Source organism: Ictidomys tridecemlineatus, chromosome 6 (assembly GCF_052094955.1).
Source record: "Ictidomys tridecemlineatus isolate mIctTri1 chromosome 6, mIctTri1.hap1, whole genome shotgun sequence".
NCBI lineage: Eukaryota > Metazoa > Chordata > Mammalia > Rodentia > Sciuridae > Ictidomys > Ictidomys tridecemlineatus.
This window is the reverse complement of record NC_135482.1, coordinates 91,459,052-91,704,249: the sequence shown is the minus strand read 5'-3', so window position 1 is coordinate 91,704,249 and position 245,198 is coordinate 91,459,052. Positions and strand designations below refer to the sequence as shown.

At 36.6% G+C, this 245,198-nt stretch overlaps 2 protein-coding genes, 1 long non-coding RNA gene and 1 pseudogene across 7 annotated transcripts; 3 read left to right on the top strand and 1 right to left on the bottom strand.

The window, feature by feature from the left end:
* Positions 1-1,907: 1,907 nt before the first annotated feature.
* Positions 1,908-22,930, top strand: Strap (serine/threonine kinase receptor associated protein). 2 transcript variants are annotated; one of them, XM_005331874.4, is made up of 10 exons: positions 1,908-2,347; positions 3,048-3,183; positions 10,913-10,994; positions 11,669-11,741; positions 14,587-14,683; positions 15,336-15,473; positions 18,372-18,508; positions 20,411-20,560; positions 21,124-21,189; positions 22,363-22,930. In XM_005331874.4, the coding sequence occupies exons 1-10, from the start codon at positions 2,236-2,238 to the stop codon at positions 22,422-22,424; spliced, it is 1,053 nt and encodes a 350-aa protein (XP_005331931.1). In that variant the 5' UTR covers positions 1,908-2,235; the 3' UTR covers positions 22,425-22,930. The 2 variants fall into 2 exon arrangements, with proteins under 2 accessions (XP_005331931.1, XP_077871316.1); XM_078015190.1 differs by lacking the exons at positions 1,908-2,347; positions 3,048-3,183 and adding an exon at positions 10,122-10,802.
* A 14,322-nt stretch (positions 22,931-37,252) lies between these two features.
* Dera (deoxyribose-phosphate aldolase) lies at positions 37,253-146,958 on the top strand. Of its 4 annotated transcripts, none has more exons than XR_013423057.1 (10): positions 37,285-37,404; positions 48,948-49,010; positions 69,713-69,810; positions 70,924-71,071; positions 72,594-72,689; positions 75,308-75,442; positions 93,283-93,411; positions 140,237-140,349; positions 145,641-145,776; positions 145,935-145,973. XR_013423057.1 is itself a non-coding variant. In XM_078015188.1 (10 exons), exons 1-10 carry the CDS (start codon positions 37,374-37,376, stop codon positions 146,384-146,386), a joined length of 1,020 nt encoding a protein of 339 aa, XP_077871314.1. In that variant the 5' UTR covers positions 37,288-37,373; the 3' UTR covers positions 146,387-146,958. The 4 variants fall into 4 exon arrangements, 3 of the variants coding, with proteins under 3 accessions (XP_005331930.1, XP_077871314.1, XP_077871315.1); XM_078015188.1 differs by lacking the exon at positions 145,641-145,776 and adding an exon at positions 146,330-146,958 and having other exon boundaries at positions 37,288-37,404; positions 145,935-146,084; XM_005331873.5 differs by lacking the exons at positions 48,948-49,010; positions 145,641-145,776 and adding an exon at positions 146,330-146,958 and having other exon boundaries at positions 37,253-37,404; positions 145,935-146,084.
* Positions 146,959-177,584: 30,626 nt separating this feature from the next.
* LOC144378385 (uncharacterized) lies at positions 177,585-182,122 on the top strand. The gene is made up of 2 exons (XR_013440046.1): positions 177,585-177,914; positions 181,963-182,122. It is a non-coding gene; the product is annotated as an uncharacterized LOC144378385 (long non-coding RNA).
* Positions 182,123-195,907: 13,785 nt separating this feature from the next.
* On the bottom strand, positions 195,908-196,437 carry LOC101973262 (translationally-controlled tumor protein-like; annotated as a pseudogene).
* Between the last annotated feature and the right edge of the window lie 48,761 nt (positions 196,438-245,198).

Genomic DNA, 245,198 nt, shown 5'->3' with positions numbered 1-245,198 from the left:
CTATAATCCCAGATTTATAAATTTCTTTCAACATTTATGCCTTTCTGGGTTATCTAGATGTCTAATTCTGTTTTGTATTGAAGTAGTAGCAGTAATCATTCATTTTGTACTAACCCTAGGAGAGAATACTTTCAGTGTTTCACTATAGGGTGTGGTGTTTCTTTCAAATATTCTTTTAGGATAAGGAAACTCTCTGCTATTTCTAGTTCCTAAGAGTTCTTATCATGAATGAATGCTAATTTTTACCAAAAATGTTTTTACACATCTATCGATGTGATTATTTTTTGCTTCCATTTTTAACATGGTTTATTATATTAATTGCATTTAACATCTCCTAATATTAAACTGACCTTGAAGGACACACAATTGGTCATGATACCTAACACTCTTAGCACTCAAATCTAAATAGGGGAGAAATAATACAGTCTTTAGAGCCAAAGTAGGAAACATAATTATAGGTTATATTTTTATCTATAGACAATGAGCACTAAATGAATATACACTGATGTCTAACTGTTCAGTTTTTGTTTTAACTTGAATGTGCCTTTTATTAATTTACCTCCCTCAGTAATATAGCAATTTTATTTAATCAGTAAACAATCATTTGTTGAATACTTACTAAATGTCATTCATTCTTCCTCACACCAGGGTATAAATGAAGTAAATCATTGACATTGTGGAATTCATTACTTAAATGTGTAAGTGGTGTGTGTGTATGGGGGGGGGAGAATGGAGTGAGAATGGCTCAAAAAAAGAACAAATGATAATGAAAAACATAATTCTGTACTGTAAGTGAATAAGGAAATAGAAAGTGATAAGGAAATAGAATGGAGACATATTCCAAATTCCCATTCAAGTTATTTGACTTGAATCTTGAAGGATAGATGTTAATCAGTAACAATACATGTTCATCTCAAAAATATAAAAGAAATATTCAGTTATTTGTGTTAAATATTGGTGCATACACACGAAATGTTATGGTCTTGGGAATAAAATAGCGAACAAACACAATAACCTCTGTTTTGTGCTTACTTTTAAACATTAAGGGAAGAAAGAAACAACTTGCCCAGAGTGAGTGTCTTCCCTGCTAAGGAAAACTTTGAGCCATCAATGCACAGTTCTGGTTATACAAAAGAGTGATCCCCTCAGTGGGCTGCCTGCAGGCAAACAACACCAGAGTTTCTGTTTACTTTATTTTAGAGTCCTTTAGTTTCTATTTTTGGTTTATGTATTATAGTGTACATATAATTTGCAAATTATCATCCAAACATTGGAGTGAGGGTTCAAAATTTATTGATGCGAGAATTTCATCAAAAAAACTGAGGGTCCACTACTATAGTTCTCTGGGAGGGGAAACAAAAGTATTGAACTGTATTTAAAACCACTAGCATTCATGTTTAACACTAACAAAAACGGAAAGTTTCAGAAGGGATGGCTAGGGAAATTATTTTCTTTAAGGGTCGTTAAGTTGTAGAAAATCCCAGAGGAGCTGGCCCTATTTCTTTTAATAAGAAAAATCAAACAAGTTAAGACAATGTGCGCTGGTCTGGGCCGTTTCTAGGTACTGCTCCGATTTCTGTAGAGCAGTTCGGAAGCCGGTCACAGTAGGACCGCTCTGCTCACAGTGCACAGCGGCAGCCAAGCCCAGGAGACGTGCGTGGGAACAGTTCTGGATACCGCGAATTCCGCTCCAGGACAGCACGCACGTTCTCACTCACTGGAGCTTCGCAGCACAGACTGGGGTCCACTGCCTGGAACCCCTCGAGGCGCCTCCGCGGTGGGCATACGGTCAGCCTCAAGTGCCGCCCAGCGCAGAACTCGCGCCTGCGTATTCCCTCTTTGCTCCTTTAAGCTTTTTACTTGGCAAACCCACCGTCTCGCCAGACCGTCACTTCCGGTGGACGCTGTGCGTCATTGGTACCGTCACTTCCTGCCGATACCGGTGTGGACGGTGAAGATCGTGGCTGGGCCGGTGTTCCGGTTCTCTCCCTCCCCTACTTTCCTCCCTCCCTCCCTTTCCCTTCCTCGGCCACTGTTGTAGCCGGTGTTTGACTCCCTGACCCCTCCCTAACCCCTTCCTGACCTCGTTGCCACCGGATTGGCCTCCCTTTCTTGTTCCCTGGCCCAACCCCAGTGTCAGGGCGGGGGGCCTTTTGGAGCCGGAGGCGCTGCAGCTGAGGAGAAGAGGACTACGACCCTCCACTCACCAGCCGGATCGCCGGGTGCGCCGCCGCCATGGCAATGCGACAGACGCCGCTCACCTGCTCCGGCCACACGCGGCCGGTGGTTGATTTGGCCTTCAGTGGCATCACGCCTTATGGGTATTTTTTAATCAGTGCTTGCAAAGGTAAGCAAGGCCACTAGCAGACGCCTAGGGCTGGGCAGTAAGTGAGTGGGGCTGGCATTCCCCAGGGCCTAATGATTGGTGGGGATATTAACGTTTGAAGTGGGAGCCAACGCTGGTCTGATAGGGAAAAGAGTTGTGTTCTGGAATCCGCAGTTATAGCCCAGGGGCCTTCTTTTTGACGCCTCTGACTAGTATTACCCGCCAACTAAGCCCCTCCTCGTTTTTATTGCTGTTTCTGGGGAAGCTGGGCTGCACCTTTCTAGGCTCTCCGGACAAGAACCACTGTAAATACATTTCAAGGATTTAGGGAAAGGGAGAAATTAGGCCAGAACGAACGATTCCTTACAAAGATGTTAGCTCTTTCTCTGAATATATTTTCGTGGTATTAGCCTCATTTTTTCAAATGGAAGATTTTCAAATGGTTAAGTTCGTTTGTCCAAAATAAAAAACTCAGGACTAGATTGTTTTTACTCAGATCCGTATTCTCAATCACGTTTCCCAAAGAGAATGACTGGTTCAACTCTTTAAGTTTATTTATTTTTAGATATTTTTTAGTGACCCCAATGAGTTGGAATGAACAGCAACAAAACAAACAAACAGGTTTTTCACTTGCTATTCAATATAATAATTTGACGTTCGAATCTTAGATTTCAAGTAGTCTGAATTTCTAAAATCACATTTCTTTTTAAACATTTTCTAGATGGTAAACCTATGTTACGCCAGGGAGACACAGGAGACTGGATTGGAACATTTTTGGGTCATAAAGGTGCTGTTTGGGGTGCAACGTTGAATAAGGATGCCACCAAAGCTGCTACAGCAGCTGCAGATTTCACAGCGTAAGTGTAACCAAAATGGCTAACTTTGTTCCCTGTGGATTGTGTCCTGAAAAAAAATCAAAATCTTCAACCTCAGTTATTCGTGTAATTCTGACTCATTACCTACCACATAGAGTACATGATGTTAAATTTTACCAGGATTCCATCCTGTTTCTATGTATTTCTTTGTCTTCATTGGTTCTCAAAAGCTTCATAGGCTTAGATGACTTGCTCTTTATGTCTTTGAAGCAGGATTCTGCATAATTACTAAGCACCCCAGATGAGAAATGTTGATCTCCTTTACAAATATATCTCTACATGTCCTTTTTAGTAATATATATTAATGGTCCCAGATTTTTATTTCACTTGCTTCGTTAACTAGATTTAGACATACTATGTCCCAAATTTAACTACTTTTTTGTTTTCTAAGATTTGTTAAAGATAGAATTCTTAATTTTCCTTTCTTTCAGATTATCGTCTATTTTTTTATTTTACCAGTTGAATATCTGCTGACTATAGTGTTTCTCCTTGTCTCTCATTACTTTTGTTCTAGTTTTATTTTTTACTTGCCACCACTAGTCTCTTAACCTTCTATTCATCTTCCATATCCCTTGCAGGTGACTTCTTAAGAACAGACTTCATCACATCACTTGTCTACCAGATGATCTTGTTTTCCCTTTGCCATTTTAGCAGTTTGTGACTTTGGGTGTATATTAGCATAACTTGGAGAGTTTTTAAAATATCAAATGCATGTGTCCCTGAAATTTTGGTTCAGTTGATCTGAGGATGGAGTCACCATTTGGTTCTTTTTCCTTTCATAACTTCCTCTAGGTTATATGTATGCAGCCTTAGAACCATCAGCATAAGGGACAAATTTTAGTTGTTAGCACTTTATGTTTTGGTCTTATCCTAATACATTAGCATCATTTCCAGGCACTGCAACTGTAAACTCTGCAGTCTAGCTATACTAAATGTACTATTACTGTAATGCACTTTGTTATTACTTTTTGTTTTGCACATATTATTAAGCTGACTTGCATGACCTTCCTTTCTTTTGGACACATGTCATATTTTTATAATTTGGTATCTTTAGTTGCTGCCTGTGTGCGTGTTTGCTAATGAAGGCAATATCAAAAGCAATTGACATACATAAACTTCATTAGGCATGAAAACCTGGAGAGTAAAAGTGATCTTGTGATCTTTCTTTTTTTTTTTTTTTTCCCTCTCTTTAAACAGAATTTCACACTAAGAAGTAATTGTGAATGAATTTACTCCTTTGTTTTAAGCAAATTAAACATAATAAGATTAGCATGAAAAACAAAGATTTTGGTAGATACGTGACTGTGTACTTGGTTAAAACTCAGGACATAACAATTTTATCATAAAGTTTTAAAATGGAGAGTGGGTGAGAAAGGTAGTAGCACCACACAGCAGTATATTGAAGGTGATGAAGAAAGATCAGTAAGAAAAGTTTTTGTTTTTAAATGCAATTCTGAACTTTTTTCCACTCTCCAATGAATAAATTGCTATTATATCACTACATATAACAATTGTAATGCTTTATGCTCTGCCCTCTAGAATATATAATCCTGGTAAAAAAAACTGCCTGGTTTTATATAAGTACTTCCATGTCAATATTTTCATGTCAAAAGTTGCATTTAATTTCAGTATACATACTAACTTATCATATGTCAAAACACTTTGTTGATTATGAAAGGTGAAAATAGGAAGTAAAAGTGATTCTCACACAAGAAAGATGACTTATAGAGGATTGGAAGGTTCAAATGAAGGTGTCCCTTTCAGCTTTTGTACTCATACTATATCTAGAATATAGCATATAGTTTATACTGTATAGTAGGTTATAGTAAACTTCAGGTACTGTTATAGCACTTATTATTATTTTTTTAAGTGTCATTTTAAGGTCAGGGACCATATTCAGTATCCCTGGTTTGTTCACTACTTTTTAATTGCCAAGTAAGTAACTTGAAAAAGTTTTCTAAAGCAATCAAATGATTTAGTGAATTATAGATCTTGATTTTACTTATAGAATATTTGTGTCTTTGATTGCTATAGGTTTAGTTTTCTTCTTCAAAGTTTGTTTTTAACTGAGTTAAATAAGAACATCATTGGAATGAATTTTCTTGATTTTATAATGAATGTAGAAAGTTGGATTAATATACACAACAATTTCAGATCTGGTAAGCAGATTTAAAATTTTTCATAATGGTAATTAGGTCCCAGACTAATGGTGATAAACTAATAGAGAATAGTGATATCTTATATAAAATATAATTAGGTTATAGGAGTGGGCGCTGCATGCAGAAATTAGCATTAAAAGAGATGAGCTTTTGGATTCTAGTTCTGCCAAGATAGATTTTTGTTGACCTCAATTCTACTATTTGGCCCTAATTAAATTAGCAATTCTACTATTTGGCCCTAATTACATTAATTTTGTTACCTGCTTCATGGTCTTATTCTGATTTTTTTATGCAAAGCTTGTTAGGAAAGATGCCTGTCTCTTGATAAGATCCATGAAGACTTTTTATGCATTTGACCAAATTGTATTTGTCACCCCCTAGGAAAATAAATAAAGGACAATAGATAAGAATTACCGCTCATGGAATAACTTGAAATGAAGAGAGAAAGGGAGTGCAGAAAAATGTGGCACTTTAAATACTTGACAGAATCTTGAAAAGCATCCAGATTTTATCTTGCAGCCAGAAGAACAGTTATATTTGTTTAGGTCATTTACAGGGCATTGTTAACTAAAAAGAATTACACATTTGAAAGCATGCCTGTGAATAGTGTTATTTTTGTAACACTAAATGTACTTAACATTTCAGGTCTCAGTGTTTGTGTTTATAAGCAATATTAAGAGCACAAACACTGGTGGTAGGAAGGTGGGCTGAGTTGAATCCTGGCTCTATCATTTAATGTCTCTGACCTTAGGCCATTTAGCCTCTTTTTCTGAGTTTTATCATCTGTAAAAATTAAAATAATATGCTACTTACTTCTTAGATTGGTTGTGAATACTAAATAAGTTAATATGTTTCAAATATTTAGACCATTGCTTGACTTTCTATGTAAGTGTTACATATGTAAGGTAACAATGATAGTTACATATTATAAGGTAACAATGATATTATCCCCATAGACCAAAATCATACATGTTATTTTGAAACTTCATGGCTAAGCCATAAAACCATTTGGCTTCATGAAAGTAACTTCAAGTAGATTTAAATATCAAATAGGAAGTTTTTTGTTGTTGTTGTTGTTTGTTTTTTAAGCCTTTTTCTTCATTAAGACTTTGGGTGGGGCTGGGGATGTGGCTCAAGCGGTAGCGCGCTCGCCTGGCATGCGTGCAGCCCGGGTTCAATCCTCAGCACCACATACCAACAAAGATGTTGTGTCCGCCGAGAACTAAAAAATAAATATTGAAAATTCTCTCTCTCTCTCTCTCTATCCTCCCTCTATCTTTAAAAAAAAAAAAAAAAAAAAAAAAAAAAAAAACCTTAAGACTTTGGGTGCTATGATAAAGTGGGGGAAAAAATCTAACAAGCATTGACTTAAGTAGATATATGCTCATGTGCTAGCTATGCTGTGTATTTCCAGTTTGATCATAGAATTCTTTTTTTAAACTTTAGTTTTTATTTTGGTAAAATGTGACTAAGACTGATGAGGTTAGTGGAGAGACAGGGACATCTTTCTCCACTATATCCCCAAAGTGTAGCATCATGCCTATGACAAAGTAGGTGCTTGGAAAATGGTAATTCAGACTTACTCCTTCATTTTTTTTGGTCTGTTCGGTGTGGGAGTATGTGTGTTCATTTGTGTTTAGTCTGCCCATTTAATGACTTGTGTGAGGCTTGTGTTGATAGAACTTGAACTTTATCTAGCTAAAGAGTAGCTCCCCAGTCAGCTTACCCAATTTGTACTAATTGATCTAAATCATTTTAAGAAAAACCTTTTGCCCCATTGTTATATTTTAAAAAATATATTTTTAGTTATACATGGACATAATACCTTTATTTAATTTATTTTATTATGTTTTTTTGCATGTGTGGTGCTGAGGATTGAACCAGTGCCTCATGCATGTGATGCAAGTGCTCTACCACTGAGCTCTAATCCCAGCCCCTGTTCTTATATTTCTTAGAAAATTCATAAATTTTGTTCTATTTCTTATTGATAAATTATATTCAGGGTAGGTCTGTGGGTCAGTTTCTGGAATGCCATCCTCTTTTTTCACCTTTTCATTCATAAAAGCTAATTTCAGCCTTCCTTCATATGCTTACTCTTCTGTGTACTTCTACTTTTCATCTTATCAAAATTGTCTTTGTAGAGTGCCAAAATAGAGAAGATTTCTATGTTCTATGCCAAGGAGTGCTTAAAATAGATCTGGAGTTCTGTAATAGATCCAGGAATCTACACATAATTACTATAGTTTGTCCCCACCAAAATTCAGGTTGAAGCTATGGTGTTGAGATGGTTGGGACATATAAGGGGTAATTAGAAATGAAATCACTACCTTCACAAATGAGTTGATGTCTTCTTTCTCAAGAGACTTGATTAGTTTTCTGCAAGAATGGGGTGTTATAAAGCAAGCCTGGCACCTTCCTGCCGTCTCTTTTGTACATATGCTCCTTCAGTATGCATCCATTTTCCATTTCTGCTCTCTGCCATGGTATGAAACAGCATGAGGCTCTCACCAGAAGCCAAATACATGCTGGCATCCTGCTATTCAGAACTATGAGCCTTTTTCTTTATAAATTACCCAGTGAATAAATTAGCTTTCTAACACTGTAACAAATACCTGAAATAACTTATACAATGCTAAATTATATATACTTAATCAACTTATACACAGAAAAGGTTTATTTTGGCTCACAGTTTTAGAGGTTTCCATCTATGATCTATTGGCCCTATTGCTTTGGGCTGGATAACACAGCATGATTGGGAAGTGAAAGAGAGGAAGAGTCTAGGATCTTGGGGTCTACTTCAAGGGCATGCACCTAATGATCCAAAGACTTCCTACTACTGTGTTCTACCTCTTCAACATTTCTACCACTTCCCCGTAGCACCAAGCTGGGGACCAAATCTTTAACACAAGGGCCTTTGGGACTATTCCAGATCCAAAGTATAGTACCCAGTCTATATTTGTTGTATGTTATACCACAGAAAATGAACTATGACAATAAGGCTCTGATCTTTTTTCTTTTCCCTTGTGCTGGGGATTGAACTTAGACCCTTGTAAATATATGCTCCCTCATTGAGCTATATCCCCCCCAGTCACTTTTTCCTATAAAACTAGTAAAAAGATCTGACTTTTCTCTGAATGAGGACCTTGATAAATAAAAAACAGTGTTATCTCTTTAATGACTTGGTTAACATATTATGGTAATTAGGCACTATTTTCCCTCTAAAATATTTTAATTGTTTCAATAGAACTTTAAATAAGTGAGTTAAGCACCCCCTCTTTTGAGACATGTATGGTAGGTATGTTCATAGCTGTTGAAAAAATACTGTTTAATGATGGTTTGCTGTCTTGATTTGAGTTGAACAACTTACTTCATTGATGTCAGTTTCTTTCCTGATGATTAAATAATACATTGAAAAGTATTTATATTAGTAATTTGCATGTGTGGTGCTGAGGATTGAACCAGTGCCTCATGCATGGGATGCAAGTGTTCTACCACTGAGCTGCAATCCCAGTTCCATTCTTACATTTCTTAGAACATTCATAAATTTATTTAGGTCATTTACAGGGCACACTGAACAGACAAAAGAAATAAAGAAATGAAGGAGTAAGTCTGAATTACCATTTACCAAACATTCCTTTTAGAACTTTTATTATAATGGAAATATGTCAAGAGTTAGTATATAAGTGATTAGAATGTGATCTGTCAGAATGGCATGCCTCTGTGGATTTCTAAATAGGAGGAAAAAGACTATTGTAGTACATTAGCTTTCTTGTTTGGTCACTCCAGTTCTCTTTCCTCACTAGTAATTCCATGTGATCTGTGGAATATCTTAAGATTAAGAATTTAAGAAGTTTTTAGAAGATGATTTAATGTATTTGAAATTAACATTTCAAAAGACATTGCTGAAAGTTCTATTGAGAACTCTATTTCTATCCTGAATAACTAGGATAGGAATATCAGATGCATTGACATTTTCCTCACTTTTGATGCTTCTGTATGCATTGTTACCATAAATGTTTAATCAGTTCTGCTGTGATTAAGAATAAACATGTAAACAAATTTTTTAAAAGCCAAATTAAGCACAGTGATCAGTGGAAGCTGAGTTCTATGGAAGAAGGAAATGGTTAATTCTTGAAGGTAAGGAAATAACAGACTTAAGAGAATAATGTAAACAAGAACATAGAAGCCTGAAAGAAAATGCTTGGCCTGTGTGAGGGATGGTTTATCATCCAGTATGGCTAGATTCACAGAGATAATACAAAATGAGGTTGGGAAAGTATGTTGGGGTCAGGGAGTTGAATTGGAATGGGAAACTTGAGCAGGTTTCCTGTATAGAGAAATGAGAGTTCATAACCCACTTGAATCTAATGTATGAAATATGATATGTCAAGAGCTTTGTAATGTTTTGAACAACCAATAAAAAAAAGGAAAAAAAAAGAGAAATGAATACCTGGGCGTTTCGTACTAGTCCTACTCAGAGTTGACATTATTTCTCTCAGAATATATTTTTCAGCCATTCATATGATTTACGTGTACAGTACATACACAATGTTTGATATTGTATCATCAGTTTTCATATATCAGCTATTCCGTATTTCTTAGCTAATGTACATACTGTGAATATTTGTCTAGAATAGTTTTTTCCTTCTTTTCCCTCTGTTGCATTTCTGCATGCTCTTTAAGACCACTAGCTCTGTTGCTTTGATTTTTCTGGGCTTTTCTGGCATAATGAGAAGTGCATTTTTTTTCAGTGTTTTTATAGGTATATATACTTGTTTTTTAATTGTGTTTAATGTGTTATTTAAAATACATATTTTTCTCCTTAGCTAACACTGTACTAAAGCAGGAACTTTATGGGATATTTTTCCCTCCCATTTATACTTTTAACACTGAGCTTAGAAAGGCATAATTTGTTTGGTATATTTATAGTGTGTTTGTTAAGTAAACAAAAGTAAAGATTCCTTGCTTTTCATTGCCCACTTCCTAAAATTAATGTCAATTGTATTAAAACGAAAATCTCTGAAGCATTTTTAGCAGTTTTTTTCCCTGTATACATAGATTCCTGGTTTATTTTTCACTGACTTCTAATCTAAAATTAACTCCTTTTAAAAAAAAAAAAAAATCCCTCTTTCTAGCTAGGCGCGGTAGCGCACACCTGTAATCCCAGTAAAGTAATAGGATTGAGAGTTCAAAACTAGTCTCAGCAACTTAGTGAGGCACAAAGCAACTCAACAAGACCCTGCCTCAGTGTAAAAATGGGCTGGGGTTGTAGCTCAGTGATTAAGCCCTTTGGATTCAATCCCAGGTACCCCAAAACATATAAATAAAAATTTTCTTCTTCCTTTTAGGATTATAAGGCTTTTATGGAGAAATTTCCTTGAGACTTCAGTTGATATTTTCTCAAATGAAGTCTAACAGTGAGGGATATTACAAAGGAGACTTGTAAGGCATTTATATAGTTTTTGATATATTTATTTGGTAATAATCAATATACTTATCCTTCCAATATGTTAATGTTTCATAATGTCTTTTTCCCCCCAACTTTTTTTTAGCAAAGTGTGGGATGCTGTCTCAGGAGATGAATTGATGACCCTGGCTCATAAACACATTGTCAAAACTGTGGATTTCACACAGGTATTGGGAAATGGAAATTTGGGTTGGAGATATATGTCAATGGTACAGTGCTTACTTAGTATGTATAAGGTTCTGGGTTCAAAACCCAGCAATGCAAAAAAGGAAAAGAAAAAAGGAAGGACGATACCATTTATTTTAGATAGTTAAATTGTTATAGCACAGTGTGATAATGATTTTAGGTTTGATTGGTTTATATATTTGGCTTATGTTTTTGTGGAATATTTGGTATGTATTAATTTGTATTTGATTTGGTTATACATTAAGCTGTAGAAACTAGTTTTTTCTTAAGTTAATCCTGTGAGGTTTTTAGATACCACTGTTATCTTTAGTCTTCCAACAAAAGCAGTAAATATCTAAAAAGCTCAAGTAATGTTTTTTAGTATTCAGTAATGAGAGGATAAATTGTAATCATCAAAGAAATGCTATGGGAGGGAGGGAAACAGGATAAGAATTTATGTGGTATAGTGTAACACATTTGAACTGGGAAGCTTAAAGGGCTTGACATTTATGAGATGGGCATTGTTCCACAGCATCTTCTCAAGTAATTGGTTGTGTATTGCATTTTTTTGTGATGTCTGTAGCTATATTTGGATATTATTTGGTATTGAAGAAGTTTCCAAGAGAAGTAACTATTGAAGTGGTTTATTATTAACATTTTACTTTTTTGTCTTTAGGATAGTAATTACTTGTTAACTGGGGGACAGGATAAACTGTTACGCATATATGACTTGAACAAACCTGAAGCAGGTAAGCATAATTTATGTCCAGTTTGTGGCTTTTTTTTTTTAAATAACATTACTGATTTCTAGATGAGTACTCCAATTTGGAAAATATAGTCACAATTGAAACACAGTTATCCAGTATTAATCACTGTTAATATCTCTTAATTTTTTTTATATAACATCCCAAACCCTTCTAGATTACTATTGGATAGCTTTGCAATTTAAAAATTTTATTTCAGGCAGTTTTTTCATGATGTTAAGTATTTATCAAGGTGCAGAATATTACTACCTTTTGGTAATCTGTAGAGAGTAAGGATGGTGTAAATTCTCAGTTGTTGCATGTTAGTCTTTAGGTTTATGAACCATGGGAATATGTTAACTGTTCAAAAGAATCTTTTAAAATCCATAGTAACAGTTTTATTTTTAATGTCACTAGGTGTTCTCTGAGATGTTTTTAATGACTATGTTTTCTTTCCTGTGGAATATCCATAAGTGAATTAGCCAATTTCTTATTATGGCCTATTTGTGCCATTAATATGTTTTAAATTTTGAAAACAATATTACGGGGCTGTGGATGTGGTTCAAGCGGTTGTGCACTCACCTGGCATGCGTGCCGCCCGGGTTCAATCCTCAGCACCACATACAAACAAAGATGTTGTGTTCGCCGATAACTAAAAAATAAATATCAAAAATATTCTCTCTCTCTCTCTCTCTCTCTCTCTCTCTCTCTCTTTAAAAAAAAAAGAAAACAATATTACGTTAAATATTCTTATATTTGCCAGTATTTTCCATAAGTAAATGAGCAAAAATATAATTGTTGGAACAAAGAAGAGCAGACTTATTGGAAACCATTGGTAGATTTCAGCAAAATATATATAGTTAATCTGTTTTAATGTGCACTGACACCTAAATTTATCTTTGGCAATTTAATAGAAGGAAATGTTTCTGTTGCAGTAGTATGGACTTGTTTTTATTTTTGTTTTGGTACTGGGTATTGAACTCGGGTATTCTACCCACAGTTGTTTTTATTTTTTATTCTGCAATTGTACCTTGCTAAGTTACTGAGGGTCTCTTTAAATTGCTAAGGCTGGCCTTAATTTTTGCAGTCCTCCTGCCTCAGCCTCTTGAATGGCTACAATTATAGGCATATGCCACCATGCCCAGTTTGATACAGACTTTAAAACATTATTCTGTCATTACCTTGGTGAATTCTCTCATTGTACACAAATGTGTACATCTTTTCTAGTCCACATATTTACCTCTATTTTGTAGTACTTTAATGATTTCCTATGCACACAAAGCTATCAAAACATGATAATTTTAGAAATCGATTGCTTATTAGTTGGCTGTGTGTGTGTGTGTGTTGCTGGTATTGAACCCATAATTTGTATCTTTCAAACATAATCAGGGGCTTTTTATTTATTTATTCATTTTTTTATGTGGTACTGAGGATTGAACCCAGCGCCCTGCGCATGCCAGGTGAGCGCGTTACCACTTGAGCCACATCCCCAGCCCCTTTATTTATTTTTTTTAATGAGATGAGCATCTGGCTTATGTTCCCCAGCCTGGGCTCTAACTTGGCAATCCTTCCTCCCCAATCTCCCAGGTAGCTGGAATTATAGGCATGCACCAACCGCAATGCTTAGCTTTAGCATGGTTATTATCCATAAGTCTATAAAATTTTTTAAAAGTAGAAAAGTTTAGAAAAAAGGTAATTTGAAAATTAAGCACTTATTTTCTTATGATACCTTCTCTTTGAAGAAGCATTTCTAAAGTGAGGAAACAACCTGCTTTTAGAGATTTCTTATTCTCCATTTGCACCTAGGAGTTTTATTTATTTTATCATTGCATTGGAATTATACATTATTTATACATTGTTAAATATTCATACATTCTACATTCTTTTTGGTAGACTTACACTAAAACATAACAAAGTACATTAACCTCAGTCAATGGGTTTTGTTCAGTGAAACAAATTCAGGGCTTGAATGGACATTTTTCATTCTCTCTTACTGCTTTTTGGAAGTTGTTGTACTATACCAGAAATAGAAATGATAGCAATTGGTGGAGTTTTTATCATATGCCAGATGCATAGATGCATATTCTTATCTGATTCTCAAAAACTGAGATATTCTATCTATTGTTATCTTATTTTACAGGTAAAGAAATGTACTTTTCAGAAAAGTTATGTGCTCAAAGTAGTTGAATGGCATTGTTGTTTCCATTTGTTTTTGCCCAGAGATGATAATAAGGTTTTTTTTTTTTTTTATTTGTTTGCTTGCTTGCTTGCTTGCTTGCTTGTTTGCTTGTTTTAATCTGTGGATGGGAAAGTCTCCTACTGAGCCAAGTTCCCTTTTTTTTTTGGATGCTTTCCTGAATTACTTGTCTTATTTTTTTTCAGTTTACTTCTAATTTCTGCTTCCTAACAACAGTGGTTTGAATAAGAGTCCCAAAGTTAATGATAGCACTAGTCTTAGATCAGACTACCTGTTTCCTGGGTCCATGTTATTAAATTATGCCTCATTAGTAATTCTTCCTACGTATTTTAGCATTGTGGTATAATAATGCTTTTGAATATTATTAGTTGTATAGAAAGTGAGCTTGAGGAAATGAGTAGTACATACACTCAGTGATGTATAGCAAAGATTATCATTTTGGGGTTCCTTGTCTTACAGTTAAATAGGGTTTTTTTCCAGTACAGAAAAGCCAATGTGTTCTGGTAAACATCAAGTTTTAATTTTGCTGAGCTTTAAAAAGTTGCAATTCAATTTCAAATGTTCTAGTTTTCTCATTACATTTTTTTAATTGTTCCTATAGTGTTCAGTTTAAAAAGTCAAATATTAAATAATTTTAAATTGTTTCATCTTAAGAACCTAAGGAAATCAGTGGTCACACTTCTGGTATTAAAAAGGCTCTTTGGTGCAGTGAGGATAAACAGATTCTTTCAGCTGATGATAAAACCGTTCGGTAAGTAATTTTCTTTAATAATTTAAAGTTTGAAAAATTATTCTACCTTAAAGCTTGTATTTTAAATATTTTTTTGTAGGAAAAATTGTCTGAACATTAAATTTAAATTGCACATAGGTCACATTTATTTGGAGCTATCCATTTACTATTAGATACATAGAGTTCAGAAGAAATAATATAAATTATTAAATAATATTTAATTAAATTAAACCTATATAAGGAGATGTTCTTAACATAGGTCTATGGAAAGGCTGCTTAAAGGGAGTTCATGAAACCCCTAAAATTCTGTTCAAAGTTTTATATTAACGCTTGATATATTCTTCTGTGAAAAGATATATAGCTGTCATCAGATTGACAAAAAAAAGTACTAATAAGCAATTTAAAACAGTGCTGAAATTGATTAGATTAGTGGCATAGTATTCCTGAGTTATTTGGAAGGTGTATTTAGGTATTTGAATTATCAACAAGCTACTAAAGACTTTGACATTTTATAGAAACTCAAAATTTCTCTAATCTGAAATTTATTATTTGGAATGAAAGTTGTTTTTATTATAATTATAATTATCATTAGTTTATCTGCAGATGTAATTAGAATTTAAGCTTTTTTCCCTCCTTGTGAATAAATATTGCCATATTTTCCCCTTTTTTGCAGCCTTTGGGATCATGCTACAATGACAGAAGTGAAATCTCTAAATTTTAATATGTCTGTTAGCAGTATGGAATATATTCCTGAGGGAGAGATCCTGGTTATTACTTATGGACGTTCTATCGCTTTTCATAGTGCAGTAAGGTATGTCTAAGGAATCTCTTAATTTTGTTTTTTGAGTGACAGAGGACAATTAGCTTACTTAAAAATTGTAAAGCACTTGTGGAAGATATTTAATTCTTTTAAAGTGAATATGAGCCAGGCACAGTGGTGCACACATTTATGCCCAAGCCTGAGGCAGGAGTATGACAAATTGGAGGCCCTTCTAGGCAGCAAGTCCCTGTCTCAAGATTAAATTGGAGGCCTGGGGATATAGCTTAGAGATAGAAAGCTCCTGGGTTATATTCTCAGTACCACACAGACATAAAAAAAAAAAAAAGGGGGGGGGTAAATTATGACTTATATAACATGAAAAGAAATGTTTCTTCCATTAATAATGCATTTTATAAGAATTTGACATACCTTAATCAAAGAAAATAAGCAAATTTATGGTATTTAGGATATTTATTGGTAAATTCAGCACTTTTTTATATTACACTTAATGTTCTAAAACCATTGGGATCTCAAGCCTCTTTTTTATTTGTCATTTCAAAGAGAGCCAGGTGTGGTGATGCACACGTGTAATCCCTGCAGTGAGAGGACCACAAGTTCAAACCAGCCTAAGCAACTTAGCTAGGCTAGGGATATAGCTCAGTTGGTAGATTGCTTGCCTAGTATGCACAAGGCCCTGGGTTCAAACCCCAGCACCACCAAAACAACAAAGCAACTTACCAAGGCCCTAAGCAACTTTAGTGAGACCCTGTCTCAAAGTAAAAAGATGCTGGGGATGCAGCTCAGTGGTTAAGTATCCCTGAGTTCAATCCCAAGTACTGAAATTTTTTGTTTTCTTTTGTTTTAGAGAAATGGTAATGTTTTTTCCCTATTTCTAAATATGTGTACACCTAATGATTCTTTTAAACAGAATCATTTGTGACTAGAATATATTAGAGTAAATGCTATTGTAGGAAATTTGGAAAATATAACAATTGAAAAACATGTATCCAGTCTTATAACCATAAATTCCAGAATGGTTATTGTTTTTTCTGCCAGTCTTTTTTTTTTTTTAATTTCCTGTTAAACACATGCATACATTTGTGTGCTTTTTGTTTAATTACTAGGACCATAGTGAATATTATTATGATGTTTTATTTTTGAAAAATATTCTTAGTCATCAGAATGTCCTTGAAAACATTTTCATTAGCTGTATTGCATTATAAGTTATACTAAATTATGAATCAGTTCTGTTTTAGCACTTCAATGTGTGTTATGGTATATATCTGTTTCCTTATGATAGAATCCTGTGAGTAGAATGATTTATTCAAAGGATAGAATGAGTTTAAAGTTCTTATTTATCTGGCTGGAGATGTGCTCAAGCGGTAGCGCACTCGCCTGGCATGCATGCAGCCCAGGTTCAATCCTCAGCACCACTTATAAACAAAGATGTTGTGTCTACTGAAAACTAACTAACTAAATAAATATTTTAATTCTCTCTCTCTTTAAAAAAAAAAAGCATATAATCATTTAAGAAAAAAAAGTTCTTATTTATTCATGGTGCTTGATTGATTTCCATTCCACATTGCACTCTGACTGTAGTGCTACCTTTTTGTCTAAAAAGCTACTTTCAGGGCTGGGGTTGTGGCCCAGCGGTAGACCGCTCTCCTAGCGCTTGCCGAGCACATGCAAAGTGCTGGGTTCGAGCCTCAGCACCACATAAAAATAAATAAATAAATAAAGATACTGTGTCCAACTACAACTAAAAAAAAGAAAAGAAAACTAAAAAATAACTAAATAAAAAATAAAAAGCTACTTTCATAGCTAATTACTTAATGAGAAAAAGAGAAGCCAGTAAAATTGGAAATTTTAATAATGTAAAGGAGTTCATATATATACACACACAGTAAAATTATAATCACAGGATACTTTTACAATCATCAAATTGTAAGCTACATTACTGCTTCTTTGGCAACATACAACACTGTTGTAGACTGTTAACATCAAATCCCATTTTGGTGGCAGTGATGCAAACATTTCAGCCAGCAGGTTGCTATTTAGTGATACTGCATAAATCACGACTATAATTTTCATGCTTTCTACTATGTGTTCTTGGGAATAGGAGAGTGACCTTTAAGAGATCGAAGGTTATGTTCTGTATTTAAGGCATTTCATGATTTCAGGGTTAAACTGAAAAGGAGCCAATGTCTAAACTAATTAATTTTCAGTGATACTATCATACATTGATTTTTTTTAAACTATATAATTATAATCTCAAATCTAGTTATTCTTTTATTGTCTGGTAATAAAAACAGCTGTTTATAGCTGGTTTATATTTTATGATCTTTTTTGTTATAGAAGCTTAAACCCTCAACAATTGAGAATAACCTACAGTCCTTTATATTAATTAAATGCCGACTGTCAAGCCTTTTTTCTGTCTACTGAAATAATACCTGTTTTTTGTAGAAAAATCTAAAAGTACTGAAAGAAAAACATTTTAAGGAGAAATTCTGGGGACTAAAAGTATAGCTCAGGGATAGAGTGCTTGTCTACCATGTTTGAGACCATGGGTTCAATCCCTAGAACCACAAGAAAAAAAAATTTTTTTTAAATTTAAAATTCTCAGAACATTATCCATACTGTTTTAATTAGCCAACACAGTGATTTCCAGAAACTTTATTGCTAAAAATGTAGATATCTCTTCATTGAAGGGTCTTCATATTCCTGAGATGAACTCCACTTGGAAATAGCATCCATCTAAACTTTTCTTTGTTTATGTAATGTGAAGATATGAAGATTTGTTTGGGGTTTTTTTATGTCACAATTCATGTTTGACCAAATGAATATTTGTCCTGTGGGTTTCAGAATTTGAGAGCAGTTTAACTCTAAATTATTTCCTTGTATTATTTATACAATATTAAAACTTTGTAAACTGCCTTTATTTTTTTCCAGTTTGGATCCGATTAAATCTTTTGAAGCTCCTGCAACTATCAATTCTGCATCTCTTCATCCTGAGAAAGAATTCCTTGTTGCAGGAGGTGAAGATTTTAAACTTTATAAGTATGATTATAATAGTGGAGAAGAATTAGGTAAGTTGTCCTTTTTCTCCTCCCTTAATATAATGTTGTTACCTTTACTAGATACTGAGTTCCACCAATTAACTCTCATTTATGTATATAACATATTGAAAGTAAATTTTTCAGCTAACTAAAGCTTTGTGCTTATAAGTGCAAATTTTAAGTTGTTTTTATCCATTTTTGGATAGAAATTGTTATAGGCCTGTGAACAAAATATGCTGAACTCAATTTTTCTTTTCCCTTTTAACTTATATTCATCCTTATGCTAATGTTTGATACTATTGTGTAGTAGTTTTCAGACTTCATTGGGGGTGACGACTTTATGTCAAAGTCATATTAAGCAGACATAAGGAGATTTATTTTTTTCTGAGATGTAGTGCATGTGTGTAGCTCCATTTATCTGACCTCCTTTTCTTTCTGCCAACTTAATTAATTGTAGAGATTCTGTAGAGGGTAATGTGGGCAGAGTCACTATGGCTTATTATAAAGGAACCTCAGGAATCTGACTTGGAGAGTTATTCTGTTCATTTTTATTCTTTTTTGGGGTCTTGAGTTTTGCTGCTTTTCATGCCAATAGTTTTTAATAAGGGAAACAAGTAGGGTTAATTTGAAGATATGTACAGTCTAACTTTATACTTAACTGATGAACCAGATAGTTCAAAAAAGGTACACGTGATATATTGAGTCTTCCCAAATAGTTTTTGCTTTTAGTTCAAAAAATCTCTCTACATACACACAAACACACACACACACACACACACATGTGTGTATATATGTAGGTATGTATTTATGTATGTAGTCTGTAAGTTGTCTTTTTTATTGTTGTTGTTCCTGGTTTTGTCTGTTCTGCTTTACCACCTAAAGACCTAAGAAAGAACAAAAGACAGCTTTACGTTTTGTTTCTTGGGAAAACTGATGGATTTAGGTTGTATACATTTTTAAATGTTTTGATCACATGTTACATTCTTTATAGATGAGAGAACTCAGGCTGGAGTTGAAGCCCAGTGGTTGAATATGTGCTTAGTATTAGTGAGGAGACTATGGGTTCAATCCCTACTGCGTGCATGTGCGTTCACACACACATGTATGTATAGAGAGAGAGAAAAAGCTGAACTGAAATATCTTCTGAGATCTGCTGCCACTATTAATGAATTTTAGACCTTGGACCCAGCCATTCTCATTCCACAATTTCATGTTCTTTCTATTCCCATAATTATTATTATTTTTTTTTCCAGTACTAGGGATTGAACCAGTGCCTTGCACATGCCAAGTAACTGCTATATCACTAAGCTATACCCCCAGCTCCTCTACTCTTAAAATTTTTTTATTCTCTTGTTGGACAAAGATAGAAGGAAAAAAACAGGAATATTGGTTATTATATTTTATAGATTAAAATATTTAAGGATCAGTATTGATCGTGTATCTGAATGTTTCGTGTGGTGATATCATTAGTGGATTCTGCATAGAGCCTGGTAGGAAATTAAGAGGCAAAATGTGTAAAAGAGCTCCATCTGGTGGCTCTTCACAGTCATATGAATTAGTTCCTTAGTAATAAGCAGAGTTTAGGTTGTGGAAATTGGGATTACACTGTTAGACTTTAGATCTACTTTCTGTAGAATTTATGTTGTTGTTTTTTTTAATCAATCCTTCTGCCATCCTTAATACGACAAAAAATATACATTTTCTTTTTTGAAAGACAACATAAAACTGGTATATGTTAGATATCTCTTAAGAAGAGATGGTATGATATAGCACTTTATGATGAGAATTACTTTATTTTCAATTATGTACAGTTCTTTGTATTTGCCCTTATGAATTTGTGCATATCTCCAGTAATAGAGAATCATCTTTAGTATATCAGTACTTAACCTAATAATTATTAAATTGTTTAATAATCCTTATCTTCTTTTTCAGAATCCTACAAAGGACACTTTGGTCCCATTCACTGTGTGAGATTTAGTCCTGATGGAGAACTCTATGCCAGTGGTTCTGAAGATGGAACATTGAGACTATGGCAAACTGTGGTAGGAAAAACCTATGGCCTTTGGAAATGTGTGCTTCCTGGTAAGAATTTTTAGTCAGAGTTTTCAAATTAAAATGCATGGTTTTGTGTCATTTATTAATTCTGTTTCAGTATTTCTGTCTCAGTAGATTTTAAATTATCCAGTACAGTTTAAGCCAAAAGAAGGCATGATTATAATAATTGGCCACTGTGTTCTTCTGTTAAAGAGTTTTTTGTTGTAAAATATATTTTACTCCTAAATTTTTAGCTTATTTGGTAAGTGGAATGAACTTAATTCAAAATTTGTTAGAAGGCAATATAAAGAATTTATAAGTAAATGTATCTAATCGCTAGATAATATTACTTAATCTTTACCCATAAGGTAGACATGTTTTTGATTAAAAACAAAAAACAAAAAAACTAGTTATTTATCCCATTACAGTGATTATATGTACCTAAATGTAATTTTTAAAGAAAAACATTGTTTTAGAATCAGTTACTAAAATAAGAATTCTTTCTATTATAAACATTGCTTAAAATAGGTTTATCTTGCTGTTCTTGAATATTAAATTGTAGAAATTATTTATGTTATCCTAATTCCTCAAAAACATTTGCTCTTTTGTAGAAGAAGATAGTGGTGAGCTGGCAAAGCCAAAAATCAGTTTTCCAGAGACAACTGAAGAGGAATTAGGTAAGAGCAAATTAATTGACTTATTTTTATAAGGGTCCTGGCGGATTTGAAACTGAAGTACTATAGATGAGTTTTGCTCACTGATAAAAGAAATTTTTAAATGAACATATTTAATAATTGGAAGCTTAAATTTTTATAAACTAAATATTTAAATACCTACTGCATAATGGTGGGCACTGAGATACAGTGTGGACATGACCAATGTGGTTAGTCTTATAGAATGTTAGAGTCTGACTTAGATGTTAAACAAATTGCTAAAATTATAAGAAGAGTCATAACACTCAGAAACAAAAAGAAGCACAGCATATGAGGAACTAGAAGAACTTCAATATGTGTCCCAGTTAAAACCCAAGGCAAAAGAGACTGGACAGGTTAGGACCTCATTTGCTTTTTTAGAACTTGGAGAGTTTTAGATGAAGGTAATGAGAAACCTTTGAATTTCAAGCAGAGGAATACTAAATTTAGATTTTAAGTTTCTAAAGATTCCCTTGACTATAGCATGGAAAGAAAATTAGGGAAAAAAGTGGATGAGCAATTATGAGGTTTTGAATGAGAGAATGTCAATAAGAACAGAGAAGGTTACATGGAATAGTCTTTTGTGGTAGAATTGATAAGTCATAATTTTATTAAGTTGGAAGGTGGAGGTGTATTAAGTCAAATTTCAGATTGTTGGCATGTGAAGCTGGGTATTATGATTTGGGGGCAGTTGGGAAGGGATTTGCCATTTACTCAGTTTTCTTTAAATTTTATTTTTTCCTGTTAAGCATCTTTTTGCTGAAAACTTAATGTTTCGTAGTTAGTGTTCTTATATTAATAACATTAAGTATTAGGATTTGAATCACTAAAGGAGAGAACCAGTTCTTTGAAATATTTGACTTTAGTGTTTATTGGATAACTGGAGTTTTAAAGGATATTTAGCTTGGAAGGAGAAAAGTTTTGGTTAAAGCATGGTGTAAAAGAGTTAATGGATAATACATGAACTCTTTCTTGGTTGCTGTTTCAGTGGCCAGAGTCCAGTTATTAATGGTATGTGCAATTGCTCTTTCCCCCAACACACATACACGCACACACTATTGCATGTTTAAATTTTTTTTCTTCATTCATTACATAGAAATGTAGATTTGCTTCTTTTTTTTATTAAATTAACTAATATAACATTGTTTTTATTTGTAGAGGAAATTGCTTCAGAGAATTCAGATTCCATCTATTCTTCAACTCCTGAAGTTAAGGCCTGAGCATCAAGCATATGCCACAGATAGTATATAATTTATGAACTAAGTGACCAAGCAGAGAAGAGCATCAGCCTTCCAGAGTTACTCTCTGCTTACAGCAAACACAGCAGTAAATAATGGGGAATACGAATTAGCTCCAGTGCTGGAACAACTTACTTGGTGTACCTGTGAGTGAAAACTCGGAGTATCAGATGAAGGCAGGTGGTGTTATGCTCTTGTAGCATGACAGCCTGTTGTCTTTTTAATGAATATGTGCAAGCCAACATCCAATTTCTCTTATTATAATTAAATTTCCTGTAGCTGTTTATGTTATTATGGAAAAGAAAAATATATTGGCCTATTTTTCTGACTTTTTCCCTTAAAGCAGGATGCCTTTTTTTTTTTTGCTTTAGTTGTAAAGAAGAGGGAAAATATGATAAAGTAACTGGTTTGATTTCTCTTTCATTGTACACTGCTTCTGAACATCTAATTATTTTTAGTTGTCTAAATAAAATGCCTCTAAAACAAAACAGTGTTTTCTTTCTTTGGAAAAAAAAACTAATAAAATTGAATTTTGTAAATGAAAATGAGAAGTTTTTCTACATCATGCCCATAGTAAAAGACAATTATAGAATCTATAGTATCAGTTTCTGAAATACGTTTGCTTATACAAAATTTTAGAAATTTTCATGTCCTTTGTTTGAGTTGAATTTACTCTCCCCACCTTCCTGAGTGGATAGAAATGTTTGACCTGCCATTATAAATGATAACTTACTTAAATGATGCATGCTAATGATAAGAAAAATAGAAAAGCAATTATAGATAGAAAAATCACTTAAAATCCCACCTCTTCCCCCAAAAAATTAATTAAAGAGTAACCATCATTGCACAACACTGCATTGCTATGTGTATGTATAAATAGATATAAATGACTTCATGAAAGCAGAGTAAGTATAATGTTTAAGATGTTCCATTTTTTTTACCTCATGAAATTTGGGTAGTATTCAAGAAATATTTTTATTAAATTTCTAATAAATTGGGTCAACTGAATTTAGATTTTATTTTATAAAATGTGGAGGAGGATATTAAACTAGTAATTTAGAAATGTTTCAGACTAATAACATGTGCCAGTTTGCATTTTCTTTCCTAATTCAAAGGTCTTTTGAATGACCTTTGAAGACTTTTCTAGAAGAAATAAAAGCCAACCAAAGAGTAGGTTAATTTTTGAGGACTTGTGATAACCAGAAGAAAGCACTGTAGTCCATGATAGTCTTTGAGAGCCAAGAGAATTGTGTTATGAGCCGAACTGATGATCCACATAAGGTCTCACAGGGTGGTAGTGTTTTTGTGTCAGCTCATTACATGCCTGATTCTGCTTTGTAGCAGTATTGTCAATGTATCAAAGAGTTAATCAGACTAATCAAAGTCCTTTCCCTAAATAAAGTCAAGATTTATGTGTATCAAATTGAAATCAGAGTTGCTTGGTATTTATGAAATGAATGAACCAGTGAAATTTCTTCTTAGTTTTCATAAAAGGCCCTATATCGATGTAATCCTTTGTGTATTGGTTTCCTATTGCTAAGTTACTACAGATTTATGACTTAAAACAATTTTTTTCTAGTTTAATAATCCTGAAATAAATCTTTACTATGCTAAAATCAAGGAACTGGACTTTTGATACCGTGGCCCATGCCTGTAATCCCAGTGACTTGGAAGGCTTTGGCAGAAGTATCTTGAGTTTGAGACCTGAATTCAATCCCTAGTAACAAAAAATAAGATGATAAAGTCAAGATGTTGATGGTATTTTGGAAGCTCCAAGAGAGAACCTGTTTCCCTGCCTTTTCTAGCTTCTAGAAACCAGCTATATTTCTTGACTCATGGTCTTTTCCTGTATCTTTAAAGCCAGCAGCATAGCATCTGGTATCTCTGAACTCTTACTTCTTTACTATATTTAGACATGTTTTATTACATGGAATCCACCTGGATGATCTTTAGTTCAGAATCCTTAGTCATATTTGCAAAATTCCTGTTGCTATATAAGGTAACACATTTACAGAATTTACCATAACAAAAAGTTTGAGCATCAAACTTGTATTTCATGTTTTTTTTTTTTTTTTTTTTTTTTTTTTTTGTCCTCACTAAACCTTCAGCAGCATTTAACAATTGTCCTCTTGTTTCTTTGCTTCTATGAAGCAACATTCCTGGTTTTTCTTACACTTTACTGACTACTGCTGCATTTGCCAATTTCTTCTTTTCTTCCCTACCTCAGGGCTGAGCTGCAATTTCTAGTTCTTCTGCCTCCAAAGGGGCCACAGGGGACAGGGGGTTGAGTCATCATCTAGCATTACATTGTCTTTTGATACCTTCCAAGTTATATATCTAGCCTGCCCCTCTTCATGACCAGAGTTTGTGCAATAGTCTAACAATCAAAATAGGTCTAACAATCAAAAGTAACCAATATAACATGAATCTTGATATTTCAACCCAACATGTTTTTCCCCTAGTTTGTTCTCTAATAACTAGTGTATTTACTTAAAACTTATTTGTTCGAACTAAATGATGTAGAAGTCTGACTCTATTCGCTATCATTCCTATATTTAATCAATATGTAAATCCTATGGGTTTTTGTGAATATATGCTTTGTCTCATCTCCATTGCTGCCACTAGAGGTCAAGCTACCTTTCTCACTTGAACCCTTTGCATTGTCTTCCATGCTGCTCCCTCTTGCTCCTTATCTGGCTCTTATCCTATCTATCTACACAATAGGGTCATTCATTTAGGACTTGAAGAGACTGCCTAGTTTAAATCCACAGCAGCTTTCCATTACAACAAATTTATATTATTATCTGACTCCTGCCTTCTGACCTTTTCATTTTTTTTCTTGCTTGAACTGCTCTAGCCATGTTGGACTCATTTCTTTTTTAATTCATTTTCACTATTTCTGCCATTTGGTCTACTTTTGCCTAAATTCAGCTCTAAAACCCTTATATCTCATCACTTACTATTTTAGTCATAGTTTTAAACTTTATTAAAGAAACTTGTATATTTTTCATCTTTAGTACTATTCCCTTTGCTTAGAAAGGTGGCTGATAATGTAGGTTAAACCAAGTTACTATATTAACACTAAATTGTATTAGACCAGGAAGACTGTTTTCCAGTTATCCCATCTGCAGCAGACAAGCATTTCTGCTGGAGTCAACTGCCTCTCCAGTGAACCAATACATAGCTTATGACTATGAGGCTGTTGCATCACAGAAGGGAGCCTTGGATGATGCAATCTCTTCATCCCTACCCACTCTGCCTCTAATTCCATTCTTTCTCTGTAGCCCACTCTAGGTCCTAATGTACAGGAAGTCATGTGTAGCCCAACTTCCTGCCTAGTTTAGTAATGTACATTCTCAGTTTTAATGATATCTACAGGTTTCTTTTAGGGATTTCTACAAGAATTGAATGTGGTTAGTTCTCTTGAGCATATTTTGCATGTCAGTAAACAAAGTTCAACACTTTTGGGTGGTGCTGGGATTTACTGCTGGTCCTTGCACATGACAGGCAATCACTCTTATCACTTAGCAACACCTTCATCCCTATTTTTTGTTTTGCTTGTGATTGAACCCAGGTCCTTGTACTTGCTAGGCAAGTGCTCTACCACTGAGCTATACCCCCAGTCCCTTATACTTTGTAATAGCTTAGTAAAGATGTACCAAAATGGTGGGCATGGTGGCACACACCTATAATCCCAGTGGTGCGGGAAGCTGAGGCAGGAGAATCATGAGTTCAAAGCCAGCTGCAGCAATTTAGCAAAGCTCTCAGCAACTCAGCAAGATCCTGTTTCTAAATAAAAAATACAAAAAAAGGGCTGAAGATGTGGCTCAGTAGTTAAGTGCCCCTGAGTTCAATCTCTGATACACAAAACAAAAAACAAAACCCCGATGTACCATAATGTATAATAATTTATAGGTTTATATTTTTGGTAGCATTTCAAACTCAATGAAGTAATAATATAGCTGCATTTCTTCTTTGAGACCAAGTTTGGAGAGGCATTGAAAACGCAGTCTCTGTCCTGCTGTAACAAAATACCTGTGACTAGAGGCTGAAAAGTCCAAGAACAAGGTGCCTACAGGATTGGTTTTCCCATGAGGGAAACCTTAAAAGGATCAACCTTTTAATGCTATCACACTGGCAACGTGAATTTTGGAGTGGACACCTTCAAACCATTGCATAGACCAAGGGAAAGTATTTCTCAAGCAGGCACCTTATTTTATACATGAGTGATTAATATTTTAAAACAAGAATTGATTTCTACTTGGTTACTATATAAATTACTGTGCATGTTGGTCTTTTACACAGGGGGATATCTGAACAAGAATTGTTTGAACAAGAACATTCTCAGAAGGAGATTTAGCTTTCTTTGCTGTCTATAGAAATCTTCAATTACCCATGTGACTTTAAGACCAGTCAAGTTCCCAGAGAAACAAATGAGGCATCTGACAAATTTACCTATAGAAATAAGGCCTAAGATTGCATCTAAATTATAGCTAATTGTTAATAATATTTAATATGTGTAATCATTTTAATGAGGTAAAGAGTAAGATATTTCTTACTCTTCAATATCTCCCAATAAGCCAATGAGGTAGGTTTGTAGATTTCCCATTTTATGGGAAACCCAAATTTCAGTGATGATAAACAGCTTGTTTAAGAAGTTTGGATTCAGGGGCTGGGGATGTGGCCTCAAGCGATAGCGCGGTAGCCTGGCGTGAGTGAGGCCCGGGTTCCATCCTCAGCACCTCATACAAAGATGTTGTGTCCGCCAAAAACTAAAAAATAAATACTAAAAATTCTCCCTTTCTCTCTCTTAAAAAAAAAAAAAAGAAGTTTGGATTCAAAGAGATAAAAGGGAATAGTAAGCATATCATCTATAGGGTTATATTGCCTGGGTTTTAAACTATCTCTAGACTTATAAACTATTCCCTATGTCTCAGTTTCTTTATCTGTACAGGAACATAATTATTCTCACACAGATTTTTTTTTGAGGGAAATATAAATTTTTTGAAGTATCAAATTACATAAAGTTAACTCACAGGAAGCACCTAATATTAGCTAGTATTACATATTCTATTAGTGATTCCCAAACTTTAGGATTTCATGGCTAATAAATTAATAAGAAGAGGGACAAGATCGAATGGTCTGCTTCATATCTTCCCAAGTGAGGCTATTAAAAAAAGAAAAAAAAAGTTATTATCTCAGTCTTCATAAAGAAAGGACATTTTAAAATCCAAGTTGGTGGTTAACAAAATTCTTGGAATGAAGAACTGTTCTTTAAATTGAACCAATTTAGCTTTGTAAAAGGCCAATCTAACTCTTATTTTTCTAATTTTACCATGAAATTAGATGTTCTATAGTCTCCCTCCAGTTTTGAAATATTTTGACTCTAATATTCATGCCCTTCCTACTCCTCCCTGCTTTTACACTTTTCTCCATCAGCCCTAGAAATTCTGGCTGACAATCCACTGCCTTACGTGGTTAGTTATCCAAGGACTCTACCAACTACTGCTCTTGTAAACCGTAGGATAGGGACTCTATCAAATGAAAGTGAATTGCATAAAACAATTGTTACTATAAGTAGCACATACAGCAACGTACATGCATTCATTCAACTAGCAAATATTCATAGCTTAGTACATTACCAAGTTCTCTTCTAGACTCTAAGCATATAACAAATAAAGCACAAATAAGTTCACTTCCTTCTGAGCTTAAAATGTGAAGTACCTCTAACTCCCAAGCCAAGTAGATTCTTAGAAGCTTCAAGATAAAATATATTACACATTCCTAAAGCTTTAAGTTCCTTTTGTTTTGCTTTTGGTATGGGGCTGGGATAAACTCAGGGGTGTTTAATCATATCCCTGGCCCTTTTTAATTATTTTTTTTCATTTTGAGACAGGGTCTCCCTATGTTGCTGGTGCTCTGCAATCTTCCTACCTCAGCTGCTCAAGCTGCTGGAATTACAGACATGCACTGAGAGCTTCAATTTTTATTGAAAAGAAGAGTGGGGGTAGGAAGACAATTTGGCAATTTAACATTTATAATAAAACATAAACAGGAACAGCATGCAAAATTTATGTGGTTAAAAAGTACTTAATACTTTAAAGATAATTTTACTTTTTAAGAACCAGTTAGGACTGTGGATCCAAATTGACATACACAATTCATCTCTTATTCCCTAGGTTGGTGCCTCTTTAGAATTTGTTCACATAATCATCATTGAATGAACTTGTTAAAAATACTGATTGCAGTATCTAAAGATTCTGATTCAGTAGGGCTACAGTGAAGCCTAGAATCTGCTTCAGAAAAATAGTTCAACAAAACCCATCATTACATACAGCTACAATGTGCCAATAGAGAAAAATGTTGAGAAAGAAAAAAAAATAGAATAAAGTTTTTGGTAATTCCAGTGTAGCAGTCTGTAGACTTTCTTTCTTTCTTTCTTTTAAAGCATTAAGCAATTGCATTGCTTCTTTTTAAAAATTTTTTTTTAGTTGTTGATGGACCTTTATTTATTTATTAATTAATATGTGGTGTTGAGAATCGAACCCAGTGCCTCACCCATGCCAGGCAAGTGCTCTACCACAGAGCCACAACCTCAGCCCCTGTAGACTTTCTTTGAGAGGCTTTGCCTTAGGGATACTTGGGAAGTTTCAGAAAGTATTTATTTGTTTAGGTACTGGGGATTGAACCCAGGGGCACTTTACCACTGAGCTGCTCCCCAGCCCTTTTTATTTATTTTGAGCTGCTTTTAAGACTTTATTAGAGTTGCTGAAGCTGCTTCTCGAATTTGCAATTCTCTTGCCTCAACCTGAGTCACTGAGATTATAGCCATGCACCACCACACCCTGCAGGAGGCAATATTTAAATGGGATCTTCATAAAATAAAATTTGAGAATGATTCTCCAATAATATATTTTTTAAAGGCCTTTTTTACAGTCTACCTATTCTTAATTTTGTCGAGTTAACATACTCTTAAAACTATAGAGACTAATCCCAGATTGGCAGTGTCTACAAATCAATTTCAAAAATGTCCTTCAGAAATTCTCATCAGAACCGGTGCAGTGGTATATGCTCGTAATCCAAGCAACTCTGGAAGCTGAGGCAGAGAAATTGAAATTTTGAGGTCAACCTGGGCAAATTAGCAAGACCCTGTCTCAAACAAAGAATAAAAAAGGGCCAGGAGTATAGCTCAGTGATAAAGCTCTTCTGGGTGCTTCAATCTCTAGTATCAAAAAAGAAAAGAAATTCTTATTAGATTTATTGACAAAATACTAGTTTTTTTATATGTTTCTTTTAGATATAGACAATAGAGTATATTTTTAACACATTATTCCTATATGGAATATAACTTCCCATTCTTGTGGTTATATATGACATGGAGTTACACTGGTCATGTATTCCTATATGAACACAGGAAAGTTATGTTTGATACATTCTACTGTCTTTCCTATTCCAATCCCCCCTCCCTTCTCTTCATTCCTCTTTGTCTAACCCAATGAACTTCTATTCTTACCCCCAAGCCTTACTGCGTGTTAGCATCCACACATTAGAGAGAACATTTAGCCTTTGGTATTTGGGGATTGCTTATTTTACTTAACACGATAGTCTCCAGTTATATCCATTTACCAGCAAATACCATAATTTCATTATTCTTTATGGTTGAGTAATATTCCATGTTGGATATATACCACATTTTCTTTATCTATTCATCTGTTGAAAGGCACCTAGGTTGGTTCCATAGCTTAGCTATTGTGAATTGAGCTGCTATAAATTTGGTGTGACTGAGTCACTGTATCTTTGGGTATACACCAAGGAGTGAGTTAACTGGGTAAAATTGTGGTAACATTCCAAGTTTTCTGAGGAATCTCCATACTGATTTCTATAATGATTACACCAATTTGCAGTCCCACTATTTGTATTCCTTTAATTTTTTTCTTCTAATTGCTCTGGATAGAGCAATGTATGAGTGTGTCTTTTTCCTCATGTCCTTGCTAACATTTATTATTACTTGTATTCTTGCTAATTGCCATTCTGACTGGAGTGAGATGAAATTTCAGTGTAGTTTTAATTTGCATTTTTCTAATTGCTAGTGATATTGAACATTTTTCCATATATCTGTTGACTGATCATGTTTCTTCTTTTGTGAAGTATCTAGGTCCTTTGCCCACTTATTGATTGGGTTATTTGTTTTTTGGTGTTGAGATTTTTGAGTTCTTTATATATCTTAGAGATTAACACTCTATCTGAGGAGCAGATGGCAAAGATTTTCTCCCGTTCTGTAAGCTCTCTTTTCACTTTCTTGATTATTTCCTTTGCTGTGAAGAAGCTTTTGAGTTTGATACCATCCAATTTATTGATTCATGATTTTATTTCTTGTACTTTTAGAGTCTTGTTGAGGAATTTTGTTCCTAAGCCAATATGATGAAGAGTTGGGCCTACTTACTTCTAGTAGGTGAAGGGTCCTTCAATTTTAGTATATGTACTGCTGAAGTGAGCACTCCAAAAAAAAAATTTTTTTTTTTGAGGCTACTGTGAATGAGTTAGTTTTCCTAATTTCTCTTTCACTCGATTCATCACGGATGTACAGGACCACAGTTGGTTTATGGGGTATTAATTTTATATTCTGCTATTTTGATAAATTCATTTATGAGTTCTAGAAGTTTTTTTATGAAGGTTTTTGGGTCTTCTAAATATAGAATCATGTTGTTGGTAAATATGGATAGTTTGAGTTCTTCTTTTCCTATTTGTATTACTTTAATTTCTTTCTTCTAATTGCTCTGGTTAGAGTTTCAAAGGCTGTTGAACAGAAGTACTAAAAGAGGACATCCTTGTATTCTTCTAGTTTTTAGAGGGAATGCTTTCAATTTTTCTCTAGTTTGAATTGTGACAGCCTTGGGTTTAACATGTATAGCTTTTACAATTTTGAAGTATGTTCCTACTATCCCTAGTTTTTCTAGGGTTTTGAACATGAATGGATGCTGTATTTTGTCAAATGTTTTTTCTGCATCTATTGATATAATTATGTAATTCTTGTCTTTAAGTCTATTGATGTGAGGAATTACATTTGTTGGTTTCCATATGTTGAACCAAACTTGCATGCCTGGTATGAACCCCACTTGATTGTGGTGCGCTATCTTTTTAATGTCTTTTTGTATGCTATTTGCCAGCATTTTGTTAAGCATTTTTGTGTCTATGTTCATCAGGGATATTGGTCTGAAGTTTTCTTTCCTTGATGTGTCTTTGTCTGGTTATGGTATCAGGGTGATACTAGCTTCATGGAATGAGTTTGGAAGGATTCCCCCTTTTCTATTTCATGGCATAATTTGAGAATTGGTATTAATTTTTCTTTGAAGGTCTTGTAGAACTCAGCTGAAAATCCCTCTGGTCCTGGACTTTTCTTTGTTGGTAGGCTTTTCATGGCATCTTCAATTTCATTGCTTGAAATTGATCTGTTTAAATTTTCTGCCAGGCACAGTGGTGCACGCCTGTAATCCCAGCAGCTCAGGAGGCAGAGACAGGAGGATGGTGAGTTTAAAGCCAGCCTCAGCAAAAGCAAGGTGCTAAGTAACTCAGTGAGACCCTGTCTCTAAAGAAAATACAAAATAGGGCTGGGCATGTGGCTCAGTGGTCTATTGTCCCTGAGTTTGACCTTAGTACTCCCATCAAAAAACATTTCTTTTTATGTCCTTCTGATTCAATTTGGGTATGTCACAAGTCTATAGAAATTTGTTAATGGCATCAAGATTTTCTAAGAGTATAAATTTTCAAAATAGTTTTCTGATTATTATCTGTAGTTCAGTAGTATCCATTTCATCACAATTTTAATAATTTGAGTTTTCGCTTTTTCTTAGCTTGGCAAAGGGCTTATCAATTTTATTTTATTTTTCAAAGAACAAACTAATGTTTCATTGATTTCATTAATTTATTTTTGTTTGTTTCAATTTCATTGTTTTTAGTGCTGATTTTAATTATTTCCTATCTTCTACTGCTTTTAGTGTTGATTTCTTCTTCTTTTTCTAGGGCTTTGAGATGTAATGTTAAGTTATTTACTTGGTAACTTTCTAATTTTTAATGAATGAACTCAATGCAATGAGCTTCCCTCTTAGAACAAACTGCCCTCTTAGTGCTCCAGAGGTTTTGATATGTTGTATTTCTATTCTCATTTGCCTCTGAGTATTTTTTAAAATTTTATCCCTGATCTCTTTTGCTATCCACTGGTCATGCAATAGTGTATAATCTAATCTCCGGATGTTAGAGTAGCTTCTATTTTTCATTTTATTGTTGATTTATAATTTTATTCCATTATGATCTGATGGAATGCAAGATATTTTCTCTATTTTTTTGTATTTGCTAAGAGTTGCTTTGTGATCTAAGATATGCTGAGATGCAAGTGTATTCAGTTATTGATGGATGAAATATTTTATATATGTTTGTTAAATTACTAATTTTATTTTTTAGTTCCATACCTTCTTTATTTAGTTTTTTGGAGGTTCTATCCAGTGGTGAGAGAGGTGTTTTAAAGTCACCCAGTAATATTGTGGTCTATTTGATTCTTGAAATTGAGAAGGGCTTATCCAATGTACACAGAAGCTCCATTGCTTGGGGGCATAAGTATTTATAATTGTTATGTCTTGCCGATGTGTAATTTCATAAAGAGTATGAAACATCCTTCTTTGTTTTTTCTGATTAACTTTGACTTGAAGTTCACTTTATCTGATATGAGGATAGAAACCTCTACTTATTTATGAGATCCATGTGAATGATATGTTTTTTTCCCATTCTTTTACCTTCATTCTGTCGATGTCTTTGCCTATGAGGTGAGTCTCTTGGAGACAGCATGTTGTTGGGTCTTGTTTTTAAATTCAGTCTGCCAGTTTATGTCTTTGGATTGATCAGATTAGGCCATTTACATTCAGTGTTATTATTGAGATATGATTTTTATTCCCTGTAATTTTGATTTATTTCTGGTTTTAAATTTGTATTAGTTTCTCCTTTGATTGGCTGTTCTTCTAGTGTAGTATTTCCCTTTGCTGTTTTCACTTTTATTTTCTATTTACCTATTAGGGGATTAAACACTGATTGTGTTAAGACTCTCACAACCCAATCATTTTTCCTCTGAACCTCCTATTGCATTGTCTCACAAGTGAGCTTTTTGGGGGCACCTCACATCCAAACTATAATAGACGTCTACAATGTTAATTGTCATAATTAACAGAAATGATATGATCAGTTATTGCCTACAATAAAACACAATATGTTTTCAAAAGGGTTTACAATTTTGAATGGTGAACAGGGAGAGAACAGAAGTGATGTAGGATGTGATGAATACGAAGGAAGAGTAGAGAAGATATAAGTAAAAAATTAAAGGAAGGGTGAAAAAGAGAACAGTCAAGATTGGCTATTAGCAAAAGAAAACAGAGAAAGAGAAACATAAGTGAAAGAAAAAATTTATAAAGTAAAACTTAAAAACTAATTAAAGAAATTGAAATACAATAAGCAAACATCTTAGTCTTCAAAAAACTGATCCTTGAAAAATAACTGGCTTAAAAAATTCTAGAAATGAGAAAAAAAAAGTGAATATGTATAAATGTCCATGAACCATTAAGGTCACAATTAAACATAGAAAAGAAAATAGGAGAAAAGAAAAAATCTCAATGAAAATTTAAAGAATTATTTCCATTGGAATTCAAAAGATTCTCAGCTTCCCTTCTCAGCAGTGTTAGGTAGGGTCATCTGGAGCATGATACTTGCTCCACGCTCAGGGTGGAGTTGCTAGTGTGAGAAATATAACTCCAGGCTTTTTGCTGAATGCCAGTTGTTCAGGAGATTTAAATCAGCACCTCCAGGGCCTAGAGATTGTGGGTCCACATGGCAAGACTGCACCCCAGGGACCTTCCCTGGGTTCCACTTATGTGGTAGAGGAGCCACTTCTTAGTCCACTATGTCTTCTGTTGACCCCATGTTTCCTGGTCTTGGGTTCAGCCTCCCAACTCAATCTATCCCACCTTCACCCTTTTGAATTCCCAGCCAGGAATCTGAGAGACCTGCAATTCAAGAGACTAGTGCCTCTCCCAGCTGGGCCTGTAAACAGCCAGATTGGAGAGGGAGGGGTGGAGCTGTGTGGGTTTCCATGACCAGGTAGTCAGTCCCCTATGTAAACCTCTCTCCATGTTCGATTTTCTCCTCATAATTTAAACACACTCTATGTCACACAATGTGGGTTTGCCAGCTCTGTATTTCTGGCCAGACTCGGGTTTGCTAGTACTTAGCTCCCTCAGTGAACTATCCCTGCACCTCCACATGCAACCAGGAGAGATTTGCCTTCTTTCCAACACAACAATATTGTGCAGCACACGTTTCAGTTTAGTCAGGCCGTGTCTTTGATCTCTAAACTCTCTGTACCCAGACATGCCTAAGGCCTCCTAAAAATATGTGTTCCTTTAGTTCCCTTGTCCCTCCACTTTGCTCACTAAGGGACTGCTCTGGCTGGTGTCTCTGGCTGTGGCAGTGGCTATGCCACCGGGGATTTCTTATTATATTCAACCTCCCAAATCCCCAATCTGATTTGAATGTCCAGTATTAAATTCCAAAAAAGTCCCTCATTTTTTTTTCACCCACCTTGCTGAGAATCTGCCTGTCTGCTTTCTTGGTTTCAGGCCACATAGTAGCCAGGAAAGCAACCATCTCTAATCCGCCATCTTGAAACCCTCCCAAAATACTAATTTCAGGTGGCTTTACTGATTTTAGTTTAGGGTCTTTTTTTTTTCCCCTGTTAAGCTAGGATATCACAGTTTAAATAATAAATTTATGTTATACACGGATTCATAACAAATGGCTTGGAATCTGGCTTGGAGTTGTGTCTACCCCTGATAATGGAATTCCATTTCTTGTTTTTGATTCTTTTAGGAGTGTCAGTGGTCTCAAGAGCTAAAATCCACCAGGAATATACCTCTGGATTGACAAAGTGTGACTTGTTCACCATAGAGAACCATTAGGGGTCTCTGTAAGATGGTGTTACAAACAGGATTTGGGTTTGTGTGGGAGGTTTGGGGAAGGTTAAGGGAGGCAGGCTTTCTCATGGATTGGATTTGGCAGAAAATGGTGATAATTGTATGATAGGGTTTCATATTTATCCAAAACATAGGAAGAATGGAGTGAGGCTAAACTCATGGGAAAATAAGTGGCAATCATCTGTATTAGCTGGGATAAGAGCTATTTGGTCATTTTTTTGTGGATTGTACAATATTCACAGTTTTTCCGTGTTCAGATAGTATCACAAGTTGCCTTGTTTTTGATTCATGTTGGTCACAGTGGCCTTGGCTGATGTTGGTATTTTGTAAAAGTGCTTATTATGTTCATCTAGGGAACAATGGTCTGGTTGTAATTTCTAGCCTAGCTCCAGGCTTTTCAGGGTCTGCTTTTCTCCCAGGATTAAATAAAAATAAAGGTAAAAGCTATTACATATATGAATCCAAAATATTCAGCAGTTGCTGTACATGAATAAGTCTGAAAGGCAGCTCAATGTAAGGGAGTAAAAGCAGGATCATTTTCCTTTTAGCTCCATTATAGCTAACATTAATGGCTTCCATTTATTGAACACTTACTATGTGCCATGCTATGTACTTGGTGCTTTACAGGTGTATAGTTTTGCAAATCAAATACTTTTGATCATCTCCATTTTGCAGATAAGTATTCCTAGAATCTTCTAATCATTAAGTAGAATACCTGGCATTTTAATAAGTTTGTGCCTTTTTGGAGTCCACCATTTTTCCACTGTATTAGCTTGCCTTTCTCTACAGAACTTGCTGTCTGTAAGTGTGACAATATAATATAGAACTGGCAGGATTTTCTTGAAACTCAAATGCTTTCATACATCTAAAAGGATCTAGAAAAATAATTGCCTCATGGTAAACAGGCCACAAATGAGAGGTTTTTTTTTTTTTTTCCCTCCTCTTTCCATAAAACTCGATGCCTCTGATTATAAGGGCAGATAAATTGGCTAGTAACTTAAGATGAAGTTGTTGAGTGCCACCAGACAACCTTAGTATCATAGAATTTTAGAGATTGAAGAAGTTTAGAGATCAAAAAAATTGTCAAGATTATCTCTTACAGATGAGGAAAAGGAAGGTCAGCAGTGTGCTTGATCTGTGCCATATCACATAGTTAATTATCGTTGGAGCTAGGCTGAGAACCAGGTCTCAGTCTTAGGCCCTTGGTTTTTCAGGCCACATAGCTGTTCTTTCACGGATTTCAGAAGTCACAGTGTGCTTTGGTGCTCTGGATTGCTCCTTGGTTGCTCTCACATATCTAAAGGATCACTGATGACATTTCAGATTAGAGCTCAGGGGCTTGGACAGAATTTGAGGGCTATGTGTGTGGGTGGGGTAGGGGTTTCCTCTTCCCTACTGTCATGTAATCTTACAGTTAAAAGTTCCTTTATATACATATATTTCAGCGCAGTTGGGCAACTTCAGCTAATTCATTTTTCTTGGGGTATTCTAGGTTCCCAGGGGTGCTCTACCACTGGGCCACATCTCCAGCCTTTTATAATCTGAGAACGGGGCTTGATAAATTGCAGAGGCTGACCTCCAACTGGAGATTCTCCTTCCCCAGCCTCCCGATTTCCTGGAATTTACAGGTCTACCCCATCGAGTCCAGCTTAGCATTTTAAACCGGTTTGGGGAGCATTGCTTCCGGGAGCTAGGCAGTGCCGGGGGCGCGCACCCGGGGCGGGGTAGTAGGGCACCAGGGAAGGTAGGACCAGAGGCAGGGAAGGGCAGAGGCCAGACAGTGCTGCCGAGGCTGGAGTCGCGGGGGCGGCGGGAGCGGCGGGGGCGGGGCTAGGCGGCGCGAGAGGGGCCGAAGGCGGAAGCGCTGAACGCGAAGTGCGGCGGGAGCGCAGGGGCCGGCAGCGCCGTGGCGGCCAGCGTCATGGCTGCTCACACTCGGGGCACCGAGCTCGGTAAGGGCCCCCTTCCTTTTCCGCGCTTCCCGTTCCGCGGTGTTTCGCGCGGGGCCCGCGCCGGCGGAGCGTCCGCAGAGGTTCCCGGCGGCCGGGAAGCGGTGGCGCCGGCGGCGGCGACCCTAGGCAGAGGCGGAGCCCCGCTGAGCTCCGTGGCCTGGGCGCCCTCGCCTGGTTCCTGTGAGCGGGAGGAGTGGGGAAGGATTGGTTTGCATCTTTCGCCCTAGCAGTTCACCTCTGAACTCTCTGGTTGCAAACAACAGCAAACCCCCAAAATAAAACCAGACAAAAACTCTGCTTTCCCCCTTTTAATTCAATACGTATGCGATTTAATGCTGGATTTCTAAAAATAATTTTTAACAACTTAACTCTCTCTAAAATGGCCTTTCCCCCCCAGGTGCTGGTTGGAAAAGTAGTCATGGCTCTGTGCAAAAAATATAGCATCGTAAATTGTGTATGATCTTAGCTGTTTATCAAAATTGTAAAAGGGCCTGTATTTTACCATTTTTTCACTTATTGTTTGCTGGTCCAAACCCAAGGCCCTGCCTAGCATGTGCTAGGCAAGCATTCTACCACTGAGGTACACCTCCAGTTTCTGTCTTTCCTCTTATTGGTATTAGTTCAGATATTACTGGTTAGAAAGCTTATTTCATATTTCCTAAATGAAAAATTTGTAATTCACATAAGGTTAGTGGTTTAAATATATAACTTGGCTAGCTTTAATATTCTGAATCTTTAACTTATTAGCTATATGATTTTTTTTTTTTACAGCATTCCAAGTTTCTTTATCTGTAAAATAGTTATTACAAAGGTATTTACCTCATGATCTGGAGAATAAATAAGAAGATACATGTAAAGTGGTACATCGTGGGTGCATAGTAAGAGCTAAATAAATAATAGTGTGTAAGAAAGTTCTGTTTTCAGGGACTTATTTTTCAAAAATTCATACAGGTACTTTAAAAATGATGATTCTTATTAAATAATTGTGACTTTAAGAGTGGAATTTTTGCTGAGTGTTAGAGTCTAAATCTGCTTTTATAGACAGTTAATTTCTTCATGAACTACATTCTGTTTTAGTCACTCCTCTCCAGAAGAAGAAGTTCTATCTCTGGAAAGTAAACTTTAACAACAAATGAGTATTTGCTAGATTGGAAGATCTTGAAAGATGGATGGGGGCTAGAGTTGTAGTGTTTTGATATTTCCAAGGATACTAGCTATGTGACTAGGTCACAATGAAGATATGCCATAATTACCCCAACACTTAAGTTTTAAGATTTTTCTTTCAAGTAATACAATTAAAGTATTGTTACTTTTAGTTTGCAAGAATTAGAATCACTTTCATTTATTTGTTGAAGAATAATAGTATAGACAAAAACAATTGCTTTTTAGAATAAATGTGATTTTCATGCCCCTTTTTAAATGATCATAGCTTTTTTTTATTATTTTCTTCATTAAAATCAGATATATTGCAAGGGAGTTTTTCCTTAACTGGTATTTACCTTTAATTCAGAGAGATTTGGCCTCAAATACTAAAGTAAGCTATTTGAATTATTTATTTACTAGGGGAAAAATCATTCAGTATTAATTTATTCATAGTATTGATTGATGAGTTTTATAGTGTTTTGTAATTGAAAGTCCTTTTAATGAACAGTGCAACTAATATTTTAGATGAATTAACTTTCTTATAAAAAGAAATTGATGTTTATTATAAAAATTTTAGAAAATACAGTTGGCACAAGAAAGACTAGAATTATTCGTGATCTAATTATTGTAATATTTATTTTAGTGGACTATATATACTTCTAGTTCATGGACTTAAAAAAAAAGATTTGAGATGAAATCTGACCCTCATGATAAAAACCCTGCAATGAAAAAATTTTTAGCATGGCATTTGGACATACCAAGAGGTTTTCCAAATGGAGAATAGGCCCTCTAATCTTGATGTTAGAAAGTGGAGCCCAGCATTCTGAGATTTACCAAGTCATCTGAGTGATTCTAAGTTCAGTTTTGAGAACCACTCTATCATATCTCTGTGGCCCTCCTATTCCTATTACACCTTCTGTGGTCTATTAAAATTAATGGATATCTTCTCTCTTTTCCTAGACTTCTCTTAATTTTGCCTAAAATGTAGGTATCACAGGGGCGGTGATCTTCCTTTTGTTTGCTTATGTATCCCAGGCACTTGGTTAAAATAGTTTCTGTAACACAGATGACCCTCAGAAATATCCTTGAATGAAGGAATAAATTTAGAATTACTTCCTGCTTGGGGACCTTGGGTTTCCACCTGGGCCCCAACATGGGGACAGGTTCAGTAAAGTACTGTACCTTCTTCCTTTTTCTGAATGTTTTAAAAATTCAGTTTTGTGACTTTTGTCTTAAAGGTGTGTCAAGAGGCTTTTAAAAGATGGACCTAGTGTTGCTTCTTTTCAAACGTATTCTTAATAGTTTTCTGAGGAAAGTGGAATATCTCTTCAGTTGTATACAAAATGTAAACAGTTTAAGGAATCTGTGAATTTCAAGTGAGAAATGACTAATATCATCTTTCCAGAATATTCATTATCATAATTATTGAGATAGAGGACATTAAAGTTTATCTTTAGCTGGGTGTGATGGTGCATGCCTATAATCCCAGCAGCTTGGGAGGTTGAAGCAGGAGGATCCAAGTTCTGAGCCAGTCTCAGCAACTCCAGGAGACCCTAAGCAACTCCAGGAGACCCTGTCTCTAAATAAAATCACAAAAGGGCTGGGGATATGGGTCAGTGGTTAAAGACTCCTGGCTTCAATCCCTTGATACCAAAAAAAAAAAAAAAAAAAAAAAAAAAAAAGTTTGAGTTAAAAAACCCAATCTCTACTTAAAATTAAAAGCATATTCTTTACTAAGTGTGTGAAAACTCTTCATTCATGTGGTCAAGTAGAATTGAAAATTTTTAGATTTCTACAAGGAATTTCTTAAGTGCAGTTAACTTGAGGTTTTTTTTTAAACAATGCAATCGATTAATTTGTGTTTATGTCAATGTTTTTTCTTCTTAATACTTATAATATATATTCGTGGATGTGGTGGTGCACACCTGTAATCCAAGTGATTCAAGAGGCTAAGGCAGGAGGATTGTAAGTTCAAAGCTAGCCTCGGCAATTTAGTGAGTCTCTAATCAATTTAGCAAGATCCTGTCATAAAATAAAAAATAAAAAGAGTTGGGGGGGCTGGGGTTGTGGCTCAGTGGTAGAATGCTTGCCTAGCATGTGTGAGGCACTGGGTTCAATTCTCAGCACCGCATATAAGTGAACAAAATAAAGAATAAAGGTCCAAATAAAATAACATCAACTTTGTAAAGAGACAGGCCAATTAAAGAACTAGATCTTTCTGAAAGATCCAAAACTGGACAACTGGCTACACTTGGAGTAAGCAGATTAGACAGTAGTAAGATATCAATGCCAATATTATCACTTTGAAAGAGTCAAAGTACATGATTCCTAATGAGGAAAATGTCCTTATTTTTATGTGATCTACCCTGTGATATTTATCTTGATGGATTTATTTATATAAGCCATAATAATAATTTTTTTAACCTTGAAATAATCTCAAACCTTTAGCAGAGTTTCATATACCATACAAAGAATTTTTCCCTCTGAACCATTTGAGGAAAATGCATGATTGACATTGGATTCCACCAACCCTGGATACTTTAGTATTTCCTGCTTATAAGCTAATATTTTTTTGTGGTTAGATATAAGTTATGCCTCTTTCCCAGGAATACCACAGAAATTATGCTGTTTTCTCATTGCATCTTGGTGGTAGCACATGATTTTGATTGGTCTCATAATTGGTGATATTTTGATCACTTGAATAAGATGGTATCTGCCATGTTACTCCACTGTAAAGTTAAGTTTTAGCCTTTGTAATTAATATGTATTTTATGGTAGGTAAACTTCGAAACTAGTTAGGTATCTTTTTCCTCTGCCAACTTTAATTAATAGTTATTTATTCAATTACAATTTTTTAAAAAGTATTTTTTATAGTAGACACAATACTTTCATTTTATTTTATTTTTTTAATGTGGTGCTAAGGACTGAACCCAGTGCCTCACATATGCTAGGCAATCGCTCTACCAACGGAGCTACAAACCCAGCCCAGTTATTTATTTATGTTATTATGTATTTGAGGTTTCTTATCTTCCCAATTAATTATAATTGTTAACTATTATTATTTACTTTAATACTCAAGTCTTTTCAGATTTTGATAGTAGTAGGTCCTTCTAGCTTCTCTTCCTTTTTTTTTTTGGTGCCAGGAATTGAACCTAGGAGAACTTAATCACTTACTCACGTCCCCAGCTCATTTTTTAAATTTTGAGACAAAATCTCATTAAGTTGCTTAGGACTTTGCTGAATTTGCTAGGGTTGGCTTTAAGCTTGTGATCCTCCTGTCTCAGCCTCCCAAGTTGCTGGAATTACAGACATATACCACCATGTCCCACTTTCTCTTTCTTTAATAATTTAATTAAAACAATTTTTTTTGTTAGTACTGGGGATTGAAACCACTGAGCTACATCACTGGCCCTTTTAATTTTATTTTTGTTTTGAGACAGGATCTCACTAAGTTGCTCAAACTGGCCTTGAACTTGTGATCCTTCTGCCTTAGCCTCCAGAGTAGTTGGGATTGTAGTTGTGTGCTATCATGTCCAATTGCTACATTTCTTCTTCTTTTTTTGTTTTTAGTGGTGCTGGGGCTTGAACCCAGGGCCTTGTGCATGTGAGGCAAGCACTCTACAAACTGAGCTATATCCCCAGCCCCCTCTTTTTTTTAAAAAAAAATTATTATTATTATTATATATGACAGTAGAATGCATTTTGACATATTATACATTGATGGAGTGTAATTTCTCTTTTTTCTAGTTGTACATGATGTACAATCACACTGGTTGTGTAATCATATGTGCACATAGGATAATAATGTTTGATTCATTCTACTATCATTCCTTTTTCCATATACCTACCTCTCCTTTCACTCCCCTCTGTCTAATTATAAAGTACCTATGTTCTTCTGTAGCTGTCCCTCCCCCCAACTGCTACATTTCTTCATTTCTGTCTCAAGGTGTTTCGAGCATATCTTAAATTTTCTGTTCCTATACTGGAGCCTGTTCGCAAAGGAACATTTTTTCAGTGGATAATGATATTAAGAAGCTAAGTTCTGAATACTAGAGTATGCTGCAGTAACTGGGATGTCCCTGTTCCTAAGCCCCTCAGCAGAATTGAAAAATGTATGTGTATGTACACGTGTGATGTGTGTGCATGTGTTCAGCAACACAAATTTACTTCTGTATCTACCTATTATTATTCTATCAGTATCTCTCTATATCAGGAAAGCCAAGAGTTCACTAAGAGATGTGTCTAGTTCTGGTCCAACACTATAGGATTTATTCCATCATTCTCCCTTTTCATATTTGAAACTCTCCTCATGCAAGGCCACACTTCTTCTACCTCCAGTCAAGTTTCTTCTTAACTGTCTCAGACTCTTTGACACCTGAGTTGGCCAGCTCTCCCCATCTTGCTTGCCCTCCACCCCCTTGCTGTCTGCGTGGATATCCATCCCACTTACCCTAGTCATTGTCTGTGGCCCTCTGTGCCAGGCTACCTTTCCATGTGGATGATCTCAAGGGCCTGCCTAGGCTTTACTTTCCTTATCTGCCAGCCCCTTCATGCAGAATCTCTCCTTATGACTAGACTCTGAGCTGCCCCATGTGTGGGTGTCCTCTTCACCTGTTTGGGTTCCTATAAACCCTCTCTGGGTGTGGAGTGTCCCCATTCCAACCTGGTTCAAATACCTGTCTTGTTCACTTCCCTCATTTTTATCCCACTGGTGTAGGGTATTTGCTTAGGAAGGGAGGGAGAAAGGGGCCAGAATAAAATTTAAAATTTTACTTTTATACACATAGGAACATTCTATGTGGAGTGCCTAGTGTTCTGGCACTTGGTAATGGATACCAAGGAGAGACTAACCTGGTTTCTGCTATCCCTGAGCTCATTCTTGTAAATCATATTATACACTATGATAAAGATGACAATAAAAACATGGTAGGAAAGATAAAGATGAAGTCACTGACAATCCAGGGGAGGTGTTTTTTTTTGGGAAGGGATATTTCTGGCAGGGAATAGCTTGTACAAGGACACTAAGCAAAAGCAGCCTGGCATGTTTCATTAAATATAGGAAACCCAATTTTCAGATTTTTGATGTAATCTTCTCATTATATTACAGTGGCTAAGAATATTTTAGTGAAGAAAAATCCTTCTATGTATGAAATACATACAGAGTCAACATAGTGGCTGTGTACATTTTTAGATTTTAAATGGTACATCCTTTTATGAAAGCTTACTTTCATTCTACTTTGAAGTCTTTTACCTTTTGATTGTAAGCTATCTTTTGTTATTCTGATATTGCTTTGATAAATAGAAAAACTATAAAGAAATAATTTGAATTTGTTGTATAATTAAATAATTAAAAGTCCTCCATGGTGCCTGCTAACTTAAAAAACATTTTTTAAAGGCAGCTGAGCTCTGTGGATTTTAATTATTAGGAAGGAAGGCAAACTTCAAGCACTCATTTAAAATGGGATGCCTCTGCCAGGAAAGAAAGACTAGTAAATGAGACAGCAGACAGAGCCCTTGAGGATGTGATTTAAACATGTCACTAGAAATTGTTTAAGTGGAGAGTTCTGGCCCTTTTAAAACACTGTCTGTCACTTGAGGATTGGGTCACCTTGAAATGTGTTCATCTTTGAGTTAAAGGCATAAAAAGACACTTTGAAAATTTTCAGTCAACTTTGCTGTGTGTTGTGTGTCTACGGATGTACCGCTCCTCAGCCTGCCTGAGCTGTAACAGTCAGTTCCCTGGAAACCAAAGTGGTTGCAAGAGAAGGATAAATGTTTAATCTCAGCTCCGGCAAACTGTACAGATTTTTTAAAATGTTGAGACATTCGGGTTGCAACTTCTAGCTCTCTGTATAGTCAGGCCTTTCTCCCCCAAAGCAATGCCTGAGATAAAAGTAGCTGCTGGTAATTACTTCCTAAAAAGGTGCCACTTAGCCGATGCCAGGTTCTTTTAGAATGTGGTTAATGATGTCAAATTGTTGTCTTTAAAATCTGGAAAAATATCCTAATTAACTGTTCTTATCCCTAATTCTGATAAGCTTTTCAGCTGAACAGTTTGTGGACACCTGCCCTAACATTCAAGATAGATAGGGTGTGTGTGTGTGTGTGTGTGTGTGTGTGTGTGTGTGTGTGTGTGTGTGCGCGTGTGTGTGTGTGTGTGCGCGCGCGCGCGCTATTATTTTTTTTCTTGGTACCAGGGACTGAACCTAGGGGTGCTTAACCACTGACTGACATCCCCGTCTCTTATTCTTTATTTTGAGAAACATGATCTCACTGGGTTGCTTAGGACCTTGATAAACTGCTGAAGCTGCCCTTGAACTTGAGATCCTCCTGCCTTAGCTTCCCAGGTTGTTGGGATTACAGGCACAGGCTGCCATGCACTGCAAGACCCCTAAATTCTAATGTAGAAATCCTTTAGTAAATATTGCTTCTTATAAACATTTCAAATGCTATTTTGTAAGAAAATTTAAGAGTATCACATTTATAATACTACCTTAAAAAAACATATTACAGATTTTGTAGCAGGAAGGCATCTTATTTATCAGTCCTACATCCTTCTGTTAACAGAGGAGTAAACTGAAACCTAGGGAAGTTAAATCTATGATCACATGACTGGAGACAATACTGAATTTGAAACTCAGGCTCTCTCTGATTGACTTTAATTTGTCGCATTACCTCCTTCTCTACCATCCTTCTGTGTTTCTATATCAGAATCATCTGAGAGTCCTGTTAAACATGAAGATTCCTGAGCCCCCAAATAGCTTTAATTGTTTGCATTGTGGGGAGAAGGCCAGGAACCTGCATTCTACAACTCTGTCATGAACACTGCAGATTCAGAATTCTGATGTAAGCTGTAGTCATAGATTAATTAGAGATTCAGAGACTCTTTACTTTATATCATTTTGACAAATTCTGTCATTCTTATCTTTATATCTATGTATATTATTTTTCTATTTAGTAAGCAAAATTTCTGTAAGCAAATATGGGGAGAAGTTAATCTTTTATTTTCTGATTGAAGTAAGTGAGAAAATTTTGATAAAATGGACATGAAAGCATATCAGAAGGATCAGGAGGTGAGGCAGTTATGTAAGTACCTATTGAGAGGTGCACAGTATCCAACAAGAAGCATGCTTTATTCAAAGATGCCAATGACTGATGGAAATATGGTGTTCTTTATGATCATTTTGAGAATTGACATGGGAGTATTTCAGGATCTCCAATTAGCTGTAGATATGAGATTGTTTACCAGCAAAAATTAATTAGTTTTCTGGGAGGGAAAATATTTTTATTTTCTCTGAATATTGTGAATTAAGTTTGTGTTGTGGACTTGGGGAGGGAAAGAAGTTGTAATGATCTTCACTGCAATGGATGAAGGAGCTCAGTTGTGCTGTATGAATTGCAGTTTTGAGGGAGATTATTTCTTTCAGACGTATGGAGAAACTTCAGTGCTTCTGTTAATTTTCCAAGGAAGAATCCCATTTATTCTAGTTTTGTATCTCTACAAAGTTTAGTTTCCCTGACCCTCTCCTTACCTTCAAAAAAATTTTGGACTTGTCTTTAAGCAGTCATTACCAATTTAGCATCCCTAATCCAAAAATCCAAAATTCATAATATTCCAAAATGCAGAACTTTCTGAGTACTGACATGATGCCAGAAGTGGAAAATTCCATAACCGACTTCATGTGATTACTTGTAGTCTACACTGAGGTGCACTAAAAAATATTGTATAAAATTACCCTCACGCTTTGCATATGTGAAACACAATAAGGACTGGTATGTAGCTGAGTGGTAGAACATTTGCCTAGCATGTGTAAAGCCCTAGGTTCACTCCCTAGTACTACAAACAAACAAACAAACCCCAAAACAATAAAACCCCCCAAACTATAAAAACATGAATGAATTTTATACATAGACATGGATCCCATCCCCCAAATATGTCATTATGTATGTGTATATATGCACATATTTGAAAACCCCCAAAATTCAAAATCTGAAACACTTTTTGTATCAGACATTTTGGATACAGTTACCTTTTCTGTATTACATATCCTCAAACTCACTCATTGAACACATATATAGAGAACTACTACCCTCTGTGTCTTCATCAAGCATATAAGAACTACTGGAGTTGGGGAAACCTTGAGATGCTTTATTTCTCTCATCAAATTTTAAAATATTTTTGGAGAGAGAGCTCTTTTTTAAGGAAAGCAAACTTTCCCACCAACAGGATATGCGGTTGCCCTATTTGAAATGATTGACTAGTCAACTTTGCAACTCTTGGATACTCATTTAAAAGTACAGTAGTCCTCCCTTATTTATGGGATGCCTGACCCCAAGTGTCATGTCTGAAACCTTTTTTTCCAGTACCTAAATACATACCTATAATAAAGTTTAATTTAAAAATTAGGCTCAGAAGGAGATTAAGAATAACAAATAGAGCAATTATAACAATATGCCATAATGTTATATGAAAGCAGTCTTTCTCTCTAAATATTGTATTATACTTACTCTTATGATGATGTGAGATGATAGTTAAAGGAAGCACTTTATTGCTTGTCTTGAGCATTTCTGAATTGCCAACATCACTATTCCTGTGTTTTGAGGCTACTTTAAAGTATGGGTTACTTGAACACAAGCATTCAGTACAGCAACAGTTGATCTGATAACTAAGACTGCTACTAAATGACTAAAGGGCAAGTAGCATATACAATGTGGATACACTAAACAAAAAGGCATGATTCATGTCTTAGGCATATAATAGGAGTTTTATCAGGGAAAACACCTCCATATTTCTGCCTCCAGGAAGAAAAAAATAATAATTTTAGTCTGCAGATGAATACTGTGGTTGACTGTCTGTAGTGTTATGCTAGTAATTACATAATATAGTGAACTTGTAGGTCATGTGAGTAGCATGTGAAGTCCAGAAAATAGGCATTGTTGCTGATAATACCCAAGAACATCTCAAAGTAAAGTTCTTTCTATGTCCTAAAGTTAAATCATTTTATTGCTTGACAATAGTTACTTTAACAAATCAAGTTGAAATTAGACATCTTGTGGAAGGAATGCCAGAGAGTCTGAATGCATTGTGGTTTAACTGGGAGAGATACAGGATTAGGACCAATGCAGGACTGGTACCCAGGTACAGGAGTCCTAGTTTTTGGTGGTACCTGGCCATTGACATTAAACAGAAGACCTCAGTCTGCTGGCTTGTATTTTCCAAATTTGTCAAACAGACACATTACAAGTTCATCAGTTCCACCATGATGGCAGATGTTGATAATGGCAGTTCGTGTATGGAGACAAGGCATATGTAGAAATTCTGTACCTCTGCTTAGTTTTGCTATAAATCTAAAACTGCTGTAAACCAGTGTCCTCAAAACAAAAACCAGACAGATGATCTTGAGAATCCCTCTAGTTTCTGAATTTCTTTGAGTCTTCATATTACTTAGAATGGTCATCCAGTAGAATTATAAATCAGGGTTGTTACCTGGTCTTGGAGTTCAGATCTTTTTCTTCCTTCTCTGGCCAGCACAGTCCTCTGGATTTCAAGACTCAAAGTTCCAGTGGTCAGTTTATATCCTGCCCTCATTTTTTATTGATTGAATGTGACTGAACACTTTGCTATGTTTTCCTTCTCTTGTTTCATGAATGTATCATAAATCTTTATGTGAGTAGAGCCTTTATTTTGTATTTGTTCATCTGCCTGGCAGAGTATTGATTAAATCTTAATGTTTCTTCCATAAAAATATGTCGTTGATGCACCTCTTCCTCCTATTCCTAGGAAGGCTCATTCTGTCACACACGTAAATCACAATGGTAGCATCATAGCTAGTTTTTTTACATCTGGATTTTGTTAAATTTTAATTTATTGTTGTTTTCAAATAGAACAAATTTTATTTATCTTCTTATTTATTAAAAATATGTATTTTTACTTATTATTATAGTCTGTTTTTAGCCAAAGGAAATGAATTAGTTGGTGGGAGTAGCCAAATAATGTCAGCAAGTATATAAATTAAGTTAACCAGGTGGGAATTCTCAAGACTGGAAATAGAAATGTTTGATAAGTTCTGGTAAAATTGTGAGTCAAGTAATCAGATTGTGTAGTATATTTTTTACTCTCAAGAACATTTATACAGCATTCTAGAAATAACTTGGGTCTTGGAATCATAGATACTTGTGTTTCTGACAGGTACTGTGTGATCTTGAATACTTAATTTAGTCTCTGAGCTATAGAATGGACCTAGTCTCAACCAGGAAGAATATAGTGTGAATATTATATGAGAAACAGAGTTAAATAATTCTTGAGCAATAAATAGATGGTAGTCTTATTCATAATTCCAGTTGCATTTATATTATCTTCTTGAAATAATTACTTTCATTATTTCACCTTTTCCTTGTAGGTCTGCTTGTCCTCTGCTGGATTTTTACCATTGGTCTCCTAAGATACCTTGACTTCTTCTATGGTACCTATTTATTTTGGTTTTATTGTGGCTCCCTACCTTCTAGGTACCATGCCACTTGTTCCATACCTCATTTAATATTCACAATTGCTGGGCTGGAATTGTAGCTCAGTGGTAGAACGCTTGCCTAGCATGGGTAAAGCACTGGGTTGATCCTCAGCACCAATAAAAAACAAAATAAATAAAGGTTAAATTCTTTAGCTTTATTTATCACTTGTTTTTTGGTACCAGGAATTGAACCTAGGAGTGCTTAACCACTGAGTCACATCCCCAGCTCATTTTTATTTTGTATTTTAAGAAGGTCTTGCTCAGTTGCTGAGGTGACTTTGAACTTGCAATCCTCCTGCCCCAGCCTCTAAGCTGCTGGGATTACAGTCCTGTGCCAGCTTGCCTGGCTATTTGTCACATTTTAAAGTATAAAAAGTCACAAATCATAGGTAGAAGCATGAGGATTTGACTTTAAAGTTCAATTTCAAGAAAGGAAAAAGGATGTATTGAATAGCTACTGTTACATATTATATATGACTTTGATCATTGTCTTAGTACCTTGTGATTTGCAGAAAAAAAAATCCTCTTGAGATCCCTGTTTACCAGTCTCATGCTGCCTTTTCTAGGAACTTAATATGGCCTTATAACTACCTGATGAATCAAGCCCACATACTTTGCTCACTCTCTGAAGATCCTGGCATTTTGACCCCATTCCTGTTACCACCTCTGTCTCCCTCCACATATGTACTCTCAGGTACTCAGCTTTTGTTAGGCTGGCTTGGTCTTTGGTTTTATTCTTTGGGGGCTGTTGCTCTGTTTGGAATGCTGATGGACATTATCTTCTCTGCTGTTTGAGATTATCTTGGACCTTGGAAGTCAAGCTTACATCCTTCCACTTTTTTGAAACTTTCTCCAATTTCTCTTGTTTTTTTTTTTTTTTTTTAAATTGCCGTTGTGAGGATTGAACCTAGGGCCTCACACATGCTAGGCAAGTCCTGTATTACTGAGCTACACCCCTAGCATCCTTACATTTAAAAACAAGAAACAAAAATACAAAGTGTTTATATACAAAGTGTTTAAAATTCAAGTGTTTATATATTTACCTTTTGGTTTGTGTGGTATACATAATATGGGTGTAGAGAGAGAAGAACAGGAAATGGCTAGGGTTGTGGATCCTTAACCTCTGAATAGTTGAGTGTCAGCTGATGTTAGGGAGAGCCCTTAGGAAGTAGGGGGAATTCTGTCTCTGGGTCACCAGCTTCTTGCTGTAGGCTTTCCCCACCTCTAGGAGTCAACTTCCAGGGTGCTTTTCTCTATTAAATACTGTCTATTAAATGCTGGAGAATAGAAAATTTACTTCCTCCTAAGGTAGGAAAAACTGATGGTATAAAGAGCTACTTTTCTTGGAAAAGAAAACTTTAAGAGGGGAATGATACTTTAACTATTTAAACTATTTAACCAAAGGGAATATTTGGTTGTGGGGAGCCTACTTGCTATCCCTGCAATCTTGCCATTTTGATTTGTGTCCACTGTTTCTTTGTACATCTCACTTTAAGTACCTTTCTCAGCTTTCTGGTTCTGTAACTGTTAAATTCTGCCCTGAAGACAGGAACAGGCTTCTTTGTGAAAATTGGACAAGATCCAGCTTCTTTAGAGAACTACCCTGGTCATATGACTTCACCTCTGCTTGGGTTCACTTGGGTCATTGGAGCAACAGCAGCATGCTTGTGTCCCTGTGGTGCTACACAAGGGAGAATGCCACAGAGTTATTGTAGAACTAACTCAGACTAACTTCTGAGTGGGCACATCTAATGACTTCTCTTTGGAAGAAGGATGGTGCTTAAATGTTTTTGATAACTTGTCACAGAACATCTGAAAGCAATGGGAAAACCAGCCACCTTGTCAAAACCTGTGCCACAAAAGAACTTCCTGAGGAGAAATTGCAGGAGATCAGGTGCTGTGGGAAAGCAATGTTTTGAATCAGTACCCAGCAGGTGGCGATTGCCACTCTCATTCAGTTCAGAACAGATATTCCCAGACAGTGTTGGCAGTCACTGTGCTCCATAATGTAGCGGGGGTCTGTTTGTTTTTGGAGACAATATCAACTCAAGCCCTGTCTGCTTACAGTTAGAGAATTTTAGCACATGTTAGATGCCTGCTGTTTAAGGGGTACACCTACATCTCAGGCTCCTTCTGCCTATGTGTGTGCTTAAATATATATTTAAGCATAGTAAAGGTGTTGCTGGAGAGCATGAGACTGGTAAGGAGGGATCTAGAGAGCATTTAATTTATTTCTGCAAATCAAAGGTTAGTGAGATGATGATATAGACAAGTATAATATGTACAATAGCTGCACAATATGGTTTTTTCTCTTTTTCTTTCAAAATTAGCTCACTTTAGTTTCAAAGGATGTTCTCTTATCCCAGTTTGAGAATGAAGTTATGTAGTTGTAGGATACCTTGATTAAATTTTTCTGCAAATAAATCTATATGGTGGCATGGTTATTCATTTGTTTAAATGTAACTCTTTTTTTTTTTTGAAAGGAAATTGGACTTTCAAGTTAATACCTGGGATTCAAATTCTATTTCTTCTAAGTACAAGTTTTGAGTTTTCATATTTTAAAAATATGATTAATGAAAGCTAGGTCATGGAGTAATTGCAAATATTAAATGAAGTGTTATGTGTAGAACAACTGGCATGGTATTTAGAAGGCAGTAAGCCACGATGAGAATTTCTTATTCTTCTCTTTACATACAATCTTGGAGAATTCTGACCTGTAAGCTAAAGAGTAACTGCTTGTGAACAAAGGTATTTGCAGATTGGAATGTAACATGGGTCTTGAGGGAGAAATTCAAAGGGTCTGGGACAGTTAAAGCCCCATTGTATGCTGGGATACTGTAGGAATTGTATTCAATACCTTTACATTGAGTTGCTGTCCATCATTTTCTACTGTAGGAATTTTTCAATACCAAATTCTGTTTTTTTTCTGATATTTTTTATGATCAACATCTTTGAATTAGTCCATAGCCAGACCATAGCATAGGTGTTCATTTAGTAAGTCTTGTTAGTGTCATAGTATGACTTTTAAATTATCAGAGGCAGGGGCTCCTACAGGACTCTTTTTTCTTCTTTCTTTTGTTCCTTCCATTCTCCCTTTGAGGTACTAGAGGTTGAATTCAGGAGTGCTCTACCATGGAGCTGGATCTCTAGCCCTTTTTATTTTTACTTTTGAGACAGGGTCTTGCTATGTGGCCTAGGCTGGCCTTGAACTTGTAATGAAGTGAAACTTCTGCCTCAAACTTCTTCTGGATTGCTCGGATTGTGGGTATGTGCTGTCCAGCTGGGCCTCATACGTGATTTCTTGAGAATAGTAGAATATCTTTTTTTTTTTTTTTTTTACTAAAATAAACTCATTTTTTAACTAAAAATTGGCTTCAAAATTCAAATATATAAATTTTAATAGAAAAATTGCAATTCTCAGGTCATTTAAAAAATGAAAAGATTAGGTATTAGGATATTGTGAACTTAACAAATTTTAGGAAATGAAAGTTAACAACCTAATAAAATGTTATTCATAATTTACTATATCTTACTTTATAGGTAACATTTAAAAGGAATTGTTCCTGGGAGAGAGCAGGTATTATCTTAAGTTCATAGTAAATATAATAACTTTTCCCTGAAATGATATTTAAATGAGATAATGTATGGTGATAGTAGGACATACCACTAAAGTAGTGGTAATGGGGGAATAAGTTTCAAGAAAAATAGGCATAGATATTATATAATCTTAAATTTCTAATATTGTACTTAACCATTTTTTGGAGCTTACCATTTTTACTTAAGTTTAAATAAAATAATTTTATTATTAATATTTAGTTTGTTCCATTTTTGAGCATTTCAATAATATTTATGATGTTTTCACAGGATTAATTTTGGGCAATTCTCTTTTAGCATATAAGTATCCTTGCAGACTCTGACTTACGTGGCTAGTACAACATTCAGCAGAAGTAGCAGCTTTATGAATATATCTATTGACTGATATTATGAATTCAGTAAGACAGCATTTTTGGACATTCTAAAATTTTAATTTAGGAAAGTCCTTCATCCTAGATTTTCACTGAGAGAGAAGTTTTTCATTAAGAGGGAGGAGTTACATAGGATTTCTCTGAAGCTCTGGGCTCCTAGGGTAATTGATCAAAGTTTTCAAAGGGTTGAAAATTGAATCTTTACCTGACAGGGGGCCAGAGTCTTCCAGCACTGATGAATTTATCTGTGGTCTCATGACTCTTTCTGAATACTAGGCACATTTAGGGGCTTGGAGAAATGCTCATCAGTTTCCTAGAGTCCATTAAGTTGAAAGACTACATATTTGGAAATCTGAATGTGGTTTGGGAATTCTCTGGTGTGTCTTCCAGAGAGTATAGAGTAACAAAACAAGATCTTGAGAGTGAAATAAATGTCTTGTGATGGAAACTTTTTTTGTTACTAATTTTATTAAACATATTAATTTTGCTGAAAAGCATGAAATAGACTGATTTTTAGATGACAGTTTTTTAGAAGTATGATCTGATCAGGGATTGACTCACAACATTGTTGGTTATTTAAGTACGTTTGTGTATATGTCTTTTCTAGATTTCACAAACATGTATGAACCCATATGGATCCTAATGATGTGTCTGGCACAGTACAGACATAGAGGATGAAGAAATTTTATTTGACTTGGGCTGATAAAATGAGTCATTTCATAAAGGCAAAGGAAACCTAGGTAGCATGTGAAAGAAATTGCAAAGGACTTTTTGTCTTCTGGCTTCTAAGATGCTCTCTTCAATCCTCACAGAGCAAAGCATCTGGGGCACAGTGAGATCACAGCCATGATCTAAACCCATGATATAAGTCCTTATTGTCTACAAGAGGAGGAGTTCCATTCTTTAGGAATATTCTAGTATATTCTCATATACTATATACTCTTAATAGTATATATATTCTAAGGGAACTTTTGAAATGGAGGGAAAATATGAAATAGCAGGATGGAGTTTGAAGAATTTTTAGGAGATATCATGGATCCTTAATTTTAAATGTATGCCCTGCATCAAATCTTTTGGAGGAAGTAGTAGAGTGAGGAAGTATTGTGCAAATAAGAACACAAGGTGAAGTTGGGTTCTTAGTTACAGTCTATGAGTTTAAACTCTTCATTCCTAATTGGTTTTGGTCAGCTGATCTGAGAATATCCTTTTGAGAAAAAAAAAGTGTGAACAGGTGGCCTCCCCCTTTTATGGAAGAATACTAGGCTTGCTTCCCTCTTTTCTTTGAAATTATTTTAATTTTTATTGACAATATACATTTATATCTTTTAAAAAGACATAAGTCTGTAAGACTTATGTACAGCAAGTACAGCAAGCCTTAGCTCCACCTTTCTATATACACAACTCCTTTTCTCCATTAGCAGCTATTTTTTCTAGTTTTAGATCCTTTACTGGTATTCTTAACTTTTCAGTGTTACCTATTGACTTTCTGTTGTGGAAGATATTTAGCTCTCTGATAGTTCTTCTCCGTCCCCCTTGCTCTCCTTCCTATTCTGTCATCATAGTAATTAATTGTTATATAATTTCAGTTAGATAAATTTTCATTGTTTTATAATTAGGACTATATCAGTATCAATTCATATCTAAGCCATATCGTATGTGATTGCATTGCATATGCAAAGTTTTTCTTTCCTGAGAATGGTCTCATTTGCTTGGTTTTCTGTGTAGTTATGTCTGTTTCAGTGAAACTCTTTTTGGTGCATTGAGAAAGACCAGATAACTGATCAGTTTTCTGTTTTTCTTGGAGACATCCCTCCTCAGGTCCTCTACTCTCTTCAACTAAGAACTAAGAATCCTTTGCCAAATACAAGCTCATGAAGTTTTTTTTTTTTTTTTATGGTGCTGGGGACTGAACCCAGGGCCTTGTGCATGCAAGGCAAGCACTCTACTAATCAAGCTATATTCCCAGCCCCCCTCCATTCTCTTCAAATCTAGCTGTTCCCTGTGCCTGCTGCTCTCTGGTGTTACTGGACATTCCCTTTGCCAGCATGTTGGGCATCTTTCAGACTACTGTTTTGGCTCTCTTATTACCACATCTTCCTCTTGTTTCTCTTTCTGATTTTGGTGGGGCACAGTCATCAGTAAATCCTTGGAAGTGAAAGCTTCGAATATAAAAAAATGCTTTAATTCTTCTGTCACATTAATTTATAGTTTGGCTAAGTATAGAATTCTGTGCTGAAACATGTTTTCTTAGGGTTTAGAAGGTGTTCTTACATTGTTTAGTTATTGTTCCTATGGACAGATTTGATACTCTTCTTTCTTTCTTTTTTTTTTTGAATGCTAGGAATTGAACCTAGGGGCTCGCTCATGCTAGGCAAGCACTTCACCACTGAGCTAAATACCCAGCCCTTTTTATTTTTGAGACAGGGTCTCACTAAATTGCTTAAGCTCTCTCTAAATTGCTGAGGCTGGCCTAGAACTTGTAATCCTCCTGCTACAGCCTTCCAAGTTGCTGGGATTATAGGTATGCACCGCTGCACCTGACTTGATATTATTTTTATCTGCTTTTTGTAATGTGATCTCTTGACCACATTTGAAAATTTCCTTATCTTTAGAGTTCTGAAATTTCATAGTGTTATGCTTTGGTATATTTGTCCTTTCCTTTCCTTCCTTTCTTCCTTCTTTCTTTTCTTTTTAAAGAAGAGTGAATTTTGTAGAAGACAATAAAATGATTGCTTTACCTACTCAATTAAATCGGCATAAGCCCATCAATAGCTACTATATTTTTGAATGTGGTTTTGTAAACAAAATTGGTTTGTTTTGAACATAATGAGGTTGACCAGAAAACCAAAATCTTATAAAATGTGTTATGTAGTGATGAATACTTTTGCTATTTTTTTTCATTTTTTTACCTTCTAAACATATGAAAGGATTGGGCTTCTGGTTTCCCTGTGGCTGGGTAGGAACATATAACTAAATCTGACCAGAGCTGTCTTGGTTTCCCTTTTCTAATTGCCTATACTTTTTCAGTTTGTAAACCTAAATACTCCTTTAGTTCTGGGAACAAAAGTTTCTTTTCTTAAATGATTTATCTAATTTCTTACTTTTTCTTTTCTTTTTTATTTATTTATTTTTAAATATTTATTTTTTTAGTTGGACACAATATCATCTTTATTTTATTTATTTATTTTTATGTGGTGCTGAGGATTGAATCCAGGGCCTCACACATGCTAGGCGAGCACTCTACCGCTGAGCCATAACCCAGCCCTGCTTTTTTCTTTTATAATAATTAAATTATTTTTAATTGGCTAAGATTACATTTATAGTGTATATTATGATGTTTGAAGTGTACGTACGTTGTAGAATGGTTGAATTGAGCTAATTCACACATATACTACCTAACGTGTATATTTTTCTTGGTGAGAACACTTTAAAGTCTACTTTTTTAGTGGTTTCCAAGACTACAATACATTATTATTAACTGTAGTTACCATGTAGTACACTAGAGCTCTTGAACATATTCTTCCTCTCTAACTGAAATTTTGTATCCTTAAACCAACATCTCTCCAATCCCTCCAGCTCCTAGTAACTAGCCTTCTATTCTTTGCTTTTGAGTGTTTTAGATTCTACATATGCGTTAGTATTGTGAGGTTCTTCCTGTTCTGTGCCTGTTTATTTCTCTTAGCATAATGTCATCCAGGTGCATCCCTGTTGTCACAAATGACAAGATTTTCTTTTCTGAGGCTGAATTATATTCCATTATATGTACCACATTTTCTTTGTTTCTTTATTCCCCTTTTTTTTGTGTGGTGCTGGGGATTGAACCCTGGAGTGCTTTCCTATTGAGCTACATCCCCAGTCCTTTTTATTTTTTATTTTGAGACAGGGTCTTATTAAATTGCAGAGGCTAGCTTTGAGCTTATACTCTTTCTGCCTCAACCTCCTAAGTAGCTCTTTTTATAGGTGTATGCCACTTTTCTTTATCCATTGGATGATAATTAGGTTGATTCTGTATCTTGACTTTTTATAAATAATGCTGCATTGAACATAGGAGGGCAGATATCTTTTCAATATACTGATTGCATTTCTTTGAATATATACCCAGTAGTGGAATTATTGAATTAGTTCTATTTTTAGGTTTTTTTTTTTTTTGAACCTCCATACTGAAGACCTAAATCCTGAGGTCTTCTTTCTCAGCAACTCTTGATTTTATTTATTTTTTAAATACATGACATCAGAATGCATTACAATTCTTATTACACTTATAGAGCACAATTTTTCATATCTTTGTATATAAAGTATGTTCACACTAATTCATGTCTTCATACATGTACTTTTTTGCATTACAATTTTTATTACACATATATACCACAATTTTTCATATCTTTGGTTATATATAAAGTATGTTGACACCCAGTTCATGTCTTCATACATGTACTTTTGATAATGATGTCTGTCACATTCCACCATCCTTGCTAATCCCCTGCACCCTCTCTTTCCCTCCCACCCCTCCACCCTATCTAGAATTCATCTATTCCTTCCATACTGCTCCCCTCCCTTCTCCATTATGAGTCAGCCTCCTTATATCGGAGCAAATATTTCTGCATTTTTTTTTTGGGATTGGCTAACTTCACTTAGCATTATTTTCTCCAGTGTTATCCATATACCTGCAAATGTCATGATTTTATTCTCTTTTATTGCTGAGTAAAATTCCATTGTGTATATATGCCACATTTTTTTTTATCCATTCATCCACTGAGAGGCATCTAGGTTGGCTCCACAGTTTAGCTCTTATAAATTGTGCTGCTATAAACATTGATGTGGCTGTGTCCCTGTAGTCTGCTGTTTTTAAGTCCTTTGGGTATAGTCCGGGGAGAAGGATAGCTGGGTCAAATGGTTGTTCCATTCCCAGATTTCCAAGGAATCTCCATACTACTTTCCATATTGGCTGCACCAATTTGCAGTCCCACCAACAATGTATGAGTGTGCCTTTTCCCCCACATCCTCATCAACACTTACTGTTGTTTTTCTTCTTTTTTTTTTAATATTTATTTTTTAGTTTTTGGCACAACATCTTTGTTTTTAGTTTTTAGTTTTCGACACAACATCTTTGTTTGCATGTGGTGCTGAGGATCGAACCCGGGCCGCACGCGTGCCAGGCGAGTGCGCTACCGCTTGAGCCACATCCCCAGCCCCTGTTTTTCTTCTTAATAGTTGCCATTCTGACTGGAGTGAGATGAAAACTTAAGAGTGGTTTTGATTTGTATTTCCCTAATTGCTAGTGATGATGAACATATTTTCATATTTCATTTGTTGATTGGATTATTATTATTATTTTTTTTTTTGGTGCTTAGGTTTTTGAGTTCTTTATATACTCTAGAGATTAGTGTTCTATCTGATATGTGAGTTGTAAAAGTTTGCTCTCAGGATGTGGGCTCTCTATTCACCTCACAGATTGTTTCTTTTGCTGAGAAGAAACTTTTTAGTTTGATTCCATCCCATTTATTGATTCTTGGTTTTAATCTTTGCTCTATAGGAATCTTATTAAGGAAGTTGGGGCCTAATCCCACATGATGAAGATTAGGGCCTACTTTTTCTTCTATTAGACACAGAGTCTCTGGTTTATAATTCCTAGGTCCTTGATCCATTTTGAGTTAAGTTTTGTGCATGGTGAGAGATAGGGGTTTAATTTCATTTTGTTGCATATGGATTTCCAGTTTTCCCAGCACCATTTATTGAAGATGTTCTCTTCTGTCCAGTGCATGTTTTTGGTACCTTTGTCTAATATAAGATAATTGTAATTTTGTGGGTTAGTCTCTGTGTCCCACCCTCAAGAATATATATAATTATTTTAAGTTAGCCTGGTTCTAAATATCCTTTCAGAATATTTCTATTTTATTTATACCTTCATTTAACATTATAATTTAATATCACAGACAAAAGACTCCTATTTGGGCTTATTTTTTCCACCTGTTTACCTTATTCTTTTAACCATTTTCAGTTAATCTTTACAATTTTTCTTCCCAGATTTTCAAGTAAGTGTATGTTCATGACACAAAATTGGCAGAAATGTTATCTCCCTCTTTTCATCCTGCCTTATACATGAATCTGGTCAAATTGATTGCTTAGTGGCCACTTCCTCCCCCTTCCCCAAATAGTTCAAGTATAGAGTCCTTTGTCTGAACTTCAGGATTCTGACTTGATACTACTTACCTGTGAAACCCCGTCTTTACTCCCAAACACAACTTTCTGCCATGGTTATTGTTCTGGAAACAGGCCATAATTGTTTCTGAATTAGTCTTCACACACAGGTTATACTCAGTGTTTGAAGTGTCTTTCCTCTTCTTGACTGCTAGTTAATTTCTCTTTGTCTGTTAGAGCAGGTCAGCTTGTTGAACCTTCTCTGGCCAGCCTAGGCTTGTCATAGTGGTAAGATTAGAGATAGAACCCAAACTCCTGCCTTGCTCTGCACTATCACTTTAGCAGTATTACCCAGATCAATTAAAGGATGACCCTCAAACCTGTTGGCTGGTTCTTTTCTCCTAGTCAGTGATGGCCTTCTAACTCTGTGGTTAAGTTATCAAAGAGGACCAACAGTGCCAAATCACCTATTTCAGGATACAGTGTGGCTGGATAGCCAATATAGTACCTGGTCAGAGTCAAGCCAATATAGTACCTGGTCAGAGTCAGTGTTCCACGAATGATTGCTATGTCTTCCAGCTCCACGGATGACCCACATCATAGTACTCCAACCTAGAACATCTTTGTTGCATGTCAGCACTGTGTACCTGGTGCTGGGGCCTCACATGGTCCTGTGAATCTCCACCTGTGGCAGTTCAGTACTAGGTCTTGATAGATGGCCTGTGGGTAGGGATGTGTCACAATGAGTGCTGTTTTAGGTAAGTTTACTCAGAACTATAACAAAGTAACAATGAAGAGCTGGGAAACTATTGGATATTTTAAGTGCCTCTTTTTTAGACTTTTTTTTTGGTGGACTTGCCCTCATTCTCTTATTTATTTGTTTATTATCATATAAAAGCTGCATATTATACCTATATGGTATGCTACATGATGTTTTGCCTATTGATTTTTCAACTTCCTTTCCTTGACTCCTTGATTCAAGACAAGATATACATTTCTTGAGCAGCTTTGATTTGTGGATGCTGAGTAGTCCCAACCTGGCAGATTAGTTCCTTGAAATACTTAATAAAGTGCTTCGTACTAGGAACCTGGTAGAAGTAATTTACTTAGTTTCTAAAAAATCTTTGATAATGCTTCCCCTAAAAGTTTAAAGGAAAAGGCCAACAGAATAAAAAAAAATACTACTATTTTCAGAGATTCAAACATATTTAAATAATAGCAAAAAGAAAAAACAAATGAGTACAGGTAAAAAGCTGCCATTTACACTGTAGAATAGTCTGTCCTTGGTTGACTGCAGTTTTATTATGACAAGAAAATATTTTCAATGCTAGCAAAAGTCTTTGGAGGAAAGTTTAGAAAAACAGTTGATAAACATCAAATTAAAGATACTTAGAAAAGCTGAAACTATTAGCTTTGTCACAAAATTGAGTTGAATTTACAAACATGGGCATTTATTACTATGATATGTCCCAGTTTTACTGTAATTTTAAAAATAAATGTAATTAAGTTATATATACAGTATTTTAATATTCATTATATAGTTTTTACATATCTGTGAATTTCAGTGTAATTTGATTAACACATTTGTACTGGTGGAGTGCTAAATAAATACATTTTGATGTATGGGAAGTAAAATGGAATAAAATAACCCCTTGTCTGCCTTAAAAAAATGTTTTTTCTGATTTTGAAAAAATACAAAGCCAACATTCAAAGGTCTTTAAAAACTAGATTAGGCCCTATGTAGATCAGCTTAGATTCACTGACTAAATATTTCTTCCTCTTCAAAGATCAAACGTTTTTGACAGTGGTGATGACCAGCAAATGGAGTTCTTGTCATGAAGAAGTAATTACAGTGATCTCTTTAATTCATTGTTTCCTTTCTTTAATTTCAATTAACTGCAGTCAATAGTAGTCCCAAAATATTTCTATTTGTCTTGACTCAAAAGAATGCAACATATTCATATAACTTTTATTACAGTGTATTGTATAATTGTTCCATTTTATTGTTATTTTTGACAATCTTTTTGAATAATTTATGTATTAAACTCTATCATAGAAAAGAACATGTATATACAGGAATTCTTAATGTTCATGGTTTCAGGCATCCACTATGGGGGTAGTAGAATATCCCCTAGGGATAAGGAGCACTACCGTATTTTAATTCAATATCAGCTTTCTCAAGAAAATTAGGTGTTTTACTTATTCTATGTATATAAAGTATTTAAAGTTTGACCACTATAGTTTGTACTTTGTTAGACTGTGGAAGTTTATTAACTACCCTCAGGTAAGTCTCTATGTGGAAGAGTTCACAGGTTAGACTGTCACAGCTAATCTCTCTGCCTGCCTGCTTACTTCCATGCTCCAGGAGAAAACTGGAGTGAAATTCAACAACTCTTCCCAGTACATTCCATCTGCTGAGCTTTTGGTCCTCACAAGGAAAATGACACCCTCCTGGTTCACCCAAAATTTGCCCAGTTCATGTCCCTATCCCATCTTTCTTATTTGTTTGGGTACAGATTTTAAAGATGAGAAATGCTGTAGGCAGCGGGCAGGTAGGATTTTGTCCTGTCTCCACTGCTACAGGGAGTGCTGCAGGTCAATCTGTTCCCTATCCTGTCTGAGCCTCTTGTTAGCCTTTCCACAGCAGCCAGAGGGATTTTTTGGAAGTATAAATTAGATCATTTCAGTGCTCTACTCACAGTTCTTCCTGTCTACATCCAGTGATCTTTCCATGCTGAAAAAGTCCTTCCCAAGGGCCTTTCAAACTCTGTTGACCATGTCTCACAGTATGTGGTGTGTTTTATATTGCCCCAGAATACCTGCTTCCTCACATATAATGGTAGATGATTTACCTGTATCACATGCAGCACATCCTGATATTTTCTATTTTCCTTTGTTTCTTCTCGTAATATACTGGTTGCAACTAGAAGAGTTGATTTCATGACATGTTCCTGGGTTATGACCCTCATTTTGTAGAAAACACCACATATGATTTGATCCATGCCTACCTCTTAGACTGTATCTGAACCACTCCCCTCACTTGGCCTTGCTCAGGCCCTCCATTTACACCTGTGTCCCTACTTTGCTTCAGATATGACCTTAAGGACTTTGTACTTCTCTCTGCCTAGAAGACTAGTTTCCTAGACAATATTATTCCTCACTTTCCATTTCAGTTGGACCTTTGTTCAAAGGTTTTATCAGATTTTTCCTGTCCTCACCATCCCAGCATTCTCCATTCTCTTATCTTATGTAACTTTTCACTGTAGCCCATATATAGTATATGATGTATTCATTAGATGTTTATAATATTTTATTAGAAGAAGCTCTATGAGAGTAAGGATTTTGTTTTTTCATTCATCACTCAATTCCTAGAGCGTGCAGCCATGCCCAGCACCAATGTGGGTACTTTTTTATATTAGTTAAATGAATAAATGAAATTCATAGTTAGGATTGCATTTATCTAACTTCCCAGGAGGCTTTCTCTCCCTTTTCTTTCTTGTGTCTTAAATATAAGCTGTTGACTTTGGGCAAAGATCCCTGTAGTCTCTGTAAGCAAGCTTGGAGTCATTAGGTCTAAGAATGCTGGTTGGAGTCGTGTGTACCTTGAATATGAACTAGAAGGAGAATGTGGTCCAGCCCCACAGGCTCTCTATCTATGGGGGAAAGCAGGGCTGTGGGTGGGCTATAGCAGGCTCTCATTCAGGTGTAGTGTTGGTGTCATATAGGAGCAATATAAAAATTGGGTTCTGTCTGCAGGTCCGCAGTGCTGACATTTTGGTCATCTTTTGGGAGTAGTAATAGGGACATTCTGATGTCATCATTTTGGCTGGGCTGGCTTCATGGCAGAGCTTAGTGGCTGAGTATGGGTCATGAAATGTGAAAATGCCTGGGTGAGAGGCATTATTGTTGCCTGGGCTATAGTGAAGCTGTCTGACTGGTATCTCCTGTAGTCTGCCTCTTACCGGTTGTGCACACTGCTGACTAGCCAGAGTTAAGTGTGTTTGTTTTTTCTGCTCAATAAGAAATATTATGCTCTTATATTTTACATTCTTTGAGGGTACTCAAGAATTTCTTTTAGAAATCTATGTGTTTTACACTTTTAACACATCTTAGTTTGAATTGTTTATACTTTAGAAGCTCATACAGGCACATGTGACCAGTGGCCAGTGATGCAATAATACAGGTTGAGATTTCTTAAGCTGCTGTACAAATAAGGCAGCCAATCTGCTCTTGAAACCTCCATATTCCACAAATCTGGAGCACTTCCTCTTTGTTTCTCCTGAATCCTACCATACTTCAGTTGGGATTTTTCAACCTTGGCACTATTGACTTTTGGAAGAGGTAATTCTTTGTTGAGGAAGAGTGAATTATGCATTGTAATGTTTAGCAGCATCCTTGGTCTCTACCCATTAACCAGGACCCTTCAGACTGCCAGCTGTGACAATCAGAAATGTCTCCAGAGATCGAGGGCTTTAAGATCAGTCTCAAATCTCTTATTTATCCACAAAGGGTTTTCATATGCAACTGGACAAGTCTACATCTGTGACCTGTCTTTCTTCTGGACCTGACTTATTATCTAGCCAGTATGGAAAAAAATTTATTTTCAGTCAGAAAAGTCTGAGAAATGTGGATTAAAGAAATTTCAAGTCTTTTTTTTTTTTTTAAGGTGGAAGTTTTATTGATCTTTGTAACAGAAACTTACGTTTGTTTGGTTCTTCAGTAACCAAATCCCAATCCATCATTGCTGGGAAAACCTCTTGTCTGCAGAGTTAGTTGGAGACATGACAGAGGAAGGAGAAGTTGTTCTTCCTTCCTGACCCCACAGTCATGCATAGCACACTCCCTAGGTTCAGGCATCAGATTTGTTCGTACAGAACTTGAGGCCCTGAGTGAGTGAAGGAAGATGGCAGTGATGGTGTCAGGTGACAGCTGCTGTGGCATCTTGGCCAGACCATTCCTGTTAAATGCTGGCATTGTGCTTCTAGTTTTTGGCTCTCCATTGTTGTCTTTGGTTCCCATCTGTTTTCTGAGCTTGGTCTTCCAATCTTGTCTCAATTTATGAGCCCTTAATATCCTTCCATTTTTGTTCCAATCACCCAAGTCAGTTTTCATTATTTTCAACTGAAAGATTCCTAACTAATAAAGCCTGTGGAACCATTTGGGAATTGCTGGTTCCAAGCATTGATTTTTGCCCTTATATGTTGTTTTTTATTTTGATTTTTCCAACTCCCAGGTCTGTGGCTTTTCTCCCCAGTTTTCTCCTTAAGGTTTTTCATGGGGGAGCTGTAACTTTTCTCACATCATTTAGTATGTTGCTTGCATCCTAGAATGCTGAATGGAGAGGTTGTTGGACTTGCACATGGGCATTTGGATTTAATCTGCTTCATTTTGCTAAGGAGCTCTGGCTGTCTAGCTCCATGACTATCCACCAACTGCTGCTGGAAACTTAGGGGGTTATCCTGAGCATCCTGGGAATAATTGAAACCTTGGGTTCAGCCCAAAGATTGTGCTAAATAGAAAAAATTTAGATGCCAGAATAAGTGACTAGGTTCTTTTAGGGACAAGATTAACCTTCTGGCAGTAGTCGATGAGTTGAGGAGTATAATTTGCAGAAATGGGAAATTGATTACTAAAGAGCATCAATAGTTGGAATTGACTAATATCTCAAGGATAATTGGCTAATATCTCAAGGATACTTGAAGGATAAAGGAAGGTGGTAAAACCATGTAATCATGATGTGATTCTACTGTAAATCAGGGTACAAAAATGGGGATATCTGGTAATGTGAACCTGAACTATCTTCCAGTGTGATGAAGGAGTGTTACATGATGAAGTGTTATAACCCATTTGCTTGTAGATGCAAGACACTGGAAATGAAAGCTAGATGGAAGAAAAGTATAAGCAGAAAACAGAAAACATTGGTACTGAGGTGAGATATTGGGAGATCAAGTTGGTCTTTGGCTTGGTGCTGAATTCATTATTAACCTGGACTTGGATTGATGCCCTAAAGAATGGGCAGGTGAAAGTCTGTGAGATGGGAATTAGAGATTAGGGGTAAGTGGCATTATAGCAATGCCCTCTGGGCTATGGCAGTATGTACTGTCAGGTTGCCAGTGTCTTTGTTTCTAGAACAGACAGATACCTGTTTGGATTCCACAGACTGGCTTAATCAATAGAATGTGAGGAGAGCTGGCGAATGCCCTGCAGGTGTATAGATGTCCTAGAACACTCATCCAGGGTTTATTGGATGCTGGATTTTGAGAAGAAGATTGTTTGTAGACCCTACCTGCTGGTAGGAATGGGGCTCTCAGGACAGTTTTAGTTCTCTGCCTTTATGGGTTAGAAACTGGGCAAGTCTGTCTGTTCATTTACTGTATAAATTGAACATCTAATGAGCCTGATTGGATCAAACATGCAGTGACATTTAGGTATTTTTTTTTGTCAGCCTACAGGTGAAAGATTAGACATAATCGAGTGATTTTTTTCTTTAGTTTCAATATTTGATATAAAAAATAAGTTTACCATGATGGAAGGGGCACAGAATTTATTGATCAACTAGTTTTGTGCTAGGCATTTGTATATATAGGAGGGTATAACGGTTTCCTGGGAGGATGCAAATTTGAATTGAAAACAAATACAATTTAGAAATAATAGACAAATGAATACAATTAAGAAGGGTACTGAGTATTATTTTCTGGTAATAAAATGTATACCTGTGTATACCTGGAGATGACTGCTTAGAGACAACACTGGGAAAAAGATTTGGGTAGTACAGTTGGATATAAAAATATAGAAGAGAAAGTAGAAAAATTAATCTCCCTTATTTGCTCAATGCGTTTTGGGAGAAAAGTCTAATAAATTATCATAATTTATTTTTGTGTATAAGGAACAGAGTTAAAATCAAAATACAAAATGCATCTCCTTTTGATGTTGTGTGTTTTAGGAGTATTTTGAAGAACACAATCACATCTGAAGAAACACAAATGGAAAAGATGGCAAGGCTAGAAAGTAGATTTGCTGGGAAAATTATCTTTGTTTCTACTGAGTCTTGAACAGGAAAAAAAAAAAAGATAAAATTGTGAAACAAGTATTTGAGAACAAGTTTACAGCTGACGAAGGGCCTGAAAGTCAACAAAATGACACACTAAGGGAAACAGTGGGAGTTTTTTTTTAATCAGAAAGTTTTAAGAGTATTTATTGACTTCCAATTATGATTTCATGTCTGTTCTTCCCAAAGGCAGGTGTACTTGAAACCCCTCTTGGCTCTGAAAGAAGATTCTGTGGTTCTGATGAAATTGTGTGCATTAGAATCACTTCTGTTGGAAAGGAGATGCTAAAGGGTACTTGAATGAAATATTAAAAATTATGAAGGACATAACAAAGGCCAATCAGTCCTTTCTTTTCCCTAGACCCCCTAAGATGAGAACAAGGGTTATTTGATGAAATTAAAGAGTAGCAAATTAAGTGCTAATAAAATGAGATAGTCACTTATATAATTCATTGCCATGGGAGGTCACAGAGGCAAATTCTGTGGCCAGATTTAATATGAAGTTGAATAATTTTATAACCACTAATGATATTTTTAGCAGTCAAGGCTGATACTGTGAAGGAAGTGATCTTATTACATTCCCCAGTAGATGGTTTGCAGAGACCTCTGGCAGGTGGTGTCTGAGAAATGTGAGTAGAGGCCTTGTGGGCTATAACTTTAGGTGGGAATTGTAACAAAAAAATCCGTCTTAAAGCAAATGATCCCAAGCAACCCCTTCATACTTTTGTCCCATCTTATGGAGGTCCAAAACTCTTTTCCAATCAGGATCAATTGAGAAAGACATTGCCCAGAATTAAGAAAATTTCTGGAATCTCAGGTCAAGGGATTGCAAGTTTGAGGCCAGCTGCAACAATTTAATGAGACCCTGTCTCAAAAAAATAAAAATAAAAAATACATAAATAAATAAAAATGGCTGGGGTATAGCTCTGTGGTAGAGTACTGGGTTCAATCCCCAGTACCACAGGTGCTTCCTCCCCACCCCCCCAAAAAATGATTTTTGGGAACCACTCAACTTACTTATTTATTGAATACCATGCTATTCACATGTCATGTATTCTCTTGGAGTTTTAAAAATCTTTTGGGGATGTAAACAATTTTTTACATCAGTACCATTTCAAGTGATGGCATTGGGCTAAAAGCAGACTGTAAATTTGCATGGAAGTACAAAGCAGCAAAGGAATATTGAACCTGTGCGGTTTAGGGAAGACTCAGAGCAGGTGACTTTTGAACTGAACCTCAGTGTATGAGTAGGAGTTAATCTGCCTGCAGAGTAAGGAAGGGCAGTCTGGTTAAAAAGAACAAACTGAACACAGGGTTCAGAGATGGAACATGACATGCTGTGTCAGGAAATTGCCTGCCATTTAGCAATACTGGCAGATGCAGAAGAGACCACAAGGAGCAAGCCAGATGAGCACATGTCCTGGGTTTGCCTGAGACTTCTTGCCTACAGAAGAGCTTCCAGTGAGGGCCTTAGTAGGGGAGTAGGGAAGAGGAGGGGAAGAACTTTGAGGAAGTGTCTCAGGACTCATTAAGGACAGCCAGTCCAGCTGCCTAGGAGTGATCCACTTCCCTCTTTTGACCACTTTCAGTAGTTACTTGGCAGTGAGTCTTGTAGGTCACATAACTTTGCTTCACTGTTACTCTCTGCCTGGAATGATCTTTATCTAGAACCTAATCACCATTGTTAGTGTTAAAAAATAAATAAAAGAGATCCTCCCCTGTGTTTGAGAAGAGGGAGGTTCTTCTAGGCCTTAGGTAAATTAGGATGAGCCCAGTGTGACTGTCCGGTGTCTGATCTTATTCCCTTGGACTCTGCCTAGAGCCAGCTCAGTCTTTGGTGGGAAAGAAGAGGCAGAAGTTGGCCTGACCCTAGCTTTTGCTTTCTCTCTGAAGTTGGCTCAAGAAACAAGCAGGAAGACGTACAGTATCTTTGAGGAGCAGAAGCAGATGGATTGAAATGTTAAAAATCTGTTTTGTTAAATGATTTCAGCTAACAAAATAATTTAATTAGGGAAAAAAGGGAAAGCACACAAACTGTTCCTTCTGTAGTAATGTTTAAGTGGAATATCATTAATCTTTGAGAATTTTTGCATGATTAATATTGATACTTAAAAAGAGGCAAATGGAAATGGGAGAAGTCTTTTATAAATATTGATTTTCTGGTGATCTAATCTTTATGGTAAAGGTTTTTTTTTTGTTGTTTTTTTAAAAAAATAAACTCACAGGTGATTTACCACTGAGTTATATCCCTAGCCCTTTTTGTTTTTCAAAATTTTAAAACAGAATCTCACTAAGTTGCTTAAGGCCTTGCTAAATTGCTGAGGCTGGCCTTGAAATTGCAATCTTCCTGTCACAGCCTCCCGAATTGCTGGGATAAAAGGCATGCACCACTGTACCCAGCTTTTGTGGTAGATGCAAATACTTTATTATTATTTGTGTTGTTGCATAGTACAGTATGCAATTGGCAGTGTTCTTTGTCATGTTATAGAGCTGCGTAATTGAGATGTGTTTCCTAATGAATAACCTTTTCTATAGCAGAAGAATTTTCTTCTGGGATCATTCTTCAAAAACATGGAGTTCCTACAGGGATATAGAAATGATGTTAGTTATAGAAGGTAAACAGACACATGCCCAATTTACTATGGGGCTACCTGTTATGAATATCAGTGGAAGATATTGAAATACAATGCATGACACTGTTGTTAGACTCTCAAAGGCAAATAAGGTAATGACTTACAATACAGTAAGTACAAGAAACAGTTTCACCATGGGTCCTTGGTGAATGAAATACAAGTTCTGTGGTAGAGGCACAATTAAATGTTAGCTTTGTCTGAGAGAGCCATGTCTTCCCCAGGGCTAAAACATGAGCCATTTGGAAGCAAAGAGAGCAGATCAAAGTAGGAGAAATCACTTGAGAACAGAAGCAACACAGATATCTTCTGGAACTTTTAGTAGTTTTTTTATTTCCCTTTTAAAACTTTTGTTATATCATTGTTGTTATCTCTGATACATTTTGAAAAATTCTCCTTTGATGGGATGTATCATATCGGTATCTAGTAGATATTAATCTTGTCAGGAAGTGGGTATAACCAAGCATTACTTTAAGCCCCAGCATTAATTCACTTAAGCATTTATTTATCTTGTTTGCTCCCTTGGACTAGACACTTACAAATAAGTTTTTGCTGTCAGAAGTGAGGCATGTACGACGGGGAATACAATCCCAGAATACAATCCCACCCCCTCCACCATGGTCATTATGATCTATGCAGTAAATCAATACTAGTTCCTCTAATTCCATATGTACTTGATTTTACATGAAGTATGCCTTGTGATGGCTGAGCTTCCTTCAACAAGGTTATATATTTGTTGTTGTAAGGAAAAAAGCAAAAGTTTTTAAAGAGTGTTTACATCAAATGGTGAATGTATCCTTTCCAGAGCCCTGTGTCTATAGGTGACTATATTAATAAAACTTTTCAGTTTAAAAAGTGTTGTTCTCTCCCCTTTAGAACTTAGCTGGATTTCCAAAGTACAGGTGAATCAGCCAGCAGTTCTGAGGCGGGCACAACAAATTCAGGCTCGAAGAACCGTGAAAAAGGAGTGGCAAGTAAGGTTCTTCTTGAGCATTCTGTCCCTGTGTTTCACAATGCGTGGTCTCTTCCCTCAAGGCTACAATATTGAATTTCGCTCAAGATGCATCTAAACTTAAAAGATTGCAGCTGTCCAAGACTTATTTTAATAATTCATATATGATGATGATGGGTTGGAGAAAGATAACACATTTATCCAAACAAGTTAAAAATCTTATCACTCTTGAGTGGCAAAACCGCAAATGAATTTGAGGCATCTTTATTCATGAGTGAATTAAATGGCATATTTTCTCAACGAATTTATTCAGTTTCTTAGATGTGCCTTCTTTGGTTGTCTTCTGGTTTAATTTTAAAACCATAATGTCTAAACCTGGTATGTCCACTGTTGAGGCCCTGAGGGGTAAGAGTTGACCTTCTTTGACCATCATGCTTATCTTACTATTACTTTTCATAAATCACTTTTCAAAATTCCAAAGGTGATGTTTTGCAGAGTACTTATGGTCAGCATATTCTTCAGTGTTTACCAACCAAAGACGTGCTGTGCAGTTCTAAAAGGAATTCAGAGTTCATTTCACAAGGGACTTGGAATACTGTGATTGAATCCTTTAGAGTAATATTCCACATTTTGCTCATCTTTGGAAATATTCTGATTGAAAAGACAAAAGGAAGTTCATCAGAATGAATTGTGAAACAGGAATATTGTTTTTAAAAAGGAATTGGATTAAATTGGAAAAAAACAACATGGAACTGACAGATTTTAAAAAACAGTGTCTTATTTCTAATCCTAGAGTGGAAAGGAAAATTGAAATAGAAACCTTCTTCCTGAGATCTCCTACATCAGGGTAGCCATCGAAGATTCCTTGTGGATGAGATGGAAAAGTCAGAAGTGTGGAGACTTCGTCTACTGGGGGTTTCTGTTTGGGATATCAGTAGGAGAAAAAATATTAAGGTTCTGCTTCTTCTTTTTCACTTTATTCTGAGTAATGTTCATCTTGTCAGTGAATCTCGTTTACACTTGTATCATCATATGCTTTAGAATAGTGTAGACATCAGGTATTAGTATCTGTGTTTGTCGAATGAGTACAAATTGGAGATTAATTTTAATTTGCTTTGCCTTTTCTTTCTACTAGGCTGCTTGGCTCCTGAAAGCTGTTACCTTTATAGATCTTACTACACTTTCAGGTGATGATACGTTTTCCAACATTCAAAGGCTCTGTTATAAAGCCAAATATCCAATCCGGGAAGATCTCTTAAAAGCTTTGAATATGCATGATAAAGGTAATGTTGTATATAATATATCTGGTGTTTACCTGCTTATGATACCAATTATGAGATCTAAGAGGACTTAAGATTCACCTGCTAACAAGATGGTATTTGTGAAATTCATGATGGAAGCTCTGATCATATGTATGGACAAATAATTGAAATGTTCTTTTAAAAATGGCAAGAAGACAATCTGAATCCTGCTTTTAGGTCACTTCTTTCTGTCCACAGATTGAAATTTCTGGTTGAAAGTTTTCTTATATTTTTTCTCAATTCTTAAGTTCAGAAATTTTCTATCTAGTGACTCTAAAATACTAATTCTGATTCCCTAGCCACATATTAAAAAGTCAGTCTCATTATTTAATAATGACATCGCATACATAAAAGTATTTTCTGTGAGTCAGTGAAATACTTTTGAGAATAAAATGCAAATGGGAAATATTGCATGCTTGTATTTTAGGTTAGATCTTTCAGAAAAAGTCATTCTCACTTCAGTATACATGAGAGAAAGACCTTTCCGCAGTTGCCGTTAGTTTAGAATTTTAACATTTTAGTAATGGAGGAGACTTGAGAGTTGGTCCTCTTATTTTCTAAGTGAAGAAACTAAGACCTGGAAGGATCTAAGGCATTTCCAAGACACTATGTCTTATTACCTGCTGGGCTGGTTTTAGGAGCCAGCTCTCCTCTTCATGGGGTATCCTTTATGGCTTTGGCATGCCTCAGTGCTAGAGAGAGAGCCCAATGCAGATATCACAGATAATGTGCAGATAATTTATAGAACTAAATATCTCTGTAGTTTTTAAAAAGTATTATATTTCTTTTGAGTTGACAATAAAAATTCTACTTCACTGGGGCTGGGAGAGCTCTTGGTAGAGCTCATGGTTAGCATGCAGAAGGTTCAGTTCTCAGTACCAAAACAAAACAAAGCAAACAACTCCACCAGACTCCATCTTATTAATAGCACTTAAAAGGAACATCTTTGAGATATAGACACTGCTTGTTTTAATAGTGGCTATTTGATCATTTTAATTATTTATTTTTAAAATTTCAGAGCTTATACCTTAAAATGAAGTCTCCAGGTTTAGATTTTATTATTTCTTGCAAAAGAAGGAGTGAATTTAGTTAAATGACATTTTGCTGTTCCACTCTGTATATTTATTTCACTTATACTTTTCTCCATTAACTCTCCTGTTTCAATGCTGTGCAAACCTGCATTTTTTTATCTACACAAAATATTTTAACTGAGTCATGATGAACAAGTCTACTGTTTAAGAATTTAAAAAATGATGTTATGTTAACCTTAAAGAACAGTGTATCAAAATTATTTCTATGACTATAATCAGAACATGATCCATGTTTTCAAGAACTAGAAGGAACTGCAGAAAGTAAAAATCTTTTAAGTTTGTTGCAGCATCATTGGAGTATAGTTTTTTTTTTCTCATTTTGTTTTCTGCCAATGCTGTAGTATAAATATATTAGCATATTGTGTGAGTTGAACTTCATATAAAGAAGACTGCTATGATTTCTTTCTTCAAAGGCATTACTACAGCTGCCGTTTGTGTTTATCCTGCTCGAGTATGTGATGCTGTAAAAGCACTGAAGGCTGCAGGCTGTGATATCCCTGTGGCATCAGGTAAGATTTCTTGCGGCTTTTGTTCTTATTTTTCAACATGTTTCCACTTCTACAATGTTGATGCCATGGAGTATTATATATTATCTTAATTTATATTAATTTAAATTAATTCCATATATATAATTAATTATATTGATTCATGATTTTGGTATTTTTAGTTATTTATTAAAGAGCAGACATTAAGGTCTACAAATAAGGACCTACATCACCACGCTTAAGAAAACTAAGTTGTGGTCAGGTCAAAAAAATCATAATGTGCAATATAATTTTATAAATACAAATGTATGTGTATGTATTCTGTGTATATGTATATATATATTATATATATATATATATATATATATATATATGGAAAATATAGAAGTAAAAATGTAGAAGGTACTGTTGTAACTCTGAGAAGTGAATTATTTATTTTGTGAAAGTCAGTGACACTCAGCTGAATGCATCATCACAGTGATGTAATTGCATTGGCTCTCAAAGGGTGCAGAGGAGACAACAGTGTTGATAAGGTAGAGAATGACTCTTAGAGAACTCATATTTATAAAGTCATGAAAGCGTCATCAGAAGACTGAAAGGGGTTTGCAATGTTGGGTCCAAAAGTAGGACAGAGAAGGTGCTGTGGAAGTGGAAGCTATAGGGGCAATTCAGGGTCAGACGGCACTGGGCTTATAAATTGGACCTTGTTGCGGCTACACTCTGATGATGGGATGGCCATGAAAAGTTTTAAGCAGAGGAGTGGCATGATTAGCTTCATGGTGTAATGAGTTAGCTGATGGTAGGGGTAAGCTAGATAGGGCCAAAATGAAGTTAGAGAGACTCACCACAGTCAATGTGGGAGAGGATGAGAACTTTCCGAAACCCAGAGGATACAGACAAGAGGGCATATACAGCAATTAACTGATTTAAGGTAGACTTAGCAGGATTAAGCAGGTACCAGGAAGAGGAAATTCTTAAAAGCTTCAGTTTAGTGTGTGTGTCTGTATGTTTGTGTCTGTGTGTCTGTACAGTTGACTGCATGGGATGGATGAATGGATAGGCAGATATAAAATTAGATTCTAGTTTTAAAAGACATCAGAAAAATATCCTGTTGCTTTAAAAAAGCAGTCTATAAACTGCAAGTTAGAGGCTAGTCTCAGCAATTTAGCAAGACCCTTAGCAACTTAGGGAGTCCTTTTCTCAGAATAAAAAATATAAAGGGCTGGGGATGTAGCTCAATGGTAAAGCACCCCTGAGTTCAGTTTCTGGTACCAAAAAATAAAAACAAAAACCTAGCAGTCTATAAAGATCATTAATTTATTTTAGGAGAAAAGCATCAAAAGAAACACTGTACTATATTTATGTACAACGTGTTTATGAGGATTCCCAAAGTATTTGGAAGCTATACCTTTATATACCTTATTTTTTCATCAATCTCTGTCCAGTTTTTTCCTTTATTCAACAGGGAGATGTGCTTCCCTGTAAGGTAGCTGACCCAAGGAATTTATTAACACAAAGGGAAGACAATAGGTCATCTTTATAAACAGGGGCGGAGTAAATGATGAGCATATAAAAAAGGTTTTCAAAAGTATAGATGTATTTTCATTTTCCTCTTACTCGTTCTTGACCCTCCTCTTACCAGCTCTGTCCTGCCCCAATTCTGTGGACTGGTTAGGTATTTTTCTCTCCTGTATCCCTTTTCCTTTTTTCCTCATTTGGCTATTTCCTCCCTCCCTCCCTGCTTCTTTTTCTTTTCAGTGGGAGGAACCTGTGTTACAATCTGGTTATTACAGCTAAAGATGTTCATTTGTAAGTGAGTAAATCAAGAGTAAATAGAGATAGACAACTTGATCCAGAATTAACTAGTGTTGGTTAAAACAAGGCTACACCTAGTATATTATGATGATCACTGTGATAACATGTTTTCCTTCTCTCCTTTCTTTCCTTTTGTATTGAGTGTTAAACTCAGGGGGGTTTTACCACTGGGTCATAGCCTCAGTCCCAGCCCTTTTACTTTTTTTTGGTGGGGGTACTAGGATTGAACTCAAGGGCACTCAGCCACTGAGCCACATCCCCATTTTTTAAGACAAGGTCTCACTGAGTTGCTTAGTGCTAAGGCTGGCTTTGAACTCTCGATCCTCCTGTCTCAGTCTCTTGAGCCACTGGGCTTACAGGTATCCACCATGACGTCTGGACCAGCCCTTTACTTTGAGAGGGTCTTCTTGCAAAGTTGCTAGGCTGACCTTGAACTTTTGTTCCTTCTGCCTCAGCCTGGGTTGCTGGGATTTATTTTTAAGGACTCACTCTCAGTTGTGCACCATGCCTAGTGCACAATGATAACATATTTTCTCAATTGCTTGTTACTTAGTGTGCACTCTCATACACATCTCTGCAACAGCTTAATTTTAGGTCTGTTAGAGAGTATGATGTTAATATTTGTCCTGACACCAATACAACATGAAATAAAGTCATTTCTTCATCCTTATGTATAATATAGGTTGTTCTTAAGTGTCATTTATACTTTGTTTTCTTAATGCTGATTATTTTTAGGGGGGGACATGAAACTTTTTGTTGAGCCTCTTACCAACTGAAATTGTTTTTCTTCCCTCTCTTTTCCTTTCTTTATTTTTAATTATTATTAGTGGCTACTGGCTTTCCAGCTGGGCAGACTCATTTAAAGACACGATTAGAAGAGATCCGATTAGCTGTGGAAGATGGAGCTTCAGAAATTGATGTGGTAATTGACAGGAGTTTGGTGCTGACAGGCCAGTGGGAAGGTAGGTGTAAAAGGAGTCCTAAACCAGTGTGCTGGTGCATGCCTGTAACCCCAGTGACTTGGGAGGCTGAGACAGGAGGATTGCAAGTTTGAGGTCCACCACAACAACTTAGTGAGGCCCTAAGTAACTTAGTGAGACCCTGTCTCAAAATAAAAAATACAAAGGGCTGGTATTGTGGCTCAGAGGTAAAGCACTCCTGGGTTCAATCCATAGTACCAAAAAAAAAAAAAAAAAAAAGAGTGCAGGGGGTGTCCTAGTTCTTCCCTTTGGGAAAAAACAACGTAGGGATCTGGTAAAACAGCATGTTTTGCAGATCATTGTTCTTAGATATAAGTCACTAGATTAGAGGGTAAATTTAGGAGAAAACATGGCTAAGATTGCTTGTCCTTGTGTCATTTATAAATCTAGGTAGATGCCAATCTGCATGAACTTTTTATATTCGTTTGGAATATTATAATTAGATTAATAGTTATTTTCACATAGTAGATTAATGCACTTTAAAAAATTTTATTTTACTAATATGTTTTTCTTGTAGAAAGAGTAGTTACTACTATTCTGTACTGTTTTGTTGCTCAGTACATGAATCACTTCAGGCAGGTTTTTTATGAAAACTTATTTTAATATGTTAGTGGAAATCTCATTTTTTGTCCTAATCTTTGTGGACATTGAGGATGTGGGATTATGAATAAATCTGTTTTTACTCCTAATATTCTGTTTTTTAAAAACTTTTTTTTTTTAAACTGGACTTTTTTTTTTTTTTTAGAAAGAGAGAGAGAGAGAGAGAGAGAGAGAGAGAGAGAGAGAGAGAGAGAGAATTTTAATATTTATTTTTTAGTTATCGGTGGACACAACATCTTTGTATGTGGTGCTGAGGATTGAACCCGGGCCACACGCATGCCAGGCAAGCGCGCTACCGCTTGAGCCACCTCCCCAGCCCTTTTAAAAACTTTTAATTTGTTCTTTTTAGTTGTACATGACAGTAGAGTGTATTTTGATATATTACGCATACATAGAGCATAACTTCTCATTCTTGTGGTTTTATACATGATGTGGAGTTACACTGGTGGTATATTCATATACGAACATAGGAAAGTTATGTCCAATTCATTCTACTGTCTTTCCTATTTCCATTCCCCCACTTCCCTTCATTTGCCTGGTCTAATCCAAAGTACTTCTTTTCTTCCCGCCCCTACCCTTTATTGTGTGTTAGCATCTGCATATGACAGAGAACATTAGGCCTTTGGTTTTTTGGGATTAGCATATTTTACTTAGCATGATAGTCTCCAGTTCTATCCATTTCCTGGCAAATGCCATAATTTCATTCTTCTTACACATGGAAAGAATATAGTTTCATATTTATCTTTAAGGATTCACTCTCAGATTGCAATAAGACATTGTCCATTTTAGTAACAAGATACTATTTTTATAATTAGACATTAAAGAATCAAATAGATTTTAACTATCTTAAATATATTTGTGTACTAAAAGGAGACATCAGTAACTAAAGTACAATTCTTCCTGAAAAAGTTATCATAACAAGTAATTTAACCAAAATCTTTTAATGAAACCACAAATTAAAGCCAGAATGAGGCCAGGTATGGTGGCACATTCCTGTTATCCCAGGGACTTGGGAGGCTGAGACAGGTGTTGCAAGTTCAAGGCCAGCCTTGGCAACTTAGCAAGACCTATCTCTCCTTTTAAAAAATTAAAAGGACTAGTAATGTAACTCAGAGCACCACTGGTTTTAATCCCCAGTACTGCACACATACACAAAAGCCAGGAAGAGCTTTTTTTGTGTAGATGTGTATATGTAAGGTAAAAGCTAAGTTTTGTTCTAGTTATGGAAGTTCTACCCACTCACTGTAATGAACAGAAATTCCAGATTGTAGTAAAGGACATGGAAGTTGTCCATACTCTCACTCCCTGGAAATCATCCTGACAGTACTGCAGTATGACTTTCAAGACCTTTTTCTCTTTATATGAACACATATGCTACCCCCACCTCTTTAAAAAAGTTTAAATGATACCTATAATGTTTATCTTCTTAACCTACTTATTGAACTTGCCAGCATTTCTTGGATATCTTCTTGTGACTTTTTCTCTCCAGCTCTGAAGTAGGCCTCCTTTATTCATGGGGGATATCTTCCAAGACCTGCAGTGGATGCCCGAAATCACAGATGGTACTGAGCCCTAAACATATGATGTTTTTTCCTCTACATACACAACTATGATTACCTTTAATTTATAAATTACGCACAGTAAGAGATTAATAGCAGTAATAATGAAATAGCACAATTATAACAATATACTGCAATAAAAATTGTGTGAATGTTGTCTTTCTCTTACTATATCTCATTGTGCTGTATTCACCCTTCTTTTTGTAGTGATTTGAGATGAAAAGACACCCATGAGATGCGATAAGATGTAGGCATTGTAGTGTAGTATTAGGGCTAAAGGCTCCCTGAATACAAGTACTTCAGTATAGCAAGAGTTAACTGAAATGATGACTGAAATGCTAAGTGACTAGGAGAAGGTGGCATATATAGTATGAATATGCTGTAAAAAAGGATGATCCACATTCCAGGCAGGACAGCATAAGATTTTATTACCCTACTCAGAATGGGGTGCAATTTATAACTTAAGAATTGTTTTTTCTGGACTTTTCCTTTTAGTATTTTTATACCATAGTTGACTCCAGGTAATAGAAACTGAAGAAAATAAGACAACTGATTAGAGGAGTATTACAGTTTGGATGTGAGGTATTCCCCCAAAAGCTCACATGTGAGACAATGCAACAAGGTTCAGAGGAGAAATGATTGGATGGTGAGAGTCTTAACCCAATCAGTGAATTAATCCCTGATGGGATTGTTAACTAGAGGCAGGTTGGGTATGGCTGGAGGAAGTGATTAATTGGGGGTGTGGCAATATTTTGTATATGGAGCTGGAGTCTCTGTTTCATGATCACGATGTTTCCCTTTGCCACACTATTCTACCACGATCTTCCCCACCTCGAGCCTTGAGGAATGGAGCTAGCCTTCTTCTGGACTAAGACCTCTGAAACCGTGAGTCCTCAAATAAACTTTTTCTCCCTACAGTTGTGCTGGTCAGATCCTTTAGTCAGAGCTGTGAAAAAGCTGACTAACCCAAGGGGGACTACAGTATTTATCTTCAAACTCTTTATCTATCTGTTAAGCCTAATTTCATCTTTTATCAATTATGAATTGCTTTTGATTAGGATGCAGCAAAGATTTAGGTAGAAGTTTAATTGCTCAAGTATTTATTCTCTTATATGAAGTTCAGAGGGGTGGTAGTTCCAGGGTGTTGTGGCAGCCACACAAATTTCTTGGAGACCCAGGCTACTTTCATCTTCTGGTTTCAAAGCACCTGATGTCTGCTGTCTTACCAAGGGCACTTCATTGTCTTAGATGGTCTCTGAAGTTATTTACACTCCCTTCTTAGATGGCAGGAAAGAAGTCTTGTTCCTTTTAAAAGTCTTATACAACTCTTGCTTATTATATCCTCTTGGCTTGAAACTGAGTTAAGTGGCCACAATGATTGTCTGCAGTTGAAGCTGGGAGATGGGGTTTTAGCTTGGACTATTAGCAGCAATCCCATATATTTCCATTTCATACCTCTCCCCTATCTATACTTGTCAACAATTTTAACCCTTGCCAGCTTTAAATTTTTCACAGTTCACAAATAACTTTATGCTCTTTTAATTCATGTTCCTTTGCTTATTATTGTTCATGTGTGTTTTGGGCAATTGTAATTATTCTGAAAAGATTAATTTTAAGTATATTTCTGTCCTTATGTATTAATTCTGCTTATTTGCTTTTAGTCACAGATTTCAGTTAAAGTAAGAGGAAAAAGTGAGTACATGTAATATTTAAAACAAATCTGGAAATAAACTACATGAATTAGTTGGATAAAAACCTCCATGTCCTTTATGTCTTTTTCTTCAGCAGGTGTAGATATAGATGTACAGCTTATATTATAACTAGTGCTATTCTCTCTCAAATACTACTAATTGGAATATAAAAATACAATAGGAGATGGATTTTGATGTAATTGGCTATTCCTTAACGAACTAGGGTGGTTGTTTTTAAAGAACTGATAATTTCCCAATAATAGACATTCACGCAAAATATAATAACAATCTGTGTCCTAGACCATACTTTTCTATTAACTTTTTCTTATAGTGCTAATAACCTCTTGACCCAAAACAAATTGAAAAGAAACATTTAATACTAGAAATTTATTTCTAAATAGAAACCTGCAGTGACTTAGGACTTTTTTTACTTCTGTATTTTGTTTAATTTTGATTCTCAACTTGATTACATAGTATATTTTTTACTGCCATGTTTTAATATCACATGTTTACTAGAGTTAATGTTTTGGAATGTGCTGATGAAAATGCTTATCTATTATATTTTCAAATCTAGGTGCACTGAGATTTGTAGGATACTTTGTAAAGTGCAATAAAAAGAATCCACTTTTTAGATCTAGCCATTCAGAGTGCATCCTGACCATTTCTCATGGTTAGGCCCATTCCAGTGGAGGATGTGAGTTGAGAGAGGAGACTGGAGAAGGGCTTGTATTCCTCTTTTTGCATTCTGCTTGGCAACCATTCAACATCTCTACTTTGCTCTTCTATGACCTTGCAGCTTCTTCATTGTTAGCATATGACTTCCCCACTGCTTCTCCGAGGCCACAGACATCTTCAGACAGCATCTTCTTAGGGCTCTTGCTTCTGGTTTCCTTTCCTTTGCTTCTTTTTTTTCTCTTTCCTCATAAGCCAGTACTTTCACAGTGCTGTGGCTCTTGTGTCCTTCTGCAGAGGCCTTACTCCATGTGTTATACATCATTTCTTTTCTGTATCTTTAACCTTTCTATTCTAGCTCATTCTCCCAAACATTTAAGCACACTTAAGGTTTTCTTACACATTTAAAAAACAAAACAAAACAAACAAACAAACAAAAACCTTCACATGCCAACATCCTCTTTGTCCTCAGCTAAACTTGACTTTCTTTTTCTTGTCTTTAGAACTGAAAATCTTTTTTCTTTTCTCTTTTTGTGGTGCTGGGCTCAAACCCAGGGCCTGTGCCTGTTAGGCAAGCACTCTACCACTGAGCTACAGCCTAATCTTTAGGACTAAAATTGTTGAAAGAGTCCTATTTCTTTGTTTTGACAACTTCTAATCAAGATAATAATGACCTTTCATTTAACTGTGCCCAGTGAATTCTCCTTGGTTGTTGACTTAGCTTTATTCAGCAGTTTGCAACAGTGGACTCTCTCTTCCTTCTGGAAACACTATCATGGCTTTGTGACTTTACATTCCTGAGATTCTCCTTTATGTTTCTCACTACTCTTGTATTTGGGTTGAAAGCTCCTCCACCACCTCTATCATTTCTGCAGTGTTCTGTCCCAGCACAACCTCTTCTTAGACTCTGCACACTCTCTTAGAAAGCTGATTTGAGTTGTGTTCCCTACAACAAAGGCTGACAGACCTCTGAGCACTAGAATCTGGGTCCGTCTGACTTCAAACTCATATTCTATTTTTTCACTAAACCATGGTGCTTTTCAACCACTGTTGCTATAAATGTACACATTCAAGATTAGTGAATCCTGTTAAGAATCTCTTTTAGAGAGAAATCTATTAAAGTATTTGCCGCAGTCTGGCTGGGCACAATTCAGGAGCCACTTGTCAAAAGAAACGAACTTTATTTTTAGAACACACACACCAAACCACACAGCTCTTCAGGAAAACCTTCAGAGCCCAACTGCCACCACTGGCTTCCCACAAGCCTGTCAACCTCCCCCACTCCTCCTGCTCTTGAGGCCAATTGGCTGGGTCACATGGGTGGAGCCGAAAAAAGTCCCCCAATGAGCAGCTCCGTGGTCTGAAAGGGCGGGGAAACAGCCCAATGAGCATCACCGCAGAGGAGCCAATCAGTTGGCAGCTAGAAATTTGCTGGGGCTGCTGTGAGCCTATCATCAGCTGGCAGCTGGAAGTTTGCTGGGGTCCCTTTGGCTGTGGCTCTCAACAGTATTTATATTACCCTACTTTGTTTTTTAGAGAGAGAGAGAGAGAGAGAGAGAGAGAGAGAGAGAGAGAGAGAGAGAGAGAGAGAGAGAGAATTTTTTAATATTTATTTTTTAGTTTTCGGCAGACACAACATCTTTATTTGTATGTGGTGCTGAGGATCAAACCCAGCGCCGTGTGCATGCCAGGCAAGCGCACTACTGCTTGAGCCACATCCCCAGCCCCTCCTTACGTTGTTAATGATTTCTATTCAATAAAGTTTAAAGTTTTCTGATTATTTAGAATTAGTTTGTCAGTAATTTTCATATTATCTGGGATTATAATGATGCTTTCAGGAGCTACTGAAATCCCTGAGATGATTTGCCACAAAGCTGACAGTCCAGATCTGCTGTTTTTCGATATATAGACCTTTTTAGTTGATATTGTTCTGGTCCTTTTAGTCTGGTCATTTGCTATTCAGCTTTTTCCTGGTGGGTCATATTAAGCTTGCTATCACATGCTTCCTTTTCTGACAGTACTTCCCTCACTTCTCTCCATCTGAAGAAGGTAGACATGTACACAAATAATTTGGACGGTGATTTTAACTGGATACACTGTGGGGTGTATTGTTGGTTCTCAGAATCATTAGACAAACATTTTCTGAGTACTTACCCAGCTCTTCCTCTCACAGAATCTCTCCCACTGCTGGGTGCATCTGCAAAATCAGAATTAAGAGTTGGATGTGAGCGAGGAACAGGCTAGACTGTGCAGACTGATTTGTGGCATTTTCATTGAATGTTACTCACTTTCATTGAATGTTAATTTCAGTGAGTGTTATTCCTATGACTGGTATGTGTAATACCATGTGTCTATGGTAGTGTTGAAGTTGACATCTATGTTACATTTCTCAAACGTTCTTTGAAGAGAGCATTTGCCAGAAAGATTTGTTATCTCATAAACCTTATTGAGTAGGTTTTGAAAATTACCTACATTCTCTAGTGTGTAAATACATAGAGGTGGTTTTCCACTTTTTAAAATGACCTTTCTGTACTACATATATGTACCTAATATATTTACAAATAACATGGAAATGCTATTAATTCAGACCTTACTCAGGAATCTTGTTCTTTGAGCTCAGGACCTAACCTCGATTTGGCATACCCATTCCACACTGGAGCACCAGCAGACCTGTTTAAGACCATCTGTGATATAGATGTATACATCCAAAATTAGAGAATTCTGTTAAGAATATCTTTTAGAGAGAAATCTATTTAAGTATTTATATTTCCCAACTTTGTTAATAATTTCTATGAGACCATCTGTGATATTTTCCCCCAAAGTACAATTAGCGTAGCAATTGAAAGTATTGTCTGTCTCCTGTACCCACAGCCTTCTGTGTCTCTTTCAGTTGCTCTTCCCTGAGTTGTTCTCTTAAACTTGATTTGTGGAGTATAAACCTCACAGCTCTCAAGAGTTTCAGGGTGAGAGAATGAAATTTCATGGCCAAGGCTATGATGTCTTTCATTTTCTTACTTGAAGTGGATCCTAAAAATGTTGAATCTGATTAATAATCTATTTTTCTTATTTGCTTATTTTTACACAAGAAGAATGATAGGACATCTCTGAAAAGAAATTATTTTCTTTCTTTTATAGAGCTGTTAATTATATTATTTCATCAGAAAAGCATTTCTAAATCTAATACACTTTTTAGGGAAGAATCATATAATCTATAATCTGTTGTTTCATGGTATTGAGGGTTGTTTATAACAGAAATTCTGTAGATACTTATGGTAGCTCTGTGCTTTTATGGTTTTTGTTTTTATGCTATGATTCTTCAAAACTTCAAATACTATTCATAAAAGTGTGTGTGTTTTATTCTTGTAGGTTTTTTTACTACCTGGTATTTTAGCCCATCTCTATTTTCATCTTACAAGTTTAATTAGTTGCTTTGATGGATGAAGCTGTGTTCTTGAATATTTTGTGACTTTTTTAGTACTAAAGGTGGCTGTACAATTTTATATTAAGTGTTTTACTGTACATATAATTATCTTAAGAGTTATTTTAAGGCCATTTTTGTGCAGTGTTGAACATCTTTCTGGTACTCAAAAATAATTGCTTAGATATGTTCATTAGCAATTAGTTTTTTAACCGCTTTTGAATAGCATGAAATATAAAAAGAATTCCGCTTTCTGGCTTTTAGATGGATACATGGTTTCTAAGCATAGAGATTCTTGCATAATATGCCATTCTACACATGCAGACTTTATTTACTACGGTTACTAGGTTGTCTACATCTGGAATAGTGCTTTTCCAAAAAACTTAATGTATTCTCAGCTACTTCAAGATTAAGAATAGACTTTCCTTTTAGATGGAACCTTGAGAGAAACAGGGTAATTTTAGAGGGAAGTAAAATGCTATAGGTCCTGTTGGCAGCTGGGGGCAGTGTTGCAGAAGCTAGAGCCAGTTGCTAAACTATTGTGGAAGCTGAGGGAAAGGTTATCAGTGGGTGCTAAGTTAGATAGTAGCAAAAAGTTCTGGTGTTCACTGCATAGTAGGACGATTATAACTCTGTGTATGTGTATGTGTGTGTACATCTTTTTAAATGTTTTACTATAAAGAAATGACAAATGTTTGAGTAAATACATTTACTCTGATTTAAAAGCTACTCAATGTATAATGTATTGAAAATGTATCAAAACAACACATGGTACAGCATTAATATGTATAATTGTTATGTTTTTATTTATCAGTTAAAAGTTAAATTGAAGAAACAAAACAGATGCAATATGACTTCCTTTGCTCCTATCCACTGCTTGGATCTATATTCTGATGCACACAGGCCTTTCCCAGTGAGGCCGAGTTCCCTTGACTCCTGTCAGCAAATGCTCCACCAAGGCAGCCTTACTTTTTTTTCAATTGGGAATGCTGAACAGAGGTCATGTTATGACATCCACTTCTCATCAGTGTGACAGTAGTAGGAGGGATGTGGGGGGACAGGCAAGAGACGAGGCCTCTGCAAGTTTTGCCATGATATTGATTAAGCATCTGCAATGTAATATATCCTGGATTTCTAGGACACCCACTTTTCACTACTCCTGAAAACCTCATTATAAGTCAAAACATTTATTATCAGGTTTTTAATATAACATCACTATGCCAACCACTTCTCTGGTGTACATGTTTTGTTAAGTTTTGCATTATTCTGACTAATTTACAGTTGAGGTATTTGAATTCCATTTTCATTTGTCAGCCATCTTTTATATTCCAAATTAATATTTTTCTGGTATGTGCAAGAATTATTCTTTCTTTTCTTTTCTTTTTTTTTAATGGAGAATTTTCGATTTTGTAATGTTTGAATTTTTAACAACGAACATATATTACATGAGTATGTGAGCAGAAAATAGTAATAAAGACTCTATGGAATAGGGCCATGATATATGCAAAGACTTAACTTAAAGGATTTTCTTGAAGTATTATTTATAATAGCAAAAATCTGGAATCTGAAGTATTTAATAATAGGAAAATGCTTGAATTAATTTTTATGTCAATGTGATAGCAGATTGTATAACTGATAAAAATTGTGCTATAGACCTATATTTATAAATATGGAAAGTACCTATGATATAATGAATGAAAAAAAACACAGGTTACAAAATAATATCTCCCATATATAATCACATTCTTTGAGACCTTAAAAACTGTAGAGTGGTTGATAGTCTCAATAGCCTTTCCATTTAAAAAAAAATGCTTAGATGCTAAACAAATTATAATAAACATGTCAAACATGTATATTTTGGTGCGGAGGGCGGGGTACTGGGACACTCACCACTGAGCCACATCCCCAGCCCTATTTTTTTTTTTTTAAATTTAGAGACAGAGTATCGCTGAGTTGCTTAGCGCCTCGCTGTAGCTGAGGCTGGCTTTGAGCCTGCAATTCTCCTAATCTCAGCCTCCTGGGATTACATGTGTGTGCCACTGCCCCCGGCTTCAAATATGTATTTTTAATTTTTATTTTGAATAATTTTAAACTTACGGGAAAGATGCAAAAGTTGTATATGAGACTCCAGTTGGCTCTTTATGCAGTCCTTTATTGTAGAAATCAACCTCATTTACCATTTCTGTCCTTTGTTTATTCTCTTTATGTGCATACACATACACACACAGTTTTTTCTGAACTGTTTAAAATTAAGTTTCAGACCTGTTGACCCTTACCCTTAAAATACTTGTATTTCCTAAAAAGAACTTGTACCAAGCCACAGCACACCATTAAGTACAAAGTCTTTGCTCAGATTTTGCAGATTGTTCCTGTGGTGTTCTTTATTAGGTCTAGGATCAGTTGTTAAATGTCTCTTTATTCTTCAGTCTGAAACAGTTCTCTGTCTTTCCTTGTCATTGAAGATTAAAGGCCTGTTATTTTGTAAAATATACCTCAGTTTGGATTTGTTTGGGGTTTTTCTTATTATTAGGTTCAAATTATACATTTTTGACAGGAATCACACAGAAGTTTTGCTCTGTTTTTCTCAGTGCATTATTTCAAGAGTCACAAAATGTTAATTTTTCCAGTTCTTAACAATATTACTTTTTTATTTGGCTAGGATGATTTTTGCCAAGTTTTTAAATGTAAAATTAATAAGTATTTTGCATTTTAATAAGTAGTTAATACACATTATAAATGGAGATATTTTGAGACTATGTTAATATCTTGTTACTCACCTAGCTTTTATTCACTATTTTATCATCCATTGATAATTCTTCAGTTATTACTTTGATAGTTACCATATGGTGATTTTCTAATTTCATTATTTTATTTATACTTAGTTGGCATTTCCTTGTCTCTCTTCATTTTTTCCTTCTTCCTTCCTGCCTCCCGTCCTCCCTGTCTTCCTGACTCCCTCTTTTCTTCCCTCTCTCCCTTCCATTTGTAAGGATTCACATATTTCTATTTTACTTAATTGGTTATAATTCTTATGATTGTTACTTATTTTGATACTCAGATTGTCCCAGATATGGCCAGTAGGAGCTGCTTCAAACTGGGTCCTGTATGCTTTTGATGTTTTCATCATTCTTTGAGAATCTTCTTGCTTTATTGTAAAAGATGTTTCAGGCTTATCTTTGTCTTTTTGTACCTCTGTTATGGTTTAGATGTCGGGTCCCCCAAAAGCCCATGCGTGAGACAATGCAAGAAGGTTTGGAGGAGAAATGATTGGTTATATCCTTAACCTAATCAGTGAATTAATCCCTGCTGGGATTAAGTGAGTGGTAACTGGAGGCAGGTGAAGTGTGGCTGGAGGAAGTGGTATATTGGGGTCGTAGCCATGGGGTATATATTTTGTATCTGGAGAGCGGAGTCTCCCTCTGCTTTCTGATCATCATCTAAGCTGTTTCCCTCTGCCATACTCTTCCACCATGATGCTCAGCCTCACCTCAAGTCCTGAGCAATAGAGACGGCCTTCTATGAACTAAGACCTCTGAATTCATGAGCTCTCAAGTAATTCTTTCTCTACAATTGTGCTGGTTGGGTCCTTTAGTCAGAGCTGTGAAAAAGCTGGCTAAAACAACAGTCTTGGAGTTGGCCATTTCTCCAAGGAGCTCTTTTTCCTTTTATTGAAGAGTGGATTTAAAAACCAGGATCTGGATGCTAAGTTATTGAGATGTTCTTATTTCTAGACTCTCTTAGAGGATAGATCTAGGAAATCCACATGCAACACACACACACACACACACACATATACACACATGTAAACATATATACATCTATAGCTGTTTATCTATTTATCCATTCATCCATCCGTCCTTCTATCCTTCTTTCATCTATCAGTCTCTCTCCCTATGGGTTTATATTAGTACCTATAACTTCATTACTGACAACCTCTATTACAATCCAATATCACAAGGATTAGTCTTCCCTTTTCCTTTTCTGTATTTATGTCCTTCTTTATTGCCAGTGAGAAATTTTACTTTTCTTACCTCAATGTATTCATCTATTTGGTCAATATTTGTCTATTTGATCAGTTGTCTCATATATGACAATGTCAGGACCCTGCTGGCTCTCTCCCTGGCCCATCACAGGTGGTGGTGTTCAGCAAGTCCTCCCTAATCCCAGAATTCCCAATCCTCACTGGTTAGGATGTCCTTCACTTTCTCTGACACAGTGGACTGCACCTTCTTCCTCGCCCTACCCTAACCCCTGATCCGGCAGCATATGAGCAAAGAGTTTCCCTAGGCCCCAGTGATATGTCATTCCCTCAACCTTTATAGCAGTGAGTAGCTGAGAGTACTCTACCCTTCTGCCTCCCTCCAGCTGAAAGCTGCCACAATTGTCAGAATTGTCTTTAAGTCAGTAACTAGAGGCTGTTTGGTATTAGGTATGCAGCCTAAGTATTTAGAGTAAGTCAATCTTTCTCTTTATTTTACATGTACTTATTATAAAGGTGGACCTGTGGGAAACATAATTTATTGATCACCTTCATAATCATTTGAATAATTACATTTATTCCTAGAATTTTAGAAGTGTTTGAGCTATAAAGGTAGGGCTGTTTTGTGTAATCTTTTTTTTTTAAGGTTTAACTTTACTTTTTAAAATTTTTTTTAAATTTTTTTTGAATATTTATTTTTTAGTTCTTGGCGGACACAACATCTTTGTTGGTATGTGGTGCTGAGGATCGAACCCGGGCCTCACGCATTCCAGGCGAGTGCGCTACCACTTGAGCCACATCCCCAGCCCTACTTTTTAAAATTTTTTAAACCTTTTTATTTTATTTATATTTTTTTATGTGGTGGTGCTGAAGATCGAACCCAGGGCCTTCCACGTGCTAGACGAGCACTTTACTGTTGAGCCACATCCCCAGCCCCTTGTGTAATCTTGAGGAGAAAAGTGAAGCTTGGAGAAGTTTAGTAACTTTCCCAAGGAACACATCTAATTAGGAGCCAAGTAAAATACTGGAAAATTCTGATTCAAACTTGTGAACTCTATTGCAACATGATATGCCGGTCCTGTTTATCCAGAAGGCTCACAGAACAATTTATAAATTGTTGTTAGTAATTAAATTATGCAAAATTATTTTATGTTTCTGAATGACTTTGGAACTTTTCAATCTATGCAACCTTTTTTCTTTAGAAGAATGAAAACCATGGTTTAGGATTATAACACCTAATGGTAAAGTGAATAGTTTGAACTAGATGAGAATTGACATCCCTTTAGATTCTAGTAATAGATTTATTACTCTATTACTCCAAGTACTTCAACATATTTCTTGAGAATGTGTGTATATGTGTGTGTGTGTGTGCGCGTGTGTGCGTGCGCACGAATGCATACACTGGGACTGAGGCAAAAAAGTTTGAGGAAATAAAATTTTATTCCTCACCTGAAGACGTGAATTCTGATCTCTCTCTTACCACAGACTAGTGGTGAGATTTGGGGCAGGTCATCCATCTTTCCACATTTCACTTTTCATATTTGAAGTGTGGTGGTAACTGCCAATTACCTCAAAAGAAATGTTTAAATGTGTTTAAAAAAAACACTTTGAGCAGTTTTAAAGGAAGATGCTTTGAAAACTTAGGGGCTTTTTTATTCTTTGGAGTAATCATTTGTCATGAAGAATGTTTGGAAAGGGGATCTCTTGAACTTATTACTTCAAATGTAATTTCCTTTATATGTATATTCCAGTAGTAGTAAATTCACACTCTCTTGCTGTCCTCTCCTGCTAATCTATCCATTAGTTTATCCATTGTTTCACTCTTTAAGGTTGAAAAGAAGGTACCAGTTGAGTGTTGTAAAGAACATCATTTGAGCTGGACTGTGTTATATTTCGGGTTTCAAGTCACTTTGGTTTGCATATATCACGTTTGTATTTTTCAAGGTGTCTGTCCATAAAGTCAAGGTACTCAAAATGACCTAAACACTAATAATTCTTCTTAGTGGCTTCCTTGGCTTGTTTTGAAGCCAAGGGTCCTTTTTTTCTTATATGTAAGATCTGCAGATTCAATTGAGCTTTCTTACGTTTTAGTATTACTGTAATATTTCATAAATATTTGCTTTGTGTCATTCTTGAAATTTTTGCACTTCTGGAGGTATATAAGAAAAGTATGGACAACTAGTATGAAGAAATGAAGCCTACTAAATGCATAGTTCTGTCTAGTCACATGTATTATTTTATTTAATCTTCTCTTAAATATGTGTGTAAACTAAGCCCCCTAAATAAAGAGGCATAGAGAAATGGAGTAATTCTTGCTGCTTGCTTGCATAACTAGTAAGTAGCAATAACTGTTATTCTGAGAGTCTGTGCCAATCAGAGGACTATGAGCTCTGAGTTTAATTAATTAATTAATATTTATCATAAATAGTAACCTTCTTCCAGATTGCTTTTCTAGTGTTGCAAAGAGGTTGCATTATATATTCTTAAAGAAGCCTAGGTGGTGGTCTCTGCTTTTCTAAGTTCCTTGCTATTCAAACTTAATAAGGTCAGTAGTTCTGGTAACAGTAACACTCACTACCAGCAATAGGAACACAAGTAGCTGACTTTCCTAGATTACTATTAACTCTAGGTGACACTAGAGATTTTCCTTCCCTCTTTATCTGTTTTAACTTCTTTGGTGCTCATAATACCTCTATGAGGGTACAGATTTTGATTATCCCTATTTTATAGATGAAGAACCTAGAACAAAGCCTAAGAGTTAAGTAACTTGCTCAAATCAAACAACAAATTGGTGGTAGAGCTGGGGTATAAAATGTACACTGTTGTCCATTATACCATCTTTCCTTAGTAAATATTTGTCATACTAGAATTACGGGTTGAAAATGACTGGATCCAGTTCTGATTAAGTTAAGATGAAGAGAGATTTATTAGGAAGTCCTGGAGTGGCTCACTGAATAAGCAAGAAGAACTAGGCATTGAAAAAAGGACCATGGAAGACCAGTTGGCAGAGAATGCAGTTCAACTGTACCATAGGAAGTTTGTCTGTAGTACCACTGATGGTGCTGTTGCTATGGCCAGCACTGTTCCAGAGAGCTGGCTAGTGGCCAGCCACTGGGCCACAGGACCCATGGGTCTGCTGCTAGGCTGATGCTGTAGTAAAAAAGGAAATTTATGTCTTCTTTCATATTTGCATCTTTTAGTAAGATTCAAAGGCCCTGGTAGAAGCAGTCACTCAAGGGAGACAATATCACATTTAAGAAAGGCCAGATTTGTAGATGTTTTGATTTAATTGTTCCCATATAGTCTGGGCAGGATGGTAACAGAAGGAAATGATAACTTTCCAAATGTTGAATCGTAAAAAAAAAAAGATATTTTCTGAGGGAAACTTGATCTTGTTATGTGGGTGAAATAAGTCACTAAAACGATTTGAGAAAAATCACTGGGAAATTGGCAGCTAAAGAATGAGAGGGCACTGGTTGTCTATTTGTTAAATCCAGTTAAGCTCTAAGTGACCACTTTTTGGTTCACTCTGGGTCAGAGATAAAATAGACTAACTTCCAAATGACTAATAACTGGACAAATCATAAATACATCTAGATTTTCTAATATTAATAGTGGGTAAAGAAATTCATTGATAGTACTCTTCAGAGAAAGGATGATAGTTTTGTTCATAAATATGATTATTATCAGTGTTTTAAGAATTTGTTATTCAGGCCAGAGTTCACTTTAGCCAATGATGTAATAAAATATTTTCAAGCCTTATCTGATGACTCACTGATTTGTAAGTACTAATCCATACAACAGAATTTCTGTTTGGTACAATGAGTTGGATCAGGCCACGAAATAAGATATGACTTGTATCACACACCACTTAATGGAAACTAATTTTATTAGAATTCTGAACTTTTAGTGGTTAAAGTTTTGATTGCTTATAGTATGTCAGACAATAAAGTACTTTACATATATCTTCTTTTTTTTCATTTTCATAGTAACCCTTTAAACTACATATTATTATTATTGATACTGTAAGGATGAAACTGAGGCTGAGAAGTAACTTGCTTGAAGTCCTGCAAGAAATGGTGGAGCTGGGTTTTAAGTGCACATTTATTTGACTCTAAAGCCTACTTTTAATGTTAATACTTTATTTTGAAAGAAAACCATTAAATCACAAGTCTTCTATGGATTAGCACTCTTGAATTTTTAGATCAGGAGATTGCCTTGTCACTTGTTCTTAGAGAACAATTTTCTCTTTTTAGAGTCAGTGGCTCAAGAAATGCCATTCCATCCAAGATTCATTTTCTGAGTTAAAAGAATGTAAATTGTTATTGCTGCATAGGCCGTTACTGTTTATAACATTCCTGCACAAGTTGTCATACTGGATGTGTGGATCACACAACTTTCTCACGGGTTAGGATGAAAACTGACAGGGTCAGGCAGGCTATGTGGCACCTCAGATCATCTCTAGGACTTGAAACTACTCATTATTAAGGACTGAATATTTTCAGAAAAGGACTGAATGGTTACCATCTCTTGGTGGTAACAAATCTCTAAATTTACCAAGCATCTTATATAAGATATCTCCTTGTATAAAATATCTCCTTGTATAAAATATCTTTTTTTTTTTTTAAATTGAGTTTTCACTTTCAAGCTTCAAATTAAGTTCAGGCTTTCTAGGATTGAGAAGGCAAGTTTTGTTTATTTTATTTTAACTTTTATGGTTTTGACTGAATTTGGTGATTTGAAGCTAAAGTGTAATCTTTTATGTGTATTAGGGTAAATCTCTAAATTATAGAATTCTCATCATGGCATTAAAAATGCTAATCCTAACCCTTATTGTGAAATGTTTCTCTCTTGCTCAGTTTAGTCCATGAGCTTACAAAACTGCTTTCTATGTATGACATACACATACATATGGGAAAGAAAAAGCCCATCTTAGTCTTGACAGTGTGGCATTAGTCTAAGTTCTATAAATGAAGGTGGCTCACTGATGTAGGGTAAAAGCCCAGATCCACTGATGTCATTGACAAAAGCCTGTAAAATAATTCTTCAAAAATTTAATACTCATTACATCTTATTTGTTTACTAAAATTCTGTTACTTTGAATATGAATTGTTTTAATTCAGTTTTATCTTGTTATATACATAGTTTTTTGGTGTGTATGTGTTTGTGTGTGTGTGTGTATGTGTGTGTGTGTATAATTTTTACAAATCAAGATGCTTTCTGGGTACTGTATGGAGCTCTAGAAAGCCAGATGTGGTGTGGCAATAGACAAATAGATTTAAGGCTGCATCATCGAATGCCTCTGTGGATAGCCTTATGCATATACATCTAGTAATACGTGTTCAGGCTCAACACTTTTTAGTCAGATATATAGATATAAACCCTTGTAGATAGTGGATCAAAAGGTTCTATCTTTGTTATTATTAGCAGGACTCTTAGGAAAGGTCTGCTTTGTACTCCAACAAAAGAACCTATTATATGTGAATGAAAGAATTAATAGAGACCTACGGATTCTTGTGTTTTGTTTTATTTTTAGTTTGCTGTTTGGTGTACAACTTTATGTATGTTAAATTTTTTTTTCTGATAAGTCAACTATCATATGGAAGAGGTGGAAATTATTTATAATCTGCATGGCATTATAACAATATTTAAAAAGCTCCATGACTCTGGACCTGGGGCCAGGGCTGAGAAATGGTTTCCTAGTGGCAAACTAAGCATTCCTTGTAACACGATGTGAACTGCAACAGAATGCTCTAGGCAATATTAAATTGGGGTGATTTTTAGAAAGTGACAAATGTTTTATGTTTCCTAAATCTGAAATGGGTTCTACCAGCTCTAAACGGCTGCCAAGTTATGTTATCACTTGCCTGCTTTGTAACTGCCTCAATTATTTTCTTCCCCAGCCCTGTATGATGAGATCCGTCAGTTTCGCAAGGCCTGTGGGGAGGCTCATCTCAAAACTATCTTAGCAACAGGAGAACTCGGCTCTCTCACTAATGTCTATAAAGCCAGTATGATAGCAATGATGGCAGGTAAGTGTTTTATATTTAAATGATATTTTGTATCAGATTGATGTTATTTAGGAAGAATAAATAGATGAAAGCATTTGTCTATTATTAAAAGTTCTAACCACTTAATTTTTTTTTTTTTCTTGTGGGAGGTGTGAGATATTTTGTGAATACATGTACAGTGCAAACTAGTCAAAAACTCTTGGCTTTCTTCCACATTTCCTGTGGCGTTTCATTGTTGCACTATTCTTATAAGGCAGTAGATGGCTCTCTTGTTAGTGAATTGCCTTTTGTGTTATTTGATTATTCATTCATCAACATATATTAGACAGGACTTATTTCTCTGACTTATTTAAGCTTTGGATTTTTCTCAGAGATATGTACCCATACTATTTAAGGCAGCTTCTGCTTTTGTGTCAATTAAAAAAAAATTAGTGTGGTATTGTTTTTCATACTTTCAAATGTAGATTGACTTATTCTTTATTTTTACAAATAGCAGATCTATCCATTTAGACATGCAAGCTTGAAACCTCAGAGTTGTGCTTGAGATTTTTCTTACCTTCAGTCTTGAGAGTTCTTTTCTTTACTGTATCTGTCCTCCACATTGTTGCAAAACTAACTTTTAAAAATGTTAATTTGATTATGGTGCTGCTTGCTTAAAAATCTTTTAGTTGCTTCTCTTTTTCTTCCAGATAAAGTATAAATTCTTCAATTCCTCAATCATCCTTCCTAAGACTTCCAAAAAGTCCTTCCTAAGTCCCTTCCCGTGTCTCTACCATCATCACCATCATCTTTTTTTTTTTTTTTTTTTTGTGGTGCTGGGGATTGAACCCAAGGTCTTGTGCATGCAACGCAAGCACTCTACTAATGGAGCTATATCCCCAGCCCTCTACCATATTCTTTTTCTTTCACCCCACAGGCTCCAGTAATATGGAGTGATATATAGTCCTATGGCTGATATCATCCAAGCTTTTGTATCTTTGTATGTGCTGTGCACCTGCCTAAAATGACTTGAATAACTCCTTGGTGTCTTTGTATTCACAGGCATCACCCTTTTCAGGAATATTTTCCTGAAACCACTTCTTCCTCTACCACTTGGCCCATTTTCTCCTGTGCGCTCCCATATCATTCTCTTTAAACTTCTTAATGTTAGTTTATCATACTGCACTGTGATTAAGGGCTAAATTCTAGGGGTCAACCCTACTAGGGGCCTCACATTTAGATGAAGATACCTGGCTTCCCTGGTCTTAAATGTGGGCCAGCGCTGGGGATGTGGCTCAAGCGGTAGCGCGCTCGCCTGGCATGCATGTGGCCCAGGTTCGATCCTCAGCACCACATACAAACAAAGATGTTGTGTCTGCCGAAAACTAAAAAATAAATATTAAAAATTCTCTCTCTCTCTCTTTAAAAAAAAAATGTGGGCCATACACTGTAGTTACCTTTTGAATTTTATACTCTGTATTTCTTGAAAGTTTTGTTAGACCTGGTAGATCATCTCTGGAACACTAATGAAAACCAGCTTGCTAGGCATTAACAGTACTATTGCCCTCATCACTGCTACTGGACCAGAAAATATCTGCTCTTACTATTCCATTTAGAACAAATTTCTGAAAATCTAAGAATAAGAAAGAACAGAACACTGAACAGTGGGTTGTTTAGTGGCATTCACATTTCAGCGGTCCATAATGAAAGGCTGCTGCAATTCTTTGGAACCTGGGAAAAATCCCTTAGAATCTTAGGTAGACTTATAGTTTCCCTTTCATGCTCTGTGCCAGCACAAGGGATTGTTAGCTCAGGCAACAAAGCAAAAGTTTAGAAATGAACAACAGTAGCCATCCATTTGCACTACCCATTTTGTGGTGCCTTCACTATTGGTGTATACGTGAGACTGATATACTCAACAGGTCACATCTGAGCCACTCTTGAAGCATCTGTTACCCTCATATAGTTTATTCATTTTGAGAGGTGAGCCTAAGTCTATTCTACTCACTGAACATACTACTTACAGTAGGAACATGGTATTAGGTCATCATGCTTTGGAAGCCTTTGTTCCACTCTGTATCCTTCTAACCATAGGGAAAATTTGATTAGAAACTCTCCCTTCCCACCCTCTCTCTCCCTCTCCCCCTCTCTCCCACTTCCTCCCTCTCCCTCCCACCACCTCCCTTTTTGCTTATTTTACTATCCTTGTTGTTTATCCACTTTAATTTTTTTCATTCAACCAGTGTCTGTTGTTAATGCACTATGAGTAATGACCAGTTGTTATATGCTTTACCAGGTACGTTTTCTTTCTCCTTCCTCTTCTTGTTTCTGGTACCGGGTGAACCCAGGGCTTTGTGCATGTCAGGCAAGCACTCTAGCACTGAGCTACACTCCAGTCCTACCAGATACTTTTAAATAATGTGTGTGTGTGTGTATATATATATATATATATATATATATATATATAGTTTTCAATGGACCTTTATTTATTTATATGTGGTGCTGAGAGTTGAACCCAGTGCCTCACACATGCTAGGCAAGTGCTCTACCACTGAGCCATGACCCCAGCCCTAATTAATATTTCTTAATCTTCACATCAGCCTTGGAGTTGATGAAGAAACTTGAGATAAAAGTAACTTAAGGTCACAAAGCTAATACATCTTCTATAGAGTTCTTATTTGACCCAGGTCCTCCTGCTCCAGATTTATTGTTTTTTTCACTTTCATAGCTGTTTCCCAAACTATCATGCTAGAGCTTAGCATGAATGAAAGATACAGTCTTTGTGAGGTATAATGTATGAAAGCATCTAGCCCATTTCCTGGTCCATGTTTTATCCTGTTGAGATATATAATAGAGTTAAATATTTTTTGAAGACCTTTCTAAATTTAAAAATTTTTATATTATTTTAACTTTATATGTAACTCACCAAATAATCCTCTCTATTTAAGACTGACTAAATTTACATTGTTTTCTACTATTTTTTTCTTTCACTGATTTATTTTTAAAAATCAATTTTATTTCAGTAAATTTGCATTCTCTTTAATTCAGATGATAAATATATAGTGTGAGGATTTTTGACAATTTGTATACATGTGTAGCCATTACTCCAGTCAAGAAGTAGAATATTTATATCATCCCAGAAATACTTACACATCCATCCATCCATCCATCTATCTATCTTTCTATTTATTTAATTATAGTTGTTGATGGACAGAATGCCTTTATTTTATTTCTTTATTTTTATGGGTGCTGAGAATAGAACTCAGTGCCTCACACATGCTAGGCAATCACTCTGCCACTGAGCTACAACCCCAGCCCATTTACACATCTCTTTATAGTCATTTTCATACTTCTCTCCTGCTGTTCTGGGTGCACTCCCTGATCTGATTTTATCACCATGTGTCAGCTTTTGCAATTTTAGGATATTATATAATCATATAATATGTATGTACTCTTTTAGTGCGTCTGTTTGCTCCTCTTGCTCAAGATAATAGCTGAGATACTAAGAAGTTTACTTAGAGGTATTAAACTGAACAAATACACTGAATTTCTAAAATTATTGGTAAAAAGTTGAATATTTTCCCCCTCAGTCTGGTGTCTGTAGGATCTGTAGTTATATCTCATTCTTCATTCATGATATGGATTATTTTTTTTTCCTGTTGCTTTTGTTCTCCTCCTCCCCTTCTTCTTCTTTACTTTCTTCCTCTTCTGTTTTTCAAGTCGTATAAGGAGTTTTCCAATTTTATTAATCCTTCTTAAGAAACAGCCTTGTTTTTTTGATGATGTTAAGGTATTTCTAATTCCCTTTGTGACTACTCTTGTCATATAGAATGGAATGTTATTTTGATTGAGATGTATAATTTCCAAACATTTAGTACTTTTCTGGGTGTTTTATTGTTATTTTATAATTTGAAAATTTTTTGGAGTATCTATTGTAAGTCCTTTTGTTTTTTTAAAATTAATGAGGTTTTGATTTTATAGTTTATTTTATGATATCTTTAGGTAAATGGTTCAATTCACTTAAAAGAATTGGTATTCGCAGATGTTGGTGTAAATGTCAGATCAAGTTGGTTGATAGCTTTTTCAGATCTTTTTTGTTTTGTTTTTGGTCTATTGATTCTATTTATTACCAAGAGGTTATTTAAAATCTCATATATGATTGTGGATATGTCTCCATATTCATGTTCCTTTAGAATGTCATTTTTTCCTTTGTGTATTTTGGAGCTCTGTTATTAGGTATATATACTTTTAGGGTTGTTATGTTTACCTTTTGAATCATCAAATTCATTATGAGATGTCTGTCTTTATCTCTATTACTAGTCCTTGTTTAAATGTCCATGTTGTCTAATATTAATTCAGCCACACCAGTTTTCTTGTATTTACCGTTTGTATACCTCTTTTCCCCATCCTTTTATTTTCAACCCATCTATAGTTATATATTTTAAGTATATATCTCTTAAAATAAGGAAATCCTATCATTTTTGACAACATGGATGGATCTGGAGATCATTTTGTTAAGTGAAATTGGCCAGGCACAGAAAGACAAGAAGAACCACATGATCTCACTCATGTTGGATTTAAAAGTGTTGATCTCTTAGACACTGAGAGAGGAATGATGGTTCTAGAGGCCAGGGACAGGTAGGAAAGGGTTGCTCAATAGCTGCTAAGTTATAGTTAACTAGGAACAAGAAGTTCTGTTGTTCTGTTACATAGTAGAGTAACTATGAACAGCAATGTACTATACATTTCAAAGAGCTACAAGAAGTTTGAAAATTTTCATGTTAGATATGTTTAGCCAGATTTAAATATTATATAGTGTATACACATATTGTACTTTTATGCTTTTATGTATCAGTTAAAATTAATTTTAAAAAGAAAAATGAAAGTACATTTCTTGTGGATAGCTTTTTAAAAATTTATTGTGATAATTTGTACTTTTTAATCAAAGAGTTTTGTCCATTTACATTCTATATAATTATTTATGTGGTAAGATTGTCTGTCATCTTGCAATTTATTTTCTATCTCCTTTTTGTTCATCTTGTCCAGTTTCATTTCTTCTGTTTTATTCTTATCTACAGTCTCTTTATATCTTTAAAATGGTTGCTCTAGCAATTAGAATTTACATTCTTAATTTAGCCTAGTCTGCTTAGAATTAACATTGTTTTACTGTACACTTACATCATAAATATAAGAACTTTATTGTAGTTTCATTTGTATCCATCTTCATTGGTCCTTTGAATTATTTTTATTTTCTTAGACATGTATTATAAACCCCACATTATAATGAGGCAATTTTAAGTTACATTTTTTAAGGAAATTAAATGAAGAGAAAACTGAACTAAGTTATTGTTTCATATTTTCTATGCATATATTACTTCCATCATTGTTTTCTCTTGTAAATGTCAGTTTCCATCTTGTAGAACTCGGGATGTGACTGGGGATAGAGTGATAGCTGAGTATGCATTAAGCCCTGGGTTCAATCCCCAGCAAATTCCCCCGTCCCCACCCTAAAGTTTCCATCTCATATAATTCAGCCTGGGAAATTTGCAGTGCAAGTTTTTGGTAATGAAATCTTTCAGTTTTTGTTCATCTTCATGGAGGTGTCTTTATTTCACTGCTATATTTGAAGGATAGTTTGCTGGATATAGAAATCTGGGTTAAGGTTTATTCTTATTTTGACCTTTAAATATGTTACTACATTCTCTATATAAATGTCACACCTTATACTGACTATGGTCAAACAATATTTTCTCCTTGTCTTTATTTTTTAACTAATGTCAGTATGATGTGCCTAAATATGGTTTTCTTAGTATTTAAGCTGCTTGGAGTTTGCTGAGTTTATTGGATTTGTTCATTAATGTTTTCCAACAATTTAAGACATTACCAAAACTATTTTTTCAAATATATTTTCTGGCTCATTCTTTCTTTCTTCTAGGACCCCAATATATTGTGCTAGACTGCTTGATATTGTCCCATAGGTTACTAAAATCTTGTTTGTTTTAATCCCTCTCCTTTTTTCAAATCTTTCTTCATCTTATTTTGTATCTGAAGTGTGCTTTAAGGCCACACAATGAAATTTATACTGTATGTTTTTAGCTTTTTTTTTTCGTTTGATTTTAAAAATTTTTCATTTTCTACTGAGAGCCCCCATTTTTTCACTCATTGAGATCATGTTTTCCTATAAATCTGAGCAGATTTATAATAGATGATTTTAATTTCTTTTCTGCTTCTTTGTACATCTAAATTTTCTTAGGGTCCATATCTTGATCTACTGATTTTCTAGTACCTGCAAATATTTCATCGGTTTTATAAATATACCTCTAGGTCTAGGTATACCTAGAGGGCAAGACTGGAAACTTTCTTAATGTCTGGAATTCTACATCACTTTTTGTTTTTCCATTAACTTAAAATCAGAGTCTCAAAAGGAGAAAAAGATGTGGTTTTTCATTCATGATAATATATTTTGTAATTTTGGTAGTCATTTTGATTATTGCAAAAAAAATTCTGGAGAGAATGAGTAGAGATATATAATTATGTTAGTCTGGTGTTACACATCATTTTAAGTAAAAACTTATTTAGTTAAAGCATTTTCATTTTTGGTCAATCCTATGGTTTGAATATCCCCTCCAAAACTCATATTGAAACAACCACCAGTAAAATGGTATCAAGAGATGATATTTTTAAGAGGTGCTTACTTAGATATTACCTTCATGAATGGATTAATGATATTATAGCAGGAGTGGGTTGGTTATTGCTGAGAGTGGGTTTGTTATACATTTGGCTTCCTCTTTCCCTCTCTCTCTGCTTCTTGTATTCTTGCTTACCCTTCTGCCATATTATAATACAGTATGGAGACCTTTACCACACGGCAACAACTCGTTCTTGGATTTCCCAGTCTCTAGAATTATGAGGCAAATTAACTTTTCTTGTCTGTGATTTATCCAATCTGTGGTGTTCAGTTACATCAGCAGAGACTGAGTCTCACTGAATTGCTTAGGGCCCCACTAAGTTGCTGAGGTTGACTTTGAACTCCTGATCCTCCTGCCTCAGCCTTCTGAGCCACTGGTATTACAAGTGTGCACCACTGTGCCCAGCATCACTCCTAATTTTTTGCACTCTGGAAGCTATAAAGCCACATCAGCTCTTTAGACACTTAGCAAAATAAAATAGCTTTAGCTGCTTGATATACAGTTAAATTATATCTAGAACCAAGTCAAGAACCCGAAAAGAAATGAAAATATTTTCAATGGATGAAAAATATGTATATTTTTGCTATTACTCTTGTATCTATAATACGAGAGTAATAGCAAAAATTTCTTGAATGTTAATTATGTAACAGGGACCCTTTTAAGGGCTTTGTGCGTATTTATAGTTAATCTTCATAATTACCTTATGAGGTAGGAACTCTTATAAGACAAAATAAAATCAGCTAAAAGAATCTTCTTGCTCCTGTAGGACATGGTCATTGTTGATAATTGGAAATTTTCAGGTATTTCTGTCTTTGTTATATCATTTCTTTTGTCTATAATTTATTCCCTTTCCTTACCATTTTTAAATATTTAATAAAACTACCATATTCTCTCAAGCCTCCCTTGATTATCTAGAGGCAGAATTAATTAACTGACAATGCTGTTATACTTCTAGGACCATTGTAAATACCAGTAGCATTTCCCAAGTAATATGGCCATCAGTTGTTTTACCTGGTTAGATTGTTTGCAAAACTATGAACTTCTCTGAGGCCAAGGACTTATCTTTATTCTTCTGTGGTTACTATCATGTCTGGCATCTAGTAGAACCTAGGAAAATATTTTCAAATATACAAATGAATGAATGAGAGAGGAAAAAGAGATAAGTAAAAGTGAAATTTGAAAATCTAAATGCATCTTTCCAGATATGCCACAGTCTTGTAAGGTTTGAACATGTTATTTTAGAGAATTAACTTTTTTTTAATTGGACCAAAAAAATTGGATAATTTATACATCTGACAATGAGATTATATTTCCAAGGCATTTTTGTCAATGCAAGGCAGTGGCATGACAATATTAAGTGTGTGTAAGAATTCTGAGGAAATAGCTTTAGAGGCAAGGAAGATCTAGGAAGAACTTTTTGCTTTGACTTTTGAGTTAAAGGATAATGGAGCTTCTATTTACTTTCGTGGAAATAACGGTGAGAGAAATTCAAGTAAAGGAGGAGGAGGTAAGTTAGGAGTAAACAGTTTGAAGGGAATATAATCAGGTGAGCAAAACCAAAGCCTATTTTTTTTTTTGTCCCCATGAAGCAATCCAAAAACAAGATGATAGGAAGCAAGATAGGGAAACATGCTTACAGAAAAGAGAAGTCTAAAGCAGGCCAATCTACTGCTAAGGAATTTCCGCCTAGCAAATGCACACATTAAGAATAATGCCAGAAAGAAGAAAAGTGGGTTTATCTTTCAGTAGCGGTGGACTGTTCACACATACGCAACAGCTAACAAGCCCTGCTCTGAAGTTATTCTAGACCTTATCTTTGGAAATAATACAGGCATGATAAATAAGGTTGGAGTAGAAAAGCACTAAAGATGCAATCATAATGTCATCAGGTTTGAATTGCTGATGAAGATCTGTGGAAAGAGTACTAACACAAAAATATGGGGCTTGAAAAAAGCAGACCTTGAAGGAATGCAAAATGAGTTTTGAACTTGGCTAGAATTTTGCAATGTATGGGAAATTAAAATGACAAAAATAGGAACCAGGGGAGGGAATATTCTAAATTCAATTCAATAAGATCAAAGTAATGCAAAAACAATGAGATGAAACAGAGAAATAGGAGAAAATGTAAGGAAACTCATTAAATGATAAAATAAGGGGGGAAATAGTGAGAAACTTGCTACCACTGTGGGAAACAGAAACACGAAAAATGTATAGTGATTAGTAGCAAATTAATAACTGAGGTTTTAAAATGTAAATGTGAACCAAATAGTAAATGACACTGTAGATTTATTTTTCTAAAGTTTGACACAAGTCACACTGAGTTCTTTGTCTTAGGCTGTAAAGCTTTGTGTACTCAAGGAATATTGATCCAGATGGCATATCTAGACCCCTGTGGTGTTCCAGCCTGTTTTTTTTTTTTTTAATAAGATCTTGCCTTTGATTTAAAAAGGTATTTAATTTGTGAAAAGATGTGCCATAATTGAAAGTTCATCTTTGGAGAAATTTTAAGAATAGAGATGTATATTAGATAAGGCATTAAAGGATTTAAAGTATGACTTTATTTACAGTTCCTTAAACTAGTCCTGGAAATTAAACCATTTATAGGGTGAAAACTAATTAACTTGCCATCTCATCCATGGAGGAAATTTAAATCAGGCCCCCAAGCAAAAATTTTACCCCCACTTGTCCCTTTCCTTTCCTTTGTTGAATGCAAAATAAAGAGCTGTGGAAAGGAAAGAAGTTATCAATTTTCTGGCCTCCCAGCAGTGCAGCATCTACTGACGGTGCATTTTGGTGTGTGCATTATCACTTTAATGGAAAGGTTAAGTATATGACATACATTTAAACATAAAGTGTTTTCTTTGCTTCTTGGTAGCTGGAGTGGGGGGAGAGAAGAGCAAAAGCTCATAAGCTTAGTTTTTTTTGTGTTTTGCATACTTGTTTGTGTAAAATTTTACTGTATGAAACTTTAAAAATATAACCCAATTCATTCCAGAATCACATCACCGCCTCTTCTGGGCCTAACTTTCCTAGAGGAATTTACAGGCACCAAGGCAGGCTTATTGATAGAGTTAGGTGCCAGCTATATGTATAGGGGCAGTGACAGATGTTATTTGTAAACAACATATAAAAATCAATTTTTAATAAGGCTATATTTTCCTATTAAAAGAAATATGAAGAAATTTTCTTCTTTAAGTGAAATTCTGGTTATGATACAATGGTTGGACCCTGCTTATGTGTCTGAGGTTCTATTATTTATATGTCTGTAATTCCTAACACTTAAGTTTATAGTTACTCATTCTTTCCTAACTGTGCCATGTAGTTGCAGATCTATTCACAAACTTAAAATGCTGGGAAATTAGAATCCTTGAATAGATCTCAGTATATTACATTAAGCAGATAATTAGTACACACAATTTGTTGAATGAATGAATGAATGAATTAAATGAAGTGAAATTGGTACTTTACACATTCTTTTCATAATAATCCCAAGAAGGAGGTTAAAGAGGTATCTTATCATCTTTGAGTAGATGAAAACCTGAAGCACAGAAGTTAGGCGACTAGACCAAGGCCACAAATGGAATATAAGTAAGTAGGAGAGTCCTGAAGGACTCGTGATTTTTTTTTTTTTTTTTTTTTAGAGAGAGAGAGAGAGAGAGAGAGAGAGAGAGAGAGAGAGAGAGAGAGAATTTTTAATCTTTATTTTTTAGTTCTCGGCGGACACAACATCTTTGTTGGTATGTGGTGCTGAGGATCAAACCCGGGCCGCACGCATGCCAGGCGAGCGCGCTACCGCTTGAGCCACATCCCCAGCCCCTCATGGTTTACTATCTCACAGTCCTGCTTGCTGCACAAGGATATTACCTGTAAACTCTGTTGAACCTTTGGAATGCAGACTTGTTTCTAGAGTCCCTGAATGAGATTCTGTGTTGCCCTGTACTCTTCTACTTGAGACAAAAGACGTGAGACAAGAGAGGCACAGTATTTGGAGAAAAAGCTTAGTGGGTGGTGGATATGAAGCCAACATGAAAAGAAAAAAATGAAAGTAAGCCCAGCCCAGGCCCTATAGCTGATAAGTCTACAGTAAATACTATTGAAATAAAAAGAAAGGGGGCTCAGAGGGCAAGGATCACTCAATTTTTTTTTTTTTTTTTGGTATTTACCTTACTCTATTGATGGCCCTGTAATGATGCACCTAGAAAATTAGCAGAGTCCTGCCTAAATTGCCACTTGAATTCTGTACTGAAGTTCATCTTTATTTTCAGATTCCCTTAACAGGGTCCTGAGAGTATAGCTAGGGAGGGACAGTGCAGGTGGTCCTTTCTCATTTCCACCTGATGAGGTGCAGGAAAGATGGTTAGAGCTCTTGGCAGTGTGAAACTAAAGGAAGAGTGGGTCTGATGAAGAGTCTGGGATAGTGGAAATGACACAGGAATACATTTAGAGGGAAATCATAGTATAGGATGAGGGAAATAGAAACCTTCCAATGAAGAGCCATTGACAAGGAAGTAGATGTCTAGTGTAGGAAAAGAAAACTCACAGTTATGGTATTATGTTCAAATACTTACAAATCTTCCTCTTTCAGGGAAGTCTTTTCTCTGTTACCCTAAGGAGATAGCACTAGGACCAGCTTTTAGAAGTTAAGGAAAGATAGACTTAGGCCTAGTTGTTATGAGAAAGAATTGTGAAAGTCCAATTCATCCAGAAATTGAATGGACCCCATCAAGAGATAAGATATGTTATAAGCACTGGCTAGATGACAACAGGATGGAACTACTGTCAGACACACGATACACAGCAACCACTACAAACACCTTTGGTTTCAGAGTCAATGTGAGCCTCTGTTGTAGAAGAGAAAAGCATTTGTACACACACACACACACACACACACACACACACACACACACACACACACGTGAGCTCTAGCATAGATCACAGTTCGGTAATCTGGACCCCAAAGTATGTGTGTAATGGGAAGGGAAGTATATTAGATATCTGGGGATGCTCTATCAAGATACCACAAACTGGGTGTCTTAGAACAAGGGAAGTTCATTTTCATGTTTCTGGAAGGGAGCCACCCAAAGTCAAGTATGGTCAGGGCCCTACCCACACAGAGTGTTGTAAGGGAGGATCCTTCCTTATCTCTTTATCTTCTGGTGTTTTCTGGCAATACTTGACATCCCTTGGCCTGGAGATGCATTTCTCCAATTTCTCCCTCATTGCATGGCCTCCTTCTCTTTTCTTCTTCTAAGGATACTAATAATATAATGGCCAATCTTACTCAGTGTGACCTCATCTTAACTGATTGAATCTGCAGTGACCCTATTTTAAAATAAGTCACTTTCTGAAGTATTGGAGGTTGGGATTTTGACATACTTTGTGGGTCACTATTCAACCCATAGCTGGAAGAAATAGGTTTCTTGCTCTCTGGTTCTATTATTTTCTATAAAGACCTAAAGAAGTTAGAGAAAAAAAATATTTTGAGTCAAACCAGCAAACTTGAATTCAGGTACAAAAGATTGATTTTTCCCTCTAAGCAATGTTGTATGGGTTTGTGGATTGGGGAAATCTAGTAGATATTAAATATTTTTATCTGCAAAAAGCATTTGGTAAGGTTCTCAATGGGAGATTAATGGCTAAAATAAAGAATGAGGCATTAGGAGATAAATTTGCTTATGAGCAAGAGACAGAGACTAACGGTGGAAGGAAATACTTTTTAGATTGGAAAGGAGTGACATACAGCACAAGCCAGGAATCAGTTTTGGGACCTATGGGTTTTTCACTTTATTTTTATTGAACTTTGTAATAAAAATACAGATCTTCAAACAGCCCAAGACAGAGTGAGTAATACTACAAGCATCAGTAATCAAAAGTTATTCTCTATCATAAAGTAAATGACTGATAATAAATACTGACACAAGACTATACAATGTACCATAATATTATAAAATGGAGCAAGCAATTCTCTTGTGTTCTCTTTTCTTCTGCATGGGTGAATATTTCTTTATTTTCTTTTTAAAAAATATTTGCAGTTTTCTAGGTTTACTTTATAAACCAAATAAATGAAAAAATATATTTTTTTAAATTTGGAAAGATATAGTAACTGAAGGAAAAATTGGTTGAAACAAGACAAAGGTTATATTGCCATTGCTAGAATAAAGAAATGAAGGGTCCTGTGTGTTAAATTGCTCAGCAAGCTATTCAGTGAAAAGACTTACGAAGTGAGGGGCGTTATTGAAATCATCAGCTTCTTCTGTAGTCATGACTTTAATGGAAGCATATACAAAAAAGCCATTGTTGGAATGATGAAACCGCATATCCGAGGGAGTAAAATATAGCTTGGAACTTTTTCCTTTCCTTTTTAAATTTTAACATTGCTCTAAAAAATCCATAATATTCAGTGATTGTATGTGTATTTTTTTTTCTTCCTAGGAACTGGTTAAGTATGTGGGAAATATACTTTTCAAATTGGAATTTAGCCTGCAACTTTGTTAAGTCACTAAAAGGTCTTTACAAATTCATCTGTGTTTCCCATTATTTGCCAAAAGAAGTGGACCAAATATGGGATAGTAAAGTAGCACAACCACTATGGAAATGAGTAAGGACATCCCTCAAAAGACTAGACATGGAACCACCATATGATTCAGCTATATTAGTCCTTGATATTTATTTTAAATAGTAAAAGCCATCATATTATAGCAGGTATCGATGTTTAGAGCAGCACAATTCACAATAGCCAAACTATGGAATCAGCCTAGGTGCCCACCACCAGATGAATGGATAAGAAAATATGGTATATATACACAATGGAGTTTTATTTGGGTGTAAAGAAAATGAAATTATATTATTTGCAGGAAAATGGATGGACCTAGAGATCATTATGTTAAGAGAAATAAGTCAACTCATGAGGTCAAGGGCTGTATATTTTCTCTCATATGTGGAAGCTAGAGAGGACAAAGGAAAAGAAAGATGGGGGCAGAACTCATAAAAATCAAAGGGAGATCAGTAGAGGAAAGGGATCACAGTGTGGGAGGCAGAGAGGGAAGGGGGAAGTGCTGGGAGTGATGCTGGCCAAGTTATATTGTTATATTGTGTGCACGTACAAATATGTAACAACAAATCCTATTATTATGTACAGTTATAGTGTACTGATAAAAATAGGAGAAAAAATAGACCAAATAAACACTCAAAAGTTAACTTGTAAAAGGTAAAATGCTTGGAAAATTATAAGGGTTATGAAGTTTTTAAAAAGTTCATTAACTTCAAATCATTCATTTTATAGATGAGAAAACCAAAATCCAGAAAGATTAAATTTATAAGGAACTAAAATAAACACATAAACTAAAACAAATAACTGAAGTCAAAAGCATAATCTAGAATAAGGTTCTCTATCTGGACTGCACATTAGAGTTTTCTCAAGGATTTCTTAAATGAGCTGTTGGAAAGATCCAAGATTCAGCCACCAGAAATTCTGATTTTAAATGGTCTTGCATGGATCCCAGGGAATTAGTGTTTCCTAAACAATACTTTGTAAAATTCTCCAGGTACTTCTGTTATGTGGGCAGGAATGAGAACCTCTGCTGTAGAATCCAGCTTAAAGCTGGAAATAGAAGTCTTAGAAAATAGAAGTCTTTCTATTTATACTATTTATAATTTAGAAATTATTTAGAAAAATTGCTTCAAATTCTGAGGGAATTCTTAATCATAAGCAGTCCAAAATTAGCAAGCCAGTTGTTCTAGTAGTTATTTTACAAGTTTCTTGTTCAGTGTGCTGCACCTGTATTCCTGGAAAAACAAGAACACACATGAAAATTTGGTCTCTAGGCCAGGTGGGCATCAATTGTTCTATAGGTCTTAGCCAACACAATTAACAGTACTTTTGTAAGCACATGAATTTTTATACACACACACACACACACACACACACACACACACACACACATATATTTTGGGGGGTGGGGGAAGTACCAGGGATTGAACTCAGGGGCACTTGGCAACTGAGCCACATCCGCAGTCCTATTTTGTGTTTTATTTAGAGAGAGGGTATCACTGAGTTGCTTGGTGCCTACTTTTTGCTGAGGCTGGCTTTAAACTCACGATCCTCTTGCCTCAGTTTCCTGAGCCACTGGAATTACAGATGTGTGCCACTCCACACAGCCCATGAATTTATATTTTTAATTTAGGTCTCTAAGAACATTATCCTTCAGTGCCATTAAAAGAGCACCAAGGTTTCTCCTTCTCTCTTCAGACTGCCCAATTCTAAGTTTTATTGGTGAGTGGAAGGAAATGAGGGATGAAGGGCTGACGTGAAGATTGAAGAGTGGGAGAGAGGAAAGAGAGTGGAAGAGAGGAAAGAAGGCTAGTTAAGAAGAAAAGGATAGGGTTTCTGCCATCTAAATTCTAGGAATATTTCTTTCCCTTCAATAGGCTCATCCATCAAATATTTAATGAATATATTGTCTTTATCGGACGTTATTCTAGGCATTGGACAAGGATTATGAGAGAGAAAAATAAGTACAACATAGCCCCTGAAATTTAAAAAGTGAGATTATCACTTAGTCTTGTGAGGATATAAAGAACAGATTATATGATTTGCCCTGTTGTGAATAGAGGAACTGTAGGAACACCTTTTCCAAGAACTACAGAAACACAGGTACTGTCTCTGGAGGAACATTAGAAGAATTCATGAAGCAAATGATTTATGAGAGAGAAGCTAGGTGTAGATGTAAAGAAAACTTTTGGGAGAAATCACTGGTTCTTTTTCACAGCATTGTGTAAGAACATGTCATGATGAGAAAACTGCTCTGGTTGGGAGAATAAATGCAGAAGTGGCCTAAGAGGATGGGGGATGAAGCGGGTAAGTAATTTGGAGCATAGTGCCCTCTTAAGGAATGCGTTTTCTTGTTTGGGAGTATGAAAACTTTTCAGCTTGAGGAAGGAGCAATAAATAGACTGAATGAGTATTTGCTCCATCCATTTACTCATTCATTCATTACTGTTTATGAGATATCTGCTGCATATCAGACACCAGTGATTTAGTCAGCTTTTTCACTGCTGTGACCAAAGAACCTGACAAGAACAATCGGAGGAGGAAAAGTTTGTTTGGGGGCTTACAGTTTCAGAGTTCTCAATCCAAAAATGGCTGACTCCATTGCATTGGGCCTAAGATGAGGCAAACATCATGGTGGAAGGGTGTGGTGGAGAAAAGCAGCTCAAGACATCACACCAAGAAGCAGGGTCACTTGTCCACTCACAAGGACAAAATATAAACCCCAAAGGCCTGCCTCCAGCGACCCCCTCCTTCAGTCATACCTTATCAGCCTATAGTTAGCACGTCGTTAATCCCTATCAGTGAAGTGAAGCACTGATAAGGTTAAGGCCCATAGCCCTATCATTTCACCTCTGAAATTTCTTGCATTATCTCATACATGAGCTTTTGGGGGACACCTCCTATCTTCATCATAACAAGGAAGAAAGATTGCTATGTCACTTTTTCTCCAGACACTTTGCAGTAGTGAAACAAAGATTAGATTTTCATCTTTGGGCAGAGTGTCAACTAGAAATGGGAAACCCATGAGGAACCTGTGGGATAACCATCTTGCTGGCCACGAAGAGAGCTGAATGAGGCAGTACAGTGGGAGGGAGATGTGTGGGTGGCTGTGGGACATGCTAGGGAGCACAGCTACAGAGCTAATACTACCTGGGCCAGGCAAGATGACGGTAATGCCTATAATCCTGGCTACTCAGGAAGCTGAGGCAGGCTGAGGCAGGAGAATTGCAAGTTTGAGGCCAACCTATGAAATTTAGTAAGACCTGTCTCCAAAAGGGCTGGGCATGTAGCTGAATAGTGGAGCACCTCTAGGTTCAATCTGGGGCAACCCCCCCAAAAAAAAAATAGGGTAAAAGTACTTGAGAATGACCTCATGCTGAGCAGGGGAACTAATAGGCTGCAAGCTCATAATGGTACCATTTCTCAGGATAGGGAATTTAAGAGAAGCAAAGTCCCCACACCCTGTCCACCAGCCCAAGAATCAGAGCCTCTGCTTCCCTTTATAAGACGTTCACCTGTTCATTCTATTCCTGGTTTATTGCAGAGTGCAGCATAGTCTCTCCATTTCCCTCTTCTTTTATTTCTTGTAACAAGGAAAAAATTAACATTTTTAAGGAAATCTGATTAAGGCTATGAAGGTGAAAAAGAGGCAATTTTTCTGTTTAGAAAGCATTAGCAAGACAAAGCATGTAAATAAAAATGAAGAACTAGTAGAGTAATTTAAGTGATTTAGAAGGAAAAAGGAATTCATGCTTTTACTTGAATTATCAGGATGATGTTTTACTTGCTGGTGACCCAAGAATAAGTGTACTAGTATGCTTTTGTAAAAAATTTATCACCAACTGAGGCATCGAAAGTAAGTTTCCTATGTTAAGAAGCTGCTAAATTGGGCAGGGACAACGGAGGAGGCACTGAATAGTCAATGAAATTGGAAAGAATTTTGATCACCCATGTCACACAAAGCCAGCAAAAGGCTGTTTGTAGAGTGTTAGCTGTTATCACACTGGTTTGATATTAACATTCTAGTGAATAATTAAAATAAGCCTGTTTATTTTTTAATAAAAAGAAAAAGCATATAAGTTATCTCAGAGTTTGCAGTGGTACCTATAGTTGCATCTGTCAGCTGTTGAGCTTTTTACCAGGATTGTGTATTAGGTAATTTAGAAAATTCCAAAGAAGATGTTCTTTTGCCTCTCTTTTCATTCTTACTTTTCAGTACTCACTATTATAATGCTTTCAAAAATATAAAATAAAAATCCTCAAAACTGCTTTGAGGTATTTTCCTTACAGTTGATATTTCCTAAATTGTGTGCTTATTAAATATATTTTCCTTCTGGAATTATTTTTGAATTGTATTTCTCATTTCATTTTTTCTCTGTGAGCACATACCCAGGCATGGCTGATTCTGCTTCATCCTGCCTTGCTTTTTAAAATCCAGACTCCCATGAAGTGGAGTGCTTCCTTATAATTGAATTTACTTTTTCTTTAACCCTACCCCTTTTCACTAACTGTTTTTATTAGGCTCCTTCAAGACTGGAGTGGGGAAAGTTTAGTTTTTTAATTTAAGACAGGTAATTAGAAAAGTGTAACTCTGACCAACACCAGAAAGTGATTCCATTCCTGTTTTATGATTTTTAAGAGTGATCAGTGTTTTAGTAACTCTAGACATATGGGATTCTGAACTCCACCAAACTTTTTTTTTTAATTTTTAAAATTTAATTTTTTTATTTTGGTACTGGGGATTTTACCCAGGGACAATTTAATATTGAGCCATACCCCCTAGTCCCTTTTTTTTCTTTTTTGAGATCGGGTCTTGATAAGTTTCTTAAGGCCTCAATAAGTTGCTGAGTCTGGCTTTGAACTTGTGATCCTCCTGCGTCAGCCTCCCAAGCTTCTGGAATTATAAACGTGTGCCACCACACCTAACAGTGACTCTATTTTCAAATAAGGTCACCTTCATACATGGCTGACGTTTAGGACTTTGCCCTAATTTGGGTTGGATGCCATTCATATAGAACAAACGAGTTCAAAATGAGGAGAGTAAATCAGGAATTTAGGCAGAACCTTTTGCTCCAGTACTTAAGGGAAGAGGCTTGTCATAGGAATGAAAGAAACTTCAAAATTGTAAGTCTCTATTATTGTGGGCTTCACACCAATAAAAAAAACCTTAAAGCGGCCGTGGAACCGGAAGTAGACTATGGGGCTGATGAACGAAAAGCAGGTAAGTGTGGTTATTGGGGAAATACCAGAAAGCAAGAGTAACAAGACCTGGCTCAGAGTGAGAAGTGTTTCTAGTTATTTGTACCCAAGAAGTACCAGCTTTTGTACAATTTTACAAAAGTGGACAATTTTAGAAAACTTCCTTTACAATCTTTTAAAATACTACTCCCTCCTCATTCCTGGGGCTTAACATTCCTTATCCAAATTTTAAATCCTTGGTACCAATATTTAATGATTGGAGCAACCCATTCTCAACCTGGTAGATTAGAGTGGTGTGATGGATTGTAGAGGTGGTCAGTCAGATGTGCACTGGCCTTCCTGTGTCCTAAGAAAAAATTCTTATGCAGAGTGCTTAGGAAGGCTAGTAGGATTATACATTAGGTTCACTAAGGGTAAAATATGCTCTTCTGGCCCAGCCTGGGATTTCCTACTTTGAGAAATCTGGAGAAATAAATTTTGATTTCCATCCAACCATGATTTACAAACTTTTGGAAGACAGTTCATTTCTTGGTTGGAGAAATATATTATTAAACCGTTTCAATTTAATAATTAAAGGTAGGGAAATGTAATTGGTTTATCTGAGTAGTCAACTAGCAGTTTAATATATGCAGATCATTTGAATCTGAGTCTAAAACCAAGTATTCAAAATACAAATAGATAAAAGAATAAAACAGCACATATAATTCCCCCAGAGTCTCTGCATAAGGCAAAGGAAGCCTCTGTAGAAAACAAAACAGAATAATGGAAGCTTTTATCACTGTCTAAACTTGGCTCCCTACTCAATCTAGTATTTATTTTAATTTATAAATCTAGAATTGTGTTTCTTGAAATCTTTAATAAAAGTTTACTTGTAAATGCTGCAACTCTCGATTTTTGTGAATGCCATAAAAGAAAAAAAGAAAGAAAGTTGATGAGGAAAAGGGGAACTCCTTCTAGTATTTTCTGATATAAAAAGAGACTTGCGGGCTGGGGTTGTGGCTCAGTGGCAAAGAGCTTTCCTTATGCATGTGAGGCACAGGGTTCGATCCTTAGCACCACATAAAAAGATAAATAAAACAAAATAAAGTATTGTATTCATGTATAACTTAAAAAAATTTAAAAAAGGAGACTTGCCAACTTTCTAAATTTTTATCAGTACTCATTTATGAAGTGATATACTCTCTTCTTAAAAATAAGGTGTTTGCACATGCATCTTTCCTACAAAGACAAGTGACTCAGTGGGCCATTCCTTTGTTCATGTTCTTATTTCAAAAATTAAGGTGGATTATGTTTATTCATTTTTTTAAGAACTAAAGCAAATTCTGTAAATTAAGATAGTTAAGAGATATCTTGGGAGTATCTAAAATCAAGGTTAGGAACCACTGATTTATAAAAATCATCTGTGTATGTGTGTTTCTTAGTGCAGGGGGTTAAATAATTTTTGGTAATTTAATGGGATTCATGAACCTACGTTAAAAATTAGAGTCTGTGAATAACTAGATAAAGAAGAAACAGTAGCTGAGGATTTGGTTTCTTGCCCTGTAGAGTTCAAATTGAATTTTGCTAAAAGAGAGTTTAGAAGTTTAAAAGATTAAGGTTTCCTTCTTTTTATGCAGTGTACTTCAAATACATTTTCATTAGCTAGTCATCCCAGTGAGCTCAACAGCACATGCCCTGGGATGATCTGTAGCACAGGACAAATAGTGTCAGAATTGAAAAAGTTACTCTGAAGACCAACTGCCTTCAACCAAGTGAAGAAAGATTTTGTATTTTGGTACTATTTTCAGTTAAAACTGTGATTTCTGACTATTGTTTTTTTTTTTTTTTTTTACAATATTTCAGTGAAAACCTTGACAAAGGGGTCTCATAGTCATTAACTTAAACTTAGGGGAACACTGTTTCCCTAAGTTATACCCTTATAAGCCATTGTGCACATACATGTTAAAAAAAAAAAAGAACTTGCAAGCTTACAAAAAGGATATCTGTATACTTTAGTGTAAGCCTATCACATCAAACTTATTTTAAGTTGGACAGTTTTCTCATGTATTAGTATTGAACCAAACAACAGAGAAAGTGAATACTTACTAGGTTCTGGCAGGTCCTATAGACACAGAAGATTATGCTCTCTGGAAGTTTAAATTTTTAAGCAAAAAAGATTATAATGAACATATAACTAAAGGAGCATAAGCATGCAAGCATAAGTGGACAATTTTAGAAAACCTCCTTTACAATCTTTTAAAATACTACTCCCTCCTCATTCCTGTGGCTAATGTCTGAAATTCCACTATCGGATCATCATGCTTTAGTTTAAGCCTGTTAAAATTTAAATCTATTTGGAGGAGGTAATATGTTCAGCAAATTTGCCACATTACTTGTGGAAAATTAGTTGATAGATGAAGAGAACTAGATGTGGACTTTGTGAAAATAGTCAATTAAAAAAAAATCCAGTAAGAGTTGAGGCTAGGTTACAGTTGCTTCCTCTCAACAAAAAGAAGTCAGGAAGTTTGCAGCCAGAACCACAAACTTCGTGTGTGCACACACACCAAGAAAGAAAAAATGAAAAAATAAATAAATAAAAGAGAGAGAGGGAGAAACTTTTTCTTCAGGCTGAAAACTATTGCAAATGAAGATATTTTGTATTCATGCTTTAAATAAGTAGCTGAGATAAAAGACAGCAGAAGAAATTTAAAACAAATTTGTTCAATTAAACTGACTGAAAAAAGTAGGACTAAAATTGAGAAAACAAAATCAGAACTTTACCCATTAGCAGGCCTAATTTAGAGTGTGCTGGAACCACACTGGCCTTTGTCCATCCACACTCTGCTCCTCCAACTCCACCATCTGAAGTCAGAAATCTGTCCTCCTTCCTCATCCGTGTGCTGTCGATTCCATGCCTGTCTTGGCGTTCTGATGGGGCCTCCTGACTGTCCCCATCCTGTCCAACACTTTGTCCACATCTCTTAGCCCATCTTTCTGCCCCATTCAACATAGAGCATGTCTTGTCAGGGAGAGAGGCTTATTTATCATTACTAAGCACACATAGTAGTTTTTACAAATGTCTCGGACAGGACCAAGAGGTCAAGGAAAACTTGTGGGAGCCAGAAAGTATATAAGCCTGTATGTCATCAAGGAGTTCTGGAGATTCCTTCTTGGGTACTTTAGCTTTAAAATATGTCATATTCCAGTGGTACGTCACACTTTCTCAGCAAGATGATTTCAGCCAGATCCTGAAGTGTATGTAACGACTTTTCAAGATATATCAAGTTATTTATAAAACTCTTAAAACAGTGCCTGGCACTTGCTAAGTGCTGTATAAGTATTAAAAAGAATAATTAAATAAAAATAATTTTTATAATAGACAGTTGCATGTATAAAATCATTAAAAACAGTAATATCCATTATAGATAAGAATATATGTAATATTCTTTATTACAGCTTGCCTAGTACTGAATTCATTTGTATTTTGTACGTGTTTGTTAAGTTTATACTATCAACAGGACACTGTGTTGGCTACCAATATCTTTTTTAAAAAAAATTTTTATTGTTGGTTGTTCAAAACATTACATAGTTCTTGATATATTATATTTCACACTTTGATTCAAGTGGGTTATGAACTCCCATTTTTACCCCGTATACAGATTGCAGAATCACATTGGTTACACATCCATTGATTTACATATTGCCATACTAGTGTCTGTTGTATTCTGCTGCCTTTCCTATCCTCTTCTATCCCTCTTCCCCTCCCCTCCCCTCCCCCTTCTCTCTCTACCCCCTCTACTGTAATTTATTTCTCCCCCTTGTATTTTTTCCCTTTCCTCTCACTTCCTCTTGTATGTAATTTTGTATATCCCTGAGGGTCTCCTTCCATTTCCATGCAATTTCCCTTCTCTCTCCCTTTCCCTCCCACCTCTCATCCCTGTTTAATGTTAATCTTCTTCTCATGCTCTACTCTGTTTTTAGTTACTCTCCTTATATCAAAGAAGACATTTGGCATTTGTTTTTTATGGATTGGCTAGCTTCACTTAGCATAATCTGCTCTAATGCCATCCATTTCCCTGCAAATTCTATGATTTTGTCATTTTTTAATGCAGAGTAATACTCCATTGTGTATAAATGCCACATTTTTTTAATCCATTAATCTATTGAAGGGCATCTAGGTTGGTTCCACAGTCTTGCTATTGTGAATTGTGCTGCTATGAACATTGATGTAGCATTGTCCCCGTAGTATGCTCTCTTTAGGTCTTTAGGGAATAGACCGAGAAGGGGAATACCTGGGTCAAATGGTGGTTCCATTCCCAGCTTTCAAGAAATCTCCATACTGCTTTCCATATTGGCAGCACCAATTTGCAGTCCCACCAGCAATGTACAAGAGTACCCTTTTCCCCACATCCTCGCCAGCACTTGTTGTTGTTTGACTTTATAATGGCTGCCAATCTTACTGGAGTGAGATGGTATCTTAGGGTGGTTTTGATTTGCATTTCTCTGACTGCTAGAGATGGTGAGCATTTTTTCATGTACTTGTTGATTGATTGTATATCCTCCTCTGAGAAGTGTCTGTTCAGGTCCTTGGCCCATTTGTTGATTGGGTTATTTGTTATCTTATTGTCTAATTTTTTGAGTTCTTTGTATACTCTGGATATTAGGGCTCTATCTGAAGTGTGAGGAGTAAAAATTTGTTCCCAGGATGTAGGCTCCCTATTTACCTCTCTTATTGTTTCTTTTGCTGAGAAAAAACTTTTTAGTTTGAGTAAGTCCCATTTGTTGATTCTAGTTATTAACTCTTGTGCTATGGATGTCCTATTGAGGAATTTGGAGCCCGACCCCACAGTATGTAGATCATAGCCAACTTTTTCTTCTATCAGATGCCGTGTCTCTGATTTGATATCAAGCTCCTTGATCCATTTTGAGTTAACTTTTGTGCATGATGAGAGAAAGGGATTCAGTTTCATTTTGTTGCATATGGATTTCCAGTTTTCCCAGCACCATTTGTTGAAGATGCTATTCTTCCTCCATTGCATGCATTTAGCCCCTTTATCAAATATAAGATAGTTGTAGTTTTGTGGATTGTTTCCTGTGTCCTCTATTCTGTACCATTGGTCCACCTGCCTGTTTTGGTAGCAGTACCATGCTGTTTTTGTTACTATTGCTCTGTAGTATAGTTTGAAGTCTGGTATTGCTATACCACCTGATTCACATTTCCTGCTTAGCATTGTTTTTGCTATTCTGGGTCTTTTATTTTTCCATATGAATTTTATGATTGTTTTCTCTATTTCTACAAGAAATGCCATTGGGATTTTGATTGGCATTACATTAAACCTATAGACAACTTTTGGTAATATCACCATTTTGATGATGTTAGTTCTGCCTATCCATGAACAGGGTATATTTTTCCATCTTCTAAGATCTTCTATTTCTCTTTTTAGGGTTCTGTAGTTTTCATTGTATAAGTCTTTCACCTCTTTTGTTAGGTTGATTCCCAAGTATTTAATTTTTTTTTTGAGGATATTGTGAATGGAGTGGTTGTCCTCATTTCCATTTCAGAGGATTTGTCCCTGATATACAGGAATGCCTTTGATTTATGCGTGTTGATTTTATATCCTGCCACTTTGCTGAATTCATTTATTAGCTCTAATAGTTTCTTTGTAGACTCTTTTGGGTCTGCTAGGTATAGAATCATGTCATCTGCAAATAGTGATAATTTGAGTTCTTCTTTTTCTATTTTTATGCCTTTAATTTCTTTCATCTGTCTAATTGCTCTGGCCAGTGTTTCGAGAACTATGTTGAACAGAAGTGGTGAGAGAGGGCATCCCTGTCTTGTTCCAGCTTTTAGAGGGAATGCCTTCAATTTTTCTCCATTCAGAATGATGCTAGCCTGAGGCTTAGCATAGATTGCTTTTACAATATTGAGGTATGTTCCTGTTATCCCTAGTTTTTCTAGAGTTTTGAACATAAAGGGATGCTGAACTTTGTCGAATGCTTTTTCTTCATCTATTGAGATGATCATATGGTTCTTATTTTTAAGTCTATTGATGTGGTGAATAATATTTATTGATTTCCGTATATTGAACCAGCCTTGCATCCCAGGGATGAATCCTACTTGATCATGGTGCACAATTTTTTTGATACGTTTTTGTATCCAATTCGCCAGAATTTTATTGAGGATTTTTGCATCTAGGTTCATTAGAGATATTGGTCTGTAGTTTTCTTTCTTTGAAGTGTCTTTGTCTGGTTTAGGAATCAGGGTGATGTTGGCCTCATAGAATGAATTTGGAAGTTCTCCCTCTTTTTCTATTTCCTGAAATAGCTTGAAAAGTATTGGTATTAGTTCCTCTTTAAACGTTTTGTAAAACTCCACTGTATACCCATCCGGTCCTGGGCTTTTCTTAGTTGGTAATCTTTTGATGGTTTCTTCTATTTCCTCAATTGATATTGGTCTGTTTAGATTGTCTATAGCCTCCTGACTCAATCTGGGCAGATCATATGACTTAAGAAATTTATTGATGCCTTCACTATCTTCTATTTTATTGGAGTATAAGGATTCAAAATAATTTCTGATTATCTTCTGTATTTCTGAAGTGTCTGTTGTGATATTGCCTTTTTCATCCCGTATGCTAGTAATTTGAGTTCTCTCTCTTCTTCTCTTCGTTAGCATGGCTAAGGGTCTGTCGATTTTATTTCTTTTTTCAAAGAACCAACTTTTAGTTTTGTCAATTTTTTCAATTGTTTCTTTTGTTTTGATTTCATTAATTTCAGCTCTGATTTTAATTATTTCTTGCCTTCTACTTCTTTTGCTGTTGTTTTGTTCTTCTTTTTCTAGGGTTTTGAGATGAAGTATGGGATCATTTATTTGTTGGTTTTTTCTTTTTTTAAGGAATGAACTCCAAGCAATGAATTTTCCTCTTAGAACTGCTTTCAATGTGTCCCATAGATTCCGATATGTTGTGTCTGTGTTTTCATTTATCTCTAAGAATTTTTTAATTTCCTCCTTGATGTCTTCTATTACCCATTGATCATTCAGTAACCTATTGTTCATTCTCCAAGTGATGCATGATTTTTTCTTACTTCTTTTATCATTGATTTTCAGTTTCATTCCATTATGATCAGATAAGATGCATGGTATTATCTCTACTCCTTTATATTGTCTAAGAGTTGCCCTGTGACATAATATATGATCTATTTTTGAGAAGGCTCCATGTGCTGCTGAGAAAAAAGTGTAACTGCTTGATGTTGGGTGGTATATTCTATAAATGTCAATTAAGTCTAGGTTATTAATTGTGTTATTGAGTTTCTATAGTTTCTTTATTCAACTTTTGTTTGGAAGATCTGTCCAGTGGTGAGAGAGGTGTGTTGAAGTCTCTCATGATTATTGTATGGTGGTCTATTAGACTCTTGAACTTGAGAAGAGTTTGTTTGATGAACATAGCTGCACCATTGTTTGGGACATATATATTTATGATTGTTATGTCTTGTTGGTGTATGGTTCCCTTGAGCAGTATGTAGTGTCCCTCTTTATCCCTTTTGATTAACTTTGGCTTGAAATCTATTTTATTTGATATGAGTATGGACACTCCTGCTTGTTTCCGAAGTCCATATGAGTGATATGATTTTTCCCAACCTTTCACCTTCAGTCTATGTATGTCTTTTCCTATCAAATGCGTCTCCTGAAGGCAGCATATTGTTGGGTCTTGTTTTGTGATTCATTCTACTAGCCTGTGTCTCTTAATTGGTGAGTTTAAGCCATTAACATTTAGAGTTATTACTGAGATATGGGTTGTTCTTCAAGCCATATTTGTTTATTTATGTTACTAAACATGGTTTGTTTTCCTCTTTGATTATTTTCCCCCCTTTACTGTACTACCTCCCACTGTTGGTTTTCATTGATATTTTCCGTTTCCTCTTCCTGTAATATTTTGCCGAGGATGTTTTGAAGAGATGGTTTTCTAGCTGCAAATTCTTTTAACTTTTGTTTATCGTGGATGCTTTTAATTTCATCTTCTATCCTGAAGCTTAATTTCGCTGGATACACAATTCTTGGTTGGAACCCATTTTGTTTCAGTGTTTGAAATATGTTATTCCAGGATCTTCTAGCTTTCAGAATCTGTGTTGAATGATCAGCTGTTAACCTGATTGCTTTACCCCTAAATGTAATCTGCTTCCTTTCTCTTGTAGCTTTTAAAATTCTCTCCTTATTCTGTATGTTGGGCATCTTCATTATAATGTGTCTAGGTATGGATCTCTTAGATTTTGCACATTCGGCGTCCTGTAGGCTTCTAGGATTTGGGATTCTGTCTCATTCTTCAAGTCTGGGAAGTTTTCTTGTATTATTTCATTGAATAGATTGCTCATTCCTTTCGTTTGGACCTGTATACCTTCCTGTATCCCAATGACTCTTAAGTTTGGTCTCTTTATGTTATCCCATATTTCTTGGATGTTCTGCTCATGGTTTCTTAACAGTCTTGCTGAGCTGTCTATGTTCTTTTCAAGTTGAAATACTTTGTCTTCATTGTTTGGTGTTCTATCTTCTAAGTGTTCTACTCTGCTGGTAGTATTCTCAATTGAGTTTTTAAGTTGGTTTATTGCTTCCTGCATCTAGGATTTCTGTTTGTTCGTTTTTTATAACCTCTATCTCTGTGTATATTTGATCTTTTGCTTCTTGGATTTGTTTATGTAATTCATTGTTGAAGTGATCTTTCATTGTCTAATTTTGCTGTCTAATGTCTTCCTTGAGACTCCAGATCATCTGAAGCATGTGTAACCTGAATTCTTTATCTGACATTCCATCTGCTGCAGCTATTATCTCTTCTAAAGTAGAGTTTACCTGCATTGCTTGTGGTCCTTTCTTTCCTTGTCTTTTCATACTGCTTGCGTTTCTTTCTGCTTGGTGAAACTGTTGTGTTATTGAATTTTTCCCCTATATATTTATATTGCTCTTGTATAGTTGAAATGTCTCCCTTGCAGCGGCGGCCAGCAGCTGTGCTCCTCCTCCAATTGGGGTGATCTGTCTACCATGCTGACGGGTCGCTGGGCCTGGTTTGCTGGTCGGTCGCAGGTCTGCCTACCTTGCAGGCGCGGGCGGTGGCTCTACTCTGCCCCTACTACAATTGGGGTGACGTGACTACCACGCTGGCGGGTCGCTGGGCCTGTTCCGGGTGTGGGCGGCGGCTCTGCTCTGCCGCAATTGGGGTAACGTGTCTACCTTGCTGGTAGGCCGCTGGGCCTGTTCCGCCGGTTGGTCGCAGGTCTGCCTACCTTGTGGGCGCGGGCGGCGGCTCTGCTCTGCCCCTACTCTAATTGGGGTGACGTGACTACCACGCCGGCAGGTCGCTGGGACTGTTCCAGGTGCCGGCGGAGGCTCTGCTCTGCCCCTACTCCAATTGGGATGAAGTGACTACCACAGGCTACCAATATGTTGACCCAGGCAGCCACAGCCTTCAGAGACTGTAGTTACTGGGGTTGTGGAGTTCAGGGGCAGCCATAAAGAGAAATTGCTCAGCTCACTCAGGCTCACTCCTTTCTAATTAGCTTTTCTAATTAGACTAGTATGAAGTTTCTTCCTCCATTTGCTGCTACTGCTACAGCTCCTTATGTTCTTCTTTCTTTGATAACATAGTTCCTTTGTCCCTGTTTCCTCAATAACTTGTTCACACGGATCTCTGGTCTCTTCAGATGGTGGTTCTCCAGTAAGAAATATGCTCCTCCATGGCTTCTAACTTGCAGCTATTCCTAATAAGTCTTAACAGTTTTCTCAAGTCCGCTTTCTCCTGCCTTTTCCTTCTACATTTAATGCAGCTGGATTCAACTCCTATCTGATTTACCCATGTAAATGGAATAGGGAGTTAGGGCATGGCTAAATGTGGGGGCAATATCACTGGAAATGAACATATGTAGTATAGCACTGACTTTCTAGGTCAGCAAAGCTAAAGTAAACAGTTCAGGGACTGTGTGTCAGTTAGGTTTGAGTGTAGCTGCAAATAGCACTGGACCTGACAATGTTTTGAATACTCCCTGTATAATTGCTCTGAGTAGGGCATTTATTCCTTGCCTTGAAATACATGAGAGTCCTCTGTCTCATAGATGTAATTTCTCCATGCACTTCAGGAGTTAATAAATATAAAAATTAACTAAATAAGTAATTTTTTTTTCTCCCCACGTATAACAAGAAGTCTGGAAATGTAGGCAGCTACTACCTTTGGTTCCTCAAGGTGTTTGGATTGGTCCCTTTTTGGTCTTTTGGTTTTTTTTTTTAATCTATTTGTATTTTGTGGGAAGAAAGCAATGGCAATGCCATTTTATACATATAAAAAACAAAAACAAAACAAAAAAACCAGAACAGTAGAATTGGGCCAGATAAGATTTTGACAGGGAGAGAGAGGATGCAGGGTACAAGGTATTTCTGCAGAAACAATAAATAGGCTGGTTTAGGAGATGGAATACATAGCAACTAAAAGCCTTGGCTTTGTGAGTTAAATAAACCTGGATTCAAATTCTGTTGATAAAACCAATGTGTTGTTGTCTCACAGGACCTACCTAATGTCTAAGAGCCTCGGTGTCTTCATTTCTTCCTCTTCTTGTTTGTTGCCTTCAGTGGGGACAGTGAGAGTACCTGCCTTTTGAGGTTCTGTGAAGACGAAGATGAAGTGAGAGCAGATATGTGAAGTGTATAGGTGGAGCCAAGCATGGAGTGATCTCAGAAAGAGAAGAGATTTACTCTATGGCTACCACTACTACTCATGCTGCTACTAACCTATTGTGTCATGTCATGGCCATCATCAGAACAGCTAGAATCTAAGATGCTTGCATGAGCAGCTGAACAGAATAGTATAGAACTTAGGTTAAGTTAAAATCCTGGGTAGGGGGAAATCCTAGTTCCTATTCTTTAAGTAGCTAGAGCTTTGTGAAGAAAAAGCCACAGTCAATCTCATCTGCCCATCTTACTCTTAATTTTTCAGATCCTCATATTTAAACATTTTTGTAATTTTTAGTTTCCATGTGTTTAGGATAAAAAGCTGGGCCAAAAAGCCTTCTTTTCGAGTAAACTTAAGATATTTGTGATAGAAGCACAGATCAGTGGGCCTCTGGTATATGCTGGTACTGTCAGCTTTCTCTCCCGGTTTTCCAAATGCCTCTTCACTTTATAGGTTATCTCTATGAATCTCATTTCCCATTTTGGTGATAAACTTAACAGCTGAATTTTTTTCTTCACCAAGTTTTATATTTTTAGTTATCCATGCGTTCACTTCGGATTTTGACATTTAATAACTCCTGAAGTGCATGGAGAAATTACATCTTATGACATAGAGGACTCTAACATGTACTTCAAGGCAAGGAAAAAATGCCTACTCAGAGGAGTTACACAGGGAGTATTCAAAACATTAAAAATGTATCAGAAAGTTAAAATGCAGATTCCAAAGGAAGGTCGATTAAAAACCTTGACAGTATACATGTTAAGAAACTATACTCTGTTTTCTGCTGGGAGCAAGTTGCCTAAAAATACATGGCCTTTTAATCAAACCTATTAGTTTTGTAATAGAAAGTTCTGTGAGAGACAGATAAAAACCTCTATGTTAAGTATGTGGTTTAAGTTATTTGCCTGAAATATATGTGATTACTGTATGGTCGTGTATCATTTTCATTTAAGTTTTAGAAAAGAAACTGATGGCCCTTCTGCTATGAGGGAAATATAAGAGTGAACCTATATATTCATGGGCAAGACAGTGCCTTGGGGGTGGGGGTGGGGAAAGCAGGTGCCATCTAGGGAGATCCTTGGTTAGTTCTAGTTAACCTGTAAATTAGCTCCAGCTTGTGGCCTGTTCAGTATTAACCCATGACTGCCGTAGCATCAGGTCAGGGCCTCTCTTCCTGCCTGGTCCTTACCCCTTTTTCTGCTTGTCTTCTTTCTCCTTCTTTCAACTTGTCTCATGTGTCTTCAGGGGTTTGTGACTGATTTCATTCCAGTGATACATAACATGACCTGGCAAGAGTTGGTGGCTTTTTTTCTTCCTGTATCTAATCCCCAGAGGATTAGATACAGGAAGAAGCTCTCTCCTTAGCCAGCTCATACCTCTTTTGTTGAGGAATCAAGGTCTCTTGATAGTAACTGAGTGAAAATGAAGAAAGATAAAAATGAAGATGTGACTAGTTGAAAAATAGGGATAGAATTTTAAAATAAATTGTTTGTGAACAGAAGGTATGAGGCAGTATTGTCTCTGTAAGTGGTTGGTAAGTGGGAGCTGCAGGAGCCCAGATGGCCAACCGGAGAGCCCCTCGTGATGAATGCTTTCCACTCAGAGCCTTTCAAGGTCCACCCATCTGTAGGTCTGCTAATGGGAAACAGGAGTTCTCCAGGTACAGCAGAACAATCGCCTCGAGATAAAACTCCCTGTAGAAAAATTAACACAGCTCCTTTTATGAAAGGACAGGTCACAGTAAAAAGTAACTCTACATGGTTATCATTGGTTGTTGAGGAAAAAAGATTTATGATGACATTGAGGTATGATAATCTCAAATATGTTCTGCATTGTTTTTAAAAGCTTTGTGTTTAAAATTCAGAGCACTTTCTAATCCTGATAAAGTAGCCTAATTTTCTAGCTTGCTTTTGTTCAGTAAAATGTATTTCTAAATCCATTTTAAGCAGCTATTTCTTCAATTTGAGTAATTTTCTCTCAAGTTAATAGATTGCACACAAGCATACCTGACTTTTAATGTTAATATATGCTATATATTCCAAACTTGCTACTGACAATAGAAGGCACAATCAAAATGAAATTCAGTTGTTTAAAGCATATCTTGCTTGTTATTTTGTTAAAATATTTCTTCATTTTACTCTTCTTTGCCAAAGTATAGTGATACCAAATCATATTTTACCTTGCATTGAGGTTCTATTTCCTTCTTCCCTCATCACAAAAATGAAGGAAAAAAGAATGTGTTATAAAGGGTTGTGTCATTTTTAAGATGGGGTGACTTTAAGACTAGCATATCAATAGAGGACATTTGCCTAACAATGTAATAAATCCCTCTGTAAATTAGTTCAGCTGTAGAATCTGGCCAAAAGGAAAAGCTTTTGATTTTGAGCCATTTGGTACCAATAATTTGATTTATAGATAGATTTTGCTTTATAGTGAGTCTGAAACACTTTAATGTTTTATCCAGAATATTATACCTGTAGAATAACAATGCCTCTGGGTATTTCTGGCTTTTGGGCATTTTCTTTTGATCCTAGGGAACTAATCTAATTGCCATGAATCTTGTTTTATTATTATTTTTTTTTCATTTTCAGCCAATGACACCAGCTCTCTGAAAAACAGGGAGCAATGTGGTAGAGATGGATAAAGATTTTTTCCTAATTTAAGTGGTCAGTCCAAGAGAAAACACATAATTTATATAACTGAGTTAATGTCTCCTCATGGGGCACAGTTCCATAAAGAACAGCCTCATATGTTCCTATTTCTGTGTCTCCAGTTTCTAGAAGAATACAAGCACATACTAGGTGCTCAGTAAATATTAAAATGTACTTTGAAGGATTGGGAAAGAGTGGGCACAGAGATGTGAGCACATGTCATACCTGCTCACGAGTCTTTAAGTGTAATTTTAGAGTTACCCCTGTGGGTCTGAAAACCAAAGAAGACCTTTTTCAGAACAGGATTAAGGGGCCAGCCAATTAGCACTTCTCTAGGGTGCTAATCTATGATAGGCATTGAAAATGTTCAAAGCAGAGAAAATGTATTTACTAGAATTCCTCTACTATTTGTGAATTGGGATTAGACAGTGGCATTCTAGGGACATGCTCACCTGTTCCCTGAACAGATAATTTTGCTTTCTTTGCAGGGTGGATTGAGTTGTTCAGAGCTTTGGTTTGCTAAGTGAAGTATTCAAATTTGGGGGCAGAGCCGAACTGTTTGGACAAGAGAGAGTAGCCAGGGACTGTCAACTGATATCTTCTTATTCTATTTTATGTCTATTTTTTCTCTCAATATGTTTTAAATCAACTTTTAAAGAATATTGGCCTAAGAAGGTGTCAGATCATTAGCCTATGCAGATTGATTACATGTTTAGCTGTCTCACTGAAGTCCTAGACCAGTGCTATCAAATAGAGATATGCAATTTCATTTTTTTAGTAGTTACATTAATCACTTAAAAAGAAACAGATGAAATAGTAATTATAGTAATATATTTAACCTAATAAATCCACAATCTATCATTTCAGAGTGTAATTGATTTAAAAATTACTGTGATATTTTACAGTGTATTTTTTGTACTAAATATTCAAAGTCCTGTGCATATTTCACACTTAGAACACACCTCAGCTTGGACTCAACAACATTTCACGTGCTTAAGTAGCCCTAAATGGTGTGTGGCCGCTGTATGAGACAGTGTAGCCCTTCAATGACAGAGACGAGCCAGGGACTCCCAGCTGACATCACTGTACCACTCCTGAAAAGCCCTTTACCCAAAGTGGCCAGCAGGAAGTTCCTAATGTTGACACTACTTTGTTAAAGTTTTTGTCAGGAACAGTAAATATAAGTTTGTTGAAGTATTTTTCTTTAAAATAATTCTTTAGTAGTTTAGTGCTTGAATATGAATGCTATTCATTCGGCTAAACTTACCTACTGAGTAAAACATCATTTGTGGATAGCCACATCTGTTTAAATAAATGATGGGCTACATTTGGATGATCAGAGGAGGCCTGGATTATGGATATCAAGTATGGGAGCTAAGAGGAAACTACTTACCGAGGAGACTAGAAAGAACCTTGAAGTTTAGGAAAAGGGTAAAGGTACAGGTGATTATGTGTGCTTGCCGTTGTCAGATAATGGATAATTTTACTTAAAGTTTATTTTACTAGATAATTTTTCTTTGTCTTCTTTCTCCCTTCTGAACTCACTCCCTCTTTTTTTGTTTCTCTTTTTTTTTTATATTGAGACTTAATTCACGTACAATAAAGTTCACCCTTTAAAGTGTTCACTGCAAGGGGTTTTAGTGTATTCACAAAGTCCTGCAGCCATCTATCTAGTTCCAGGGCCCTTTGTTTTTATTATAAATCTTCTAGGACCCACTTACCCCTAATTCTCCTTTGACAATGTACTCAGAAGAGGACAGTGGGGAAGATGGCAACTTGTTTTAGAGTCCATATTTGAACAATTGACCATTTACAGATTTTTACGAATATTTTCTGAAGAACTAATACGTATTAAAAATTACAGAAGGTACAAAGCTGAAGTTTGGAAATATCTTCATGTTTCCCAGTTTGATCGTTGATCCAAAATGCCTGACCAAGTAACCTTATAAACACATGAATTAATATTTTTTTTCCAAATTTAAAGAAAAAAACACCCTTAGAGTTTACAAATTATGTTTAGATGTATTATAAAATTGAAGGTATTTGTATTTGATCAGTAGCTCATTTCCAGAATTACTACAGTTCTGAAATTCATGTTCGGTCACCTAAATTTTATTTTCTTTTTTGATTTTTAAATTTTATTATTCATTTTATTTCACTTTGTTTTGAGATGCAAAGTCAAAGGAAGAGGGATGAGGGTCTAAACATCTTTATCCTCTGTACTCTAAGGACTGTCTGTCATTCCTACACCAAAGTAATGCAATGAATTATTCAGGATCCCATTGGTTCAGAGGGAAACCTAGACCAATCAAATCATTCTCTGGCAGCTTCTAAGTACCAGACAATAACCTAAAATTTAAAAGTGAAATAAAACTTCTGGCATATATGACATAACTCAACGACTCTTATTTGTATCAAGAGTTCACCACATGTCTTCGAATGGTTAGCATTATTGTTTAGAATGTTCTTCCAGCAACAGTACTATCAATTACCAAGGATTATAAATCTTGTAGTCCAGTTGAATCATACTAGTTTGCATTCTTTGAAATGGTCACCTCTTTACTTTTACTGAGGGGAAGGGAACTACAAGGAACGTGGTTATCATGAGCTAATCTTACCCTTAGTGTATTGGAGATATTTTCTCACCCTGAAATTGCAATTGCTTTTTGATTGCCAGTCTCCTTGAATATGCCTTACTGCTTAATTATGATGCTGTGTTTCCCTGCTCACATGATGGACTGGACCCACAGAGAAGTATTTTCTTAGCTCACTATTCAGATTGAAGGAAAGAACTGGAGAGAGCAGTTGGTTTTTATTTTTCTTTCCTTCTTATACTTTTCTTCTTTCTCTTAGAAAATATTTCCCCCTTTCTCACATGGGTAGCTGTTATCTCTGGACCAGGTAAGCGGACCTTTGTGGAATAATTGTCTACAGATTGAGTATGGTACCCTATTGGGACCCCATAGGAACTTTTGGCTTCCTGCTTTACTCTGGTCAATTCTTCAGTCATGAAACTGGATTTTATATCCTACCCCAAATTATGTTCAAACCTATGTTGAGCAAAAGAATACATACTTGAAGTCTATGTTTTAATTTGGGGCTTCATATTCTTGTATATGTTGTTTATTTCTCTAAAAAGTATCTCATTGCAGATTGCAAGTATAAATTAGTGTCAGAATTACCATACAAAACTCTCTTGCTAACTTTGATCGGTAATTTCTTAGGGAGTGCTAGAAAACATGGGGCTAATGAATAATGTGCCCAGAAGCTCTTATTATAGGGTTGGCATGAATTCCACTAATGACAAGCTTTCTCAAGCAGCAGTTGATTTTAAATCCTATTTTTCATTAGTAAAGTATAAAATGTTAATAATACCTTCCATTGTGCTGTTCTTTTGTAGCATAGTAGCACATATCTTCCATGTTCACCAAGACTCTTTTTAAGATCTTACTAGTAACTTCCTATGTCATAAATAAGATTTGTTCAGGAAATAAAAATGTATGTTTTCCCATTGTTAGCTATATGTTTTTCTAATAATCACATCTGAAGCTTATTATGCAGTAATAGCCTTAAGATATTATTTTTTTAAATGTACTACTTTGGTCTTAATACTAGTTTTTAATCTCTTCTTGTTTCTGTGAAGTCTGAATGAGATTTTCAAAATTGAATAATAATTTGATCCGTTAATCTTTTGAAGCTAGTAATTTTATTTTCCTCTCTTTGCAGTCTCTGAGGTTCGCAAATGAATAGAGCTTCATTACTGCAGTCTGCATTTAATAACCATTATCCATTATCTTGTAATTAAGACTCCCTGTAACGAATCATGAGGACAATGCAAAAATACATAGTACATTTCTTTAATGAACTGGAAAATGTTCATCTTGTTCTATTTAGTAATGAGTTGCTGAATAGTCATTAAATCCACTGGAGAATAGAGCTAGATGGATTTTGAAGACTGTCTTGAGTTTGTGGTTAATCTATTAGAATTAAAATTTCATCTTCTATTTTTATCAACAGCTGATTAGAAGTCATTCTGTTTGACCAAATTGATTAGAAGACCATATACAAGGGCAGCTGTTGTTTAATGAAAGTTCTTAATGAAACTGTACCACGGAGACTTGTAATTATAGGCCTTAGAAAAGCTTTGAGTAGCGTTAGACCACAAAAAAACAGTATTAAGCTAAAGATTTCAAATAAGGAAAATAAGAAGTACAATTTAAAATAATATTATAACTTTATTATTAATTTTATTTCAACTAATCATAGTTGAATTCTGGTCTATTCAGTGTTTTGTTTTGTTTTTAAGGATTCTCATCTCCTAGTTTAGTCATTTTGTTGATTGTGAGCATGATGAAAAAACATTTGAATGGATAGCATATTTTAATTGTGAGATATTTTCTCATAAAGTTTTTCCCCCAAGCTGAGCACAGGTAGGCTTGGCGAATGTTGGATTTGCATGAGCTCTGAGGAGGGTCTTCAGTGCTCTGTGGTAGTGGTAATTCAGAAGATAGCATTTATTTCTCTAAGGTAATTTTATTTTAGCAGAAGGGCAAGGGCAGCAATATTAAAATGAGAAGTGAAACAAAAGAGCATGCCTACTTGGTCTCATTGGAAAATTCATTGTTCTTTTGACAGTGGTGAAGTACCAGTGTACTTTCTAAACTTAGATTTTTTTTCTTCTGGATTTAAAGAAATAGCCAGTGAGTGTATACCTGAATTTACTTTATTGTCTTTCCTCAATGTATCCAATATAGTCAGTAAAGTTAACATTCCAAAATATGGGTTTTATGTTATATACCTCATGTTGCCTAAAGAACAGAGTGCAATTTATGTTTGCAGGTTCAGAGCCTTCTATATGATGTTTTACATAAGGGACATTTATAGTAAACATATTCTGAAACATGCATTCATGTATTGCCTCCCCCAACAGATTCCTTAGGGGTGTACATTCTTTACTGTTTGGATATTCCTTATTCTTTTGTGCTTTGGAATTTTTCTAAGGGAGAGATTCTTCCATGTGCCCCTCTGATTTTTAACATTTATCTTTTCTTCAAGGTCTATGGCAAATCTTACCTGTTCCAGAAGTCTTCTTGTATTATTCTGGCTTATGTGGATCTCTTTGAACCTTTCTAGTCTTACTGATCATACTTGGCGTATGTCCAAAATACCATACACACCATGTGTATTCTTATTTCAACCCATATCTGATCTCTGGATGATTAAGGCTTGGCTTGGTATTTAATGACTTCTAATTCCAACTTTGATGTGTGAAGAACTTGGAAGTTCTACTCCTATTCTCAGAGGGAGAAACAGCTAAATAAACTGAAAATCAATCACTTTTCTCAGAAGCCACAAAGAATTAAGTTTGCAAGGTAAACTACCACTTTTCTGTCAGTGGAGGCACATGAATCCTGAGAGTCACAATGTAAATCTGCTTAACTGAAATGGAAGCTGCTAGAGCCAAAAACTAGTAGGAAAGCTGAAATGGCAATTTTGACAGTTTTTGGGAGGCCCTTACACTGTTGTGTGTTTTACTTCTGGGTATTCTACCAAGTTTTCCAAGTGAAGAGTTAAGTAAGGTCTTTTCTTGGCTATGGAAGGATAAAGGGTTAGGGTTAGGAGAAAGGGAAAGATAATTATTATGAGATATGACCAGAGTGTTCCACATAACAAAGCCCACTTTCCAGGGAAAAGACTTTACCAGATGAACTCTTCTTGCCAAGGATTGCTTTGGCTATTCTGGGTCTCTTATTTTTCCAGATGAATTTCATGATTGCCTTTCTACTTCTATGAGGAATGTCATTGGTGGAATTACTTCAGACCTTAAACTATACTACAGAGCAACAGTAACAAAAACAGCATGGTATTGGCACCAAAATAGACTTATACACTAATGGTACAGAATAGAGGACACAGAGACTAATCCATATAACTACACAGTTATCTTATATTAGGCAAAGGCACCAAAAATGTACATTGGAAAAAAGATAGCCTCCAACAAATGGTGCTGGGAAAACTGGAAGTCCACGTGTAACAAAATGAAATTAAACCTCTAACTCTTACCATGTACAAAATTTAACTCAAAGTGGATCAAGGATCTAGGAATTAAACCAGAGACCTTGCACCTAATGGAAGAAAAAGTAGGCCCAAATCTCCATCATATCAGATTAGGCCCCAACTTTGTTAATAAGATTACTATAGTGCAAGAATATATAAACCAAAAATCAATAAATGGGATAGATTCAAACTAAAAAGCTTCTTCTCAGCAAAAGAAACAATCAGTGAGATGAATAGAGAGCCTACAGAATGGGAGCAAATCTTTACCACAAGCACATCAGATAGAGCACTAATTAAAGCACTCAGAAACCTTAACACCAAAAAACCAAATGACCCAATCAATAAATGGGCCAAAGAACTGAACAGACACTACTCAGAAAGGATATACAATCGATCAACAAACATATGAAAAAATGGTCAACATCTCTACCAATTAGAAAAATGCAAATCAAAACTACTCTGAGATTTCATCTCACTCCAGTCAGAATGGCACCTATCAAGAATACAAACAACAATAAGTGTTGGCGAGGATGTGAGGGAAAAGGCACACTTATAAGTTGCTGGTGGGAATGCAAATTGGTACAGCTAATCTGGAAGCAGTATGGAGGTTCCTTGGAAAACTTGGAATGGAACCACCATTTGACCCAGCTATCCCACTCCTTGGCTTATACCCAAAGGACTTAAAAACAGCATACTATAGGGACACAGCCATATCAATGTTTATAGCAGCACAATTTAACAATAGCTAAATTGTGAACCAGCCCAGATGCCCTTCAGTAGATGAATGGATAAGGAAACTTTGGTATATATACATAATGGAACATTACTCAGCATTAAAAGAGAATACAATCATGGCATTTGCAGGTAAATGGAAGGAGTTGGAGAATATAATGTTAAGTGAAGCAAGCCAATCCCCAGAAACCAAAGGTGGAATGTTTTCTTTGATATGAGAATGCTGACTCATAATAGTGATGGAAGGGGAGCATGGGAGGAATGGAGGAACTTTAGATAGGGCAAAGGAGAGGGAGGGTGCAAGGGGATAGGAATGATGGTGCAATGAGTTAGACACCCTAAGTACACGTATGAAGACACGAATGGTATGAAAATTCTTTGTGTACAGTGATTTGAAAAATTGTGCTCTGTATGTGTAATATGAAATGAATTGTATTCTGCCATTGTATATAGCAAATTAGAATTAAAAAAAAAAGCCAGTCTAAAAAAAATTTTAAAAAAAGACTTTACCAGAGTCTTTTCCCACTTGAGATCCTTATCCCTTGTAGTCCTCTTGTCCCACCAATGTAGGGGGAGAAGTTTTAAAAGGTGTGTGAAATCATAGTACAGAGATGTAGGCCCATCTCATATGTGATTTAGTAATACTTGCCCTTCCTCTTTATTATCACCACACCAACATGGCCCCAGTGTAATAATGGCAAATTACACCTGTTAGAGCTGATACTCTACAACTGAGGAAGAGATTTAGGGAATCCCAAAGCAAACAGGGGAGGCAAAAACAAATTCCCAAAAATGGGAATTTGAGTACTGTGGCATCTATAGTTATAGCAAAATTACACATAGCCCAACTCCTAGCTAGATTAACATAAAATCTCACAGAGAGCCTATTTTGTTCCTCTTACCCAATACATCATATGTGGCTTTCAACAAGACAAAATAAGCATCAGAACAGATTTAGATAAAACATAGATGTTGAAATTATATGATAAAGAATCTAAAATAACTGACTATTAGTAATGGGTTTACTGGAAAAATAGACAACATGAAAAAATACAGGTAATATAATCAAGATGGAAATGCTAAGAAAGAATCAAAAGGAAATTCTAGAAGTTAAAAATATTGGAACAAAAATGAAGAATTTCTTTAATGGGCCCATTAGTAGACAGAACACAGCTGAGAAAAAGAATCAATGCTCATGAATATAAGTCAATAGAAACTTCCTAAACTAAAATGTAAGCAAAAAAAATGATGGGGGTGGGGGTGAGCAAAAAATAAAACATCCAAAATCTTTGGGATAAATTAGAAAGTTATATATAATTGGAATACGAAGAAAGTATAAATAGAGCAACAATTTACTGGAAGTAATAATAGTTAAGAACTTTCCCAAAATACTGGACACTAAATCAGTGGTTTTAGAAGCTCAGAGAATGTCAAGTAGGATATATATGCCTATATATTCTAACTTTCTCTCTCTCTCTCCACACACACACACACACACACACACACACACACACACACACACACACACACACCCCTACACCTACACCTACCTGCATCTAGAAATATCATACTTAAGTTGAAAAAAAAATCAAAGACAAATAGAAAATCTTGGGGGAAAAAAAAGCTACAGAAAGAAAACACTTATAGAAGAAAAAGAAAATAATTCTAACAGTCTTCTCATCAGAAACCATGTCAGTAAGGAGTGGAATGCAATTTTTTTTAATATTTATTTTTTAGTTGTAGTTAGACACAATCAATACCTTTATTTTATGTGGTGCTGGGGAATGAACCAAGAGCCCACACATGCTAGGTAAGCGCTCTACCACTGAGCCACAACCCCAGCCCACTACCAGTGTTTAAAGTAAAAATATAACAACCTATAGTTCTATACCCAGTGAAATTATCATTCAAAATTGAGCTCAAACAAAAGCAAAGGCACTTCACTACTAGACCTTTCTGTAAGAAATGTTTAAAGAAGTTTTTCAGGGAGGAAGAAAACAATATAAATCAGAAAGTCTGGTCCATTAAAAAAGGGAAGAAGGGGGCTGGGGATGTGGCTCAAGTGGTAGCGCGCTCGCCTGGCATGCGTGTGGCCCGGGTTTGATCCTCAGCACCACATACAAACAAAGATGTTGTGTCCGCCGAAAACTGAAAAATAAACATTAAAAAAATTCTCTCTCTCTCTCTCTCTCTCTCTCTCTCTCTCTCTCTCTCTCTCTCTCTCTCTCTCTTTCTCTTTAAAAAAATAAGGGAAGAAGAACATCAGGGAAGAAAAAAATGAAGATTAAAATTAATTTTTCTTAATTGACTTTAAAGATAACTATTTAAAGTAATAATATAACTATGATTTATCATATAAGTAACTGAAATGAATGACATCAGTATTATGAGATATAAGAGAATGAAATTAGGAATATTTTGTTAAAAGATGTATGCAGTACCCATGTGATAGTACGGTATTATTTGAAGGTGAACCTACATTAGTTAGAAATATAAGTTGAAAACTCTAGGGCAATCACTAAAAAATTTACCAAAGAAGTATAATTGATATGATGAGGGTAGATGAAATGGAATCATATAAAATGCTCAAAGCCAGAGAAGGCAGAAAAACTAGGTATAAAAGTTCAAGAAAAAATGCAAAAGTTATAGACACTGTAGATATTAATGGCTAAATATGCCAATTAAGAGATTATTAAAAAAGCAAGCTGCTACTATATGGTGTCCATAAAAAATTCACCTTAAATGTAGAAGATTACAAGTAAAGGGTCAGAGAAAGATACACCAAGCCAACTTATAATTAGTTTCAGACAAAGAAGACTTTAGAAAAGGTACATTATCAAGTATAATAAAATGATATTACTTGCTGAGAAAGAAGTCATTTCTTCAAGAAAACAGAACAATCGTAAGTCTGTCTGTGCCTAACAAGAGCATCAAAATATATGAGGCAAAATTCAATGCAACTGAAAAAAAGTATATATAAGTCTATCATAGCTGGAGACTTCAAAACCCCTGTTTCAATAAATGGTAACTCAAGCAGGCAGAATAACAGCAAGGATATGTTTGACCTGAAGAGCAAAAAGTAGGATATATATACCTATAGAATATATAGGTATATATATCCTACTTGACATTCTCTGAGCTTCCAGGACCACTGGTTTAGTGTCCAGTATTTTGGGAAAGTCCTTCAACATGATCAAATTGACACTCAGAGAAAACTCCATCCAACATCAGCAGAATATGTATTCAAGTTGACATGGGACATTAATTATGGCAGGCCATATTCACGCCCATAGACCATACCCTGACAAACTTAAAGAATACAAATCATATAAGTGTTTTCTGAGAGCACAAGGAATGGACTTAGAAACCAATAGCCAAAAGATAGGTGAAAATTACCTAAGTGTTTGGAAATTAAACAACATAATTCTAAATAACAAATGGGTCAAAGAAGCAGCTTGAAATTTTTTAAAAATTTGGACTAAATAAAAATGAGAATTATCATTATTTATGGGATGACTCAAAAGCAATTGCTCGGAGGAAAACTTATTGGATGCATATATTAGAAAAGGAAAATTGTTTTAAATGAATAATGTAAGCTTTTACATTATTTTACATTAAGTAGAGAAAGAAGAGCAATTAAGCCTAAAGCAAATGGAAGAAAAAAATAGAAATTAGAACACGGATTAATGAAATGAAAAGCAAAAACAATAGAAGGAAAAAACAAAACAAAACAAAAAAACCCCTAAATGCTGCTGTTTTGAAAAGTTAATAAGTTTGGTGACTCTCTAGCTAGGCTGATCAAGAATAAAAAAGATAAAATACAAATTACCCATACCAGAAAAGAAAGAGGGGTCATCACTACTGTTCCCATGAACATTTAAAGGATAAAAACAATTATATGAAAAACATTATACCCACAAATTTGATAATGTAGATGAAATGCATTAATTCCTTGAAAGACACAAGCAACCAAAACTCACAAGGACAAAGAGTTGTTGGCCTATATCTATTAAAGAAATTATTTAAATTTATTAATTTTATATTTACATAAAGTATTTATGTGAATGTTTATATGAATTATATAAATTCTTTATATATAAAGTCATGTGAACATCATGTGTTTATGTAAATGTTTTATAAAATGTTTAGTTAATAAATATAAAGTGGTTTCATATTATTAATAATTTAACCTCATTAAAGAGCAGTAATTATAAGCTTCCCAGAGAAAGCACCTATGTAGTTTAACTGATGAATACAGCTAAAATTTAAGAAATAGTACCTCTTTGCAATCTCTTTCAGAAAATAAAAGAGAGAACACCTATTTTATGAGACCATTATTACTCTAATACCAAAACCTGAAAAAAGACACTACAAGAACAAAGTTATTGAATAATATCTTTTATAAATATACATATAATTTACAAAATGTTAGCAAAATGAGACTGACAATGTATGAAAAAGAATTATACAATATGACCAAATGTGATCTACTCCAGGTATGCAATTCTGGTTCAACATAGTTTAATCCACCATATCAATAAGCTTAAGAGAAAAAAAAAATAAGCTTAAGAAGAAAAATCAACCCCACTTCAGTCATGATCAAAACACCAAACATCAGTCAAGAGACATTATACAGAATACCTGACCAGTACTTTCAAAACTGACCAAATCTTCAGAATCAGGAAAATCTAAGGAACTATCATAGTCAAGAGGAATCTATAGAGAAATAAAAAATGTAGTATTCTGGATGGGATGGAATAGTGAGTAAAACAAAAGAAATCTAAATAAAGTATGGGCTTTGAGTAATAATAATTCCTTAATTGTAATAAATCTACCACACTAATGTAAGAAGGTAGTAAGAGGGGAAACTGCATGTGGGGTAAACTCTGTATTACCTCTGTAATTTTTCTGTAATCCTAAGTGGGTTCTAAACTTAAAGATAAATAAATAATATTTTATTCTGAGCCCCCTGCTCAGTTTTATTACTGGGACTGGAATGAAACACAAAATTGTTTTTCCTTCCTCATTAATCATTTAAAGTTAGAAAATATTGTAGTTTCCTTTTTATTGGTCCCTGTGGCTGGCCATCCGTCCATTCATCTAGAGTTCCTCCTGTGTGCCACCCTCTGGGACATAGAAGTGTATAGGAAGGTTGTAGCATATGAACCAGACCTGCATACAGTACAGTCAAGAAAATGGAGCAGACAAATAAACACTTGAAGCCACTGTTGCCATTCTGGGCAACTGTTGCTACCTTAGTAGATGCTTTGGCCCTCCAAATATATTAGGAAGAGTTTTTCCAAACTTATCCTGCCAAAGGAAGTTGGCTCTTTTGAAAAACTGCCGAGTAGTGTGATTCTTTAATGACCATGTCCCACCCCTCTTTTTAAATAGCCCTTCAAATATGGCCTTGGTCTTTTATCTTAAAAACCTCTCTTCTAGGATGCTTAGTATTTTGATGCTATTCAGTGTTGTACTTCAATGGCTTCTAGTAAATCAAAAGATGATGTCAATATTAGGAAAATATGTTTGGGTCTCGTTGTGAATTCTTTTGGGATGTTTCCCTTAACTGCTTATATGGAGGCTTTAGTCTCTTCCTTTTTCTTTTTTTTTTTTCCTTTTTTTTTTGGGGTGGTGCTTAACCCTGAGCTACACCCCCAGCCCAGCCCATTTTATTTTTTTATTTAGACATAGGATCTTGCTAAGTTGTTGAGGCTAGCTTTGAACTTCTGATTCTCCTATCTCAGCCTTCTGAGTTGCTGAGGTTACAGGTATGCACCACTGTGCCTGGCTTCAGTTCTTCCCTTTGCTTATCTTATTTTTATGTTTTAAGGGCCAGGCTTTAGGCACTCACCCATTCATGTATCAATGGACAGATATGATGAACTCATGAGGTAACTATCCTAGTAACACATGACTATTGCAAGGCCTTTGCACTTTCTTTTTCCCTGGTTGTAATGCTCTTTCCCTAGATTTCCTTCATTCAGTATCTATTTGAGTTCCATTGATCAGAGATGCTATCATGATGACTCTTTAAACAAAACTGCCTCTCCTCAACTTCATCACTCTGACTCATTACATTGTGTTACGTTTCTACAGAGCAACTATTTCCATTTGACATTTATTATATATTTGTTTATTGCCTTTCTCTTCTAGAACATATCTTCACAAGGACAGGTTTTTTTGTTTTTTGTTTTTTTTGGTCTATTCCAAGCATTTAGAATGAGTTCAACACTTAATAAGCACTCAGCAAGTATTTGTTGAATGACTGTCTGTATGGTAGGCATGTCTCCATTCTTCCTAGTAACCTACAGACCCAAAGAAAAGAAGGCTTCCTGTGACCTCTTCTGATATGTCAAGAGTTTCCCTAGTATCTACACAGATTGCACACCTACCTCAGGTCTTTGCTTCATTTATATTTGTATAATACTTGACAATTGTTTTCATACAGATTGTATCTTTTGATAGTCTTGTATAATACTCTGAAGCAAGTAGGAATTTTTTAGACCTATTTTATAAACGAGGAAGGTAAGGAGATTGAATTTGCAAGGTGACTTCTAGCTCACCGATTGATCTGTTTTTCCTCTACCTGTATCTTGAAAATATGATTTTAAGAAAAGAGCCTGAATTATTTGTTTTATATTTTCCATGTGCCTGTTCACAGTATGTTTTATAAAGGAGTATCTGCCTGAGACTTTTAGTGCACAGAACTGTTGTGGAAGTAATTTTGTTCAAATGAAACCAGAGGGGAAAGTTTTGGCTGCTTTTTCCTGTAGATTCTGTCTTTCATGGACCTTCAAAAAGACTCTCATATTAGTTTTAGTGTGGTTTCACAGATTTGGTGGACTAGGGCTGTGAATTTGTACATGAATCACTTGGGAACCTTCTTTATGTCAGAGTCTAAATCAGTTGGTCTGGTTGATTTAAATTTACATATAAAATTATACATATTTATGGAGTATTGTGTGATTTTTTTTTTTCAGTACATGTATACATTGGTTAATGTTCAAGTCTAGATAAACATGTCTATCTCCTGAAACACTTACCTTTTCTTTGTAGTGAAAACATTAAAAAAACCTAACCATTAGCTTTGTTTGTTTAATATACAGTATACTTCCATGATTTACAGTCACCTGGTTGAACACCAGGTCATATTTCTCTAACTTAATGTCTGTTGACCTTTCCCTGTCCCCTTCTTCTCTACTTTCTCTAGTGGTCCCATGGTGCCTGCGCATCACTCACATTTTGAGTATTTCAGGGGTAGGTATCCATATGAAAGATGGATTCTTTATTTGGGTGACCTTCATAAATGAGGAAATTTGTTAGACACATTGTATGTATCTAAAATTCTACATGTGCACATATTCTTACTATGTGACCTCATGTGAGTTACTTCACTTTCCTGTGCCTTCCTTTTCTCTTTAAAGATGGAGCTCCTAGGTGAGATACTGGGCAATGAAATTGACCAAATTATATTGTGTGCATGTATGAATGTATAACAGTGAATCCCACTATTATTTATAGTTGTCGTGCACCAATTTAAACATTTTAAAAAAATAGAAAAAAAGATGGAGATGATATTAGTACTTAGTGAGCAACAGTGGTTGTAAGGATTGACTGAGCTAATAATTGTAAAGTACCAGATTTATAATGCATAGCATGCAGCACTCAATGCATCTTAGCTATTGTTATATTGTTTTCATTTCCTTCTGTTCTTGTGCTATTAAGTGTATCTTAAATAGATTTAAGATATATTTGAAAGAAGGAAGTTGTTAAAATATTTGCAAAGTATGCAATAGCATGGTGTCATTAATGAAAATCCTAATCTGGTTGGAAGACACCATGCTTTCATTAATGAACAATGCAGTAGAAATCAGCTCATGGTGATTATTATCATAACTGTGCTGTGTACTTTCTATCAAGCATGGGAAAGTGAGTACCCCAGCTTTATGGTAAAGTGTCATGATATGTGATCTTAAACACAGGGCATAAATTGTTTTTATTCATCTCAAACATTAAACAGACCATACTAATTTTAATTGTGGTGTGGAAATATGGAGGCAAGAGTTCCAGAGGTCCCTGAGAATTTATTTGGCAACTAGATTAATTCATTTGACAGTAAGAAGGGAAAAAAATACGGACAAAAGTATTTTAAAGGTAGATTTTAGTTATGGTTTTTCAGATAATTAATGAAAAGTAAAGTTGTGTTCCTCAGGGGAAAAAATTTACACAATTCATTTCTTTCACTGACTTAAAATAAAAAATAAGTTTTTAATTAACATGGGAGTTTTTCTTTTGTTTTAGGATCAGATTTTATTAAGACCTCTACTGGAAAAGAAACAGTAAATGCCACCTTCCCGGTAGCTATAGTAATGCTACGGGCCATTAGAGATTTCTTCTGGAAAACTGGAAACAAGGTATATTATTGCCAGCAAATCTTTCTTCAGAGTAAAGATAATGTTATTTATAATACTTGTTACAGCTACCACGATAACTGTCTTTTTATGCAGAAGGTGTGAATGAGTTACCTTTATTAAGATAAATGTTTAATTTACCTTTCATTATGAAAGAACACATTTATGGGGAAAATGTGCGATTAACGAAAGTGAGTGTGAGTGTGGGAGTAAGTATATGTGATCAAGATGTAAACTTGCTGCGTGTCCTTTTATTAACCGAAGACAATTTTATCACTGACAAGAGATTCCTAAATGGGTTATTTAACGAACTAATTCTGCTGCAACACATAGCTTTCTGGCAAGGCGTTGGCCAGTGAAAACAGGTTAATGCAGAAATTAAACTTCCTTGAGGAATGGAAAGAATTGCAGAGTAACATTTATTGAATGATAAGCTGTGGTGGTGATATGAAAAGTATGCAATATAATGGGAAATAATCTTTTCCTGTCATTATTGAAGGACACACATAAATTGGTTTTTCTGTTGGGAAACCCCCGGTCCAGAAAAACTTATTACTTTTAATAATATGAGGTGAAGAGAAAATTCTCGAGGAGATGAACTTATTAAACAAAATAATGAAATGCTGTGAAACAGCAGGGAAAAGGTAGCTAGACGTTATATAGCTCTTGAATTAAATATCCATTTTTGCGTTTTATGGCAGTTGGATGTGCTCTTTGGAAGACTGTTAAGCTGAGGAGGGTATATGCTAGCTTTTGTCAGCTTTTCGAAAAATAATACATATTTTTTGAAACATATGAAGTTAAAAGGGAAAATGTGTATGAGGTGTTTTTTAAAAATGAATTTGGATTTTCCTTTTCACTTCAAATTACTTGTCTAGCTGCATATTATCTCAAAGGATTTTTTATATCATTGGAGAAAAAGATGAAGAGAGAATGTGTGTGTGTGTGTGTGTGTGTGTGTGTGTGTGTGTGTTTTGTTTAATGTGACTTTCCCTTCCTGAGGGGCATCTTTTAAAAACAGTCTCTTGATTTCTGCCAAGTAGGACCCCCCAAAAGACCTTTAATCCTTCACCAATTGGATACTATGACGGTATATGTGACTGTAGTTTATTTTGGAATTGTATTTTTTTTTTAATATACTGGTTGTAAGGGGAAATAAACCCCCTTTTCTCCCTCAGAATAACCTCACATCTGAAATACAAATAGAAGAAATATTTATTGTGACCTGCATATAACAGCACTTCCAATTTGAGTAACCTGTACTTGAAAGTCTTTCTGCAATGATAAGTTAAAGAAAATAAGTTAAAAGTTACCTGCAAATAAGTTAAAGAAAAACATGTGTAAAGAAAGAAAGAAAGCTATAAAAATGAAAAATCTGTCTTTGGTCCCTCAATAGAAACTACCACTACTCATTAGACCAGTAGTTCTCAGTTTCAGCCAAAGAACATCAAAATCAAATGTGAAGAGCTGGGGATATAGCTCAGTTAGTAGAGTGCTTGCCTCGCATGCACAAGGCCCTGGGTTCAGTCCCCAGCTCACCCCCCCCGCCCTCTACCTGAGATTTTTTTAATGCATATTGATGCCTGGACTGCCATCCCTGGATATTCTGGGGTATTATTCAGGCATATGCATTTCATAAACTCCATTGTCGGGGTTTAAACATGGCATTTAGAACCCAATTCTGTTTTGCTCTCGGTGAGCAGCTATTGAGTAGTTAACCATGTGCCATGTTAACCTATCTTGGAATGCAAAAATGAACATGTTTCTTCCCAGAAAAGCTCTTAGCCAACATGCAGAATATTTCAAAGAAACGTTTTTAAGTCCTCATTGTTCTAGACCAGGTTTCAGAGCAGGGGACATTTTGCTATTTCAATCCTCTCTTAATTGCATTGCATTTCCCCCTCAGTTTAATAAACTAAGTCCAGCTGGTTTTAAGAAAAGGACACAGGTACAAGTCAAACCATTCTCATTAATCATGTTTGACTTCAAACAAGGAGGATCTGTGTATGTGTTTGCAAATCATGGTACAGCTTTTGGGTTGCTGACAAGTTGCACTAGCAGCCCTTAGATGGTAAAGTTTCTACTTCATTGATTTAAGCGGTGTTTTACAATGTCATCAGCCGCCTTCCAGACCATGATTAGTGTCACTCCTGAGAAGCAGAGGTTTAATATTTCATAACTGATTTCATTACAGATTTATGTTTTCCATATTCTCTCCCTCAGAAAAAAAAGATTAACTTATATAAGAACCTTCCTTTGGAAACATTGCCAAACAGACTTGCTGACACAAATTGAACTATATAGAAAATCTGTATGAAATACTGCCTAATTGACAGAAAGACCCCTGTGATTAACATGTATGCTAATATCAGCTAATTGATTTTTTTTCTCCTTTCCTCAATAAATAACCTCATCCTGCAGCCCCCACCCCTCTGCCTTACCAAGTCCTGGCTTGGGCAGGGGAGTAACAGCAAATTTGGTTAGAAATGCTCCTGTTTGAGGTTGTATGGCAGAGGTAGGGAAACCAGGGAAGAGACTGAATAATATTCCATATGAAGACTGATGAGGGTCTAGTCTGAAATGTAGACATATGGACAGAGGAAGGTGTGCATGACCAGAAGTTATGTAAGTAGGATTGGCAGGACTTGTCTGTTGAGTAGATATTTCCTAGTCAGGGATGGAGTTCAGGTTCACCATGTTTCCTGCTTGGGTTGATGATAGGACAATTTGTTTATTGTCTCTCTTCTTCAACATTCTGTTAGCAATTATTTCCTGCTGGTGCTGCCTTTCAAAGAACACCTCTGAGTGTTAAAATGCAAGAATTTTATATCTAGGCTATCAGGGATATTGTTTGATTGTTTGACTCCATCTGTAGACTCTCTACTCTGCTGGATGTTCAAGCTCCTGGACAAAGTAAACCAAGATGATGAGGCTCTTACTGTATGTGGAGCATATTTTTCATTTCCTAATGGATATGGAACATTATTTATAAACAACAGTTTGGGTTGAATTGGGCTGTTTTATAGTCAGTCCTTAAAAATTTATGAAATATGAAGATCCCCTACACTGCCTTTCTTTTGTCCTTATGTAATTGGTCTTTCTGGATGATAGAACTTTGTGTACCTACCACTTCTGAGAAAAAGTCCCTGCATTAAGTTAATTAAAATAACTGTCAATTCTTCTCCTTGGAATCTGCCTATTTGGTTAGGGTGACCATGTGGCCTCACTGATTCTGTCCTATTTTTTTTTTTAAGTACACATCTGCTTTTGAACCTTGTGAAGTCTTGTTTAAATTAACACCCATAAATCAATTGCATTCCTATATTCCAATAACAAATCAGCTGAAAGAGAAATCAGGAAAGCTATCCCATTCACAACAGCCTAAAAAAAAAAAAAGTACTTGGGAATCAATTTAACAAAAGGGGTAAAAAACCTCTACAATGAAGACTACAGAACACACTGAAGAAAGAAATTGAAGAAGACCTTAGACGGTAGAAAGATCTCCCGTGTTATTGAATAGGCAGAATTAACATTGTCAAAATGGCCATATTACCAAATGCATTATACAGATTTAATGCAATTCCCATTAAAATTCCAATGACCTTCTTCATAGAAATAGAAAAAGCAGTCATGAAATTCATTTGGAAAAATAAGAGGCCCAGAATAGCCAAAGCAATCATTAGCAAGAAAAGTAATACAGGAGGCATCACTATACCATGTCTTAAATTATACTACAGAGCTGTAGTGACAAATGGCATGATATTGGCACAAAAATAGAATTGAAGACCAATGGAACACAATAGAAGACACAGAGACATACCCACATAAACATAGTTATACTAGACAAAGGTGCCATAAACATACATTGGAGAAAAGATAGCCTCTTCAACAAATGGTTTTGGGAAAATTAGAAATCCGCATAAAATTGAACCCCTATATCTCATCCTGTACAAAACTCAAAGTGGACAAGGACCTTGGTATTAGACCAGAGACCCTGTGCCTCCTAGAAGCAAAAGTAGGCCCAACTCTCCATCATATCAGTTCAGGAACAGATTTCCTTAGTAAGACTCCTTTAGGAGTCTTCTTGGGCTTTTGCACAATCAAGAATCAATAAATGAGATGGCATCAAATTAAAAAGCATTTTCACAGCAAAGGAAACAAGGAATGAACAGAGAGAATACAGAATGGGAGAAAATCTTTGCTACCTGCACGTTAGAGCATTAATCTCCAGGATATACAATGAACTAAAAAAACTTAACACCACCACCACAAATAAAACAAACCCCCAAATAACCCAATCAATCAATGGGCAAAGGAACTGAACAGGCACTTCACAGAACAAGAAATATGATCTGTCAACAAATATATGAAAAAAATGTTCAACATCTCTAGCAATTAGAGAAATGCAAATCAAAACTACTCTAAGATTTCATCTCACTCCAGTCAGAGTGGCAGTTATCAAGAATACAGGTAAATAACAATAAATGTTGGCGAGGATGTAGGGGAAAAGCTTCACTCCTATATTGCTGGTGAGACTGCAAATTGGTGCAACCACTTTTGAAAGCAGTATGGAGAGTCCTTAGAACCTGGGGCATTCCTCCTGATATAATTTTGGAATGAAACAACCATTTGACCCATCTATCCCACTCGTGATCTATACCCAAAGGACCTAAAATCAGCATACTGCAGTGCTACAGCCACATCAATGTTTATAGCAGCTCAATTCACAATAGCTAAGCTATGGAACCAACCTAGATGCCCTTCAACAGATGAATGGATAAAGAACATGTGGTATATATACACACTGGAATATTATTAAGCCACAATAAGAATGAAATTATGGCATTTGCCAATAAATGGATAGAACTGGAGAATATCATGCTAAGTGAAATAAGCCAGTCCCAAAAAACAAAAGCCAAATGTTCTCTCTGATATGTGGATGCTAACCCATAACAAGGGAGGGTTGGAAGGAGAAGAATAGAAATTCATTGGATTAGACAAAAGGGAATGAAGGGAAGGGAGGGAGGATGGGAACAGAAAGGCAGTAGAAGGAATCAGACGTAATTTCCTGTGCTCATATATGAATACATGACCAGTGTAACTCCACATCATGTCAACCACAGGAATGGGATCAAAATTGTAATAGGTTTTACCCCATGTATGTAAAATATGTAAAAATACACTCTACTGTCATGTATGTCTAAAAAGAAAAAATTAAAAAAAAGAAATATGGAATGAATGGGCTTTTGTGGTAGGTTATCCTGTTTATTGACACCTTTCTTTTCTCTTCCAAGCTCAGCTATAATCTAGGTGGTCAAGGTTTATGACGTTCCAAGAAGTGAAATGCTAAGGAGGGTTATTAGCCCTTATTTGTGTCTCCTTAGAAGCTGGGGCATTCCTCCTGATAGAATTTTGGAAATTTCTTTGTAGGTGAGTGGGTGTGAGTAAGAGATGCATGTTTTGTTTTTTTTTTCTTTTTTCTGGATGAAGTAAAAAGAACTAAAGTGAGAGAGAGAATATCAAGATTTCTATAAACTCAATACCATCTTTTAAATCCACCCAGTAACAACAGTTATCTTCCCTTTTAGGTGGGCTTTAAGCCAGCAGGAGGTATTCGCACTGCCAAAGACTCCCTTGCTTGGCTCTCTCTTATAAAGGAGGAGCTTGGGGATGAGTGGCTGAAGCCAGAACTCTTCCGCATAGGTGCCAGTTCCCTGCTTACAGACATTGAGAGACAGGTGAGCAGTAATGCATTGTCCTTGGAATGAATTGACAAGTGCTTTTGAGAAACTGAGGACTAGAGATGAATACTTATCTGATTTACCTCATCATACCCAAACCTCTACCTTCCTCCAAGCAGATCTCCATCTGAAGTAGTTGGGCAGAGTCTGCTGAAATGTATTCATTATGTGATAGTATAATTATTATGTAGTTATAATTATATAATGATTATTAATGAACTGAACTCTGATTTTCTTCACAGATTTACCATCATGTGACTGGCAGATATGCAGCATATCATGATCTCCCAATGTCTTAAATTGGCGACCTGACCCAGAAAAGTTATTTGCAACAATGTTTAAATTTTTATTCTGCCTAATTGCTAAAATTATGTAATTGAAAAACAGGGAAATAGGTAACTAACTTTTTTCCCTTAAAATGTCTACTGATCTTAGAGGACAAATGAAAAGCAAACTAATCCACATGTGGTACTCATTTCAGGCATGTCTGAAATGGTCTTAATTACCAGATGATCTACACTATTAATTTTGTGAAGGTTTTACCCTAAAAACTCTGAGTAAAATGTTAATGATAGCTTGGACAACATCAAATTCTAAGGGGGGGGGGGAGTTAAACTGTCCACATGTGCTCCAGAAAAAAGAAAAGGAAAAAAAAAGCAACATCCCTGAGCTGCTGCTGTAAAGACTCCAGGAGTGACTACTGATTCAGCACTAACTTCCCGCCACGAAAACCCGTCTTCAGTTTTTGCAATGGATGTGCTCTTTTATTAACTGTTTTACTAATGAAATTTCTGATACTGTTTTATGGAATTATGAATATCATTGAATTTTTAAAAATAAAAAGTCCCTGTAGTTGTTTCTTTTTTTTAAACCAGTTTAAATTACAGCACTATGTATTGAAAAATTAATCCATTCAACATATAAAGAAGTTTCATCAACGACTTTCTGAATCTCTCTAATAGATTCCTCGAGTATATGTACCAGATAAAGCACCTTAGTATATTGTGAATGAATGTAACTCTTAAGGTTTTCTGGTATAGTGAATGAGGTTCAGAAAGCGGCAAACGCTAACATAGCACCTACTGTGTACTAAGCTCTTTACCTATATCAATTTATTTAATCCTCATTTAATTATAATGCTAAGGTAAGTACAGTAAAAATTTTTAATCCTTTCAGTGGTAAGTACTGATGTTATCATCCTTTTAGGCAGATAAGGGACTGAGATCAGAACTTAAGCAACCTGCTGAAAGTTGCTAAGAGTTAGCAGAGTCAAGATATCGTGCCCAGGTACGCATGTGGGCTGCTAGTCTGTGCAGTCACCTCCATGTGTGACCATTGTACAGCTGGATGCACAGGAACCGAGCCCACCATCAGCTCCAGAGAGTGGTGATCTGCTTCACGCTTCACTGGCTGCATTACCCTCTGTCTCTCCCTTCCTCCCATTTTCAGCTTTGTTGCTTGCTAGCATCTCTACCACATTATAGAACCCAAGTTCCTTAAATGGTGATTTTTCATCAAGTCTTTTTCCTTCTCTGAATAATGTTTCAGTTACTCTTAAGCAAAAATCTCAGACTGGGAGTCAGCTTTGGTCTCCTCTCATCTGCCAGGTTCCAGCACAACCCCTGCCTGTCTTGCTTTGGGACTTTGGTCCAGTCTGTTCACATCTCTTCACCTCTGCTTCTTCATCTGTAAAATCAAGGGTTTAGGGCTGTGATATCAGACCTAAAATTATACCACCCCAAGGATAATTAGAACAAATTCAAGAAAACATTTTATGGCTAGAAAGAGAAAACACTTTGTACCAATCTAAATTAGAATTTGCCTCTTGGGAGTCAATTAAGCAAGTCCCTCAAAGCACCTCTCTAACTGGAAAGGAAATGACTAAAATAAGAATGGAAAAGAAATCCTGCTTTCCTCCAGTGCCTTAGCAGAATGCTGACTCTTGACTTGTGCCTTTGGACATGGTCCGTGGCTCTGAATGCCATCTCCAGCTTCATAATATGCTGGCCCAGGTGCCCACCAGTGCAATGGCCAGTCACCTTTGGAGAAGAAACATTACAGAAAAATAATTACATTCTATCACCTTTGAAGCTGTTCTAATTTCACTGGGGTTTCTCTTTTCCTCCCATTAAACCCAGCTGGTCATTTTAGTTGATCAAGTGAACAGGCATCATTATCTTCAATTTTAATTTATATGAGGCATCCACTGAAATTGACCTCTGCGGACAATTATAGATGCACGTAGGAAATTAAGACTGGTGAATCCCTCAAACCTATTAGAGGCTGATGAGCGTGGCCTGTAATGGTAAGTAATGTTACATTTTGAGGGACAATTTATTCCAAGGACTGTGGGGCTCTTCATCAGGAATGTCTGCCCCTTCTTACCTGGCTCTTGAAATCAGATGTAGCACAGATGACTTTAATGGGAACACCATATTTAATGTTGATTGCTATGAAAACATAAGAGGAAGAGGTCATTTTTGAGGTGACTGTGATTTACTACAAGCAGATTTGTGTACTTCAGAACATTGGTAGCAGATGCTTTATGCAATCAGAAAATAAATTGCTGTGTTCTGTATTTACAGATTCTAAGTTAATGCAAGCAACCTTCCCATTGATGGAATTGTTCAATAAAACATATTAGGTCCTAAAGTTATTTTTTAAATCAATCATATAATTTGGGGCCTTAAATGGACTGTAGAGAATATCTAGTTCAACCCTGCCATTTTTTTTTTTACATGGGTAGAGAAACTCAGTCAAGAAGTCATTTAGATCAGGTCCTATAGAAGTTCAGAGCTGAGGCTAAACCCATATCCCCACCACAGGCTGAAATATTTTACAAGACATAGCCAGATCTTTGCAATTGAAAATTTCTTGCTTGTTTCTTTGTAGCATGCCATATATTCTTTAGTTAGCATGTGAAATTCAGTCTGAGACCTACTTTTTGCCTCTAGGAATGAGAAGATCAATTGTGTCACCCTTACCCAAGTTATAATGTGGTTGATTTCATCCATTAGAATTTTGTAATTTGGGGTGGTCTCTCATTCTGTATTTTTTTGTAAAGTTGAGTTTTTAGTTGAGGGAAAAAAAGGGAGACTCGTTTGGATTCTCATTTGTATATACACAGGGAAAAAATGACTTGTGTAATCACAGGACAATTTTTAAATGACATATTCCTTTTCTCATTCTGAAGTATTTCAACATGAATGAGAATATCAGATGAGCTAGTGCACATGTGAAACAGCTTCGAAGGAGACCTATGCAAAAGTGAGAACTGTCACATATATCAGTGTGTCCACACAGTAGCATGGCATGGTCCCTGTCCTTATCAAGCAGAACACTTTGCTATGTTACACAGAGATACCTTAGAGAAACCAAATCAGGTTCTTTAGAAAAATCAGCTTACTTTTACAGTGCAGAGGGAGGCCAACACTGATTTTTCTTGCATCAACCTGACAATTTTTTTTTGACAAAACAGGGTCAGAGTGCAGAGATGTAAAGAAGAAGGAAGAATTTGAATAGATCTTACCTTATAAGATTATGAAATATTTTGCCTATTTTTGGCACTAGGAAAAATGTATGAGGTGAAATCAATTTCTACATTTATTTTCCTGATGGTGCTCAGGAGTCTTATCTCCCAAAGGAAAATATGTGTTTTATAACCACCACCAAGTGATCCTTTCCAGAAATGACCACAGGTAACATCTGGCTGATATATAAAATATGTAGTAAAAATAATCATTTTTAATTAACTAAAACCTGCTCAGGAGAGAGAGTAGAGGAATATCCATCTGGTCAATTCTTATTTAATAGGGCAAAGGAGGATCAGAATGTTCAATCCAATATATGGTGAAATACTCAGTGACCTTATAATGAACTAAAACTTTTTAAGGTGGGGGGGGGAGAAAAACCAGCAATGAGAAGAAGGAATCAGAAGATCTAGAAAGGACAGACGGAAAATTTGTTTTTTATTTAAGAAGTACAACTTGTATTATAAAATATGGAGAGAATATTGGAAACCTAGGTTTTGTGGCATTAATCACAGGGAATGTTTTCAGTTTATTTAAAAATAAGTATATTTTATTCTGGAAGTAGATAAGAATGTTGAGTTTTAAAAGGTGATTAAAGATAAAAGAAACTGGGATTATTTAGCCTCAGGAGGTTGGAAATTACTTAATATCTGACCCACCCTCCCAGGAAGTTATGCCTGGGATTTTAGTGAGCAAGAGACCCATATTTCCTTAGTAGAAGAAATAAAGTCGGGCCACACACAAAGTTTAATTTTTGGGAAAAACTCCTTTAGTGCTCTGAAATACGTTATTAAGAGGGTATATCTTGCTGTTAGCTTCTCCAAAGTTGATTCTTTGTTTGCAGTAGTTTTGATTTTCTTTCAAAGAAAGTGGTCCTCAAACTTCAGTATACATTAGAATTAAGGGAAAACTTTATAAAACAACATTCTGGGTCCCGTCTGAAGAATTTCTAATCAGTAGTTTGGCTGGGGCCTGAGACTCTATTTCCAAGTGCCCCAGTAGTGTCAGTGATGTCCACAAGAGCCACACTTTTTGGACCACTGGACATGAAAGCCTTTTACTCAGTTCTACTTTCTAGAATAATGCATTCATTAAGCAGTAAAACCCACCATCTGTAGTACTTCTTTACCATGAAACTCCAGGATAAATATGCATATTTTGCTGCTTTTCCTAACCAAGAATAGGAAAAGGAGTAAAGGAAATGACATTACCCCTTAATAATCCTTTCACAGTAGGCAATGAATTTGATTTCACTTTGAGCTTAAAAGCAAGCATTGGAGCCTAGAATAAATGCCTTAGACAAATTTAGATCATCCATAAAATCTCCAAAGGATTTCAGCTAACCAACATAGTAAGATTCAAGTGTATTTGATTTTACCACTTTTGGTGATTCAAGTATAATGTACTTGAAATCAAGACCTATTTTAACAGAGTTTTACTTTGATCTCGAATGGGTTTAACTTTGATCTGGAATGGGTCAGATGTTCTAGGAAAAGACATGTCGCAGATAGTTGGCTTCTTAGTCTGAAGGTTCTGAGTAGATAATCTCTAGAGCTAATGAAAATATTAGTTCCTTGGCATTTTCAACATTGTAAATGTTTGAAATTGTCTTTTGTCTTTTCAGTATGTACTCTGCCAGTATTATACATAGTTAAGCTCAGTTCTTAGTTGTAGACAACATAACTCTTTTGGGGATAAGCAGAAAAGATACTTATTTTTCAAAGCTTGTTGAGTATTTTATAGGATATCCAGGGAAGACCAGATAGTTGGACGTAGGTGCAGCCAACTCTGACATGCGCAAACCCCTCTTTAAAACTGTAGCAGTGAAGACTCATTTGTTACTGGAGCCTTTGTCACCCTTGAAAGCTGGATTTATCACAGCAGTGATAGGAGGATTCTTCACATTGCTCTGTTGGGTATCAAATTCCTGGGCAGTATGTCTGAGTGTAGGGCCTTGGTCATGTCCTTCTGTCCTAGCAGTTAGCTAAGAAAACAAGTCTGCCTTGGGTAGAGCATATATTATTCAAAAGATGCTGGATGGTCAAGGAATCATGACAGTTGTCAACTACAATATAACAAAGTGGAGCTGGAGAGAAGGCTTATACTTTTTGGTAGGAAAGGACTCTGCCCTTTAGCTAGATTTTCATTTACAGTTAGTCTCCAAAGATGACCTCTGCAAAGTCTCCCCTCACCTCTTGGTCTCATACAGATAGGTGCAGAGTATTATGGAGCTTTATGCTCTACCAGCAATATTTAGTGGCCTTTCCACTAAATACTTAAAAGTTCTGTTTAGATAGCTGTTTGTTGACTTTCTATCAGGAGTAATGACTTTTTTTTTTCTAATTCTTTCCCTCCTCTTCCACCTAAACTCATCTGACTCAATGATTATATAATTTTTATGACATATCTTTTAGACTTTGAAGTACACTTACAGCTCTACCATATGGTTTATTAGCTTTAATAATCTTTCTGTTCTCTGTTCTACTAGATGAGAAATTCAGCCTACCCAGCCACACCTTGTCCTTTTTGTCTCCAAACCTTTTCTGTGTTATTTCTATAATGTTGGAGATTATAACATTTAAATTCTGTTCTGTGACCATAATCTCCATACTTGTTTATTTTTTTAAATATTTTTATTCGTTGTTGATGAATTTTATTTATTTATTTATTTGTACATGGTGCTGAGAATCAAACCCAGGGCATCACACATGCTAGGCAAGCACTCTACCACTGAGCCACAACCCCAACCCCACACTTGTTTATTTTTAGTCCTAAAGTTAGGTGGAGTCAATACTCAGGACCTGTTCTCCCCATTTATCTCTTTGATTTTCAGAGTTTGGCCTCTAGTGGTTTCTTCAAAAAGGGTTTCGGGACTACATTCCCTCAGTTTTTGCAAGTTCAAAATGTTTTTTGTCCCTACACTTTAATGACTATTTAGCTTTGTACAGTTCTTAGATCACACCCTTTATTTCCCTAAGGATTTCATCCCGTTGTCTTTGAGTTTTGAACTTTGCTGTGAAGAGTAGCATTCAACTTTGTGTCTCATTTCATAACTGATTTTTCTCTTAATTCCAGTAACTTTACTAAAACATGAATCAAAGTTGAATGTTTTGTGTCATTTTTTTCCTGGGTTTCAGCATGCCCTCTCAAGTCTATAGATTCATGACTTATATTTCTGAAAAGTTACTTTGAAGTATACCTTTGATCTTTTTCCTGTTTTCTTAGGATTTTTTAACCTCTTCTTCAGGATGCTGGTTGTTAAATACAGAGTCTTTTTTATCTGTCCTTTCTAGCTATTATTTTCTCCAGTTCTTTTGAATTATTTTTTCTACTTCATTTTGCACTCTTTTCCATTCCTGTCATCCTTGTTATTTCCATATTTCCCCCCACAGTCTGGTTGCTGCCAATGTAATGTTTATGTCCTGGGCTCTATCAAATCATGTTTCATTTTCCATTGTCTTGCAGTATCTTCCCTGAGCCCTTGTATATTTGATATAAACTCTTGCTTTATAGATAAGGTAGCTTTGTTTAGGTTTTTGTTTGTTTTTAAATTGATGGCAATACCTTTGGTTCAAATTTTTATCTATTCCATGGAAATGTCTTTCCTGGTGAGTAATCTTTTTTTTTTCCCATTTTTTTCTCATTTATTTCTTATTTTTTCACAGTAGTTTTGTGTAGGTGCTCATTTCTTAATGAAGTCAGTTTTTTCTGGGCCTGCTACAGACAAAAAGTTGTATGGAGATATGTCATACCCATGCTTAGTGGAAATTCCTGTTATTTGCAGACACTTAAGTTCCTTATGTTCTGTTCTGTGACCATAATCTCCACACTTGAGTATTTGTTTTTTATTTGGGCCTTCATTCTCCCTAGCCACTAGTGATCAACAGGTTTTAGGGCTACTCACTATGCCATTCTTTTCTTTGGCCCTTCCTCAACAATAGGATGCTTCTGGCAAATATAGTTTGCTGTATGATTTTTCTTTTAACTTTACCTCTCCTCCTCCTTTTTGATGCCAGACTGGGTCGTGAGCAATGTCTGGTGCCAGCCCATGAACTATTCGTAGGAGATCTAGCTTCATCTTCCTGGTTTGTGCCACCTACTTTGATCTGTTGCCTTGGTCTAAAGCTAAGGAGTTGGAATTTGTATTAAGTGTTACATTTGAATAGGAAGAATTGTTATGTTTGGAATGAATATAAATTCTAATTCACTTTGAAATAGTAGAAGCAACAGCAACTCTAAGACCGAAAGTGCTAAGAAATTGGGGCTGAAGCTGCAATGCCTGAGGCATCTGTTACTATTCAGTATCTCACCCTCAGATAAAATTCATCTTCCCCACTGGAATGTGGAGGGGAATAATAAATAAAATTGATTCCGAGAAGTGCCTGGCATGTAGAAATTGTGCTAAAATTCCAGTTTTTTTTTCTACAAAAAAGGTGGAAAATCAGACGTTTAAAAATAGACTTATTTGAGAAATACAAGTCTAATCTTTTTATATGCATGAACATGTGCTTTCTGTTCCAGTTCTACCTACTGGGCACCCTTTAAGCTCATTCGTCACTAAGCAACATCAGAAAAGAAGGTTCAAACCAGAAGCCATTTCTCACTTTTTTGACTTACCGTAACAACTGGTTTCTATCCTTCTGTGCATCATTCTTACAATAAAATTATTGCATTTTGTCTTTTTCTGAGTCTCTTTCTATGGCAGGCAGGTTGCAGGAACAGGAGGAAGCAAAGTGTGGGGAGGGGTATGCTATGTAGTGTCAGCATTACAAAGCAGTGCTAGTAGAAGGATCTCTAACCTGTAGCTTTGCAAGTCTGGGACTCAAAGAATCAAGTGGAGAGAAATGTGTCAGTAAAAGGCTCTCAGTGCATCAGCAAAGACATAATTCTGGGATGGATATAGGGATCCAGACTTTAAACTAGGAGATTGCAAACTAAGGACATGGGGGCCGGTGGCAAACAAGTGAAACAGGGATGGTCTAGGTCAGAGATCTGATTGGCCATAGTTTTCTTCCTTCATCACAATAGCACAATATACCTGGAACTTGCACAGGGGCAGTCTTATGTTTGGTTTGTCCCTTGAGTGGGAATTCTGAAGGGTAACCTTGTAACCAGCTCTGAGCCCATTATAATATCCTGTGCAGCACCTTACAGTGAAGAAATGCTCCAGTTTTACTTGTTAATTTACAAGATAAGTATTGATTTGGATAAATACAGATGTTTATAAAATGAGACCAGTCCATAAGTTAAGCATACAGACCAAAATACAGATAGAGCAAATACAGCATTGCTAGGAATCTAAGTTCCAATAGTAATTCTTCATAAAATAACCAGCTCAACTTTGATATATTTTAACTTTAGGGCTGTGATACGGAAATGGTATATTTTCCACTGACTTTTCTAGTTTTGGATGCTGAAACTTGCTGGATAAGTTGCAAATGTATGTAAGAGGGTTTGGGAAAACAATTTTTATTCATTAAGCTGTTTGTTTTGATAGACAAAAAAAGCACATATCTTTTTTAAATGATGTTTATTTCATGTTTTGTGTGTCAGCAAAAAATAATTGAATGTTTGAAATCTTTGAAATCTGTTTTAATGCTTTTAAAATGACTTGAGAGCTAATGTGCCAAATTTACTTACTGTATAAGCTATTCCATGGTTGAAAGTCAGTTTCACTTTCCAAACTATGGAACTACTTAATATGTTATTATATTATGTCCTTTAAACTGCAGTCACTGTATCTGGTAGACTGATTCAAACATTTGGCACACCTGGAACAAGGTTTTGCAAAGGAAGAGAGATTATAGTTGTATAAATGCTTGATTTGAGCTTTAAAAGTGCATATGAATATTTTTGGATATAACAGAATAGAATTATGTAAACATGGCCTTATAATAGGATTTCAGTTGGTAGACTCAATATTTATGCTGGGAATTAGTTTTCAAAAAAGACTAACTGCCTTTATAATTTGAAAAACCTTTTGTTTTGATGAGTCTGTGTTAAAAAGGTTTGGATAAGGTCCGTTAAACTCAAACCTAAGAACAGTCTCCAGTGTTTCTTGTGTGCCTACTAAAGGTGTATCTCAAGTTATGGTGCATTCAGAATTCCTTGTGCCCATATTAGGTAAGTAGTAATTGATAATTTATTGTACATTTAGTGTGTGGTGGGCACTGTGCTATATGCCTAATCTATATTAAATGTTTGATCTTATGAAACAAAGCCTATGAAATAGGTATGATTGTTATCATCATTTTACAGATGTGTTGACAGATGAAGTCACGGAGAAATTAGTGATTTGTCTTAAGGCTACACAGAGCCAGGATTTGAGGCCAATTAACTGCTCCGGCTCCAGTGCCTGTGCTTTTAATAAATATCACAGACTGTGGGCTAGACACTCTGAGAAAATGATGCCTTCATGCTATCCTTTCAAGAATTTCAGGTGGGTAAGAATACACCCCAAAGTCATTTAATCTAGCCATCTAGCCAGTGACCATGTTCTCCTGCAGTTTGTGGGCTGCTGTAGAGATAGGGGGAAATAGCAGTGCAGTGGAACCTCTGTAATGAGCCGCTTAGGGACAAAACAATGCCCTCCATTAGGTTAAACATGCTATATGAGGCTCTATTATATTTACCAGCGGTCTTAAGTTCTGGGATTCAGCCCATGTTATTTCCAAATCCTTAAACGATGAACTGTGACACTACAGTTTTCTGTTATTATAGCTATAAATATGAAACATACAAAGGCATCCACCTAAGAATAAGCTAAGAGGAAAATAAGAATAAAACACACATTTTTAGGTTTAGAGGATAATTATATAGCATTGGTCTGGCTAGATCTAGATAGGAAATAAGGGTAATTTGTAAAGATTTCAGGGCGAGGGTAAAAGTTGGATAGATTTGTGAGGGTCAAATGATGCAGACAGATTTCAAATGATGCAATGACACATGTAAGTTATTATGTAGTGAAATAAGGATGTCTGTGTGCATGGTGCTTCTAAATTTGTTGAAAGCAAAAAAATGTCAGGAATAAAAACTCGGAACTGTATCAGAGATGCTGTCAGATATCTTTCCCCTATTTTTTGAAGGTGGATATAGCATCTTATTTGTATTTTTATCTTAATATCACTGAAATTTGTTTTATGTAAAACAATGCCACGTGGCAGAGGGGAGACTACATTAGGAAGTTAAGTGAAGTTTCACGCAGGAGGTGATGCTTGAGAATGAGTAGAGATTTTGCAGGTGGAGATTGTGGGCTGGGTTGTGGGAGATTGTTGAATGGAAGATAGACTTTATCCCTTTCCCTGTTTTCTATGAAGAGAAGTCCTTAGTGTACCACTCCTGGTTTCTTTTTTTCTCTCAGTCCTCTCTGTCCAGAAAGATGGAATGTTTTTACCTTGTTTGGGATATGGGATTAGAAGGATGAGGAACTGGGTATTTGTATGTGGCTCCAGTCTTTCCTTGTTCCTCCCCTTAGGAATGAGCCCTTTCTCCATGATCAAAATGTAATTGTCGGGTAGGCGACTATATCTGGGAAGTCTAGTGCTGCCTGCAGATCTAGGGGTAGAATATTAAGAAGCCCATTGTTGCCATACAGTAAGCTGCATTCTTCAGAATCAACTCTTAGGCAATTAGAGTAATACAGGGTTCTCTCCTTGTGTGTTTCTTTTGTTCTGCCTCTGTTTATTAAGAAGTTGGAGGTTGTTTTTATTTTTGTTTTTTTTAATTGGGTAACCCCTAAAGACCCAATCTCTATAGGGCAGGCATTTTTGGAAGACAGAATATGTGTAAAAGCATGTAGAACTGAAAATTCATAATGTATTTCAGAAGGAATCAGAATTCAGAATGGCTTTAAGAAGAAATATGCCAGAGAGGATAACTGAGGAAGATTTAGGGTTAAATCATGAAGGAATTTATATATGACATGTCTAAGAATTAGATGTCACTCTTGGATTTTATTGTTCCTAAAGTCCAGACACCTCTAGGGGATACAGTAACTTTCCAAGAGATTCATAAAGCCAAAACTATATCCAAATAGTACCAAGATATTGTTATTATTAATTTATTCTTGCTTTGATGAGTATATGAGGGGGGGCCTAGAAGCTACACAATTACAGGAGATTGAATGCAGAAGTAGATAAGACCTTTCAGCTTCTTTCATAACAGAATGTCTTTTAAGCCTGTTACTAAAGATATAATGCAGTGCCACATGCCTCACTAGTAGTTCTTTTTTCTTCGAATAGGTATCTTTCATTAAAAAAATTATTTGTTGAGTTTGGGATGTGGCTCAAGCGGTAGTGCGCTTGCCTGGCATGCACGGGGTGCTGGGTTCGATCCTCAGCACCACATTAAAAATAAAGAAAGAAAGAAAGAAAGAAAGAAAGAAAGAAAGAAAGAAAGAAAGAAAGATGTTGTGTCCAACAAAAACTAAAATATAAAATATTAAAAAAAGTCTTTCTCTCTCTCTCTAAAAAAAGTTATTTGTCTTAACACAGAATAGATAAATGATTTCTTTGAATTGTATACATTAACATACATTAAAATATTAATATATCATAAATTAAATATTAGCAAATGTAACTCACATGAACAAAAGCTCTTGTTAAGAGGTCCTGATACTAAAAAGTTTGAGGATGGCTAGCATAGACAGTGGGGAGACATTTGGGGCTTCATAGAATCAACAAAATTCATATTGATACTTAATTCTTCAAAAGTCAGAGAGACTGGCTGTGTCTGGTGTTGGCAGTGGTGTGGAAAGTGAGTGTTACTCTGTTCCACTGCAGGAGTAGGAATTGAAACAGCCTTTAAGAAGGGTCTTTTGGCAACGTGGACCAAGGCACTGGAAGTGCATATCTGACTTAAAGATTTGCACATTTAGGAATCATCCTAAGGAAATTGCTGGACAGATGTTAAAGATACAAATATCATAGATAAATATTATGATAATAGTGTTTATAATAATTAAAAACTAGAAAACAACTTTAATGCCCATGTTTTAAGTTTTGTTCATTGTGGAATTCATTCCACTGCCTGGAACAGGCTGTGACTTGATATTTTTAATTATAATAAGATGGAGAATTCAGCATTTCAAGAAACAGGCTAGTCAAAGGATCCATGTGCCCTTTATTCTTTATCAAATTCAGCACCCAAATAATATTCCAAACTTACCCACTCTATCACTGGCTATTTGCATCAAGGTGAAAGTATTTAAAGTCCAAAAAGGTTCAGATTTCTAGAGTTGGTTTTGTTTTCTCAAGGACCCAGGAGGCTGCAGGGATGGAGAAGTCTGCAGATTTGACTGGACTACCTTTCCTGAGACAAAATTGTCTACAATAAAACTCTATTATATCTTCCTATTACCATATTTGGGATATAAAAAATGAGGTTTTCACAAAACTTACGAAGACATATTGAAAATTACAAAGTAACATGGTTCATAAACTAATAGGGTCTAATCAAAAGATTCACAGGTGTGACTCATTTCCAATAGTGCAAATGTTTAGATTCCTCAAGGTGTTGACAGTATGGTAAATCTTAACAATATTAGATTTTTTCCCAAAAGAAGAAAAAAATTGCTTAGTTGACCAGAATTTTTAAGACCTCTTGGAATTTCCCCCAAGAATCCCTAACAATAATACAATAATAGGGCATTGGTAAAATAGTGGTGTGTGAGTAAAATGAACTTCTACTAACCTCAAGAATAAAGATATAGAGGTGATTTTTAAGATGTGGGAAGAAGTTTATAATATGTTCAATATAGGAAAATTGCTTATAATAATAAGAACATGCGTATGATTATAAAATGATTATATCAATCTATCACAGTGTATTCTTCTGGTTATAGACAGCAGAAATCAGGCTAATGTGGGACTTTATTATTACTAACTGGTAAGACTAGAAGAGCAACCAAAGCCATGCAATCAGGCTTCACAGGGAAGCAAGGAACTATGGTTCTGCTGGGATTCGTGGAGTCTCTCCAAGCCATCACGGCAGCAGTGTTGGTCATTCCTCTTGTGCTCTTAGCAGAATTCAGTTTCTGCCCTTCCTGATATTTGCCATCTGCCTTAGCTCTGTATCTTCCAATACTTGTTCTTTTCCCAACTGCACTGCTCTCTTTTTATCTTTCTAATTTAAATTCTTTAGAGAAGATCTGATCATGCAAGTTAATATTTGTTTTCTTCATTTGAACCATGCCTTTGACTGGGTTGTCTGGTTGGCTACTTTCCCAACACTATCAGTCACATTTAAGGAAGCAGAGTTACATGGTGTAGAGAATGGGGACCTACTTATAAGGAAGGACTTGGAGCTACTTTCCTCAACAAGAGGATGAAGATACAGTGCCTTAGAAGAAAGGCATGGGCATGGTATAACATGATGAGCCTTGCCCTGATCAGTAAAAAATATACTTACCTGTGTATTTCAGTGTAGAAAAAACTCTGGGAGATTACTTTCTGAAGTTTCACCAGCAACAGTTATCTTTAGGTTGAACAATTACAGATATATTTAAAAATTCCTATTTATTATCTTGAGTTTCTTTCATTTAAGACAATGTCTATGAGATGTATCCATATGGTTGCCATATCAAGAATTTGCTCCTTTTATTGTTGAATAGTATTGCATTGTATATCAAGAGGTTTATCCATTCACTTGGGGATGGGTATTTGGATTACTTCCAGTCCAGGATTTTTATGACTAAAGTGGCTAGCTAATTTCCTGTATAAGCCTTTTCAAAAGCACATTTTTAATTTTTCTTGGGTAAGCACCTGGAAATGGAATTGTGGAGTCATTGGGTGGCCTCTGTTAAGCTTCAAAAGAAGCTCCCAAGGTAGATATGCTACTTCACGTTCCCACCAGCAGTTTTTCTGTGTTCTGATTACTTCATCTCTTCCCCAAGAGACTGGGAATATCAGTCTTTTAGTTTTGTCCATTTGACTCGGTATGTAGTTGTCTCATTTTGATTTTATTTGCATTTCTTTGATGACTCAGGATGTTGAGCAATTTGCCCTCATTTCTAGTCCTTTGTGCTGAACTTGATGTCCATGATCACATAGGGATGTTACAATTTAAAATCCACATCAACTGTGGAAACTACTTGGCACAGTTTGCTTATTGATTTACTTTATTCCCACCTGGTTGAAGTATAATTGTACCTACACCTTTAGGACATTGTGTTAGTTTCTATCTCTTCCATGCATTTTTTTCTTCCATTATTTAGTTGGATTTAACGTGAAGTAACTACTTTCTAGGTAAAATCCTCTTGATAATTTATATGATAATCATGAAGTGGAGCCTTTCAGATTACTTAATGCCTTGTATTTGGAGCATGTCTTTCTTCAGGAGTGCTCTAAGCCCTTTGAAGTTAATATTCACAACATCTTTGTGAAGTGGGTAGGAAGCACTGGGAGAAGAAACTGAAATTCCAGAAGGTGAAGCAACTTAGCCCACATCTCAGAGTAAACCAGCGAGATTCAGACTGTCACTCGTATCACAGTCACTGGATGTGTCAGACTCCAACCTAGCAAACCAAGTTACCTCTCCTTATAGGGCAATAAAAGTTTCAAATAAAGTCAAGCAGCTTCATTTGCTGATGTGAAGTTAATATAGCTCCCCCCAAATCTTTCAGAACAAGAAAGTGTTCATGATCTGTGCCATGCGGAGTCCCTGTGGATTTGTTCACGATAGTTATAAAGAAAACCAGAGTCATTCTGCCCACAGAAAAAGATGTGTGAGAATGCAGTAATGCAAAAAGCAAGATTGAGAGAACAATGCACAAAATCTATCCTCTCATGAACACATAAATATTTTCAAATAAGAAGAGTCTGGGTTTTGAGGGAAAAAAACAACAAAGGCAGGCATAAGACCTCTAGCAACAAAGAAATAAAACACACCGGTGTTCCAGGTTTGCTTTTCCTGTATCTGAACATATTGCATATTTAAAGAGTCACTCAAAAGTAATATGTCTGATGTTTAACAAACATGTCAGAATCCACACACCCAAATAGGTACTTTTTTTCCCTCAAAGGAGGCATCTGGGGATGTTATACACCTACTTCAATGTCACTTTGTCACTGATAAAAACATTTTTGGAATTGCTGCTTTGGAATTGCCTTCAGAGCCTTAGGAACACGTGAATATCTTCAGGATTCTGTAGTTCCATAAAAAAGATGCTTCAAATATTCTCTCACAATTTTATTCCCTTAAGTCTTAGGCTCCTTATTCTTGGTTTCTTCTTACTCTAGAGCTCCACCCAATTGATTCTGATCCCAAGTTTAAAAATTTTTATTGACACATAATACTCATACATTTATGGGGTACAGTGTGACCATTTGTTACATGTATATAACATGTAAATGATAGAATCAAGATAATTTGCCTTTCATCTGCTTAAACAGTTTTTATTGTTTTGGAAAACCTCAAACTCTTCTAGTTTTTATAAAACATGTGATACCTCGTTGTAAACTATGTCACCCTTCTTGGCTGTAGAACACTAATACTTACTCTACCTCCCTGTGTTTGGGTATCCATTCCTGATCCCCTGCCCCACCTTTTTTTTCATTGGCACTGGGTATTGTTCCTAGGGTCTCACGCATGTGAGGTACATCCCAGCCCATATTTTCCTGTTTTTTGAATCTATTACTTAATGTCCTGCTAACATCTCATAATTCAGACAATAATTAATCCCACAATTTTTACTTCTTTTATTGACCATAATCCTGATTTTTCTTCTGCCCACTGTACTATAGGCTACTTTAGGTAAAAATCTTGGTGCAGCCTGAGCCTGACACCTAGAGTTCTTAACTGGTCCCATCCTAGACATATTAGGACACACGTACTGCACACATCATCTCCATGAGCTGAGGCTAGTGACTTGGTGTCTGATGATCATCTTCTAAGAGCAATAATAATTTTTCAAAATAGCACAAACATTTAGTACCAAACCTGGTGAATAGCATGAAGATTTGAACTCTATAAGGAAAATAAAGTATAAAATAGTGGCTACAAAGCCATGAGGCTGGAGTATCCTATGGCTCTAAGTGCTGCATTGAATCACTTGCTGTGGACGAAGGAATGCTGCTTCCACCTGCAGCCAAGGTTCATATTTGCTCTCACTACCTGCAGGTCAGCTGGCCTCTGCTTCCTGCTGACTTCATTCTGCATCCCATACCAATGGGACTCATCTCCCAAGAGGGGAAAATGACACACAGTGAACCACACAAACATTTGGGGATACTGATGGTAGACCAGGAATAAGCATAGATGGTTAAAGGGAAAGCTAATTAAGGTGTTTTTAAAAAGTGTTTTTGGTTTAGTTTTATATATCTTTATTAGGGGAGAGCACTCATGTTTGATATGTCTCCAAAAACTTTGAAATATTCATTTATCAGTAATGTATGGTTAAATAAAAACGACAACAATAAATATACATTCGTATTATTTTGGGGTTAGTGCACTTTTATATTGGCATTTTAAATTTAATTTTCCTAATTGCATTTTGCCTGAGTTAATATAAAAATGAACTTATATTTCCCAAGCATGGGAAAATAGATTACCCCAAACAGAAACAGGCAAGCCGACTATTTGGCTATGGTCATCCCTCATGCTGGAAGATGATCTACGTGTGGAATCTCTGGATAGTGTTTATGGGTCAGCTTAAGTCAAAAAGTCTGGTGCATCATTTGCAATGCTCAGGTTGGATTTACCTGAAGAATTTCATTTAAAAACAAAAGAAACTCATGGAATAAACATGCTAACGATTAGTGCCAGGATTCACAGGAATGAATAAGAGAAGCTGGTAGTTCTCCAAGCCCACGTGGGAAGGAGGGAATCATCAGAATTGGCGCTGAGGGCAGGTCAGGCCAGGCAGGAGGAATTGGGAGGCCCAGGCAGCAAGGCCCTTTTCTCCACTGGGAAGGCTGGAACCTAACTTCATGGAGGGAAGAGGAGACACATGCAGGCAGGAAGTTATATCTCATTTTGTCTTCCCTCCATGCCTTTAGCTCGGGGTTTCCGACGTGCAGAGAGAGGATAGAAAGGGCACTCTGTCAACGCTCCATCATACAATCCTACAAAGGAAACAGATTTTAAAAGCTGCAAGAAGGATTTATGACTTCAGGGACCTTTGTGAGTCCTTTTATTAGCCTAGTACATCACCTCTCTCCCATCTTTATGCTGACAACACTTCTCAGCCCTTCTCTGGATTTCTTGTCAAACTGGGCAACTATATAAAATGAACAAACAAGAGCTGCTGCACAGAGCTGATTGATTCCAGCGTGCGCCTGCACCATTAGGAGCAATCTGATTCTGCTAAGAGGTTCCCTTATGCAGTCTTCCAGTGGGGGAATCTTGGATTGTTTCTGACAACTATGTGTTTTTAAGGAGTTTTATTTTTTTCTTATGGTCTTCCTAAGAGCATAAGTCAACATGTAAAGAGCCCAACACACTAGCCTAAATAGTTCTACAAAAGTTGTTTGAAAGTTTGGAGTTGGCTCTGATGACTTTGGCTTGGTCATTAAGGTCAGTTAATGGTGCAGGCCTCTTCAAGCCTGACTCCCTCCCCCACCCTTTCCAGTTGCTTCACTTATGAATGTGAAGTTCAGAAGGGGCAGCCCAGTTGTAAAGCCCTCCTCTGAAAAGCCTCCCTTGATTCTTCCAGATCATTAATGTCTTCTCCCTCTCAACAACAAAAATTAATAGCAAAATTCATAGTTATAAAAATTTGATGGTCATCTACATGTTCTCTTGACCTTAGTCTAGGTACACAGACTCACCGGTTCTCTTCAACAATCCTAAAATGACTTTACGGTGATTTTCTGAAGCCCAGCATAGTTCAGTGACTTGTCCAGGAAGATACAACAAGAAAGTGGACTTTAACCTAAAAATAGGCAGATGACTCCAGAACCTGCATTCTTAACTTTTTTTTTTTTTTGTGGGCTCTGTTTTAAATTCTTAATGGCACAAAACTTCAGGAACAATTAGAACCCCAGTAGCCATCATTTTCCAAATGCTGTGCAAAGCTAACTTCAGTGTTTTCATTTGACTTAGTGAGATGTGAACATTCTGTTCATGCTCTCTACTTTTGGATTACTGATGAGTAAAGAAGGATAGAAAAGAAGCGAAACCAAGTGTTGCCCTGTCTTTGCCTTTCCTTCAATGCCATCATTTTCAGCATAAGAAACAGAAAAGTAGGAGAGGATCTAACAGGCTTCCTTAGTTGTTCATATTTCTTGGAATGCGATTCTCTTCTTTCTCTATTTTGAATAGTTCTGGTTCAAAGGGAAAGAGTGGCCTCTTGGGCAGTCAGTCCTTGCCCCATCTACTAGTCATAGATGCAATGCACCTAGTGTTTGCTTTCAATCTCTCTGACCTTCCATCTGTGTCAGGTCCACTGGAATTGTGTGGGCATGAGGCATCTCTAGTGCTCTGCAGTAATGCAGTGGCAATGGACTGAGGCAGACTCGCTACCTGTGCTATTGCCTCTGCTCAGTGCATGCTCCATGCTCTCATTGGGCTTTACTTACAAAATACAAGTTCAAAAAAAATTATTGTGAAAGTGACAACAGAGCATCCAGCCAAGTGCAGGGCCCTCTGAACACAGCTTTATGTGACTTACACACAGGTTGCATGTACATGAAGCCGCCCTGGCTACAAAGGAATTAGTTACTTTAATTTTCATTTTTCAGAAATGGACTTGGTAACTGCCACAGTCTGGCTGGGCACAAATCACGAGCCACTCAAGCAGGAACAAACTTTATTTCCCAACTCCCGTGAAAGCCACCCACGTGGCCCTTCCAGGCACACCACACACCAACCGGAACTCCCTCCACCGGAACTTCACCAACCAACGCGAACTCCCCAGGAATCCCCGTGAGAACTCCAAAGTAGCAGGCGCCCAAGGCAGACATCAGGGGTCTATATAGAATTGAATACACAGCCTGTTTCAATCTAGCATCATCTTAATGGCTCGCCTCTCACATTACTTCTGGCAAAATGCCAGGGGCTATTCTGACTCGGCTGTGGCTCTCAACAGGTAACTTAAGTCCAATAAATGGAAATTGCAAAAGTCTGGATTTGAACCTAGGTCTGTCTATCTGAACCCAAAGTTCACACCCATAACTATTTAGTACAGTAACTCAGTTATGCAATTGTCTAAATTTTGATTGATTTTAGTTATCTAAAAATAAGCATTAAAATGTGAGTTATAGAAAGTTCAAATTTTTCTTCCTTTGTAGTCATTCTCCATGTAGCATTTAACTAATGCACCGTACCTTGTATTGCAGTTTATATTTTTCTAAATACTTTACCAATACATTATTTCATTTGATAACCAACACAATCTTAAGAGAACCAGAAGCTGTTATTCATTTTGTAGGTGAAGAAATTGAGGCTCAGAGGCAGAAAGTGACTCCTCCAGGTAGCATGCAGCAACAAAGCAGTTTTCTCTAAAGGAGACAAAACCAGCCCTTACCAGATGCAAAATCTGCCAGTTTCTTGATCTTGGACTTCCCAGCCTCTAGAACTGTGAGAAATAAATTTTCATTATTTAGAAATTATCTAGTGTTAAATATTTTGTTATGGTCCTATGTATTAGTCCATTTTGTGTTGATTTAAGAGAATATATGAGGTTGAAAGTCCAAGATTAGGTGGCTCCATCTGTTCGTACTCTGGTGCGGGCCTCGTGGCTGCATCACAACATGATAGAGAAGCAGAAAGGGAACCAATTGTGTGCTGAAGTGTGTAGGGTAAACTCGTTTTATAATAGCCCTCTCTCCTGAGAACTTGCCCTGTGGGACCATCATTAATCTCTCTGAGGATGGTGCCCTCAAGACTTAACCATCTCCTACTGCATCCCACCTTTTACACATTTTACCAGCTCAGCATCAGAACACAGGAGAACAAGCCTCCAGCACCTGAACCCTTGGGAAACAAACTACATCCAGCACAAACAGACTAGACAACAAACCACCTCTTGAGTCGGAACTAAAATAAATACCGTAGGACTTGCACACACCAGTGATAGGAAAGGAAGAACACTGGGTCATAAAGCAAAATGAGGTTTTTATACAATTCCCTTATGTGACAGAGAGCATGGTTAGTGGAAGGAATCTGTGAGCTGAGGTCTCAGACTGGGTCCAAGTACAGCTCTGCCCCTTCATTGGGAAAACTTGGCTACTTTCATTTCTGAGCCTCAAAGTCTTCATATGCTAAAAGAAACATTAGTATTTACCTTGAAGGACTATTGCATCAGATGAGAAAACAGCTGGAGCCCTTAACAGTGAGTTTCCCTGTCCTGTGGATCATGATCTACAGGTCATTCCTGCAGTGGAGAGCTCAGCATCCTCTACTGCAGGGAAGCTCGCTGCCAGACATGAACTTGGTGAAGGAAAGCTCCAAGGGTCTTGCATTGATTCTTCTTCCTCCCAGTCTCTGCTTCTGCTTCTATCATGTCATCAGCATTTGGTTTTGAAGAAGAAACACCATCAGGTACTGTGATGAATACATAAAGATGTGCAAAATGTGCTGGGCTGTGAACATTGCAGTCTTCCTGCAATACTAGTTGAGAGATTTCATTGTGAAATCATTTTAAAGGATGAACTAATGGGTAGTTTGGCTGTACTCATTAGATTTGAAATCATTATTAATTTTTTAGTACCACAATAACATTGATTCAGATGAACCTTTATAACACAGAAAGTGTATAGTATTTAGGAGTAATTAACATCCTTTAATTAGGAGGAATTGCCAAGTAGTTTTCTCTCTTGGCTCTGTTGTAGCTAGTGCAGCTGGATGAAATTTAATCACAAAGGAAACAGCTTGTGTTTTATGTTATATTTGCCTTTAATGAATTAAAATATTCGTTGGTATTATATTTTATCATAAAAAGGTACATTTGAATCATCAATGTTACAAAATGTGAATAGTCCAAATGCCATAAACCTTATGGATAAAACCTTTCACCTAGATATGCACACACAGGGTATAAGTAAGTTTAGAAACTTGATCTGTCTGTCCATATGCTCACTGAGTTGTGTAGATCTTAATACTGGCTTTGCTATTTTTATTCCTCTAGGATCACAATATAAAGTTTCATATTTTCATGTGCATTTAGAGTAAATGTTACTCCTTGCTAACCAGAGAGGCATTTAGGCAATCGCTGGGTATGAAAATTGCTGACATTTTCTGAATTTCAGATGACAAATGAAATGCTCCTGTCAGTTTACTGTGTAACTCCAGAGCATATGGTGCTTCTGCTGGTGGGTGTTATTTCAAAGTTTGCAAATCACACCATGAGAAAGTCCCTCTGGTGGGCTCCTGGAATACTTAGCAACTGTGAATCTGAAGTGACAGTACAGAGAGAAGGGACAAAAAAAATACATAGCTTTTTACCCTTTTTTTTTTTTTGACAAGGAGAAGGCAGTACAAAGTGAATGATAAGTTAATTCAGGGAGGTGGAGGGGTAGAAGTACTAATCTAGCAAGAGAAAAAGAAGCAGTTTCTCCTTTTATAGGACAAACTAGGAAAATCATCTAAATTCTTAAAACAGTGTTTAATATCAGAGTTCAGAGAAAGAATAAAGATTTAGGCAATGACTAGAATTAGAGGAATTGTCAAAGACCCTAACAAAAGCTTAGAAAAAGGAGGAAAGTGTCGTTTCAAGCAGTAGAGAATGGTGACAAAATTGTATCTCTCCCTGAAATCACAAAACAACTCCAAATAATGAAGACTTGAAAAGAAAGCCTCTTGCCATTCAAGCTGGGGAAGTTTATTTAAATCTAGTTCCCAGCAGAGCCTCATTTCTTTCATTGCGTCTATTTTAATGGGGCACTTTGTTTTGTTCAATAATGCCTGCCTTCAAGAGCATTTCTGCAGTGGTCAAGCAACCAGTCAATTAAATGGAAAAGCCAGTGAAATTGGTTGCTGGGACTAATTGATCAGCCAGTTCCTCTGCAGTAGTTTTCCAGCTGTCCTCAGGACACTGTCCAAGGCTCGTGTTTTTCTTGTGTATTCCTCCTTGGAATCCAAAACTTTCCACTCGTCTTCCACCACCCACACGTTTTTTTTGTTGTTTTTTTTTTAATTTTATGCCTAAAGGGTACAGAAGAGATGTGAGTGACCTAAAATGATGACATTTCTCTAAAAGTTGAAAGTAATTTTACCCCCAAATTAATGGAACCCTAGATTTTTCATGTGGGAAATGCAGAATCTTTAGAAAACTATGCAAGTGTGCTGACTGGCCTTGAATCTCTTCAGGTCTTCTTAAACCTTCAGGTATTAGGAGTAGATCTCAGATAATAACGACAATTAATAAATGAAATGCATTCCATTCTAAGTATGACATGTGAATTATATCACACAATCCTCACAGTCACACACAAACTTACTATCGCCATTTCACAGATGAGGAAATTGAGGACAGGGAGACCAAGCATCCTACTCAAGTTTCCTTGGGAAGTGGTGTAGCATTTACTTCTCTGTAGTATTGATGCACAAGAAAATCTGATTAGTTTTCCTTTAAAACCTTCAGGCCCCCCAAACTCCCACACACTCACCAGCCCTACGCTGAGTCATTACAGACCCACATTTGTGTTTTATGACTCTGACTTTTCTTCTCAGGCTATATAGGTCATTGGATCTAAGGGTGGATCATATATAGGCTGCACTGGGCTCATCGTTTCTTTTTGATAATCAAAGCTGCTGGACTTATCTTAGGTTTGGGGTAGCACAGAGGTACCTGAGCAGGAAGAAGAGGCTAGCAGGCTGACACAAACAAGAATCCTAGTAGAGATCAGTGGGCATGAGGGACCGTGTTAACCTTGGAGAGACGGAAAAAGCAAACTCTGTTGTTGGTGCTTTCTATTCCCCATTCTTAGCTACAGATTTGATGGACTTCTTACAATTGAGTTTTGTGGGAAATCCCTCTGATCTGCTGAAACCCTTTATTTATTCTTTATTAACCATGTTTGAGTGAGTTTTTGTTATATATATATATATCTCCAAATGATTTGTTATAGTCAGGTTTTTCACTGCTGTGACTAAAAAATATGACCAGAACAATTGCAGAGGAGGAAAAGTTTATTTGAGAGCTCACAGTTTCAGAGGTCTCAGTCCATAGACAGCTGGCTCTATTCCTCAGGGCTCAAAGTAAGGCAGAACATCATGGCGGAAGGGTGTGGCAGAGAAAAGCCACTCATATAATGATCAGGAAGCAGAGAGAGACTGCCTTTACCACACACAAAGTATATACCCCAAAAGAAAGGCCTCAGTGCCTCACCTCCTCCCGCCACACTCTACCTGTCTTTTTTTGTGTGTGTGTGAGGGGGCGGTACTAGGGATTGAACTCGGGGGCACTTGGCCACTGAGCCATATCCCCAGCCCTATTTTATAGTTTATTTAGAGACAGAGTCTCACTGAGTTGCTTAGCACCTTGTTATTGCTGAGGCTGGCTTTGAACTCGTGATCCTCCTGTCTTGGCCTCCCAAACTGCTGGGATTATAGGCATGTGCCAACATGCCCAGCTCTACCTGTTTTCAGTTACCACTCAATTAACTCTGTCAGGGGATTAATTCACTGATTGGGTTAAAGCTCTCATGACCCAATCATTTCTCCTCTAAGCCTTCTGATATTTTTAGATACCTATGGTTATCTAAACTATAACATGTTTCTTAAGAAAATTATGACTCTTCTTGGAGGAGCTTATATTCTACCTAACCCCAGCCACTCCAGACCAGGTATTCATTTATGGACTTCAAAAATGCACTTCTTCTTCCCAGTATTGATACTTTTATCAGAAGACAGGACTGACAGAATGAAAATAAAGATGCTAAGTACCTCTTATTGCCATGAAGACTATGAATGAGTTTTAACAATATAGTTTGTCAAGTAACCCACTATATGTCTCTTTCATTTAAAGAGACATATTGGTCTCTTTAAAAATGTTTGTTTTCCTCAGTTCCATTTATTCAGTAAAATATAGCAAGTATGGGTTTTATAATTTATAGGTTATGCCTCTGGAAATCTGTTCTTCCATAAATATGTTAACACACATTAAAGTGGATGTCTCTATTTTCAATTGGGGACATGTACGTGGCACAGTACATTAAAAGTGGAGTCAGGCTGGCCCATAATAGCTATTGCTACTTTGTAGGCTCAGAAGAGTACGTGACTCACCAAAAGAGTTCAGAGAATGCTAACTAGCATTAATTATCATTTTGGTATCATCATTACACTTTTGGTCTCTTTCCTTTTTCAACTGCATCATTCCTACACTCTTTTGATTGGTACTTACCAATATTGTTCTTTAAATTCAGTGCAAGACATCATTGATGAGTAAATTTGATTTATAGTAACTGTTTTCCCTTTCTTAAAAGTAATGGTCATTAACTTTCTGTATCTTATTTGCTTGTGAATCTATTGTTTTTCAGTATGTCTCCAAGAAATATAGAAAAACACTCAAAGATTCTCTGTAGATTTTTAGTTTGTGTTATAGTTTTATAGAATGTAAAAATTGTTCCTTCCTTCCTTTCTTCCTTCTTTCCTTCCCTCCCTCACTCCCTCCCTCCTCCCCTCCATCTCTCCCTTCCTCCCTCCTTCCCTTCTTTCCTTCTTTCTTTTTTAAAAAAATAGGATATAAGAAACTACTGATCAGAGATGTCTTACCAGAACCAAATTAAATGTACTTTCCAACTCTTTCCTTTGTCTATGATTCTTTAGTAATTGAGGATGTACATCTCAAGGGTGGTTTGTAATGATAACCAACAAAATCTAGAACATGGATTTTGATGCAGCTCTTCCAGTCTTATGCTTTTATTTAATATCAAAATATAAGAGAAATAGTGTAAGAAAGAGTTTAGTGCAGAGAATCAAACAGGAAGCCATGACAGGAAACAGTAGGTTGTATGTTACTTTAGGATATATCTTCTGCTTATAGCTTCACTCTCAATCAATGTCGATTAAACTAACTGATTTTTTAATTCTGCCTTTAGTACACTGGAAGTAGAATGTTTTCATCCATCATAAGTTAGTGTATTTCTTCAGAGCGGCAGAATAAACAGCTTGGTGTTTACGGCAATACTATCATTTCATTTATAGAATAATAATACATATAGGAAGAGAGGACAAGCTGTAGTTTTATGCTGTGTATCTCTATGCAAGTATCTATTACTATTCTATCCCTTTTAGTGAAGATACTGTTGTAACTTTTTATCACAAAATGTTACCCCTGACAGGTATTAGACCAAGCTGCTTGGATGAGCCACTCATCCTAAAAATGACAGAAGTCCAGGTCGTCATCAGATTCAGCATTGGGGGAGCATACATAACATCTGTTGCAAGGACTACCTTTGTAATAACAGGATTTCCAGGTGTTCTGTGGATGTCAGTGCTCAGAAAATATAGGCTGCTGTGTCGTTGTGCGAAAGGAAGCCTCCAGGAGTTGCCGGTGCGTGAACTCAGATGTGAGCCGTGAAGGAGTGCCAACTGGCGAATGAGTTCAGATTGACGGCATGGTCAAGGAACTGAGATGACACCTGCACAAACCATCTCTGAGAAGCAGCCATATCTAAGCAGAGCATCTGCCAAGAACAAACCAGACCAAGACAAGCTTTGAACACCAGGTGCCCCATACTCCATCTCATGGCTCTTTCAACAACCACCAGGGCCATAGAATGCTCTGTGTGAGTCTGAGAAAGGTGTCCCTCTGGACGGACAAAGGAGAAGAAGGCCATTTTCCAGCTGGATGTGGCAACTATCCAACAATTGCTTCTCTGCCACAGATCAATACTTTGTGACCCTGATAATTGTTTCTGAATACTTCTTCTTTGCCAAATGCCACTAAGCTAGGTTTGTCCATAGGGGCACTGGCAGGGACAGTGGAGGAGAAGGGGCTCTTCCTCGTGATTGCGACGTGCATTCTCTTTTGAAATTTGTGGCAGTTATGGGGAAGACTCAGTTGGCCTCTTCCCCCAGCTCTGCAAACAATGTCTTCCCAGCAGGTCATGCTCTTGCTGCATGTTGTCTCTGACATTCAGTGGCCCCCATTGTGTTCTGTCCCTCAGCGTGGTAGCAGGGATCTTTTTATAGACTTACTTCTTATTTGGATACTTTGCCTCCATCCTTTGGGTGGTGGCTCTCTCCTATGTCTCTGTATTGTTTGTTGGAGTTCCCTCTCCCTTACGGGGTGACCCTCGACTACCTCTATCTCTCCTTGTAGCTATTTTTTCTACTACATTTTCCCTATTCAAATTATGTGTGGATTTTGCCTCCTGCATGAACCCTGACTGACACAATGAATGCATTAGAAAGGTGGCCCTTTGACAAGATTTAATGAATAAAAGTACCTTTGTGCCAAGGAAAAAAAGGCCTTTCTTTCCCAGAGGCAACATCCCTCACCAAGGCTTATTTGGTGACAACTGGACTTCCGTCTCTATTTGCTCCAGCACATTGGGCAGGCACCTGTGAAGAAGTGCATAATGTGTCCAACCATTAGGAATAGTCCTTGTCCAGACCTCTGAAGCTCTGTGAACTCAAAGTTTCGTCGCTGTGTTTCTGATCTTAAGATTATCTCATGCTGGTGGAGGAGATGAGTAAGTAGACAATTGGAATAGTTTTGATGGAAAGAAATAGGGAGAATGAAGAATAGACCCTGTATCTATTGTTACCTACCAAATTACTCCACCACATACAAGCTTGCAACAATATTTGTGGTCTTTCACAGTTTCTGTGAGTCAGAAAATTGGGAACCGCTCAGCTGAATGATCTGGCTTGGGATCTCTCATAATCTTCTAGTTAGGATGTCAACCAGGACGCTGTCATCTGAAGGCTTAACTGGAGCTGGACAATTTGCTTCTAAGCTGGTTCACTTACACAGCAGGCAAGTTGATGCTGGTTGTTGGCAGAAGGCCTCCTCATTGACCTCTCCATAGGGCTGGTAAATGGCAGGTGGTTCCCCCCCAGAGTAGGTTGTTAAAGAAAGAACAAGGTAGACTGATTTCCTTTTATGGCCTAGTCTCAAAAGTCACACATTTGACAGTTTCCCAAAGTTTATTCAGAGTGTGAATACCAGGAGGCAAGAATCATGGCCATTGTAAAAGTGGGCTACTGTAGATCCCCTAGAACAAGTTGGAGGGAGGCAAGCTCTCTGTAGCAGAGAGAGTTGGAAGTGAGTCTGGAAGTCCAAGTTAACAAGCCAAATGCAGCAGAAGAAGTTTCCCAGCAAGACATCAGTATGTGGAAAGGGAGGGAGAAGAAGTTACAGATCACACCCCTGTAGGACTCAGAGTTTTGAGGTAGGAATGGTGCTGAGCAAATACAGTACAAAATAATAATGTAAGGCTGAATAAATCACCCAAGGTGAAGCCATAAAGGTTAGCATTTATTTTTATAAGATATGAGTATCCATGATTCTTAATACTTGCATTTCAAAAGGCAGCCAAAGAGTTCAGTATACTTGGTGCTATGTTAATTTCCAACTCTTAGAGTGGAATGCCTTTAGAGGACATCTCCTGCCTTCTTCACTTTTCCTTCTTCTCTTCACTTCTCCTGAAGCACATTTGAGGGGCACGGCTGGCATGAACTGAGAGATTATGTCAGTCAATTTTTTACCACTTTCACCAAAAGACCTGATTTAAAAAAAAAAAACTTCAGAAGAGGAAGAGCTGATTTGGGGCTCAGGGTTTCAGAAATCTCAGTGCCTAGATGGCTAACTCCATTGCTCTGGGCCCAAGGTGAGGCAGACATCAGAGTAAAAGGGTGTGACTGAGGAAAGCATCACAGGACCGGGCAATCAGGAAACACAGAGAGAATTTCACTTACCAGGAGCAAAAATATAAACCCCAAAGTCACAACCCAGTGACCAAACCCTACCTGCCTGCAGTTACTACACAGTTAATCTGTCCACAGTTACCACACAATTAACATTCTACTTTCTGTTGCTCTTACCTAACAGACCAAGAAGAACTTTGTTTGTTTTTTTTTTTTCAAACTCTTCACCCTAATATTAGTAAAGAGGGATGGATCTCCATCTGAAAGCTTAATCCACACACTTATTATTAATGGGAAAACTTGAAAACTTGTTTTTGATACAGAAAAAATCCTAGGGAGATAAATTCTAATGTAACTGAGAGGCATGTGAATGAAATTTTGAGGGTGGATAGAATAGGAAGGTATTCTTGTCTTAGTTTGCAGAGCTTTAACTTTTACTGTGCTATTTGATGCCTCTAGATAACAATGTTAACAAAGAAAACCTAAAGCTAGTTGAAAAACTGTGAGTAAATATAAAAAAGTCATAAGACACATCAAACTTATAGATACAAGAAATAATTATAGTAATATAATTGTAACATTAAAACACAATTACTTTGGGAAATTATGCAATATTCCAAGTGTTTAAAGAATTAACACTGGATTATGCTCTGGCATTGTTTTAAGTGTTTTACCTATTTCAATCCATGTAGTTATCTGAAATCCTACTTCTTTCATTTTATAGATAGAGATTATGACAGAGAGACATTAAGTAACTTGCTAATAATCACACAGCTCTAAGAGGCAGAGCTAGGATTTGAATTCAGATGTTATGGTTCTTAAATTCCCCTCTACATTGTTCATAAAAACATCTGGGTTAAAAAAATCCCTTCAAATCATATTATAAACCTTAGTTTCCTTATCTGTTAGGAGGGATAACAATGCTTGCATCATAAGATTGTTGTATATTGTAGTTATTACATTGTAATGGACATTGTAGATGATACAATATTTGTTAAAAGTTCTAATACAGTGTTTGTTAATGTATAAAGCCCTTAATTAATGACAGCTATTTAAAATTCGGATTATCTTCACTGAATTAGGCAAAATGTCAGTTGTCTGGGGAGTAAAACAAGCAAATCTGTAACCAATATTAATAACTGAAGGATGAGATCATATTGGTCAAAAATTCAGCGTGATAAAGAGTAAGATGTTCTGTGAAGAACAGTATGGATTTTCTTATCTGCTTTCAAAACTGTTTATATTAATAAATCATTATCTGAATAATCATCTTAATTTTTAAAGCCCAAATTTACTCAGTCGATGAAGAAGGAACAACAATAACGACAAAAAACCATTACCAGCATCGCTCTGTACCTTTTGGCCTGCCCCATTAGCCTGCTCAATCTGCACTCAAGAAGGAAAAAAATACCATTTTGGGGACTGAAATAGAGATGGGTCATAAGGTGACTGGTTTTTCCATTTGCTTTTAAGAAAAGGGAGATGAGAGTATAATATGGAGTAATGGCTGTACCCTATGATTATAGGTAAATCGAATATAATAATGTGCTATTCTAGCACAAAACAACAACTGATTCATTCTCATTGTTCTAAAAGTCCATGAACATGTGCATACACGTGTTCTAAATGAAAGCCCTCTCTCGCAGGCTTATTTATTGAAAAGACCTCGAAAAACTATCCATATAAGACCAGATCTCTCTGTTGGTTTAAACTAACTTGGATGGGCCACAGAGAAGAAAATAAAAGAACGCAACACTTTGCTCTTGGGGGATTTTAGGAAATTTAGAAACATGGCTAAAACTGAAATACCGCAGCATCTCAGGTTTGTAACCAAGGCAACTCTTCCTGCTCTGCATTCAGGCTTTCCTGTTGATTATCTATTGTAATGCCAATAATTGCAGCTGAGAGGAGTCTCTGTTTGTTGTGAGAGACAATTAGCACTTGAAATAAAATAACAGATTCAAATAAATTGGGGGACTCAACAGTGTGACCTGATCTCTTAGGAACAAGCAACAGCTTTGGAATAGAACTGATTCTTACGTTTGCAGCAGTCTCCAGAGGGAGAGAGTCATCATCCAACGTTACTGAGGTCTTACTGGTGATTACTCTAGTTGTTATGATTGAAAAGCATTTGTTTCCTCTCATATTATATTGGAAAATAGCTTAATAAATCCAAATCTGCAAGAAGGTGATACTGAATTTTCAAGGATAGACTTATTCGAACAACTTGTCTCTATATGTAATGTTTCATGAAAAATATTTTCCCCAATTACTGCTATAATCACTCTTCACTTTTATAATAGATTGTATTTTAAAATACTGTTTATTTTAATTCATATGTGAATGGAAAGCTTACAACTCCTGATCTCCCTATCTTTGCCTCACCTGTAATTTTTGCTTCCATAATGAAAATCCCCATTAGCATTATGACCATTTCGGAAACCATTGCAAGTTACAAACTCTCAAAATCCCTGTTAATTAGCCCGTAGACCCATGTCTCCCAGAGAGTTTTCACAAGTTGCAATAAATCTTTAGAGTTCCAAGGACAAATAGGTTTTCCCTGATTCAACTATATTTGTTTTCAGAGATTCATTTATTATTTGCATAATCACTCTGGTCTTGGTTTCCATACGATGGTATTTCTGCTAGAATAAGATTCCTAACCCCTCCTGTGACCTATTTGATTTGTTCAAGAGAAGAAACTGCACAAGCTGGACATGCTCAGGCCCTTCCTAGACGTTTCTTTCTCCGAGTGAACATGTCCACAGGATTCGTGCATTCTTGTCAGCCCTCTGCCATGTGGTAAGGGGTCTGTTTCTAGGGGGGATGGCCTGCAGCTGTCAAACTACACCCGTGAACAAGGAAAAAAGTATTTTAAATTCAGCGATAAAGGCAGATCTAAAGCCACATTCTCCAATCAGCTTTAGCAGTAATAAAGCTGTTGGTTTGATCTCCATCTGTCTATCTTTTCTATCTCTAAATTGGTTCTGAATTCAATTGGGACAGAGCGATGTTATTTACTGGCTGTTCCCGAACACCTAACATATGTTTTCCATATCAAATGTAGTCGATAAATATTAACTAATGACAAAGTCATAGAATATAAATTCCTTGAGAGCAAAGCCTTTGCTTATCTCATTCACTGACATTTCTCTAGCACATAAAAGTTGTTTTAAAAAAAAAAAAACACACAGTTCAGATCACAAATATTCTCACTCCCATTTCAGAATAAAGCTTTGGGAGTACTTCAAGTTTTTTGTAACGCCCAAGAGATTAATGAAAGATGATCTCAATGTGAATGAAAGGAACAGAATCGCTTCAGAGTCCCTGAATTATTCACATCAGAGATTGACAGTGTGATGTCTCAGCCTGCTATGTGGGATTACTGAAGGCTTGATTTTTGCCCGGGACCATGTACTGAAAAATCTCAAGAGATTAGAAAAGGAACAAAGAAACGGATACAGGCCAGTAGTAAAGTCCTCAGGAACACAGGAAAAGGATTCGAGGATGTGAACGGTGGATCCCAAAGTAGATTTGGAGCCCGGTGAGTACTGTCTATGAAACAATCTGAAACTGCTCCCAACAGAACATGTAGACTGACAGAGGACATTATGCCACGAGATGCTGGGAAACACGTTTTCCAAATGTGAAGCCACTCTTGTCACTAATGAGTATGGTCTCTAAAATCCACACTGTGATTCTGTCTGCTAAAGAGACAGTCATTGGCAAGGGGAACTCCATGAGGAGAACAAGCATCTACATGTTGGACGGGAAAAGTCCCAGGGGAAATCTTTAAGTCAGGTGCCTAAGGACAACCGTGGACATTTGTAGTTGAAAAGAGCAAGAATTTGTCCCAGGGACCCCCCAAATGATGAGAAGATGATGTATATTGCTCTCATTCTGTGTGCGGAATTCAATTTTCCAGAAACCTCTTAAGGAAATCTCAAAGCTACATCCTTCTTCTGGCTATTGTTATATTGAAGACACAACTATTAGAGTGAACACCATGGCGCCTAGCATTGGTCAGAATCTGCAAACAGAAGAGCATTATTTTGCCTTAATAAGGCATATTATGTAAGCATCAGGGGCCCTGGAGTTCTGCAGTAGTTCCTAAGTATATGCTTTGGGATTGGAGTGCCCGGGTTTGAACTCTCCTAGCCATTCAGATAGCTATTGAAAAAACCTTGGGTTGAGTTATTGGTCATTTTTAGCCTAAGTTTCTTCTTTGTATAAAGGTACAGATGAGGATTAGGCCAGTACTTATCACATAGAACTGTAGCAAGAATTTGAGAAGGTGAGTCATATGTATTAAGTAAATATATATGTAAAATGAATCAATTACCCATTTATATAAATTTAATGTTTTTCAAAATGGGCAATCCATATAAAGCCCTGTTACACTGTGACTGGCATATGATCAAGTTCATGCACATAGTAAGATATTGCTATTAACAGATCCTGCAAGCATGTATTGAGTTCCTGCTGTGTACTGACTGTCAAAAATGTGCTAAATATCCTACGACAGTTATCCAACCTTACTTTATATTTCATCTTTATTCTCAGTCTCTGAAAGATGAGGATTTTCAACACTGATTTTTTTTCTTCCAAAAAGCATAAACAGCATATAAGTGAATTACCATTCCCACTATCTTCCTCTTTGCTGCAGGAACTTCAGTGATAATAGGTTGGTGAGGTGATCAGAAAGCCCTGGGTCTCTGCTTTTACCATCTCGTGTTCCTTAAGGAATCTTATTCCTATTGCAATTTCCCCATTTCCCCTCCCCTTTCTCCTTCTTTGAATATTTTAAAGACCCTAGTATGTTTATTGTATAGTGCTAAAAGCTGTGGAAATCTCAAGAGGTGTAACACATACAGTCTCTGTCTCTGTCTGTTTCTCTTTCTCCATATTCTCAAGCATTTAGAATTTTAGTAGACAAAGCATTAAAACCTAAATATAATAGTTGAATGACAACACAAGACCCTGTTGTGAGACATGAAAGCTGACGATATACAATTCCTTACTAACCTAGCATATCACACTATCAACTTCTGCTGTGAATAATTTAGGGTTTTTTTTCTTTCACAAAGAGATAACTTTATAGATTGCAATGTAAATATTACCTAATTCCAAGTTGTTAGATGAACTTACTACCTCAATCAAGAATAAGTTAGAGATACAAATGACTATACAAGGGAAACTCATTATCAATAACATGTTTGGAATTTGACTCAATTATTTATTAGAGGAACTTGAAAGTCATCACCAAATCATATTGGGTGAGCATAGGCGATGGGCAGGGAAGAAGGTGGTACAGGGGAGGTACTGGGGAATGAAATTATGCAATTTGTATGTATGGATATATCATAATGAACCCCACTTTTATATATAATTATAATTTACCAATTAAGAAAACAAATAGAAGGGAGACCAGTAAAATAGAATTAGGGAATCAGGGTTGAGGGAGGAGGGGAAAATATAATATGAAACACAAATACTTTTAAAAAAGGGAAAACTTGGAAAGTAGCAAAGCCAAAATGATTGGGGTGATCACTGGTAGCAAATTAACGTGAGCATGTAACTGTAGTGGGTGCAGGAAAAAAAAAAGGCAACATGACTTTAAACTAAGCAAAGAAATCACATTAGAAATCAAACTATAGGCAAGTCTGAATCTATCTCCTTAGTGAAGACACTTTTGGAATAATACACATGGAAATGAAGATTCAGACATGAAAAGCACAAGTGATTATAAGAACCTGCCAGATTGATTTATGAGGTCTGAATGGCACAGCCACCACCTAAATAGGTGCATAAAAGTGGATATCTCTCACAGATACCAAATGATTATCAAAATAATTACAGTTTTCTTTGTAGCTCTATTGTGAGGGACAAGTCTTTGTTGGCTTAAGTACAATTCTTTGCCTTGCAGAAATAATTTAAAAATGTGTCACCAGGCAGTCCCTAACCAGGAAATAAAACTATATGCAGTTATCAGACACTGAAATTCAAGCTCATTTGTAATAAACTAAGGAGACCATAGTTCAATAAACAGATGGTTCTAGAGGCAATATAATGGTAATAGAATTAAAAAACAACCTTAGCTAAAAGATAACTAGTAGTTGTTGCTGGACTTGTGTTTTGGCCAATAGCCCAAGTGCAGAGCTTGAAATTATATTTTATAACTATGCTAACATTGTAAGGAAGAGGTGACTGACAACTTCAGGAGAGGAAAGGTAATAGATGAAAAAAATTGTTTTTAAATGGCTAAAGGATGGAATGTGTCCACTCAGTGACACCTTAGAAACAGTGAGAGAGTTTGAACTAATTTAATTATCATCAGGAAGGTGCTTCAAATTACCTTGTTTATGTTAAAAAATGATAACTATTATAAGCCATAAATTACTAAAATTTTTAAATGAATATATGAAGAAAACATTAATGTTTTAAGTATAGGATAAAAATAGTCCTTGTTAGAGACACTATTTGCTCAAAAAGGCTGACTATGCATTTATAAATGCAATGAAAGAAATAACTTTAAATTCTTTATTGTGATCAATTGACATTTTGGCATTTTACAGTGATCTTCAAAAAATTCAACAGAAAATGTAAAGAATTTTAGAATATATATGTCTCAAAAATGATTGCTTTCTATTTAAAAATGGACTTTGGAATATATTCAGCATGAATTATTTTCCATTTGGAAATAAGTGCCTATAAGTGGTATTTAAAAAGTTATAGCAAACACACAACTTATAAAACTAAACTATTTTAATGATTGTGGTTCCATATATATTTATGCTTGAGTTTATGGGAAGTATTTTGAAATTCATGAAGAGCACTGAAAAAAATTATAAGACAAATGATTCAAATTGAGGTCAACCAAGTTATAAATCAAAACATAAATGTACTTCACAGTACATTTAGTTCCAACATAGTTCATAAAATAACCTGTTTACTTGCTGAAACAAAGCATATAAATTTGAAATTTATTTTAGTCAGAATTAACATCTTTTGAAAAAGCCAAATTAACTCCAGTTCATCACTCCTCCATACAAAAAATTTCCATTGCCTGCTACTGTTTACTGACTCAAATTCACAACTTAAAGCTTATAGGCAACTCAATTATTTTCTCCACAGTGTAAGTGATTCAATCTGCGTTTCCTATTTCATTAATTCATGGCTTTATAAACCTAACAGCCAGTCACTTATTTGTGAAGCAAACAGTATAGATAATTTAAAGTACTTTTCTAATCATATTGAAATTGTTTCAAATTTTCAAATTAACTTATCTTAGAAGATGTCTTATGTGTTTCTTTTGAGAGAATTATTGCAAACTCAAAGCCTATGGAGGCCACGTAGGTAACAAAATGGGTACAGTGGGTCTGAAGGAGACCAGATAAATGGGAGCCCTCACCCTCTGTTTATGTGTTAGTCGCTATACAGCCCTAAGAATTGATGTGCAGTAATGGCATCTCTGGTTGCTAGCTCTTCCAATTCTTTAAGAGAAGTCAAATATGTAACTTTCATTTTTTATATTCTAACTTTTGGATATTGTCAACTGATTGAAATTGATTTATTGTAATTTTTTTTTTTAGGTGCTGAGGGTCAAATCCAGGACTTTGCACATACTAGGCAAGTGTTCTACCATGGAACCACATCCCCAGCCCATGATTGAAATATACCAAACCAAGACAAACCAAAACAAAACAAAAAAACTGTGTAAACCAGAAAAGAAAATAAAGTTTTTAGGCTCAATATTGTCCTTGGACTTCTAGTTTTAACCTCTATGGCAAACTACAAACCAATTAAACCTTTGGGCTATAGTTCAATTTTCTACCCAGCTCTCCTAATACATTCAAATCCTGGGCCAGGACAGCTGTCTTTCTTCTTTTTTCCTGTCAATTCACTCTTTCTGAAAATTCTCATCTCTTTGCTGTGGCCCAAATGTTTTTTGTCTTCCCCTGAGTTCCTATATTGAAATGCTAAACCTCAAGGTGATGGAATTGGGAGGTGGGGCCTTCAGAGGTAATTAGGTCCGGAGAGTGGGACCCTCATGAATGGAATTAGTGCACTTATAAAAGAGGCCTGGAGAGGAACAAAATAAACAATAAATAAATAAACATAAACAGACATCTGATTTTCTGTATCTATGGCTTATTGAATACATTTTCTAAGCCAGATTCTGCCTGTATCATACTCATTTGTTCTAGGTGTTTTATTTGTACTGTAAAAATATAAACTATCTGGAGGCAGAGATTGTTTTACTATACCTGATACTTAAGAGTCACTCAGTGAAGGCTTGTAGAATTGGATGGAATGGGATATGGAGGATATCACTTACAGATGTCTCATCAGCAGTATTTTTTCATGGAGATTTTCATCTGAGTTGAACATACAGAGTTAATATTTACAGGGCTAAAGTCTAGTGAAAAAAAAAATCTGTTCAATCATGTTCCTTAACAGATGGTGCATTTGTTTCCTTAATGCAATATCCTGACTGTGTAGAGTTGTCATAATTAAGTAATAGCTGCCTGCACAATCTTTGGTAACTGAAGACTTTCCTATGTGTCAACTCTGTGTGTTCCAAGCTTGATGTGTAGCTACTCTTGAATTTGGCTCAGTGTGAACTGTTTCTGGGTGAATTTTCTTTTTTGATCTCAAACAGTTACTGAAGTCCTTGTTGGTTTTAGTTTGAGAAGGTGGTGAACTAGGCCTATATGGTTTATTTCTAAAATGATCCTGGAATTCAGGACAGAGATTTTTTTGTTTATTTGTTTTTGGGTTATTCACAGCTTGGACTGATGCTTGAGTTAATACCATGGAGGTTTCAATAGGGCTGGAGAGTGTTGATGAATTTTCCTCCCACTCTATTGAGTACTCACTACTCCTGTAGAAATTATCATTCATCCCTTTCTGTTTGATCTGTATAAATAATGCATTGTTTACATGCCAGCTGGGTGTGTGGTAGGAAGAAAGTTTAAACTGTAATCAAGAAACCAGCTGTTTGACCTTGAAGAGCAAAGTAGTTACCTGATGTCCTGCAGGGGTTAATACCATGGGAAAAATGTTTGGAATTGGAGCAGCTGAAAAAGTAGTGAGGTGCAGTTGGGATTGCAGACATGCTTTATTTGAAGGAGCAGCAGATGCTTGAGTCTTTCCAACAGGCTTTTTTCTATGTGCAAACCAAACAAAGAAGACCTGGTGCCAACACGTTACATAAGTGAGCTCATGCTCATAAGCAGATATTTATTACCTTGAGTATATATTGCTGAATCAGGGTATTTATGACCTTGACTACACACTAAATCATAGCGGGTCAGAAGTCTCAGGGAGGGAGCCCAAATCTAGCCATCTTGGGTCTGTCTCACACCTGAGCACCTCAAGTCTTATTTTCTTATGTATAAGATCAGAAAATGAGAATGCCTACATCTCAGAATAATCCCTATCTACGGATTAAATGAAATAATATATTTGAAAGCCCTTTGTGAACATGCTTTTCTAGTGCTATTGTTTATTTAAACAAATTTTTGCACTTTTTCCTTGGCGGGAGATGTTTAGTTTCTTGGGAACCCTTTGGAGTCAGCAAACTATGGCTGTATCTATGGATTATTGAATCCTTTCCTAGACGAAATTCTGCCTTGTGTCGTACATATGGCTAGGCCAAATCTGACCAAGCCCACTGGTTTGAATCTTGTCTGTGGCTTCTTCACTTGACAATCAAGAGTCAAGTAGTTTCAACAGAGAGCTTATATCCTGAAAAATTGAAAATATTTAATATCTAGCTCTTTAGAGTCTGCTGACTCGGGCACAGTTTTTCACTTACAGGAAATATTCAAACATTTGGCTTCAAGTGTGAACTTGAAGAGTGCCCCCAACAAGACCTTCTCAGGCTGACTATTTATTTTTCCTGTGGTCACAGGGCAGGAATGAAAACACCTGTGGGATTTGGGACCAAGACAATAATTACTTCTCAGTCTTATCTCCTGCAGCCAGAAGAAAACATCTGCTTTTTTAATTCTGCAGAGAAGGGCAGAATTAAAACTGTCTAGGGACTTCCGCTGTATCTCTGAATAGAGAAGGAAGGGTGGAAGGCAGGCAAGAACATTTCCGGTTTAACCAAATGAAAAGTTGAGGAAAATCAAAGGAGAAGGGTGAAGTGTTGGCTTTAAAGTTTAAATCTAAATAAGTCTCATTGCCATTCTTGTACCAATGGATGAATAGATGTTGGCAATAGACCCACTAATTCTTTGATTTGCTTAATAAAAGTCATTTTAAAAAATCAAATGGATCACCGGGCAGGAATTTGACCAGAAACACCTTCCAAGTGATAATTAGCTTGCCAATTTCTCTCCGAGTTTTATGTTAGCATAAATATTCATGACACATTCCCCATCAAATTGTAAGTTCTTCAGGAAACACTGTTATCAGTTTAAGAAGAACATGAATCAGACTGATAAAGCTAATTGGTTAGGGTTCTTTTTTCTCCTTCATTTTAAATAAAGCTGTCGAAGGTTCCCAGGGTAATGAAGAGCTTTGTTGTTATGACAACTGCTTATTCCTTCCCTTTGAAGAAGCTTGTGATGTGATAGGCAACACATCAGGAATAATTAAAACAAATGATAAGCGAGACGCACCCACGTAGTTGAAGAAACCAGCACAAGCTCAAGCCATTTTACTGGTCTTCAGTTTCTATTTTCTTGGCAGGAAATTCATATAAACTGAGATGGGCATTTGTACAATTCCCACCGTTTCTATAACTGAGGATGATGCTACTCAAAGAGACTTTGATACAGACTGTGGTCTCTTTTGCCTACTGTGTCTCACTGTCCAACCAACTCTTCTCCAAGAAGCAATGGTTTTTCAGGGTGATGGTGCACTCTGAAGTGATTGAGAAAGCTCACTTAGGTACACCTCAATTTCTTGTAGTAAGTAGGGCCAGTTGTACAACACTGTAGAGCTCACTGCCTGGAACCACAAAACACTTATCTTTTTCCAGGGCTCTCCCATTTTTCTCTTCTAACTGTTCTCTCAACCACTCTGTGAACTTGTTGGCATTATCCCTACCTCACAGTGAAAGAATGCAATCCCTGAAGAGTGTAAAGGACACATCCAAGGTCATCCAGCTGGAAGTAGTTAAGTGCTAATTCCTGCGCCAGTCTTTTTATTCCAACAGATCTTTACAGGATGCTATAGCTGAAAGAAAAAACCAGTTTGAATAATTAAAACATAGTAGATAATTCTCTACTGAGGAATGCTATTACTATTACTTTATTTCCTTCTCATTTCCTTGCTATACTCTTAGCCTAGCTAGACAAATCATTTTATCTCCTAGCTTCAGGTAATGAACCTTTGGAAGTTATGAAAATTTTATGCTTAAAACACAGATTCTTTTCTTTTTTTAAAAAAAATGACACAGACTAGGATATAAAATATCTGAGTTTCTTCACACATAGTAAAGACAAGCATGGTTTTATGAGATGTTTATTTCTTTTTATATATACTTGGGTACACTTGGTTATAATTTATAATCGACAAAGTTTGAAAGCCACCTCTCTGACACAGTTATTGACTCTCATTTGATTCTCTAATTTCATTTCACTTCTCTCTTCTGTTTTATTTTTTTTTAATGCCAATAGACATGAAATACACTGGGAGATGCTTGTGTTTAATAAATGGTGACTGCAAAAACAGACTTGGATATCTCTTTCTCAATAATAATAATAATAAGTATACTGTCCTTCTTACATAAAATTAAAATTCTGTTGTCATTGTCGTAGTCCATTCTGACTGTTGTAGCCAAACACCTTCTGTTGGGTGATTTATCAAAAACAGGAATTTATTTCTCTGTCCTGGAGCCTGAGAAGTTCAAGATCAAGGCCCTGGGGGTGAGTGTTTATGAGGGACCACTTTCTCAGAGACAGATGACTTCTCACTGTGAGCCGATACATGGAAGGGGTGTGTGTGGGGTTCTCTGGGATCTCTTTAATGAAGGTACTGATCCCATTCCTAAGGGCTTCACTCTCATGACCTAAATCACTTTCCAGGACCATCCTTTGGGGCTTAGGATTAGAACATAATATCTGAGTCACAAAAATTCAGACCATAGCAGCCAACCAAAAAAAAAAAAAAGATGTTCAGAGAACTGGGACCTCAATGAAAACGGTGCTGTGGCCAACTGATGTGGTATACATTGGACAAGCTTTTCTTCCTCGTTTCCTGTCAACTTTCTCAATCATACTGAAGGGTTCCTACTGGAACCCTTGCTGGACCACTGCTGGAAATGTTCATGGAGAATGGAGAACAAGTTTAATGAAAAGAATGGGTATGAAAGTTTATTGATCAGATGTACAGACAGAGTGTCCTATGAAGTAATTCTTGTTCCAAATATTTGACTTAAATTCACCAAACCTCTGGACCTAACACCTAGAGAGGAAATACAGGTGACAGAGGCAAAAGTAAAGTACCACCATAAAGAGGTGGACAAATCCAAAGTGTGAAAGATACTAAAAGACAAGTTGGTTGGCATTTCCCAGAAAGAATATGTCACGAAGAAAAAAAGAAGTAGGGTTAATGTCCTAAATTGAATGAGTTTGAATATTGTATGGAAAAAAAGTGTATAAAAGTCATTTGGGACATAATTGAAGAAAATTGAATATGGATTGAATATTCAAATAACAGATATATTGTTAATTTTCTTAGGTATGATAGATAATATTATGATTATATAGCAAAATGGCTTTATTCTTAAGATATGCATGGTGAAGTATTTAAAAATGGATGTCATATCAAAAAGCTGTAATTTACTCTCTAATGATTCAGCCATGTATCATCCCTCTGTCAAGAAAGACATAGATTAAGCAAGTGTAAACCAATACAATCTACGTAAATCTTTGTAAATTTAGGTTTAAAAATACATGAATTATTTTATATTATTCCTTCAACTTTTCTGAGTTTTAAAAGTTTTCAAAATTTTGTTACAGTAGATTGCAGGAAAAAAAAAAACTCTGACACATAGGGTTTCTATTTTATGCCATTTGTCTTCATTTTAAAAACCACTATAACTTAAAAACTTTTTCAGTGTTCTTGACTGCTAATTTCATCATGTGTGTTATTTGTGGGCAGAATTATATGATGGAATATGATTCCTTTACATTCTAGGGAGACCCAATGAAGAGCCCCACAGAGCTTTCTCTGAAGCCTTCTTTCTGGTACACCCAGAATTCCAACTGCCTTGATCTAGTCAGACTTCCAGCTCGGCTTCCTCTATAGTAGTACATCTCTAAGCTTCCTGTCCTACAGACTGGGAATTCTCTCCAATTAATAAGATGGGGCATTCATTAGGCTCACCTAATTTTTTTTTGTCTTGAATTTCAGTGACATTGCTATTAATTTTCTGATGTTCAAATTCCTGAAAACCATTTTTTCCGTATATATTGTTTTGTTTTTCTGTTTTTTAAAATTTTGTTTTGTTTTAGGTATTTTAGCAGAGGGTAAGTCTTGTTTTAATTTTTTTTTTTTTTTTGGCTAGAAGTGGATGTCTCTGACATTTGTGAGGCCCTAGAAGAGAATCCTATGAAATAAAGTGTTAAGAATACTGGTGAAAAAATCTAAATTCTTTGGATGAAATGGATCACAAAGGTTAGTTACTCAGATTAATAAGCAAAGTACTATGTTTGGAGGAGATAGTTTTGAGAAGAAGAGCAGAGGGGGAGATCAAGCAAGTTTGCATATGGCCCCTCTTTAAACTGTATCTCACTGGATGACAGAAAGAGGGTCTTCAAGATGCCATTGGCCAAGTACTTCTTTCTACAAAGCCACAGTGGCAAGTGTAGATGCCAGGGAAAAGAAGCGTTACTCTTTGGCAGGATGGAAACACTTCAATTTTTCATGCTAATGTCTTCACAGAAATAAAAGAAAATACATTTCAACAGATTCTTTAAAAAAGTGGATGAAAAATACAGCATCTACAGTATAAAATATCTTTGGATTGAGATATCCAGTTTATAAAATGAAGTCACAGCACTTCAAAAGACCAGTCTCTTGCTGCCTTGATCCCACTCTGAAATTTCTTCTTTCTTCACCAGTGAAACAATGTGTTGCATGAATGTAGTGATATTTGGGGAGAGCCCTGTGTGTCAATGTAGAACATTATCCTAGCTGTGTGTAATGAGGAGTCCTGCGGCCTGAAAAAATGGGAGACTGCTGTGCCTACCAGCATTACTGTGAGCACATTATTCTCCACATAAAGCCAGGGGCCACTGGGAATTTGAAAAGAAAAAACATGCACTAAGCTGTCTGAGAATTATGTAATTCTTGAAATATAAACTGTCCTTCGCTTTTCTTTTAAATCCACTTAAGTACCTGCAAAGCTTTGAAGAGGGATTTTAATGACTTAATGCAAAAACTGTGTGTAGATTTGGTGTGTCTGAAACGTTTCCCTCTCCTTTTAAACTACTGAATAAAGGACATGAGAGTTTCTGAGGTGGAGATATATGGCTTATTGACATACCCAAATCAGAAAGGCCATTTTAGTCCAGGGGAATGCAGCCTTGTTTTCACCTCTCAGGGACTGGCCACCTTTCCACTGATTAGCTCACACAGCCCATGTTACTGAGAGGGCAAACAAGAGGATGAGCTAAGACCATGGTTTCCCTATAGTGGATGACGGAGTTGGAATTTACCCTAGTCTTTTTTCAAACCAAAATAAGTTTAGTTATTGTTATATCATGTGGGGATTCTATCTCTGCTATACACAGGCAACATGAGATGGCTGCAAAATCCTTTGATAAATCCCATAATGCCTTTCACTTGTCACTCATTTATTTTGATTAAATTATGCTCTCCCATTGGCTCCTCAACAGAAAAATATTTTTAGGAAAGCTATTACACATCTCACAGTGAAAGTGTTTAATTAGGTCATTTCTTCATGTAACAAGAGAGAAGGGCCTACACGAAAGACCTGAATACTTTGGAGGAAGGAGTAATAGAAGGGATGTGGAAAAGGAAGGTGGAGACCAAAGATATACTTCCTACTTCAGAATTTGGCCAAGGAGCATGATGCCATTATTCATTCAATCATTTATTCAATTCAACAAATTTTTATGATGTGAAAACAAATAAGTAATTTATCTCTTTCATCTTATCAAATAGGATTTTTGTGTTATGAATTGGGAATAGAAATCCAGTTCCCAGTGTGGACATGACATAGACTAAAAGATCATAGGATCATAGGTTACAGAAAGAAATAGAAAGTATGAGAGTATGAGAAGCGAATCCCAGTTCAAAGCATAAAGTGCTACATAATTAACATAGTGCAAGTTATGACATTCACAGCTCAGGGAGAAGAAGAACTCTAAGGAAAAAAGGGGTAGGACTTGATGGATAATTAGAAGTAGTGACGGCACTAAGATTTCTAGCCTGGACAACAAGGAACTATCATAGAGTCATCATATCTGAGGTATCAAATGTAGGGAAAGGAACAAATTTTGGGAGAAGATAATGAATTTGGTTTTGGAAATAAAGAGTTTGAAGGCAATGTCCACTGGTGTTTGAATGTAGTGGCCTGGACAAAGGAAATCATGTTTAGACTAGAGGCAGATAGAGGAGTTATTTGTTTTGAAGTGTTTAATATGTCATTGATGAGATTACCCAAAGGCAAAATCCACTGAAAAATAGGTTAAGGATAGCTTAAAAACTTTAACAAGAGGCACAAGCAATGTGGAAAAAATTGATTTGGAAGGTGGAGGCATACAAAGACCAGGATGAATCTAAGGAATGGTAATATGATAGGAAAAAAAAAAAGCAGAGAAAGTGTCATTGGGGTAAGAAGGAATTGTTGATGGTGTCACATATTTTAGAGGAACTGGTGAGACCAATCTAGAAACCTGACACTGAAGGACACTGCAAATCGATTCAGTAGCACTGTGAGAATGGAAGCCAGTCTTCAGTGAGCTGAAGAGTAAATGTCAGGGTATAGATGTTGAGTGAACTCTTCCAAAGCAGGTTAGCTGTGAATATATTAAGCCTATCCACAGTGGGGTCTCTGGTCAAGAATAGCTTTGGTTATTAAAGACAGTATCAGAAAAAGGCACAAAAGAGTACATATATAGGTACTCAACATGGCATTTTCAAAAAAAATGATTTAAAAGAAATTGGAAACAACCTTAATGTTCAACTTAAGGTATTAAGTAATTGATGATTCAGTTCTATGATGAAAAAAAATCACCTTTAAAATTATGATGAAGAAAAATGCAGACATAAAAAATGCCTGTGAAACATGTTTTCTAAGACTTTTGCATGGAAACTGTAGTCATTTTTAATTTTAGAGAAAGTGGTTAGAAAGGCCACCTGCTGGGCTGGGGATTTAGCTCAGTTATAAGAGTGCTTGCCTGGCATGCACAAGGCCATGGTTCAATCCCCAGCAACACACACACACACACACACACACAAACACACACACACACAAACACACACACACACAAACACACACACACAAACACACACACACACACACACACAAAATAAAGGCCTAAGCTGCATTACGCCTAGAAAGCAGAGAAAAGGTAGTTAGTGGAGGAGACTCAATCAATAACAGATTTTTTTTTCTTCTTCCTCCCCTTCCTTCATTATCTTTCTTTATCTTTAATTATTTAGACAATCTTGAACATACTAATTTGTTCCGAGGAAGTAGCTGATAAAACAAAGGGTTTAAAATATTGAGTGTTGGGCCTGGAATAGGGAAGAATAAGTGAAAAATTAGGATTTATCTGAATGAGAAGAAAATCAGATCCATAGAAGTAATATTAATTACACACTTCAAAAAAATACGGGGAAGAAGAAAGAGAGACATACAAATGAGTGTATAGTGACATTCAGAAGAGAGTCTGAGAAATGTTTCTCCAATGCTTTTACTTTCCTGTAAAAACAAAAAAAAAAATAAAAAAAGTTTGGTCATCCATCTGCAGAATATAAGTTGGGTACAGGTGAGACTGTAGAATTGAGAGAGGTTGAAGTTTAGGAGTAGGGAAAGGGAAAGGACACATGCACTTTATGGATGCAAATTTACAATGTGTTACAATGTGCGCCTTGCTTCTTTTGGCAGTAATTCCATAATAAGCTACAATGGGTGCGGGGAGGAAGCAGAGTACTGGTGTATTAATGATAGGACTTTGCCTGTTTAACTGTGTGAGTAAATAAGGTCCTGCTTCTCCATCTTGTCACAATCCTTAACAGGTATTTGTTGAATTCACATGATCAAGACACTGAGGACAATGCAAAAATGATGAGAGATGGTACCCAGCCTGATGGAATTTACACTCGGTTCGGGAGATGAATCATAGCCACTTGAAAAGTTAACTACATTTCAAGGTAATTTTGCCATAAGTGATGAAAGTAGCATAAAGAATCAGAGAGATGATTAATCACTTACAACTGGAGCAGTCAAGGAAGATTTCATATTATTTTTACATTGCCTTTGTGTATTTATTTATTTCTCCTTTCCAGTAAGATAGACACTGCTATATTCATCTTCAACCCCTATCACACTTCCTGGTATGTGACATGCACTTAGTAACCATCACTGATTAAATGGACTAATGAGTAAGTGAATAAACAAATCAAGTCAGACTTGAATCGGTAGAAGGGATAGAATTTCATTCCAGTAGGATTATGGTCATATATAAAAATATAGAAGAAGGGAGAAAAGAAAATAGTTTTCACTGAGTATGTATATTCTGGGCAATGAGTTACTCGTTTTCACCTACATTAACAATTCATTAATTGTTACAACAACCCTCTGAAATAGATCTAAATATTCCTACTTTAGAGGATGCAAACATGGTAAGAACAGCGGAGGATGCCTGTAATTCCAACTACATAGGAAACTAAAGTAGGAAGGCCACAGTTTGAGGCCAACCTCAGTAACTTAGTGAGATGTGTCTCAAATTAGAAATAAGCAAAGTGCTGGGGATGTCACTCAGTGGTAGAGTACTGACCTACCTAGTGTATGTGAGGTCCTGTTTAAAAATAAAAACAACAGCAGCAAAAAAATAAAAACACTCCAAGTTCTAGTCTGTTTTTGCATCACTCTCACCAAAATACCTGACAAGAACAATTTAGAGGAGTAAAAGTTTGTTTGGGTCTCCCAGTATCAGAGATCTCACTCTCAAGATGGATGATTCCATTCCTCTGGGACCAAGGGGAGGCAACTCATCATGGCAGAAGGGCCCAGTGGAGAAAATCTGCTCAGCTCATGGTAGGGTCAGGAAATAGAGACAGAAGTGGGGAAAGGGGCCACAGAGCAGATGAACAATTCCAGTTCATGCTGGCAGTCACCCACTTCCTCTAGCCATGCACCACCTGCCTACAGTTACCACCCAGTCAGTCCATTGAAACTTGGATGGACAGACTGAGTTAACTGCTCTCACAATCTAATCCTTCTCACTTCTGAATATTCCTGCATTAACACAGGAGGTTTGGAGGGACACCTCATTCCCAAACCATAATAGGGAGTTTTAGGGCGATGAGACAACTTGTACACATAAGGAGTAAATGTCAGTGTTCAGACTGGAAGCTCTGGGCTCCATGCTGCGTTTGGGACAGTGACGGTTGTTTCAGATACTTCCTTGCAAGGAAATGGCTGGCTCTGGCTTGATGGCAGCACATTGTGTTTCTGTATTTTTATACTCCTGTGACTTCTAGTTATATCTCAGTACGTGGTTGTGGTGGTTCCTTGAATCTACCTGCCTAAGACATTAAGTCAAAAGTCTTCAGTGTGGTAAAAAGGCCTTGCAAGGCCTGGCCCTGCTTCCTCTCTCCAGCCTCATTCTCATCTAACTATTCCCATTCACCAATACCCACACTCTGTTTTTCCTGACCTATGCTTGCTCATTTACCCTTTTGGCCTTCTTTCTTCCTATTCTTATGTCTCTAGTGCCCTTTCTCTTTTGGGCACCTATTCACCTTTTTTTAAATTTAACTCCACAGTTGCTTCCTCTTTTCCTCACTTGTAAATAATATTGGTTGCATAAATTGATCTTTTGTCTTTCTGGGGCTCCATCAAATTATCTTCTCTTTTCCCCAAACAGCTATGCTAATGGATTTTTTTGTCTTCTTTTTCCTTCCCCAAAAAGGCCCTCAGCCAAAGGACAGTTTAATATTTCTACAGTTACATGTAGCCTTCTCTACTTCAATATTGTGAAACACAAGGGAAATGTAGGTACTTGTCCCCAAGGCTATGGCTTTGAAATTTTGTACCTTCTGTAACTATTGAAACTTCTCCCCTTATCCCCATGGGATAAAGAAAAAAGGGAAATTGAAGTTATGCATACATGTATACGGATCCATTCAGAGTCCATATAATTCTTTAGTTTTATCAAGTCGTGAAATTCCTGAACTGTTTCCCCTGAATCTTGTTCTGCTTCTACTTGCTTTCTATTCATTTCAGAGCTGTGTGCTAAGCTGCTGGAGAGGAATACAGAGAAATTTTCTATGGACTTTGTCCTGGGGTGGCAACCAGAGAGTAACTGCATAGGCCACCTCCAGAGAACTTTGGAATCTCAGAGACTGGAAAGAAAATGTTGGTGCCCCGAGAGAGGTTCTTTCTCAGGAACAGCATGAAACAACACTCTCAACTAGCTCTGGGGGTTAATTAGCGCTGCTCTAATATAAATCCTTTAGAGAATTTTACTTCTCTGCAACAGAAAGCTATTTTCAAATTTAGATCATTTTGCAATTATTAAATGAGACTAAAGATGGTCTCCTTGTGTATCCCTTTTAATCTGTATGCTGCTGATGTCTCCAAAACTATATACTACCCTTCCTCCCATGGTGGCCAGGCCTTACCTATAGGGCCTGGGTGCAGAATATGAGTTAAGTGTGATCCTTGGTACAACTGGGCCTGGAGTTAAATGGCCACGGAGATAGGGATTTATCCACAGTTTAGCCTAACTTAAGTTCAAAGATATTTAGAGACAGCTCTGTAATGCACCAGCAGGAAAAGGAGGATTGTTCCAGGAGCTCTTAGGAGATCTTTGCTACTCCCCTTCTCTACAGTTAGACTGCAGATGGAAGAGCTGAAGCAATCACAACTGCACCCCTTGTCCAGTAAGCAGGGGTCCCAGCTTGTTCACTTCTCCTCCATAATCAGACTCTCTCCCCCATGTGTGCTTAGCAACTCCCTGAGGGACCTTAACCTTCACTTTTCTGTCAACTTGCTCTGATAAAGTAGTATCACAGAACATTGGTCTGTGCCTTCTTGCATTTCATTACTTCTTCCAAAATCTGATAAAATTTGTCTTGCTTATTAAAGAGAACAAATGTCAGGTACAAGATGAAATTAGGGTGGGAAATGAAATCACAGGTCAAAATTACATCTTTACGTGTTCATTTATGCAGTTGCTAAAAAATCTAGGCATAGTCCTAAAATATCTATGCATTGATAACCACTAAAAGCCATACAAATTTCCAATCTTTGTTAAAGGGTCAAATTTCGTTTCTTTTTGAGTTTTGAAAATGAAAATTCAGGGATCCTGGAAGCGGTTTTCCTCTGTAGAATGTGTTTCCTAAGCTAAAGGAAGTACACTGACTAAATATAATACTGGCCGCCCAAGTTTCCAGGAAGCATCGAAGAAATAAAAAGAAAAACTCTTCAATTTCTTTCTTTTGTGTTCTGTAGTTTTCATTGTGGAGGTCTTTCACCTCTTTCATTAGATTGATTCCCACGTATTTCTTTTTTTGAGGCTTTTGTGAATGGAGTTGTTTCCCCAATTTCTCTTTCAGTGTGGATTCATCACTGATGTATAAGAATGCATTTGATTATGGGTGTTGATTTTATATCCTCTACTTTGCTGAATTCATTTAAGAGTTCTAGAAGCTTTTTGGTGGAAGTTTTTGGATCTTCTAGATATAGAATCATGTCATCAGCAAATAGTGATAGTTTGAGTTCTTCTTTTCCTATTTGTGTCCCTTTAATTTCTTTCTTTTGTCTAATTGCTCTGGCTGAAGTTTCAAGGATGAGGTGAAAGAGGACATCCTTGTCTTGTTCCAGTTTTTAGAGGAAATGTTTTCAGTTTTTCTCCATTCAGAATTCTGTTGGTCTTGGGTTTAGCATAAATAGCTTTTACAATGTTAAGGTATGTTCCTACTATCCCTAGTTTTTCTAGTGTTTTGAACATGTAGGGGGGCTGAATTTTGTCAAATGCTTTTACTGCATCTATTGAGATGATCATATGATTCTTGTTTTTAAGTCTATTAATATGATGAATTACATTTATGGATTTCCATGTGTTGAACCCACCCTGCATCCTTGGGGTGAATCCCACTTGATCGTGGTTCGTTATCTTTTTAATATTTTTTTTTAGTTTAAATGCACTTTATTTTTAGACAACCTACATGACACGTTCTCTTAAAAAACAATGCCTCACTCCAAATAAATGTGCTCAAGATGACATCAGTTCCATTTGTCTTAAGTCTTGGTGTTGTGTGGGTGACAAGCAGCAGCCACTTATGATGACAGATGATAGGTCCAAAGTAACTGCCAAGTTTGTTAACATTTCTCCATTTCTAAACCATCCTGAAAGAAAATCATATATGGGGTCACACCATCCTCACGGTAGTCCAGGAGAGCAACCATGCCATCTGGATTCATGTTTTCACCAATAAAGAACTGGTAATTTTTGAAATTAGCAAGGATGTGCTCGATTGGTTCTGCAGCGCCTGTCATAAAAGGTTTTACTCTCTCTGGTCTCTGTTCTTCAAGTTTGCCTTTGATTGATTTTATGTCATCTTTGATGTACTTCTTGTATGCTTCTTTTGTGAAGCTGGTTTCCTGCAAGTGATGGTTCATGACAATATCAACACCAGTGATTAGGGTGCTTTCAGTACCTTCGCCCTCCTGTCCTTCAGCGGAGGCATTTTCACCAATGAGCGAGTCATCAATGTTACCCTCGGTCCTAGGTCCCACTGACCATCTTTCCCTCCACCTCCAGGCAGAGCCCGTTTGTGATCTCCTAGATCTTGTAAATGTTGGAGAACGTCTCATTGTGGCTGATGAGGTCCTGGTAGATAATCATGATGGTGACTAGACTGAGACGGCAGCAGCGCTAGCTTAGCAGGAGCCTGGAGCTCGGAGTGAGCATGATGGTGCTTGGGGGTAGGGGGACTAGGCGGAAAAGCTTTAATATGTTTTTGTATGTGATTTGACAGAATTTTATTGAGAATTTTTGCATCTATGTTCATCAGGGATATTGGTCTGAATTTTTCTTTCCTTGATGTATCTTTGTCTGGTTTTGGTATCATAGGTATCATAGCCTCATAGAATGAGTTTGGAAGGGTTCCCTCCTTTTCTATTTCATAGAATACTTTGAGGAGTATTGGTGTTAATTTTTCTTTGAAAGTCTTATAGAACTCAGCTGAGAATCCATCTGGTCTTGGGCTTTTCTTGGCTGGTTGGCTTTTGATGGCATTTTCTATTTCATTACTTGAAATTGATCTGTTTAAATCATGTATGATCTCCTCATTCAGTTTAGGTAGGTCATTTGTCTCTAGAAATTGAAGAAAACCTCAGAAGATGGAAAGATCTCCCATGCTCCTGGGTAGGCAGAATTAAATTTGTCAAAATGGCTATACTACCAAAAGTGTTATATAGATTTAATGCAATTCCTATTAAAATCCCAATGACATTCTTCATAGAAATATAAAAAGCAATCATGAAATTTATTTGGAAAAATAAGAGACCCAGAATAGCTAAAGCAAGCCTTAGCAAGAAGAGTGAAGCAGGAGGCATCACAATGTCAGACCTAAACTATACTACAGAGCTATAGTAACAAAAATGGCATGATTGGCACCAAAATAGACTTGTAGACAAATGTACAGAATAGACTATACAGAGACAAACCCACATAAATATGATTATCTCATACTAGACAAAGATGCCAAAAATATTCACTGGAGAAAAGATAGCTTATTCAACAAATGGTGCTGGCAAAGCTGGAAATCCATGTATAGCAAAATGAAATTATACCTCTATCTCTCATTCTGCACAAAAATCAATTCAAACTGGATCAAAGGTTTAGACACTATAACAGAGATCCTGCACTTAATAGAAGAAAAACTAGGCCCAAATCTTTACCATATCAGCCTAGGATCTGACTTCCTTGATAAGACTCTGAAAGTGCAAGAAGTAAAATCCAGAATCAATAAGTGGGATGGATTAAAATTAAAAAGCTTCTTCTCAGCAAAGGAAACAATTAATAATGTGAGGAGAGAACCTACAGATTAGGAGAAAATCTTTACCACATGCACCTCTGATAAAGCATTAATCTCTAGGATATGTAAAGAACACAAAAAACTTAACACCAAAAAACCAAATAACCTAGTCAATAAATGGGCTAAGGAACTGAACAGACACTTCACAGAGGAAGAAATACAATTGACCAATTAATTTATGAAAAAGTGTTCAACATCTCTAGCAATTAGAGAAATGCAAATCAAAACTACTAGAGTAGTTTTGATCTCACTCCTGTCAGAATGGCAGTCATCAAGAATATAGGCAACAATAAATGTTGGTGAGGATATGGTGAAAAAGGTATACTCATACATTGCTGGTGGGACTGAAAATTGGTGCAACCACTGTGGAAAGCTGTATGGAGATTCCTTAGAAAATTTGGAATGGAACCACAATTTGATCCAGCTATCTCACTCCTTGGTTTATATCCAAAGGACTTAAAATCAGCATACTATAGTGGTGCAGCCACATCAATGTTTATAGCAGCTCAATTTGCAATAGCTGGACTATGGAACCAACGTAGGTGTCCCTCAATTGATGAATGGATGAAGAAAATATGGTATAAATACTCAATGGAATATTACTCAGCTTTAATGAAGAGAGAAATTATGGCATTTGCCTGTAAATGGTTGGAGTTGGAGAATATCATGCTAAGCAAAATAAGCCAATCCTACAAAACCAAAGGCTGAATGTTTTCTCTAATATGCTGATGATAATTCACAATAAGGAGGGGGGCACTAGGGAAGAATAGCATTACCTTAGATTAGGTAGAGGGAAGTGATGAAAGGGGAGGGGAGGGAAAAGGAGATAGAAAAATAGTAGAATGAAACATTAAAAATTTTTGGAGGGATAAATTCTTAGATGTGAATGTTTGTGTTCAAGTGTATACAAATTTTGTAGATATTATCAGATTGCTCTCATGAAAGGTGAAAACAATTTATATCGGGTCTCATTTTCATTATTACTAGATGTTACTACAGGAAAATTATTTGAAGCCGGTGAAATTTAATTTTGAAATTTTGAACTCACTTCTACTCAATTCTGATAGAAATGCAAAACAGCTACTTTAATATTAACGAGGGCAATTTTTTAAATTTCATGCACATATCATATATCAGCTCATGTCCTCAAGTTTAATTAATCTTAACACACTCGTTTAGCATGCTTAATTGATTGTGTCTCTCCTAAGTTCAAGGGACTGCATTATGGCTGGTAACAAAAATGTATATATCATGTGGGATGCTACTCTGAGAGAATTCCTAACAGCCTGTGAGTCCCAGCATGCAAATCATGACAAGAGAGCTAGAGAATGGCAATAATGATAATAAGCAACATTTAAAAGAGAGGAGTATGTTCCTTTGTTCAAGTGCCATGTTTAGGCTCTAAACAGGCAGAAATGTAAAAAACCCATGGAGAATCAAACCCCAACACATGACCGTTTATTGATGTAAAATAATAAGCGACACAAAATGATTACAAAAACAGGTGGTGTTTCAGCCAGCTTTTTGGCAACTCTGACTAAAATACCTGACAAGAACAATTTTGGAGGAGGAAAAGTAATGAAGGGGGGGCTTACTTGGGGGCTCATGATTTCAGTGGTCTCAGTCCACAGCCAGCCAGCTCCATTCCTCAGGGTTCAATGTGAGGCAGGGCATCAGGGCAGTAGAGTGGTAGAGGAATGCAGGTCAGGACATGGCCACCAAGAAGGGGGGGAGGGAGAGAGAGGGAGAGAGAGAGAGAGAGAGAGAGAGAGAGAGAGAGAGAGAGAGAGAGAGGAGAGAGAGAGACTCTCATCAGATACAAAATATATACTCCAAAGACACACCCCCAATGACCCACCTCCCCTAGCCACACCCTACCTGCCTTCAGTTACCACTCAGTTAATCCCTGTCATGGGATTAATTCACTAATTGGGTTAAGGCTCTCATATCCCAGTCATTTCACCTTATGCATTGTCCTACATGAGATTTTGGGGGACACCTCACATCCAAAACATAACAGAAGGTGTTATATATTTCAACTGTCCCAGAGTGTGAAACTCAAAACTCAAAACACTACAAAGGCATCCTGAGCAGTATCTTGAATTGCTGTCTAAATTCCCTGCTTAATTCTTCTTTAGGCAAAAATCTCCAATAGATATCAAGTTAATGAAGCCACATGGCACAGAGAAGAAATGTCACAGAAAAATGCTGATAAGTTATAGATTTTTTCAAGGATGGCATAATTATCTCCTATGGCATTCATCACCAGAATGGAGGTGAACGGATGACTCTGAACATGGGCAGAATGTCATTATGCAGAATTGAACAACATTGAATGATAAGAGAAGACAGTAAACTTTAGGCAGAAAGGGATTCTCTCTGTTCAACACCATGTTTCCACTGCTTTGGTTCTAGTGCTCAGACCTAGAAAGCATTTAGTAAATACTGGTGGAATGAGTGAACAAGAATGTTGTGATACTAGCAATCTGTTGCAAGCTTTCACTCAAATTGAATTTCAACATATGTAGAAAATCTTTTAAAGGCCAAACTCCTAGACATCTTTGAAACTTTGAAGCAAAATTCTTCTTCAGAACATGAACTCAAAAGACTCTGAAGTGGCAAGGTGAAATGCAAGCTTGCAGAGACTAAGTAAGCTTGCTGCATAGATTGACTGAAAAGTGGAATGGTTGAATTGCTCTCAGTAGTGGAGGCTTTGGCAAGCTGAGCAGTCCCTCCTCATTCCATGATGTCTGTTAATGCCAGAAGTTGACAATTTTCAGCTGAATGGGGCTCCGGGAATTGCCCTCAGGGAGAGTTCCTTAGCCTGAGGTTACACTGCTTCCCCTAGTGCAGGCCAAACGTGTGACTGGCTAGTGAAGGGCAGGGTGGAGTGTGTGTAAGTGAGTCCCATGCTCTTTGCCTCATGGTGGAACTACTTGAAATAACTATCTCAGCTCCAGCACCTTCCGTGGGATTGTTTTGAGATCTATATTTTGCCTGCACCAGAGTTCCATTCTTCTGTCCACAGGATCCGTCTTCTTCCACTTGCTCACAGGTCTTAGTTCTCATAGGCACTCTGTAGAAAATGCCACACATGCAGGTCTGTTTCAGAGCGGCTTGCTAGGGTGTCTGGAAAGACATTCCATGTACCTATGATTTCTAAACAGAGAGGAGACACTCTAAAGTTAAAATATCTCAGGGAGATTTGGGCTTAGTGCCTTGGTTTAAACTCAAGGCTAGGCAACCGTGTATCTCCAAAATTTAAAAATGATCATCAGAGAATCAGAAATGACTGGATTGGGTTACAAGAGTTAAAATAAAACTTAACTTTGTTTTCTTACACAGAGATGCATCTCCTTGACACTGAATGTCTGCTGAGTGCTACATGTCCATACTTTTTAATACCAAAACATACTTTGCTAGAGTTTTGATTTTCTTTACCCAGTGTTCCAAAGTTTATTCCTTTTGATATTTTTTTTCAATAGAACTTACATTTTATTCTTTCCTTCTTTGAACAGTTGTATTTCTGATAGGATAGGTAACTGTCTGTTTGGACCCAGGAAAGTATCAAAACAAAGTATCAAAACTTTTTCATTCTATATCTTCAACTATAGTCAGTCCTCAAGATGAATGCCAAATGGAGGTATTTCCTGAAATTTTCTTAGAATGTCTTAATTTTGAATCTGTTTTCTACCATGGCTGCTTATTATGATGTTGTGATATTGGAAAATATTTTCAATTTAATTCTTAAGTATGATTAATATTTATTTATCATCTATCTATTCATTTGATACTTTTATTGTAAAATAAAATGCAGATACACTCAATCACACAGAATCATGTAGATTAATTAACTAGCATTTGTGGTAACCACTACCTGGATTTAGAAATAGAATTTTTCAGTATGGCAGAAGCTCCTCCTGACACTGCATCCCAAACTCAACACTCCTTCCCTTAGAGCAACCTCTATCCTAATTTATAATAACCACTTTCTGGAATTTCTTTTCACAGTTTCATAAAAAAATGGGTATCCTCAATGGAGTATTACTCAGCCACAAAGAAGAATGACTTTATGACATTTGCCGGTAAATGGATAGATCTGGAGACTATCACACTAACTGATAGTAGAGGGGAGGAAGGGAAGAATAGAAGTTCAGTGGGCTAGACAAAGGACAATAAAGGGAAGAAAGTGGGGATAGGAAAAGGAAAGACAGGGGAATGGATCTGACATAACTTTCCTATGTACATATATGAATATACCACAGTGAATCCCACCATGGTGTACAGCCACAAGACTGGGGGCCTAATTAGAATAAGATATGTTCCATGCTTGTACAGTTGTATCAAAATGGACTGTACTATCATGTATAACTAAAAAAATAGTAAAATAAAAAAATGTGTAGACCTACTGGCTGTAATTTTGTCTTGCCTATTTTAAATCTTTTACACTTCTTTTAGTCTTCCAATTTTCCTCCTTCCTTTTCTTTTCCTTACAGATTATCTGTTGAAGAACTTAAGGGATTTGACCCATAGTTTCCCATGGTCTGGATTGTTCATTAACACTTTTTTTCTGACTCCTGCATTCCCTACAAATTGGCAACTGGATCCAGTCAGTCAACCAAACTCCTGTAGGCTTCCTCTTGCAAGATGAAGGGATGTCAATTCCCATCCCACCCTTTCAGACATCTCAGTGAAAGCCCGGATTGTCCTGTAGTTGGCTAGCGAACCTCTTCAAGTTCGCTTCTGGGTCTTTTAACACCACCTTTGATCACTTTTTCGTTAGTTGGCATGGCCAGGGTTTGCAGGCTCATCTTGTATATTTCTTGCCTCAGATGTGGTCGTAGTCACTTCTCCAAGAATCTCTGGGTGGTTTTGGAGGGAAGAACCGCGCCTCCCCACGCTCCCGCCCCGATGTTTCAATACAGCATCTATCTGTATGCTGGAGATGGTCATTGTTCCTAGTTGTCTTTGGTGCAGTTATTATAGAATAGAGTAACAAAAGGACTTCATGAGCTCATACTGGTAGTTCTAACTTAAATTTGGGAACACAGGGTTTTTAACTTTTGTGTTGTGGCTGTATTTCCTTTCTTGAATACCAAAATCTTAGTTCTCAAGAATATAGTGATAGAATCAGAACACCGCCTAATTACTTATTTACCCAATTCCGATGTTATATATTCAAACAACACTAACACCACCAGCAATTCATTCGTGAAAAATAACTACATTTTTTGCATATACTTCCCTCATTTTCCCATTTGTTTTTATAGCTGCTATACATTTTCTAAGCATATATCCACCAATATTATACTTTCTCCTGTTAATGCTTGTTTGATCTCTATTCTATAATAACTGCATGTTGTATATATTTAGATCTTGTCATCAGTCCTTGTGTCTGTATCTCTCTAGTGACTTTGTTTCTCTGAAGCTCATTTTTAGTATATTCCCTAGGAGGGGCACATGGGAATCATGTTCTTTGAGTTCTTGCATGTTGATAACTGTTTGTTTATGCTCTTTGTATCTAAAAGTCAGTTTTACTGGATAAAAAAACTTTATGTTTTCTTTAGACATTTCTTTCCTTGAGTATATTAATTAGGTTACTCTATTTTCTTCTGTCATAGAGCAGGGCTGCTGTAAAGTCTCATAGTAACCTATTTTTTTTCCCTTTGTAAGTCATTTGCTTTTTGTTTCTGACATGTTCCAAAAATTTTTGTTAGCATATGCCTTGGTGCTGGACATTTTGAATTGATTTTCGCAGATATATTTTAGTATACGGTTTCAGTTCCTTTTTAAATTCAGGAAAGTATCTTCGCTTTGTTGTTTTTAGAATTTGCTCTTTTCTGTATTTTCTTCTTCCTCGGGGATTCTTCATATTATGTAGTGCAAATTTTCTTTGTCAGTTTCTCTTTAATACTTCTTATTTCTTTTTTTGATTTTAAAAAGTTTCCTCAATTTCACCTTGTATCCTCTTAAGACATATTCTGGGCTTATTTGCTTTTGTGTTCCTTCTAGTTTACTCTTCCTTTCCAAAGTGACTTTTTCATTTATTTATAATTCTTTCCCGTGTTCTGTCACCTGGTTTATGAGTTTTCCTAATTCTGATGTATGCTGTTCTTTTACATTTTGTATCATTTTCATAATGTCTTTTAGCTCGTTTTGAAATAAGTCACAGTTTTGATCTGTCTCTTTCTGATATGCTTTATTATCTATAGTGAAGTAACTCTGCTCTTTCTTCTCTTTTATCTTCTAACAACTTTGCAGAGCATTTGACGTCAATACTTTCTTGTGGCTCATTTTTAGGTGAAGTCAGTTCTCTGAGATGTCAGAAGCTGGTTTGAAGTCGTTTTGGAGAATTCCCTCTTCTGTTGTTTCCCAAACCTTCCTAGTTCTGTTCTCCACCTCCACTCTTACCTGAATTCCAGCTTCTCTTTCCTTTGTCTCTATTGGGATATGCTGATAGATCTCGATTCCACTCCAGTAGCTTCTCCTCAGGGCAGGGAGCTTTCCTGAAAGGCCTGTTCCGGAAGAAAGCTCACAGAACCCCATTTCTCCAGTTCCTCCAGGCCCACCGCAGCCCCTAGCACTTGTCCACATGGACTGGGTAAAACCCTTTTCATCTTGGGTCTACTCCCAAATTGGCTCAGGATGCTTTGTCTCCATTTTCTCCTGCACAGACATAGACACCTCTCTGGTCTTGGGGCTATTAGTGGATTGTTCTCACCAGTGCATGTTCTGGGTTTACAAAAAAAAATCTTTAACTGTAAATGCCAGCCATAGGTTTTTGGTTTGCTATAGAGATTAAAAGAGATAGATATAAATATAAATGTCTATACACATACCATGTCCACTGCTACCATCTTCTCTTGAGCACAAAGAATTTGCTAAGCACTCTCTCTATTTTTTCTTGTTCAATTTTTATAACATCTCAGTGGGGATAGTAATAATTATTATTCTCATTTTACACAGAAGCAATCTTGGGTTCAAGAGGCCAAACAATTTTTTTAAGTGATAGAGAATTTGTACCTGTGTCTGATTGATCACTAAATCTGCTAATCTTTATGTCAAAAATATTTTTAAATCAGCTCTTCAAAATATATATTACAACAGAATGTTTTCTTTCCAAAATGTTGTCATTTCTAGTTAAGAAAATATTAGAAAATTTTCATCTTTGGTTGTTTTTTTTTCCTTTTCTCTTGTGCACATTCTCAAAATTTTCTAATGAATAGATATTAACTTTGAAATGAAATAACCAATATATTTTACTTTAAAAATGAAAGAATGGCCAAAAGTTACTTTGGCTAGTTTTCAAAATTTATTCAACCCATGGTGTACCCAAAATACAGTATGTGGATGTGTGTGTTTGTGTGTGTGTATATGTGTGTGTGTGTACTTTAATTAAAGCAGTAAATCACACAGCTACAATATTACATAGTTGTTAATGTGCATGAAGACGTCAGATCTCTGTTTAGACAGACCTGAATTTGAATACTAGGTCTTTGTATTTTCTGGGATTTCTGTGGGAAAATTATTTAGCACCTTCAAGTTTTAGTTTCCTTATCTGTAAAATGAGAATAACTTCATAGGGTTGTTCTGAGCAGGAAAAAATCACTTGAAACAAAGCGCTTGAGGAAGTTCTTAGAAATAATTGGCGTGAACGTACTTTATATACAAAGATGTGAAAAATTGTGCTCTATATGTATAATAAGAATTGTAATGCATTCCACTGTCGTGTATTTAAAAAAATAAAATCAATAAAAAGGAAATAATAATTATTCACTAAATATGAATAGCTGTTAAACAAGTAAATAAACAAAACAGTAAAGGAACTGGGCCTTAGGGGAAGTAGATGGAAGATTATAGACTTCATGAAAATACATTCTGTGTAATATCAAGCCTTTAGAAACAGATTTTTATTTTTTGGTTTGTTTATTAGTTTTAGAATGGGAAGATTTTCCCCAAATTTATCAAAAGTCAATAATTGCCTTTTTAAAAGAATTGATAATGGGGGGAGACAAGAATTACAGTAAATAGCCTTAGATTAGGTGGTCTGGTATGGCCAGGACAGCTTACATTTCACATAAAAGGCATATATAGGTCAGATACTTGTTGTAACTTGGAAATTGACTTCATGTGGTGTTCTGGGGCAGCCTGGAAATTGCCCTGCTGGGTTAGTATGTGCTTGCCAGAAAACTTTGTCAGGTTTCCCCAGGAACTGATTTGGAAGGTCATTTATAACCATGATAATTGTAAACAAATTGTACTGAAGTGGTAACTTCAAAGGTGCATTGGTGAGTATTGTTAGAGTATTCAACTGCAATGAATTTAATTGGTTGTAAGATTGTGAACTTTTTTTTTTGCACAATATAATGCACTCCTTTCCTCTACCATTGAGTTTGCAGTTTTATTATGATGGCTGTTGAGATCATAGAAGCGTTTAGTTTTATGACGCACAAATGAATGACTTGAAATGGCTCCCCCTCTAACTTCTGACTATAGCATCATTTATTCAGTGGTAAGATGCCTGTTGTATCCAGAAGTAGTACAGATGTTGTTTTCTCTGCCCAGACCCTGGGGGAAGACAGAGAAAGGTCGGTGCATTCTTGCTAGGGAAATCTCCTGGCACCTGGGCCATGGTGCTGGCTGCGGTACATTCCTGCCCATTAGTGACTGCGTTCCTATCCCTGCCTTCCAGAGTCCAGCTCCCTACCCTCAGTGAAACCACCTGGGAAGTCTGGGTAGTGCTGACAGTAAGCTTCAGTGAGAACAACTTCAGCCTTGGCGCCAGTGAAAAGAATCTGTTAGCTAATGGAGGGATGTAGTAAATGCAAAAAATAAAAGTAAATCTTTTTATATGTATTTGCAACTAGTTGCTTCTTCCTATTAAAAATAATCTATCAAAATTAAAAGGCAAAATACGAATTATAATGAATGTAAATTTTAAATGTCATTTATTTATTTATTTTTAATTTTAAAAAATTTTTTATATTTTTTATTGGTTGTTCAAAACATTACAAAGCTCATGATATATCATCTTTCATATATTTGACTCAATTGGGTTATGAACTCCCACTTTTACCCTAAATAGAGCTGACATTTTAAATTTATTTTAAAATATCGAATTAAATCTTGTTAAATATTTTTATAAAGATAAAATTGCTGAAAGTTCTAGTGTTCGATACCCATCAGGTTGAGAGTGTAAAGAAATAATAAGCTGCTTTGTGAATGTTATGCCTAGTTGTCTAGTTTAATGGTTCTCAACCAGTGGACCAGTGGAATATGTCTAGAGATATTTTTGGTTGTCAAAAGTGGTAGGAAAAAGGAAAATGAGGAGAGAGGTTCTATAGCATCTAATGGATGCTGCTTCATATCTTATAATACACATGACAAAACTCCCCCCAATAAAGAATTATCCTCCTCTAAATGTAAAAGTTGAGAATTTAGGACACACACACACATACACGTACATAGATGTGTTATATGAGTAGTTTAAGATTGCAAGGTTACCCCCAACAAAGAATTATCCCATCTTCGGCTACCATATGCCATGGTTGCATATATTGTACTAATTTGTGAGTACCTCTGGAACCACAAATTGAAACACAAAGAAAAGAAAGAAAACATGCAGCATCACTGGGAAGCAATACTTGGCTTTGCAATAATCTATTGTGTTCATATTATCTCTGAAGAAAGTTTTGACAAGTTAATTAATTTGTCTCATCTCTTAAATGCCTCTGCCCAAGATCTTCCTACTCTAAAGTAGTGCCCATTCAGGAGCAGCACAGCCCACAAACTTTTACAATGAAGTGAAGTTGAATGGGGGATATAGGACAAGTCCTGGAGATGTTTCTCTGGGTCTTCCCAGTGTTCCTCATGAGAGTGAATGTTTGCAGTTGTGTTTTGCCAGCGCTGCTCTGGCGGGACCGAGGCACAAATGTAATGTACATGTAGCCTTTAGTGTGTGTGTGTGTGTGTGTGTGTGTGTGTGTGTGTGTGGCTACAGCACCAACCTAATACAGAGGACTCATGTGCACAGATGTGCAGACAATAATGACATAAATATTAAAAAAAATTGTGTGAATCTTGAGGCCTTGGACTTTCAATTTGAAACCAGAAAGTATTTAGCTGAGAATCAAGTCAGGAATATGTGAAGCATATGTTAATATTAGAATTCACTTTACAGTGATACTTGAATACTGCAACAAAGGACAAGCATTTCTGTTGGCTATAAACTTTCAGCAAAGGGCAGTGTATGTGCTTAGAGCAAGTTCATAGGTGAAGAAGCTGGATGTGGGTGAGTCCTGGGCTCAGGGGCTTACTCTGGCAGCTGCTTCTGCTTGATTCTACCCTGGGGATCCCAAGTGAAAGAAAACTTCCCTTTAAATACTCTCACTTTGCAGGGTCTTATTTCCCTTCCCCACTCCAATTTCCCTGGTTCATTTTCTCTTAATTGGTCCTGATTGGAAGTCATCATAAATCAGAATAATTTCTCTTTCATGCTCTTCAAATTTTAACTTACCAAAAAAAGTCTTTAGCTGAAAATGTCCATAAAAAATGAATGTCAGTGGTTTCATCTTTAACAGGGAGAAAATGAAACTCAGACATTTTGGAGTCACAGTCAAACTACCTCAGTATGATTATGAATTGATTTATATAGGGCCTTTAAGAAACTTCATGTCCTTTTTGGAATGTACTAAGCAGGAATCACTCTTTCACAAATCTAGAAATTATAGTCACCCATGAAGTTAAATGCTATATCTGTCTTAGCCTGGGTCTGTACTGGGCTGATAATTTACTTCAAGACTCAAAAAGGCGATTTGACTCTGCTGTCTAGTTCTCAAAATGACTTATTCAATACTGAGTATTTAGATAAAGACTAAAAATACCTCCCTCCCTCCTTACTGCTTTTCCTTCCTTCCTTCCTTCCTTCCTTCCTTCCTTCCTTCCTTCCTTCCTTCCTTCCTTCCTTTCCTCTTTCTTTTTTCTTTCCTTCTTTTCCCCTTCCTTCCTTCTTTTCTTTCAACTTATAACTCACATGCTGTGAATGACAGCCTGCTATCACCAGGTAGGAAGCCATGTGGGGAATGCAATTTATGTATGGATAGAGGTTCCTCATGTTCCCTTAGCTCCAAGGTTGCAAATGGCAACAACCTGCATTTTAGCAACTGGTAATCATTTTTGAATAATTTAAAATCTTCCATATTGAAGAAATTTGTGCATCAGTATTTGTGAGTTTGTTAGAGGTCAACCACCAAATGATTGTGATTGGTATGTGTAAGTTATTTCATTTTGAATAGCTGCTAAAATTATTTTATCTAGTCTATTACTGTGTTCAAGTAGTAGAGTCTGAGCATGAGCAGCCTCAGGAAAAGGCTGAGAAGACATTTTGGAGAAACAAGTCCAAGAACCCAACTCAAATCAGAGGCTAGCCTACTTTGAGTATTCATTTAATTTTTGAGGTTCACTGTAAGAATGCTGCATATGTTAGTAGGAAGGTCCAGATGTCAAGAGAGAAGAAGATTCATCTTGGAATTGTCTTGCTCATTCCCTGTGGTTCAACAGAGACACTTCCTACCAGAGCCTGTCTCGCCAGCTTAAGAAGGCCAATACGGAGGCTGCCTTGCATTATTTTTACTTTGGGGCCATATCTTCTCGGAAAAGTTGTGAACTTCTTTTTTTAATTAGTGAATAGGTTTTATTATTTAGAGCAGTTTAGGTTGGCAGAAAAATTGAACAAAAGAATAAATTTTCCACATCCTCCTATCCCGATATCCCTTGTTGTTAACATCTTGCATTAGTGGGATATTTGTTACAATTGATGTACTAACTTAGATACATTGTTATTATCTGAAGTCCACAGTTTACATTACTGAACTTTATTTTATCTGTTCATAAAATGGAGACAGCACTGCTTTATTTGCTTCCCATATTCCTAAGGCCCAAATGTGGTAAAGACCAATTATAAAATCACCAAAACTTCATACTGATACAAGGCAGTGTAAGATGACAAACACCAGTAGTTTCAAGAAGAATGAAGAAAGGGTCGTTGTCATTTTGTGAAGAGGAAAGAGTGTAGGGTGAAATTCTAGAGATCAGGCAAGGGGCCCTATCCAAGGAAGGCTGAAAGGTGACATTTACATTTTCCCTTCAAATTTTGCTCAGTCTTCATTTAGCATTTCATCATTCCTCTTAACCATCTACTGAAAGAAAAACAGAAATTTTGGAGTGTTCAAGATTTTCAGAGTGGCACCAACATGAGATCCACAACTATTTTATCCTACAGTATGCTCTAAAATCTACTTAATCAGAAAACCATGTCCATCCCTTTAGCTTTCCAACACCCCTTAGAAAGAAGTTAGAAGTAATGGTGTCTTGAATGGGATTTTTCATCTCATTTGTTGAGCTACCGTAAAGTAATCATGCTCCTAAGATGCTCTTCTGCCTATGCTATGCCTTGTAGTCACATCCGAGAAGGTAGGAGTGGAGAAATGGAAAAAGTAAAGGACAGGATGAGAGCAGGAAGGGGAAAGACAGAGGGAAAGAACAAGACCCTCATTAAACACCTATAATGTGTCAACCACAGCATCAGGCATTTTACATGTTAGAAAGTTAAACCGTTTATCTGGTACTCTCTTTTCTCATTCCAAAGGCTGCTGGGTATGTGAGATTCACTTACTGTTTTCAGATCAAGTCGTAGTAACTTAACAATTACTTTCTATTTCCCTGAGCCAGGTGGCATCTACGGATGGGGAAAGAGAAAGGCTCTTTTTCTTACTAAATACATCATGCATAAGCCCATACTCAGAAACAAGAGTTTTGTATTCTGCAGATCCCCTGGGCTCTGACAGTATGCTAAAAGTCCTGATGAAGCTACTCACATCTGTTGAGGGTTTTTCTGTTTCCTGAGGAGCAGCAAGTTTAGTGATAAGAGATAGATGAATAAAGCCTAGAGACCAATTAACGGGCTAGATGTACCTTATCTAATCAGACTGTGACATTCTCACAAAAGCTTTCCTTGAGTGGCTGCCTAGAAGGAATTTTGTGGAGAACACAGATACTTAAAATAAGCACCTGCTTTTTAGGTGAACACATTGGGATTATAGATCTGATTTTTCCTGAGTTGATAAAATCCTCCCTCCCTCCTTCCTTCTTTCCTTCTTTCCTTCCTTCCTTCCTTCCTTCCTTCCTTCCTTCCTTCCTTCCTTCCTTCCTTCCTTCCTTCCTTCCTTCCTTCCTTCCTTCCTTCCCCCCTCTGTTTTAAATAATCCTATCTTTGGATTAAGGGATTTGAAGTGTTCAGTGAAATCTTACTCTTTTTTTTTTGCTTTGTTTTTTCCAGAACTGAGACAGACTTTCACTTGACTCTGTTAGCCTGCTGGAATTCATAGACCAAGGGGGAAAAATAAGGGAGAGATGAGGAGGGATCAAGCTGAATTTGTTGGTCTAAAGAAATTTTTCCAATAAGCATGGTGTGGTGCTTTTGCATATTGATCCACCTGGTCTGTTATTAAAAGTATCTACTAAGACCCACTCTCTCTAGACTAAAATCTCCTACATCTCCTCTTCTTGTATGAAGATGAAGAGCTTCTGTTCAAGAGTATAATCTGAAGCAGTAATCACTTTGTCTCTCTAACTTTAAAAGGCCCCTGCTCCCTGTTAACTAAAATCAAGAAGGCAAAAGATGGAATGGGTCAGGTAAGGAATGAGTTGAAGGAGGGCCATGAACAATGAATTCTGTTTGGACATATTGACTATTAGATAGCGATTAGCAGAGGTACCTAACAGATAGAATTAGAGATAGTCCTTAAACTCAGAAGAGAGATATGGGCGGGAGGTTGAGATTTGGTTTATCTAGACATAGTGATGTATTATTAAAAAAAAATTCCCAGGGACAGGGGTGCATACAGTGGGAAATAAATTTTGGGTAGGGGTGTTGACCAGATACCAAGCTCTGTGGCATTGATAGCAAAAGACAGTCAGAAAAAGAAAATTACCACCAGGATACATGTTACCCAACTGAGGTTGAAAAGGAAAACTCTGGCAGTCTAAATCATGATGAGAAACATCTTCACAAATTGCACTTTGAAATAGATGGTCCAATTAGGGTGGGTGAGCACAAAACAGGGAATCTTTCAGAGTGCAAGATTACACAAAGATTTGTTTGTATAGGGGACTAGTGTGTGGGAGAATGCGAGAGGTAGAAATTTCATGCTTAAAATGAGGGGAAAGTTGTGTGTGTGTGTGTGTGTGTGTGTGTGTGTGTGTGTAAAGTTTGAGCTGCAGAATATTCAGAGTACCCCTTTGTATTTAACAGAAATTTATGAAACAAACAGTAGAAATATACTCCAGAAATAACTAATATTTACTTGACTTTTTCCGTACATGCTTCATCGACCCCGTAAAAACTTTAGTATGGAATTTAAGATTCTATTTCCAACATTCCTGTCGACAAGGTGCATTTAAAATTGCAAAAAAAAAAAAAAAATCCAAGATGTGAGGGAACCTAGCCTTCCTTGAGTTCATTTATTAATTTTTAAATTTGTTCAGCAAATGTGTTGTCTTCTTTCTTTCAAACACTATTTAAACAGATACAGGTTCAGGGAAAATGATTTCTCCTCTCGCTGGGCAACAGAGTCACAGAGCAAAGTGGTAACTTCAAGAGAAGGAGGGTGGGGCCTGTCTTGAATCCAGCATCCAGCGTGGCTCTCTTCAGAGACCTCCATTTGTTTCTATAACAAAGCACCGGAAGCTAGGTGCTTTAAAAGAGATTAATTTGGCTCACAGTGTTGATGGCTGTTGATAGGTCCAAACAGCACGTGTCAGGTCCCCTGGTGGCATCACAGCATCATGGAGAAGCAGAAAAGGAACTGGCCATGTGCAGAAAGGCTAAGCACAAGCAGTGGCCTCACTTTCTAATAGTCTGCTCTCCAGAGAACTCACTCCATGGGACCAGCATTAATCCCTTCCAAAGAGGTGTCCCCATGACCCAGGTACCTACTAGGAGGCCTCTTAAAGTTTCCATTACTTCAACACTGTCATGCAGGGGACAGAGCTGCCCATGTGTGAGACTTCAGGTTTCACACTCAAGCGTAAACCACAGCAAGAACCTTGATGTTTTGGTCACAGAACAGCCCGAAGAAAAGCAGCTGGACAAGGGTCAGTCGCACCACAATTGAGAAGTCATGTGTTTAAAACTCAATTCTTCATTGTCCCTTTTCCCCTGCAACTTCTCTTTCTGCATTTAATTCTCTTGGGACAGCATTATCATCTCCTCAGTAAGTGTTTTTCCTAAGTGCTTTCTAAACTGTGACCCATTAATGAGTTGTAAAACCAATGTAATGGGCTGTGACCACTATTTAAAAACAAAAGTAGAATAGAAAATATCAGAGTGCGTTGCACGTAGTAAGGCTGAATTTTTTTAAATTAAACTTTAATCTCAGTTACATATAGGTGTCTGCGTGTGTATCTGTGTGGGGTGTGCATGTGTGTACATAGGATCTTCATGTAAAATATTCCTTCATGTCGATTATGGTCAAATTTTTTTGGAAGATGTTGCTCTCTGTCATCTAGCTGAGAAACTGGGGATGATATTTGCTTTCTCCTTCTCGTTAAACATGTCTCATTTCCAGCTTGTCCTCTGTTGTCTTCCTTCAAGTCTTCGGAGTCTCAGTGAGATTTATTTCACCAGCCTCTTAACTGCTGTGTCTTCAGTAGTGCCGTTCTCACACTCTCCTGCACTTAGCTGCAGAAGCCATCCTCTGAAATATGCAAGATCTGCTTTGAGCCCACCAACTGGCCCAATCTCCTCCCACCCTCCCTCAACTGCTCTTACATAAGTCATACTAAAAGAATTTCTATGCCTTGGACTTCTTACTTCTTACTTCTTCCCAAACCCATGTTTTTCTCTCTGCCTGAATGGAAGTCCTTTGTATCTTTCTTACCCCTTGTTGCTATGTACAGTTCTTTCTGGGATCTGAGAGGGAGTGGTTGGATGGCCCCTAATTGATACCAGTTCCCTTATATACATTGGTGTATGTGGTCTTTGCACCTAATCTACCCACATTTTCCAGTACACTTTAAATCATCTCTAGATTACTTACAATATGTAATACAATGTAAATGTTATGTAAAGGGTTGATACACTGTATTGTTTAGGGAATAATAATAAGAAAAATGTGTCTATAGATGTTCAGTACAGATATATTTCTTTTCTGAATATTTTTCATCTGCAGTTGTTGGATCTACAGATGTGAAATCCACAGATACAAGGAGTTGAATCATTTAATTTTCCCCCTTCTTCAAAGAGTTAGCTCAAGGTTACTACTTCTGTTAAATACCTCCTGGCCCCTCAGTCTGATATCTCTGCTCTTTGTTGTGCTTTCAAAATACTTTGTGTGCCCTTCTCATACAATTATATAACTATATAATATATAACTATGCTATGGCTCAGTTTGTATTTTGGGGTACCATTATCCCAATATCATTGACAATAAATGTCAGTCAATTTAAGGCTTAACCTCCTTCTTCCAGAGGTTGATTTAAGGAGCTTGCATGGTGCTAGGGCTTGGTCAAGGGAGGTCTGTGAAGGGGAACATGTGATCCTTGATGTTGTCTCTCAAGTTAAAATGCTCTGTTCATCCATTAACCCACATTGTAGGTTAAATTGTGTCTCTCCCAGCAAAAAAAAAGTATGTTAAACTCCTAATCCTGGTGCCTGTGAATGCAATCTTGTTTTGAAATAGGGTCTTTGAATATGTAACCAAGTTAAGATGAGGTTGTATTAGATTAGAGTGGGCCTTAAATTTATATGGAGAGAGGGAGAGAAGAAGAAGAAGATACAGAAAAGACACAGGAAAGAAGGTCACAAGTCTTCAGAGGGAGCATGGTTCTGCCAACACCTTGGTTTTGGACTTGTGTTCTAAACTGAGAACATGTGTTTCTGTTGGTCTAAGCCGTCTAGGTGTGGTGTTTTGTTATAATATACCTAGGCAACTAGTCCACTCTGTCACCCATATGGCCCTTTCAGGCCTCCCCAGGTACCCTGACTTGCTAGGTAGGAAATCTTCCTGATTCCTCTGGCACTATGCAGATTTACCAGATAAGACCCGAGCTGGCCTTGAACTTGTGATCCTCCTGACTCATCTGAGTAACTGGAATTATAGGCATGTTCCACTGTGCCCCTCTTCTTATTTCTTTATGGGCAAATTTCCAATAATTTTAATGACCACAACAATATGAGGTTCCCAGTAAACTCAAACTATAGTTAGTTGTGAAAGGAAAATGTAATATTTTAAGTTTTTCAATGATAAACTGACTTTTGCAAGTTTCTACTTACTGGATAGTGGCAGGGGGGAAAAGCAGCTATGGTTTTGTCTATAATGTGTAAATCGTTTATTTATGTTAATTGGAATCTGTGTGGATGACTCCAGTAAATTCAGTCTTCTGGAATTCTAACCCCATGCTCACTGTCTTTGTTTTCAAAGGCCTCTTTAACAATGTGCCACAGATTGAGTGGCTTAAAACAGAGAAATGCATTGTCTCAGGATTGGAGGCTACAAGTCTGAAATTAAGTTTCTGGCAGGGTCCGGAGCCATTTGAAACTTCCAGTGAGTCCTTCCTTTTTTTTTGCAGGGGGTACTGGGTATTGAACTCAGGGCTACTTGACCACTGAGCCACATCACCAGCCCTATTTTGTATTTTATTTAGACCAGGGTTTCATTGAGTTGCTTAGCACCTTGCTGTTGCTGAGGTGGGCTTTGAACTTGAGATCCTCCTGCCTCAGCCTCCTGAGTTGCTGGAATTACAGGCATGTGCCACCTTGCCCAGTGAGTCCTGTCCTTTCTTGCTTCTTCCTAGCTTCTAGGAACTTGGTGGTTTGCTAGTAGTCTTTAGCGGTCCTTGGTTTGCAGCTGCATAATTCTAAAATATGCCTTTGTCACAGTGTGCATTCCTCCAGTGTCTTCATGCAATCCTCTTCTTATGAGAATACCAGGCACGATAGGTAAGGAATCCACTCTACTCCAACATGATGCCATCTTAACTACTTATGTCTATGATTAAGGTCACATTCTGAGGCACTGTGCACTAGGATTTCAACATATTTTGGGGGGAGGGCACATGATTCAAACCACGAGTAACTATGTTTTGTTAAAGATGGCATCAAGGTATATGAGGGAGGGTATGGCTTACCTGACCGTGGGTCACTGCTTTCTGCTGGTCTCTGCTGAGGGGCAGTTGTTCTAAGTTGTTCCTAAGACTGATTGCTGAAGTGCAACTTGCCCTCATCCTTTGTTATAATAGTGTTCACTGCTGATGTGCTGCCTCACCCATGTCCATTCCCTCTCTGCTTGGTCAATTCTCAATGAATAGCCTAGTGTTCCTTTGGGAACATGTGGGAATTCCACTCAAATTTCTTAATTCTGTCCTACTGTCAGGAACTGAGGGCTTTCAGGAGAACTAAATCTGGCTTCCTTTGCTGAAGGTGATAAGTCAGTCAAATTACATTACTGTAGCCTCTTCTAGATAAGAGGATGATGCATAAAACTACCCCATCCCAGAGTCATAAATAGGAGGCAGAGTGAAAACCTCTCATCTTTTAGGCTCTTCTCCTTATGACTATAGGTTTCTACAACTTTTCCTGCTTCCAACTCTATTTCCATGTTGGCCTGAGAAGAGGGAAGGGGAAGAAAATAATAATGAAGGATTATGATCTCTGTCTTCTTTTTCTACCTCTGTCTTCCATCTTCTTTTCACAACCTCTCGGACTGAAAGAGGTGGTGTTATGGTTTAGATGTGGTGTCCCCCACATCTCATGAGTGAGAAAATGCAAGAAGGTTTGGAGGAAAAATGATTGAGTTTTAGCTTTAACCTAAGTGGTAACTGGAGGAAGGGGTGGTGTAGCTGGAGGAAGTGGTTCACTGGGGGTGTGCCTATGGGGCATATATTTGTATCTGGTGAGTGGAGTCTTTCTCTCTGCTTCCTGATCATCATGTGAGCTGCATCCCTCCACCACACTCTTCTGCCATGATGCTCTGCCTCACTTCCAGCCCCAAGGAATGGAGCTAGTCTTCTATGGACTAGGACCTCTGAAACCACATGAGCCCTCAAATAAACTTTTCTTCCCTAAAATCATTCTAGTCAGTTTTTTTAGTCACAGCAGCAAAAAAGCTGATCAAAACAGGTGTTTTTTTTTTTCCTCTTCGTGTCAAATGAGCCTTCTACCCACCTCAGGATGACAAACCTTCCTGCCAGATCATCCTGAAAGAAGGGGAAGGCCTTTTTCAGTTTGCAAGGAACTGGAATCCTATACATATGGGTTTCAATATGGGAATCTTAAGCTTATAAATTAGGAATAAGCAGATAATCATAAACAAACTAGTATCAAAGAAATTATCTTACACATTAATAAACCGGATTACATTGTTATATAATATATAACATATATAATTCGCTATAGTGTATTAGTTAAAATACTGGGTTTCCTGGTGATACTGTCTGGGTTAGATCCCAATTCCATCACTGTTTGAAATTGGAGAAGTTACTTAATCTTTGTGAGTCTCTTGTTTCCTGGTTTTGAAAACAGGAATAGTAACAATGCCTCCCTTGAGGTTTGTTGTGACGATTGAAAAGAAGTTATAATGTCTTCCCAAAAATGCCTGACATAGAGTGAGTGCTCAGTGAACGCTGGCCAGTGTTACTAGCACTATTTATTTGGCATTATCTACTTTATGTTATCCTATGCGCTTCCTTTTTTTCATCTAGCAAATTGCTGTACTCTTTCTTTGGCATTTTTTTTTTTATTTTGACAAGACACTGCCTATCACACAGCAGTTCTTCCACGTTGACACAGGTACATTTCAGACTTGGACCAGAAATTGCTAAGGTAACAAGGTGGGTTTGCAGTCCATCCATATGTGGTAGACTGTTTAAGACTCATGAATTCAGTGTTGAATAACTCCTGCCCAGTGACAGGCATCAGCTTTCTAAGCTCAAGAGGACAAATGGTCAGCCCCTTAAATGTTAAAACAGAAATGACATTGTTTGCTTTTTGTTTGTTTAAGTAGTGCTTTTCTTTGTATTTTGCATATAGAAAAGGTCCTATTGTAGGACAATTTTCATATTTCTGTGTGATACATGCATCAGTTTAAAATAAATATAATAGAAAGTGTTATGAAACAACCCTTATTCTTCCTGGTGGAAAGGGGATACTTTGATGTCTGATGTTTAATTCATACTGCTATGTGGAGACCACCCCTCCCCTGATGATTTATTGATTTTTGAGAGTAAGAGCTCAATTGAAAGGGAAAGTTCTATAAGAACAGAAGATGAAGACTGCCATAACCACATTTGAATCTTGCTGATTAGTTCTGACAAAGGTCTCTTTTGCTGGGCTTGTTTTATTCTATGGAATTCGGCATAGCCAACATCCTTGCAGCCTATCTATCTCATGGAGCACTGGAACATAGTTCACAAGAGCTCCCCACCTGCTTTGTGGCAGAAAATGCTTATTTAAACCTGACTGTGACTACCAGTTTTCTTTCTGGAAATTATAGGGTTTGGAAATGACGGAAGTGGGACTTAGTGAGGTTCTGCTCTATTTAACCCCAGGTTTTTCTGAATACAGCTTAAAAGCCATTAGTTCTTATTCTGTGTTCTTGACTAATGAGAATAATTGATTCCTGTCTTCTTTTTTACATTACCTATTCATGTATTTTTGTCCATTAAGCTTTTCCCTTTAAAGTGATGTTTTTAAGAAATGCCAGGTAGATGAACGCTGAGCAGAAGTTGCAGGCTATACTAACATAAGAGGGGAGTTACTTTATTTCTGGGTCATTAAACTAATTGGGTAGAACTGGAATTAGACAAACAGTATTTTTCCATCTTTGACTTTAGAATGTCTATCAAACTGGGATAAAATGCTCGGCTTAATGCTGTTCATTTACCTTCCTACTCACTTATTACTTGGGTTTGTTCTTTGTAGAATTTTAGAGCAGGAAGTATAATTTGAAGCCATGTAGCCTCATTTCCTATCTCACAGATGGCCTAGGATCATTAGGTTCTTTCCAGGTGAGTTTTCTCCCATGCTTGAAATGTCTTTCTCCTTGTTCTTTATATGGCCATCAACCTCTTACCTTTCAGGTCTTAGCGGAAATCTTAAATGTTAGATGTCATGACTTTCAAGAGACCTCTTCTGCTTTCCTTTCTGGAAAGCATCTTTGTCCTTTCCCTATCACTGTGCTTTTTAAAAAATTTTCTTCCCAGAACTAACCACACCAGTCACAGGGTGTTGCATTATTACTTGTTCACTTTCTGCTTTTTCTGCTACACTATGAAATTCATGACGACGAGGTTGGTGTCATGCTGCTTTCCATTGTGTCTCCAGTGGCTCAGCAAGATGCTTGATACTGTGTAGGCCCTTCATATGAGGACTGGGAACACAACTTCAACTTCTCTGTTTTCTTGTTTTGTTTTGCGTGCACGCACACACACACACACACACACACACACACACACACATACACAACCCTAATACAAACCAGCACCATTGTTTGCCCCAATACCTGATCTTGTGACTGCCATTAGGCTTTTTTTTCCCCCTTGGGAACTGGGGTTTTTACTGGGGATTGAACTCAGGGGCGCTTGACCACTGAGCCACACCCCCAGCCCTATTTTGTGTTTTGTTTAGAGACAGGGTCTCACTGAGTTGCTTAGCACCTCACTTTTGCTGAAGCTGGCTTTGAACTCAGGATCCTCCTGCCTCAGCCTCCTGAGTTGCTGGGATTACAAGGATGTGCCACTGCACCTGGTGCTAGTAGGCTTTTGCAAATAATTTTGCACCCTGAATCCACATAGATTTCTTGGTTTCTGTTATGTGGAAGGGGTGAATGTATCATGCAAAAATTATTTAGCTGTAGGATCTGGAAGTGGAGTGGTCACTAGTCTTTTTTTTTTTAAATTTCCACAATGGAAATATAGATTCTGAAAATGGAAAATGCATGGTGAGCTAAAGAACCATTTTTCTGAACACTAGCTAGACACGCTTATGTAATAAGCTGATGCCAGTAATTTTGAGGACTTGGCTGCAATAGGACACTGTGCTGTTTGTAACTGTAGCGCAAGTTAGGATCACCTGTAGCATTTTTGAAAAACACTGATGCCCTATATTTACCACCTGATCCACTGAATCCAAAACTGGGTGTGTGTATGTTTCAAAATTCTCATTTGTTGTTCTGTTGTTTGTCAGAGATTAGAACAAAGTGGAGGTAGGTCCAGGGTAACCAAATTTGTGTTATGTGTTGACTGTTTTTTTTTTTAATGGAAATCAATAAGCCAGTTACTACAGAAGCTGCAACATTATGTGTAATACTTCATTTTCTTGACTGAAGATATTTTACAGCTAATCATTAGTGTTACTTTAGGCTAATGTCTGCATATTTGGTTACAGAACAGTTATGAAAATAGTTCTAACTTGTTTTAAATGTGGTCTATGTACATAGTTTCTAATTCTGTTGGAGTCATCAGTGTTGCTGGAAATATGCCAGCTGAGCCTTCCTGTAGATTTGTCACCTCCCTCCACCCACTCACCATATGGATTCCTTCTCATGCTTGAAGTCAGGGTTCAAGGCTTGTCCCCTTCAGCAAGGTTTCCATAAACAGCCCCATGTGCTCTTCTTGAGCTCCAGGCTTGTCCAGCTACTCCCTTTATAGAGCACAGTGTTTTGTGCACATCCTACTCTGAGGCGCACATTAGTCACAATGGCTCTTAAAAGCAGTTCAACAACTTTTAATATCGATGGCAAGGGCCTGCAGACATATGGACCCAACCAATGACTGTCCAGTAAATATTTGTTGATTAAACCAGTGACCAGGCCTGCTCATTCCATGCAAGTCTTTTCACAAAGGCAAGTTAAAAAAAAAAAAAAAAAGGAGGGAGTGGGAAAGGGAGAAGGTTTGTTGGCAGTTTGTTCCTGTGAAATAAAAATGAAATAGAGTTTTCTTTTTCTTGTGGCTGATTTCCTTTCACAGGTTTCTTCACCACTGGCTAGTGGCCAACTTTGTCAGAGCTGAAACATCAGACAGCTAGAAAGAGGTTCTCAGTTGATAAATATTTGATTTACAAGGTATGGAGAGGTTTAAAGAAATGGAAGGGAGTTTGCCTAATGGGAGTTGTGTTTAATATAGTGAGGAAGATCACCAATAACCAGGTCTGTTTTTCTTCACAATGGCCAGTGGGTACCTAACTGTATTAGCCTTGTTGCTCCACCAATTGTGCAGGACAGAGCTGACAACCCAGGCAGAACCGAGGAGGACGGGGATGCTCCTGGTTCCACAACAGAAATACAGCTGAAGGGAATACGCTTAGATTTTCTTTTCTTCTTTTCTATAACCTGTGATAAATATTGTATGTCTCAGCAGCATAGGGAAAAAATGATTGATCCTTTCTCAGTGATATAGATATGTGGCTGTATATGTTATATGCAGAATGAATGATTGAGAGAGAGTGGGGAGGGGGGGCCAAGAGAGAGATGCAAGCCACTATGTATAGAATTGCCAATAGCAATCTATCAAAGGAATGGCAGGAGTACTAGACTGAATGTTGAATTTCATCTCTAATTTAATCATTTGTTGTTTTTCTGTTACCAAAATTTTGTTTCATTTTATTCTAATTTCTCCTCTCCACCCCCAAAGATTCAAAGAAATAAGCACAATTACAGAAGAATTTGAATCAAATGCTTAAGAGAACACAGTGCTGCCTTTTGTATATGCTGTGAATCGTATGTACAAAGATAACACTACTTTAAGAACATTTTACTTCAAATTGTCTCCTCTCCTGTGCAGAATAGTGCAGACCATTCATTCTCAATAGGGGAAATATTGCCACCAAAGGAGCAAAAATTTGTTCTTAGGGGGTGTATGCAAAATTGTTAAATATCATTATGGTTTATGACCCTCCAATGGGCCATAATACATAAATGGATACACAGTATCTGTCTTTTACTTCATCTCCACCTTGTAATGGGCAGGTTTCACTACTGAAATTTTTTTCTTCACTGAATGTGTTATTTTGAAGATATTTAACCAGGAAATTTTTACAAAGATTTTGCTTTCTGTGAAACTTGATTTCAAGTTGAACAGCTGAACAACAAAAACCAACCAAACAAACAGAAAACAAGTGTAGCCTTGCAGGTGTAAGTCCTAATTCTTCATGGATTACTCACCTGTTAGTTACCTCAAACTATTGGAGAGACTGAGAATGTGGGTGGAAGATGTTTATTGGCATATTGGAAAGACATGCTGTCCTCTGATTATGAATACTATACTGTATAACTGCTGACCTGTAGTAACTAAAATCCTTGGGTCTGTTTCTACAAGCAGTGGAGATGGGTATATGAGTTCTTACCAGAACATTTAAGGTTTCTCCTCTTCCCATAGAATGAACATCACTCTGTGATTCATTATTAAGTGCCTTGTTTTGTTCACGGAGGCTATCTATACATGCTTATCTTGTCTTATCATCTAAATTGTGTACTCTGAAAGAGAAGAGATCATATAGAACCATGGAATATTACAGGAAAAAGAAGGGAACTCATTCTCCAAAGCCAAAATTTCACTTCTTAGATCATTCATACATTCATCATTCCACACCTATTTACTGTATATTTATTACATGGCAGGCATTGTGCTACAACTTTGGGAAATTCAGATATAAATTCATCATTAGTTAATCTTGACTTGAGAGAGCTTAAAGCAACACCTTTTTGCATGCCTTACAATTTATTTTTTATAATTTCTAATGGTTGCAAGTTGTGTGAATAGACCACGATTTGTTCTATTTTTCTCTTATCATTGGTCTTTTAATTCTTTATTGTAACAGGAACATCCTCACATGAAAAACTTCATTCATAACTTGTTATTCCTACTTTAAAATTTGTAAAAGTGGAATTACTAGGCCCCAAAGTGTAGGTACTTTAAAATATCTTGATTTTAATGCTACTTTTATATTTCTTTCCAACAGATTCTTACCAGTTTTCACTCCTGGTAGCAATGTGTGAATGTGACTGTCTCACACCCTTACTAGCAATAAGTATTATTATTATTATTATTATTGTTATTATTGTGAAACTCTTAGCTAACAGTATAAAGGAGAAGAAATGTTACTTAACACACACACACAAAAAATGATTGCACCAGCCTTTGATTTTTAAGGAGGTGGGATAATTTAAAACAATGAGAAAACAAATATCTATTCTATTTTTATTTTGGGGACTTTTGGAGTTGATACAACAACAGAACAGGAAATTTCAGTTTCTGCCAGTTCAGTTTTTCTGGAGGTGGAACACAGAATAGAAATGTATTATTCAGGGGGAAATATCAGAGACTCAGGATTCCTTTGGCCATTTAGGGGGTAGAAACTGTAGCATCAAATGACAGAGTTGAGTTTTGATACAAGTGGGAGACTGGGGTGGGGGAGATGGTGGTGGTGAAGATATGTCTGAGAGAGGTATTATGACAGGGAGGACCAGTCTCTAAGGAAATAGGACTTGGGGAAATAGTAGCTCAAAACCTTCTTGTTACCTTCAGCCTCGAGTAAGTCTGTTTTATCTATGAATACTAAGAAAAGGATGTATTCTACATTGTGGCATATGGCTTGTGAAAAGAAATGGTGAGATGCTCCATCCATGTGCTGAACTCATGGACCCAAAGTGAAGTAAGGTTTAGAAAGAATTGTAAGTGATGCTGAAGAACTCCAAGGGCATTAGGAAGGATTTAGACTTTCCACTGTGAAGACAAAATCAGGTTATATTTCACGGATATTTAAAGTTGGATTTTTAAATTAGTTATGAGGATGAACATCTTTCTCATATGGTTTTAAATTTTTTTTGCTTGTTCAATTTTTCTTCTGTGAATTGACTATTCAGATCTTTTGCTACTGGCATTCATAACTTACATGAAAAGATGTATCTGAGCTATACAGAATGGGACAAAACAATTTCTTTTACATCAAGACCCAAATAGCCTTTATAATGGCAAATAATATTCAGTTAATAATGAAATTCTAGATGGTCTTCCTTGAGGACAAGAGCTTAAGAATACCTCTGTCACTGAAAGTCTCCAACACTATTTCTTGAGTAAAAAGACTATTTGTTTCTGCTGAATTTCTCTTTTTAGGAAAAATCTAGGATCATTTCACTTATATTTCAAGAGCAACATGAAATTCCTTCTCTACCAACTGTATGTTTTAGGATTCTCCAGAGAGCAAACCAATAGTAAATGTCAAGAGCTAGATGGGCAGATAAATAGATAGAGAGATGGATAGATGGGAGGGAATTAATCAGGGTAATTGACTCATGTGGTTATGGAGGCTGGAAAGTCTCACCATAGTCCATCTGAAAGCTGGACACTCTGGGATGTGGCTTAGTCCCATTCCCAAAGTCTCAGAACTAGGGAAACTGATGGGGGTAATTCTCAGTACAAGGCCAAACACCTGAGAAGCCAAGGGGCTGCTGGGGGTCCTGAAATGCCAAGGTCGGAGAACCTGGGGTTCTGATGTCCAGATCAGGAGGACAGTAATGTCCTAGCTCCAAGAGAGATGGGTGGGGTAGGGGAGAGGGAGAGAAAGAGTGAGATAATTTTTTTTTCCTTTTTTTAAAATTCTTTCTGGCCCATACCCGATTGGATGGTGCCCACCCACGGTGAGAGCAGATCTTCCCCACTCAGTCTCCAACTCACTTGCCAATCTTCTCTGTAAGCATGCCCATAGACACACCTATAAGAAAGGGCTTTACCAGTTCTCTAGGTATTCCTTGATCCAGTCAAATTCACACTTAAAATGGACCATCACACTCCAGCAGTGTTATCTCTTAGCTCCAAACTGGCCACACAGGTTAAGAGATAAAATGAACATTTTTTTCTCTGCAGGCTGAGCTATAATATCTATTTTTTTTCTAGACAGAAGAAGTGGATGAGGAAGCAGAGGAAGTATCCCAGGACTGTGGCTCACCTCATGCTGAAGTGTGGAAGGTGGCTTCAGGAAGCTCATGGGAGTCGGCCCAGACATACCAGACTTTGGAGCTAAGTGCCAGCCCACCAGGTTGGTCTCTTCTCTCCATGGTAATGAGATGTTCAGTTTTCAGTGAAGTACACTTCACAAAAAAAGAAATTCAAAGGTGACTTTGTTTTGTTTCCCATTTGAACGCTATCAGAATATCCTTAAAAAAAAAGGCCAATCTCAAAAGGGCTTATCATCATAATAGCAATATTTTAAAAGTGATAAACTTCAAAAGCAGAATGGGCTTTTGTTTATATTCCTGCTGGGACAGATAGTGTCCCACAGGATCTTCCTTTGGGAATCCTTGTCAGAGGATGAAAAGAACAAGGTTTATGTAGGCAGTGCCAGCTCCTACTTCCTTCAAAAAAAAAAAAAATGAAAACAAAAACAAAAAAACAACCCAAACAAATAATCAACAAAAAATGTTACCTCTTATAGTAGTTTGCTGTGTACAATTTCAGCTGACCTGGCTATTCACTAACCCACGTAAAAAGAATTATTTTAAAGGCTTATTTGATTAACGTATTTCATTAAGATTCTGCTGAAATGGGAAGAGGCTGAAGGAGGAAAATATTGAGATTAGAGTACTTTAGCCCCAGATCATTGACAAAATTGGTTTATGACACTAGTCAGACCCCCAAGCTGAAGAACAGAAACCTTGGGGACAAGTTTATTAGGTTTACTTAAATAAACATAGGACTTGGAATGGCAGTGGCATTACTTGTAGCTAAAACTTATTCTAAGGAGCAGGACTGAACTGGACAAACTGATTCAAAGAGTCTAGCAATCTCCAGGGAAACCCTGATTATGTACACCCTGGGATTGTGAGACCTAGACAAATATTACCTTTACTAGATGGGAAAAGATTTAAAAGTACCAATTTCCCTTGAAAACAAATAAAATGAACTTTGTCTACCAACTTTCTCCAAAGAAACAGAACCAGATTCAGAGTTCCTGGGTAGCCACGACACACAGGGAGCTGAGGACAGGTTGCAGGGGTTTTTGTCTTCCCACAATTCATTGGCATTTGTGTTCCGGAATGTTCTTCTTAAGACTATCTCAACTCAGACAGTCTTCTCTGTATTAGTTAGGCTCTTTGGCAAATGACAGAAACACAACTCTAATTGCTTTGGCATTAAAAAAAAATAGTTCATGAATTTGGGAAATTGCAAAATGTCAAGCTAGAACTACTTTTCACTGGGTCTTGTTCTAGAAGTTAAAATGATGCAACCAGGACCAGTTCTGTCTTCATCTCTTCACTCTGCCACCTTCACTGGTTTCATTCACTGCTCTTTTTGGAGGCAAGTAGGGAGCTTGTAGCCATAGTCCCACATTCTCTAAGGCTCATGTCTTATAGGGAAATAGAACACCACTCCTAAATTGTTAAGGCATGGTTTGGGGGATTAATTGTCACGTGATAGTGAATGAATCACTGTGGCCAGAAGGATGAAATTTTCTTCTTATGTAACTCTGAGTCATATACTCATTTCTGGAGCTGGAGGTGGTATCTGACTACTCCAGAGTTCCATGGTAGGAGAGTGGAGGAGGGTGGGGGAACAAAGTAAATAAGAGAGGTCCCGATACCATGGCAGTGGAGGGTTGCCATAGTTTGGACCGGAAATATCGCCCAAAGGCCCATATGTTTAAAGCTTGGTTCTAGCCAGTGGCACTATTGGGAGGAACCTTTAGGAGGTGGGGTCTAGTAGAAGGCAGTGTGGTTAGTGGGGGTATGTCACTGACAGAGATATTGGGATCTTGACTCCTTCTTGTCTCCCTCTCTGCTTCCTGGCCACTGTGAGGAACAGGACTCCTCTGCCACATGTTTCCTCCATGGTGTACTGCTTCACTGAAGGCACAAAGCAAGGGACCAATAAACCATCAACTGAAACCTCTGAAACAATAAGCCAAAATAAACCTTTCTTTCTTACAAGTTTATTGTCTCAGTTATCTTGTCACAATGGCAGAAAGCTAGTAACACAATGGTGCATGGCCAAAAGACAAAAAGTCTGGTCCATCATTCTGTAGGTTTACTAAGCAAACATGAAGACTTCTTCCAAAGACTTAACACAGATCCAGTTGGAATAGGAATTAGCACACGGAGCTTTCAGTGGAAGACCTTGTGCTCTATGCCTCATGAAAGCAACAGGAGGACAGTCACCTCTCTTTCCATCCTCTTGGAGAAGAGAAAGTTCACCTCTGGGAAATTGCATTCTGACCTACAAAGAAATACACCTGTGAAACTTGATTGTTTCTTGTAACATGACTTTCTTTTTTTGTTTTGTAGCTAGCATAAAAGTTAACAATCTGATATCAGCTTACTGGGAGGTTGTCTGTGGAGGGAATTAATCAAGGTTTCAGAGTCAGAGTTGGATCTAAGTAAATGTGATGCTCCTATAAAGATATTTTCAGACACAGTGAATACCATTAATTTGTCACTAACATTAGTAAACATTTGCGTTTCTTAAGACTTTTAGTGGTCTTCTTGTCATGCTTTCTTTGTACCAGACCATCCACGTCTAAGATTTTAGATAGTATTCCCTGGCAAAGCTTTTGTAAACTCTTAATTTTTCCTTTTTCTTTTCTTTTTTTTTAAATATTGAGGATTAAACTCATGGGCACTTTACCACTGAACTACATATCCTGTAGGTTTTTTTTTTTAATTTGAGACAGGATCTCACTAAGTTGCTGAAATTTTCCTTGAACTTGTAATCCTCCTGACTGAGTTGTAGGGGGGTGGGATAGAATTAGGGAGACCTGCTAAGAGGTTACTGTGATGATCAAGACGATGATCAGATCATTTTGTAGTAAAAATATTGAGAAGGAGCTGGAGTTTGAAATATTTTGAAAGCTAAGAAGAGGAATTTGCTGATGGGTTAAATTTGGCCATGAGAGAAGATAACTCTAAGATTTTTGGCTGGTGCACCTGAGTAGAGACAGGTACTAAGATGGCAAGATTGTAAGAAAAGTAGGATTGGAAAAATCAAGTGTCGGGTTGATTAGACATCTAAGTAAAGTAAACAGGTCATAAAAAGAGATAAATATATGAATTTAAAGTTCAAGAATATTATTATAGATGTCGAGTTCTGTGTATAGGTGATATTTAAAGCCATACATCTGCTTGAACTATCTAGAAGAGTTGAGGCTTACTGCACTTCAGTACTTAGAGGTCAAGGAGATGAGGAGAGACCAACAAAAAAGATTGAAAAGGGGTGCCCAGGAATATAGAGGGAAAGCAGAGAGATAGTTTCTCTGAATATAAAGGGAAGAATGTTTTAGGAAGGATGAAATGGCAGATTATGTCGATTGTACTTGAAACTGAAAACCAAGCAACAATGCTGAGACCAAGGTGCTCTTGATCTAGTGGTTTTATTAAACTGGAGTGAATTGAAGAGATGATGTTAAGATGAAGAAGTAAAGACCTAACATGAACACTTTTTAGAATAATTTGCACAGAAAGAGGAGTATAGGAATGAGTAGTGACTTGAGGGAGACTATGGGAACTGGAGAGGCTCTCTACTGTGAGATATTAACACAAGCCTTCTATTTATGGGAAAAAATCCAGTAGAGAGGAAATTATGTTCTATCAGGGGAAGAGTTGTTAGAGATGCCCTTAGAGGTGAGACCTAGTGCTTAGTGTGGATCTTCATCTTATAGGGAAGGCTGCAGCTCTTTCATTCCAATGAGGAAAGTGTAAACGGGTCTAAACAATTGAGTTGACAGACACGACAGTGAAGCAAGTGGGCATTCTCCTCTGAGGACATCTGCTTATCAGTGGTGTAGGATGCAAGGTGATCAGTTCAGTGCAGAGTGAGGACCAGGAGAGGGTTCTTGGAGGGTTGAGGAGAGATGAGAAGATGTGGAATTGTGGTCTAGAAGAAGGGGGAGTGAATGTGGTACATAAGTGTGGTGTTGTTGCTTGACATCCATGATAATGGGTTTAGGGTGAGGCAGGCAGAACTGAACAATTTTATCCAGCCTCGTTAGCTTTGAAGAGGTGGAGAGAAGACAGTGTTGGCTTAACCCACATTTAGGTTAACCAGGTGACTCATTCAAAGATAGGAACCAGGCTGGTAACTAGGACAGGGCACATTGAACATAAACAACAGTACCTAGATGAAAGATGGCTAGCTACTCCAGATGGTAAAAGAGAACGTCACACAAAGGTGGCAACTGCAGAGAGAGGCTGCATGCCTACATCCCAAGGCACTCTGGGCAAAGTTGTAAGTACAACACCAAAAAGAAGAAAGTCTCTTCCTTTCCTTATAGCCTTGTGGTCATCCTCCAATCCTCTCTATGGGCACACCTGACCTAGAGGAATTTCTCCGGAATACAGCTCCAGTATTTCAAAGCAGGACGTAGAAGGATGTGTTAGGAGTTGAAAGACAAAAACTTAATATCTGGTACAACTAGAGAACACAAGGTATGCAGAGGGGACGTGAAAAGTGGAACTGGAGAGTGATTTTTAGTAATGAATACTATAATCTAATCTGGATAAGAATGGGTGGGGGGAGAAAAAGGAGGTGAGAGGCAGTTAACAGAAGTAGAATTCAGGGCCACCCTGTAGCGGCAGTTCGACTTGCACACCTGTTGGTCAACGCTCTGGAATCCACTGAAGGACCCAGTGGGATCCAAGATGAGTTTGGAGGGCTCCAGGCATGAAAAAATCTGATTTACTCTGTCACTGTTAAAAATCATCAGAAAGGTCTTCCAGACTGATTCTGGTGAAGAAAGGAAGCAAACAAACTAATTCTCATCAAGGCATTTTCTTTTATTATAAAAACCATGGAGAAAGCAAATTTTCCCCTAAGCTATGATTGTTATTATTATTATTTTAGTTGTTGATGGACCTTTATTTTATTTATTTATATGTAGTGCTAGAATTGAACCCAGTGCTTCATATGCAAATAGGTGAGTGCTCCACCACTGAACTACACTCCCAGCCCAACTATGATTATTAAGCAGTACGAAACTCAAGCATCTTTCATGCTTCTCCACTTTATTTTCCAGAAATAAGAGGTTTAATTCCATTAATTTGTTTGATAAAACAAAGTATTAACTATGTTTTCCAAATTACATAAGATACTCAAATTCATGGCCTCCGTCTCTCCTTCCTCTCACCCTCTTGAGAACCTTTGACTCAAACACATAACTGTCTAATAGGGGAACTTTAGGTATCAGCTGGAGGCCAGGAAGAAGATATCTCAGGCAGGAAGCGTTTTACCCCACTACAATCCTACTAGTAACTGTCAGCTCTGCCTGCCTGTAATTATAGCCTGTCAGAGTTCACAGACACTTGCATTTCACATGGATGTGTGAATTGCACGTCTTATATTTCTTAGTAGGGGCCCGCCCTACAGCAACATTTTTACAAAATGACAGTTTTCAGGAAGGTATGGGATCTTATTTAAGTAAAAAAATAAATAATAATAATAATAGTGATTCTTCACCATAGGACTACAAGTAGGGCAGTAATTAATGAATTTGCAGAGTCAGCAACATAGCTAAAGCAATTAGCACAAGTTTGGTTTTGAGCTGTTTATTTACAGTAGAAGACCCCCAGAGTCATCTGGGGTATCAGGTAGGATGGTCTTCCTTTATCTGCTTTTTTTTTCTTCCTGAAACTATTTTTTTTTATTGCAGTAAGATAGACATAACATAAAATTTACCATTTTAACCTACTCATCCAGATCTCTCAAGGGTAAGCTGCCTCTTTTTAATCTACCTATGCAATATAAAATTAAGAGCCAATTACACCACCATCAAATAGAGAAGGGCTTTTAAAGGATAACTGGAGAGTGATATACAAGGTTTCCTAATCACTACACCTAATTGCAAAGAGCAGTAAAGAATTTTTTCATGAGTATCTGAACTATAATTAAATACAAATAATCAAGTATGAACCTTCCATTATTTTAGCAGTGTGCTCTCTGAGGCAACAAAACTTTTCCCAGAGGAAATAGATTACTGTTTGCGGCAAGTCAAATGTGTATGGAAAATAGAGGGCATATAATAAAGTAGTAAATAAGAGAGAGAGAGAGAGAGAGAGGACTGCAGAAAAGTAGCTGAGGAATCGTTGATTCAGGAAGGTGTAAGAGAACTTCAGGGAACAAAGTGGAGAAGAATTAAATAGAAAAGAAAGACCTACATCGACTTGAAGGACAAATAGAGAAACACAGTTAAGAAGGTAGACTAGGAACCATGTATCTAACCCACCAAGGGAAGGTCGACGAAAAGCAAACACTTCTGGCCCTGACTTTTCCTTATGGATTAGGGACAAGTTCAGCATCCAATGTCTTTTCACGTGGCTGTTGGTGACTGGGTAAGCAAGGGACCCTGAGAATGGGTGCCCTCCCCATTATAGAGAGGAAGGATTCTAAGAGGAAGCTGGTGGGGTCAGTGTGAATAGGGGAAAAGTGTTCTCACCCTTGAGTTTAGAGAATTTACTCTTCATCCATCCATTCACCCATCTACCCACCCCCCCGATCCACTCATGCACTTCTTTGTAATTAAACATTTGACGTGTCCTGGATCCCAGGCAAAACCATTTTTTTTTACAGTTACAAGCAAGATGAACACATTTTTACCTTTTCATTTTAGCTAAGGAGAAAGACAATAAACACACAGATAAATATCATTTAATAACATCTTCTTTGAAGAAATGGCAGTAGAAGGGAGGAAAGGAATATGCATTTTCTTACATGGAATGAAATCATTAGACTCTTCTGTCTTTCCTCCCTCTTCTGCTACTCTCTTTTATTCTTCCTTTTCTTCCTTCACACATTTTATTGAGCCCATATTATGTACCAGGTATACCTGGTTCATATCTTCATGCTGCCCAAACTCCAGCCAAGAGAAACAGTACAGTGCTTTTCACATTATAGGTCCTCAGTAGATTATTTGGAAGAGTCAGTTCACAAACTTAGGCTGTACAAAATGAAGAACATGAGATATCAAAAGAGAGGAAAGAAAAATATTAAGCATAATTAACAGAGAAACAGATTAAAATTAGATGACAGTGAGCCTTATTGGCACAAATAATGACTATATCAATATGGCATTTGAAATAGCAGGATGCCATCATTTATCTCACTTCTGTGTCTCATCTGTCTTATGAATTTGGAGAAAGCAAGGCATTTTGCCAAATTTAGAAGTAATTCAAATGCTACATATTAAGAATTTTGACTGAAACTTGTGCGTGTCTGTGTTTGAGCTCTGATTACTGCAAGATAAAATTTCCTAGTTAAAAGAAAATCATTTCTTAAGACTATGAGAGAGAGGCGAGAGAGAGAGAGAGAGAGAGAGAGAGAGAGAGAGAGAGAGAGAGAGAGAGAGAGAGAGAGAGAGAGAGAGAGAGAGAGAGAGAGAGAGAGAGAGAGAGAGAGAGAGAGATTGATTTAATGACCCAATTGTACAGTTAATTGTAAAGAATCATGAACAGATTGGATGGACTGATGTCTTAAGAGGTGGAAGGGAGGACAAAGGGAAAACAATGAGTGGCAGAGTACAGGTTGGGAGTTGTCGCCTTTGATCACAGAGCCTCAGCACCTTGGTGACCAACAAGCTTAGGCTGATTTTCCCTGGTGAAGAAGGTGTTGATGACAGAGGCCAAACATTTCACTGTTAGTTCTTCTGGTAATAGCTGTCTCTGTTTTTCAAGTTGTGGTGGAAATGGAGCAATGCACATGAATGCACATGCTGGACTCTCTGCCCACCTCATATGCAAATGTTACAGGATTTACTTGACTTACCAGCACAACACAGTGGAAGCTCCTGAATTCATTCTGATTCCTACTCGCTGTTCACAAAGGCTATATGGGCTTGTAGAAAAGATGGGCGTTAAGCAGAAAAAAATCACAGCCACACTGACACTTTTGGGCAGTGTGGTTTACCATAAAATACAACCCGTCTGAAAGCCTAGTAAGAAAATTACGGGTGTCTTAGGGTGGCAGTGGCTTCTCCACAATTGACTTGGGCAGATGTTGCAAGTGGTATTTTCTTGCATTTCCACATTCATGAATAAATTCTCTCAACCGAAGGCATATAAATATACATTCATGAAAGAACCCACACGACTCTTATTTTTAGGAGATCACATAAAATATTTATGTCCCTCTGTCCTCTTAACCAATTACTTTCCTAAAGGAAAAAAAAAAGTACAAAAAACGTGATTAAAAATTTACCTTGTAACAAATAACTCGCAATTAACTCATTCATTTCCACATTTCTACATTCTCAGTTATAGTTAGGGTGTATTGTAAAATAATTATCACTTTTGAACCTTTCAAACTGGGAATACACCATATCAATGGTGGCAGGCAAGTCAAAACACAATGTAGATTTCATATCAATCAGAATGTCAAATGATCTCATTAGAGTTTCAGGTCTATCTGTGGGTACATTTCAACTATTCTGCTTTTCCTGCATGAAAGTTGAGCAAAGATTAAGTCATTTACCCGAGACAGTTGGCTAAGGCAGCTGAGTCGAGGCTTTGATGAAATGTGTCAGTCATTTTCCAGCAACTCTGCCTTCGACTACTAGTAGGCTATCGGGAGTAACCACTGTCACAGAGCTATTGCCAATGTGGTTGGATTTCTTTTGACAGAACATTTTTCCTCTAAATTTTGCTTAACTTGTTTGTGAAACTTTTCCTCTTTGATTGTATTTACTGTTAACTTTCTGAACATCAAAGCCTGGAATTACTTTTTGGAAAAAATAAGACTTTTAGAGGTAATAAATTGAAAAGATGAGCTTTAGAATTTGTTTAAAGAAATATTTAATTTTGTGCATATCTAGTACATAATTAAATAATGTATGTTATTTCCTATCCTATTTATATAATATTTAGTTCTAAGTGTCAATTGACATTTGCCACCTACTCTTTTCTTAAAAATATGCTTGACTACTTTCATAATGAAAAAATTTTTAGTTATAAGTGTACATAATACCTTTATGTTATTTATTTATTTTTATGTGGTGTTGAGAATCAAACCCTCACACCTGCCAGGCAAGCACAATATCATTGAGCTACAACCCCCAGCTCTGCCACCTACTCTTATTTAGCTTAATTTTGAGAATCAAATACAGTTTCTGGTCTTGTCCCCCTCAAACTTGAGGCAAATTCAATTGTCTAGCACTGCTAATGCATAGCATAGACTCTAATGTCTCCTTGGGGCAGATATAAAGCTTCCAAACATGGCTACTTCTCTGAGGAATTGGTGGTGACCACATCCTAACAAAATGTGTGTACCTAAATGTCACATAAAATGATAAGCAAATTCAATACATAAAAAAAATAAAGTTGAGGCAATGACCATCTGTTATTAAAAGAGTGATGTTATGTAATCTTTCGATGTTTTCTTAAACTAAAAGAAGCTACTTCATGTTATATAAAAAATCAGTAGAAGGCCCATGACTTTCATTTGAAAGTGCTTCATGGAATTCTTAGCCTCACAATCCAGTTTTTAGCTAACAATTCAGCAATGGTTGAATAGAGTGACCTTTTAAAATGAAATGGATGAGCCTGGATATCAACCAAAAGCAGAGGATCTTCTAATTCAAAACTGTTCTGTCAAATTAGCTTGTGAGTGTTTTCCAAAACCAAGTATTCATCTTAGGATTTTATGTGTTGATTTAGGACTTCAGTGAAAGACATGTATTAAGGAAACAGAATCAAACAGTGAAAGCATCGTTAAATATTTTGATAAATAAAACTTTATTTGGGGTTTATCTTTTAGAGAGGAAATTGTGAGTTGTGTTTTGAGGTCTTGAAAACTTTTAGTAGGTAAATTATCAATTGGCATTGATTTGAGGAGGGAAAAAGAGAAGTCAGTGGATAATTGCAATAAAATGAGATTTGTGCCAAGTCTTCCAAGAAGGCTCTTCTCTTTCCATATGGGAATTTTGGCAATGACAGAATCAGGGTGTTGGTGAATCTGCTGAAGTGACTGCGATCAGGTTAGAGGATTAAAGAACTTTTGAAGAAAGAACTTAAAATAGTATTCCTACTGATGATAGGTTGATTAGGAAGGAGATAATGTGAAATAGGATAAAGAAAGGACCTTATTAAGATTATTCAACAACTTACTGTGGTCTTATAATTGAAATTAAAATTGCACCTAAAATCAAGTACAGTTTTAATGCTTAAAATATATGCAACACCTTGTGTTTTCCAGAGTAATTTCTCATTGCTTTAGCATTGCCTTAAAAGGTAATTTTGATTTTAATATATTCATTCATTTAACATTCATTCACTCAACAAATATGTTCTGTGCCAGATACTCTCAGTGTTGGAAATTCAAAGATAAATGACATTGCTCCTATGTTTATAGGACTGTATTCTTGCTAGTCTGTGAATATCTTTGAGGGCAAAGTTCCTGGTAGCATATAGATACCCACTGTCTGTCCCCTGAATGGATGTTTAAACTCATGTTCTGATCAAATTGTCAAATAAAGGATTCTTTCACAAAATAGAAGTTCGGGCATGATAAGATCATAGGTCCTGATATCAGAAACCCTGGTTTTAAGTATTAGCTTGGGTATACTAGTATGATACTAGAAAATTCACTTAACTTTTTCCCCCGTCTCATTTTCCTTATCTCAAGGATAAAATCATATTTGCTTTATGAGGTGGTTGTAAGGGTGAACGTGAAAATGATTCCTAAAGTACTACTTACATGTTAGTCATTATTACAAATAAGATTCCAATATTCTACAATATAGTAGCATGTTTTAGAGGGAAGTGGCCTGTTTAGTAGCACAGCAGTATCTTCGTTCCAGAACGGATAAATCAAGAATGTTAGTCTTGGCAGGATGCCAGTTACCTTGGAGGAAATTGCTTCAGTGATAAGAATCAAAAGCCAAGACAGAAGACTCTCCATGGATGAACCTACTTGGGGGGTCTGGGAGTGCTCTGACTTGGAGGTAGCTCAGATCCTGTGAGGTTGTTACTGAGGGTCCAGCATTCTAAGTCTGACTGCAGCAAGGCAAGCTTGCAACGTGGGCAATTAATAGTCCCAGCAATCACCACTCAAGCATCTGAATTCTGGTTCTGGCATTCTGACATTTAGAACGTCCATGAGTGGGAGTTAAGAGTTGAATGGTTTTTATGATAAGGGGTATCATGGATGCTGCTAAAAATATGTGAAGACAGAAATAATTGAAATGAGGTGGGATTTATAAGCAGTGGGCTGATGACATGGGTTATATCATGCTGCCACCACCACGAACAACTATGTGTTGACAGTTTAGCAAACATGATCCATTATCTCTGTAAAAACTCATGAAAAACTCGTAGAGCACTTATTCTCACTTCATTTGACAAATAAAAGGACATGTTCAGATGCATCTGGTGACTTGTCTAAGGCCATATTTTAAGTCAATTGACTCAGCTCTTGCGAATTCAGATCCACTGCTGTTCCATGTGAGATGCCTACCTCTTTACCCTCTAAAAGCCAGGATATTGGGGAGTCCATGCAGCATGGACTAAGGGAAAAAATTGTTCCCAGCAGCTAACAGTATTTTTTTTATAGGATGCTTTGGATTGTTTTTACATATGCCTATTTTCTCCATTATGAAGTGAAAACTCAAAAGGAGTAAATATAGTCTTATTCTCCCTTTTCATTCTAGACAGCTCAGATGGCTGTAGATATACCAGGTCGACTGGATAAATACATTTTAGCAATTATTATATTGTTATGTCTATTAAAATTTCTTTCTATTCAAATATCTTTATCATGAGCTGTTAGCCCTCCTTCCCACTCTTAATACAGATTGTTACACACAGAGAGCTCTCACTGCTAAGCCTGTCTCATTTCCATATCCAGAAAACTAGCCCAACTAGCACAGCATGGCAGGCCTATGCAGGCAGGGGCACATCTGAGCATGCCCCCTTGTGGACCTGTTTCGTAGGACTGTGATCCTTTACATGTAGCATGAGACACTTTCAATCTGTAATATGTTTCTTCATTTTTTCCCCCTTCTTGTTTGTTTCTTCATTCTTCAGACTTCAGTATGTGATTCAGTTTATTGAAGGAAGGGGTGACAGAAGGGAGAACAAAGTAGGTTGGAGTGGAATGAATTAATGAAAAAAAACTAAATATATGCTGGACTTTAGAACATGATTTATATTCTTAATTTATCAGCGTAAGTTTCATCTTCAACAATTAGACTCTAAGCTGATTCATAGGGTGGAAGCGTAGTTGAGACCAAAGTATGAGTGAAAGCTGCTCCTGGCAGTGTAAGATCTGTCTGACGCTCTTTGGCATTCCAAACTCTTTCTCTCCTTGTCTGGTCTCTTTAGAGAGTAGCAAGGAAGAGCTTCTAAGAGTGGCCAGCTGAAATCAGTCATGCTGTTAAGGTCTCTGACCACAAAAAATCTCCACCCAGTAATTCTCAACCAGCAGGACATAACAGACACACCTTGGGAATTTCTCGGAACTATCTGAGTCACTCATTCTCCCTCCAGTAAGGTATCAGAATGTCTAGAAGGGCAATGTGCATGTGCCATTTGTAAAAACTTCCTACTTGAGTCAGTTCTCTGTATCTTTGCTCTGAGAATTGATGGTTTGAGTCATTTTAAAAACATGGTTTTTGGATTCAGTCACTTAAGGATTCATATCCTGGTCCTATCATTGGTGGACTTCATGCCTTTGGAAGAATTATGTAACTTTTCTAATGTTGTTGTTTTCTCATTTGAAAAGTGTAATTAATAATTTCTCAAATACAGACAAAAACATAAGCTTATTGACATACATAAGTCTTATATATTGAAAACTAACAAGCATTGATAAGAGAAATTAAGGAAGACTTAAGGAAGTCTGTGGAAAACATATAATATTCATAAATTGGAAGACTAGATATGGTTAAAAGTACTCTTTACAAGTTGATTTAGGGAGACAGTCCAGTGACAATGAAAATCTTAGTGCAAGTGTGATTTTCATAGAAAATGACAAGGTGATTCTCTCTTATGAGACACAAAGGATTTGGAAGAGACAAAAACAATTTTGAAAAAGAGAAATGCATATAGGAAACTTAAACCCTGTAGTACGCTCTTTTAAGGTCCTCAGGGAATAGTCCGAGAAGGGCGATTGCTGGGTCAAATGGTGGTTCCATTCCCAGCTTTCCCAGGAATCTCCATACTGCTTTCCAAATTGGCCGCACCAGTTTGCAGTCCCACCAGCAATGTACAAGTGTACCCTTTTCTCCACATCCTCGCCAGCACTTGTTGTTGTTTGACTTCATAGTGGCTGCCAATCTTACTGGAGTGAGATGGTATCTTAGGGTGGTTTTGATTTGCATTTCTCTGACAGAGATGGTAATTGTACTTGTTGGTGATTGTATGTACTTGTTGATTGATTGTATGTCCTCCTCTGAGAAGTGTCTGTTCAGGTCTTTGGCCCATTTGTTGATTGGGTTATTTGTTATCTTATTGTCTAATTTTTTGAGTTCTTTGTATACTCTGGATATTAGGGCTCTATCTGAAGTGTGAGGAGTAAAAATTTGTTCCCAGGATGTAGGCTCCCTATTTACCTCTCTTATTGTTTCTCTTGCTGAGAAAAAAACTTTTCAGTTTAAGTAAGTCCCATTTGTTAATTTTTGTTATTAACTCTTATGTGATGGGTGTCCTATTAAGGAATTTGGAGCCCGACCCCACAATATGTAGATCGGAGCCAACTTTTTCTTCTATCAGACGCAGAGTCTCTGATTTGATATCAAGCTCTTTGATCCACTTTGAGTTAACTTTTGTGCATGGCGAGGCGAGAGAAAGGGATTCAGTTTCATTTTGTTGCATATGGATTTCCAGTTTTCCCAACACCATTTGTTGAAGATGCTATTCTTCCTCCATTGCATGCTTTTAGCTCCTTTATCAAATATAAGATAGTTGTAGCTTTGTAGATTAGTCTTTGTGTCCTCTATTCTGTACCATTGGTCCACCCACCTGTTTTGGTACTAGTACCATGCTGTTTTTGTCACTATTGCTCTGTAATATAGTTTGAAATCTGGTATCGCTATACCACCTGATTCACACTTCCTGCTTAGAATTGCTTTTGCTATTCTGGGTCTTTTATTTTTCCATATGAATTTCATGATTGCTTTATCTATTTCTACAATAAATGCCATAGGGATTTTGATTGGCATTGCATTAAACTTATAGAGAGCTTTTGGTAATATCGCCATTTTGATGATGTTAATTCTGCCTATCCATGAACAGGGTATATTTTTCCATCTTCTAAGATCTTCTTCTACTTCTCTTTTTAGGGTTCTGTAGTTTTCATTGTATAAATCTTTCACCTCTTTTGTTAGGTTGATTCCCAATTATTTTATTTTTTTGAGGATATTGTGAATGGAGTGTTTTTCCTCATTTCTGTTTCAGAAGTTTTGTTGCTGATATACAGAAATGCCTTTGATTTATGCATGTTGATTTTATATTCTGCCACTTTGCTGAATTCATTTATAAGTTCTAGTAGTTTTTTGTAGACCCTTTTGGGTCTTCTAGGTATAGAATCATGTCATCCGCAAATAGTGATATTCCCTGAAGACCTTAAAAGAGCGTACTACAGGGATACTGCCACATCGATGTTCATAGCAGCACAATTCACAATTGCTAGACTGTGGAACCAACCCAGATGCCCTTCAATAGATGAATGGATAAAAAAATGTGGCATTTATACACAATGGAGTATTACTCAGCACTAAAAAATGACAAAATCATGGAATTTGCAGGGAAATGGATGGCACTAGAGCAGATTATGCTTAGTGAAACTAGCCAATCCCTAAAAAACAAATACCAAATGTCTTCTTTGATATAATGAGAGCAACTAAGAACAGAGCAGGGAGGAAGAGCAGGAAGAAAAGATTAACATTAAACAGAGACATGAGGTGGGAGGGAAAGGGAGAGAAAAGGGAAATTGTATGGAAATGGAGGGAGACCCTCATTGTTATACAAAATTACATATAAGAGGTTGTGAGGGGAATGGGAAAATAAACAAGGAGAGAAATGAATTACAGTAGATGGGGTAGAGAGAGAAGATGGGAGAGGAGGGGAGGGGGGATAGTAGAGGATAGGAAAGGTAGAGGAATACAATAGTTACTAATAGGGCATTATGTAAAAATGTGGATGTGTAACCGATGTGATTGTGCAATCTGTATTTGGGGTAAAAATGGAAGTTCATAACCCACTTGAATCTAATGTATGAAATATGATATGTCAAGAGCTTTGTAATGCTTTGAACAACCAATAAAAAAAAAAACTTAAACCACCTCACCTACCATGGTAATCAATACATGTACTGTCATAGTAATCAATACAGTGTAATATTGCCATAAAGATAGACATCTAGGTAGAAGGAATGGAAGAGACATCCCCCAGACATAAATTCTCCCTTGATTTTTGGCAAAGGTGGCAAGATTACTCAATGGGAGAAAGAATAGTCCTTTTAAAAAATGGCACTGAAAGACTTGGTCGAATGGGAAAAATATTAATCTCAACCCTATGATACAACATATATTAAAATAAGCTGGAGATGGATCATATACCTAAAGACAACTTATAAAACTGAAGAGAAGATGGGAAAAATTTTTAACGTTGGTGTACAAAAAGGTTTTTAGGACACAAAAGTACTAAACATAAAAGAAATAGTTGATAAATTAAACTGGATCAAAATTAAAACCTTCTACCTTTTTACAGATACCATTGAGTAAACAAAAATAAAGTAATACACTGATGAAATGTATTTGTGATATCTAATAAAGAACCTGAATCCTACAACTAGATTAATAAACCCTACAACTTAATAAGAATAAGAAGACAAACCACCTCCCAAAGTGAGTAAAAGATTTGAACAGATACTTAAAAACAAGAAGACAGGCTGATAAACACATGAAAAGACATGAAAAGTTTCTTAAGGTCATTAGTCATTCAGGAAATTCAAATTCTAACAAAAATTAAATTCTATTTCAAACTCATTAGAATAATTCAGATGAAAAAAAAACTGACAATATCCAGAGCTGGGGAGGAGATGGAGCAACTAAAATGCAATATATGTACATATTATGCACATGTGTGCATGTGCATATGAAGTTTTCACAGCAACAGTTAACTGTATTGAGGTCTAATTTTATTTTAAAAAATGTTTTTTTAGTTGTCAATGACCTTTGTTTTATTTATTTATATGCAGTGCTGAGAATTGAACCCAGTGCCTCACAAATGCTAGGCAAGTGCTTTACCACTGAGCTATAACTCCAGCCCTGTGGTCTAATTTTAAATGATAAAATGTACTTGTGTGTAGAGTTTGATGAGTTTTGAAAAGCAAATACATCATGTAATTACCACCTAAGTAAAAAATCTTTCCAAAATATTTGCTAGGAATATACATGCATGTATTCCTTGTCAAATATCTTGCACATAGTACAAGTTCAGTACATTTTATGCACTGTTATTTCTGGCATCAGAAAACTTTGAGTTCAATGGTAGGATATATGGAAGTATGTAGCCTCAGCAATTAAATTTTGGTCAGACTTCCTAAAATTAAAAAAACTCTTAAATTCCAACTTTAAAAAAATACGAAATCGAAAATAGATTGGGCTCATTGGATAGATCACCTGTCTCTAAAATTGGGTATATGAAATATAAGAATAAAATATAAGACATGAAATGAAATATAAATGAATTAAGCATGGACATGTAAACATGATTGTTAAGTACTGACAGTAATTTGTAGACCAAGTTGTTGTTAAAAAAAAATAAATAAAAAAACACAAATGAAGAAGCAGACATTTGGCTAGAATAACAACCATCTAAGCTTCTCAAATGAAAATGGGTCAATATTAGTAAGAGAAAGTCTTGCTGGTCCTTCAGATGCCTCCTTATGAAGAATCTGGGAGAAAGCTTCACTATGGTGGGGGATGTCATATGCATATAAGAGTATCAGTATCATGACTTGAGGATGCAGACCTGGGAAGGGTCATCATGAGAAACAATGCTGGATACCTGGAAGATTCTGAACCAACGTGAAAAACAACCCATCTGGAAATATGAGGATTTGCACCATTTATTGAGATGGTTTATATAAACATGCTTTGAATCTGGTCATGAAGCTTACTTATGTGCCCTCCCAGGCAGGAACTGGAGTCCTCCCATCGAGGTGAAGAAAAGGAATATAAAACTGTGTACATAGGGCAGCTTGAAAAAGATCTGCCATTTTTTAATTCAAAGTTTGATCTAAGTTTTCTGATTTACTCTTTCTTATTTAAAATAATCGAATCAATCCACCAGCTAGCCACACCTAAAAAACAGATGCTAGCTTTGACCTGAAAAGATGGCTAGTCTCTGCACTGGGATGGTAAGATAAATAGCCAGGAGGATGTAGAAATCTCCTCAGGTGAGTGAAGAACAAGATCATGTTAGATGAAGAATGGATGAAAAGGGAAAGGTCAATGTTTTGAAGTTCTGTCTGTTTAAGTCAGAACAAAATTTTGCTTTGCAGTTTTAAAGACTGGAGAAAAACCCACTGGGTAGAAATTACAATGTGAGATCTTTGGGCCTGAATCATATAGGTTTTCAGATGTCTCACCTTTGCAGGAGTAGTTCTGAGGAAGGAAGAGAACCCACCTCACCAAAGGGTAGCTCAGTCTTCCATAAATGGCTTTAATTGTTAATCATGAGAAATCATACCATAGTTAGGTTAGATTCTGGAGAATTTGAATTCTCTCTCTCTCTGCCATTTTCTTGCTACATGATTTTGGATATGCTGCTTAAACTCTGTGAGTTAATTTCCCAAATCTTTAGAACTGGAATTTACCTCAAGGTCATTTTTTTTTAATGAAGAACTGATGTATAGATGATATCTAGAGCAACTTAGGAATTAGTAAGAGTATATTTAGTGTTAGCTACTTATTATAATTTTTACCTTTCAGAGGCATTGAGGTAGAGATTTCTGTGTGAAGTGAGGTGTTGTTCAAGACAGTCTCTAATTTCATCCATTTTTATGTTATAGTATGTTGAGAAACACTTCTTCTTAGAAATCATTGGAAGGCAACATTGAGTATTGATTGTGGAATTATTTTCCATGCATATTTTGAAACGATAAATGTCATCGAGGTATAATTTCACCTGAATTTTTCAGGCCAGTTAAAAGAATTGAAGATGAGCTGACTTTTCTTTCCAAAAAGTCCTTCATCCATGTTCCTGGGTCACCTTTCATGTGAGATATTCTTTTTGAAGTGAGAAAAAGAGTAGGACACAATGTTCTTTTCTGTTTTTTTTTCTTTCTTTAAGAATTATACTAAAGTTTGAGGGCCCAGTAATGTTCTTTGGGAGTTTATTAGGCAATATTGAATAATAGTCTAAAATAGGTAGATAAATCTCTACCCAATAAACTACATCAATATGTATTTACTGAATATATACTATGACATAGCACTGTGCTGAGATCTGGAAATCATATTCATTTAAAGTCCAAATCATGTACTACTTAAAAAATATCTGGCCCAAGAATATATTATTATACACTTACATGTAACAAAGCACCTCCGAAATTAATGGTTTTTGTGTGTGTTCTTCTGGACTGAGTTATGGTCACGGCACCTTGGCTGGACAGCCTTGCTTCTCTGGAAAGGTAGGATATTGATTGTGGTGTGACTGGGCGACCTACCTTCATTTGTCATCAGGCTAGCCTAGACATGTTCTCATGGCAGTCAAAAATTCAAGAGGAGTTGAATGTACCAGGCCTCCAGAGGTTAGGCTTAAAATCTGCACATCATCCTTTTCACCAAACTCCACTGACCAAAGTCACAAGTCAAGCCTAAATTCCCACTTCTTTCTGGGATGCCCTGCAGGCTCTTGTGGTGAAGAGCATAGATACTGGGAGGCCAATAACTGGGGCCACCAGTGTTACCATCTACCATAAGATGCAATCATCAAATAGATGAGATATGTTAATATAACCTCCTCAGACTCTGCAAGGCCCTGTAAGAGAAGAACCCTATTCAGTGTATAAACTTCCTGAAAATAATGAAAAGGGGAGTCAAAACGGGCCTCTGTCACTTCTCACCCATTTGTTTCATTTAGACAGTGTTCTCAGCAGACATACAATAAATTAACAAAGGTGCAAAAATTTTAAAATAAAAGATGGTATCATTTATAAAACTATAGTGTCCAGAGTAATTTAACCAAAGGTAGCAGAGAAAATAGCCAGCCAAATGAATGTTCTAGAGGTATGGAGATTAATTATATAGTGTGAGAACCAGGGACTTCTGTTTACAGACAAGGAGTTAAATTCTCACAGCAGCTCTAGAGAAGACTTTGAATTAATGGCTAATTTCAAACAAAGCATTTAATGTCACCACTTGAAATGTTTCAGTAATAATTCAAACGGTTTAATTCTAAGCCACTTATGATTAAATTTCAAATATGCTAAGGTATTATTAGACATTTATGGGAAAAATCATTTTTCCCCCTGCAAATTAAATGTTCTTCTTTGACAATTATTCAAGTTATGATGGGGGTTCTTGTTTCCTTTTAATTATAGCTCAAACACTTATATGGATAAAGCAGCAATATGATCACTATTTCATTTTGGAGCCATTATTACCTAAATGCAAAATATCTCAATCTCTAGCCCTTTCCCCCTCCCCCTAGGTTTTCTTTTTAATCCCATAAAAGCATCTGTCTTTGATTTCAAGTGGAGTACCTGCTGTGCAGGATGCAATGCAAATCCAATTTGTGTGTAACAAAACCAAATGGGCTGAAATGAACTCTGCATTTTAAAGATGTTTTTGTTTAATCATCGCCATCACTCCTCTTTAATGAATGCATAATCAAGTTAAACTTCAGGCAAGGAATGGAATGGCTCTTCTTAAGAAAGGGAAAGCAGATTCTTGTGATATTCCTCATTGCTGATCTGCCTCCCATCCTGGATTGGTAGAAAAGGAAGAAGACAGATTTTTCAAATGCTTATTATGGCAAACTATTGAAAACTATGGCATGAACAGTATTACCACTCATTTCTTTTCCCACTTTCTTCAGAAATAACTATAGTTAGTGTTTAGTAGGAAGCGAGGATGCAGGATTCCTGGTTCTCATACTCTCCTTCTCTGTATGTCACAGAAAATAGCAGATATGATACGGTACTTGGGGACTTTATGGGGTATGTGCCCTGAGGTATTTCTGTGCTACAAATATGTAGCCTAAATATTGGTATATAATTTCCCAAGTGAAACTTCCATGAGTTTTTTTTGTGGGGGGGGAGAAAGAAGATCTCAATTTATTAGATGACTTTTGCAAACAAGGAAAAGAGATAAGAGACTATTTATAATGGTAGGCCCTTATAGATGGTGTAATTGGCTTGTTTCCAGATGAGAAAGTCAAGCACAAAATGTGCATTGACTAACATGAGGTCAGATGGTCAGTGAGTGGGAGAGTCAGAGTGATCCTCAGTCTTTGCAAAGCAACACGAAAATAAAACATTTGTTACTGCAAAACAGAGTTGGCAGACCTCCAAAAAGAAATATATTCCATAAGAA

What these genes read in the sequence shown, in the direction of transcription:
- Dera (XM_078015188.1), top strand. Translation starts at nt 37,374, where the DNA reads ATGGCTGCTCACACTCGGGGCACCGAGCTCG. An exon ending in TTTGAATATGCATGATAAAG is followed by an intron (nt 71,072 to 72,593) that starts GTAATGTTGTAT and finishes CTTTCTTCAAAG; the next exon opens with GCATTACTACAGCTGCCGTT. An exon ending in GCTGACAGGCCAGTGGGAAG is followed by an intron (nt 75,443 to 93,282) that starts GTAGGTGTAAAA and finishes TTTCTTCCCCAG; the next exon opens with CCCTGTATGATGAGATCCGT.
- Strap (XM_005331874.4), top strand. Translation starts at nt 2,236, where the DNA reads ATGGCAATGCGACAGACGCCGCTCACCTGCTCCGGCCACACGCGGCCG. An exon ending in GCAGCTGCAGATTTCACAGC is followed by an intron (nt 3,184 to 10,912) that starts GTAAGTGTAACC and finishes ACTTTTTTTTAG; the next exon opens with CAAAGTGTGGGATGCTGTCT. An exon ending in TAATAGTGGAGAAGAATTAG is followed by an intron (nt 18,509 to 20,410) that starts GTAAGTTGTCCT and finishes CTTCTTTTTCAG; the next exon opens with AATCCTACAAAGGACACTTT.